General features: G+C 31.5%; 18 protein-coding genes across 48 annotated transcripts; 8 read left to right on the top strand and 10 right to left on the bottom strand.

Moving 5' to 3' along the window:
- Positions 1-4,800: 4,800 nt before the first annotated feature.
- LOC143202838 (large ribosomal subunit protein uL10) lies at positions 4,801-14,403 on the bottom strand. 5 transcript variants are annotated; one of them, XM_076414687.1, is made up of 11 exons: positions 14,317-14,403; positions 13,079-13,339; positions 12,760-13,002; positions 12,343-12,699; positions 12,091-12,286; positions 10,497-10,742; positions 10,254-10,439; positions 10,043-10,195; positions 9,792-9,944; positions 6,618-6,692; positions 6,327-6,398 (listed from the first exon to the last, which is right to left on the bottom strand). In XM_076414687.1, exons 2-9 carry the CDS (start codon positions 13,272-13,274, stop codon positions 9,857-9,859), a joined length of 1,665 nt encoding a protein of 554 aa, XP_076270802.1. In that variant the 5' UTR covers positions 13,275-13,339; positions 14,317-14,403; the 3' UTR covers positions 6,327-6,398; positions 6,618-6,692; positions 9,792-9,856. The 5 variants fall into 5 exon arrangements, with proteins under 5 accessions (XP_076270806.1, XP_076270807.1, XP_076270802.1 ...); XM_076414688.1 differs by lacking the exon at positions 14,317-14,403 and adding an exon at positions 13,997-14,137; XM_076414689.1 differs by lacking the exons at positions 6,327-6,398; positions 6,618-6,692 and adding an exon at positions 8,866-9,053.
- Positions 7,128-8,889, top strand: LOC143202841 (4'-phosphopantetheine phosphatase). Its single transcript, XM_076414696.1, has 4 exons — positions 7,128-7,516; positions 7,571-7,916; positions 8,094-8,382; positions 8,445-8,889. The coding sequence occupies exons 1-4, from the start codon at positions 7,266-7,268 to the stop codon at positions 8,645-8,647; spliced, it is 1,089 nt and encodes a 362-aa protein (XP_076270811.1). The 5' UTR covers positions 7,128-7,265; the 3' UTR covers positions 8,648-8,889.
- Positions 14,404-14,732: 329 nt separating the features above from the next.
- Positions 14,733-17,792, top strand: LOC143202837 (myotubularin-related protein 9). Its single transcript, XM_076414686.1, has 7 exons — positions 14,733-15,100; positions 15,184-15,628; positions 15,683-15,958; positions 16,018-16,245; positions 16,298-16,522; positions 16,579-16,774; positions 17,067-17,792. The coding sequence occupies exons 1-7, from the start codon at positions 14,954-14,956 to the stop codon at positions 17,242-17,244; spliced, it is 1,695 nt and encodes a 564-aa protein (XP_076270801.1). The 5' UTR covers positions 14,733-14,953; the 3' UTR covers positions 17,245-17,792.
- A 1,318-nt stretch (positions 17,793-19,110) lies between these two features.
- Positions 19,111-21,356, bottom strand: LysRS (Lysyl-tRNA synthetase). 2 transcript variants are annotated; one of them, XM_076414684.1, is made up of 5 exons: positions 21,219-21,356; positions 20,023-21,037; positions 19,649-19,968; positions 19,317-19,581; positions 19,111-19,254 (listed from the first exon to the last, which is right to left on the bottom strand). In XM_076414684.1, the coding sequence occupies exons 1-5, from the start codon at positions 21,251-21,253 to the stop codon at positions 19,168-19,170; spliced, it is 1,722 nt and encodes a 573-aa protein (XP_076270799.1). In that variant the 5' UTR covers positions 21,254-21,356; the 3' UTR covers positions 19,111-19,167. The 2 variants fall into 2 exon arrangements, with proteins under 2 accessions (XP_076270799.1, XP_076270798.1); XM_076414683.1 differs by having other exon boundaries at positions 21,090-21,337.
- A 114-nt stretch (positions 21,357-21,470) lies between these two features.
- On the bottom strand, positions 21,471-22,856 carry La (La autoantigen-like). The gene is made up of 3 exons (XM_076414697.1): positions 22,472-22,856; positions 21,873-22,409; positions 21,471-21,810 (listed from the first exon to the last, which is right to left on the bottom strand). The coding sequence occupies exons 1-3, from the start codon at positions 22,785-22,787 to the stop codon at positions 21,638-21,640; spliced, it is 1,026 nt and encodes a 341-aa protein (XP_076270812.1). The 5' UTR covers positions 22,788-22,856; the 3' UTR covers positions 21,471-21,637.
- A 366-nt stretch (positions 22,857-23,222) lies between these two features.
- LOC143202850 (peptidyl-prolyl cis-trans isomerase NIMA-interacting 4) lies at positions 23,223-24,106 on the top strand. Its single transcript, XM_076414712.1, has 3 exons — positions 23,223-23,411; positions 23,540-23,865; positions 23,939-24,106. The coding sequence occupies exons 1-2, from the start codon at positions 23,342-23,344 to the stop codon at positions 23,848-23,850; spliced, it is 381 nt and encodes a 126-aa protein (XP_076270827.1). The 5' UTR covers positions 23,223-23,341; the 3' UTR covers positions 23,851-23,865; positions 23,939-24,106.
- An 860-nt stretch (positions 24,107-24,966) lies between these two features.
- On the top strand, positions 24,967-92,406 carry ome (dipeptidyl peptidase 4 omega). 3 transcript variants are annotated; one of them, XM_076414678.1, is made up of 15 exons: positions 24,967-25,211; positions 59,701-59,908; positions 78,107-78,201; positions 82,124-82,198; positions 82,271-82,382; positions 82,711-82,839; positions 83,363-83,532; positions 83,586-83,680; positions 86,318-86,441; positions 86,494-86,720; positions 86,775-87,179; positions 87,276-87,470; positions 87,546-87,706; positions 91,486-91,697; positions 91,756-92,406. In XM_076414678.1, the coding sequence occupies exons 1-15, from the start codon at positions 25,101-25,103 to the stop codon at positions 91,849-91,851; spliced, it is 2,415 nt and encodes an 804-aa protein (XP_076270793.1). In that variant the 5' UTR covers positions 24,967-25,100; the 3' UTR covers positions 91,852-92,406. The 3 variants fall into 3 exon arrangements, with proteins under 3 accessions (XP_076270793.1, XP_076270794.1, XP_076270795.1); XM_076414679.1 differs by lacking the exon at positions 24,967-25,211 and adding an exon at positions 27,902-28,064; XM_076414680.1 differs by lacking the exon at positions 24,967-25,211 and adding an exon at positions 31,116-31,216.
- LOC143202832 (uncharacterized) lies at positions 88,992-91,369 on the bottom strand. Its single transcript, XM_076414681.1, has one exon. The coding sequence runs from the start codon at positions 91,227-91,229 to the stop codon at positions 89,157-89,159; it is 2,073 nt and encodes a 690-aa protein (XP_076270796.1). The 5' UTR covers positions 91,230-91,369; the 3' UTR covers positions 88,992-89,156.
- A 393-nt stretch (positions 92,407-92,799) lies between the features above and the next one.
- Positions 92,800-95,884, bottom strand: LOC143202840 (gustatory and odorant receptor 24). Its single transcript, XM_076414695.1, has 7 exons — positions 95,602-95,884; positions 95,261-95,486; positions 94,825-95,150; positions 94,382-94,774; positions 93,481-93,552; positions 93,328-93,417; positions 92,800-93,055 (listed from the first exon to the last, which is right to left on the bottom strand). The coding sequence occupies exons 1-7, from the start codon at positions 95,734-95,736 to the stop codon at positions 92,930-92,932; spliced, it is 1,368 nt and encodes a 455-aa protein (XP_076270810.1). The 5' UTR covers positions 95,737-95,884; the 3' UTR covers positions 92,800-92,929.
- Positions 95,885-96,110: 226 nt separating this feature from the next.
- mRpS25 (mitochondrial ribosomal protein S25) lies at positions 96,111-96,901 on the top strand. Its single transcript, XM_076414710.1, has 4 exons — positions 96,111-96,306; positions 96,365-96,471; positions 96,532-96,619; positions 96,670-96,901. Exons 1-4 carry the CDS (start codon positions 96,170-96,172, stop codon positions 96,842-96,844), a joined length of 507 nt encoding a protein of 168 aa, XP_076270825.1. The 5' UTR covers positions 96,111-96,169; the 3' UTR covers positions 96,845-96,901.
- A 406-nt stretch (positions 96,902-97,307) lies between these two features.
- msn (serine/threonine-protein kinase msn) lies at positions 97,308-119,782 on the bottom strand. Of its 18 annotated transcripts, none has more exons than XM_076414654.1 (22): positions 119,702-119,756; positions 119,433-119,524; positions 119,202-119,267; positions 118,712-118,874; positions 118,436-118,657; positions 117,428-117,638; positions 117,214-117,363; positions 116,918-117,157; positions 116,779-116,865; positions 116,626-116,725; positions 116,457-116,480; positions 116,105-116,221; positions 115,814-115,980; positions 113,899-114,049; positions 112,641-113,029; positions 111,525-111,744; positions 106,531-106,644; positions 102,393-102,627; positions 101,036-101,256; positions 100,662-100,979; positions 100,469-100,603; positions 97,308-99,763 (listed from the first exon to the last, which is right to left on the bottom strand). In XM_076414654.1, exons 2-22 carry the CDS (start codon positions 119,496-119,498, stop codon positions 99,515-99,517), a joined length of 3,645 nt encoding a protein of 1,214 aa, XP_076270769.1. In that variant the 5' UTR covers positions 119,499-119,524; positions 119,702-119,756; the 3' UTR covers positions 97,308-99,514. The 18 variants fall into 18 exon arrangements, with proteins under 18 accessions (XP_076270769.1, XP_076270770.1, XP_076270773.1 ...); XM_076414655.1 differs by having other exon boundaries at positions 119,696-119,747; XM_076414658.1 differs by having other exon boundaries at positions 102,393-102,567; positions 119,696-119,747.
- Positions 119,783-120,045: 263 nt separating this feature from the next.
- LOC143202844 (uncharacterized) lies at positions 120,046-121,085 on the top strand. Of its 2 annotated transcripts, XM_076414700.1 has the most exons (4): positions 120,046-120,110; positions 120,159-120,460; positions 120,597-120,705; positions 120,789-121,085. In XM_076414700.1, exons 1-4 carry the CDS (start codon positions 120,096-120,098, stop codon positions 120,957-120,959), a joined length of 597 nt encoding a protein of 198 aa, XP_076270815.1. In that variant the 5' UTR covers positions 120,046-120,095; the 3' UTR covers positions 120,960-121,085. The 2 variants fall into 2 exon arrangements, 1 of the variants encoding a protein (XP_076270815.1); XR_013007238.1 differs by lacking the exon at positions 120,046-120,110 and having other exon boundaries at positions 120,399-120,531; positions 120,789-120,927.
- A 780-nt stretch (positions 121,086-121,865) lies between these two features.
- LOC143202843 (neuroguidin-A) lies at positions 121,866-124,247 on the bottom strand. The gene is made up of 3 exons (XM_076414699.1): positions 124,113-124,247; positions 123,408-123,930; positions 121,866-123,343 (listed from the first exon to the last, which is right to left on the bottom strand). Exons 1-3 carry the CDS (start codon positions 124,119-124,121, stop codon positions 122,976-122,978), a joined length of 900 nt encoding a protein of 299 aa, XP_076270814.1. The 5' UTR covers positions 124,122-124,247; the 3' UTR covers positions 121,866-122,975.
- Positions 124,248-124,596: 349 nt separating this feature from the next.
- LOC143202839 (CDK5 and ABL1 enzyme substrate 2) lies at positions 124,597-130,594 on the bottom strand. 2 transcript variants are annotated; one of them, XM_076414693.1, is made up of 7 exons: positions 129,836-130,594; positions 129,488-129,784; positions 129,110-129,233; positions 128,897-129,021; positions 128,759-128,794; positions 127,046-127,333; positions 124,597-126,988 (listed from the first exon to the last, which is right to left on the bottom strand). In XM_076414693.1, exons 1-7 carry the CDS (start codon positions 130,210-130,212, stop codon positions 126,643-126,645), a joined length of 1,593 nt encoding a protein of 530 aa, XP_076270808.1. In that variant the 5' UTR covers positions 130,213-130,594; the 3' UTR covers positions 124,597-126,642. The 2 variants fall into 2 exon arrangements, with proteins under 2 accessions (XP_076270808.1, XP_076270809.1); XM_076414694.1 differs by lacking the exon at positions 128,759-128,794.
- Positions 130,595-136,504: 5,910 nt separating this feature from the next.
- LOC143202833 (adenylate kinase isoenzyme 5) lies at positions 136,505-179,031 on the top strand. Its single transcript, XM_076414682.1, has 11 exons — positions 136,505-136,665; positions 144,068-144,235; positions 144,362-144,472; positions 153,673-153,815; positions 153,873-154,055; positions 160,996-161,145; positions 163,534-163,778; positions 165,081-165,282; positions 172,970-173,134; positions 173,388-173,574; positions 178,621-179,031. Exons 1-11 carry the CDS (start codon positions 136,644-136,646, stop codon positions 178,890-178,892), a joined length of 1,848 nt encoding a protein of 615 aa, XP_076270797.1. The 5' UTR covers positions 136,505-136,643; the 3' UTR covers positions 178,893-179,031.
- Positions 179,032-182,728: 3,697 nt separating this feature from the next.
- On the top strand, positions 182,729-198,939 carry LOC143202826 (adenylate kinase isoenzyme 1). Of its 3 annotated transcripts, none has more exons than XM_076414650.1 (5): positions 182,729-182,868; positions 193,641-193,778; positions 196,772-197,016; positions 197,075-197,201; positions 198,773-198,939. In XM_076414650.1, the coding sequence occupies exons 1-5, from the start codon at positions 182,851-182,853 to the stop codon at positions 198,848-198,850; spliced, it is 606 nt and encodes a 201-aa protein (XP_076270765.1). In that variant the 5' UTR covers positions 182,729-182,850; the 3' UTR covers positions 198,851-198,939. The 3 variants fall into 3 exon arrangements, with proteins under 3 accessions (XP_076270765.1, XP_076270764.1, XP_076270766.1); XM_076414649.1 differs by lacking the exon at positions 182,729-182,868 and adding an exon at positions 186,213-186,369; XM_076414651.1 differs by lacking the exon at positions 182,729-182,868 and adding an exon at positions 190,624-190,765.
- A 790-nt stretch (positions 198,940-199,729) lies between these two features.
- On the bottom strand, positions 199,730-213,445 carry LOC143202811 (ATP-binding cassette sub-family C member 4). Its single transcript, XM_076414624.1, has 9 exons — positions 213,205-213,445; positions 211,183-211,413; positions 210,700-211,127; positions 208,979-209,135; positions 205,605-206,855; positions 203,251-203,587; positions 203,033-203,183; positions 202,744-202,974; positions 199,730-200,810 (listed from the first exon to the last, which is right to left on the bottom strand). Exons 1-9 carry the CDS (start codon positions 213,279-213,281, stop codon positions 199,912-199,914), a joined length of 3,762 nt encoding a protein of 1,253 aa, XP_076270739.1. The 5' UTR covers positions 213,282-213,445; the 3' UTR covers positions 199,730-199,911.
- A 5,865-nt stretch (positions 213,446-219,310) lies between these two features.
- Positions 219,311-231,165, bottom strand: LOC143202812 (putative multidrug resistance-associated protein lethal(2)03659). 3 transcript variants are annotated; one of them, XR_013007235.1, is made up of 10 exons: positions 230,943-231,165; positions 229,618-229,848; positions 228,429-228,856; positions 228,215-228,371; positions 225,823-227,061; positions 225,094-225,430; positions 223,598-223,748; positions 223,189-223,419; positions 220,860-221,827; positions 219,311-219,383 (listed from the first exon to the last, which is right to left on the bottom strand). XR_013007235.1 is itself a non-coding variant. In XM_076414625.1 (9 exons), exons 1-9 carry the CDS (start codon positions 231,017-231,019, stop codon positions 220,917-220,919), a joined length of 3,762 nt encoding a protein of 1,253 aa, XP_076270740.1. In that variant the 5' UTR covers positions 231,020-231,165; the 3' UTR covers positions 220,786-220,916. The 3 variants fall into 3 exon arrangements, 1 of the variants encoding a protein (XP_076270740.1); XR_013007234.1 differs by having other exon boundaries at positions 219,314-219,331; positions 220,807-221,827; XM_076414625.1 differs by lacking the exon at positions 219,311-219,383 and having other exon boundaries at positions 220,786-221,827.
- Positions 231,166-233,611: the final 2,446 nt, after the last annotated feature.

Below are 233,611 nucleotides of genomic sequence, written 5' to 3'. Positions count from 1 at the left end.
CAATGTTTTTCAAGTAACCTTAATGTCATTATTTTTGAAACATCAGTAAACAATCAAGTCGAATTGGTCTTTCTTATAACGATCATTATAATGCCTAATAATCACGCCTAGATTGTCAGCTGTCAAACTAAATATTTCATAACCCATTTAATTTCATAATTTAACTGTGTAATGCTGCTATGTAAATGGGGCTATGCTAACCAATCGCATAATATATTTTAATATTATAGGTCCTAGAAGCATCATAGACCAATTAACATAAACCGTCACTTCAAATCTAATGTGAAAAACACGCGTTATTTGATTAATAACTTTTCATTTTATTTCCGCCAACACTTTCTTATTACATTTACTTTTCGTAATACATTTTTGAAATATTATCAGAGTAATATATCATAAACGTATAATATTTACACATCATATATGCTTGAATGAAAAGCATGAGAAAAAAATGCATCTATTACAATTTATATTAACATTAAAAATAATTCTCTGATTTACTACGTAAAGTTTCGTTAATATTAAAATAAGACTTCAGCACAGTGATGTTTGAGGTCGATACCTCAACTGTATACAAGAAGTATATTGGATATAGTTCAGTGTATATCACCTTTGTTTCAGAATAAAATGTGTATCTATGATATATGACTTACGGAAAATGCGAATGGGGCATAATATCGATCTGAAGCAAAAAATAAGCGCATTTGACAAAAATAATAGTATCGTTCCGTCAAGACAACGTGCAGGTGCACATGTGTATTGCAATTATCACAGCAAATCTCCATAGATTGAACTACGTTATTGAACTGTTACCCCATCCAGAATATTTTGAAAAATCTATTATTTTGAGGGGATAGATTTTATCAAATTGCCCTAGTAAACAAATTAAAGCATCTAAAATTAGTTCGCAGCATTAAGATTTAGCTAATGTATTTCAATCGAATAATATAGAATCTAAAATAGATATAAATCCTGTTTATCAGCCCGATGTAGCTGTAAATCTGATTTCTCCAATGGAAGCTCCTGGGCTATTGAAAGATGCTGCTGAATAATTGCTGCTACAAAAAGCAACAATCATATTAACATACATATTCAATGTAAAAATGAATGAAAATTATTATTAGTGTCCCCATTGTTAACAAATAAAATAAATAAATATTCATTTTACATAAAAAATGAGGATAAATATGAACTGAGCAGGCAAGGTAAGCAATTAAGTATAACCGAAGAGTAGTAATAAACTAATTTATACTATACTATACTTATAATAATTTATACTATATATAATTTATAAATTAAGATTGTACTAATCATACCTAACGTAATGTTGATAAAAAGAAACGTATTAAATTGCCCTCATGCAAAAAATTAAAAAATTAATGCATATAAAACTACAACATTCAAGTAAACAGAATGAAAATTATTATTAGTGTCCCCATTATTAACAAATAAAATAAATAAATATTCATTTTACATAAAAATGAGGATAAATATGAACGGAGCGTGGATATATGCTAAATGCTTCTAAAAACAAGGAACTTTTCCACTGCGCTCTCTCGCAATTTCAATCTCGATTGATCTGTGCCGGCAGCGCGGATCCGTATCCTAATATAATTTCATTCGATTCCGAAACGGACTTTGCTTTTTTTTCGTGTTTTATCTATAAATCGCTTAGTCGTCAGTAATAAAGTCTCGGTAACGTTTGATCACGTCCGAACTATCTGTTTAGACCGTAGGATTTTATTTCCACCCTTACGAATGCTCATAACCAACAATTTTTCAGCCATAGAAACAGCGCTACGTAACGATATTCGGCTCTGTACTCTTTTATATTGTATAATTACCGCCCTCTAATGTTCATGATAAAACACAAATAAAATTTAATTGAAACCCCGGCATACCATAGTTAAACACATTTTTTTGGCAAAATTAGTTTTTTTTATTCAACATAATTCCCTTCAAGGGTGATACACTGATTATAGCGACCCTCCAACTTTTCGATACCATTTTTGTAGTACGATTTGTCCTTTGCTTCAAAATAGGCCCCAGTTTCGGCGATCACCTCTTCATTCGACGAAAATTTCTTCCCAGCGAGCATTCTTTTGAGATCTGAGAACAGGAAATAGTCGCTGGCGACCCGATCTGGAGAACACGGTGAATGAGGAAGCAATTCGAATCCCAATTCATGAATTTTTGCCATCGTTTTCACTGACTTGTAACGCGGTGCATTGTCTTGGTGAGGCAGCACTTTCTTTTTCTTCAAATGCGGCCGTTTTTCGGCGATTTCGTCCTTCAAACGGTCCAATAACGCTATGTAATACTCACTGTTGATGGTCCTTCCTTTTTCAAGGTAGTCTAAAAAAATGATTCCATGCGCATCCCAAAATACAGACGCCATAACCTTGCCTGCCGACTGTTGCGTTTTCTCACGTTTTGGAGCGGGTTCATCGTGTGCAGTCCACTCGGGTGACTGTCAATTGGATTTCGGAGTGAAATGATGAAGCCATGTTTCATCCATTGTCACATATCAACGCAAAAACTTGATCTTGATCGCTTGATCATATTCAAACACTGTTTCGAATCATCAACACGTCGTTGTTTTTGGTCAAAAATGAGCTCGCGTGACACCTACTTTGCACAAAGCTTTCTCATACCCAAATATTCGTGAATGATATGATGTGCACTTTCAGTTAATATCTTTAGAGTGTCTGCTATTTCATTCAATTTTAATTTACGGTCATTCAAAATCATTTTGTGAATTTTTTTAATGTTTTCATCGGTAACCACCTCTTTTGGGCGTCCACTGCGTTCACCGTCTGCGGTGCTCATTTCACCACGTCTAAACTTACTTGATGGTTAATTTTCCTGGAGCAGTGTCCGGAAACTGGGCATCAAGCCAATTCTTTGCTTGAACTGTATTTTTTCCCTTCAAAAAGCAATAATTCATCAACACGCGAAATTCCTTTATATCCATTTTTTTTTCACAATAACAAAAGTTGCTTCACTCAAAATAGCCATAAAAATACAAAAATGTATATTATTTATATGTGGAAAATATTTTTTTCATAATATTAATCATCTGAAATCAATGATCAAAGGAAAATTTCAATTTAATTTTAGCTAAACTGATATAAATCAAAAATAATTATACCAAGTTAGAAAAACGTAAGTCCGACAAAAAAATCGTTATTTGAAACCGTATATTAATTCCATAAATCCGAATGGCCGAAAATGATAATTGGAAAATGTCCCTTCGAGCGTTTATCCTTCATTAACTGCGGCAAATTACTTTTAAAATAAATAAATTTGGCGTTAAAAATTACATTTCGGTTTACTGATTCCGTCAACATAATATTTGGATGGCAATCCGCGACGACCAGTCGCCCTCAGGCCAAGAAAAAAGCGATTATGTTCCCAATTAACTTTTTTCGCTATTATTTATTAATACGAAAAAATTGAAACATAATTTGAGAGCATTAGAATCGTCAGTGGCGTGTTAAAATTGCATGTCGGTGAATTTATGTGAACAATATTGAAATTAGTAGGTGTACAAAATTATTATAGAAACTACAATCGATATAAAGATTTAAAAATAATAGTTCAAAACTTACGTCTATTTATCAGTAAAATTAGCCACCCTTAATTTTCATAAAATATTATTTTTTATAAAACATTACATGATATTTGATATGAAATAGAATTGATAATAAAATTCAACACACTAATATTGTCATAAAAAACTTACCATTGTCAAAATTGAATTTTTTATTCAGCTATCACTTGATGTATCTAAAGGTTTACGTCCGGTGCTGTCTATATTTATTTGTCTGTCGAAAAAATTCCACTTTTACAAATATTTTTTTATGACTAACAGTCAGACTTTTTATTAAGTATAATTAAATTAGCACGACAGTAACAAAATTTTGCATATTAATTTAACGTCATTAACGCCAAATACTAAGTTATTTAAATGCATACATATATTCAATAAAATATCTACTGTAAATCAGCCCTTAAATACTAGAAAATGTTATATATGAATATAATTTTCCCATATACTCCCTTTATTAGTGCTATACAATATCAGAAGGCACAAAATTTCGCAGTCTTTTTGTATAACTACAACATAATCAGAACATAATATTAACATTCAGCACACTGTCCTTTGTAACATCATTAAGGAACATTTTATGTACATTTAATTTGCTGAATAAAACAGTGAACTCACGTTACCTAAATTTAAGACGTCAAAACGTTAATATATTGTTGCATCAACTTTAAATTTTAATTCATTTTAACTTGAAAACACAATTCGAAGGTAAATCAAATAATGAAACAAAAATAATGTTATAAAATATTATGTATTTTAATATTATAATATATCTAATGCATATATTATCTCGTCAAAACAAAGCACCAAAACAACGTTGGTCGGCGTATAACCTTTAATTATCACTAATGTTTTGAAGAATTTTGCAGACTTTTGACAACCATGCGAATTTGATAGTGATTCGGTTAATTATTCAAGCGTATCACACAACGTTGTATCTTTTTTTAACACGAAGTAAAATGAGAAGGAAAATCGTCTGATTTTTTAAAAACTACAAATTACGATAGGCAATAAGTTCGATATCGTAACGACTGTTATTTTGAATAGGCTATACTTAGTTTTAATTAAATTTTATAGGAATTACACATATTGATAAATTAAACACTGACAAAACCAAAAGTGTTAAAAATGTTAACTAGATAATATATTTTAATAGATATTAATTTTGGTTTAGAAATAAAAATCGAAAATATTACTCAAAGATGTTTATTTAGTCAGGCTGAACAAACACAAAAATCCAATCTCAAAATTGATCTTAGTCAAACAAAGAGAAACCCATGTCATCATCCTCAGATTCACTCTCTTCCTTCTTTTCCTCCCTCTTGGATTCAGCAGCAGCAGCGGCAGGCGCAGCAGCTGCAGGAGCAGCAGCGACAGCAGCGAATTTGCTGGGATCCTGCAAGTAAAAATAAACAATAAAGCCGAAATTACTATTGTTTCTTTCAACGAACCTTGATGAACTCCTTGATGGTCGTGGCTTCTTTGAATTCAACTTCAGTAACGGCTGCAATGGCCAACAAGTTCTTGAAACCATTTGCAATGCTGTGTGGTGCAGAGGCAACAGTGGGATAGCCAGAAGCCAAACAGACTGCAGCCAAGTTTGCAACACCAGCCAAGAATTTTTCTCTCAAATCCTCTGGTTTGATGTCCAAGATAGCTGGTGCAAAGATGGTACCTGAATCGTATACCTAACAAAAAATATATTATAGACTATTCCCTAACTTTATCTTCAGATTAACTTACTTGTTCAACAATAAGACCATAGGAAAATGGAGAAATGTTCAACATATTTAACAAAGTAGCCTCAGAAGCACCAACTTTGTCACCAGGTTTTAAGATGTTTACATCATTCACAATTTCAATTGTACCTGAAAAATGACACAATGTTTTAATACCAAATTCAAAAGAAAAAAAACTAATATTATGCTCCAAATAAATTCAGAAACAATTTGTCCACAACTGTTCTCAACATACTGGGGGTTCAACTATTTCTAGTACCAGTATGAATATGAGATCTTTGAGAGACGAAAAATAAAGTCATCATATTTATAAATAATTCAATAAATAACAAATGAAGATTTCTTACCCTTTGAAATCTTGGTGGGAATGCTCAAAGCTTGGAAGAAAGATGTTTTCTCGGGAGGTAATCCAGTGTTTTGAGCTGGAATTACTACAGAGAGTGGAGCAATAGCTCCGGCACGAGCAGGGGCACGTACTTTATTTTCCAACAATTTGTCGCGAACTTCGACCAAATCTCCACGTGTGAATACGAATCCAACATTACCCTTAATGTGAGGAAGAAGTTTCTCCAAAGCTGGATTGGACTCAAGGTGACCTCTGATAGCTTTACGCATCATGGTATTTTTCCCCATGAGTACAACAGCACTTCCACGTAGAGAGATACGGATTTGTTGCATCTGCTTGGAGCCGACATTGTCTGCGCCCACAATGAAACATTTTGGGTAATCTTCCAACAGTTGCTAAAAACAATATATTAGAGAGGCAAGCACAAACATAAACAAAAGTCAATATCTAGAAAAAGGTCAGCTCCAAATTATCCACAAATAACTCCACATGCTGGGGGTTCCACTATTTCTAGTACCAACATGGGATTGGAGTTATTAAGAAAATAAATGGTCATCACTGAAGTATTGGTATCCTTGATATTGACATTGTTTTCAATACAAGAATACTTACGATAAGCTTAGTAAAATAGTTTGATTTCCAAGTTGCCTTGTCCTCCCTACCCATCGTGTCAGTGAATAGGGACTCTTGAAGAATTTAAGAACTGAAAAAACAATATACGCTTTACAACATATATTAAAGATAACATAGGCTATAATGTAAAGGGAGCACATTTTTAAATATATTGAAACTAAGAGAAAAATATTCACACCATTTATTAACAGAAACTTCCCTTAATACAAAATGAAACAAATATAACTATTATAAGGTAAGATTGTTATAATATATATATATATAAAAAAAATCAGGAGCTGAAACATACCTCGGCTATAAACACAGGCGCTGAAGTGAAAGAACTTCGATTGCCAAACGCTCCTTCAATACATATAATACAAACCTAAAACAAGAAAGTCCCCAAATATCACTAGACTCATATTCTATTCAAATTATATATGATTGTCCTATTGGACAATATTGGCCTATAGTTATTGTTACCTATATTAATATGAACTAAAATCATATATACATATTAAAAACAAATATAAACAATATGTAAACTTTTATAAGGCTTTTATTGGGATTTAAAAATATGTATTATTTCACATTCTGGTAAAAACTATCAGTATAGAAAATTTATATGTAACTGACGTATTCTGTCTGTTTATTTTTTTAGTAAATATTTTAGATTCTTAAATTACCATTTAACAATACTTTTTTGATGTAATTTGCCTAATTTAATGTTGCAATTTAAAACGAAATTTCTTTTATCTCATAACAAACTTTAACAAATATAGTGTTATTCTGCTAAAATATAGTTCTTTTGTTTGGTTTAACAATATTTGGATTATGACCAGACATTTTTTTAAAACTTCCACAATAAGATAATAATATATAATGACATTGTCTCTAGTACCTACTTAGAAATCGTCTTTCGCAACTGATAATAGGTAAATGTGCATTGAAAATCATCATGGAAGTTAAAAACAATTATAAAATATGTCCAGTTCTCCAAGATCCAGACGAATACACACCAGACATTGTTGATCTTCTTAGCAATGAAACTGCAAGAAATTATTGGCTGATAACATTAGAAGGTGTGGTAAAAAAATTTGTTGACAAAGCTGAAAATCTAAATCCAGAAAACCCAAAGGCCACCGAACATGCCCAGGCTTGTTTACAGAAATTCCATAATTTAGTAGAACAAATTAAACTAGATCCTCTGTATGTATATTAATTAGTTTTTTTAGGTTTAATTTCTTATAATTTTCTCATCAGGATATTAAAGCCTTTGACAGTGAGGACATTATTAGATTATAATGAAGAAAATTTAAGGGTTCATTTTAAAGATGCATGGCAATTACAGAAAGAGACTGAAACTTTACAGGCTTTAAAGACATTTAGTGAGAGAATACAGAAAATTAATTCTATAGGAGATTTTAACAAAAAATGGGAGGAATTAACAAAGGGAGTATTGGCTGGAAATGTTTTTGATTGGGGCTCAACAGTGGTAGCAAAAATAATGGACACTTCCCCATCATTTGGATTAAGTCATGCTATGGATATTATTGAACGAAGACCTTGGTTTATTGATGATTTGGATTTATGGTTAAAAAGATTGAAGGTATTTTTTTAATATATATATATATATATATATATATATATATATATATATATATATATATATATATTAAAGAAAATTTGATAACAATTAAGCATTTTAAGATTACATTTTGTTTTGCACATAATCACATATTCATTGTTTTTCTAGTACTTGAACTAAATAAATATTTTATTTTAGAACAATCCTTATGAATGTGCGATCATTTTTGTTGACAATGCCGGAATTGACTTTATACTTGGGATTTTACCATTCACTCGTGAATTATTATCAATGGGTACAAAGGTTGTACTCGCTGCCAACTCTTACCCATCACTAAATGACGTTACTTATGCAGATCTGCAAATGTACTGTTCACTAGCTGGTCAATATTGTACTATCATAAAAGATGCAATGTTAAACCAAAAATTAGTTACAGTAGAAAATGGTCAGAAAGGTCCATGCTTGGATTTAGCACATATTACATCAGGTAGATTTAAAATTGATAAATGTATATTACTTGAATAACTTGTGGAAACTTTTATATTTCAGACTTGTACGATATGATGACCGAAGCAGATCTGATTATTATTGAAGGAATGGGTCGAGCTGTACATACCAATTTAAATGCCAAATTCAAAGTAGACAGCCTTAAAATCGCTGCATTAAAGAATGAGTGGTTAGCAAAAACTCTGGGCGCCAAACAATTTTCTGTTATATTCAAATACGAACCTAAAATACCGATACGAACATAAAATAAAATTGACAGTAATTAGTCTTTCATTTTACTTCTAGACAATATTGATAGAAAGTTATTTTGTTTTTTTTTTTTTGTTAATTTTTAATGTGTAAAATATAAATATACGTTTTATTTTAAAATTTTTAGCTTTTTCATTATTGTCAAAAATAATCGGTCGAATTTGCTACAGGGAACACAAGTAAAGGAAAAATATAATATAAATAACAGTAAATATATCATTTTTATATTTGTTGAAAATGTTTTATTTCGATTTGTGCTTTTGTATAATAAAAAAAAGGTTAAAAGAGACGACTTAGATTCTTTATCAACAGTCTGACCTTTTTTGCCTTGAAGACGATTCATCAGACTGTAAACATAGACAGTGACAATCAAAGAGATTCCATCAACATACACTGTATCTTCTAAAATCGTAGATAGAATTAAAAAAATTAAGCAGTTGCTTTAACCAATGTTTATAACAGAAACAAATATTTCCTTTGCCTACTTATTTCAAAGTTATTAGTGTAACAAATAACATTAAATTTGTATATTTGTTAATTTAAATTCGTCTTTTAATAAAAAGCTGTTTGATTCCCACTGTTCATCAACAAATTGTATTAACATTAACAATATACTCTGAACAATGCAACGCATTTGTAAAAATATATTTACAAATAATATTTCCAAAACTATAAAACGTTAACAATTTTAGAGGGGGTTCCCAGCACAAAAAATGCCCAGAAATATTTTCTTTTGTTTCTTTATAGTCTAACGCTTGGAAAATGTCACATTTCCATATGTCGTTATGAGAAAAGACAAATTGACAATACGAGTATCATTTCCTTTTTTATTTATAATTAATATCTTTTATCATTTAAGACTTATACTACGAAATTTTCCAGCTAGGCGGGTCAAAAATAAACTAAAAACGTACATAGAAAATAAGTGAATAGTGTAGTATTTGTACTCATCGTTATTTATACCTTGAAACAGGATATTTCAAAGCAAAGGTTTATTCGTTTCAAAAAATAATACTTTACATTTAGATTTTTTTATACAAAAACATGTCGAATTCGTAAAAAATAGCAATGTTATTTATAAGTAAAATAAATAAATAATTAAAACCGTTAAGACTATGCTAGTTATTAACATTGACTTACGATCTAACACCACAGCTCTATAACAGATTTTTTTTATCTTTGACGTCTGGTTCTAATTACATGGGTTAATTCAAATAGTAGAGCAAAAACATTATTGCAGCTGAAAGAACGGCAGCTATAGGTACCGTTATAACCCATGCGTATATAATGTGCCTAAAAAAATAAATATCCATGGAACAAATTGTGAGTAGAAACGAAAGGGTATTAAATGGTATTGTATGAGAGTAAAGGAAATATAATATGTTACATACCTGAATAGACTCCAATCAACGCCAGCCTTCGAGGAACTGAAATAACCCACAAACACAACGGAACCAACTTTACAATGCGTAGTAGAGATAGGAATTCCGATTTTGCTAGCTAACAACACCGTAAAAGCTGCACCAATCTCTATTGTAAATCCGCTAAAACAATTAGAATGTTTTTATAAATATTTTCATTCTTAGTACTATGGTTATTTACGTAGAGGGCGTGATAGTTGTCAAGTCTTCGCCAATGGTCTCTATAACCCTTCTACCCCAAAGCCACAAACCTATAGATATTCCAAAACCGCCATAAAGCAAAATATATAGTGGGGTTTCGGACTTTTGAGCTACTGTTCCTTCTGAGTATATCAACCATAAGGTTATCAACGGCCCTATTGCATTACTGAAAACAAAAGAATTAAATTCCAAACAAAGCGCGTGAATTAAATAGACCACACACCTAACGTCATTCCCCCCGTGAGCAAAACTACCAAACATAGCAGTCAAAACTTGAAGGAAACTGAAAAGTCTTGAGACACTTTTATTCTCAGCAGTCTCGGAAGCTTCCATTGGGACCGTGTACGCGTTATTTTCAGTTTCTTTGGCGTAGCTTTTATTTCTAATTAATGGCACTCCGCTGGAACACGGTGACATTGGAGGATTAATCAAAGCGCCGGTACTGTCTTTCAGTTTCAGTTCTTTTGGCCTGTAAACAAAACATTTTCATAATGATCATATACATTAAGCTCAAATTCAATGGAGAAAAAAATTTAAATGTAGAGGAAAGTAACTAAATGTGGGCTAGTGCTTTAGAAACAATTCTAAATAACAAATGGAAAGATGCCACAAACGACTATCTTCTGTTGTATTCACTCGCTCTAACATCGCATTCACTCTACCTCGTTGGTTCAGTTCAACGTTGTTCGCAAAATACGTAAAATACCATTTTTTTCTTAAACAAAATTCGCCTAAACAGTGTAATAATATATTTTATTTATAGAATGTAACTTTAATTGTAAGTTTTCCAATTGATTGTTTGTAATCTAAGACTTGTAAAGTTCAAGGTCAAGTTTATTTCAATCAAAAATTCTGAATATGGGCTATCCCATATTCAGATACTAGTGCTTAGGTGGCTGGATATCTGTTTGTAGCGCTGGTTTCTTTTATGGCACCGACAAAATCGAAAGAATCAAGGAAATATTGGGATGTAGAACAAATGGTTAAACCCATAAAATGATTCGGGCGAAGAAAATGGGTACCCTAAAAGCAGCAAAAACTTTCGAAAGTACCAAGGACGACTTTGCAATGCTTAAGATTGAAGATAGAGCTTACTCCAGAAGAAGTTGACAGTTAGAAGGCCTACAGGAACGCCATTTGCAAGAAAGAAAAAATTTCTGGACAACTTTTCAAGAAACTTTTGGACGAGATGTACGAAAAGAATAAAGGTCAAGAACAGAAAAATAGTCTAGAAATAAGAAAATAAAAAACTACAATACAGTGATGGTGAAGTGAGGTGAAGAAGAATTTCATTTAGACACTGAGCCAGATACCATAATAGGGAAAGAAGCCCCTGATTCTATAGATGCAAAATGTATATTCTGCCAGCAACTTATGTCAGAAAACACAAGAGGAGAACTCTGGAGGATAAAATAGCTTGAGATTATAAATAGCAGTGCTACAATTGGACACTTGGATTTGTAATTTTTGCAACTAAAATAATTAGTTTCTTACAATTACCAAAGTTATTTGATTTCCTAGATAAGCATTATAAAATACTTAAACTCACTTTTATAAGCCATATTTGAGCAACTGTTTCGTATTTATCATTTATTTTGCACTTTTTTTTACTGCTCAATTTTGATAATATAGTTTATCAAGAAAAATATAAAAATGTTATTGTGTTATCTAAAAATATATGAGTATGTTAATATAATGTTGATTTTTAAATGATTTTTTTAAAATTTTGACTCAAAAACAAAATGGTCGCCCATATTTAGTTACTTTCCTCTAAGAAATTAAGAAAATATCGGCGTCGTAGTACTAAGTTGACTTGCCTAACGTGTATTTCAGTCTCTTCAGCTTGAATATAACCATTTTTATCATTCGTTTGGGCGGGAAAAACATATTTGGCGGCAGTTATTTGATTATCAAGCGATTTTAGTTCAGTGTTTTCTGAAATAACGGTTAATTGACGATCAGAATAGGTGGAGTTGCGATTTGACTTCTTTGGGCTTCCCTCTGGTGAAGTATCTAAGACAAACGAGCACAAATAAATAAATGAGTAGGTTAATGAAGGACCTCCTCACCTGAAGACTCTCCTATGTTAAAATTAACCTTTGCTGTTTCAGCCATAACCTCTCTCCTGATCTTTTCCCTTTGCCAGGGCACCACCACTAACCATATAATTAACATGCAAAGCAATGCGACTGAACCGCTAATAGCTGCCGCCATCCACAAAGGTATATTGTCCATATATAGGAGTTTAGGACCGTCCATAACAATGGAGAAAACATTTACTAGTATGGTGAAGCTGTAGAAGAGTGGTAGTGCAGTAAGACCTGCTTCAAGAGGATCTGGTTTCTGTAGAATGCAGGTTTTTATGATCCATAGGATAGTTATGGAGCATATGCCGCTTAAAAGTGGTGAAATAAACCAGGATCCAACTGAAAATATTATTTAGATATATAATATGTTATGTTGTCAAAATAGTTTCAATAATATACCTATTTTCCCTAGAGTAAGCCATTGTACACCATCAGTGCCTCTAGCTACTAAAGTGTATCCTACCGTGGCCCCAACAATACTGTGTGTTCCAGATATAGGTAGTTTAAAAAAGGTCGCTACCATCAACCAAGTGGCACTGGATGCTAGAGCTGCTATAGAGCCCATCATTAATTCTAACTCGCCATCTTTGTAAACATTTATATCCAGTATACCCTTTCTCATTGTATCTGATACTTTGTATCCTTAAATATAGATTAATAATACGATCAGAATAGAATAGGGATATATGCAGACTTAGATATTATCAAAAAATCTTACCGATAAGTATAGCTCCAGCTATTTCGAAAAATGTAGCTAGACAACATGCTTGTACGATAGTCAGTACTTTAGATCCTACACTGGTACCAAATGAATTAGCTACGTCGTTCGCGCCAATCCCGAATGCCAAAACAAAAGCTATGACAAAACCCAATATGATGAGCCAAAGTAAGCTTGGTGAATACGGTTCCAACATAATTCTATACCGCTCTAGTTAAAAATGTCTAATTGGTTACTGGATCAGGTTCATTTTAAGTAGAACTAAAACACAAATAAAGATTTGCTTGATGTTTTTATTTGATATGCCAGTTATAACTGCATTGCTTAAGGAAGGATGTTTCAACAACTGTGTACCTATTGAATTAAATGATCTCAAATAAATTCTTCTATTTTAATTATTGAAAAGCGATTAAGTTTTAACTCATCAACATAATGTTTATATAATATTAATACTCATTGGTGATATTGCTGAATGTATCTCATAACATTGAAACTAATTTGCTCCAATAGATTTTTCCGCATTACAAATATACATGATTAAAAAAATAGATATTAGTACATTTATCGCAATATGATGAAATACGTATAGATGTCCAAAAGTATTTAGAACTTTTAATTATGGAAATATGAATGTCAACTAATCTTGATCATTCATAAAGTATATTTACGATTTTAATGAGTAGTTTAGTAGTTGGCATCCCGTAACGTTTCTATATATTATAATACTTGTTGAAACCCCTGCTTTAACTTACGTTTATTACTAAATATGCTCCAGCAATCAAGATTTTTCCTAAAAATCTAAATATATGGATCATAAAAGCATAACATGGTTTCAAAAAAAAAATGTACAACATAAATGCATGTGAATGTTATCTAAATAATATGCGTATCCTAAATTAATATGTACACTATACTCACGTAAATATATTCGGTAATATTTTTATCAAAATCACTGCGATCATAATGAAAAATAAAAACTACAACCGGAACATTAGCCGGTAAAACTCCGAGCAAGAGCTAAAGAAAATATTGTATGTGCCGCTTTGGCACTAATTTCGGGTCGGTTAAAAATCATATTGATTTTCCGACTTGCATCTACTGCACGTGTTCTTCAACGGTTTTTCCTAAATACTAAGCCATAGCATGCATATCCCTGATTTAATTACAAAATAAACCTAATTAGGCCGTACTACTCGTGCAATCAAAATGAAAAGCCAAACAATATGCTTTATATTTACTGTTTTAAGCTTATGGCCTTTTCAGCATTTGTTTTATTGGGTCTCAGGAGGCCATGACTGGATTTCGCACCCTTAAAGGGCATGAATGGCGCATGAGCCAAAATTTTGCATATTCCTGAATGATAATACTTTTTAACGCAACATTCATTTGTATGTCATAAAATACCCAAATTAAATAATGCTAAATTAAATTGTTTATTTAATTAACCATGTATATTCAAAAAGTAGGTACTATAATCAAGCATTTTTAATGCTGTGAATGAAAAAAATATCCATTCAATTAAATATGTTTAAAAATAATAATATTATTTAAATATAAACCCTGCATATAGAAATTTATAACAGTCTTATATAAAAATAAATGGGGTAATTTTAGAATTATATTTTGTTACTCTATGGTTCACTCAAAATATTTTGAACATAGTATCATAGAAAAAAGATAGTATGACTTATGCATCATAGAAAAATTAATTACACTATCTCTGTCACACCAACACTAAAATATAGTGCTTAAAATGTTTTTCATTTAAACTAAATTTATAAGTTTTGCTACGTGTTTCCAACTCCATTGTTTATCGATTTTGTTTTTATTAACCTCACAAAACATGGCATAGTTGTTTGGTGTTCAATTTTAAATATGGATTTTGCTGATTTAATAACTACCCCTATGCTGGATGGAGTTATTTTGCACAGCCCATTTCATGAACCAATCGATGGAACTTTGTGCATTACTGGGCATCATTTGATTTTATCCACACGAAAGGATAATGTACAAGAACTTTGGGTATGTAAACACCTATTTATTAAAATAAACTCAAATTTTTAAATTAACTATTATAAATAATTAATGGCTATTATCATTTTTAGTTACTCATTCAAGCAATTGATTCAGTTGAAAAGAAACAGATATCAGGATCAGTACAAAACGGAGGCACAATAATATTGAAATGTAAAGACTTCAGACATTTGCAATTAGATATAGCTAACACCTGTGATTATCACAATGTTTTTACATCCCTGGAGCGTCTTTCCAATTTACAAAAACCAGAATTGTCATATGCATTTTTCTATAGGCCAATGTACACTATTTTGGAAGATGGATTTACCTTATTCAGGCCTGAAATGGAATTTGCGAAATTGATTGCTGGTGATGAATGGAGAATATCTCATATTAATAAAAATTACACTGTTTGTAAAACATATAGTTCTGTGTTAATAGTCCCTAAATGCATTGATGACAACACTTTGGTAACTGCAGCAAGTTTTAGAGAAGGAGGCAGATTTCCTGTATTAAGTTATCGACATGATAATGGCAAGTGTTTCTGACACATAGCTAAGATTATGTAGTAAGTGATTTATTTTTCAGGTGCTATATTATTAAGGTCAAGTCAACCATTAGTGACCAACAATAACAAAAGATCCAGAGCGGATGAAAAAATCTTAAATGCCATATTAGGATTAAATAAAAAAGGTTACATAATTGACACAAGGAGTCCCAATTTTGTCAGTCACTGCAAAAGTAAAGGTGGTGGAACAGAACTGAATGGACACTATTCACAATGGAAGAAAATTTTTAAAAATTTAGATAAGTTAGTTAAATGTGACGGGTCACTTTTAGATAACTTTAGTAAATTAATTGAAGGTGGATAAAAATATTTGTTCATATTGTTGTACTTATTGTTTTATATTTTTGTTTTTTAGCTTGTTCTGACAAATCAATATCGATAGATAAATGGTTATCGCGTCTAGGAATTAGTAATTGGTTGACTCATATCCAAAATATCTTAAGTACAGCGTGTTTGGTAGCACAATGTCTGGATAAAGATGGAGCATCAGTTCTAGTTCATGGTTCTTCTGGATTAGACGCTACGTTATTAGTAACATCAATTGCTCAAGTGATCTTAAATCCTGACTGCCGGACTGTTAGAGGTTTGTATACTTTGATTTCATTTTATAATATTAATTAATCGAACTGTTCCAGGTTTACAAGCATTGATTGAAAGAGAATGGCTTCAGGCAGGACATCCGTTCCAAACAAGACACGCCAAATTCTGTTATTCAAATAGTAGAACAAAAAATCAGCAACCAACTTTTCTTTTATTCCTTGATTGCATACATCAGCTACATAATCAGTTTCCTTCAAGTTTTGAATTTACCACACAATTACTTATTATTATATTTGAAAATTCGTATTATAGCAATTTCGGTGAGTTTTTTGGTTTTGCTTGTCATTCATCATGGTTACATATGTTAAACATTTAGGCACATTTGTGGGAGATTCGGAATTTGACAGACAAGAATTGAAAATTTCTGAAGGTACGACTAGTTTATGGTCATATTTGAATCGACCAGATGTTATGACGAATTTTTTAAATCCCATATATGAACCCAACAAGGCTGCAATTTGGCCTAGTATAGCTCCTGTGAGTTTGGTCCTTTGGAATGAACTGTATTTAAGGTATATACTCGACAATAATTATTTAGACTTGAGACACACTTTTTTGTGCCGCTATAGGCAACTATGTAGCCGTCATTATGTCACTATATTTGACGTTTTTCTAAAAAAATCAAACTTCAAAATCCTCTCTTATCTGAGTTAGAATTTGCTCTCTTTTTACAGTTCTTTAACAAATTCTGAGTGAGGTTTACATGTCGATTGAGGTAGTTTTTCGTGAGTGACGGCGGCAAATTTTCTGTGTGTGTCCCTGGTCTCGATTAGTATTAACTGGACTTGAGTAATATTATTATAGGTGGATAATCGACCAGAAATATCAAAAAAGTGCCATGTTGAAAGTCCAACACTTAATACAACAAGATAAGGATCTACGGAGCAACGTCATCCGAATGAGGAGACAGTTAATTGATCTTCAGAAGGAGTTGCAAAGTTTATATTTGGAGATTGAAGAAGGAATTTTAGATCGCAACTGATAATCGGAGTTCCGTATTGATAAGCCATAAATAAGTTACTGTACAATATTTAAAAATCCTAAATTAATCTAGTAATCCATATTAATATCAATTTTACCTATATTTTTTAAATTGATCTTAAGAATCTCACTGTTACTAGTCTTAATTATATAATATTCAAAGTTAAAAAAATCAGTATGTTAGTATAAAAATTATGTAATATTTTAGTTTTTTTTTTAATTTTAAAAACATTGTAAGACTTGATTTTAATTCCTCCAGAAGTTTTATCATGTGTTCTTTTTTTAACATTCGAATGCAACTGAGAAGACTTGATTTTGAAGTCTATTAACAACTAAATACTTGTTAATGTTAAACTCTTTCATAATTACTGTTTTGAAAAATATTTATACTTGAAATATAAAGTAAACAGTATTTATGTTGTTAGTATTATATAGATATAAATGTATCTTAAGTATAAATTAATATTAAATAACAATCACCATATACTTTTGATAAATATATTGCTTCTAACCCAACGTAAAAAATATAAGATATACTTATAATTGTCTTTATTTTGCAGCTTGTTTACTTCATTCCTTCTTCAACTAATAATAATATAATAGTAAAATGTATTTCTAGCATGTTTCTCTAAGTATAGAGTCGAGATATCTCTGTCAGTCTTGGAGGTAACTAAAGAGGGAGTTGCCTTTTTTGAATCTGGTTAATGTATTCAATAAAAAAATTAGGTGCGCGTGGATATCATATGGGTAACCAATATCCCTCACATATCTAATCTATATATTTGGTCGTATCAGAAAGGTGTGATCTATTATGAACTGCTAAAACCAAATTAAGCCATAGCTGGGAATAATTATCGACTATAACATAAATGATGCACAAGTGAACGAGACATTACTGGAATAGAAATGATAAAATATTTTATAGCGATACGGTACGATTCTCATGGCGTGTTGGAATAAGAGTCCAATTTCTATGGATATTTTTAGAAATGCCTCGATTTCTGAATGACATATAATTGATTAAAAACAGATGAATAGTTTTTTTCGATAAGGAATGCATCTCTTATCTGACGGATGAGAAAACATTAGTTGGCGACGGACAATATTTCTTTTGTTTAATTTTAAATAAACTGTTATTGGACAAAAATCGTTACTAATTAAATGCACTACTTTGTGCATATATAACGTGCGAAATATTGCATCATATATTATAGTAGTACAGTAATATTTACGTCAAGATTATCTTGTTTGTTTGATATTATTGGAATTATAAAAAGTAAAAATCCCAGTGATAAGTGTATTATTGCAACAGCATAATATTCTGCAAATAAATATAATATATATTGGTCAATTATCACTTTAATATACTTTTTTTAAGTATATTCCAGTGATAATTGAACATTACATTTACAGTTCTAGTAGTTATCATACTCAGCATCGGAGTTTCTACTACTAGAAAGCGCATGTCGTCAACAAAGTCTTCATTTCAAAAATCTTTATTCATTATTGCATCATTTTTTTTAATTTTGATAGGAAATACAACAGTATTTTGTAAGTTTCAAATAAATGATTTTCTGGATTATTTCTGTTCTTCAACGTTACCCACTTTTGAATTATTACATAATATGCAAATTTTTATGCTATTCTAAAAATGCTTTCTTAAAATTAGCCAAATATTTATTTTTTATTATTCATGAAACAAATGTGTACATAATTGAAAATTTGGAAATACAAAACGTAATTTTAGTAACGCCAATATAAACCATTCATTTCGTTAAAATCAATATATTATCTTAATATTAAGTCCCTTATGTTTTCAGAATAAAGATAGATAAGATACATTTTATGATCTAATAAAAACAACTAGTTTATCGTGATAAATATATTGCTTGGAGCTCAATACAAAAAATAAATACTTATGTTGTTAGTTTTCGGGAGTTTGTTGGTCACTTCCATCCTCCTTATTTCTATTAGGATCATCTGGTTTCATGGCAGGGAAGAGTAATACTTCCTATAACAAAAAAAAAAACAAACAATTAGACATGTTCTCTCAAAATAATGATATGTTTTTACTTTGATATTGTTGTTGTCGGTTAAGAACATAGTAAGACGATCAACGCCTAAACCCCAACCACCAGTAGGTGGCAGGCCATATTCTAAGGCAGTACAGAAGTTTTCATCTATTAATTGAGCTTCGTCATCACCGGCAGCTTTATCTGCGGCTTGCTGTTCAAACCTTTGACGTTGTACCATCGGATCGTTCAATTCAGTATATGCGTTACAAACTTCCTTTTTCATAACAAATACTTCAAAACGTTCAGTGAGGCCTGGTACTGATCTTTAATGAACAGAAAGCATTTAATAAACATACAGTTTTTCCTTTACATAACCTGCAGTATTATTACCTATGCCACTTGGCTAAGGGGCTCATTATTTGTGGATGTTCAGTAATGAATGTAGGATTTATACATCTTTCTTCTATGAACTCTCCCACTAATTTATCTAATAACCTTGCTGTTGTTCTTGGTGCTGGACACTCTACATTATGTTTGGTACACAAATCACTTAAGAATTTGTTTGCAGACTCGGTACTGAGTTCTGTTGCTGGAGGAAACTTGGTATTCAACTCTTTCTCCAGTGTTGGTATCATAGGAATCCTTTTGAATGGAGGTGTAAAATCAATTTCATACTCATCACCCTCAGGTCCATCTGGATGATATTTAATCTAGAAATTTAAAAACACTGTCATTATAGTTTCTAAAGCTCTAAGACATCTTACCTTGTATGATCCATGAATACTGAATACCATTCCAGAGAGTAAAGTTTCAGTGATATAAATTAAATCATTATAATCTGCATAAGCCATATAAAACTCACATGTAGTGAATTCTGGATTGTGAGTTAAGTCAATACCTTCATTTCTAAATTGTTTTCCGATTTCATACACTCTATCCAATCCTCCAACTACCAACATCTTGTGATACAGCTCAGGAGCAATACGCATAAAGAGATCCATATTTAATTCATTATGGTGAGTGATAAACGGTTTAGCTGTTGCCCCACCAGCTATCATGTTCATCATTGGAGTTTCTATTTCAAGAAAACCCATATCATCAAAGAACTTTCTAATGTAAGCAATGATTTTGGCTCGAATCTGGAAAATGGTTCTAACATGACCATTAAGTATTAAGTCAAGGTACCTCTGTCTGAATCTAGTTTCTTTATCTTTAAGACCATAATGTAAATGTGGCAACATATGCAGACAAGGTGATAGCAATTTTATCTTACTAGGAATTACAGAAAGTTCACCTTTTTTAGTTCTGGTTGGAACTCCTTGTACTCCTATAATGTCTCCTCTTCTTATTTTGTCAGTGTCTTCAATAAAAGCATCTTCACTTACATATTGCTTGGCTGTTGCCATAACCTGCAGTTTTGTGCCTTCACCTCTTAAATCATAAAATATTAATTTAGCACCTGATGCCCTGATGGCATGAACTCGCCCAGCTATACTTAATTTCTCATTTTCTAAGACCTCATTATCTTTTAAATTTGAAAATTTTTCTATAAAATCTTGCAGTGAAATTGATACACTAAATTTATGGGGATATGGGTGATGTTCACCACCCACATTTTTTAAATGGGCTATTGCCGCGCTTCTTAACTTAAAATATTCATTTGGGCTAATTTCCTCTAAATTAACCTTGTCTGATTGGGCCTTTGTTTGGGGCGCAATTACAGCCTTTTCACTTTTTTCTTTAGCCTTTTGCTCAGCTTTTAATCTTCTCTTCAATTCACTGAAATTAAAGAAATATATATTAAATTTAAGTAATACATTCACACACCTACCGCCTACAAAAAATACTAGGAGCGCAAGATGTTGAAAGCAATCGCCTTCTAAAAATATGCAGCCCTTGCATCATTTTTAGGCTGCTTATTAATTTGGAATGTCGGAAGAAAAAATATTGCTAAACTTACTTTTTAGATAGTTTTTGGCCATCAACCTCAGCCATTATACATATACTTTTGTTAAAATTATATTTCCTATATATTAAACTTCACACCATCCGGCAAACCAAACCACGTTGGGACCTTTCGACATTAATGACAGATGACCTTAAGTAAGAATGGTTACTATCGAACTTTTAAAATGACGATAAAAAATCTACTCTACACAGCACCGTTATTTTAAGGACAAAATTTAAGGTAAAAATATAAATAAATACACTGTTTAATTTATTTTACTATAAAATAATAGTAATTTATTTCTCGTAACATTAAGTCAAGTATTAAAATTATAATAGTCATTAAATGTTTGAATTGTACAAGTATCCAATGATTAATAGGCAACAGTCAGAACTATAACGCATAATATAAATTTTAAATTATCATTAAATCTAATCTTTCTTTGTAGCTTTAGAATTACGCCCTCCTGAGTTGAAATTACCCTTTCGTTTCTTTCCTTTGCTCTTATATTTTTGTCTCATTTTTACAATTTCTTCAGAAGTTTTTTTCAAATACTCTTTTTCTTCATCACCTTCTAATATCTTGAATTTAAGCTTTATATCACCTATAAAAGAATAGATTAAAAACAACTTTAATCTATATGATTAATTGTGATTATAGACATACCAATTTCTATTTCAGAATCAGTTAGGGATTTTACAAAGTCAACGGCATTATTTTCTTTAGAAAATCGAATATGCCCCTCCAAATCCCCTTTGTTGAAATCAATATAGGTAACTTCAATACTGTCGTTTGTATCTTTGATTTTCTCCTTAATTTCTTCCCTAGTTAGTTCTTGCCCCTCACTGATACCAGTAAAATGTACTGTAGCTCCTAAGGGAAATTCTAATTTTCCAGCATCTTCTTCAACACTTGCTTGTTTTCTATCTTTTTGTTGTTTCTTCCTTTCCTCTATTACTTTCTTTTTATCATTATAGTAATCATTCTGCAACTTTTTTTCCAATAATGTATCCTTATATTTTAGTTCAGCTAACTCTACAAATTTTTTGGCAGCTTCTAATGTTTTAAAAACAATAAAGCATGAGCCTTTAAATTTATGATCCTTTGTTGTTCTACGTATAACAGATTCTACTGGTCCATAAGGTTCCAGGAATTTTATTATATCATCAAGTCCTTCTTCCAGAGGAAAGCCCTTAGCATATGCTAAAAATAACAATTGTTTAATGTAAATTTAATGTTTACATACCTTTATAATGCTGACTTACCAGATCTTTCTTGTAGCTTCTTAATAAACTCATCATTATTTTCTGGCAAAGGTTTATCCGGATTTCTCTTAATCTTCGTTTTATCTTCACTAACAACAACTAGTTTATCTTCAGACTTCTCGAGAGCTTCTGCTATAACTTTTGAATCTTCAGAGATGCTAGCAAGGCGTTTAAATTTCAACATAACTTCAAGAGGTACCCAGCCATCATTATCTTCCTTAATTTTTCCTTGCAAAAATTTATCTCTGGGAAGATTAATATCACCGAAATAATACTCAACTTGTTTTATAATTTTTTGCTCTAAATCGTTAGCCATAGCGATATCAAAACTTCAACACGTGTTTCACAAACGCAGATTGTTTTGATGTGCTCAATGAAGACATAACCACAAAAACCGGCGTTATATTTTCTAGCAAAGTTGCCATATCTATCAGTAAAAAGAACTGTTATTTGATCATATATAATATATTGTGTATGTTAAATGTAATAGTATTTCTTTACTAATTTTAATATTTTAATATTTTTTAACAATAGTTATATGTATTTTATATATCATAGTATAGTATTTTAGTTATATGTTATAATTATATAACTATATGTTTTCAAATTAAAACTTTCTGTATACTACTAAATATTAACATTAATATAAAACGAATTTATTAGTAACTATTCATAGCAATACTTATTTAAGTACCGATTAGTTCTAATGTTCTGAGATGAGTATTTCGATTGTTTCCATTACTAAAAATTATTTAACCTATATTCGTTAAAATAACACAAGATCTCAAAACATTTTTCTATGTCTCAAAACTAAGAAGTTATTTAAATTTGTTAGTATTGAGTTTTGATATTAGTTTAAATATACACAGAATGCCACCAAAAAAGGCTAATAGTAAACCGGCAGGTAAAGCCGGCAAAGGAGGAGATTCCGAAGAAAAAGGTAATTATATATGTCTTAATAAACTAATATATATATATATATATATATAATGTAATATGTTCTACTATATTACAAACATGATTTTAATTAATCAATTAATAAAGATATTTAATTAAAGTTTCCTATAGGAAAAGAGAAGAAAGGTGGCACTGCTGTGAAAGTAAGACATATTCTTTGTGAAAAACAGAGCAAATGTTTGGAAGCATTAGAAAAGTTGAAAGCCGGACAAAAGTTCCCGGAAGTAGCGGCGGCATATAGTGAAGATAAGGCAAGATCTGGTGGTGATTTAGGTTGGATGACTAGAGGTTCTATGGTAGGGCCATTTCAAGATGCTGCTTTTGCTTTACCTATATCTTCGGTAAATAATCCTGTTTATACCGATCCTCCAGTGAAAACTAAATTTGGATATCATATTATTATGGTAGAAGGAAAAAAATGAAATGCTATATTTTAGGTATATAAATGTTTTTAAAAATCAAAAATAAAAATTTTAACAAATATTCAATTTTCTTGTTTGTATTTGGCAGTGTTGGCGATGTAGGAATAAGCAGTCATAACTATACCAACAGTTAATACATAGCTATTCCATATTTGGCATTACAATTTGTGTACAATTACAAATGTACTGTTTTTATTAGTGGTAAAGTATGATATTGTAATTTGATATTCTCAATATATGAAGTTTGATTAAACAATTAAGTTTTTTAATATTGAAATATAAAAAAATTTAAACATCTTTAATATAAGTATAACATCATTGTCATTAGGATGATAAAATATTTGTCACTGATTTAAAAGAAATGATATTATATGACACAACAAGTTTCATATGAATGTATTATAAAACTGCATTTTCAGTTTACCAATGATGTGTATTTTTCTAGTAAGAACAAATAGAATACGAAACCTGTATTACTAGCTATATTTTTATAGTAATATCTTCAACAAACTGATACTTGCAGCTTCCGTTGCTTTCAACTGATTTTTAAACTTGACATCTAATACTGAAATATATGAACATAAGAATATTAGTTATTAATTAATAAATTACTAATAAATAGCCTTTTATTATTTTCAAGTAAGTAAAACAGCATTTAATCTATTAATTTGTTTTTAAATAAATAATTTATTATTGCTTAATTTAATAAGTTTCATATTGAAATATGCGACATATGCAACATCATAAACATTGACAATTTTTGAAATTTTATTACATTAATCAGTAATTGTGTAATATTTTAATTAAATTAATATAATTAAGTAATAAAAAGAAATAATTTGACTTAACTCAAATGCTGTATGTATTATATTGGTCATAGTATAATATTGTGGTTGATATAAAATATTGAGAGACAATAATGCTTTCAATATTTTTAAATGTTTCTTTTATGTAATTATTCATTTGTTATTACAATACAAAATATCATTTCATAATGTTTTTATATTTTTGTTATTCATTTTAAGGAATGTTTTCTAAGAACCTTCAACAAACGTTTATATTGTAATCTTCATTTTTGCAATATGCGATTCACAATCATGATAGTCATCGATTCTCACCAAAACCAGTCAATTGTTAGAGAAAGTAATAGTTTCCCGCAATCAAATCATAGACGTTAATGCACTAAAATTATTAAACCATTTAGTTTAACCAAGAAAAGTAAAAGTTAGAGCGTTTCAGTTGGTTTTGTAATGGCAAAACAAAGGAATTACGATTATAAATATTCTAGAGTGTCCAGTTATCGTGTCGAGGAGATTTTCAAAGAGGCAGGAGGCGAAATGACTTATTATTTTCGAGAACATGTAAGTAATAAGGTGAATTTTTTCTTAAACACTTCCGCATATTTTCACGGAAATTTCTAAAAGCTGAAAATACACAATTTGAACAAATAGTATTTTTTGTACTTTTTTTTGTTTCCAATGGTAGTAACCTTGAGTACACGTTAGATACTTTCTGATTATTTCAAAACAATCCGTGGTATTTTAAAAATTATTATGGGATAATACCAAACTAATCATAGTTATTTTACATGTATGTATGTGAGTAAATTTATATCTTATATGTATATCATAATAATCCAAATTAAATCGTTAATAGTGGTCAAAAATTGTTCCTCATATCAAATGATCCTCTTAAAAGTTTATTTTATCCATGAAAATATTTTTTAAGTTTGACATAATTGTCCTGGGAATTAAAAACTGAATCAAATTAGCACTGATAAGACAAAACCAGCTTTAACTGATCATGGGGAGGATTACGAGTTTTATTGTTTGGCAGTCTGCGAAAAATTCTTTATTTAATAGGTTTATTTGAGGCGATACAATATATATATATATATATATATATATATATATATATATATATATATATATATAATTCAGCATTTAAAAAATATTTACATATATTTAAACTTTTTTTATTTTGGCACTTTTAAGATTGCAGAGTATTAAAGTACTTATTTTTCTTTGTTTGTTAGAAGTTAATTTAACAAATCATTACGGAATGCTAGATATTTATCTATATATAGCAAATTGGTTTGACGTTTGGGTTTCAAGAAATTGTGTCAAAATGACAACTGTCAGTGGTTGCATAGACATTAGACATCTGTCAATAATATTCAGTTCAATTTTTTTCAACAGGTTAAATTTTGTGTTAACTAAACAGTTTTAGTCACAATTACAGCCAGCATTAATTGGAGTGACAAAAAATTCTAAATAGAATATTTTAACGCACTTGTCGTACATTTGCCAGACATCGCCATCACGCTCGTCTTTCATCTCAAAAATGCTCATCTATAAATCTATAAATCTCTAAAACTGACATTAGCAAATTGCAGTTGCTCTATTAAAATTTGTTGAGTTTAGTCAACGCACGTTTCAAAAAGATAGCGCGCACTTGTACTAATTGGAGAATTGTTTTTTATTTCCTAATCGCATATTATATTCGTTATTATGCGCTCCATATTATGTCTGTATATTATGTAATTTAAAACAAAGGGAATCAATTTTCGTTCGTTCTGTCCGTCCGATATGTCAAAGTGACATACTGATTTTAAATGACACAACGTGTACGCATACGTAAAATATTTTGTTAACTTTGGCTTTACCACTTTTTCTAATGCACATTTAAAAATTAAAACGGATAACGGATTATTAATAATATTAGTATATGATATAATAAAGTTAATAATTAAAAAATGTATAGTGGATATAATATGTCAAAAATATGATCCATCTGATGCAAATGTTTTTTTTTGACGTAATATAAACATTTTGATTATTGTTTCCGTTGAACATAATTATAATCACAATTTATCTTTGACATCAAATAATTTGACATTAAAATCATCAGTTCATTTTGATAAAATGTGTTTAATAGTATTTCGTTTAATCATTATATTTAGCGTGTACATATTAATTGAATTTTTATAATCTAACTAACCTTGTCGATTTGCAAATATTGAAATGGAATGTTATACTCGCATTTAATAAATTCCAATAATTGTGTTACTGTAACTAATAGTTAATAATAATATATAGTAACAGATCAATTGAAAAGTCCCCGGCCTACCATAGTAAAACATATTTTTTGGCAAAATTGGTTTTTCAACTACACTGTAAATAGTAATCAATTATTACAACACTGATTATAGCAGCCCGCCAACTTTTCGATACCATTTTTGCAGTACGATTTGTCCTTTGCTTGATATGGTTATTAGATATCAGCGGTTATGGTTATGGCGTCTGTATTTTGGAATGGGCATGGAATAATTTTCACTAACTACCTTGAAAAAGGAAGGACCATAAACAGCGACTATTACATAGAGTTATAGGACCGTTTGAAGGACGAAATCGCCGAAAAAACGGCCGCATTTGAAGAAGTAAAAAGTGCTTTACCAAGAGAATACACCGTGTCACAAGTCAGTGAAAACGTGCCATCGTGAAAAAATCTACGAATTGGTCTTCGAATTGCTTCCTCATCCATCGTATTCTCCAGATCTGCCTCCAGCGACTATTTCCTGTTCTCAGATCTCAAAAGAATGCTCGCTGGGAAGAAATTTTCATCAAATGAACAGGTGATCGCCGAAACTGAGGCCTATTTTGAAGCAAAGGACAAATCGTACTACAAAAATGATATCGAAAAGTTGGAGAGTCGCTATAATCGGTGTATTACCATTGAAGGGAATTATGTTGAATAAAAAAAAATTGCCAAAAAATGTCCTTTCGAGATGATTTTTTTTTCGAAAGATGGGAAAAAGTAGCGACTATTGACGAATGGTTTTCTTCGGAGCGTCCTTTTAAGTCCGCTTTCCGGTTGTTATTTTTATCTAACACGAAATGTAAATCCTATCGAACATAACCAGATGTGTTTACGATGATGTTTACGATTATCTAACATCAACAATGATGTTCAATAACCGGCAGGGCCCTGTATAATGACTCCCACCAAAAAACACGCTACCCCACCTAGCAGCATAAAGATTTCTTACTTAGTATCGCTCCGGTCGTGTCTCCGCTCAGTTGCATGTTCTTACCGGCCAAGTGTTGTATGTTTTTTCTTTCCGGTTTCGTTGGTGGTTCCTGATGATGACGGAGAGCACGACCAATTCGGTCCGTAATGGAAGTTTGGACATCGAGACGACACAGAGCAAGACGGTCAGTTATCCATCCAGCTAGTTTTTATTCAGAAATCGTTATTTATTTATTTAGACCATCTTCGGTTCTTTAACTTTCCCGGTCGATGAGTTACCGAAGGTTTTCACGCCACGAGAGTGATTTACCAGTCTCTAGAGTGTGCATCATTTCGATACAGAAAAAGAGAGAGAAAGGCGAATAATCAAAACGAATGAAATTCTAGTTTTTATTCAGGAATATTTATTTAAACCATCTGCGGTTTTTTAATCTTCCCGGCTAATGAGTAACCAAAGGTTTTCACACCGTCAGAGTAATTTACTTGTTTCTACAGTGTATGATGCACACTCCAATATAGAGAGAGATAGAAGGCCAATAATCTAGAGATTTTTTCGGGTATTTCTTCGAACTAGACGCTTGTTTACTGAAATATTTTTTTATTTATTAGGAATTGTGAGTTAATCAGATTCATTTCTATGCTTACGTTATATTCAGTTTCATTTTAAGTACTGTTTAAGTAACCAAATTAGTGAAATTCGTCAAGGAATGGATTTTAAAATATCCACAAAAATTAACAACGCCTGGGAATCGTTGTCAAATATTTCTGACTGTTAATTTTTACAAGTCTCATTATATTCTTCTTAAAAAAATCATAGAGTTGTTTATAATTACAAGTCAGCTGTAAAAATGTTGAAATTGTTGTAACATAAGTACAGCATATTTGTATATATTAGAACATCATGAACTAATTTTATGGTGCTTGATTATATTACTGATTGATATAATTACAATGATTGTGTATCTTTCTATATAACTTCTGGTGTATTTATTTATCTAACTGCTTAATTTTAATTTTATCTCAATTATTGATATAACATGGTTTCACCGGCGTCCATTAAATTGAATGAATATTTTTTCAAGCTACACGTTTATTTATTAAAATTACACGTAGTATGGACATGTATTTGATTGTGAGATAAGTGACATATATTTTTCAAAGTACTCATTTACATATTTATTCAGTCTATTTATGTTTATACCGAGTATTCTTCAGTAACTATTTGAATATTTATTTAATAGTATCGAGCAATTGAAGGTACTAATATGCAAGTTTTGTTTCAACATTTCAAACATTTAACTTATTTAATGTATTACTCGATTTATCTTTATAATAGGTAGGTAATTATGGACTGTCGCAAACTGATACCAATTTGAGAGATAAACATTTACATTAATATACAAAAATAGTTCGTATAATAGTAATTTTGTTTATACTAAAATAAAGTTTCATTTGTGTTAATATTTAAAATATATTAATTTCTAACCGAAAGAAAACATAGTATGATATATAAAGATAAAAATTAGTTTACTATTTTCAAGTAACTTCTTTTTTATAATAACTTTTTATCAATATAATTATATTAGGTTTATAAATTAGTTTTAAAGGATTTTAAAAAGATGTAATGTAAATGAGGCTTCAACATCCTTTGATACATCTATAATCCTGATGATATAGCCCTTTAAAATTAATTTATTGGCCTGATAATATTTAAAATTTACTTTTAATATATAATAGAACTGTTGAAAATGCATTTGTTTTAATAATATTCGGCTATTAAAACTATATGTGGTAATAAACATACTAGAATTATGGAAATTAAAGTGGTACGTGTTAAAATATCAATTAGCTTTTGCTTTCTTGTTTACCAACAAACAATAGCTAAAATATGAATATTTATTTTTAACACTCTTTACTAGTACTATATTTTAAATTTCGTAGAAAACTATTGCGAGCACAAATAAGTTCGGCACATACATATGTTTGTACCAAAAATGTATTAGTTTCAAAAAACAATACAAATGGACAGATCAATCAAAGTATTGTTTATCGCGGCCTACTGTTCTTTCTCACCTTTCAATCAATTTTCGCATTCCATCTCGAAGAAAACCTCTCACCTGTTCAGGCCATTGAACTTGAAAGACAATTTTTGATTTCTGCGAAAGAAATTAACCATATTTTCTTGATTTCGATGTTAAATTTACTCAAGATAATTTGGTTCTCTTAAAACAGATTTACCATACACTTTTATAAGTAATTGTTGTCCCAAAACGTAAATAATTATAAAGAGAAAAAAGATGCTAATAGAGATTTTTTAATATTTTAAGGTTATGTTGTTGATATATGTCTAATTTTATGATGTGACGTTTTTTTTTAACATTTTTAAAGTAATTTATTTGTGGCGTCATCTTTTGTAGATATACTTAGATATAGTCTATTCAAAGTTATTTTGTATATACGTCGTCTAAATTTGTGACGTCAAAATGTCGCCATGTTGCCGCATCAACTCTGAGTTTTAGTACAGTTTGGCTTTAACATACAACAAAATTATAATCTAAATAAAATAACTGCACAAAAATGTTATCAAATATAATTTATTTTAACATTATAGTACATCTAAAACTACAGTTAATTGTACGGCCACAATAGTTTATAGGTTAGAGTTATAACCTCTTATCATTATTGCTTTAAAGTATTCTGCATACGTCTGACAACTGGACGACTTTGATAGGCTCAATCGTTTACGTGTTTGATCTAATCAGACAGGATTTTGTCTCTTTTTAACTAAAATAAAATGAGAAGGAAAATATTGTCTGATTCTAAAACGAATTCACAAATTGGGACAGGCAATACATTAAACATCTTTATGACGTATGGACAAAAAACTTTGAATAGACTCTATTTTAAATTACGTTCCTTTAAAAAATATAAATCATAATTTGCAAAATAATAATTGAATATCTTATTTAAATTCTTACTATTTGAGAAATCATAATGACAAATATTGCTTCAATTATTTGTAATACATATGTATCGATTATATTTAGTTATTTGATTAATATATTAAATTGGACGAAGACAAGTTGGATTATAGATAAGAATAAAACAAATTAATATGCAGTCGCTTTGGCATGGCCATTCGGAACACTAGCCTAATATACGTTTAACAATGCAGAGGCAAATCTATTAATAAGCCTGAAATAGATCGTGTAAAACCAGCAGTCAGTTCATTACAATTATTACATATTATCAGATTCTGTATAAGCTGCAGTATCAGTGATTTCTATTGTTTTTCATTGTGACTGAAGAAATAATGGAAGCCATGCAGATTAGTCAGGTAATACTACCTAAAAAATATAAAATATAAAGATGTATTTGAAATATAAAACAGCTATACTCATGATAGATGTGTGGATATATTCAATTATCGGAAACTATGATTCTTTTAAAGTTTAGTTTATTTTTAACAGTATTATGATATAAATAAACAGCAATATAGTAATGTTACAAAAATACTTCAGAAACAGTGTATCTTTATTATTGGAATAATCATACTCATAATGTATTTATATATTATGAGTGTGAAATATTGTTAACAGTTTGTTATTGTAAAATTGACTGCAACAATTATAACAAAAATATTTTTACAAAAAAACAATGAACCGACTTCGAAAAATAAATAACGGACTCACTAAAATGTAAAAAAATCAAACTTACAATAAAAATCAGTTCGAATTCGGTACCGAGCCTAAACAGTTATATTATATTAGATTTGTTTTGTTCCCTTTTAATTTTGGGTTTATGACATACAATTATATTATTATTTTTATACTGTTTGAGGGCTCGGCACCGACTTCAAACTGATTTTTATTGTAAGTTTGATTTTTTTTACGTTGTAGTGAGTTCCTTAATAGTTTTTTGAAATCGGTTCAATGTTTTTTTGTAAAAATATTTTATTTTTCTCTTTTCGGTGTTAACATTTACTCAATAAATTACGTAGTTATTTTATTAAGTATTATAATGAATAGCCCAATTAAAACTACAGCCCGCATGAGGAAAAATAGGAATAAAGAAACAATGATTGAAGATAAGGAATGCTTTAGACAATGGGGCCAGCTGCCTCTAGGTCACCCAGTCTAGGTGATTTGACAAATGTTCCAACCAAACGAAGAAAAAGAAAGTTGCTACTTTGTTGGGAATCGAACCCGCGACCTCCGCGCATGAGCTTAACAGTTTTTTTAACACTTACAGTTAGAACAACTGTTACACAATAGAAACAGTTGTCTACCGTGCTTCTACGACTTCTCATATGATATGGTTAGTGCTTAAAAAGCAAACTGAATAGCTTTTAGAAGTCACATCAGTTCAGCAATAACATTATACACAAATATCCGATTATTTTAATGATAAAAAGTATGTGAAAATATTGTACGAGCCTTTGAAATTTGAGTTTTTCCTTGGATTTACCCCCTTCCCCGCTCTGATCCTAAGTTGGTTCCAATGGAATCACCTCGGACGGAGAAATCCTAGAATCACCTCCTTTTTTGATTTGATCTCTGAGATTTTGAAAGAATTATTTAGAGTTAGTATCATATATTTTACATAATTATTGTCCATGGAGAGTTAGGATTTTCCGTTAAGTGATGCTAGACCAAAAGTCATGAGTCATTGATCGGAACAAGTGGCACTTCGAAGGAGCAATGATAGATACGGTGAAGCGTTCAATTTAAACATTTTCACGATGGATTTTTCAAGATATCGTGGAAATGTTTTGGTTCTATTATGTACATAGTTATAGAGTTTGAATAATAATCAGTAAAATTAGTGTATCTAACTGTTTGAGAATCTAGGTTATTTATTAGATTTAGTTCCCTCGGATTTCTAGCACACCCACAAAAAAAAAACGCGAAAATGATTATAATAAACGTAGGGCTAAATAAGAAATGAAATATGAGGGTCACTTTTCCTTTCAATGAATTTACTGAACAACTATAGTTTATTCACAGTTATTTTGTAGATACGTCATTTAAATTCGTGACGTCAAAACGTCGCAATGTTGAGTTTTAGTTCAGTTAGGCTTTGATATACAACAACCTTATAACCTAAATAAAATAATTGAACAAAAATGTTATCAAATATAATTTATTTTAACATTATATTACATCTAAAAATTATAGTTAATTATATAGCCATAATAGTTTATAGGTTAGAGTTAATGACATCTTCTCACTATTACTTTCAAGAATATTTAATAAGTCTGACAACCGGACGACTTTGATAGGTTCATTCGCTTACGTGTTTGAGCTAATCAGATAGCATTGTATCTCTTTTTAAGTAGAATAAAATGAGAAGGAAAATATTGTCTGATTCTGAAACGAATTTACAAATTGCGGCAGGCAATACATTAAATATCTTGATGACATATGTCCAAAAAAACTTTGAATAGACTACATATAGGTTTCATAACAATTTAATAATAACTTATAGGACAATTACAATATTTGAAATAGAAGACCACCATTGTACGTTGATGTAAGTTATTAAATAATTTTTATTTATTGACGAAAGAATTAGAAACATGACGAAATAATAAAAAAGTATTTTCATGTTTTATTATGAATCGAGTAAAAGTCATGACCTTCTTAGATGCATTATTAATTCTCACGTTTTATTTATGTTCCAATTTTTCACAAAGAAATTGTGTTTCGAAACAATGTAACTTTTATTTCTTGTTCGCTATACATCTCCATGTAGTTTCTACGAACATTTAGCAACTTAAATTATAGATTAAAAAATATTATATACATATATATATATATATATATATATATATATATATATATATATATATATATATATATCTTTTTAATTGTTAAAATGTAAATGTTGTTTCTTAATGATATTGCGACAAAACTTAAATCCATTTGTGCGGAATGTTTTTTTCCTTTACATTTTTAAGTTAAGTTGTTAAGCTTCGGTTTCGTTCTTCTGGAAGTTGAAATATAAAAATGGTGTCGAATTTTTATGCTACTGTTACAGTAAAAATAATTAAAAATAATGAAATAATGGGACTCGTATGTATTGCTCAGTTTATATTCCAAGTCTTGTAAGTTATACTTCAGTATATTATATGTTTTGTTCCTCGATCATCAACAAACAACAAACTATCGGTGAAAATATGATCTCTGAATATTAACAAGAATTTTGACCAGACAATATAAATATACTGCGACCAAAAATAACAATAGAACTCAACACTAACTTGAGTAATAATGTTTAGACAAAAATAGTATGGTGGGAGCTTCGCAAAACTAACATTTATGGAAGAGCTACTATTGTGAAACCGTTTATAACTGAAGCCAACACTACGCTGCGAAAGAAGTAGTACAAGGATCAGAAAATCTAGACACTTACTTTCACTACATTCACACTACTTTCTTACAAATAGTGGGGTTTATAGTGTAAAACCGCAAAAGAAACCTCCGAACTGTCTGATTCCTGCAATCAAGCATGGAGGAGGTTAACTTATGATTTAGCTCGTCATTCTCATTCACACACTAGCCGGATTACTGCGAATAAATATCTTGACATAATGACGACCGTATTACTGTCAAAAACTGCAATATTCCAAGATGATAATGCGTCCATACACACAGTTTAAAGGCTTCGCTCTTGGTTTGAAGTGCATTAGAATATGATCAAACATCTTCAGAGAAGGAGCTTTAGAGCAGACAATAAGGAGTATATTTCCATCTTCAACATCATCGAAGAACTTGGCGGATTTGGTACAAGAATCGAACAACATTCCGTTGGCAATTATTTAGACACTCTATGAACCTATTCTTCGAAGAATTACAGCTGTTGGTGGACCAACACCTTATTAATAAATAAATATTGTGTATACGTCAGGTGTTCATATAATTTTTTCCTTCCCCTGTAAATCTTCGGTCTTACGTAACACTTCTTCATATTGTATAATTACCTATCAAGCATTTTATTCATCAAAGCCGCCGATTTTTTTAAATTAAAAAAAAACCAATTAATAATCTACATTCACGATACAATGTTAATTCTATGATTAAGAGATGTTATGTCTCGGTTACAAGTTGAAAGCAGATCGTACACCAATAAATTAAAACAGGTGAATTGCCTTGAAATTTTTTACTAGGCTATTACGGAATTATTATCAATTATTAATAGGTAAACTAGGTAAACGTAGGTAAACGTAAACGTAAAGGGTGTCTCAAAATGTATACTTGATTTGAACTTGCCACTATTTGTGTGTTTGTTGGTTTAGGGTGAGTAAAAAATGGATCATTATATGAGATAACATTTTAACTGTCCTTTTTTTTTTAAATATTTTAAAGTCTCCTTTTTACCAACGGGGGTTTATCTGGACTGGACCTACAGTTTAACGTATATTCCAAACCACGGGCCTTGGCATTAAGCCTACCGACTGGCTAGTGACCAACTTTGAGACCATCCCTGAAGACATCCAGTCTTACACAGCCTGGTTACTGGCGTGACTGAGATGGTTATTTCTTGTCAGATTTTCCATTGTTGCCTAAGACATTTACAATTAAAATTACAAACATAAAGTACTTCCAGTAGGATGACCGTCCTGTCGCCTTGACCACTGCGCCAACGAAGCCGGCTTTTTAATTGTTGAATAATATTTCAATAAACAATAAAAGTTTGGTGTTTACCTCTTCATTTCTACATGTTTTTTTCTAAGTTGCATGATATTAATGTAAAGAATAAAAAGATTTGTCTAGAGCATGTTCTCTCTTTCTAAACTTGCTCAAGGATGCGATGAATTTCCGAAATATTTTCTTTACAGGTCCCTATAATGATAATTTAAACTAATCAATGAAATGCAGCGAAATGACATTCTGGAATTAAATGTATTAAGTTAACACTCTATAGTCTATTCAAAGTGTTTTTATATATACGTCATCAAGATGTTTTATATATTTAATTTAAAAAATGCTGACCGGTAAGAAATTTCGCTCGCATAAAGAGGTTATCGCTGAAAAAAGGCAAAAGATAAACTTTTCTACAAAAGTGGTATTGAAATGTTAGAGCGGCGTTGGAATGATTGTGTGGCTCTTGATGAAGACAACGTTAATGAAAAAGCCAATTTCGAATAAAAAAAGCGTTTTCTTTGTTACGCCCGGGATTTTTGATCCCATGTGTTATTAATGCAAAATATGTTAGACGTTGAGTCGAATTAGCAGGTCATAGTGGTTGCCCTTTAATTCAATTACATCACTATGTATTTGTGGTACGTATTATATATAGTGTATTCAAAGTTTCGTTATACGTACGTCATCAAGTTGTTTAATTTATTGGCTGCCGCAATTTGTAAATTCGTTTCAGATCATGTTCCTTCTCATTTTATTCTAATTAAAAAGAGACACTGCTATCTGATTAGTGTGAACACGTAAACGAATGAGCCTGTCAAAGTCATCCGGCTGTCAGACGTATACACAATTCTTGAAAGCAATAGTGATAAGAGGTTATAACTCTAACCTATAAACTATTATGGCTGTATAATTAACTGTAGTTTTTAGATGTATTATAATGTTACAATGAACTATGTTTGATAATATTTTTGTTCAATTATTTTATTTAGATTAGAATTTTTTTATATGTCAAAGCCAAACTGAACTAAAACTCAGAGTTGATGCGGCAACATTTCGACGTTTTGACGTAACAAATTTAGATTACGTATGTACAAAAATGTACGTATCTTGATAAACGAATTGCAATGACAGAATCTGTACACTTGCTTCGGTGTTTGACGTATATCAATTAATTCGTTTTATGAAATATGTAATAACCATGCTATATTTCTTGAGTTAACAAAACATTTTATACATTTTTATTTTCCATACTTTTAAAAAGTGTTTGTATAAAAATAGAGCAACTGAAATAATCTAAAAGGAATTCAGATAACTCGTTGCATTTATTTTAATCATTATTAATGATATTTAATGATGTAATCCTTCTCGTATTAACAGCTCACAAAACGATCGACCGATAATGGGTATTTCTACTAAATTGGTGTTGAAAATATTCTTTGTTAAGTGTAAATATTAATATATTCAACGCCGTAGGCATTTCGGGATTTGACACGAAACTGTTTATGTCTTTCACGGGTTCCAGTTACGCTATTTCGATCTGGAAAGCCTTTCGTGCTGGATATATTGTTTTTATATTGTTTGCGTTCCAATAGGTCGTCTATCAGATCGCTTATTATAATGCCGTTTTAATCGAATATCATTTTAGGCACTTTCTCTCGGTCGTCTAGCTTTTGTTGCTATCTTTATTAATTTTGAAGCATATTCACCTGAGTTTATCAGTGACATACATGTTTTATCAAATACCCTTTTTCGTTTGTGCATTTTTCTCATACACTGAGCTTTTAAAAAATTAAAATGATACATTTTTGGTTTAACCATTAATAAAAGGGTCTTTTTATTTTAGGTAAATTTTAATTATTTTAACACACTTTTTCTAGCTTAAGTTTTTTAATAGATTTTTCAAGCTATTACAACATTTTAAAGTTCTTAAATAAAAGGTGAACTTCATCAAGATAAGTATTTGCTCTAACATTTGCATCTTCTGACTCATGTTGTTTCATGGCATTCAAGTATTTTATATGATTTACTTTAATAGATGGCTTTAATGTGGCTGAAACTAGAATTTAATTTAATAACCATTCTATGTTATTCTAAAAACATTATATGATTCTTTTAATCAGGCCTGATGGTATTTTATCCTTATACTTTTTAGAGGGTTTAAACAATAATATAAACTATTATTTTAACAATTTTTATGAGAAATATTTAGGTATATATATATATATATATATATATATATATATATATATATATATATTATACATCATTTCTCTAATTTTCATATTTTACTTGAATAATAAATACAAAATAGACAATGAAAAAAGTTAATTTTGTATTGATATTCTACGTTAAATTCAATAAAAAAGAAATGAATTATGCAGACTTTCTTTGGAAATGTCGACCTGTCGCAAATTCTCGTCCCTTTCTTTGCCCTTTTCCCTTTTTTTCCTTGATCGTTTGGGTTTTGTTTAACAACAGTATTGTTTAATTATCGAGTATTTTAATTTTTTACATACATTTTTATGTGGTAATGTGGCACTTTTCGTTTTCAAGAAAATTATTTAACGAAATCAGTTTTAAAACAATATTTAAATTGTTGAAAACATAATCTGAATTGACAGTATTACTGTAAGTTCTGTTCGTCAACTGTTCTTCTATTTTGTTCCCTAAAAATCCATATATCCTGTCCCTTCGAAATTTTTAAAAGGGAACGCAGAATCCCTAGGCAGTTTTCACAATAGGCGTTTAGGTAAATAAAACGTTATTTCGCCACACATATAATAAAATCTGTTGAACGAATTTAAACATTTCAATGGTATATTGATGTAACAAAATATTCTGAATTAATTACTATAAAAATACTACGAAACCCAGTACTGCAGCAACAGTGTTACTATTAATAACCTTCAAACACCGAGATGATTAGTATTTTGACAGTTATCAGGTGCGCCAATACCGAAAAACAAATTCCCTATAGACCGAAGGTGTAAAATATAGAAAGTGTCACTTGTATATGTAAAATTAAAGCTTATCAGAATTGAATAAATGAAAATATGCAAGATAAAATGAGAATAAAATTTAAAATAGTACTAAAATATGAAAATAGGTTATTTTTCATTTATTTGATAAATATTTTCGTTTACAAAGTCAAACAACAGTGTTGTCAAATGGTTTATCCATAAAGTGCTTTCCTCGTCTTTGCTATTAAAATTAAGCTTTTATCATTGTTCAATGTTTTCTCGAACTAACTATCTTGAGTAGCTATCTATGCGGCTGTTCACTTACCTAACAAATCAGCGATAGGTTTGTTTATTCTGTGGATTAGGAATGTGTTTTGAATATGTACATTTACAACATTTTAATTACAACATAATAATTGATAGATTAGAATCAAATCTTCGATCTTGTCAAATCCATAGAACCGAGATATTGAGGATTTAAAACATTAAAAGCGTCACGACATGGGATTTTAGAGATAATATTGACAAGCTTAAACTATCATGATTTATATAGTTTAATTCATAGATTCAGTTAATTGATAGATTAAATCTAATTCATAGATTAAATTATAGATAATAAATGTATGCATTATATCGCAATAATTCATTCTAATATGGGTTTAATGAATTAAGAGTGATTATTCTATAGATATTATCGCGATGTAAAATATATTTTCGTATTTAAAAACCTTTTCCAGAATCTTTTGTTGTGTTATCATATCTAACATATCTAACATATGCTTTTAAAACTTGTATCATTTTAAAGGCAATATCTGGAGTTCCATTAAACCTCTTCGTGGGTTATTTTGACACTATTTAAATGCTATATTTCCTAACAGTGTATAAAATGATTCCTAAATTTTCTATGGATACTTCCCTAACTAACAGTTATCTCTGAAATAATTGTAATATTTTATGTTTATAATGAACGAACTATTCAAACTGTTTTTATACTTTTCATAAACTTAATCTCGAATGAAACTATCACCAAGGCGATCTTGATTCGTCATCCGCTTCGTATGTAGACACTTTCTTTTCGGTGAATCCAACATTATATTGTTTTAATTTTTTTGAGAGATTTAGTAACCATACTAATATTGAGTGTAACTACAACACGCTAAAAATATAATTAGAATATTAATAGAATATTTAATAGTCTCTATACTTTACTGGGCCCCAATTACCTTGTCCCTGTTCGAAGGTATTGATTGGAACAAAAACCTTATCCAACCTATCTACTACACGTATTTTATATTCAACTGTTTAGCTTAATACCTACTTAAACCTATTTATCTTTTTATAATATTATTTTAACTACTCAATCCCGCAATCTCACAGTTCTAACTGAACGCTCTAACCACTATACCATAGAGACAATTGCCCGTAATATTTCTATGGCTTCTCATATGCTATGGTTAGTGCTTATAAAGCTTAAAAAATGGCTTTTGCACTGAATGACTTTGGTAAGCAAACCCTTACTAAAAAATTACTCAAAATCCCATGAAGGGTATAGCGGTCATCAGCTTACCTAATGACTTCAAAGTATAGAATTAGCTGTCTGTACATCCCCATAATATTTAAAGATATATCCTCTAACTCCTAACCATTGAGGAGTTGTGTCTTCCGCCACATCAGCTCAAAAATAACATTATATACAAATATCTGATTATTTTACATAAATAAATATGTGAAAATATTGTGTGCAAACGTGCCTTTGAAATTTAAGATTTTCCCTCGATTTCCCCAGATTCAGCCATCAGATCCTCACTTGGTTCAAATGGGACCACCTCGGAAGTGCACTTTTTCGAATAAAAAAAGAATTTTGAAAGTCGGTGCATAATTGACGGAAAAATCGGCAAAAATACATAAAAGAAAATATAGAGTCCTTTCCTTTTTTGAAATCGGTTAAAAACAAGTAAAGCGCCAAAACTATCACTAATTTACAGTTCAACAACACCACAAAAAGTTATTGGAATTAGAAAATTCGAATCTGATACAGATATCCTAACAAATGTTAACGTAACAATTCTTTATTCAGGTGGCGTTTTAAATATGTGAAATAATCGGAAGACGATCATTTCACCGCTTGTCCCACGAGTAAAATATAAAACTGACCACTTTCACCGGTCGGAAACAGCTTACGTGCCCAGACGTAGGTATAGCCGCATAAAAGCGATATCTGTCTTAAATGGAAGCCGGTCGCTGGTTTCATTCAGCCTAATGTATGATACTACCGGACGTCGTCTTTAATTCGATAACAATATGATATTTTACTCACTCATTTTTCGTAATCTATTTCGGCATCGGTATTTGCATGTCAAATGCGCGTAGATGCAGAACCGTTATAGCGCTCTAATGTTATTATTCCGAGCAAATTACTCTTGTCTATTCACGGGCATTGTTGGACAGCGATAGGTTTCGTTGAGTTTTTGTCGCGTTTAATTTAGAGTTGTTATTCGACAAGAACACGTCTGAGGCAATGATTAATATCAATAAAATTTAATAAACCGTATTTTGGTTATGTCTAAACAGGTGTCCTCTGCTCTTTATTTGAAAGAAATCTCTTATTGTGGGGACACTTTTTAGGTATTCTTTAAACGAGGTTTTATCTGGCGAGGGACCAACTTAGAAATCATCCCAGAAGTCATCCGGTCTTACCCAGCCTGGTTACTGGCCTGACTCGAATCATTTTCCTTGTAGGATTTTGCACTCTTACCTTCACATTCAAAAATATTAAACAATCACAAACATACATTTACGACCAGTAGGATTCGAACCCTTCTATCTCAGTAGTAGGTGGACCGTCCTGTCGCCTTTACCACTGCGCCAACCAAGCCGGCTTTAGGTATTTTTGTTTATGATATCCAAACAAATATTTTCGACACAATTGTCAATATAGAAATTATCAGTGTGCGAACCCACTTGCTTATTTACTTACTTAAATTGAACAACAAAAGAAACCGTACTTGTACTTGTAACATTTGCCGACGACACAGTTATTATGACAAACGATATATCTCTGCCTAAGGCTGTAGAAAAAGTATAAGTAGCAGTGAATAGGATCTGCAAACAAACTAGAGACTGGAAAATACAGCTCAATAGTTCCAAATCTGTCCATGTTGATTTTGCGTTGCGACGAAATGACAAAAATCTATTTTCATCACTCGACGGATACCCGATTCTTCAAGCAGAATCAGCTAAATACCTTGTCATACTTATACTTGTTCAATATTTGTGAATGCCCTAGGTAAGAGTGCAAAATCCTACAAGGAAAATGATTCGAGTCAGGCCAGTAACCAGGCTAGGTAAGACCGGATGACTTCTGGGATGATTTCTAAGTTAGTCCCTCGTCAGTCGATGTCACTGGTAGGCTAAATTGACATCATGTTAAACAAAAAGCAGGGCAGATCAGACTTAAAATCAAGCAACTGTACTGGTTAATCGAAAGTTACTCTCAACTTGGCGTCAATCACAAAACCAATTTTAACCTAAGGGGTGCAAATATGGGGTTGCACTAAAACATCAGACCAACTAGTAATCCAATATACCCAAAACAAAGTTCTAGGATTAATTACCAATGCTTATCGCTACGTAACCAACGAAGAGCTGCATAATGACCTCAAAATCAAATGGATATAGGAAGTGAGCCAAGATTTCACCAAAAATGTGAAATAAGATTGCTAAATCATGGCAACGTGGAAGCAATGCAGCTACTGGATAACACGCAGGAAATCAGAAGATTGAAACGAACTAAACCACTCGAACAGTTCAGTGTATAAGTGTATTCTTAAACTTTAGCTTAGGTAGTTTAATTTTATTTGAATTTGGGAAATACATTCTGATGTACCATGTTAATCCCGTACTCACCTTGCTTGTATATTAATAAAAGTACAACAAAACAGCAATGACAAATTAATTTGTAAATTAAGATTATACTAAGCAAATCTAATGTAAGATATAATTAATAAAAATAGAGAAATTTGAGATCATTTAATATTTTCGTAAAATCGTAATCTGAGGGTAGAGTCTTTAATACCTTAACCGATCGGATGTCTACTAATAATACTGCTATATACGCTGATACAGATGTTGACGCTTCCAGCATTCTTCTTGAAATAGTCCATAGTTCACAATTTAGAGCCCATATGGCTTGCAAATTAATTAAGATAAAATATTTTTAACAAAAAAATAGAAACGACGACGAAAAAATAAGTAAGGAGCTCACTAAAAATTAAGAAATAATCAAACTTAGATTTTTAACACAAAAAAACATTTTAAAATAAAATATGTACATAATTATCATTGTAATAACTGAATAAAAATAAACAAAAACCTTATTTAAGCTATCTATCAATTGTATTTTATATTCTATTATATACACATAATTTAGCTTAATAGCTACTTAAGCCTATTTATATTATATCTATTATATATCTGTTTACAATATTATTTTAACTACCATCAACTGATCACTTTGACGTCGGTACTGTGAAGTTAATTATGGCATAATTTTTCTCTTTTTGATTACTTTAGCTCTGTTTTTATTTATTGATACTGGCCCATGGTCTATTGTTGCAGCTTATAGGAGGGATAGGTGTCATAGGGTTCTTAATCTTCTTGGTTGTTTTCCAGAGTGAGTAATAGGGCTTTGATTATGCTGATAGCTCTTGCGGATAGAAATTAATTGATTCTTCTTCATTTTGTTTGTAGAATTCCTTGTTTGTTGTCTCCTCCGCTTGGCTTTTCTTTATTTCTTTAACTAGTTCTCATATCTGGTTGGATATCTTACACCTTTAATCATTTGTGTTTTTGTCATGTCTGTATTAAACTGTTTTAGGCTTCTTGTAGCTGCTCTGTCGTTTTGCGACTGACTTTTGAATTGATGTTTTACTTAAAGTTAATTCTAAAGTACCCCCTAGCAGTAGTTTTGGTAGTAATGACATTTCTATTTACCCTTTTTATTATAATTTCACTGAGAGCTAATATAATGGTTGAATGATCAGAGTTTAAACGAAAATTTTCTTGTTTGGTTTATTATTTGTTTCTTGTAATAAAAAATCTAGTAGATAAAAGATTTTACAGTCAGTAAGCTAATATGTGGGAATACCTGCTTAATGGTAATTATAGCTCCTTCCTTGTTTTAGTTATTTGCCTTTACTTATGGTTAGTATAGATTCCTAGTTCATATACTCGAAAGTCGAAAATATTTGCTTGCTACTTATAACATTAGTGTTTGTTCTCATTGACCTCCATTGTCGATTAGTCTCTTTTTACCAACTAGGGCTTTATCTATCTATAAAGCTTATCGACTGGCGAGTGATCAACTTTAAAAATCATCCCAGAAGATATCCGGTCTTACTATCACAAATATAAAGTTATGACCATGCCTCAGCAGGATTTGATGCCCCCGGCTATCCCAACAGTAGAAGGACCTAGCCGCCTTTAATAAAAGTTGATATAAACAAGACTTATTTGTTGCATATAACTGCCTAGATAAAATAATGGACAATATTTTAATTGAAATATAGCTCATTTTCTGATGATAAATTATTTATTTTATTATTAACTGTACAATTATGTCTTAATGTATTGATTAGTACACCCACTTACATTTATTATTACCGTTGTATGTGGGTACATAAAGTAGATCATTGAAAATATGTCTCTTAAGACACATGTTTAATAGTTAGTTAATTTTAAATAAAAATCGAAATTTAAACAACTATGTTATTGAACTTTTCTTGAATTCTCATATGTGAATTTGTCAGAAATCATGGTGACTACGAAGAAACAATAAATATACTTTCAAGTTTGCTGTCGACCTTGATTGTAATTTCTTAATAAATTTCTATGTTGTTCAAACATATTTTTAACGAATAATTATAACAAATTTACTTATTACTTATAATATTGTCGTAAAATATTCGAGTTTGCAATCGGCCTTGATCGTAATTTCTTAATGATCAGTTATGCTCATAAATTTCTAGCATGAATTTCAAAAAGGTAATTATAATTAAATTTATAAGAGAGCATCATTGTTGTTCTATTTATTACTGCTTATTTTCGTCAAGTAAAAGTATCGTTTATATTGGGCCTGTTGTAAAAAAATAATGGGATGTTTTTTTATTCATGTATCTTATATTGTACAAATATGTATGTTTAATCGTAATATGCTCATGAAATGATTGATGAAAAACTTCTGTGATTTCTGGTTAAAAGACCGTTTGAAAAGGTCTTTTAAAAATTTATTGAAAAGAGATATCTATAAGAGATAGTTTGCAGAGATTGAATTACGTGATGGTGTGGGGGTAGATACCTAAAAAGTCCTCAATCAAGCAATATCGCAATTTTTAGTACGTTATGGAAAGTATGTAGAAAATAATTGGAATCGCTTGGTTAGGCACTTTGATGAATATATCATGTATAAAGTCCAAACATTAACTTGTTCCAATATCTGTAGAACTTTGAATATTCAATAAATCCACTCGATTTATAATCGTATTATGAATCTTTAAAAATAACTTCTTATTAAAAATCTTTAGATAGAATCATAGCTCTACCAGAAAAAGAGAGAAGGAGCGTTAATAATCATGAGGTATATATCATATTAGTGTTAAAAATTACATAATTTTCTGCAAATTTATTTCATATAAAAAATTAACAAGAAACAATATAAAAAGTTATAAAATATAATAAGCGATATTTTTTAATTGTACCATAACAAAACCAAATATTGCAGCAAAAGCTGTGCAAATTTATACATATCGGCTTAAGCTTAATGATGATACTGTTATTTTCAACTATACTTATCATAACGTCACTAACAGATATCAGTGGCTCCTAGTGATTACTGCAAATACAAGTTATTTAATAAACAAATAGAAAAAAACATTAGAACTAGTTTAATAATTACGACCATTTGACACTTGTTTTCTGTGGCATAGCTTCTGAAAACAATATTGCTGATTGAACGATTTGAAATTGACCTTAACATCATTCGTACTGCTTTTCATATCATGCGATTTAAATAATGCGAGATAACTAATAGTGATAACGTGAATTTGTTCAAATGTGTATAGATTTATTTAGTATTATTATACAAATTTGAACAAATTTGGTAAGATCAACAGGATGTGATGTACCATATACTTCTAAAATAGTTGTTATCGTTCGCTACAATCAGTGTGATTGAAAAACAATTAGAATACGTCTTGCATACAGTCATTTTGCACGATAACATCCCAATCTTCATAGCAAAATGAACCAGAGTATAATACCATTTTCGCACATGAAAATCTCCAACAATTACGAAAATATGAGGGGGCATCCATGAAATAATATGCAGATAGCGATGGTACATAGTATAAATAAAGTATTTCTTACATTGCTTGGCAATGGCCGAGGATTCTAAACATCCTGAAATGCATGCTCTAGCTTAACAAGAAGGAACACATACTTGTTAATACTAACACACCAGTTTGGGTAATTAACAAGCTTTCAACAATTGACCAAGTCCACAGAATAACAGATGTTATTAAAAAAGTCTACGAAAGTAAAAAAGTATGCTCAGCAATATTCTTAGATGTAGCACAAGCCTTCGATAAGGCATGAAGGCCTTGTTCATAAACTACAGAAAATGTTACCAAAACAACACACCCAACTATTAAAATCGTATATTACAACCAGAATGTTTAGAGTCAAACAAGAAGAAACTTAGTCTACTATAAAAGAAGTTAAAGCAGATGTACCTCAAGGAAGTGTACTGGCTGCAATGCTTTATCTACTCTACACTTGTGATATACCACAACTAGAGAATATTACGATGGCTACATTTGCTGATGATACTGCGATTATAGCTGTCGGAGACAACATTGAAGAAGCCCCACAAAAGTTACAACAGGCCAGACAATATAAATAATTGGACACAAGCTTGAAAAATAAAAATCTGTAAATCTATGCATGAGTAGTTCACCTACAATCAGACCGTAACAATAACATTAAATAATACTATCATTCCATATAGCAACAACGCCAAATATCTCAAAATGAATCTGGATGCAAAACTTCACTGGAAGGAACATATAAAGAAGAAAATAAAAGAACTGGGATTGAAATATAGGAAATTGTACTGGCTAATTGGAAGAAAATCACAATTATCAGTACATACTAAATTGCTATTATATAAGCAAATACTGAAACCTATATGGACATACGGAGTTCAATTATGGGGATGTTCTGTAAAAAGTATACATAAACAAAATACAAATTTTTCAGAACAAAGTCCCGAGAAGCATTGGGGGCGCACCCAAATACTATAGGACTGATTACCTCCATCGAGACTTTCAGGTACATACAGTCAGTTAAGAAATCAAGAGAATTGGAAGGGGGCATGAGAAAAGACTCCATTCTCATACGAATATTGAAATATTGAACTATTGAATACCACCAGAACAAGACACAGACTCAAAAGAATAAAACCATCTGATCTTGTGTAGTGAAGTGCATATAATAAAAAAATACAGCAGTGACATGTATAAACATTATTTCCCAGAGACTAAGATAGAGCCGATAGGTCTTCGTAGTTATATACCTAGATTTAAGTTATCATAAAGACAAATTGTAGATTAGTCGGAAACGACTAGTAACAATGTAATAATTAAATAATAATAAAAAATATACTTGTTAAAAGAAGGAAACTTGGACTTAAACTAAATAAAATACGTCAAGTTATCAGTCAAGGTAAAAAAAACATTTCTTACAAATGAAAAAAATCTGAGGGACACTATTAACCACAACAAACATTTAATATTTGTTTTCATTATATATTTTTTATTACACAGACTACCGAAGTTTTAAATTTGTAATATTAGTTAGTACTATCTAATTAACATATACTACTTGTTATAAATTTGTACACTACAGACAAAAAATCAATGAATTAAATTTAACTATGAACCAAACACAGTTAAAAAAACACGCAGAAAAACTACCTGCACAAGAAATATTAGCGAGAATTAATAATAGAACTAATCAAAATATACACATTCTAAATGTGAAATTCTGATTTGATTAATATCGCAGTAAAATTTATAGCTGGGAGTGTCAGCTTCATCAATTAACCCGGTTTTTTTTTCGTGAATAATTGCCCATAGAAATGCGAGCATCTTACTTAATACTGAATAATATTGCCACGAAAGTGTTATATACATAAAAGCTAAAAAGTCGTATAATTTTAAGATCTCGGGCTTTTAATGACGCACATTAAAACAGAAATATTTTCTTTGTTTGGGACGATGAGTTTATTTATTGTTTAATTATTTAAAAGGTTTTTTAATTAACAATGATTATTAACTTTTATCAAAATATACATTTATAAATAAAAAAATAGCGTGATGTCAAAATTGTGATGGTCTTCGTGATTAATTTAAGTCATGACATTCCGTAACCGCCATATTCAATTGAATTAGCTCTATTCGACTTCTGGATATTACCTAATCTCAAAGAATCACGTAGTGAACATCGTTTTGATCCGAATTGCATTGAAATCGAAGAAGGTTTTTAGAGATTTTCAGGTGAATATTGTTCATTATTAGTTATAATATGGCCACCCATGTTTTAATTTTGAATTTTTTACTTTGTTGAAAATATGATTTATAAATTATTGTAACTACTTTGGTGTTCATGTGCATGTGAATATGTGAATATTGAATATAGTGAATATTGTCTTCTCTATTTAAAAGTTTCACCGCTAGTTGCATTACCTCACAGAAAACTGTTTTTTTATCTAGCAAGCAATGACTAGAGACAAATGTCGACTTTTTCAATCAATCCATGTCATTGACATTAATGTATTAATGTCTAATTCTTCGCCTTGCTTGTAAGGTAAGATTGTACGAAGCATATCTGATGTAAAATGTAATTAATAAAAAAAAAACTTTACTTAAGTTTCCGAAGGTGTTTGATGGGTTTCAGAATTAGATTTCTTCTTATCAAACGAGAATGACGAGTAATGAATGCGTAAATGAATATAATACAATTTTGACTGTTAGAAGATTATGATTATCGTCTGTATACACTGAATAACTATAATATAGTCTGTTCAAAGTTGTACATACGTCATTTAAATTTGTGACATCAAAACGTCGCAATATTGCCGCATCAATTCTGACTTTTAGTTCAATTTGGTTTTGACATACAAAAAAATTCTAATAAAAATAAAATAATTGAACAAAACTGTTATCAAATATAATTTACTTTAACATTATAGTACATCTAAAAACTACAGTTAATTATACAGCTACAATAGTTTATAGGTTAGAGTTATAACCTCTTAGCACTATAGTTTTCAAGGATTTTGCATGCGTCCGATATCCGGGAGTCTTTGACAGGCTTATTCATTTACGTGTTCGAACTAATCGAACAGCATTGTATCTCTTTTTAACTAGAATAAAACAAGAAGGCAAATATTGTTTGACTCTGAAAGGAATTTACAAATTACGACAATACATTAAACATCTTGATGACGTATGTCCAAAAAACGTTGACTAAGTTGAGCTTACTCGTAACTAACACTAATTGTTATTTTATATAGAAAAATGTCAGAACCATCGAATTTGTTACTTTAGGTTGGTTAGGTTGTTCATTTTAGAGTAACTGCACAGGCATAGCTGATATGATATTTTGAAAAATGTAATTGGTGGTTATAAAATGTCTTAAATAAAATAAAATATTTAACACCTTATAATGATGTTGTAGAGTAATTAATGATAGGATATAAAATTAGTATAAAAACAAAAGAGTAATTCAATTATTTATCAGTATGTTTAATTTTGTAACACTCATTCTTAGCGATAATGTAATCTAGTATATGCAGTTAAGCTCTTGTTATTACCTACGTCCTATTATGAGATTATTTTTTACTGTTATCACTAAATTGTTATAACTTAACACGCAATTATACTACCTTAGCATACTGAACCATAAAATGTTTGGACATTTTTGTACAATTCATTGAGGATTGATAAACGAATTTAAATGAAATATCTTCAGTTATCTTCATATCAACAAATTCCATTTATTAACATAGATTAATAAAGAGACAACTCAATAGGGGGCTCCCTGTAAGGAAAACATTGTGCTGTGAAGACATTTGGTTGGCTCTTTAATAAAGTTTGGCACGTGATGCCCTGACGTTATGTTTTTGACCAATAAAATTTAAATAAACAACAATTTAATATCTGAAATAAATGTATTAAATAAAATTCAACGATTGAATTAAATGTATTCTGTAAATCTGCAAATTATGTATAAAATATATAGCATAAAAATAAATATATCTAACAGCTATATATGTGTTTCTCTCTTGTTCGGCTTCGATATTAATAATTCTAACCTAAGCAGTTAACGGCCATTTTTAGGTGATATAATTTGTGTTGCTTATTTACGACAAGTTTTTCGGTATGTGTTTTTATATATATTTGACAATTACTTTAGATTATTCAGTGTATTTTAATTTATTAGTGTAATAAAAAGAAAACCTTAAGGGGATCTCTTGTGATCTCCTATGTAGGTTCAGGAAAGTTTGTAATCATTTTAAAGATGAAGACTATAGATCAAAATGTGGAAAGCAATGGCTAACTAATAAAATAAACTCAGAAAATCATCGTTTACTGATAGAGAATTACGGTGATAAAGAAAACAGCGAAAATTATGCGAAATGTGGTTTCAGAAAATCAAATATGGTGATTTCAAAGTTCGAGATAAAGAATGTCCAAAGTGCCAAATCTTTTCAAATTTTCAAATTTCAAATAACGACAACAATCTATCATTGTCAACTAGACATTGATCTAAAAATGTCCACAATAGGCTCAAAGACATGCGAAAGTGATATTGCAGCATGCTAAATTGAATGGGAAGTTTTATAACACTCACCGTACTATCTAGACCTGGCTCTATCCGATTATAGGTACAGCAGCATATTGCCGAATTCGAAGAGAATGGCTCGATGATTGTTTGGCGACATTTAACTGTTTGGCGAGTGCATTGGGATGCACTAATAGTCTTTCAGAGTAGTTCACACTAGCACTTTGTAAAAGTGCATTTGCGCCATTATTTGTTTTAAGAAAAGAAAAAAGCCTCAGAAAATCATCGTTTACTGAATGGAAATTTTATAACACTCACCGTACTGGCTCTATCCGAATATAGGCACAGCAACACATGTCAGAAGTGTCCATTTGGAATAACACCCATAGATTGTCTGAAAGATCAAATGGCCAATAATGAACAAATTAATTCTAATTATCCATTGTAAATATGGTGTTTTCTTTAGCGGGAAAATCGTAAAGGAATTACTAATACACCTGGTATATAGAATAGAATTACTGAGTTGTGAAATTTATGAGATCTTCAATGATGCATGTTGAATCGAATATATTTCAATAAGTTATGGATTATAACAATTAAACCATATTATCCTCGATTATACAACAAAACGATAAAGTAGTTGGTGGGTAAATAATTATAGATCTTAAAAGCGGTCATGGTGGTTTTGAGCACCCTACACGATCTAAGAGGATCGAAATTTCCGAGTGACATAACTCATTTAAATTCTCGTTGGATTTAGACTGACCTAATCGGAAAGTTGTGGCGTTCGAACGCCAGCCGCGAATACGTAAATCGGGTGGCGAATATATTTAAATATCATTATTACTATTGTTTTGATTGTTAAATCTTCATTGACTTTCGGTAATACGTTATGTTAATCGACAACAACCAGAAAAAATAAATATACATGATAAGCAAGTGTAAATATATCTCACATACTAGATTTTTCATGATATTCCGAATGAAATAAGACACGAGCAAGAGTCCCTCAAGGTCATCATCGCAATCATCAATATACAACGGTTTAATTCTCAATTATGCTGATTGTGACCGCAGGACATTTTTATAAAGTCCCACCAGTGTTGATGATCGATCGCAACCATTCTTGCCTCTAATACTTTCATATTTTTATTTTTTAATTTCGTCTTCTGTCGAAAAGGTTGATTTCACCACAGAAGTCATTCGTTCTACAAAAAACGTCCAAGCCATTATGATTTGCTCTCGATTTGTTTCTTAACTGCGCACAGATTATCGCATTTCAGTCTAGAAGCTTTTTAAATTTAATTTTTGATACTATCCCGGAAAGAAACACATATAATTTGCGTTAAGCATTTTAAAATACTTTTGATATACCTTAACTACACAGACGTCAAGGGTCAGAGCCATATAGACCTGGCAGAATATTGCAAAAAATGAAAGAGCTGCCAAACAGAAGGCAATATCCTAGAACCTATCTTTTATCTGTATATTATTTACATAATTTAGAAAGAATCACAACAGCTATATTTGGAAATAACAGAATTGGCCGTTGAATGACCAAGAAGCATTCATAACAAAACTGTTAGATTAACAAGTTCAATCTCAGTCTAAAGAGAACCAAATTCTGAGAGCCAGTGCCAGTATCATCAATTGCTAAGATGTCTGAGCTACGTTTCCTTCTAATAAATCTTGCAAATTTTGTTTTTACACTTTTCTGATTCTTCAGGCCGTTCTTCGTCACTGACATCAAAATCACCATTTTTTATTCGTTGCAATTAAAACCGATAATTAGGATATTATGGAGTAGCATCACCATATGTTTCTAAAGCGTTTAATACACTTCGACAACTAATTTCGACAAATCAAACAACAAAGATTAATATTTGTATATACTTTTTTCGTTATACTTTAAAGTATCTTTTTACCAACTAGGATTTATCTAGACTGGACTATCAGCTTAACGTGGGCTCCGAACCATGGTCTTCGACATTAAACCAACTTAGAAATGATCTCTGAAGATATTTCGTCTTGACCCAGCTTGGTCAATGTTTCACTTTCACTTGCCCCATACACTTGAAGAATCACAGACATAAATTTACGACAGTGCAAGAGCAGGATTCGAACCCGCGATTATCGCATCAGTAGGAAAACCGTCCTATCGCCATTATTCCTGCGCTTGCTAAGCCGGCTTTATATATACTAATTAAGTCAATAATACGAAATACAAAACTATTGTTTTATATAGAGAAATGTCAAATTCCGCGAATTTAACAGTTAGGTTATGTTGTTTGACAGTTTTTTTATGTAAATAGTTCGCATTTTCACCAATTTGATATCGCTGATTAAAATACATGAAAGCATCTAATAACAACTAATATGTGTATATAAAAACGATTTAATTGAGGATATTATTGACAATAATAATGACATATAATTTTAAAAAATTAGGGAAAATTACTAAAATAGACGTTACCTTCTCTATTGACCTGATTATCACTGAAACATATCGACGATGTGAAAGGATCGAAAAAGATGACATTATTTACGCACCCTTGAATCAAACAGTCGAATAGAAAAGTTATACAGTCAGTGTCACTAACCGGCTCTATAGGTATTAAAATAAATTTGAATCTTAATAGCATCATCGTCTATTGGAATTTATCAGATTTGTTAAAAAATATATTTACGTAATTATACCGGTTTTGACGTATATACAAAAATAAAAAAACGTAAACGTAATTTAAAACGTGTATTTTGATTGGTTGATACATTGTTATACAAAATATATGAACATATTTGGAAAGCATTGGATTTTCTGGCTATTCTATGAAATTTTCATTCGATATAACTATATCATATAGACTGAATCGATACTGATTCTGATTATAACTAGTTATAGCCAATAGCGTATGGCATATCGATATTTTCGTTGAATAGGACACTTGAAATCGATAGAGGGCCATAGCATGTAACATATATTTTAAGGAATAGTACGAGGTGTCTTCTTAAGAGAAAATATAACCTATGTTTGTTCAGCAGTATCATTAACGATTCTCCAGTATCATCACATATAAAATAGTTAACTTTGATGATTGTATAATGGAGTTACTAAATGGAAACTGGTAGATTAAACCCACAGTAAAGATCAGTTTATATCTACATTAAGAACACATTTAAAAGCTACAGATACAACATCTTCATAACATATTCAAATATAGCATATAAGTAATATAATAATACATAATTGTCATCCCAAAACATCATACTTCTAGTAATTAGACTGATTCCAACATTCTACGTACTAAACATCAATACCACACCATGGAAAATGTATAAATGTATATACATTATTTACTGAAAAGTAGCAACCCACTAATTTCTAAAACTTATGCAGATTGGTTAAAATAAACACCAGTCCGTCCTATATTGTTTATGTAGCAGGTTTTTGAATCGTAGAATATGTATGGCTTAAACAGAAAAACGATGGAGGAATTTTCAGTTTTCATGAGACCCAAGTCCTAACCTGAATCAAAATAAAAAGATATGAAATTAATGCCTAAAAATACCGATAAATGTTTTTCAAGTTTCTTAGATTTTTTTTTGTATATTTTTAAAGTATCCTTTTTACTAAAGAGGGACCTGGACCTACGTTTAACGTGGGCTCCGAATTATGGTCTTGAGTATTAAGCCTACCGACTGGCGAGTGACCAACTTCGGAGATCATCCCAGACGACATCCGGTCTTGCCCAGCCTGGTTACCGGCGTGACTGGGATCATTTTCCTGATTTTAGAGACAATTACAAATATTAAACAATCACAAACAGAAATTTACGACCATGCCCCAACAGGATTCGAACCCGCGACTATGGCAACATCAGGAAGGCCTTCCTATCGCCTTCAGCACTGTGTATAAAACATAATTTACATTCTATTTTTTAATTATTAGATAATATAAATAATACAAACTTCCTTTAATTAGCAAATTTAGGTTTAAACAAGTGTGATATCAACAATATCGCTGAAGACATTAACATTCACAGCTAGTAACTAGGAAATAAAAAATTATGCAATACCACGAATAAATACGGAATTGGACGCAAGGAAGGTCGCTATTGCAAACTCTGAATGGGGCAAACGTAGATTCAAAATTACATAATGCTTTAATTTAAATCTAATTTTCTTTGTAATCATCTGTCGTATTTATTGAGCCGTAAGTAAAAAACTAAACGTTTGCTTTAATCGATAGATTTCAAGCAATTTTATGACATACTGTGTAATTGATAATTATAAATTAATATCTGAGAATATTTTTTTTCAGTATCAAATAATGGTAATACTTTATGTTTAAACGAATGATTTTTTACGAATCAAACTATCGAGAAGAAGAGTTTCTATATTTTCCGACTCTGTCTTCATTAGTTTTTTTGTCCAAATTATTGTGGTAGTGACGTAAAACGTCGTTATAATGCTTAATTAGGAACTTTTATTTGGTTAGTTCTTAACTTAGTGTTAATATATACAATATAATTTCGACTTTGTGTGAAATAAAACTTAAAATAGGTAAATAAATGATTTCAAAATTATGTAATTTAATTGGACTGATTGAATAAATTGAATTAAATAACTAAGATATGAACTATAGCTATAGTCTATTCAAAGTTTTTTTGTACATACGTCAAGATGTTTGATATATTGTCTGTCGCAATTTGTAAATTTGTTTCAGAATCAGACAAGATTTTCCTTCTCATTTTATTCTAGTTAAAAAAAGTCACAATGCTGTCTGATAAGTTCGAACATGTCATCGAACCAGCCTGTTAAAGTTGTCCGGTTGTCAAATGTATGTAAAATTCTTGAAAACAATAGTAATTTATAACTCTAACCTATTAACTATTATGGCTGTATAATTAACTGTGGTTTTTAGATGTACTATAATGTTAAAATAAATTATATTTGATAACATTTTTGTTTCATTATTTTATTTAGATTAGAATTTTGTTATAGGTCAAGAATAAAATAATCTAAAATTCATAGTTGATGTGGCAACATTGCGACGTTTTGACATCACAAATTTATATGACGTATGTACAAAAAAAACTTTGAATAGATTATATGTATATCCTGTAATTTTTCAAGCTATAACATAAGCAAAAAAAAGTTTTCCAAATTCTTTATTTACTGGCGGTATTTACACGTATTTTTTGGTGCTGAAACAGTATGTTATATCAGTTTTTATTATAACGCACAATTCTCCCGCAATATGGCTCAGATTCTGTGTTATATCTGAAAGATAGAGACAATTCCATATATAAAATTAAAAAATCAATATTTTCTTTATTGAGTTTGGTATTTTATATATTTTTTGTTTCTCCATCTCTTATATCTTGATGAAACTCTCTTACTCACCTTACTCTTCACTCATCACTTAAGTTTTTAGGAAAGAAGTAGAAATGACTGGGCCAAATTTTTTAACTTAGAGCGTGTTAAAGTTTTGTATTGTCTTATCACACCTTATTTGAATGATATTTAACCCTACTTTTCCTTTGTATTCACCCTATGAAAAGTAAAATCGAAAATAAATATATGATAAGGTAACGATAATCAAACATATAGAGATTCCATATTAAAATATATTAAAATGAATATAATCTAACAGCCAGAATCAAAATGATCCTATTGATAGTGGAAAACGTATATAACTAATCCACTACATACCATTCATATTATTTTATTATGGTGAGTCTTTAATTTTAATAGGAGTATAGAAATCGCTCAGTATATATTATGAATGGTCTCACACCCAGAGCATGTACTCGGTGGGAACTTTTCTTCAAAGCTTATGGAACTTTTTATTAATTCAACAGTCTATAGAATTAAACGGATTTTCAACACCTTTTAACAATACCATGTAAATGAAGGCTTTTTCAGAGTGTAATTTGAAGTAAATAGAGGGAGCTGCCGTGAAGATTTTTTTAATAAAGACAAACAATAGTTTACAAAAATTAATTACCCGCAATATGATAACTATTTTGATTTCATAGAATTTAGAATTTATTGGCTGAAAAGTCTCCTTTTAAGCACTATAAACATTTTATTGCTTTGATTCAAATGTCAATATGTTTATTATTTTCTGCTTGTAGTTTTTGATAATTATTAATATTTTCTGTACATGTTCTTCTACGCAGGGTGAACAATTAGATTCTATTTAGATGAATTTGGAGTTTTTATTCAATTTTTGTGTGATGCCAGCGTATGTTGACCAGTAATGATTATTAGTTAGTACAGTATATAAGTTAGTTTGACGTTATTTCTTGTTTATATGCATAAGATTGAAGAATATTGTAGATCTTGTTCAATTCTTTTTTGTCTACTGTATATGGGAGACATAACAATGAATAACAAACATAATAATAACACTACTCTGTTGAATATTTGAAAATTGAATGTAGTTGAGTACATTTGTTATCCTCTTTTACAATTAACTGTCTATCTGTGGTAAGATTTCAATGTTTAAAAGAGCGACTTTGTCTGCCATGGTTTGTTAAAATCTTGATATGTATTCTTGTTACTTTTAGGGCAAAATTATACTGTGGTCTGATTCATGTTATATTTAGGATATTAACAAAGGTAATAAGACATTTTCTTCGTTACGCTTTTACAAGAAATAATCTATAATCAGCATACTAATAATATGTTATTTCACTCATAAAAATGTCATTGAATTGTAGTAGTCTAAATTATCATATAATTTTATTACCTAAAGTGCCATTTCTATTATAGGTCAGACCAAGTTTTTATTTTTATTAGGGAAACTTTCTTGAGCCAATTATTACCTAAACTGAGAAAATTATAATGACAAACCTAAAAAAGCATCGATCAAAGTAATCCGAAGGCAATTTGCCGTTTTTGCCTTTGCGATAGCCATGCCTTTGAATAAAGAAATTCTAACCATTCATTCTAGATAATGAATTAATTTTCCTAATGGTCCGCGTGATTCGTTTTTATCGAGTCATAGCTTAGTATCGAACCTTTTAATGCAGTTTACTTTACTGAATGATAGACAGCGATTGTTTAATCATAGATAAAACGAAGAGAATCTAAAAATCTCAATAAGTTATGAACCTTTTGGGATTTTTACGTTGTGTAAGAATTATTTCTTAGAATTACCAATAATAATTTATTTGAATGCGCTACTTGTTATACTAAGTACGTATTAACAGTAATCTAATTGGCATTAAAATTCGTGGTTAGTAACTAGGAAACATGTAATGTACTGTCGCTACATAACCAAACAGAAAATCAGACATAAGAACGGTGTTTATTTCGTAAAATGTGTTTAAAATGAGAGGTATGTAAATTGAAAATTACATCACGTTGTTTTCAATTGAATGTTCTTGTTTTTTGCTTTATAACGAAATAAATAGATAGTATTCTGCTTATAAATATCATTTCATAAAGAAATATACAACACTAATCGTAATACTACATTGCCGCATCAACTCTGAGTTTTAGTTCAGTTTGTCTTTGACATACAAGAAAATTCTAATCTTAATAAAATAATTAAACAAAAATACTGTTTTCAAATATAATTTAATTTAACATTATAGTAAATCTAACGCATAAGATGCTAATGCTAAGAACAAAGGTATAATATTTTGTAAATTAGAGTGGTTTTATTATATTTACATTGAACTCTTCTCCACGCAACCCATGAGGTAGAGTTCTAAGCACATATTTTTAGTAGTGATATCCCCCGAAGGCCTAATCCACTTAATTAACAATTATATATCAAGGTAATGTATTTTAATTTCATTGGAGAGCATATTTACCTTTTTACATTTAGCTCTTGTTTCCTTCGATGTTGTGTTTACTTGTCAACTCATCTTGATATTATTAATTTTTTAATTTCTTCTGCTACTACCTGTGTACCCCATTCTTGATAAAATTAATCACTGCTTAATTCATTTACCATATCTAAAAAACAGTTAGTATTCATTCCCTCCTCATGCATTCTAATCTAACGTTCATGTTAATACATATAATATTTATACATATAATATTATTCACACATATAATTCACACCATACAATACCATTTTCTACAGTTATATTCAATTAATTATTTGCATACCTTTAGTTGTTTCCACTCTCATCACTCTCTCAGGAATTTCCAGCATTATCATATATCCTGAAAGTTTCCTTTAGTCACTTTCTCTTTCCGAGTGATTGTCTAAGGCAATCACTAAACTGTTAATTTTCATTCTATCTAAGGCATGTTCACGATTCACCATTTATCAATTATTTCCTCTGTATGTCTTATCGAGTTCAAAATAATAACTGATGCTTGTGTGACCCGGAATATCTATTGTTTCCGGCATTTTCAAACAAAATGATATGATATTTTATGGGGTGACTTAGAATTTATCAAAATAATCAAAGGGCTAAAATACGTTTGCCGGTTTATAGCCTGTAGTAATTGTAACTAATATATTGAATAATTTAGCGTGTATCTGACAACCGGACGGCGTCCAGCTGTCAGGCGTATGCGAAATTCTTGAAAGCAATAATGATAAGAGGTTTTAACTCTTACCTATAAACTATTCTGGCGGTATAATTAGAAGTAGTTTTTAGATGAACTATAATGTTAAAATAAATTATATTTGACAACATTTTTGTTCAATTATTTTATTTAGATTAGAATTTTTTTGTATGTCATAGTCAAACTGAACAAAAACTCACAGCTGATGCGGCAAAATTGCAACTTTTTAACGTCACAAATTTCCATGACGCGCATATCAAAAAACTTTGAACAGACTATATATTTTGAATCATATATTTGAAATATAAAATACAAAATACAGAATTATAACTATTTTTATTTAAAATACAAAATGCAATTTACAAAATAAAGTCAGTAATCTAGCACGTTATGTAAATTGAATAGAACTAAAACAGTCCAGACTATTTACCAGTAAAATAATAATTCTCTCATAAGAAGAACAGGCTCATGTTGGGCTGTAATAAATCAAACTACTCATTGTTTAATTAAGCTCTTTATGTGTAATGGTGGCAGAAGATTCTTTTTGGGGTTCGCTGAAGAGACTAAATAGAGCAAACAAATGTTGTATTAAATAGAACTATGATTCCATTATTTTGGTTATCAAAATTGTACAGGTTCTTTGACGCATAACATTTTCAGTTATTATTTCCCCTTTATACACTTAATGATTCCGAATATCTCTCAAAGTGTCTATATCTATTTGAAATAAAAAATATATTGTTATGATGTTTTACTTTAAGCTTGCATTTTCGTTTTAGGATTTGATCTCATCCATAAACCGACGAAGAAAGCAGTGTCTGTGGATTCCTATCGCAGCGTTGGTACTAATCGTTCTGGCAGTAGCAATTTATTTTTTGAAACAAACGACTAACCACTCGGATACTCCTACTGCCGATACGTTAAACTTGGAAGATTTATTAAGTTACAGATACAATACCGACAGTTTTAATGGGACTTGGGTAGCAGGTACGTCATTTTATTAAAAAAATAATTTTAAGTAGTCATATAATATTTTGAAATTATGAATTTATATATTATTTCTTTGAATTGGTCGTGGTGAGTAAGGACTGGCTTGATAAGTATTATGGTATATGAATATATTACTCGCTATCGTCCATTGTTATTCCCCATCTCTTTTATGTCTTGATGGAAAAAACTCAATATTCTCAATTGTTTTGATAATTAATTAAGCTACGATAGTTAACAACTTTTACATTCTACAACAATTTCTTTTGAGATTTTTAAGAAAATTGTTTTATTAAAGCTATTTTTATCGTCAGTAGCGGTAAAATAATCTTTTCGAAGTTTAATAGTTTTATACAAGAGGTTCTTCTTGTGTCATGTGTCAATGTTATCCATGCTGTGAACCTTCGTAAGTATCTTTTGTGTATTAAGGAGCATGAAAAAAACTTTTAGAGGACCACACTGCATCTAATCTTGAGCTGCATAGTGATTTTTTTTTCAAATTAACTTTTTCTTGACCAATAATTTTCGATTTCAAAATATAGAATTATTAAAATTATATATATATATATATATATATATATATATATATATATATATATATATATATAAAATTCTTTTTAAATTTATTGATATTTTATTATTGGTAGTCATTGCCGACTAACAGAATTTATCTTTATACTGGCTTAAAACTAGATAATTATCTAGGGAGACCCATTGGCCCTTAGTCTCTAATAAAATAAAATTTAGTAGTACTTTTCAGTGTTTTTACTATTTAGTACACTTCACCACATAAAATAACATGGTTTTCTTTCTGCGTCCTAGTTCAATGTTACCCACGAGTTACAGCTCTTCGGTGTTAACATGGAAGTGGTGTCCTTCTTCACGCTTGTTGCGATTCTCTGAATTTCTTCTATGACAGTTCATCCCAATACCTTTATCTCTTTTTGAGTCTCCTCATGTAATATACCTTGGAGCGTTAACAATACTGCGAAGAACTTTTGCTTTAATAAGTTTGGATTATGTTGATATTGGATTTCTTTGCGCAATATAATAGATACACACCATAGGTCTACACTATTTCAAAATTTGTTAATTTGATACTTCGAATTGTCATGAATTGTCAACCTCAGCAATTTCTTTATCTTAGAAAAGGGAAAGAAACAGCACAGGTTCGGTATTGGTAAGCGTGTTTTCGTTCCGGCAACTCCGATGTTAAAGATAACCGTCACTCTGGCTGGCCAGTCGTTGAAAAATTCGACAATATGAATTAAATATAAACTAAAAAATAGTTTTGAACCAATTATGTAAGACTAGATATCAATCGAATAAATATTTTCATTTTTCTCAATTTCGATACGAATTTACAGACAGTGAAGAAAATATTGATCTGAGATAAGCTTCAAGGAGGCTGAAAAGGCTGCATCAGTCAATTACACGTATCTATTTCTGTAAATTCAGTCTCTACATTTTCTAAATGATGTAAAGTTGACTTCAAAGTTGTACAATGATGGAATTACACTTTTATCAGCAAAAGGTCATAGGATAAACATGCTTAGAACAAACCGAAATTACTTTATCCCCAACTGCTATTTTAAACGAATCTTATTTGTACATAGTCCACCAAAGCTATAAAGTTTTATGTTGATGAATGATGAAGTGCATTAAATAAACATTATTAAATTAACACATGACAAATCACTAGTACACATTGCAAACAAATGACGATCATTTATTGAGAAACAACCGTTTAATTAATTTAGAAACGATAGGTTTCTATTAAAGCGTTATAAAAGAATGCACGTTAATGTTTCAGCCCTCTACTGAAAAATACGAAACATATTATATTTTGCCTTCTTATTTTGGTAATTCAAATAAATATTAAAGAGATATAATTATCGCTGTGTAGGTATAGCTTTCACGTTTTGTAGTTAAGTGATTTTTTCTCATTACAAATTCAATTCAGAAGTTAATGGTAGATTGGTTCTAAAATTAAAACTCAAATTACCTGAACAATGTTTGTCCAACGGGCGTTTAGTTGGGCTTTATGGCTGTCGTTGCGTGATACAATGGGCATCTATATTTAAAGGAATCTCGAAATTGGGACGTTGCATGTTTAGGTAGCGGAAGATGCATGCAAGCTTAACCTCACATATATTTTCCCGCCTTTATGTAATAAATTGCCAAACATAATCGCCGAAATTCTAGCCGATGGTGAGTTTTGTTCAAGTACTATATTTAGCTCTATTAAAGATAATTCTTTTTATATTCATTACCCACAATTCTCTGGAAAGGGGCGTTGATTATAAATTTCAAAAAGTTGATAAAAAAAATCGATAAATATCTTTTTTTTTAACATTTCTAAATTGTAATTACTAGATTCTTATTTTTGTATTCTCTTGTCTTTTTCACTGTAAATTTTCTTCTATACCTTTTTCTATGATGTGATACATTTTGTTGTTCTCTGTGCAGTGACCATCATCATATTCCATCGTTTAAACGAACATTTCAATAGAATAATGTTTTGGTTGAAATGAATATCTTGTATGTACATAGTCGACCAAAGCTATAACGTTTTATGTTGACAAATGTTGATTTAAGTGCATTAAATAAACATTTTTAAATTAACACCTGACAAATTTGAATTCACTAATATATATTGCAATTAAATGACGATCATTTATTGAGAAACAACCGTTTAATTAATTTAGAGGCGATAGGTTTCTGTTCAAGCGTTATAAAAAATGCACGTTATTATTTCAGCCCTCTACTGAAAAGTATGATTATATTTTGCCTTCTTAAAACGGTAAATCAAATAAATATTAAAGCGATATGATTATCGCCATGTAGGTATACTTCTCACGTTTTGTTACTAAGTGACTTTTTCTCATTAAAAATTCAGAAGTTAATGGTAGATTGGTTCTAAAATTAAAACTCAAATTACCAGTACACTGTTTGCCCAACGGGCGTTTAGTTGGGCTTTATCGCTGTCGTTGCGTGATACAATGGGCATATATATTTAAAGGAATCTCGAAATTGGGACGTTGCATGTTTAGGTAGTGGAAGATGCATGCAAGCTTAACCTCACATATATTTTTCCGCCTTTTATCTAATAAATTGCCAAAGATTATCGCCGGAATTCTAGCTGACGGTTAGTATTGTTCAGGTACTATATTTAGCTCTATTAAAGATAATTCTTTTTATATTTATTACCCACAATTCTCTGGAAAAGTGGCGTTGGTTATATATTTCAAACAGTTGAGGAAATTCGATAAATATCTTAATTTTTCAAAGATTTCTAAATTGTAATTTTTAGATCTTACTTTGTATTCTCTTGTCTTTTTCACTGTAAATTTTCTTGTATACCTTTTTCGATGATGTGATACATTTTGTTGTTCTCTGTGCAGCGACGATCATCATATTCCATCGTCCTTTGTATCGTTTCTCCATCTCTTCTATGTCCTGATGTAGCCATTCCCATTACTCTTCACACACATCAGTTAATTCTTAAGGAAAAACTTAAGATGGTATTGGAGGAAGTTGACCTTATGGCTCATTAGGCAAACAATGTTTATATAATAATTTTTAATAAATATATTTTTATAATATCGAGGGCGATATATCGATATTCTTCTCTCAATCCAACATATGAATGATCGAAATGGTATGAACATCTGACATATACATTACTTATTAGTTAATAATTGAGCCACTATTTTCTTTTAAACCAGCTACAATTTTTCACGAAATAGATTCGTAGAGTATCTGAATAGTTTCCAACGGATTGTTGTCCTATTCTTATACCAAAACATCCGCCATCATAGTGACAATCTCATATATTACAACCAGAATGTTTGAGTGTATTGGGACCAATGCTTTATCTATTCTACACTTGTGATATACCACAATTGGAGAATATTACAATGGCTACATTTGCTTATGATACTGCGATTACAGCTGTCGGAGGCAATAGTGAAGAAGCCTCACGAATATTATAACACGCAAGTGACAATATAAGTAATTGGACACAAGCTTTGAAAATAAGAATTAATGAAAGTAAATCTGTACATGTGCAATTCACCTATAAAGAGACCGTACGAGCAGCAATAACATTAAATAACACTATCATTCTATATAGCAATGACGCTAAATATCTCGGAATGAATCTGAATGCAAAACTTCGCTGGAAGGAACATATAAAGAAGAAAAGAAAATAACTGGAATTGAAATATAGGAAAATGTACTGGCTAATTGGAAGAAAATCACAGTATATATCAGTACGTAATAAATTGCTATTATATAAGCACATACTGAAATCTATCTCGACATACAGAGTTCAATTATGGGGATGTTCTGCAAAGAGTAACATAAATAAAATATAAATTTTTCAGAACAAAGTCCTGGGAGGTATTGTAAATACTATAGGACTGATTACCTACATCGAGACCTTCAGATACCCACAGTCAGTCAAGAAATCAAGAGAATTGCAAGTGGTCATGAAGAAAGACTCCATTCTCACGAGAATATTGACATATTGCAGCTTTGGATACCACCAGAACAGGACACAGTCTCAAAAAAATCAAACCATCTGATCTTGTGTAGTGTTCTTAGTTATATACTCCTAGTTATATACCTAGATTTAAGTTATCATAAAGACAAATTGTAGATTAAACGGAAACAACTAGTAACAATGTATTAATTAAATAATAAAAAATAACTTGGCAGAAGCACATCTGGACCAAGCAGAAACAAGTTGATTGAAGATTGCAACTCCTTTAAAATTAATACGGTGTCCCAGTATTCGTTACCGACTGGAAATTAGAATCTTGCTTATAGACCCTACAGGGCCATTTATTTCCACCGTCGGAAGTTACGGTGACCCAAATACAAAGTGGATAATGCTTTATTGTCTACCGTCCAATTAAAAGTGTTCTTTTTCATACACCTTCGATGTGCGTGAGCTGCCGCGTTTCGAAAACTTTCGTAATGCGGAAGTTGGACCTCGTAAACTAAGAATTTTCCCTTTTTTTCGTTTGTTAATTAATATGCGTCGGAATATTGGTTTGATAAAAAAATAGGGCTTATTTGTGTTAACCGGGTTAGTGGAAAACTTAAAACACGTTAGATATGTCAAAGATGTAATCAAGAAACAATAGAATTTTTTAAACCAAAGGCAAACGGGTAAATTATTCGTCCCTTTAAAAAAACAAGATTATACTAACGATTTGTTTTAATGTCTTCAAATGAACTCAACAAAACTATGTAGCCAAAAAGAGTTTTTTGAGTTAAGTATTTACTCAGAAATTGGACGGAGTTAAATCAGGCCAATACGGTGGTTGCAAAGAACGTGCTTTGATTTTTTTTATGAAAGATACTAATTTTTGACATATTGAGATAACTAATATTCAAAACAGTAATACAACAATTTTCGCATCTTACTATATTTTGATCATAGTTTCATTAGGTGCTTCCATGTGTTTTAGTCATCAATATCTATTCGTGAAAATGCCAAATACTAATGTAGAGAACTCTTAAACAACCTGTGAATACGGTTGTTATTATTATCGATTAATAACATTTGACTATATAAAATATTTGTAACGAAAAATTGAACCGACTTCAAAAAATAAATAAATAACTCATTAAAAAGTAAACAATTATCAAACTTAGATTTGAACCTACCTAGTCTAAGTGATTTGACAAATGTTCCAATCAAACTAGAACAAAAAAATGTCGCCCTGTTGAAAATCGAATCCACTACGCGTGTGGGCTCAACAATCTTAACTATTATACTATAGTTCAGCAATAATATTATATACCAATATCTGATTATTTTTGATAAAACATATGTGAAAACATCGTACGTGCCTTCGAAATTTGAGGTTTTCCCTCGATTTCCCCCTTTGCCTCCATCAGATCCTAACTTGGTTCCACTGGGACCACTTTGGAAGTGCATTCTTTCGAATAAAAAAAGAATTTTGAAAATCGGCCCTTAATTGACGAAGAAATCGGCAAACATACATAAAAAATATACAGCCAAACATAAAACCTTCTTCTTTTTTGAAGTCGATTAATAAATTAATAGTTTTCCATTTGTTGCTGTTGATTTATTCATTATATATAGACTTTTGTGACATGGAGAAATCAACTGTCGAAGCCCATCACACACTTTTATAAAACTTACGGTGATGCTGCTTCGTCATATCTCAATTGTCGGTTTTTGTTTCATTGAAGTCATGTCAATGAAGAGGGACGACCTCAGAAACCAACAAGTTCGGAATCAATGAATTGCAGGACTATTGAACGAAAACCAAGCTCAAACTCTCAGATCTTTCAGAAAGCTTAACACTTGTTGAATTAACAACTTCCAAATATTTACATGCGATGGAAAAGGCCCAAAGAGAAGGAAAATAGCTACCACACGTATTGACTGCAATTTTGAACCGTTTCAACGTCCCGATTTCATTGATTTCTAATCACGAATAGAATAGTGGATTTTCTGGGACAACAACAAGCGCATAAAGTAATGGGTTAATTCAGTAGAACCACCCACATCTACACCGAAGAAGAATATTCTGGCCATAAAGTCTTACTATATACTATACGGATCAGCAAGGCGTAGTGTATTAAAAGCCGCTACAATCGAATGAAACTTACTGAAAATGTATGAAATACCAAAGAAGTGCGAACATTAAACTACTGCTAAACCAACATCGCTCTTTCGACAAAACACACATTACCCATAATTCTCAATTTATTCAAGTAAAAAATGATCAGAATACATGTAAGCACCTAATACATCAAACGTTCTAACTAATCTATCTTTAAAGACTCACAAATTCTACGGATAAGAAAAATGTTACAAGAAAACAGAATTTTTGTAAAAACAGAATCAATAAATGATGATGATGATACCTGAAATTATATCCTTTTTTAAAATGCCTTTGAAATTTCTAGTAAAACACGCCAATAGACTTTATATGGTATCTTTCTTCGGCACGAAGGTCTCTATGTATCGCTTTCGTAGATCACGAATAGCTTTTGACTCAATACCTAGACACCCTATACTTACGAAGTTATAGAACTGAATGGTGTTTATAGAAGCACCACTACGAAATGCTATATGAGAAGAGAAGGTGTAAAGTATTGATTATTATATTCAAATTATTGAAATCTATTGGATTTAATTGGTTAGAAAATTTAAGTCGGGTCGAATTCTTTTCTTTACTTACAATACGCTTAACACCCTAACAACTATACTTTATAATATGATTAGTTTTTAATTTTTTTTTATTAATTACAAGTACTTAGTACAATCTTAATTCACAAAATAATTTATTACTACTGTTTTGTTGTACTTGCGTGTACGGGATTAATACATCAGTATGTATTTCCCAAGTTTTTTAAAATATATTAATATAGTATTACTAGTTGTTATTTACCAACTTAAAATTTGTCTTTATAGTGACTTAAAATTAGGTACTTATATAGAATATATAGATCCAGTACATAACTATGTTACACAAGATCACACGGTCATGAGTCTGCATTATAGTTCAGTGTTTTTCAAAAGTAGTAGTACTTTGGTAGTAATATGGGAGTGGTGTATTTTCTTATATCTTGTTGCGAATCTCTTTATTTCCGCTATGACAGTTGAAATCCGAAGGTAGCTGAGTGCATCCACAATATTTTTCAGGACTTTATTCTAGAATATTGCTATTATGTTCATATTACTTCTCACAGAACATCCCCATAACTGAATTCCATTTGTCCATATAGGTTTTAGAATTCTCTTGTACAACAGCAACTTATTATGTACGGATAATTTAGATTTTCTTCCAAATAACCAATACTTTTTTGTATATTATTTCGAATTCTTTTCTTTTCTTTTTAATGTACTCTTTACAGATAAGTTTTACGTCAAGATTCATTCGACAGTTTGGTTTCTTTTTATAAATCTTTTTAGAACTTCAACAATCGGCCCATGGGCAATAAATATTATTATTATGTGATTTCCTTTATACAATATAACTATACTGACATATAGAAGATCGCTTCAGTAAGTGGTCTGCTGTACAAACTTAAAATCTTAATCTAATTCTAGATACTATTCTAACTTATTGTAAAGTCTATCCTAACTTATTCTACTTACTTATTCTGAGGGGATATCGCGCTGAATTAGATTGTTGAAGACGTAATATGGGGCATTGATGATGACTCGCAACACTTTATTCTAGAACATCTGAATGTTTGATTTGCTAGTAGTACCCCACAGTTCAATACTATAGGTCCAAATGAGCCAAGTATTGACTTATACGGCAAAACCTTGTTATCTAAGGATAAATTAGATTTACGTTATTTCATTGGCACTGTCAGCCAATATATTTGGTTTAGTTTAAGCCCAAGCTGTTTGTGTTTTGTCACCATATGTTTCTTCCATGTTAAACGTCGATTAAAATGCATTTCCAGATATTTAACGTTGTCTGCTTGCGGAAATTCATGATTATTCAATTTTACTGACGGACATGTTCTTCTCAAAGGGTTGATGTCGCATGGGTAGATTTTGTCTCATTTGCTTTGATAAACCCTGTTTTTAGTCACAATTCGACTTTATTAAGATGAAGTTGGATATTTCTTGTAGCTGAAATTGGATTCTCGTGTAATAATAAAACCACTGTATCGTCAGCATATGTTGCAACAGTAGCATTTCTTGAAGTCGGTAGGTCATCTGTATACAATTGATATAACAGTGGACTAAGAACACTGCCCTGAGGAGCACCCGAATATATTAGGTGTAGGTCAGTGTATTCGTCACCCTGTTTCACAATAAAATATCTGTCAATTTCACATGCAGTCTAGTGGGCGACACCTTATCGAAGGCTGGAGATATATCGAGAAATGCGGCAGAGCAATATTTTTATTATTTAGGTTTTTATTACTTTGGTTGACTAATCCATGTATTTGTTCTGTTATTCTGTGTTTATTACGGAATCCAAATTGATGGTCTGTAATATTTCTCCATTCCGTAATTATTTTGAATCTCTTAATGTATAGCTTTTCAAAAACTTTAGACATCATAGATAACAGGCTTATAGAACGATAAAAGGGACAGTTTGGTTATAAGTGAAATCAATATGTACTGATTTACTCTAAATATCCTGGGCGAGGTATAACAGTTCAACATTTTATGGGGTTTATATGTGAGTTCCTTACATCAGTCTTTATCGAATGCTTGTGCTAGGTCCAATAATATAGCTGACCAAACTTTTTTCTCTTCGTAGACTTTTTCGATCATATTTTTATGTGCTTGGCTCCTAAAAAATGTGTTCAAAGGATGAAAAAAACCACTTAATGAAAAAATATTTTCGTAAATAGAACAGGAAGGCGACGCGCCAGTTTCATATGCAGATCATCAACGCCGCAATGGTGCAATTTGTGTTACGGAAATAGTAGAAACGTATTTTTTAAATTCCCCGTTCCATATTCATGGTTAGCGCCATGCTAATTTTTACGTTATGTCAGTTCGACTATAAATAACGAGCTAACAACAAGGAAGGAACTTAATGGATCTTGATTGGCACGTGGAATTTAAATGAAGCCATTGCTAAACATGAAAAAGGGCTCTAAATTGCATCTCATAATCATAGAATTAGCTAAATAAGATCTAAACAAATTCGATTCATGGGTCGCGCCGTTTTATTTATCCTTTACTATTTTATTTTTCGCCATTTCTTGTGTCTGTAAAGAACTGGGTTGTTTACGTAAATAGCAGAAAGTTTTGGTGTAGACTATTCAAAGTTATTTTGTACATACGAGTTTTAGTTCAGTCTGGCTTTGGCATACAACAAAATTCTAGCTTAAATGGAATAATGAAACAAGAATATAATCGAACATATAATCTATACAAAACAGTAGTGACACCGGAGACCTGTCAAAACGTTGCAATGTTGCCGCGGCAACTCTGAGTCTTAGTACATTTTGTCTGTGACATGTAACAAAATTTTAATATAAATGAAATAATGAAATAAAAATGTTAAGTATTATAATTTATTTTAACATTATAGTACATCTAATACATATATTATCGAAGGACTTAAAACTACAATTAAGAACACAGGTATAATAGTTTGTAGGTAAGAGTTATTTTATTATATTTGCATTGAACTCTTTTCCACACTACCCATGAGGTAGAGTTGTAGGTGCGTTTTTTATGTAGTCGTATCCCCTTGGAGGTCTAATCCACCTAATTAACAATTATATATCAAAGTAATGTATTTTACTTTCATTAGAGAGCCTACTTACCTTTTTACGTTTAGTTCTTGTTTCCTTCGATGATGTGTTTACTGGTCAAGTCGTCTTCATATCACTGTATTTTTCATTTTTTTTCTCAGGTATTTCCAGCATTATCAAACATATATATATATATATATATATATATATATATATATATATATATATATATATCCTATGTATTATGTATTATATACATATATCAACTCAATTGGATTGAATTTACAGTGATAGGGAGGAAGTCGTAATACTATGTGACCATATTATTCAGCCATCTGATCTACTGTATATCTTTTTTCGGGCTTATTTCTAAAAAAAAACAAATTGCAAAAAGGGCATTTCATTTATATTTACCGAGTAACAATTTGAAATAGTTCAGTTTTTAGCATAGTTTGATATGTTTTTACCCTCCGTGTGGTTTTGTATTGCCGTTCAACCAGTCAAGACGTGACTTTTCTTGAATAAATCGGTTTTTAAGTAAAATATAAGAACAATGACGTAATATATGTAATAGTGTAGTATAGTTCTTGGAAAGTATTGGAAATATTTAATCAACAGCTTGGGCTTTCATTTGTAGTTTAGAACTTTTACATATATAGTCTATTTGAATATCATAATATTTATCCATATTTGTTTCATGTGTTATTATGAATATTTTCCACTAAAAATTCTACCAGTTTTTTCATCATCTTCTGATTTGATCAGTATATTTTTCCTTAATGCCTTTGTTATATGTTAGTATCCATAATATTCCATTGGAAATTATTCAGATACTCTACAAATCTATTCCGTGAAGAATGAACTGTTTTAAAAGCAAATGGTGGCAAATAAAACCTTATTAATAAATAAATATTGTGTATGTGTCAGATGTTCATATTATCTGATCCATCTCCTGTATAGTAATAAATAATAAGTGGAAAAATTATATAGTTTGTAAATTTTAAGTATAAATAATACTTAAAAAATTAACAGATTCAGTTTTGATAAGAAAGTGACCAATTATACATTATTCAGATTATTTCAAAGTATTAAAATAAACTATAGAAAGAAAATAATATCGACCAGAATTTTACTGCACAGTATAATTTAAATATTTCGATGATATCACTGTATATTGAATTTAGAGCCGCTAACAAAATAATCTAAATATACCCATTCAAAGGTTTTCCGATGACTTTTTACACATTGTAACAATATTAATCGAACCGATTTGTAAAGAGTTAATATCACTCGCTGTCAAAAGATTACTAGTCCAGATACAATGTAAATTATGGACCTATTAAATATGTATTAGGTTCTTTTTGAACTCTTTTTATGCCCATAAAATGAAAAGCGAGTTATGAGTTATGGTGTTGATAAACTAGAAATAAAGTGATATCGATCAACGTTTTCTCACCAGACGATAATTAAAATTTGGTTTATTAAATAAAGATTATTACGTAAATCCATAAAGTGTAAACGAACAAGGATAATGTCCGAGGTCTGTAATTGATTTTAAGGTAAAAAAGCAAATAGCCACTTTCTTATATGAAAAATTAATGGATAATAAAAGAACGCTAATAGCATTTTTTTTCGTAACGTTAAGTGATGCCATGTAGTGCAAACCTGTTCCAAATTTTACTTAATCATAACAAAACAAATATTGAATAGATATATTGAATAGAGAATTAAAAACTAAGTAATCATTTATCATATGTTTCCCATGAAGATCCAGTCACAGCATCAATAAACCTACAAACCCACCTGGAGCAAATACAATTATGGTTGAAGACATGGCGCATTAAAGCCAATGAATCAAAATCCACGCATATAACGCTTACCCTGCGTAGAAGAACATGTCCTCCAGTAAATATCAATCATCGTCAACTCATAACAAGCAGAGCATGTTAAATATCTTGGTATGCATTTAGATTGACGCCTAACCTGGAAGAAGCACATACTCTCTAAACGGAAACAACTGGGACTAAAATTATATCAAATGTATTGGCTCATTGGGCGCAAATCCAAGTTATCATTATATAACAAGGTATTGCTGTATGAGTCTATACTCAAGCCCATTTGGACTTATGGAATCCAACTATGGGGTACTGCTAGCAAATCTAATATATCCATCATTCAACGGTTCCAAAATAAGGTGTTGCGTGCCATTGTTGATGCTCCGTACTATATTTCAAATAAAGTGATAACAACGCGATATTCCTCTAGAACCTATAACGAGTGTAATCCAACGTGTTTGTGTGAAGTACTTCGAAAGAGTGTCAGTGCATCCCAATGTACTCGCTAATCAGCTAAATATGCGACGTGATAGTGAAGTGAGTAGACTAAAAGGTTTAACACCACCTGATCTGATTACTGGACATATGTAGAGTTTAGAATAAGCATTAGAATAAGACTAATTATTTAAGATAATATTTTATACAGAAGATTGCTTAATGAAGTGATTTTCTACATGCCATGTATATATAATATAGACAGAAGAAATACTTATTGCCAATAGGGCAGATTGTGGACTTACGAAGAGTAATAAAAAAAAATTATCATATGTTTAAAATTGAAGGTTAAAAAGAAAAGCCAATGGACATATATCACTTTTCTGGCAGGTATTGTTTGTTATCCAGGTATTGTTTGATATGGAGGTAAAAAGGTATATTCACATATATTCTTACATGTAGCACAAGCCTTTGATAAGGTATAGTATTTTTTAATAAATTACATCTTACATTCGATATGCTTAGTACAATATTGATTTATAAATAAATTTATTACTACTATTCTATTGTATTTGCATTAATATATAAACAAAGGGTGTACGGGTTTAATACATCAATATGTGTTTCCCAAATTAGAATAAAACTAACCCACTTCAGCTAAACTTAAAAATACACTTATACACTAAACCAGTTCGGGTGGCTTTGTTCGCTTCAATCTTCTCATTTCCTGCGTGTTGTTCGGTAGGTGTATTGCTTCCACGTTGCTGTGATTTAGCAACCTTATCATGTTTTAGGGCGAAATCTTGGATCACTTAGCGTTGGATTGGATCCATTTGACTCCGAGGTTATGGTGCAGCTCTTCGCTGGTTACGTAGCTATAAGTATTGGTAATTAATCGTAGTACTTTGTTTTGGGTGCGTTGGATTACCCGTTGGTTTGATGTTTTATGCAACCCCATATTTGCACCCCATAGGCCCAAATAGACTTTGTAAGTCAAGTTGAGAGCATCTTCCGACTAACCAGTACAGTTGCTTGAGTTTAAGTCTAATCTGATCTGTTTTTTGTCTGACATGATATTTCCAGTTTAACTTACCGTCAAGATGTATTGCGAGGTATTTAATTGATCCTGCTTGAGGAATCGGGTATCCGGCAAGTGATATAATTAGGTTTTTGTCAATTCGCCGTAAAGCAAAATTAACATGAACAGATTTGGAGCCATTAAGCTGTATTTTCCAGTCTCTAGTCCCTTTCTAGATCTTGATCTATAGCCTTAGACAGAGATTGGTTCTTTTGTTGTTGGGGTATCAGCAGTTTAGAGCAAATATAAAAATGGTTACAAGACACTACCTTGTAGAGCTCCAACCAAAATAGGTTTAAGTGTTGAGAATACCCCTTGATGTGAAACTTTCTCTCACAATTCGAATTTTCTCTCGAAAATATATGATTCCAGCAGTCGACAGTAATTCCGGTGTAGGAAGTACGCGGTGCTCATTTTGTAGATTAATCCCAAAAGCCATACCCAGTCAAAAGCTTGTGAGATATCAAGGAATATTACAGGGCAGTATTTCTTTTCTTCGAATGCCTTTTCAACAACCGCCGTTACTCTGTGTACTTGGTCGATTGTCGAATGGTGATTCCGAAATCAACACTGAATATCTGGTATTTCTATAAATGGTTTAATGCCTTTTAACAACAGTTTACCGAATAATTTTGATATCGCAGGTAGCAACGAAATAGGCCTGTAAGATCCAACTTGTTCTGCCAGTTTGTCAGGTTTTTCAAGCATAATTATTCGAGCAAGCTTGAGACATTTCGGAAAATCGTTCAGTCTCAAACAGGCATTGAATATATATGTCAACATGATTATTGCTTTTCGTGGCAGCTCTTTAAATAATCCAGGTAAAATCTAATGAATTCCACGAGCCTTTTCAGGATTGAAGTTGTTGTTAATTTCTGTGACAACTTCCGCAGGAGAATGTTAATGTTACCGAAACAACACACCACTATTAAAATCTTACATTACAGTTAAAATGATTAAACTCAAACCAGAGGAACCCTACTGTACAATAAAAAAAACCTAAGCAGGTGTATTATAAGGAAATGTCTTGGGGCCAAATCATTATCTACTGTACACATGTGATATAACACAAAGTTAAAATATCATGATAGGTAGATTTGCTGCTGATACTGCGATTCTTGTTATCGAAAAGTATAGCGAAGAAACCACGCGAAAATTACAACAGACAAGTAACAAAATAAAAATTAATGAAAGGAAATCATGTGTCGTTCTCATATAATTAGACCACACAAGCACCAATAACAATAAATAATACCATCATTCCATATAGCAAGAACACAAAGTATCTCGAATACATTTTGATACAAAACTTCACTGAAAGGAACATGTAGTATATATTAGTGTAGAAGTGCATTTAATAGAAAAACAGCAGTGACATGTATAAACATTATTATACCAGAGATTAAGATAGAGCCGATTAAGATATCTATCTTCCTAGATAGTCTATATGTCTAATGCTTTATTCTGGAAACACTGGATCACTGGGATGTTACTCTTACTGACAAAAACCCAAAGTTAAATGGCATAACGGGTTTCAAAATTTGCTTATGTAGGAACAGTTTATTATATGTAGACAACTTGGAATTTCTTTCAAATAGCCAACATATTGTCTTCAGATTGTTTTTTGACATGAATTTTCCAGCGAAGTCCAACATCTAAGGGCATTCCTAGATATCTAATCAGTCAGCAAAAGGTTTTGGTTATCATTTATTTTTATAGGTTATATATATATATATATATATATATATATATATATATATATATATATATATATATACAATATCAAGAACTGCGTTTAAATTTTTGTTAACCCCCAACCTTGAGCGCAAATTATTAGTTGGTAAAGAGTTATTCTACATTAGATGATACTAGGAAATTACCAAAGTTTTATTTTAATAAATTCCCTTAATAATGCTCCTTACTACTATACTTTTTAAACGCTGATCAATATATGTTACGAATTACTATATGTTAGTTATTATTAATATATTTTACGAACTACGAACACTATTTCTAGTGTGATGGATGAGACCACTAGATAGGTGTTCCTTGGCAAAAACCTGCAAGCTTCTTTTATGGAAAATTTCTTTAAATCAATCAACAATTTAAGTCGTCTCTTTATTCCTTAAATAAAATAGTTGTTCGAGTAAACTAATAGTTTTTGTGTTTAAAATTTTTTGTCATTTTATAATTCATATACACTCGAAAGCAAAACGAATGCCAATAAAACTGAATTCATAGGAGATTTTTTTTCAATATTGGAACATTTATATTTGTTCTCTTAAACACGATACCCATTGCCTACGTAAAATGGGGTGAAAGCTTTAATTCTGTTATTGATAAATAGATGGCGCTCCACGAACTTATTGAACAATCTAGTATTAACGTTAATATATTTAAAATAATATAACAAACTAAGTTCAAAATTCACAAGAGAATTTTTGAAACAAGAACCGTTATACTGAATTTCTTTAAAGTTAGATATTGCCGATTTCTTTTTTTTTTTCGCAAACGATCTGCTGCATTGTGTTATGGACTGAAATTCGATGTCGTAACGTTCAACAGGTTGCCCTTATACCGCTTCGATATAAAACGGAATAATGGTGCAGTCGGCTTTGATCTTTCGTAAGTGTACTGTGGAATGCAGCGACTAAAAGAGAAATTGGCGTGAATGTCGACAAACAGATCCTAATGATGCGTTGGAAGTACTTTCACTGCGTCAATAATATATGTTAAAACAAACTGAACCTACGCTGGCTCTGTACGATTATGGCCAGCTGGTCTAATCTTCATGCGTTAATAAGATGTCACAATTATTTCAACTGATATGGGTACAATGGGTGATTGATATTTTGCGGACGACATAACAATAAATGTTTGTTTGAATTGTAGCGTTGAGATTTCTTAGGAATCTGCTTATTGTTAGTATAAATAATTGATAATTATAAATAGGTCTATTAGAAGCGTTAAATTACTATACTAGATTCAGGAATTAAATCGTAATGTTTTTACTTTATTTGATTACGTCTTATTAATCAACTTCAACAACGACTTCCGAACATAGAACATCTTCCTTTTTTGAAGTCGGTTAATAAGACGTAATCAAATAAAGTCTAATCATATATATACATATATAGATATATATATATATATATATATATATATATATATATATATATATGTACATTTAGTGAGTTCCTTATTTATTTTTTGAATTCAGTTCAATTTTTTTGTATTGCTCGGCACCAACTTGAAACTGATTTTTATTTAATTATTACAATGACTGTTACGTACATATTTTATTTTAAAACGTTTTTTTTGTATTAAAAGTCAAGTTTGATTATTTTCAAGATTTTAGTCAGTTATTTATTTATTTTTTGAAGTCGGTTCGATAATTTTTTGGAAAAATATTTTATTTTACATTATGTATGTTCGGTTGTATTTGCATCAATACGAAAGCAAAGTGAGTGCGGGGTAATTACGTCAACATATATTAGGCCCATAAATTAGTTTTAAAGGATTCTTTTATAATTTGAAACATTACTGTAAGAAATCGGCACAATGTATTTTATTGAGTGTTCTCCATCGAGAGTTACTGTTTTTTCCCATCTTTCAGGCAATTTAGGGATTTCCATTCGATAGAATGATGTGCCTTTTCAAGCTATTCAAGACTCAGAAAGGTCATGACTCTTATATCGGGACAAGTAGTAATTAGAAGGAGCAAGGTCTGGAGAAGACTGAGAGTGAGATAACATTTTCCATTTTAATGTTTCGAAGTATGTTTTCACCTGTTTTGCAACATGTGGACGAGCGTTGTTATGCTGAAGAATAACATTGTTGTGTGTTCCCCATGTATGGTTCCATCGAGTAATCTCTACAAGTCCTCGTCTTCAGGTTGCTTTGACTGTCTAGAAGGATCTTTGCGTTCGGTATCAAAATCACCACTTTTGAAGCGATTGTTTATATATTTTGAGGTCATCGTATTAGTGAGGCAAAAAAGGTCACAGACCAAGAAACAACGCAATGTCATCGCAACGAATAAATACAATACAGTCTTGATTTAGTACTCATTGACTTCTTCTTATTTATTTTTTGTTGTTTTACATAAAAAAAGCTTAAAAAATTACTGAAGGGTAGCCCTCAAAATTTAAGTATTGAAGGTGTATCAATCGAAAATAAAGATTTCGAAATTGAGTTTTAATCTGTATGTCTTAAAAGTATATTAAACATTGAGGAATATATTAAAATATTTTTTATACATAACCTTCTTAATCACAAAGCCTGAAATATAAAAGATAACCTATATATAAATAGGCTATTTCTATTTTATTTAGTTGTTTCCTTAAATTGCTTCCAGCTAACTGTGTGTTTATGTTTGTATTAATTTTAGAATTTCAATATCTGCTAATATAAAGCCAATATACAGATTCATAACGAAACATTTTTATAACGTAATATAAAAATCGATATTGAATTATTGTTATTTTTATGACTTATTGTTGGGAATTATTTATAAATCTATATAATTATTGTATTATAGTATGTATGTATTTGTGATTTACTGATGAATATTGTTGATATATAATGCTACAGATTACTAACACCATGTTGTTTTACTTGTAGGTGATCAATTTCTATATACCAGTGATGAAGGACACTTGATGTTGTATGATGTGACGGCTGGGTCGTCCAAGATTATTTTACATGTCAATAGTAGTGTAAGTATAATTTATATTTAATATATAACATAACATTTATTTTATTTCTTATAATATTCATGAAAAAATCCGGATATTTTAGTGTTTTTTTGGGTAACACTTTTCTATTAATATATATGTTTTTAAATTTATTAGACTATATTTATTCTATGAGGTTGTACACTTACTTATAAAGCACGAATAAGAACAATTAGGAAAATCGGAACAAAAGTATATTAAACTACAATACTTAAGTTTTAAAATCACATTCCCAACAATTACCACCTTTAACACATTTTGCCAACTTAAACTAATTTTTTTTGAACAATTTTTGAACGCTTCAATAGCTTCTTTGGGCGATGAAATTCGTTGACCACGCAGTTTATTATTCACGGATGGGAACAAAAAGAAGTCATTGGGTGCCAAATCAGGGCTGTACGGCGGATGACCCATCAATTCGATGTTTTGAGTGCTCAAATAGTCTCTTGTTTGAGCCGATGTGTGAGAGCTCGCATTGTCATGGTGAAGGACAATCCGGCGTCTCTTGTTTGTTTTTCTTATTTCACCGAAGACTTCTGGCAAACAAATGGTTGTGTACCAATCAGAATTTACTGTTCTACGATCCTCTAGAGGCACTGTTGCAATATGACCACTTTTCCCGAAGAAACAGACCACCATTTTCTTTGAAGTGCTTCGTGCGCGAACAACTTTTGTTGGATTTGGTTCATCTTAGAACACCCAATCGACACGAGCCTTTTTTAGCGATTTTCAAATTGTGTTCGATCCAACGCGAACATAACTTTCGCGCAGCTAAGTATTTATGTAAAATCGCATATATGCTGGTGGAAGTAATGCTTAGGGATGCCTCAATCTCGCAGTAGGTGACATAAAGATCTTGCTTAATCATTTCGCATTCAGCATCGATGTTTTCTGGTACAACAGCCGATTTTGGACGACCTTCACGAAACTCGTCGGACAGCGAACTACGACCACGATTAAATGTATTAAACCAGCGATACACGGTGATTTTTGATGGAACTTCATCGCCAAAAATCAAATTAAGTTGTTTGATGCACTCTTATTGTGATAATCCACTTCGAAAACCGTAAAAAATCATCGCACGAAAATGTTCACGATTCAGTTCATTTTTTGGCGAAACGAAACTTTCAACTAGATATAAAATAAACGAATAGCGTCCGTGCGACAAAATGTTCTGAGTACGTATATCGTTAAAAACGTCAAACTTTACGATGGAACCGTCAGATGGACTCACATGACAACGGTGTTGCCAACTCTCGAAATATAAATAGTGACCCTCGTATTAATTTAGAAATAAGTTGTTGATCCACCATTTCCTTTAAAAGTGAAAATCCAATTGCAGAATTTTGTCTGAATAGATTACAACGGAATGTTGTCCCATTCTTGTACCAAAAGCCCAAGAGCCAGTTACTTCATTGATGTCGGAAATGGATTTCTACTCCTAATTCATTGCTCTAAAACTACTCATAACGATTCCCGCTAACCAACGATTTATCTTGATAGAATGAAATCTGAGAGATTACACATTTCACCGATCATATTATTCCTATTCTATTAAACATAACGTTCTCTTAGTTGACATTCTACAAATATGTGTGTATTAATCTCTAGCCTGTTCTTGTATTAACTTTATACAATAATTTTCTCTATAAGATGAAATTTACCTCATATTTGGGGAATTATCAACCATTTACAACCGGTTATATTAATACACGGCTAGTATGCTATGTTTTCCCATATAGCCCACCTTATGAATATTAGATATTAAATTAAAAAAAGAGAGAGATAATAAATAATAACTAAATTAGTAATTATTTCATGGAAATTCTAGTAAATACTGTTTTTATAGAGAACATTAAAATGTGTACAGAACTACTGTAATAATATTGAATTATTAACTTTATTTTAGCGAAATATAATTGACTAAACCAATGAAGGTTCCAATATTTATTAGCATATATTATCTCATTGCTCACGTGAAACTATTTATATACAAAATGACTAACGAATGTAAACTGGAAGTGGTCCGTTGTATATTGGTTGAAAATGGATTCCCCATAACCACTTACTTTCGGAAATAACAGTACTAATCGGCAGATACACATATTACTATTTTTTTTCTTATATAGTATGTAATATCTTTTGGATACAGTGTTGAATTATTGTATTTTACAACTTAATATTACGACAGAAATAAAATAAACGTATCACACAATAAGCTCCAGAGTAACAAAAGAACTTTCAGGCAAAATTTGACTTTAGTCATCAAATTACCCTTGTTTAAGAATAACACATTCTGTTCAAGGTTCGTCTAATTTTTTATACCATTTCCACAGATTGTTTTCGTGAAGATTTGTACTAGCTTTCAAAATAGACTTCGACTTCAGAAATTACTTCTTCGTTTTTATGATCTGCCAGTAGAGTAATCACTGAGAACTAGATGCTGATGAGTCCAGATGCTGGATGGCAAAGCAAATTAAACCGAACAGAATTTTCATTTAATTGTTTCACAGCCATTGTCTTTCAATAAAAGCTGTTTTATTAAAATCTCTGTCACTTTTAAAGGCCAGATTGCCATGACATTTTGACAGCTAACGTTTGGAACTTTAATTACTAGGTTAGGTTTAGGAAGGGGGTGGCGTCATCTATAAGTTTACCAGGGAACTTGATATGTATATAGGCTATTTGTAAACTCTTTGAAAAGAAACTGTGGCAAAATGGCAATATTCCATTTGAATAATTCATTTTTGATATACCACAAAAGTGCTGTTCCACCAGATGATGCGACATCAATTTTAAAATATCCTAACTGGAAGTGATAATGTTTGGTAAAATCCGTCTTAAACTCATAACGGAATTTTCTTTCTCATTTTATCCTACTTCAAAAGAGATAAATATATGATGCGTCAGAACATGTTAGCAAATGCATGCAAAATTCTTGAATATTATTAGCATTTTGTTATGCGTCAAAGTTAAAATAAATCAAAAGTCAAATTTAATATTCCAACATTGTGACGTGCTGACGTCATTAATTTTGATGACGTGCATTGACTGTTTTATTTGTTATTGCAAAACCATAGTCAATAAAAAATAAAGCCCAATGAAAGAGCACTAATAGCAATATGTAATATCATATCACTCATTGAGAATCTAATATCTGACTAATAAATATATAACGGCACCCAAATATAATTTAAACATTTTAATTTTAGTTCTTTTCTATTCTTCTTTATATATTACTTCCAGCGAAGTTTTGCTGTACGGTCTGTTTATAAGTGAACTGTACATGTACAGATTTATTTTCATTAATTCTTATTTTCCAAACTTGTGTCCAATTATTCATATTGTTACTTGCCTGCTGTAATTTTCGTGAGGTTGCTTCACTATTGTCTCCGACAGCTATAATCGCAGTATCATCAGCAAATGTAGCCATCGTAATATTCTCCAGTTGTGGTATATTACAAGTGTAGAGTAGATAAAGCATTGGTCCCAGTACACTTCTTTGTGGTACACCTGCTTTAGCTTCTTTTATTGTAGAGTTGTTTGTAGATTTCTTCTAGTTTGACTGTAAACATTTTGGTTGTAATGTACGATTTTTATAGTTCGGTGTGTTGTTTTGGTAGCATTTTCTGTAGTTTATGAACAAGGCCTTCATGCCAAACCTTATCGAAGGTTTGTGCTACATTTAAGAATATAGCTGAGCGTACTTTTTTACTTTCCTAGGCTTTTTCAGTAACATCTGTTATTCTGTGGACCTAGTCAATTGTTGAATGCCTGTTAATAAACCCAAATGGTGTGTTGATATTAGGTTTTTTATCTCTATGAAGAGATGACATATGTTCACACCAACATTGGATAAACTATATTAAACCATTAACATTATTAATACTCTTTAATGTTTCAGATTTTACCTAGTGCTATAGAATTTGATCTCTCAGCAGATGGACGCTATTTGCTGGTATCACATGACTATCAAAAAGTAAGTTTTGTTAATATTCCTGTATTCCATACATTTTATTAAGTCCAACCATAAATATTTCGTTATTTTCAGCTCTACAGGCATAGTTTTAAAGCCCGTTATAGCGTAATTAATTTAGAGACTGGCATAAGGAGTATGTTAAACAACGGATTGGATTTATTGCTGGTGAAGTGGGCGCCTGTTGGTAAGCATATAATTAAAAGTAACTATTATACAGACTGAATAAAATATCCCGTAAATAGAAGGGCACTTTTAAAAAATTAATTGTAACATTAAGTAATTAATTTTGAAAGGTAACACAGTTTTGAAGTGGTGTTAGAAAATTAATATTAAGATAATTTATTTGTAGTTGCGTACCAGTACAAGTACAAGCAGCCATTTTAGGACTTTGAATAAATAATCTTTAGATTTTGTAGAAATTCTTGCGTTATTTTAAATAAGGAATATTGAATATACTTAATGTTAAATGGTATATGTTAATGTATTATTCTCATGGTATTTATCATTTTTAGGTAACGGATTGGCTTTTATTTTTGAAAACAACATTTACTACAAAATAGGAGCAGAAGCTAATGAAACCATACAAATAACAAATACTACAGGCTTTATTACTAATGGAATGCCAGATTGGGTATATGAAGGTAATTTTATTATATTATATATAATAAAACAATTACAAACTATTATACTTATAATTTTGGCTAATACAAAATTTTAAACACATAATAAGTATACGTTCACTTAAGTTTAATTCAATTTTTAGTTAAGTTTCTCAATTTTCCTTTCCACTGATTCTCCTAAAATACTGATAATAGTAACAATATTGTGATGATTTTTTCCTCAAAGGGAAACAATATCTAACTAAATTTACTTTCCAACGAAATACGAACCTAAAAACAATGAAAACGTCGTCATAACCAAACTAAATTGAATGTTATTCATATTTAAGTACAACTTGCACAATCCCCTATAATCTTGAATTATGAGATAATTAGCGCCATCTATCGGAGACAACTCCACCACGAACTTTTTGTCACTAATATTTATGAAATGGCGAAGTTTCGTATAGATTAAAAATTGAAATTAAACTATAATAACAATATAAGCTCTGCGGCTAATATTGTCGAAATAAAATACCTGATGTTAAGGTTTTCTCTATTGCAGAGGAAATATTCAGTTCAAACAAAGCTCTGTGGTTTTCACCAGATGGCAAAAAGTTATCTTTCGTCAGATTTAACGATAGTACAACACCGGTCATGGTGGTTCCTGTTTATGGGGAGCCGGGCAGTTTATACTTCCAGTATCCCCGGGCTAATATAATAAAATACCCCAAAGTAAGTAGTAGTAGTACTAATTTTTCTTAAGTAAAGATTTATTTATATCTAAGGCAGGAACACCCAACCCAACGGTTCAACTGTTTTACGTAGATTTAGATGGATATATTACTTCCGAATTAGAAGTGCCAACAGAACTAGAGAATTTGTAAGTATATAGAAATAGTGTATAAAAAAACTTCAATCTTAAATAAAGTAAAAATAGTATATATGGTATTTTATTAACTTCTCATTTGCACAGACGAAGGTAGACAACATATTTTGGACATTAAGTTTTACACATACAAAATAATTCAAACAGATAATACACCTTAATAATATAAAATTCGTAATACTTTTTAAGATATACTACTGATCGCTCTGTAGTATGTTTATGATGTTTCTCTCACAAAAAACTAAAGAGAATAACTTAAAAATCACATATTAATAGTACTAGTGGTTGACTTAACAATATTTTCAATACAAGATCAGAAATATGTTTAATATATAACATTAACTACAATAACAAATGTCTGTATATAAAAATACATGCAAACTATCTTAAGAACTAAAACTCACTAAGCTTTTTTAAATAGCGCTTAATTAAAACTAAATTTCATAAAATTTTAATAATCAACAAAGTGTTAATAAGTTTAAATTACTACATCACTGAAGATTATAACAGGTCTATTGAAAAGTCCCCGGCCTACCATAGTAAAACACATTTTTTGGCAAAATTAGTTTTTTTATTCAACATAATTCCCTTCAAGGGTGATATACTAATTATAGCGACATTTTCGAGACAATTTTTGTAGTACGATTTGTCCTTTGCTTCAAAATAGGCCTGAAATGAAAATTTCTTCCCAGTGAGCATTCTTTTGAGATCTGAGATCAGGAAATAGTGGCTGAGGGTCAGATCTGGAGAATACGGTGGATGAGGAAGCAATTCGAAGCCCAATTCATGGATTTTTTCCATCGTTTTCACTGACTTGTGACACGATGCATTATCTTGGCGAAGCAGCACTTTCTTTTTCTTCAAATGCGGCCGTTTTTTCGGCGATTTCATCCTTCAAACGGTCCAATAACGCTATGTAATAGTCGCTGTTGATGGTCCTTCCTATTTCAAGGTAGTCAATGAAAATTATTCCATGCGCATCCCAAAATACAGAGGCCATAACCTTGCCAGCCCACTTTTGCGTTTTCCCATGCTTTGGAGTGGGTTCATCGTGTGCAGTCCACTCGGATGACTGTCGATTGAACTTCAGAGTGAAATGATGGAGCCATGTTTCATCCATTATCACATATCGACGCAAAAACTCGCGTTTATTACGCTGGATCATGTTCAAACACTGCTTCGAATCATCAACTCGTCGTTGTTTTTGGTCAAAAGTAACCTCGCGCGGCACCTACTTTGCACAGAGCTTTCTCATACCCAAATATTCATGAATGATATGATGTGCAAGTTCAATTGAGATCTTTAGAGTGTCTGCTATTTCCTTCAATTTAAATTTACGGTCATTCAAAATCATTTTAGGAATTTTTTTAATGTTTTCTTCGGTAATAACCTCTTTTGGGTGTTCACCGTCTTCGGTGCTTATTTCACCACGTCTAAACTTAGCATACCAATCCTTGAGGGTTGATTTTCCTGGGGCAGTGTCCGTAAACTCGGCATCAAGCCAAGTTTTTGATTCAATTGTATTTTTTCCCTTCAAAAAGCAATATTTTATCAACACGCGAAATTCCATTTTATCCATTTTTTTCACCATAACAAATGTTGCTTTACTCAAAATGCTATAATTCACAAACTAATGATCCGATAACTGTCAAATTTGTACACGCATCTTTTGAGGGTTAGGGCTAATTAAAAAACATATGGATTTAATTCTAGTAGCGCCATCTATGTTCTAGGCTGGGGACTTTTAAATTGACCTGTTACCAAAAGTATCATGACTAAGATTATTTTCAGAACTGCAACAACTTAGAATTAAATATAAATATATATGATTTTTTTTTATTTTTATGTTATAATCATGAACATGGATTTTTTTTCGCTTGTTTGAAGGCGTGTATAAATAAAATGAAGATTTTTAATACGCGATTTCGACTTGACCATAAAACAGGGCTAAAAGCTTCTAAGCCAGCTTTAGTTAAACGTTAAAATATCCATTAAGATAAGAGATTTCATATAACAAACCCACAGCCGTCGTGTTAAGGAAGTAGTTGCCCATTTTAAATTGAAATATCACACGAATTTCGTGATTTTTTTCTCAAATAGTCTCTACGCAGGGAAGTTATAGTTTATTTGGCTGTTGTAGGCAGAAATTTAAATAGTCGAAAATTATTCAGTTATTTGGAAGGCCTACATTTAAGATAATGTGATAATTTTATAATATAGTAACGAATATTTTGTTAGATTTGAATTAAAACAAGGAAACTAGTTTCAGATCATTATTATATCAAATTATTCATCGTATCATTATATTGAATATTAAAAATTTATTCTGTATTCATCAAAATATATCTTGACAGGTTCCAAATATTTCTTCCCTTTCAAAAAAAGTTTCGCAAAAATCATAACGTAGTTACTGTAAGAAAAATAAACCTTCTTAAGTAGTAATATTAAGGATGTCCCGCGTTTAGCATGAGCAAATAAACATTTTGGCTTAATCAACGTTATTATTTATTATCGTTTTATATTGATATTACTATTTTATATTTTTAAATAAAATTTTAATTTAAGTTATATCATTACGATATGTATATAATTCGGTTTCCATCTAGTTATCTATTTGATATATTGTTTTAGACAACCAGTGATCACAGCTGTAGTTTGGTCATCGTCTGATTCAGTAGTAGCAATATGGATGAACAGGGTTCAAAATCAAGCCGCTGTCGTATTATATGAAAATGGTTCATCAGTGCCAAAAATAGTAAATAGTTCTTATCCATTTTATTACCAATAACTATATTTCGTCGCCGTAGATTAAATCAATCTACGAAAGCCGTGGCTGGGTAGAGCTTTTTGTTCCACCGAAGGTATCCCAGGACGGTACTCTAATAGCTTTACTTTTATCCAAAACCGAAGGTAAAGACGCCTTTAGGCATCTGGCATTACTAGACGTTAAAGAACAATCAGACGTACGTTTCTTAACCGGTGGTGCTTATGTCGTGACGGAAATTTTGGGTTGGAATGGTAAAAACAACCTGATGTAAGTTTAACCAACCCTATAAATGCGTCATTAAAACGATGTTATTGATTTAAGATACTACACCGCAACTATCCCAACGGATTCATCAGTTCAACACGTCTATTCGGTCTCACCGATCACTGGTGACATTAAATGTATTTCCTGCTCTTTGACATCCTCCAACGGGACTGAAAAATGCACGTATAATTCTGCCGAAGTCAGTATGGATTCCTCCTACCTGGTGGTGACTTGTGCGGGTCCAGATATACCCTATATCACCATTCTTTCTGGAAATGGCGAGGAAAAAATTATGTGGACTGAGAATAGTGTTTTAACCGAGTTGCTTCACGGTAAAGCTCTGCCAGACAGAAAGAAATTGGAGTTTCCTGTCGATGGAGGCTTTACAGCAAAGGTTATGCTAAAATTACCACCCAACATGGATACCAGTGGAAATACCAAATATCCCATGCTGGTAAATGTGTAAGTTGTAACACATACTTATAGCTTCATCGATTCCTTCGTAGTTTTATAGTTTTATAATTTCGAAATCACATTACAGCTCTACTTATTTTGTAGATATGGAGGTCCAGATACATATCAAGTTATCGACAAATTCACCTTAGATTGGGGCAGTTATCTAGCAGCTAACAAGAGCATCATCTACGCCACCATAGATGGGCGTGGATCAGGTTTAAGAGGGAACAATTTGCTATTCTCTGGATTTCGTAATTTAGGAACAGTCGAAGTAATTGATCAAGTAAATGTCACAAGGTAATTAGAGTTATTTTTATTAAATAAACGCAGTAGAATATCAAAAACAACCTAATAATATAATTAAAACTTTAGAATGATACAGGAAGAACTACACTATGTTGACCCAACAAGAACAGCCATATGGGGGTGGAGCTATGGAGGTTATGCAGCTGGTATGGCATTAGCTATGGATACCAAAGATGTTTTCAAATGTGGCATATCCGTAGCACCAGTAACTGACTGGACATTATATGGTAAGTATTATTTTGTGTGATATTCCACTATACAAGTGCACTTTAAGTTTCATTTTATTTTGCTTGAAGTATGTTTTACTGGCTAGTAGGAATAGTAGAAAATTATTTTGTACTTACGTCATTTAAATTTGTGACATCAAAACGTCACAATGTTGCCACATTAACTCTGAGTTTTAGTTCAGTTTGGCCTTGAGATACAACAAAATTCTAATCTAAATAAATAATTCAACAAAAATGTTATCAAATATAACTTATTTTAACATTATAGTATATCTAAAAACTGCAGTTAATTATACAGCTACATTAGTTTATAGGTTGGAGTTTAACCTCTTATAACTATTACTTTCAAGAATGTTACATACGTCTGACAACCGGACGACTTTGACAGGCTAATTCGTTTACGTTTTCAACCTAACCAGACAACATTGTATCTCTTTTTAACTAGAATAAAATAAGAAGGAAAATATGTCTGATTCTAAAACGAATTTACAAATTACGGCAGGCAATACATTAAACATATTAACTTTTTAAAATAAAACCAATCAATATAAAATACTTAAATATCATTTTAACTTTGTTAAGCAAAAATAATTGTTGAAATTTAGTTTTTAAACCAGAATAACATAAATCAGTAGTTAATTATTGCATGTAAGTGGAATAAGCTATATTTTAAATACTATATTTAGTAGTTCCAATAAAACAGTCAATGCACGTCATCAACACCGTCGAACGTATTGCCAAATTCAGTTTATATTAAAATCCGTTTCATACTCGGACAATTTTTCTTTCTCAATTTTTTAATTAGCATTGATCTAGTTTAAAAGAGACAATGAGGTCTCATGCGTCCGAACATGTAACCAAATTGGTCTATAAAATTCGATTTGTGTTGGTACTGGTCGACACAATTGTCATATGTGAATGTCAATAATAAAACCGTTATAATAATGTCAACTCTAACCTACAAACTATTGTGTCTGCTTCAATTAACTGTAGTTTAATAAATATACATTAAATGTACTATAATGTTAAAATAAATTATATTTTATAATGTTATTTTTGTTTCATTATTTTATTTACATTATAATTTGGTGGTCAGAGTCAAAATAAATGAAAACTTAAATTTGGTGTGGCAACGTTGCATTATCAATTTTGATTACATGTATTGACTGTTTTATTGGAAGGACTAAACATGCAATATTAATGACTAAAATGTATCAATGATTGACATTATACTAATATATCTACAGAATTTTATCAAAATATGTTACATTGCCAATCTTAAATAGTGTTTATAGCTGAAAAAATCAATTTAACCTTTTAGTTGTTATAAATTTATTGTATTATAAAAATTAGTGTATTAAGTCAGGTAAATAGAGTATTTCTTTAAAATGTAGTGTTTATACAATTATTATACAATATAACAATACACAGTTACAGTTTTACATATATTTTAGTCATCGTCACTTAGATCTGATGAAGTAGATGTTTGGAAATCATATCCAAATATGTAAGGCTTAGTGTAACCTTGTCCGTGAAACAAATCGTAAGATCCACTCATGCTCGAATGACAAGCGGCCATGTGATAATTTTCGTAAGTCTTCTCCAAAGGATCGGTTGGGGGCGTTGATTTTTGTTCATCCTCAACGTTCGATGATTCTTCCACTGTTTCAGATGGTTTTTCGATCGATTGGTTGGATGGCGTTGTTAACGTTTCAGTTTTTTCTTCGGGAGTTACGCTTTCCAAGTTATTTTCCGGCTTATCAGTGGGTGTTGATTGTGTAGCCACTGGTTCATTTGTGGCTGTTGATTCGTTGGCGACATTTTCGGGAACCGTTTGACTTTTAGCGGTGTTAGATTTCGAGGTGACGTAGCTGGTGGTTTTATCGACGAGAATTGGACAGGGTATAGTATTCTTCACTTTGACCCAAGGTGGCACGCAGACTTTCGCTCCGCTGTCGCTACTAGATAAACTCGACTCTTGAGCAAAAGATATCCGTTTCAAGCTCGGTTTCCGTTCTTTGTTCTGAGACTGTTCTGATATTTCCTCTATGGATGGTAGAACTTTAACTGATTGTTGAGGCTCGATAGTAGCTGGTCCATCACCAGTACACACGCACGGAGAACTCTTCGTGTTTCTTTTGTTTATGGCGTCTAGTAATTTTCGTTTTGGTTTCTTTTTCGTCTTTTCCGTATCATATTCGCTAGTAGAGGTATCGGCAACAGATTTTTCACTCACAGTATACTCGCAGCATTTACAGTACTGTTCCTTCGATGATTTGCTCGAAGATTTCGACAGGAATGAAGAAAACTTGGAGGAACTCAAGGATCCGCTGGAACTTGACTTTTTATTGTTATCATCATGATGCGTTTTGGTTTTTTTCGAGTTTCTCATGCGATAACAGATGAAACAGGTACCGATAACGAACCAGGCGAATATAATGACCAGCATAGCGACGATAAACAGGTTCGTTCTTCGACTGCTGCACCCTGCGCCTGGTACGGCGGCCATTTCTTCTTCGTTCTCATCGGTGTTGCAAGATACTTCACCCACTCTGGCTCCAAGAACCTTCAGCGTGTTCCAGACGCGAACCGCACCGCCAAAAGCCGCGTAAAACCGATCATCGCCCAGTTTAGGGATCACGTCGTGCTCGATCCAAGTGTACAAGTTGTTCTGGAACTTTTGCACTTGGTCTTGCTTCGCCTTACTGTCGTGAAGACATCGTTCGGCCGTTACGAAATATTTCATTATGATGTAAGCCGCTCGTCTGCTCTCGATGCTCCGTACGGCGTAGTGCTTCAAAGGTACCACTATCGCTTTAGGACTATGTTTGGCGTCAAAAAAAGGTAACGGAAAATAAAAACCTTTCTCCGTAGTGGCAGATCGTTTAGTTTTCGACTTTAAAGGCTCGTGTTCGTAAAACAACAGCCTCGAACAACAGCTGTTAGTATTCTCGGCGTTGAACTCCTTCTCGATATCAATAACCGGTACCGAAACTTCTTTCGTGATCAACATGGGTTTGGTCCATCCTTGTCCGTTGGTTCGCAGGAACCATTTCACTTCTTCGTAGAGTTGAATCAACTTTTCCATGTAAGTAAACTCGACGGCTCCAGCATAGTAAGCCTTGCGAGACATGGGTAGTATCGCATAGTGAAGATATCCGCCTAATAAATCAGTCAGTGCCATCAGTAAAATATGTTTCTTCCGACCTTTGGTGCTACCGCGAATAAACTCAATTACCGCCTTGAAGTAGTCAATAATGTCAGTGATGTCATCGTTACACTGTATGGAAATTATCCTGGGGTCAGGTATAACGTCTTCCATTATCATTCTCGCTGTTATAATGGACAGTTCATCTTGAGACCAACAAGTCTTGTATACGTCAGTAGGGTTAAACAGGACAGTGCCAGTGCCAGCAGTTCGAATTTTTCCACTATTGCAGTTTTCCGTGTCTGTTTGTAGTAACACTGTGGTAAACAAGGCATTAAGTATGAATAATATACTATGAACATGACCTAAATGCATGTTCTTATCTACTTTCTGCTATACATACTCATTGAATGAAAAATACTTAAAATTGCTATAATAAATAAATAAATCCGTAATATATTGAAATTTGTAAATGACTTTTAAATGTCATCTTATTTTGGCGCGTCTACAGATTTACATTATGTTTGACATTTGTCATTTTAAAATAAATTATATAAATAGCACCATCTTTGTGTAAAAAATATTAATAAAACAATAATACCACCGAAATAATATTGAATCTCCTTTCCAGATTCGATATATACTGAAAGATTTATGGGCCTACCAACTCCAGATGACAACTTGAAAGGATATATTAACGGTCAACTACTGACTAGGTATTCTGGATTAAAACATAAGCAATATTTCCTTATTCATGGTACCTTTGATGATAATGTTCACTATCAACAATCGATGATGTGGTCAAAAGTACTTGAGCGAAATGATATATTATTTAGACAACTGGTAATTGTTTAAATATATATTTTAATGGTATTATTATAAATTTGATTATGATTTTTAGAGTTATCCAGATGAAGATCACAGCTTAGGACTAGTCAGGCCACACTTATACCACTCTTTAGAGAATTTCTTGGATGAATGTTTTGAAACCAAATAGAGACGGTTATTTTCGGACCAAATAACAAAGGAGTATTAACATCAACATTATTTATTTTTTATATGTTCAGATTTTTGTCATGTTGCTCCTATCGGTTCCAGTGTTCTATAGAAATATTACACAGCAATTATTTATCACAAAGTGTCTTAAACCATCTAGTACAAGTACAAAAAATATTTTGTTTTGCCTGTTGGGCTTTCTCTGTTGATTTTTTTTAACTGTTTTATTAGAGCGACTGATTTTGATTATTTTAATTCTTATAGTACATTTTTTTGAACTGCCTTATTCGGAATTGTTAAGTGGCTTTGTAATGTTTTATGATGTGCAAACGAGATAACATCAAAGTCGAATAATTTAGAAAAATATTAAGTGACAGTAACACCTTGTCTCTTAGGTATTATATTGTATGTATGTATATATGTACAATATACGATATATGTACAATATGTATATTTACTATATAACTTGTATATATACTTATATTTGTGATATATTTATGTAGTATATTTTTTTAATATTGCAAAATAAATACCTGAACAGAAAAAAAAAATTAATGTAATTCAGACTATTATTTATTAACAGTACATATTAGAATCAATAGGTGGTAGTTTGTCCCTTTAAACAAAACTATTTAAATGTATTTTCTTTTAGTAGTTGAATGTTTGTTTTAATTTAAAATACCTCTATCCTGATCTAAAGCATACTATGTAGGTCCTAAATATCCAGATTTTTATTTTAAGGTACAAGTTATGCTTGAATATAATATTGCCATATACGGAGTGGACCACTTGTCGATTTATTATTAAAGAGAAAAAAAATTAAAAATAGTTATTAGATGCTTGTCCTTGATCATTTTGAAGTCGTTAGATTGTTTTTGAGGTTGTTGATGATATGATACACTAATAATGCACGAATAATCGAAGATGAAAGGGAAAAAGGTCCTAATATTTATAATAAAATCATAAATATTACAGTGTGCACCATACATAATCACAATTTTTTAAAATGCGCTTTAAAAATATATGTATAAAAACATGTATTTATTACATTTTTATCTAAAAACAAATTAAGGGTAAAGCTATGTATGTATTAGTGATTTATTGTGAAAAGTATTGTTCCCAAAGTTTAGATCTGATAAATCTTCGGGAATACTGATCTGAAACTGCAGTAGAACAACTAAATACGTAACCATTGTGGCCAGCAACTGAAATTTAAAAAGATATATATTAAACAGATAAAAATACACTCATTTTTATAGTTGTTAACTATTTTTTCTCTACATTTGATTAATATTTTGTTTATATGGGTATTTTTATAAAGACTAATATTTAACACTTTTGCTACTTTTTTATCCAGAAAATCGTCACTGACTTATTTCCATTCAAGAGTTTGTGATAATATTTGCCGTCAACTTACTATCAACAAAACCCCGATCGACAACAACATGTTTATGAAAACATTCAATTAGAAGCTCACCGATTTAAACAAGTTCCTATTTACGTCGAAAAAACCACAAAGACACATATCTGTCGGATTCATTTCAGTTGCTCTCAGAAACATATTTATCTGCAAAAGGACCATTACCTCAGATACCGTTCAAATTTATATGATTTACATGAAAATACTTACTTCTTGCTGAGCGTCATCATTCATCCAGGAGAGTTCGACGAGCAGGATCTTTTTTTGAAAATAAGTTCGAACCTAAAATAATTATTAAAATAAACCTAGCAGTTCAGTAGCCAAAATATAAATTTTGTATTTCAGTTTACTTATTCTCTATTGAAGAATACTAAATTGGGTATCGTTTGTATTTTGTCAAAAATTATAAACTATTAAATGTTTTAAAGATAATTTCTACCTAAATGATGATGATATACGAAAGACTTTATACGAAAGAAAATACTTTGTAAAGAGCTCAAGAACCAAAATCTTAAAATGAAAATCCTTTTGTTTGCTGTAGTTTAGATGAAAATGACGATTAAATACTTTCAACTATATTAACGATGTATATTTGTTAAGATGTATGGCATTTTCTTATCAATGGTATATATCGGTCTGATAATGAGATTGGAGATTTCAAACGAACTAAAAGTATATGCAGTATATTATAAATTGCAGTTTTCAGAAATGTGAAATTCGTTTTAAATTCGGAGAAGATTTTTCCTTTTCATTTAATTTCCACTAAAAAGGCTATCAGATGCGTCGGAGCATGCAGCTGAACGAGCCTATAAAATTCCATTTCGATTAGTGGACCCGACTAGTAGACCATGTTGCCAAATTGCCTCCAAATTCTTTAGAACATTATTGATAATAACTAGTTGTTATAAACCGACAAACGTAACGTCATACATTTTTATGACCAGCATTGGTTGTTTTATTGGATGAACTATTAACCAAGTTTGACCATACACCATTAATATTAACGAATTAAAAATTATAAAGTTTTTTCAAATTAATAAGTTTAAATACGTAACATCATAAAGTTTACTTTCAACGTAGTAAACGTCAACTAATTCGAAGAGATACTTACACACGCGGATGCATAGTGAGCCTCATCGCAAATATAATATAGCATAGTGACAGCTGAGACAGCTGTTATGGTAAGACCAATATCTTTTAAACCGACCCCATCTTGTATTTGCGAGAATAAGCCGTATATGGTTAAGGTAATGACAAAGAATAAGTACAAACAAAGAAAAGTTAAAGCGTATCCGAAGGAATTCCCGACGTTTCTTATTATTCTGCTCAGCATCATCCACAAGGACCTGTAATCAGCCACCATGCTAGACGGTCCGACGTTTTTCAGGGCATGTTGAAAATCCTCGGCCACTAATGTGGCCACTTCTCCTATTATATCACAGTATATGTACCAAGCACCACCTAATATATAAGACAACACATTTATATAGCAATAAGGTATCACCTAAAATGGATACACGCTAATAAAAATTATTACAAACATCAAATATCTACTTGGATAACGTTAAAATCCGCCATAGTCAGATGTGTTATAACCATGATGATACATCCAAGTAGCGGAAGAGCGATACTCAGGGTAATTGTTTTTTTCCACAGATTCACCTGCAGATATTTTTTGGTTATCTTATTGTAAATCTTTTCAAATGCCATCACGTGAGTCAAAACATCGGCTTGTTTTCTCGCTTCATATAATGCTATCGGACTTATAACTATCGGTACCAGGTATACGGTGAAGAGATAATCAATAACAGCTTCCTCAAACCGACCATCAGCATTTTGTGTTATTTTGACTTTGGTCCATTTTAAATAGCCAATATACCCTAAATAAAAAATTAAATTTTTATAATTATTTTCAGAAACCTGAACTTAAATAAGTTATAAACTGAAATTTGCTAATTCTAATGAGTGACGCCGATTTATGTATAATTACCTGCAACAGTCATTAATATAATTAAGGAATAAGCGATCCATGATAAAGAAACTTTGAAGGTTTCAGATTTGTGCCTTATAGGAAATATACCCATAGTTCGAAGAAGTAAAAAAATTGGTTTTAGAGACTCAAACATTTTACTGTTGCTCTCTTGAAAAGCGGATATTACCGTTCGTTTATCGTTGTGTTGTGTATTGTAAATTTGGTTTCCTGGAGCTGGAACAACCTTGCAAAAATTACACAGATATGTTGAGCATAAAATGCAATATACTATTAGTAAAAATATATAGAAACTTAACATTTAACTAAGTTATTTTTATCTAATCTATCAAACCCCTTACCTTTGTAATTGGAGTATGCGGCTTATAAAACGACATTGCTCCTTCCAAATACACATTTTTCGCTTTTCTTTGTGGTAAACTATTATCAACAACACTAAAGTGTCTTGGATTAAAAGTATTAGAGTGATCGTACATATTTTTAAAGCGTATTTTGGGATCAAATATAAATTGAAAAAAACTGAATATCTCAAAACAGTTTGTACCAGTTCCGAAAAACTAATATTTGTAATGACATTGAATTGCTCCATAAAACGCGCATAATAACATGCATTTTTCATTGTCTGAAACAGGTCAAGTTCTTTGGATAAAAAAAGGACTAATTAATCATAAGCCGTTAATATTTTAGCAGTCCTTAAGGTGTCAATCAAAAGAAATTATACAGTTTCGAAAATAGTATAATCAATGAATTAGCCAAACCAATTACATTATCTTAACAATTATTGTTAGTATTGTTTATTTTATTTTAAAAATGTATTAAATTTTAAAATAAAATAATAAGAAGAAGTAACAATAACATAACCTTAATGTTAATGTATGCTTTAATAAGTAGTATATTTTTAATAGCAAAATGCCGTTTATGAAAGGGCGTGCTCCTATTAGGAGAACTTTGCAATATTTAGAAAAAGGACGACTTTATTTAAAAGACCAAATTAAAATAATTACTGTAAATTATAATACTCATGGAGAAAGCCACAAAGGAGCAAGGTATTCAAAATTCTAAAGTTTTGATTACAATACTAATGTTTATTTACATTTATTTCAGAGATTTTGTATTCTGGCATTTACCTCAAATTCAATTTAAGAATCCTAGTGTGCAAATCTGTACATTAAAAAATCTTACTCCAACCCCTTTTATTCGGGCATTTTATGGTAAAACTATATAATTTGCCATATTGAATTACTGTTATATATATAAAAAAATGTATTTAGATACTGGAGATCATCTTCTGATTGATGTAGATAATAGACCAAGGGATGATATCTATGAACATTTAATTCAAGTTTTAGGAAAAACCGAGTAAGTAGTTTTTCGACAGAAAATTACCTTTATGCTAAAGTAAATTTTAGGGAAGTACTAAGAGCCGAGCATATAGCTCAAGAAAAAAAGGATAACCCTGCTAACTTTGGTGCAGGATGTGATAGAGGATGTATATGTGAAATACCTGGGCAAATACCCTGTCCTGGAATATGTCCACTCCCCAATGTCATGAGAGGGAAATATAAGTTTAAAAAAGATGATTGATCATATGTATATTAAGTTTTAGTTGATAATTTTTAATAAAATGTTTTATTTAATAAATTAATTGTTTCATTATAAATTAAAATAAAATATTTATAGTATATGTACAGGGTGGTGATGGAACAGAGATATTTGATATACTTAAAACGATCATGTCAGAAGTTCCAGAAAGTGAAACAAGGTACATTAATTATTATAAAAATGATGTCTTTTTTAGTGTAGTACCAATGATATAATCCAAATTTGGGGTGCCAGAAATCAAAGGGGAGATAAAACTTATTAAATGTACTTGAAAATGAAAATTGATTTCAGGAAATGGTAGTAATAATGTTAGTTCAATGCTCGACCACTTTGGAGGTGATCTAGGTACAATTTTTTTTAATATTTCAAACAACTGATGCTGACACCTTGGACAGTTGCAACCCATAGTTACTTAAAAGTAAACAGTAAGTAATAAAAAACACAATGATAAGATAACGTTTATATTTGCATAGTATTAATAAAATGATATATTACCTATATTAAAAAATCACACATATTTCTCTTTGGAAATTAATTATAAAGAGAAACCATAAACTGATGACATGGTGACTAAATTATCTAATAAATAAAAAATATATATATATATTTATCATTACTCATTTTACATGCTACAATCGTAGCTAATTGTAAAGTATAAAATACAATTTTATTTTGTTACCAGCTGGCCCAAAATCATAAGAGAACAGTCTTGAATTGCATCTAATAGAAGGAGAAAAAATATGGGTACATACGGGTTACTAAAATAACAAAAATGCTGTATAAAAATTGTTTTTAAAATTAATTATACCAAAAGTGTTCACACCATTAGACAATAAAAGAGTAACAATAAAAAACCGTCAATATATTTGCTTGGGTTTTTTAAAAAGTTTCTTATTACTAAATACTGTAAAAAATTGGTTTATATTCCGACATCTACATTTAATTAACTTGAGCCTACGACCGATTTCCTGATAGTGTTGTACTCGGAAATGTAGCAGTTTCTGCAGACGCCTAATTTATTTCATTATCCTATATACAACCGAAAAACGATAGAACACATTCTAATAAACGATATCCGATTCTGGAGTGGTCGGTTCTCACACGATCTGTTAGAATTTGTTTTATCATTAGAAATTAATTAGAAATGTCTTTATTTAAATTGTTGTTGATTACCATTCGTATTTTATATATTTAAAACGGATTATACGTATTATACGGATATATATTAAACAGAAATAGAAAAAGAAAACGACAGTATACAAATATATGTTTTCACGTAAGGCTAATTGGTTCCTAAATTATTACTCAATATTTGTCCAATAGCAAACTACTGTGCTAGAGGAATATTAAGGTTGCAATACAAATTTTTATGCAAAAGTGTATGTACAAGTTGGTTCCTTGTTTCGTCTAGAATAAACAGGAACTACAATAGGCATTTTGGGATCTATCTACAATTCAGTGAGCATTTTATTTACGTCACTAATTAATTGGTTGGCACCAAAACTTAACCACAGTGTTAAATGCATCATTGTTTTTCTTCTTGTTATGTCGGAAGGTGATCTGAATTTTGGGCTATCCCTTTTGGCGTTTTCGTATCTGAGGCTTTCTTGAGTATAAACAAGGCCGTAGATAACTGATTCGGAAAACACCCAAAGAATGCCCTGAATTTAACCTATACCGCCGACAAATAAGTTGTTTAAGCGGAAATACGTTAGTACTGTTAAGATCACTTTATGCTATAAGGGGCCTCTCAATAAGTTATAGGATTACACAACAAAACAAGCAAGTATAATTAAATGTAAAGAAAATCACGTACTGCTTACCAAAGTTAACTCATTTATTTTATTTACTTTTATGAAACTGAATTGTCTGAAATTCTTTTATAATGGATTCTATAACCAATTTGATTTAAATGCTGCCCTAAAATCAATTAATAGAATCTGCTCATTAAAGACAAATCACTATTTGTACTTTTATTTCCATTTTTATTTATTTAAGACGGTGTCATTCTTATTTATTGAAAATATATGACTTAAGAATTATATGTTAAAAATTAATAATTATATATATTTGTAGCCAATATGTATAATGGTATATACTATATATTTTTAAAAAGTCAGACTAATAAATAAGCAATTAAAAAGATAAAAAAATTCGTTAAAATACAAAGAATAAATAAAAATGACAACAGTTCCCTTTTAAAATATGAGAAATTAAGTTAATTCTTAGCACCACTTATGTTTTCTTGAATGATTCTTCCTCTTTAGGTTAATATAAAAAGGGACAGTCAATTCTTTCGATTTGGTACATTGGTATGAGCGTCGTTATTGTGGTGGTTGGATTTTGCCAACTCATTGGATAATACTTTTGCCTTGGCAGTGATAATAACCGTTTTTTATCGTGAAATTTTGAATGTTTTCGGAACCAATTTGTCAGGTCGGTAATGATATATACAATAATCATTCGATTAAGATTCGGGTTTTAAGACCCGTAACCGAAAAATGAAAGTGGCGTTAGTAAAAAGTAGGAGCACAGGAAAGACGCTGATACCAAGGCCAAAGCCCGCAGGACGTCTAACGAAAATATATCACGGATTCCTGTTAAATTATGCACCAAATATAGCTGCTTCAGCAGTTCGACGTTGAGATGTTGTTACCAATTGGCCATTCCCGGCTTGTTCAACGTCATGAAGTATATCTGGCATGAGGAACCGCTCTTGGCGCTGGAGAAAAACACCTTGTCGTTGCGTTCGCAAAGGAACTTGAGCCGCTGCGCCTTTTTGTGCATGAAGACGCCGTCCAAATGACCGGATTCCACTGATCTTATTTCGATAGCTTTGTTTCCCCAGCCCATGATCTGCCCTGTGCCAATATATGCCACTGACGTTGGCATCTCTCCCCACTATAACAAGCAACAAAAAGACGGTTAAATAAAATCAAATTGATTACAAATGTGTCTAGAAACAATAAGATATTAAAAAAACATAGACGGATATATCTCAGTTCTATTTTGTTTATCGGTTTAAAGCATATTGCATTTCAAAATAATTTTCGATGGATACACGAGGTTGAAGAAAAAGTAAATTTGGATTTCCCTAATAAATTGCTATAAGTTGCATATCATTTTTCAGGTGGCGAGAATAACTGTTAAACCAGGACATCAAGAAAGTTTATGCTTATAAATAATTCATTCATCATGAGCTTACCTTACTCTCAATTTCGAATCATTGAACCAAGTGATTAAAAAAACGTTCAAAATTGATTAGTACAACAACACTACACAATATATATCTTTCGTGAAAATTGAGAGAGATTGGATGAGAAGTTTTTATTCATCAAGCTTATAGTCCGGACCTACCATTCTACCATGATCCAAAACTGGCTTCAAAAGGGGCTTATAGAAATAACCACTTGGTCATAAATCATGTCAGTTAAAGTCGGAATTATAGTTTTACCAAAAAAGTAGAAAAAGGACATCAATCAAAACAACATATACATCATTGATTATACTGAGCGAAGTTTCTTGTTCTCCAACTCATGATAATTATTTCATTAAATTCATACAACTGCCAAAATATTATCTTACACTGTAAACTTAAGAACTTACCTGAAGAAGCATATTTTTTGAGACTCTTCCATATGTATTCACATAAACGCCTTCATTATCATAGCAAAGTAACAGTTGCATACCACTACTATTGGGTAAAGTAACTATACAATGCGGTGTGATTCCATTTTGTGGCTGAAAATTAATTATCATGTTAAAACGTTATATTGAAACAATAACTATGAACACTCACATGTTTGGGAAGATAAATATCGTAAACGCTGGCAGAATCTAAATCAACAGCGTGGAAACCGTCAGAACTGCCATATATGACCTTCAGCCTAGTACCTTCCTCGACAGTTAAATCGACCAGTAGAGGCTTGTAGGTTAGATCACAAAATGATTTGAATGCCATAAATTTGTGATAAGGTTTGGGTGCCCATGCATAGATTTCTATACTATCTCTTAAGGCTATTACCAAGAATTTTATCCTTTCATACTTTACTATCTTAAAATGTACGGCACCTTGTAAATCACCTACGTTAATCCAACCATTTCTTCGCTCTACTTGCTGCATATGAAAATTAATATATTAGTCGATTGTGTTAAAATCAAGAATAATCTTACATCGCTAACGCCATCTGTACGCAATATTTTACTCTTCAGCCAGCTCAGGTAATACACCCTAACTCTGTTCTTCTTTCCTGATATTGTAACGAGGATATTTTGACCTTCTAACACTTCCATTTGTTGGAAGCGACGTCTGGATATTAACTGGTATACTTTTCCTTGCCCGCTTCTATCCAATAACATCAGTCCGTGTTCGGTTCCAATCAGAAGATTCACGCCTAAAGTGATTAGCTTTTAGATTTGAATATGAGTGACCGACACAAATTACAAACTGGTTTAACCTTCCCGTGACCGTGCGGGGTATTTTAGGTACCCCAGATACGGTTTCTTTTTAATAACTTTCCAAATGTTTTTTTTTTATTAATTTTTCCTTCCAGATAATCATTTATTGAATTTCGTTGGAATTTGCGATGAAAAACTGAATTTAACAACGTAGGGTACCTTCGTTTCCCGGTACGGCTTGCAGCGTATCCAAATCCTACGCGCAAAATGCATGTCTCATCGTGACACATAGATAATATTCATGTGTTCGTCCAACTAGATGCCCATTTAGGATTTTTATGAAAATTGTGGTTATGACTGCACTTAATGACTATATTATATACACCAATTTTTTTCATAATTGGAAATATAATGACCGAAGTACAAAGCTTGGCATAAGAACTTGCACTCCCAAATGTTCTAAACAGGAAACAAAATAACAATAATTTTCACAAAACTGTAACAACTGCAATAGATTTATTTCTTGCGAACAGCAATGTCACGATTCAAAAAAATCCTGCTAGAGACTATTCAACATTTTGCAAATCGAAGATGCAGCATTTGTGCCAGATCACGGGATAGAATGACCAAAAATATTGTGCAGTACATGTAAAAACCCATTTGCAATGTCCCTGAGTCGAGACTAAAACATTTTTGCCCTGATTGAAAAATAATTATTTAATCATAAATAATAATTTAATATAAAAATTAAAATATTTTTTAATAATAAACAAACTGTTCAATTTATTAGTTTTATTTTATAACTTTGCAAAAATCATGCATAATTTACGTAATTTATCGAAGTGTTACAGTGGGGTCATAGGATTTAGGACCAACGCGGCCTGAAACGTAATTTTAGTAGCACGGTTCCGGAAAGGTTAAAACTGAATAAGGTATTTAAATAAGAGTGGGTCGATGTTAGCACTAAGCAGCAATTGACAATTGGATCACCCGCGGACATTAGAAGGACTTTATAATTCCATACATAATGGACTATGCAGATTTGTTAACACCTCACACGCAATTTGTTGAATTACATTTCAACATCGACACGTCCTTATTGACAACCTCTAATAATATGGTTACAACTTACCCCAAAGAGCTGCGCATAGTATTTCGCTATTGAAACGTTTCTTGTACTTCCGAATCTCTGGCGTATCGGAAGATATGTCGTGGGAAGTTGGCGTAACGTTAACATTTACATGAGATTCCCGGCGAGATGGTTGAGAGCTTGCCCCAAAGCCAAATGCGAGAAAAGAACGTTGTTTCTGTTGCAGAGCCAAGGGGTTAACATTAAAAAATGGCGATGGAGCATGATCGGGACGGTACTGAAACGTTGTGAAAGTAAGATTTAAACATATGACGTGGTTGATGCGTATGATTGGACACATAAAGCCCTTTCCATAGTGTAACATGAATGTAATTAATGGTGGCGCGTATATTAGGAGGTCAAAATAATATTTGTTTGCTCAAATGGAAACTAGTCCATATGCAGAACATGTTCCAAGCGAATGTTACTGTAGTATTACTGCTTCAAACGTACATATTTTGTATTTGAGTCCTATATTTACTAATTTCATGTTATTTTAACTACATGCCTTTACAGAATTGTATTTACCCTTTATGTGTTGGATTACCGGGTATTAACATATGTTTGTCAATTATGGATCTGAGTATGATCGGTTTGTGAAACTACAACAATGTTCAATATATTGTTATTAAGAGTTGTAATAGTGATTTTAAAGAAAAAAGAATACAGTTAAATTCAAACCCAAGTACGAAACACACTAAGAGATATGCTAATCGACTTATGAAAAATGGAAATGAAAACTTGATTCTGTGTAAAATATATTCTCTACTGAAGCTAAAAATGGTGTTCTACATATGAACTATGTCGAGATTAAAAACACTTCCTGATTTAAATACTATGATCATGCCATCATGACATTAGACAGTGACTTTATTGACGTGAAAATCCAAGACACTATCTTAAAGGAAACAACGTCGTAATAATAAAAAACGACTTTTGGAAACTCGCGATTACATACACATTTACTTAGATTATAAAATTGTACAAACTGCAGCTTAGAGATATTATTTTGTAGATATTAACAGTAGAAACCAAAATCGCATCAAAATGTAACCATCGAAGCAGGCTAAGAGCACTATCGAGATGAGCAACAAGACCAATAAATTATACGAGGATTTTTTCAAGCATTTTTTTTAAAAGAGATTCCTCAGTTGGTTTTATCATAAACAAATCATGAAAAAGTGGCTCATTTATTTTGGCCTTCTAATATAGTTGCCCCCTTAAACGAGATCATAAACGCAATCTAATGAACTTAGTAATGAAGCGTCGTTGATATTAAGCCTACAATCATTATCATGCATGACACAATTGGCAAAATAATTCTTTACAGTTTTGACAAACAAGTTGCACAGCTTCGTATATAAAACAAAGAGTGCAATTATTTCGTAAACACTGATTGCAGTTAATAATAATATACCGGCAACTATTATTTCACAACTTCAAATATTGGGTCTGGGAAAAGTTGGTGGCAAATGGCGTGAATTACAAAATAACTCCGTCATCCAGATTGGTGCATGATTGGAAAGTTCTTTACGTTTGGAGGAAACAAAGGAAAGAACACTGCGCAAATTTGTAAAGAAACGATACTCTGTACGGTGAAAGTACCTTAATAAATTTTCAAAAGAAAAAAAGAAACGCCACGAACTTTCTCAGGCCAAACTATATCGTTATTTTGTTGTGAAAAAAGTATAATTTAAACAAAACTAACAACTCTAGTAGCAAATTCGCTATAGAATAGTTGTTATTACAAATTATAATTTGTTATCATTTTTTAACAAAACATAATCCATTAAAAAAATATACTTGGTTTTTAGTTATTTAATTACAGACTATTTAAACCCGTAATAAAGAAAAAATCATAACACATTATCTACTTTTAGCTGAAAGACAAATATTAAATATAATACCTAATAAAAATCACTGGATGTTCCATGTTGCAACATATTTCAGTGCTATTACACTTTAAATCATACATATTAATTGATAGACATGTAATTCTCGGTCATTAACCTAATTTAGCGTACTTAACAATTTTGAAAAGGAACCATTTGTTAGTAAATTGAAAATATAATTTTCTTCATATTATATAACTACTGTAATCCTATACAACACCAATATATATCTACTAGTCCATGGATCATCCTATAGAGAAATAGCACATAAGACACATCACTTAAGGACAAAACACATGGTGTTCACAACTTTGATGTACACATAGTTTATAAAGCTACTTTGCATCACATGTATGGGATTTGATCTATATATGATGATAGTGCTATTGTGAAACATGCAATTTTACATGCATTAATACATAAGTGTATACATAAGCGAAAAAAATAAGGATATTCGTGAGAAATTAATAGTACCAAAACCCTGTATATCTTATACAGTGTTTTAAGAAATATGATTAGTTGATAAAAATTAAACTAAAAGAAATAACACTGAGTGTAATCAACACGTCAAGAGGACAATTCATACCCATTTTTTTCAGTATTTCCATAAATTGAAAAATTGAAAAATTAATCAAAGTACATAAACACGTAAGTAAATCGCTTTGGAATAAATTTCTGAAATCATAAATAAATAATAACAAATGTTCGATACTGTCTAAAGAGCTAACAATCTACAAGCATACCTACAGTTCTAAAAGCGCAAAGCTGCAAATACTACAAACAAGTTATAAAAACGGACGACAGATCTTCAGTAGGCTTCGATCGTGTGAATTTCGATCGAACACAATATCCAATGTGACGGTACTACTTTAAAAACTATGTGTGTTTATCTCGACAACAAAAACATTTTGCTTTGAAAAAAGCCAAACGATGAAAAGAAAATAGAATACAGAGTTAAGAATCAGGATGAGCCAAGTTAATGTTGTTTAATAGCAAAAAAAAAACAAACACTACTCAAAAATAACAGTGAAAGTCATACTTACATTTAATATACACAGGGGATTACAGACGTCACATCAGTTAGAGGCAGAAACCAAAGAGAAATACATTAATCATTAGACGAGAGTTAATTTAATTTTGAACTGTTCATTTTGTATGTTCATTTTTCGAATGGTCTTGTTAGAACAAAACAAAATAAAATAAAAACAACGTTAAAATATTATAACACGGATTAGTAATATTACTTATTTAACGTCAAAGGGATTTTATTCGGTATGCCGAATTTATTCTTTATTTTGTAGAATAATTTGCCTACAGTTCTATGATGGGGAAAGTATGAACAGGCATTGCAAATTACAACAGCATACTTGATATATATGCAAAAATATATAATACAAAACTCTATTTTCGATATTTTACAAGCTTAATCAAACTGTGTCAAATTGTCAATGAAACAAATCAAATTGTGATAAATATTCATGATGTTTGGAGTGTATGTTGTATGATAAATGTATATATGTCATTAAAGTGGATGTATTATTGACAATGAATGAAAAAATCTGATACATAAGTTTGGAGTTTGTACACAAAATTTTCTTAGGTAATCATTTGATAGATTACAGATCAATTGAAAGGAGGCGGTGGGATTAAATATCAAATGACAAATATACCATTTGTACATAAATTGAAAATTATGTTGAAATAAGGCTGATAACTTTATGAAGAGTTTATATCACTTATGCCTTAATAAATAATTGAATTGCAGGATGTTGAATCCTCCCCTTAGATGAATGTATTGTTTTTTTTAACATTATGCAAGATATTTAGTAGAATATCGCAACAAATTGTAGTACCATACAAAAAACAAAAACCTATTATTAACAATAGCCAAACCAACATCCCCGCTTCACAATTTCCTCATCATAAAGACCCTGCTAGCTGCAGTGGCTCATTACTAGGCTCTTCTAGCAAAACAAAACTAAAGCAATCAGGCCACCAAAATAAAGGGTAATAAAAAAAAACTAAAAAAATCTAATAAGTACAGTGTTGACTTGAAAGAAAATACTATCTTGTATATATACTGTATGAAAAAGTAGATAAATATATATATGTGCAAACTAATAAGGGCGCTAATTAGTGAGATGGACTTTTAATTTTGTACACCGCTAGTGTTAGTTTTCGATTGTCTAATGAACTAACACTGGATCGGGTTTGGTGTGTAGAAATGTGATATGGGCCGTTAAACGTACCTCTTCGTTTTGGGATTTATCTCGCGAGGATGGTGTTCCCGGACTGCCACTAGCTTGACTAAGCAAATCTGGCAATACGCTGCTCTGCCTGGAATGGTCACTGCTTCTTCCATTCTGCAATCAAATTATGTTTAGTATATTTGGTAATACCATTTTTTCATAACGATAAATGGTATCTATCATAATCCCGCCAATAATGATTAAATCATTTGTAAAAAGCTGTGTGTGTTCAATATTACATTACTTATCTATTTATAAATATTTCTAGATATTTTTTGGAAGTTCAGTATAATTTTTTTTAAATCGCTTATAGTTCGCCTTAAAATGTATGTCGATAAACTACTACTGTTGATACCATTGCGATGATATGTATCCATTATATTTAGGGGATTAAGCCAAATGTTTTGGGATTAAACAATTATTTATTAAAATGACAATTTCTATCAGACTATACAGTTAAGATTATAAATGGAATTATATATATGGGATGATATTGTTCAGAGATACTTTTATCATTAATTTAATAGCGTTATAAATTTAAAAATGTCACTTGTATATTATCAGGTAATTTTCTAAGAAAAATAATCAATTCAAAATTTAAAAGAATATATATACTAAATATATAGGCAGGATTAAAACTGAATTTGGTATAATATATCGATCAGCTTTTTAAAACACGATATAATTAATTTATATAATGATTGACTAATACCATTTATCATGACATACATATATAGATGAGCTAAATATCTAGACTAAAAAAATAATGAGAATTCAAAACCAACTCAAACCTAATTTATCGACAAAACAAAATCTATAACGATCTAAAATGCAAACGCACACATAACAAAATAATTATTAAAACGAACAACACAAAAAGTCCAAATCAAGAAGCAAATCAAACCACAGATAAAACAAACGGTAATGTTGTTACTAGGAAGTGAGAATAGGTGGCGTACAGCGCAGCCCGCGAACAATCTGACATACAGATCCATGCCGAACTTATCCAACATGCCATGTTGTTTCATTGCAGTGACGCCCTCTGTCCGATGAAAAATTCTGTTAGCTTTAGAATCAATATAGGTGGATTTATTCGTATGAAACGAACAGTTGTTATTTGTGCATACGATGGTTTCATGTTATTAAAAGAATCACATCAAACTGCTTAGAATAATTTATCTAAGTGACTTGTGGATTTCGTAAATAATCATCAATCAAAGAGATACAGATAAAAGCATATGAACAATTCTTAGAATATGTGTAACGTTATATCTATATTTAGTAATATAATAAAATTACCCAACGAGTTTCACGGAAATAAAATTCAACATTTTATTCTAAACAGTCCGATAATTTTATATGTTTTTCATTATGTTGTAAAAAAATTGGAAAATCACATGAAGATCATACTATAAGATATTCTGAGTATTGAGACAAATTGCATTTAAAAAATACTATTTGAGAAAAATGTGCGTGACTTCAAGTACATGGATATACCGATAATTTTAATGAATATCAAGAACATAGATTATAAGATTAGACTATATTTATTTCCAAATATCAACTCAAAGCTTCAAAACAGTTATTGGGAAATTTATGATTTAACATCAAATACCTTTTTATATTATCTTCCAAAACTAAATAAAAAATACTACAAAAACTATTAAAGCAAACTAAAAAATTTAATGATACAAATCAATGCACATATTACAGGTTTATTATTAACCCATCATCCCATACAGTATGACCACCATGCTTTTCAGTATGTACAAATAATTTTGACTAGAATGAAATAAAATAAAAATATTACTACCTTTTAAATATATGATGTATTACACCACAATTAATATGTTAAGATAGATTTGTACAAAACATTCAATCTGATTGATTGTATAAGAATTCCAAGAAGTATAAAATACATTTGTTTTTTTTGTTCTATATACAAAATGTTACCCCTAACTTATTCCAATAGTTTCCAACTTAATTGAAATGTGCTGAAATTAAAATTATTTATTCGGATATAAAAATTATCTAGGTTTGTCTGTTTTGTTTAAATTCAAGTGCATAAACGCATGTAAGTTAAGTGCTCCACAAGTAATTATGGAGCAAAGCACATAATGCACTTATAAAAAGAAACAAAACAAAACTCTAAAATCCGTAAAAATAATTCTAATAATGTTATTGGTTAATAAGCAAAGCTGGAAGAGATGATTTTCAGACATATTTGGTCGAGTAAGAAAAAAACCTATCAAATGTTTCTCTAAGATGATGAAAACATTAGTACACTCTTGGTTAGAAACAACACATACAAACTAATGGAAGCTCCTCAAGTCCTAACTCTAACAAAATCTATCAACAACCTAATTGCTCTAGCAGCAATTTACAAAATATTCTTTTTAGTATCGCATTACAATTGTTAATTCGTTCTCGATGTCTAAGCAAAAGAACAATGTCACTATCCTAAGTACAGGGTGTTCGTATCTTTTACAGACTTAAGACAATAAAGCTAATCCAAATCCAGTGCTGCTATTAGTCCAGCTTTTAACGTTGACTAAAGCTATAATGGGCGATTTTTGATCAGATTTTTTTAGAGAAGTTAAAATTAAAGAAGTTATTATAAAAGTTAATTTATAGAAATAGTGAAACTGAATTTAGGCATATTGCTTAATATGTGTGGATTACTTAGTATGGAAACTTGTAGAAGCAAGAAAACATTTGTTGAGTTTACAGAGTTTGTAATAAACATATCCTCAATTTTAAAAAAAAGTACTTTATAATTGCTTTTAGTTCTAAAGATAACTTAAGCATATATTAAGATATAGAAAAATAAATAATTTAATGAATAATTACGTTTAAGTACCACTGTAAATATAACTGACAAATATGAAATTATATTCGAATTTGTTTAATAACAATTTATTTACTGATTATTTATGCACTATAACTGAGTGTCTGCCCCAAAAGTTTCCAGATTGCATTAATTTAGCTCCGGTACCTGAGTTAAGATTTGGTAGAATACACCAGTGTTAAATTCTGATTAGGACTGACTATTAAAATTAGTGTTGGAAACTATCAAATGGAATCAGTCGAAACAGTCGATAATCAAAACAGTAATCGATTGAAACTAGTAATTCCTATTTCATTCGAATGAGTTCTTATGAATGTTTCCAACCTTGATATGAGTAAGATGGGAGATGTACAAATTCCCTCTGGTACTAATTTTGAGACATAGAAGGAAATAGACAATCGTTAAACGATTTTGAGTTAGCAAAAAGTAGTGTAAAATTACTTGTATATTTTAATGATACTTTGCATTCGTAAAAAGGAATAAAATAATGATTCCAAATATGTTTATTGTATTTTAACATTTATAGATGAACCATAAAATATAATATTTTTCCATATTAAAACTCGAACATTTAACGAAAACCACTTTCTACCAACCGGGTTTGAACAGACAAAAGTGAGAAAAAGTTTCTCATAAAGAGCATTTACCTAATACTTCAGGATTGTCAGAAAAATTACAAAGAAAGCATTGACACCCAAGAAGGTTAAAAGGATTTTAAATGTTTTTACATGTATTGACTAATATAAAATAATATATAACAATATACTTCTGAGGCCATAATATTTATAAGGATAAAAATTTTAATATTCTATAGCCTGAAGCCTTAATATAAACTACATAAATGCTGTGCAGTAAGTTTTAAGCAGCGTTGGGAACAACGGACTGTTTAGTAATTGATTACATTTTACTATTGACTGATTCAGTCGCTATTTTCGGCCCTACTGATTTGACTATTTTTTACTACTGACTGATTCAATCATGTACTTTCAATTACGATATTCGGTCCTACTAGTTTCATTCGACTGATTTTTAAGGTTCTGGTTTTGTCGTCCTAGCCGCGACCTTGAAAATGTGTCGAATTTATGCTTACATAGATTTATGGTTTTGTTTGTAGTAAGATTGTAAATAATATACCGTACATTAATGCAGCAGAATTTTGGAACTCTATTTTTCAAGATTATTTACTAATGTAAGAAGGTAAAAATAACAACATTTCGGGTGATAAATAGGAAAATAATTTTGACTGCATTTATGTTATCTTGGTAACTATTGGGTCTTTTTTTAATTGGCTTTTTCGATTTTCTAAGTCTCTCGATGTTTATTCAAATCTTTTAAGTGTTAAAATAGTTGATAAAGATTGGTTGAGACAATACAATACAAATAATTAGTGGTCATTACACCATTCCTGTCTAGAATCAAGTCAAATATATGAAATATAAAAAATTACATCATTCAAAATGAAACTGTTATTTTGAAGGTAATAAATTATAACAATTATCTTCTCTTTCCTTTGCTTTCTCAAAGACAGTTGAAAAGGAACATGTACATCTCCGTCACATGTTGGAATGAAATGGAAATAAACCAAATACAATTAGCATATTATGTTATTGTTACTTCCCTAATATTAAAATAAATAAAATTTAATATATTTGGGATCATTATTCCATTCCTTTTTTCACACTGCCGTTTGCCAATTTAAAATTATTTCCAATGAACTGGTTTATCTAGCACAGATAATCAAACAATTATCTCAGTCCTTTCCTCTCTCAAAATTAACACGGGAAGGAATTCGTACATCTCCGTCTGTTATCACGAATAGAAGAACAGACGAAGCCTGCATTTGGCTGAAATAGTAATTACCATTTTCATTTGGTAGTTTTTTTTTATTATCGACTGGCTCGACTGTTTTGCGACTATCGACTGTTCCGACTATTTTCAGTCGATAGTTCCTAACACTCGTCTTATGTAAGACCTCTCATAAAAAGAGAACTCCAAAAATATTTTCGGTGAGAACTAGAGAAATACGAACACCCCACAAAGATAACTCATGAAACTACTGATGACATTAATGTGTTATTCAAATTAATGAAAAATCGACAAGATGCGTTCGGATTTCAAGCAGAGCCGTTGCTGTGTGTTTGTTTACCTGCAGAAAAGCGAACTCGTCCTCGCCAATCGAGCGCACGGTCTGTATCTCGATTGGTTTCGAGTTGCGTCTGCGCACGCTCTCCGCATCTTTGGCGAACTGGTAGTCAACCTCCTTTCTGCGAGCCTCCAAAGTCTCCCGTATGCTACGTCTCGCCTCGCTGTGCCGCAGGACGATGTCTGATTCGGTTTTCTCGCGTCTCGGTCTCAGAAAACTTTCTCTGGTGAAAGGGTGTGTGTGTGTGAAGGTGAATTCGGACACTCCTCCCGTTTTTTCCCTCTTCTACGGGGAAGGTTTGGTTTTTTCGCGGATCGATTAATTGCACAATTGCATAATTTATAATGAGCGCGACTATAACTTATAATTTGTATTTATATAATATTTGATCGTGTAATCCTACCAAATTTTCTACATTCAAACATATTTGTGCACATAAAATCAAACAGTCCGAAAATTTTGCAAAAATGATCAGGCCTATAAATTAATTTTAAAGGATTTACAACAGACGGTGTTACTGTGTTTTAAATCGCATCCGATATATTTGTAACCAACTTCATGTTGAAGCTTCACTGACAGGTCCCAGTATGAATCATTTCGTCGAAGTGTGAACAAAAAGGATGATAAGATAATACCCGCTTAAGGATGCAACGTTATGATTTGACACATATGTCATTTTATTCTACTGACATCAAGCTCCAAAGCTATACGTGTTATATTTTGCGACACTGTCATAGATTTATACCTCTTTGTATATGCCCGCCGTATCTTTCAGACCTTCCTCATTCTGTTTACTACTTGTTCCGACAAATGAATCGTGGTCTGTCTGAGCATCGCGTCAATTTTTATGAAAATATCAAAACACGAGTTGATTCATGGATAGCCTCAAGAGATACATCATTCTATCGACATGGAATCGGTAAATTACCTGAAAGATAGGAAAAAAGTAGCAGCTATCAATGGACAATACCTCGAACAAAATACATTGTACCGATTTTTCACAATAAAGCTTTAAATTTGAAAAAAATCGCTTAAAACTAATTTATAGGCCTAATATAAACCAAACCGATACCCCAAAGTAAAAAAAATCAAAAATAAAAGGAGTGTCATAATCAGCACCTGTTGTGTTCGTTCTTGACGGGCGTGGAACTGATCAGAGAATCCGTCCGTTTCCAATCGGTTAAGACCGGCTCACCGCCTTTCTTCTTCGGCAGTCCGGCCTCCGAGCCACGCCTACTGTTAAAGAGGGCGCTCGGTTTGTTTTTCTGGTCGATGTAGATGGCGCTGTGTCGCGCCCCGAGCGGCAACAGGTCGGAATTCTCGCGCCTGAACCCGCGCAGCAAGGGATTGACTTTCGAATCGCTGTCGATCCGCCGATGGCCCGTTGTCTGCGGACTAGTCGGTTGACTCTTTTTCTCATTGGTCTTCGTGAGAGGGAAGAACTTATCGAAATCCCAGTCTCTGAGGAGCGTGGCCTCGTCTACGTCCTCGATTTTGTTCGCGGGCTGCTACCGTATTGGAAGAAAAACAAATATGGTTTAAGGGAGGGGAGAGACACATTAAAAATATACTATTTGTTTGTTCGTCCTAATTTCTAAACAACATAATTGGAACAAAAGTTTGATCCAAACCGAAAAGGGAATAGAATAAAGTGTTTACACTAATAAATTATCTTTGTGTATGTTGGCAACACCATAGACGAGCTTAATGGTTGCCTACTAATGCTATATTGAGTGAATTTTATTCGAACTGTGCCATTTAGCAATTACAAAGCATTTTTTCGGTGGCAATATGTTATACTAAGCTTTCATAATTCACTCAAACCACACAATATAAAAATAAGTAGCAATCACAAAGGAGTGTTAAGAACAATGTTGCCAACATGCAAATAGTTGGTCCAACCAAAATATTACGCATTATATTACATGTTTGATGGCTCGTTCACAAATAATCATTTCATTCATTATTCGATAAAACCATATACAGACAAGTAATCATCCAGAAGCTATACCATAAGAATGCATTGGAATGGTACAATTTCTGAACCAACAAAAGTATTTTACGACTCATCAGGGTAAACATTTCATAAATATTTATTAGCATACAACATATACATACACTTTCTACATTTTGTCGAACACCAAACATACATTTAATGAACCAGAAATGTACAAACATTTTTCAATTTTTGTTTATTAAAAACCCTCAATAACTTGCGTTGCGTTCAATATCAAAGGATATTGAGAGACATTGTCATTTAACAAACAATAAACCTATAAAATTTGTATCTACAAAATAAAGAACAAATAAGCCATAAAGTAAAGTGATAAATTCCAACATCCAAAAACCAACGATTTAGCTCGACAGCCGCACTTACCTTCCGAAGCACCAACGTACGGTCCCCTTGAGATTCATCGTCATCGGGCGTGGGCGGCAGGGGCCTGTTGGGTGCCCCCGATCCTGAACCGCTCGTCGCTCCGGGACTAGAAACACTAGAACTACCTTCCGGGACGCCGGGTAATCCGGCCCTGTAAGAGAATTCCGGACTAACAAAACAAAAGAAAAAAGGAAACGAAGGGAACACAAAATCAACAAAATGATATTACGGAAAGGAACACAACAGAGAACAAATATATGAAATAAATAACATAATGAAAAAATAATTGTAAAAAAAAAGAAAAAACATCAATTAGAATGGTTTAACTACTAATTTTATATGATAATTATAGTCTATTCAAAATAACAGCGAATCACGTCATAACGTCATGTATCCAAAACTGCAGTTTGTAAATTCGATTGTGTTACAGCTGCACTAAATATTAATATGGATATGGATGCTGTGATTAAAATCTCTTAAAAAAAAAGAAAAACAATATATGGATTCACCGAAAAGAAACCGTCTACATACAAAGCAGGTGACGAGTCAAGATCACCTTGACATTACTTCTACTGGAGATTTAATTTATAAAACATATAAAAAATGAGTAGATTTTTCAATATAAACATGATTCAATACAATTGTTTCAGATATAACTGTTAGTTTGGAACACTGTTGGAAATCATAGGATTTAAATAGTGTAAAAATAGAAGTCTAAGAGAACTAACACAATTTTTAAAAGCATATAATAAATTTAAAGAAATCGAACATTAAGCAACCTTTGGAAAGACACACAATAAAAAAAATGTGAAAACAACAAACATGTAGAAATGAACAATAAGTTTTTGCTCTGTTTTTAAAAATCATATATATAATATATAATATATAGTATATAATTAATAGAGGATAAGTGTAAAAATCCAATTATAGAATGCCACAAATTTATGTGCATAGATATGTGTGTAATTATTCCGAATTTACATTAGCACTAGATTAGAATTGTCAAGGTGATAATACTATCTTGCAGATATGGCAAGTGTATTTGAAAGAATGCTGTGATTAATTCTAATTTTATAAAGAAAAATGTACTCTTATACACAGGTAGTGACAGAAAAAACTAAGGAGAAATACAGTGACATCAAAACGACCTGACAAGGGACACAGCAACAAAGAAAGAACTAAACATAAAAAGGTCAATATGATCCCTAATGGAAAAGTACAAAATGGGAGTAAAATACATTACTTGGATATACGATTGTTAATTAGGTGAATGAAGTCTCCAAGGGATACCATTGGTAGTTCAGAAAAGAGCTCAATGTAAATATAATAAAACAACTCTAACCGACAAACTACTGTGGCTGTAAAATAAACTGTACTTTAAGTCCTTATATGTACTGCAACGTTAAAATAAATTATATTTAATAACATTATTTTTATCTCCTTATTTTATTAGCATTAAAATATTATATGATATGATATTAAAGCCAAAATAAACTAAAAGTCAAGCTAGATGCGGAAACAGCGACGTCTTGACGTCATAAAATCGGATGACATAAGTTGTGATGACTGTTTTATCGGATAGACTGAATAAAGCAATTGTTTTATAGAAAAAATATATATTTAATTTCAATAAGGGTGGGCCGATGTTAGCAACCTGTGGAGGCCATGTTTTCGAAGGCGTTTGTTTAACTTGATGTTTATTATATAGCCATTGATGGCCCCACCTATCATCTACATTCAGTCATTAAAAATTCGATTACAGGAAAATTAAATTCAATATCGACCCGCCCTTATTGAAAAACTACTACAATATTAGACACACTGTGATTCAAATAATAGTATAACCCATACAAATAATATGTTATAAATTTGTATGGCTAGTGAGGGTGAATAAAATGGAGTCTTATTTACTTACAGTGGCTTAGGAGGATCACTGGCTAACAATGTGCCATCGTTCCTGGCACCCCGCCCTCCATCTTCAGGCTCAGAATCGCTTTCACTGTCGACTAAGGCATCTACAGAGCGATCATTGACCGCGCTTGAGGCACTCGGAGAAGATATATTGTTGTTATTGTTAGATGCCTGGGAATAATTGAATACTCATGGATATATTAAAAAAATACATGTAGATGAAATCAATGAAATCATCCTAGTTATTATGAACCTTAGTAATTTGTTCTTTAACTAAAAAGTTTTCTATATTCACCTGAATACGGGAGTTATTTCGATTGTTTCGTGGTGGAGCTTCTGGCTGTACAGCACCATTACTTGACGTTTGCTGCATTCCCAATTCATTCAAATGCGCAGCAAGGGAATCAAGCTCCTAAAAGAACAATTTCACATCTGAGTAATTCCGATATTGAAAACTGCTTTAATAAGCATTAAAAACAATGAATTTATCCAGAAGCGTATTTTGGAAATTTGTATAATATCGGTAAAATTATTCTCGGCAGTTCACGATAACCTATTCAATAAACATAATTTTTTTTCGCAAAAATGTGTAACGAATAAAGAAGTCCAAAACAACACGAGAAAGAAACCACAAATAATTAACCTACCTCCGGTTTACGTGCAGGTGGTGCCTGTGTGAAATGTGAAACATGGACATGAAATAAATAGAAGAACAAAATTAGGAAATAGAAAGCTTTAACAAGAATGAAAAATAAAAATTAGAATTGATGAGGGCTAGAATAGAGCTTTTGATGTGACAACAACGAATTCACTCACCATAGGCTTGAACATAATTTGAGATTGAGAGTTTCTCTGGGGTTGTTGCGACTGTGATCTTGAAGCAGCAAAATTATTGTCTGGTGGAGGTGGTAATGGTCTGGAACAAGAAAAACGTTAATCAAAACCGATTTCAAAGATATTAAGGTTTACCTTCTAGGGGGAGCTGCATCTGGCACAACAATCATTCTCTGTGGAATAGGAGGTCTAGCTGGTGGTCCAGGTTCAGGAATGCCACTCCTTTGAAAACACGAGTATGAATAAAATTTTACTATCGCCAATACCAACTTACCTAGGAGGCGGTTCAACAAGAGTTCGGCCTTCTTGTATTTGTTGGAAGTTTCTTCGCAAAGTATCACCACCAGGAGCTTGTATTATACTGCTAGGCTCGCCAGCGACTTGAGGTTCCTCTTCCTCATTTTCTGAGCCAGAATATCGGTAATCGTCACGCTCCTTCTCCTGTTTCCTCTTTTTACAACGATCTATATGATCCTTCAATTGTATTCTAACTTGGCGCTCTGTTGGTTGGTCCCTACAATTTCAATTAAAACAGTGGAGTTTCCTTTGTTAATTAATGGATATAATTACTTTATAAATGCATGTTTCAGTAATTGTTCAGTATAAGGCCTTTCATGATAATCCTTTACTAATACAGTCTCAATGAAACCATGGAATTTCTTGCTCCATTTCTTACTTTTTAATCTCGGCGGTGGATTTCGAGGGATTAAAAATAGAGCTCTTAAAATGATGTGTATTAATTAGACAAGAAAAATGAGGGGCAATATCTAATTTAAGTAAATACCTCATAGGATGTAATTCACAAAGAGGCGGTTGAGACTCAGCCATTTCAAGAGCCGTGATGCCTAAAGACCAAAGATCACTTCTATTATCATAAGTGGCTTCTGGATTTTCATCACAAGCTATTACTTCAGGAGCCATCCAATAAGGTGTTCCAATGAAAGTATTTCTTCTTCCTATTGTTCTATCTAATTGTGCTGACACTCCAAAATCGACTAAAAAAGATGGTCATATATAAAAATAACAAAATTCATAATCATATGTTCACTAAGTTTTAGGTTTAGAATTTAGTAGAAGCTCTAGGAATCTCATTAGGTGCTGTGAGCAACATTTTGGATAACAATTTGGGTTTCAGAACAATAATTCTTCAGTATTGCATTCAATAACAATGGAATAAAATAATTCAAATGTGAGGTATTAAAATGATTAAAAGTATCTTTACAGATTAAATTTTGTTTCAAAAGAGATCCTTTCAGATCTCCTAGATGTAAAAACGCATGAGAAAAGGCTTAGTTAACAGGAGAGAAAAGTTAACATTTTTTAAAGACATTTTTTTCACTGCTGTATAACTCAATATTTGACAAAATCGCTGAATTAAGTATACATTGTTACAACATCCATACAATCATGGAGATTTAGCTTCCTCATCAAATAAACCCCATAAACTATAATTGTGTAAATAAATAAGTAATTGTGTAAACAAAAATAATAGTTTGTGATTTAAAAAAACACTGTCTAATGGGATCAAGGGCTTAAAGTCAATAAATATTAACACAAATTAATATCTAACAAACAATTTAAAAAAATCTATATAAATCCAATACATCACTATCACAGCAATCTAATGTAATAATTTCCACACTGATATTTTATATCAGATCTGATTTTTTAATCATATAAAATGTAATGATTATTTTTAATCAATGTACCAGCTTTATATTAGTCAAGAATAAACAATGTTGTAATAATAATCTTTCTGATAATTGCTAGATATAGTGAAAAAAAAACTCACCTAGCTTCACCTCGGCATTATCAGTAAGTAGGACATTTTGGCCTTTAATGTCCCTATGTATCACCTTATTAGAATGTAAATATGATAAGCCTCTTAAAATTTCCCTAGAAATATAGGCAATCCATTCTTCTTTTAAAGATTGCCCTTTAGTAGATTTTACTAAGTCAGTTACAGAACCAGCACCACAATATTCCATAACAAGCCACAGCTGATCATCTTTTCCTAAAAATATATTACAAATAAATAAATGTCATTATAACCCTTTAGTAATCATACCAGGTTGAGATTTTTTTATAAAAGCACCATAATATGTGGCAATATTGCGATGATTAGAAAATTTTTTAAGGACATTTATTTCTAACTTAATTTCCTCTTCTTCATCTTCAGTAACATCCATAACCTTAATAGCTGCAAGCTGACCTGTCTTTGTATGCCGACCCTTAATTTAACAAAAGATGAATCATGAAATTAATTACTTTCTACAGTCTTTTATATTTTACTCTTATCTAAATAATAAGCCATTATTAAAATCTAGAGTAATTAACTATGCTATATTAAAAACATTGAAAATAACCATTGAATATTCCTGGGAATTTTTATTATAATGTAATGTTTGAGAAACTATTTGTTTGTGTTAAATTAGCCTAATTAATTCTAAAAGCTTTTAATTGGCTGGGAATTCATTAGAGTAAAAATGATTCAGATATAATAAGTATTTTTGGAACAAATAAAGAAAACAAAAAATAAAATTCGAAATTCTCCATACCTTGTAGACTTGCCCATAAGTTCCATTACCGACTACTTCAATTAATTCAAAGATACCGGCAGGATCCTGGAAATACAAATTAAAAAAATAAGGTTTAAGTTAAGGGTGCAATAAACACACCCAAAAACAACATTTGGTTTTTGTTCTTATTTATACGTGATATATACTAAAATTTACACGAGAAAAATGTTTTCATTAATAAATAATTAACCAAAAATGTATCTAGCTTACCTTCAAAGCAGTTAAATCGATATCATCTAAAGAACAATTCACTGAAGGGGGCATTTGATGCGCCATTTTGATTGTAGTCGAAATCGCTTTTCCTATAAAAATAATTATAGTTGAACGAATCACTAAATTTTGTTGGCGAAATTAAAAAAAACACATTACAGTTATTATTTAACACAACGAGAGTCGGTACTAATCACTAATATAAAAAAACATAGTAAAAATTAAAGAAAGTGTCAATAGAAATATAAAACATGTTTATAGACCATTACGTTTGGTTCGGCGCACCCTTTCTGCGATCAGAATATGCGCTGTCAATGCCAGTTGTCACTGTTAATCGTTGTTACCAATATTGCGCGTCGGATTTCCCTGAGATTTCAGTACATGGGTTCAATGGAATTAATGATGACATGATCTATAGACAAAGTCCGAAAGATATTTTCATATCCTCTGTAATTATGAGGTATCTCAAGTTCTATACAGAAAAATAAATATAAGAAAGATTTATAATTTGCATTGTATATACATTATATATATTTATATACATAAGTATACATATTTATAAATATATTTTTTATAGAACTTAATGTATATTTAGTTGCATAAGTGATAACAATAGATTACGTTTTTGTCAAAATAATTCTAATATTTTATTACAAAATTAAAATGCCTCAATTTAGGGTAAGATTGAGTCAGATACGGCAAATTCATATTTTGATAATTATGTAGTTGGAGGTAATTAAAGAAAATCCAAAGGACCGATGGATTCGACAAATGTTACATTGTAAAAAAGAATACAATGAAAGAGTAAAAATCAGCAATTGGGAAAAATATTTGCAATCAAGACCAATTGATATAAACCCCTATGATCCCAATTGTTTTCGGTTGCATAATTCCCATTATCACCGATTAGGAAATCAGGAAAATAAAGTTTTATCAGAAAATCACGATGCTTTCAGTATAAGTTCCATTCAATCAAGAAAAAAATACACATCTCCGGAAGGCTTAATTAACTTTATAACATTTAACGAGTATATAAAATAATTTATATATTTCCTCTTCTAAATACACCTCTAAACTGGTTTTTGTTTTTATTCGTATTGTATGAGCTTTTAAATATATGAAAATGTTTTGCACTGCTATATAAATACCGCTTGTTAATTTTAGCGACTTTTGCACACATAATAAAAGGGTTTATCCAAAAATATGTGTAGATGAATACTTAACAACAATGCAGCAAAGCTATCAGTATCCTTACCCATATGAAATTAAAAGAGTAAGTTTTAACAATAAATGTATATATTTAATCATAAATAATTAATCTAGCTTAAGTGTGCACTATATATATCTTTCTTTTAGCTAAGTATGCCACTTGTTCAAAATGAAAATAAAAAGATGGCAAGTAGAAATGAATGCAAATTCCTTGATGATGATTTCCGAAGCTTTTCAAATGTGTTGCACCAAAATAAAGGCCATCATCATATATCATATAATCCATTCATTGGTGGTTATGATACAAGAGACAAATAAACAATATATAATACATGTTTTTAAAAATATTTGAGAAAGGTGTAATTATTCACTCTAACTCAATTAAAAAACCCTATTGTTTTTTTTTATCCAAAGCTTTCTCATATGTATAAATAAATTATTGTAGTAAAAGTGGGAAAGCAAATAATTTTTTAATAGGGATTTTTAGTATTTTCTGATTTTATAAAAAATCTATCCCTATTTATTTATATTAATGAATGTATTGTAAATAAACAAATAAAATTTTCGAAATAGTAGCATGAATTTGGGAAAAGTGTATTCTCGCAAACTTCCGAATTCGCGCGACGATAACCGACTAATGACAGCAACTATTAATACAATTTCCTTATTCTCACGAACAATAATTTTTATCGTATTATTAATAACTAACGTCCTATCACATAATAATGCATCCTATTAACAAACATCATTATATTATGTCTGGGTTGGTCTCGAACCTGCAAAATGAGCAGTTATAGAGCATGATTTATTTTTTAGTTGTTGAAAACGCGTCATAAGTGGTTATTTTCTTATAAACCCTAAATACTTACAATATATATATTTTTTGGTCTTCTCACCGGCATTTGAGTTCATGTACATCTCCCCAAAACTATTTTCAATTGACCTTTGTCAAACAAAGGTTCAAATTTTCTATCACAATCACTGTATTAATTTTAGAATTATCGACATTGAAAATTATGTTTTATAAATGCAACACAATTTTCTTATATCAAAAGACGACTATTTAGATGTATTTTCACTTGCTAACCCCGAATTATATTTAAATTAATGGAAGGTAAACTCAGAGATATCACCATGAAAATAAAGTGGAAATGCTTATAGGTTTGTATAATATTTCATATATGGGATGATATCGAGTTGATGTCCTATAATAAAATACTTACGGTAAATTAAAATAAATATATTTAAAGTAAATGTACACTTTTATGTAAAAAAATTTAAAGCTAACTGGCTAGAACTAATTCTATTTTAAATAAATACAGGGGGAATTTTGAGCTTATACTTTTTTGACTTTCAGTAGCTTAATCTAAAATGGGTCCTAAACATGTTATGTATTACTATCAGCTACCGAACACTAAACATTTAATAACTATATCGCATACATATAAATCATCCAAATTGATCTCCAAAATATAACAAAAGCAATGAGAAAATTAAAAGAATTAACCTCAAAAACATTTAATATTATTAGCATCAAACAAAACATCACTTGGTTGTAACCCAATACTAGGTACAACTCCATCAACTTGTAAAAAACTCAAAGTCTAAATAAATTGTTTAATAATCAAGAAAAATATAAACATAATAGAAATGTCATTGTAACTTCATAGAAAAATATTTAGTCAGTCTAGTATAGTTAGAGATGCTCCTGGCAAATCTAAATTACTTTCTTAACAACAAACAACAAAAAGAAACACACAATATACAATTAAATTCTAGTTTTAACTTATCGTTTTCAACTGTTAAATTATTGGGGTTTTTAAGCAATTAAAATTGTAAATTCCTAAGAAAATGTATGAAAATATATATTTCCTCTATTTGAAATGAAATGATTTTATCTTGTAAATCTTCTAGAGACAGCACTAGGTTTTTAAAAATAATATCAGTAACTCAACTGTTTTGGAAATGAACTAGCTGCAGAGATTCATATAACATTGCTTCAAATATTTATTATCAAAAAGAAAAATTCATATATGAAATAAATGCTGCTAGACATATTTTGACAGAATATTTCATTATTCCAATGACTCGTATAAGATTTAAAAAATAAAATCAAAATATATGGTCTGTCAATACAGTAATGAGAGATACTCATGAATGGCATAACATTATTTGTAACAGGCTCACCTCATTGCTTTATTGTTAGAGTACAGTTTCTATTTAACAAATTGTTAAATACTGCAAATTATAGCAAAGTACTTAAAACATTTTGTTTCTAGAATAACACCCTGTAAAATTCGGTAAATTACCTACAGTTATCTGTAGTAACAAATATCAGTGGAACCTCTTCCTCTTCATATTTTTTCCTTTTGATTTGAAAACTTTTGCTTTCCTCTTCTTGCTGCCAGATTGTATAGATCGAAAATCAGTTATTTCATCACCCAGAGTACCCAAAGTTGTTAACTGACGTTTCCTGTGTTTCTCTGTTTTGGTTATTGGTAATCTTGTAAAGTATTCTTCCTCATATTCTTGTCTCTCCTTTTGTTCTTTTGATAATATTTGCTGTGCTCTGTTACCCTGAGAAATTTCTACTGGTGTGTCTAAATATTCTTCACGCAAATCTTGTATAATTGATGCTGACAAAGCATGCTTTTTGCTCTTCTCTTGAAGACGTTTTGCTTTTTCCTGTGCTGTTTCTGATCCTTAATTAAAAAATAATAAAATATATTATTCTATTGTATATGACTATTTTATTTAACAAAATACCTGTATAATGTACTGCTGACAGTTTTGGAGGCACATAAATATCTGATTTTGGTTTGTTACTTTTCCCTTCATCTGATTCATCATTTTCACTTTCAGAGGCATCTAAATTTATACCCATATTTTCAGGATTGGCTTTAAATGTGGTGGGATCATCAGCATTTGTACCGCTGACAGCTGTTTTTACTAATTTATCAATTTGATATTTCAATTTGTGATCAATCGGTCTTATTTTTTCAAGAACTGTTCTTATTTCTATTAGTCGGTCTATACATGGATCACCTTCAATTTTTTCGCCAGAGCATTTTCTTAACACTACATAAGTTAAATTAATTAAATAACTGAGGAGCATGTTATATTTCATTTCAAGGAAGCTTAATCCTTGGTCAGTTGATAATTCTCCTTTTCTAACCTTTTGAATCATATTATCGACAAGAGAAGCTACATGTTGTGCGCTAACATTCATTTCATTCAATAGTACTAAAGCCTGAGGTATATCTTTATATGCCATTCTATTTTCTACAATCTAAAACAAAAAAAAATGATGTTTTGTGTTGTATTCGTCACATTTTATATATGTAAGGTTATGTTGTTATCGATTTTAGAAAAATTCATCGCCATTTTATATTTTAACAAGAAAAAAACGCTAGGACTTTAAAATTCACTTTTCTGACTTATTTGTATTTAATTTGCAAACCTATAACATACCTGAACCATATTCTTTCTTAAGGTGTTCAAATTCTTCAAAAAAACTACTTAATAACGAATAATTACCGCGGAAATATTTATAATTAACTTTCTGTAAAAATCCTCATCCTCCACAAAAATCCGACTTTTTCTGGGGTGGGGGATGATCGACGGGAGGAGATGTCAATTTAAAAAAATCGCGCCAAATTTGAATTAGAAAAAGGACACTTATTTTTTGGTATAATATTTGACAATAAACATTATATAATTCTTTATTTAATTACGTTGACATAACTTTTTGAGAAAAATAATGTAAGTGAAAGGATGTTACCTTGTATTAAAATTTCATTACTGAACATTGAATTTAAAAAAATTGTTGAAGCGGTTTTATTAAATAGAACCAACTATACCACGTATAGATGAATTACTTAAATTAATTACTGATATACAAATTAAATAAAATAGTATCAACTGAAGTAGTGGTAGAAGGGAAATAATATTTACATTTATGTTATTTAATTTTTATTAACAGAAACAAAATGTATAATATATATCTATATATATTAGTAATAAAGAGAAACTAAAATATTACACCATATACGTCTACGGATTGTACAGCTGGGAATAACGTTTATTTAAGTACAGTGATTTCACTCAGGATACACAAGTTAACAAACACATTATTGAACTGTCATTAGAAATTCTGTGTACTGGTATAATGTTCAGTAATTATTAAGGTAAAACAATACATTAAGAACTAAAATAACAATAATTTTAATGATATAAAAAACAATTTCAGTTAAAAAAAATAAAACAATAATTTCTATACATTTATAAATAGTTCTATATATTTTCAAATGTTTAATAATTTTAGGGAATTCCCATAATAATGGGAATTCCAATAAAAATATATTGCTATGAGATAGCGATGATAACAAGAGTAGTAAAGTATAAGAAAATATAGCCTATTCTTAAAAACGGATGATTTTTAAAAGCCCTTATTCTTTAATATTGAAGTTTACTTTTAGTTTAAATTAATAGTTAATATGTAATGTTTTTTTCAATTTCATATAATAATTATTAAATTGTGTCGATATTATTTTATACATAAAAAAAACTGAACGGGTATACCGGACGTCCCATTTTTAATTAACTACGAAAATTAGCGTGGACTGGGGTGTCTATTTGAAACCTGAAAAAATACCTTTAATTCATTTGACCACAACCATGGTGTTGGTTTAAAAGCTGAAACCAACACGCAACTCAAAATAGATAAAATTATCTTTAATATTTCGTCTCTTATTTCGACAACATTCTGGCGATTCTCTAATAATTAGTCTTACGTTTCATCATAAAAAGGTACTCTACCTACTTGAGTTATATTCCTGCTTCTACAGTATATATTTGCAAAAATATTCATCTAAATCACTTACTATATCTACGTAAGTACATGCTCTATTATAATTATTTCAGCACCCATCTCTATTTTAGTAGTTATCTCCCTTAAATAATAAAGTATACCATCCACGATAAAAAAAGATAAATATTGAGCAACTAAAAATTGTTAATAATCACGTTAATTCAAATATAGTTTCTGGTATATGAAACTATGTTTTAAAACACAGTTATATGTAAAATATATAAATATACACATAAAATAAACTAGCGATCAAAAATTTGTATACTGCATCAATTTGCTCTGTGGCTAGCAGTGGGTATACAGTAGAGCTATTTGTCTTCTTTATGAGTATATGTTACAGAGGCTTGTATTCAAAGTTTTGATCTCTGGAATAATTATAATGAATATAAAAAATATCTTGTCGAAAAATAACTGTAGTTCAATACCAAACCTATTTTTTTTTCAACTGGACCTTTATCAATCTTCTACATCATAGATAATGTAGTTCAGTTGCTTACACGGCAAGCTATCTGAACTATATACATTCTTTCTAAAATAGTAAGAATGTAAATTACAGTCTCTAAACTCCTCTCAATGCATTTTAATTAATTTTGTTAATCTTCTGCAGTACCAATCATTTTCATAAATATTATTCCTTTTCCAAATTAATATTTCTTAAAATAAGTATGTAATTTTAAAGACAACAAATACATTTAAGTGAAAGTTTTTGTTTATTGTGCTATGAATTTTTAAAATTAGATCTAGATGCTTGTGCATCTATTCCAACTCAACCCATTATAAGTTGAGGTCAAAATTCAGTGGTTGCCTAACGTATATATGTATATATTGACAGCAAAAATATGTAAGAATTATTATTTTTTATATTAAAATTTTAGGAAACAAATGACAATTAAATTTGAGTAATCATTAGATTATCCATGGATTATATGCCCAAGAGAAGCATTAAAACATTATTTTAAGAAAACATTTAGTATATCATTGGTTCTACAAATAAACGTTACATATAATAGCGAGGGCACAGATATTTATGTGATACACATTACATTGTTTGAATCATCCAGATAGCAAAACTTTAGTAAAACCTACATGTAAATATCAATTCTTTTTAAATTGTTAACATTGTGGAAGTGGTCATGAGTCATACAGCAAACGTTGATAGTGAGGATAGACTTCGTACGTGGGAACGTGTAATCCGAACTCCAAAGCTACCAATACAGCAAATTCGCACGCCATTAACTCCTTTCTTGCCACTCGAAACGTAGCTTCTGTCTTCTCGATCAGCAATTTGAGTGTATCACCCTTGACATCGTTAAGCTTAGCTGATAGGATTAAACTGGCTCCCGCGCACAGCTTACGGTTTTGCTTGTTGATCAAGCCGCGCAAGATCAGCTTTTCGAAATAGACGTATGCCTGGGCTACGGTTAGCATATCGATCGAACAGTCGTGTTTCGCTATTTTCTTCATTTCCCGTTTGATACTGAAGAAAAAAATCCCATTAGATACTATGCACTATAGGTCTCCGATGACGTTATACCTTCTTAGCTTACTAAGAGTAAGCTGAATATGAGGAAATTTCGCTTTAAATTTATCGTTGATTTCTTTTTTCAAATCTGATGGTTTCACATAATCGATAACAGAAGTCATGTAGGACGCAAAAGTCAATAAAGTCCTGTGCTTCCCTGCTATCAATTCGGGATCATCCAACAAGTGTGGATGATAGACAAGATTGGCGCTGGTCGACGATTCCTCCTTTAAATCGGGCGGTGATTGAGATAACACGTGTGCTGTAGCTTTTTGAGCGCCTTGGTCATACGAAAAACACCTGAAAACATCATTTATTTCATAGTATTGATGATTTATACCCATACTTAGAATTTAGAAATATCGTTGTGTATGGATACTACAGTTTTGACATAAAAATATTTATCGTGAGCAATCTAATAAGTCATAAATTAACGTCTCTTCTAAATGCTAAATTAGGGTAAATTTGATGTTATTTAATTAGTAAATATCAAGATATCTATTACGTCACCAAACAAACGGCACAAGTCAAACCATAAACCATGTTAATATATTTGCATCATATTCCTAATTATAGTTTTTACTATAACACTATTATATAGCGTTTTACAATAAGGATGGGTGGATGTTGGTAGCCTATGGCGACCATGTGGTTTTGGCGACATCTGTTTAACCTGTTGTTTATTATTCTGTTATGGGTGCCAAATTAACAGGACAAGTTAAACACGATTGGGGGGCACGTCTAAATGATAAAACCTTATTGTCAATATTTTTATTTATTATCAGAAAAATTGGTATTTCAGATTTTAAAAATAAATGAGAAGCGCAGACATAATAATTTCGGTTTTTTGCTATATCCCCGGGCCGCATATCCCTGCTGATACTTATTTAACAAAGGCATACTATAACTTGTCCTAAGAGTCCACAGAACATTTTATATATAAAGATAGCTAATTCAGTCATTAGTTTACTCAGTTAAAAGTTATTCTTTTTGAAAATGTAGATTTCTGAAAGTCATTTTCATAATATTTTTTTAATTTTCGAAAAGGAAAAAAATGCATTGCAGGCTTATCGAACATTATGCGGTGTTAATTAGGTGATGTGGACCAGGAGAGGCTTTTCGTTTTATCTCGTTCTCTTTTCGGAAATACTGATGTTAAAGATAAATTTGGCCATCCAATAGTAGACTGACAAATCGCTACGCTATTAAAAACGACCATAAAATTGTTTAGAATTATTTACAGATGACTGGTTACCAAAAAAGGTCGATACTTGGTTTCCACGTGAATTAGCAGTGAAACATTTACGGCTATAATGTGCAAAAAAGGTCGTGGTCGAATCCAAGGGGTCATCAGGTCATCGATTGAGACGTCACAAAGTTACATTAATAAACTTGGCTTTACTTTAAACAAAACTATTGAAAAAAGAAAAAAAAAACTAAAATCAACCCCCTTTAATTATCAAATTTATTAATTTCTGAGCCATTGTAATAAATAATTTGTTGTAGTTTACATTGTAATGATGCAAATAGTACTTTAGAAACAATTAAGCTATTAGTTTAACCAATATTATTGTGGATAGATTATAATTTAATAACCAATATAAAATATAGCAAACCATCACCAGATTAATATCAAATTTAATAATAGTTAGTAAATTAAAATTAAAATCTATTTTAAGAGTGTCTAATTATACTAGTTGCCAAATACCAATAACATTTATTTACCATTTATGATCGGGTTGCCAAGTAATAACTTTTGTCCTGTAAATTAAAAATATCTTTCACAATCTCTGTATCATAAATCATAGGGTTCAATGGATAATATAACTGAATAAAATATTGAAAAACAAGAAAATAGTATACCTGGCCACAACATGTCTGGGTTTTCTTGTTAAATGTGACTGATCAGTGGGATCATCTATAGTGTTGGTCCTTTTTGTTTGAACCTCTCTTTGAGTAGGTGTTAATAAAAATCCATAAGAAACTTCCTAAAAATAAAATATACTTGTTGACACTATTCAATTTTCAAATTTAAACTATCAAAAGGGTGTCAAGATCACTGATAAAAATACTTACTTGACCATCTGATGCTCTTTCAATTCCAAGTGAATCAAATGGATCAAAAGCATCTCCAATAGATGAAACAGGGCGAGTACCTGATGTTGTTCGTTTACGTTTTTCTTCTCTTCTTTGTCCTGATCTAAATTTAGAAATTATAACTTATTATCAGACCTCTATTGACCTTGTATTACACCAACATAATTCAATGTATCTGTATGATAAATAGTTACTACAAACATTAATATCTACACTTTTGCTATTTATAAAATCTTGACTTAGTTTATAAACAAATTCAATGTTATCATATGTATACAATGAATTGGAAAATTTTGTGTTATCAACTCCACTTAATTAAAATAAACAATAGAATTCATATAATTATAATACCCTTACCTTGTTTTTGTGTATGGAATAAAAGAACATACAAGAAATGGTATATGTTTGGCTGTTACCATAAATATTCTTTCATCGGTGAACTTTGTCTTTTCTGTAGGCTTTAAAACTTGTACATTCTTTGACTTCAGTTCTTGTAAAGCTGGTGATGGACTATTGCGTAATTTTACTGGCTCTAAACTCTCTATACTACTATTATATTGCTTTTCAATTTCACTTCCAATAGATGATTGATATGGTATTTTCTTTTTAAATTTAGAAACTAATTTACGATCTGAATCACTACTACTGGATAATCTACAATAAAATAGTAATAATAAAAAAAATAACAAAATTTACTACAATTACCTCTCTCTGGATGTACGAACATCATTTCTAATCCTAGGTACATTTTCATCTAAATTTACTTTCAAAGGGGTAATATAACTATCAGAATCTGAATTACCAGAATCATCATCATTGGATATCTTTGAAACTTTCTTTTTACCATTTGCTTTGCTGTTTAAAGGAATATTTTCTGTTTCACTGAGAGATCCACCAATATCATCTGATTCTTCAAGGATATAATCATTGAATGGAAATGGATTCTTGTTAATAGCTCCGTTTCTTGGCAAGAGTGCTAGTTTAGTATCTTTGTAACTCCCGTCTAATGAGATGTTTGATAAAAATGTAACCGCTGCTATACGGCGCCTTGAACGACTTCTCTTCAGAGAAGCTGCTGCCATGAGATGAGATATATTCGCGAGATATTTATTTTTGTTTTTGCAGGTACTGATAATAACTAATCGATAAGATATCACTGACGATACATAGTTCTTAAATTACACATTTTTATACAATGTTTAGCACATATATAGAAATCAGTTGAATTAAGCAAAATATATAATAACGCGCTGCACATTTTACTTGCTGCAGGAAGTTTCCGAGCAAAGAATATTTAACGTATTGAGAATCATATATTGGAGACACTTATTAGATAAGAATATTCCGTTTTTAGAAACGCGCACTAAAATTACGTATGACAACCGAGAATTGACAAACGTATATTTGTTTTTCCTCAATGTTGTGAAGTTAGGCAGATAGACGACGTAAGATATTTCTGACGACAGATGTTTATCGAATGCCAGCAAATTTAAAACGACAAATATAGTTCAGACGCTTTCCGCTAGATGTATTTACGAGATTGTTAAGTAATTGAAATGAAATATTAGCACAAGATTTCATTAAATATAAATGTGATAACATTATTGTACTTCTAAATGCTAACGAGGACATGATTCATGTTTATAAGTAGATGTAAATGCTATGAATATATCATTTTCAATAAAATATTTCTATTTTCTGTATTAACTGAATGTATATATTAATACAATAAATGTTACAACAAACAAATTTTTCTTAAATAGAGAGTTTTAGTGGATGAATTACGTATGTATATATATATATATATATATATATATATATATATATATATATATATATATATATGTAATATATATATACTGTGTTAAATATAATAAATTGAATTTGTGGATTTAAATAAAGTAAGTAATACGTTCCGATTTAATATCTATAAACATTATAAAGGAAAGGAAAATGACGTTTTTAGATAATCTGGTTCGTTGTCCTTTACTTTTCGTGCTCATTATGATATTCCGTGTATTAAAATTATATTATTTATAAAACTTTGAAATATAAAATATAAATCAGTCAACGTTACAGTTTTGTAACCGTACTTTCCGCTATCGCTCACAACAAGCCAGAAGGATCATCAAACATTTATTGGTCTTTGACTATAAATACTTGGAAACAGCTATCCTTGACACGTTCAAAATATTCCAATACGCATAACTTTTCAGTTGAGCTCTCAATATTTAATCCTGGTTAACAAAAAGTGGTCCCTACAGAGCCTATAATTTTCTTTAAGTTATCGGAAAAAATGATGTTCTGCCAGATGGTCAAAATAAGGTCAGGGATTGAAAAAATAATAATATTAAACTTAGTATAGATATATTATTAAAACTATACTACATATCGAGGTATATTAATGTATATATACATGTTTTTTTTTATTACTCTTCGTGAGTCCACAATCTGCCATATTGGCAGCCCTAATAAGTATTGCTTATATCTATATTATATATACATGGCATGTAGAAAATCACTTCATTAAGCAATCTTCTGTATAAAATATTATCTTAATTAATTAGTCTTATTCTAAAACTTATTCTAAAGTCTACATATGTCCAGTAATCAAATCAGGTGGTGTTAAACGTTTTAGTCTACGCACTACACTATCACGTCGCATATTTAGCTAATTAGCGAGTACATTGGGATGCACTGACACTCTTTCGAAGTACTTCACACAAACACGTTGAATTACACTCGTTATAGGTTCTAGAGGAATATCGCGTTGTATCACTTTATTTGAAATATAGTACGGAGCATCAACAATGCCACGCAACACCTTATTTTGGAACCGTTGAATGATGGATATATTAGATTTGCTAGCGGTACCCCATAGTTCGATTCCATATGCCCAAATGGGATTGAGTATAGACTCATACAGGAATACCTTGTTATCTAATGATAACGTGGATTTGCGCCCGATGAGCCAATACATTTGATATAAATTTAGTCCCAGTTGTTTCCGTTTAGGGAGTATGTGCTTCTTCCAGGTTAGGCGTCGATCTATGTGCCTACCAAGATATTTAACATGCTCTACTTGGGGAAATTGATGATGATTGATATTCACTGATGGACATGTTCTTCTACGCAGGGTAAACGTTATATGCGTGGATTTTGTTTCATTGGCTTTAATGCGCCATGTCTTCAACCATAATTGTATTTACTCCAGATGGGTTTGTAGGTTTATTGATGCTGTGAGTGGATCTTCATGGGATGTTAAGATTGCTGTATCGTCTGCATATGTTGCCAGAGTACTTATTTTTGTGGTGTACCCAGTACACTACCTTGCGGAACTCCTGAATATATGGGATTTAATTCGGTATGTTCATCGCCTTGATTTACAATAAAATGTCTATCAGTGAGATACGATTTTAGTAACTGATAGTCCGGATGAGGGAGAAGTTTCTTTAGTTTAACCTGCAAGCTTGTATGCCATACTTTGTCAAAAGCCTGAGATATGTCTGGAAAAGCAGCCGAACAATATCTTTTGGCATTTAGGTCAGCGTTTACTTTGTTTACAAGTCTATGCACTTGTTCTATAGTCCCATGCTTATTACGAAAGCCAAAGTGATGTTCTGGAATATTTTTTCTTTTTTCTATAATATATACATGTAATTAAATATTTTTTAAATTATGTTTTGAATCTCTTATACTATAAGACTTGTCAATCCAACAATAGAAGAGAAACTGAGTGAGATGACTATTTATTGTCAGAATTTACATTCCTGATTATTAACATTTAAAAAACTATCTTAAGAAATAATAAAATTTTATAGAGTTGGGAAGAAACTAATTTAATTGTAAGAAAATTATTTTTTATCATATATTTCAAACACCAATCTATTACTCAAAATGAAGGAACTGTACTGGTTAGTCGGAAGACACACCCAACTTGATGTGAGATTAAAGATATTGGTTTATCAGTTAATTACACAGTCTATTTGGACGTATGGGGTTTAAACATGCGCTTGCACTAAAAAATTCAAACGACTAGTAACCAATACTGATAAAACAACGTTCTTCGATTGATTACCAATGCTTTTTGCTATTCAACTAATCAAGATAGACTTTGATGGTGGAAGAAATACAGCTATGTTATTGGACAACTCGCTGGCAATCAGACGATTGAAGCGAACACAACTAGGTGAACGTGCAAGGTATACCGGAAGGTCATTACCGGTTTTGTTTTTTAAAAAAAAACTACACAATTTTGAAGGAAATGGGAAAATGTGTTTATTCAAAGTATTGGCCATTTGATTCTATACATGTTGACCACTTTTCAGGAAATTTCTGGATGCCATTCCATAAAACCTGTTTGTTCTTTGAGCAAAACCATTCATCGAGCTAATTTCTTCGAAACTGGCGAAGCGCTGCTCTGCAAGCGCGTGTCCTATTGATGTGAATAGTTGATATCGGACGGGGCAGGGTCTGAGAGTACGGCGAGCACAATAATATGTCCTATCTAAGTATTTTCAACGCTTCCTTGACCAGTTTTGCTTTATGAGACGATACCTTATTGTGCTGTAAAATGAGTGTATGTGTATAAGGGTTATTCTTAGCTTCAGCTTAAGTAGTTTAATTTAATTCTAAATTGGTAAATATATACTGATGCAAGTATAACAGAATAATAATAACACATTAATTTGTAAATTAAGATTTTGATAAGCGTGTCTAATATAAATTAATAGCTACTTTTATGCAGAATGTTCTATGGACTGTCACCTTTCAAACGCTATACATATTAGCATTAATTTCTTCATAACCTTTATTATTTTGTTGTACATTTATTTATTTCTTACTAACATTTTATAAAAACCTTGTCTATTGCAATATGTCTCTTGAGTGATTTGAAATCCAAGATTTCTTGGATTTCAAAATCGAAGAAAATAAATAACTTAATAAATAACAATTTTCAGTTTTCAGTATTCTTTCAGTCAGGTTTATCAGTCAATCATTAAGCCAATTTGGACCTATGTTGTGCAAATATGGCGTTGCCCTAAAACATCAAACCAACTAGTAATCCAACGCACCCAAAACAAAGTTCTACAATTAATTACCAATGCTTATAGCTACGTAACCAACGAAGCTAACCTCGAAATTAAATGTATATATGAAGTGATCGAAGATTTCGCTTAAAACAAGAAATAAGGTCGCTAAATCACAGCAATGTGGGAGCGATACAGCTATTGGACAACACGCAGGAAATCAGAAGATTGAAGCGCACCAAACAACTCGAGCTTATTTAGTGTATAAGTGTATTCTTAATTTTAACTTAAGTTGTTTAGTTTTATTCTAATCTAGGAAATACATAGTGATGAATTAATCCCGTACTTGCCTTGCTTGTGCATTAATGCAAAGTCCAACAGAACAGTAGTAATAAATTAATTTGTAAATTAAGATTGTACTAAGAATATGCAAAACACTAAAAATACTAATAATAATAATAATCAGTACAAATTAGTATTTTAGCGCAACCAAAAATATAATGATTAAGATTAAGTCATAAAACCATAACAGCTCCTATTTTGGTGTTATTTGTGGCATTATTAATTATAAAATATATTTAATTACGACTTTCAGCATAAGAGTGTTCAATAACTGTCTGGAAAGCATGAAAGGGTAATTTTTTCTTTTATTTTAGTATGTTATTAACAGATCAATTGAAGTGTCCCCGGCCTGTCACATAGATGATATCACTACAATTAAATCCATATGTTTTTTAGTTAGTCCTAACCCTCAAAAGATGCCCGTATGGATTTGACAGCTCCGGATCATTTGTTAATTATAGCATTTTGTGCGAAGCAACTTTTGTTACTGTGAAAAAAATGGATAAAAAGAAATTTCGCGTGTTGATAAAATATTGCTTTTTGAAGGGAAAAAATACAGTCGAAGCAAAAATTGGCTTGATGACGAGTTTCCGGATACTGTCTCAGGAAAATCAACCATCAAGGATTAGTATACTAAGTTTAGACGTGGTGAAATGATCACCGAAGACGGCGAACGCAGTGGATGCCCAAAAGAGGTTGTTACCGATGAAAATATTAGAGAAATCCACAAAATTATTTTGAATGACCGTAAATTGAAATTGAATCAAATAGCAGACACTCTAAAAATATCAACTGAACGTGGACATCATATCATTCACGAATATTTGAGTATGAGAAAGCTCTGTGCAAAGTGCGTGCCGCGCTAGCTTACTTTTGACCAAAAACAACGACGAGTTGATGATTCGGAGCAGTGTTTGAAGATGATCAAGCGTAATAAGAGTTTTTGCGTCGATTTGTGACAATGGATCAAACATGGCTCCATAATTTCACTCCGAAGTCCACTCGACAGTCATACGAGTTAATTGCACACGATAAACCCGCTCCAAAACGTGGAAAAACGCAACAGTCGGCTGGCAAGGTTATCGCGTCTGTATTTTGGGATGCGTAGGGAATAATTTTCATTGACTATCTTGAAAATGGAAGGACCATCAACAGCGACTATCACATAGCGTTATTGGACCGTTTGAAGGACGAAATCGCCGATAAACAGGCGCATTTGAAGAAATATAATGTGCTGCTTCACCAAGACAATGCACCGTGTCACAAGTCAGTGAAGACGATGACAAAAATCCATAAATTGGGCTTCGAATTGCTTCCTCATCCACCGTATTCTTCAGGTCTGGCCCTCAGCGATTATTTTCTGTTCTCAGATCTCAATGAGGGCTGTTTTGAAGCAAAGGACAAATCGTACTTCAAAAATGGTATCGAAAAGTTGGAGGGTCGCTATAATCAGTGTATCATCCTTTAATGGAATTATTTTGGATAAAAAAAACTAATTTTGCCAAAAAAATGTGTTTTACTACTGTAGGCCGGGGACTTTTCTATTGACCTGTTATTGATTAACATGTTTTTGAAAATAGAATCAGCAAGAATTTTTAAATACATCTAATGATAAAGAAACTTAAAAAAATTTAAGGAGGCAACTAAGTGATATCGCGCCACAGGTGCCTATAAGAACCTTCTTGCCGGTTTCAGGGCTTACCGCTTCTCCACGTCCCTCCTAAAGACCCCCCTCCCCCTCCGCCGTGTACAGACACGGCGCGCATGTGGACACCGGTCAAGAAAACAACAAAGTCGTTTCCGTGACGACCGATGGCCAATTATTCAAACTTTCTGGCCTTAACATCTGACTGAAAGCCAGTTCGGCCAGTGTCAAAGTCTCGATCCATCGTTGCGCCACGCGTTCCGAGCGTTCCCACTTGGTGTCCCGAAGGTGCTGGCGTCCAGGACAGCGACGGTGTTGTACTCGAACCGCTCGACGACATGTAGAGGCTCGAGTTTTCGCGTGTTACGGCGACTTCTCCGCGCCATTGCTGTTATCTCGATGAGTGAATCGGTCACGTCCCCGCGGCACCCGCGTCTTTGTCTACATCCGTGCGATTTAAGAGCGCTATTGAACTATACCTAAAGTGTCACGGAATATGGGAATTTGTCTAGATACAGGTACGTCGTTGTTTTTACCGTCACCGAACGAAAAACCTAATTGTTTAGCTTCTTGCTATTTGATATTGTTTCAAATTTACCTTATTGTAGTTTTAACAGTAGATTTACAGAGATAATTTAATAGAATGTTTGTCGTTTATCATAATTTTGCTAGGATACATACTACTGTTCGTTAGTCTCGCTAAAACACGAGAATGGCTGGACCGACTTGGATTAATTTTGGATTTGCAATATTTCAGTCCAGAAAAAGTTTATATGGTGAGAATATATGGAATCACTGCGAGGAATATAGTAAAAACAACAATTTTCTTTTCCCATACAGAATGTCATTGTCAATGATATTAATCAAACATTATCGCAATGGTCGAAAATGTATAAAACTGTAGAATAGTAAATAATAAAACTATCGGTCACTATTGTCATTCCGCCATAAGAATACACAATATATTAAACATTGAAGATATCACTGCTTCGCTCTTTCTACGCTAGATTTTGGATTTTGCATGTGCGTTGCTTGAAGAGAGGCCAACAATAACAAACAACTAAATATATGACACGGCATATTAATTTCATAGGTACTATGGCCATTACATAAGTATTGGTTATTTGATTCTATACATCTTGTCTACCTTTCGGACATTTTATAGATGCTATCCCACAAGAACTGTTTGCCCTTTGTGCAAAACCATTCATCGAGCCATTTTCTAATTTCTTCGAAACTGGCGAAGCCTTTCTCTGCAAGCGCGTGTCTCATTGGTGTAAAAAGTTGATAGTCGGATGGGGCAAGGTCTGTAGAGTACATCGAGTGTGATAATATGCCCCATCCAAGAAAATTGTGAGGTGATGAATACTTAGGAGAGAGAGTCTATCAGAGTTAGTTCAAAAATGGTTTCTTCATTTTATTTTGGAAATTTCGTCTCATAGTTGGTCAATTGCTGAAGAAGTCGATGAGATTCTTAAAAATATCGAAACAAATGTTACGTCAGACGCGATTCTTTGGTTACATATAAATCAAAAGAGAGAATTATAAATATCGGAGTTTCCATCTCAACCGTTATTGAGAGGAAATGGAATAGAGTAATTTTTCAAACAAATGATTACTGAACTACTTATGAAACGTAATAATGTGCATAAAAGATCATGGCCAAATCCCGGAAAACTTTTACGCAAAGGAAGGTGAAACTATTTGATGTTGTTAAGTCGACTCTCTACTGTCAACAACTAATGCGAGTAGAAAAAACGAATGCGAAACGCGCTGTAACAGAACAACAACAAAACATCACCATAACTATCATAACAACAAATGTTTAATAGTATTTTACAGTGACGTAATTATGGGTTTAGCAGTAATATGGTTATAAGTCATTGATTATAATGAAGCATATATCACTGATCGATGTTTGAAATGTTTGTGAATAAATTCCTTCTAAAAAACTTGAAAAAGAGTTATTCTAGCAGTAATATGGTTTAATTTACTAAAATGATACATTATTTTGAAACGATTTACTTAAGCTGCTTATATGAATATTCTGTTGTTTTTCTGAGATACAAAAGATAATCTGGAACAATTAGAATCAAATATTAATTGTTTTACTTAAGATATTGTAGACTTGTTTTTCGACAAAGTCTTGTTGTTCGGTAAGAGATAGTATTGTTAGGAGTGCTTGGATTAGCTGATTGTAAACAGCCGCGAGAAAATATCTGAAGAAAAGAAAGAAGGAAACAATAGAAAATATTTTTGTGTCATAATCGGTGAATGTATGATTCACATGTTATTTCCGAAAAGCTTATTTTCGTTTAATATAGGTTGCCAGTCAATTAAAAAAAATGCCTGTAGAAATATTTTAATAAAATAAACAGAAGAGTAGTACTCGTGGAATAAATAGTCTACTTTCATTCCAATGATGCAATAAAAAAAATTAAATCGTACTTCCTGAAGAAACTTTTTGAGCAACCATGTATATTATTCACTAGGTCATCAATTTTACCCACGAATAATGCACTCCCATTTTATTAAAACGAATAATTAGTTTCTATTCTGAATAAAAGCCACCACATAATAAAGATCATCCATAAAGTAGTAGTTTAAAATAGATTGTTAATTGTTAGTGTATGCATCGTTATTCCAGGAAGGAAGTTTATTAAGTTGAATATTAACACACGCCAACGTCACGTCCTTATTGTATTATGAGCATATGGTCTTTATTTTTTACAAATAATTATAAAAAATAATGATGTCATATAATAGTGCCAACTCAAATATTGCCATTGAATTATTTCGCATTATTCGATATTTGTTTTTTATCGTATTACTTGGTGACTCTACCTTAATTACTAATAAATAAATAAATAAAAGTCATCCACTTCGTATGTAGACGAATTTTCTTGGTTAAATCTAACGTATTTTTCTTCATTTTGTAAGCGATGTTATTCACAGTACCCACACTAATATTCAACGCAACAGCAACACGTTAAACAACATTTTTAATAAAATTACAGCAACTTCTAATATTTAATATCGTCAATAATTACCTTTCTAACGGAATTTAGCTGCAAAGGGGGGCCTCCATTATCTCGTTCCTTTTCGAAATAACATATTACATCCATAAAATAACCTATTAAAACCTATTTAACAGTAAAAATGATTATACCTCTAACACATCGCTAAAGCAAAGCGTTAAAATAACGTCTGCCGATTTATAACCTGTAGTAATTATAACTAATATTTTGGATAATTTTGCGTACGTCTGACAACCATACGACTTTGACCGGGTCATTAATTTACGCGTTCGAACTAATCAGACAGCATTGTGTCTCTTTTTAACTAAAATGAAATGAAAAGGAAAAATTTTGTCTTATTCTAAAACGAATTTACAAATTGCGACAGGCAATACATTAAATATATTGATGACGCATATACAAATAAACTTTGAATAGACTATCTATTTTTCATATATCAATCCCCGTCCTTTTCTTTTTGATATGCTCCTTCCAATGAAGTTTTTCATCAAGATTCATCCTAATGTAGTTAGTGTTGTTACTGTATGTGATAATAATACTATTCTTATTTAATGGCATATGAACAGTTGGGTTCTATATGCACTGCTTTACTCTTGTTTTCTTTTATTCTCCTTATCTGGGTCCACTTATTTATATTTTAAGTATTTTGGGTTTTGGCTAGTGCTTCTTCGCATGGTTTCTAATAGCAAGTGTCGCAGTATCATTAGCAAATCATGATTTTTGAAAAGTCTACACAAATACGTTTTCTTGAAGGACGACTTTCTCGATTGCTAAACCCAAGTTTGCTTCTGAGCTGAAAAATGATTTTCCAAGCATACTTTAGTGCCTTATTTTGGTTCAGGATTGTGCAGGTAGAGCTAAGTAACGAAACAAGATCAATTTTATAGCTTTTAAAATGCACCAAGTGCGCTAAATGTTGCTAAGAAACTTTGCTATCATTTTTTTGTAACGGTTTTGTGTGAGTGGTCTTCTAGACTTGTTCGATCACTTCTAAATGAATCATCTCACTTACAAAACAATTTTGTTTACCAGATTACTCCAAATTGCAAATACGTAGCATTTTGGTTTGAACTTTGAAGTCAGTTTTTCTGTAGCCAAAAATAAATATATTTCAGAACAGAATGAATTGACGAAGTAATTAAGTATTATTATACGGAGGTATTATCCATCTAGTTAGTAACTATTTTCTTCCTATTTCTCAGACAAAGAATTCCTTTGTCAAAGAAGTGGTCTGCTACAAATTTTGAGGCATTTCTCGATACAGCGAGTGGGTTTTTACAGATTTTTCAACATGAGGTCGAGTGTTATTATCACGTTACAACACCATGTAACCGCGTTTCTGCTAAGAAAAGAGGTTGTTGCTCTTAATGCTCATTATGGTAATTTATAGGTTATGTTGTCAATAGATGTCCTACCTTACATTATAACCTTTTACATCATTTATAGGTGACGTCTTTTTTGCCGAAAATTTTTACTATCATTTGTTAGAATATTTAGAGATTATTTATATTAATGATATCGTATATTATTAAACAAACCAAACCATAATTTGGTTCTGCCATATCATGTTAGTGAATGTATTGAACATCTGGCTAGAATATCACTTCATTATTGGTTTATGTATTCAATTTCCTGTATTCGAGATTTATAATTCGTCTATGAATTCTATATAGGTATATATTAGTGTTGCGCTTGGGGATATAACAACGAAAAAAGCGGATACATTTTTAAATAAACCAATATTAGAGCCTGTTATGCAACCTTATTATAGATAAGAACTTTTGTTCAATATGCGTTCTTAATATATAGTAAGAATTCTTTATCTTCTTTGAATGAATGAATGAATGGTTTGTCTCTATAGAGCTGTTCTAGAGTCTTTGAAACATTTTCTGTAGAGTATTCATTTTACTTGCTCAATCATTTTTCCTTTTCATTTTCCTCTTGACTGCTTTTAATTTCACGTCCTAACAACTTTTCCTTCTATTGTTCAATTTTTCTTTCATTTTTTTTAAATAATATTTTCCTTACTTATTTATTCATCATTATTTGTGTTACTTTTCAATCTACTTCTAACACAAAATATTGTAAAATGTATTTCTATTCTTTAATTTTAGCATTTCAGCGAAATATAAAATTCTAAAATTGAAATTAATAGTATGTTTTTTTTGTTTTAATATATTTTAAAGTCTCCTTTTACCAATTATGGGTTTATCTGGACTGGACCTATACTTTAATGTGATCTGGTCTTACCCAGCCTGGTAATGGGTGTGGTTGGGATCATTTTCCTTGTCGGATTTTACACTCTTGCCCAGGACAATCACACATTTTTAAAAAATCACAAACAAAAATTTACGACCATGCCCCAGCAGGATTCGAACCCGCGGCTATCGCAATAGTAGGAGGACCGTCCTATCGCGTTTACTACTGCGTTACTAAGCTGGTAATGGTATGTTTTGAAAGACCTATAAATATTTTTGAATATGTTTCACTATGGTAATGAGAAATCCCATTAATCTTTATAATCTTTCAGAAAGAGTTGAAATTAGATCATGATCTTTATATTTATCAAGCCCACTCATATTTACAAAATCTTATGGTGATAAAGCTGTTTTACTCAGTTTTTTTTACAAGAATCAGAAGTTTTATAATTATAACTAATTCTTGGATACAATGTAATCAGGCTAACGTTTTTGCGGTTTCATATTAAAATAAAACATTAAATTTATTAATCTCCATAGATTATTAGTTTATTTGTGGTACAAGAAATATGGAGATTTTATCTACAAAGTTACTGATTGGTAATCTATTGATTTAGTCAATATTGCACATCAAATGGTTGCATATTAATTGATACTATTAAAAGAATATTAGTCATCACATAATAATGTGAATGTAAATTATCAAGTTTGTGACTAATTGAACACACTCTTACATTAATTTCATTTTAATTGTTTTCATTATAAGGAATAACGATTTATATAAAGGTTAAACAATATAAATTATCTTACGATATAAAAAGTGATTAATTTCAATAACCAACTTTCCTTTTTCTCTACGTATTTTTTAAGAATATTTGTGGTGTTTCAACCTTCAGTTCCTTTGTCGGATTTAGCTGTGTTTGTATGTTTGTTGTTTCTGAAACCCGTTACAATGAAGGGATGAAAATTGTAGAGAAATGGTAATTTTAGTTCTGTTTTTGCGATTTTAATGAAAAATCTGTTATTAATACTACCAATTATTATTAATAGGTAGCTAACTTAATAGTTAACAACTGTTGTATTTTAATAAAAACTTCTTAATTGAAATGCCAAGCATATTTTTTGAGGTATTGTTGTGGTATATGTCTAATTAATTTTGATTGTTGATTTTAGAGGGAAATTTCCTCCCGTTAAGGTCAAAAACTAAAATTAATCGAACAATAGTTATGGCATATCATGTTATTAGGTTGTTTTGAACACCTGCGCGTATTGTTATTTAATATATGTATCTATGAATTCTATATTGGTTGAAGACAGTGAACTATAGTTATATTATTATTGGAATATACAATAAAAAACTATATTAAAGATCTATAGAATAAAATATAATTAATATCAAAACCAATTAATTTGTATATCAACTCATCAAAGGCACACAAAACAGTTTGTTACTTTAAATGTTTTTGATATTTATTTTTGGGCTTTACAGTTTTGAATACTTGCAAATACATACCTCTTCTTGGAATCGTGGTCTTTACATCCTGATCACCACGAACTAATAGTGTTCTTTCGGCTTTCAATTCACGAGTGATGCTTAAGAGGACTATTTTATTTGATTCCAATATATCCAGTGGTCACTCATGGCAAGATGATAATAAAATTAGTGTTAAGATAAAACTTTATGGAAAAAGGTAAACGTTGGAGTAATAGTTGATTAGATTTATTAGTCATAACATTTATCAATAATTCATTGCAGATATAATGTTCTTTATACTCGAAACAGGAATGGTTAATAACCTCTTCGGTTTGGTTAAGCACGGTCAGACACATTGAAGAAGAAATTGACAGATGATAGAATCACAGACAAATGTTAGATACATTGAAAATTAAAGGTTTAGTTGAATGAAACTTTCTGAATATGATATGATTCAATGTTGACAATTTCCAAGACAGGGTGATGAGAGTGAAAACAACTAAAGGTGATAATATAATTAATATACGATAACTGTAAGAAGTCTTATTATAGAGTGTAAAAGATTTATCTGTTAAAATATGTGTGTACTTGTTCAGAATATACAGGAGTATTTGGTTAAAATGAGCGAGGAGAGAAATAATACTAACTGTTTTGCAGACATAGTAAATGCATTAGGGAGAATGCAGTTATTTAATTTAGTTTTATCAAGAAATATGTGTACAGAAAACTGTGTATAACTAAGGAGAAATAAAGTGATATCCAAATGACAATGAAAGACTGTACCTAAGGAAACAAGAACTTAATGTAAACGGTAAATATGTTCTTTAATGAAAGTGAAATATATTACTTGGATATACAACTGTTAATTAGGTAGATTAGGCTTTCAGGGGATACCCTCACACAAAAAGGGAGCCAAGAATTCATAAGTCCTTCGATAATATATGCATTAGATGTACTATGATATTAAAATAACATTATTTTTGTTTCATTTTTTTATTTAGATTAGAATTTTGTTGTATGTCGAAGCCAAAATGAACTAAATCTCAGAGTTGATGCGGTAACACTGTGGCGTGTTGACGTCATCGATGTGAGTTCACAGTTTTATTGAATGGGCTATATATAATACTATTTAATGTTCAGTATCTTTAAAAAAATTACTTGAATGATAGCTGAGTAAATGCAGAGGAGTTGTAAAGTTGTTTTGTTACAGAACAAAGTGATGGTTCTCAAGTATTTGAAGAAGGAACGGATACCTGGGTTCAGAACTCTCCTCGTCGTGCCAGGAATGCCATTACTCCATCGGAGAGCAAATTTCCCATGCATAACGATACTCCAGTCCAATTTGAGTCGCCAAAGGTGCCGGTCATTTTCGTTCTTGGTAAGGATTTAACCTAGAACATAAAAGGATTGTTTTTAAGAAGAATGCAATAAAATTATGTGATACTAATTAAATCAATCACATTTTTCGCAACGTTTTAATTTAAAGATTGTTTCGTTTATTAAGGTGGCCCGGGTAGTGGAAAGGTGACGCATTGTGACAATCTCATGCAAGAGAAGAAGGAAGTCGTTCATATCAATATGTCCGATTTGTTACAGCAGTATGCTATAGGAAATGGTAAGTTTCGAAACAGTTTTAAAATCCATAAATGGTTTTGTATATCATTGACGTGTTCTTGCTTCAAAAAATATATCATTGTACTTTCGCATAAGTTCTAGCACATAATAATAAAGCTCTTGTTAAGGGCTTTTTTCCCAGTTACAAAAGAAAAGCTAAAATGAATTTATTATAAAACTAATATCTATAAAACTTATTAAATACAAAGTTAGGTGGGTATAAACGATTAGTTATGACAACCTTCATACTGTCAAAGTGGCACCAACTGTGCGTTCTTTTGACCAAGTATTAACATTTTCTGTATTAATGGAGACTGACATCGCATTTTATTTCATATTGCTTATTCCTTGGTTCTTGTACTGATAAAGTAGGCGGGCATAATTTTTCTTTTCGTCTCCTGAATAGTAATTATTTCTAGGGAGGGAAAGACGTATCTAATGATGATTTTCTTGTATTGGTAAAAATATACATTCAAAAATTCCCTGAGATACCATGGCTTCCCAAGATCAATACACTTCTCAAAATATATCGGTTTATTTATACAATCTCTCTTGGCTCTTGGTATCTGCACTTCTCTTATCTCAAATGTTTTTCGGTCCCAAATATGCCTAGTTTCACAGGTAATTTTTCATGCTTTTAGATGATCGTTATCTTAGACATTAGTTTATCTAAATCTTTCGAACTAATACATATGTGTTCCGAGTATTTATAAACAAAATAAAAAAGTTCTATATACGGGGATAGATGCTACGGTCTGGGTTAGATGTCGCAATGATATTTTGACTCTTGGGATAGTTGCCCTAAGGGAAAAATTATGAATAGTCTGAGTTTTTTTAATTTTATTCGATATTAACTAAATGTTTCCAGTCAAGTGCATGAAGTTGACGAGTGAAAGGGACGGGGCAAGCTTACAAAAGACTTCGTCAAAGACTGCGAACTTCGTTTCACAATGGTCTTAGTGATTTTAGTAAAACAAATTTCAGTAATTGAAATAAATGAATTATTTAAATGTGAATGCCCAGTGGCTAGTGACAAGTGTTTGCTGCTCTCACACATACACTGCAGGGAAAGAGGCTGGACTCAAATAAAGAACCGATTTCCAGACGGTTGAAGCCGAAAAAAGCCGAGTTGAAAGTATCTTGCCTAAAAATTGATGTATTTTCAGTTGTAATACTTGTTATTTTTGCCTTCCGCATTCTTTTTCATATACTTTCCTCCCAAAAATAAATGTTTTCATTCAACTATGATTCTTTCAATTTAATTCGCTTTGATGCAAAATGCTTCTCTATAAAATAATTTCAAGACGGCATTTATAAGCATGTACGAGGGTTGCTATTTATATTTTGAGCCTGGGTAATACAGAGTGTTGGCTCCATCTGACGTTCTCAATTGGAAGCTTGACCTTTGAAACCATAAACTTTTTCAGAACATTTTATCATTTAAACACAACTTGTGTCGTTTACAGCGACTAGAAAATGTTGGCTTAGTGAAAAAATGGAGTTAATTCGTAAACATTCTTACAAGACGACTTTCGGTGACGAAGTCCCATACTGTGCTATTGTGGAGTGTTGGTAAAACGAATTTAATCATGGTCACAGTTGTTGTAAAAAATATTGACACTGGGCACGAATGATATTGCAAGATCTTTATATGACTTACGGTGAAATTAAGTCATTCTTAGGAATTAGTATGATCATAGAGTATCAGTAAGATGTAGCATGAACATATAGTTATGAAAAACATTTGGTCACCTTGGATCCTGCATAATTTAATAAAAGCTCAAAACGGTCAATTGGTGCAAAGAAATGATGAAGAAATGCATATATCAACTGTCAAGGTCTTCCATGACGACCCAACTCCGACAAAAGTAATTTGTGTGTGAATTTATTATTACCTGATTTTCCAATAACCATTTGTTTACCAGAAGTGCTTCGTAAAAGATGAAAAAATAGGTGGTAATTAAAAGTTACTCTTCATGATGACAATACAAGCTCTCATAAATCGGCTGAAACGACCTGTTTGATTGACCAAAAAGTGGAATTGATGGGTCATCTTCCACACAACCCTGATTTTGTCATTTTGTTGAGACCTGAGTCATTTGGTGCCAATGACTTTTTCATTTCCGTATATTGAGAGTATTTTGTGTATATTTTTGTTAAGATACTTTATTCAGAGTGCAAAAAGTGTTATGAGCATATTGGTTCAAGCTCATGAATTCTTAGATGTAGCACAAGCCTTCGATAAGGTTTGGCATGAAGGCCTTATTCATAAATTACAGAAAATGTTACCAAAATAACACACCGAACTATTAAAATCGTACATTACAATCAGAATGTTTAGAGTCAAACAAGAAGAACCTTACTTTACAATAAAAGAAGCTAAAGCAAGTGTTCCATAAGGAAGTGTACTGGGGCCAATGCTTTATCTACTCTACAATTGTGATATACCACAAATGAAGAATATTACGATGGACACAATTGCTGATGATACTGCGATTATAGCTGTCAGACACAATAGTGAAGAAGCCTCATGAAAATTACAACAGACAAGTGACAATATAAATAACTCGACAGAAGCTTGGAAAATAAAAATTAATGAAAGTAAATCTGTGCATGTACAGTTCACCTACAATCAGGCCGTACAAGTACCAATAACATTAAATAATACTATTATTCCATATAGCAATAACGCTAAATATCTCGGAATGAATCTTGATGCAAAATTGCACTGGAAAGAATATATTAAAAAGAAAAGAAAAGAACTAGAATTGAAATATAAATAAGAAAATGTACTGGCTAATTGGAAGAAAATCACAATTATCAGTACATAATAAATTGCTATTATATAAGCAAATACTGAAACCTATATGGACATACGGAGTTCAATTATCGGGATGTTCTGCAAAGAGTAATATAAAGAAAATACAAATTTTTCAGAACAAAGTCCTGAGAGGTATTGTGAGCTCACCCAAATACTATAGGACTGATTACCTGCATCGAGACCTTCAGATACCCACAGTCAGTCAAGAAATCAAGATAATTGCATGGAGGCATGAGGAAAGACTCTATTCTCATGAGAATATTGATATATTGCAGCTTTTGGATACCACCAGAACAGGACACAGACTCAAAAGAATCAAACCATCTGATTTTGTGTAGTGTTTTGTAGTGAGGTGCATATAATAAAGAATACAGCAGTGTCATGCATAAACATTATTTCACCAGAGACTGAGATAGGGCCGATGGGTCCTCCTAGTTAATACCTAGATTTAAGTTATCATAAAAAAATTGTAGAATCGACTAGTAACAATGTAATAAATAATAAAAAAAGAGCATGAAAAAGTATATTAATCAACATGGAGAATAACTAGAAAAACAATAATGTAACTTTCGTTACTAAATAGTTGTCTTTTCATTTTTACTTCCAAAATATAAATGGTAACACTTGTACGTGTATGGATTTTACTCACGTCAACCTCTTGACACCGGCTGGATTCGAACTCGTGGTCATCGCAGCTGTTTGATGCTTCGTATTTTGCTTAAAATTCTTTCATTTAAAACCGTGACTAAATACATTAAGCAACCAATAATGATTTTACCACTTATTAAAAATTCATATTAATTCTACTATAAACTGATACCTTTTTACTTTCTATTGCACTTGCTATATTCGTTTAATTTTTCGCCCGCTATCATTAAAAATTGAAAGAAAACATTCATCAATATGGGTCAAAGCCACAGTTATCAAACCGTTGAGGCCCTCTAAATGTATAAACAATCGATACCTTTTCCGTTATTTTGTACTTATAGCACCGTAATGTCTCTGTGTATTGTAGATGGGTCTGGAGGACTAATCAATATCGATAATGACAAGCAAGGTAAACCAGGATTGTTGTTTTGTGTGTGCTTGCTTTTTTTTGTTGCGAATAGACTTATTTTTTTATCTTGTCCGAGCTTTTGCTTTCTCAGTCTGCATTTTTAGGATACTGTAGTGCTATTTAAAAATCACTTCAGATATTTAATTATTTATTTTTTGCAAATTGTTGATATTAAGACTAATACATTATTTGTTTTAATTTATCTAATTGGTTTTATATTTTTTCTTATTTTCTGGTTTCCCAGTTAGATCGTCTTTTAATATTTTTAACTGATTTTAACAGTGTGTTTTAAAAATTACTTAGAAATGTTATATCATTATGAAATAGTTAATATAAAGTCTTACTAAAACATAGATCCCTAAAATAATCACTGTGGTTTTTTGTTATATCCATTTAAAAGAACCACTCTGCGGTCTTCTCATTATATGTGTAGAATTAACTTCCTGAAATATCGAACGTATTGTTTCATTGAAGCTTGATTGATTATTGATAGACGGTCGTGATTGTTAACTAATTTTATGCTGGCTTCTACAACTTTGGCAAATGTTGTGCACTATGTATAGTTTTCAAGTTTTCCTTATGATTATTATTCTGGGTTTATACTGGGTATTTTCCTATAAACGCACTTGTGTCACACAAGCGGTTTTTGAATTTAAAGGATAGTAAATAATCTGATGAAGTTAAGTCAGGAAAATAGTATGTAGAGTTGAATACTTGATGAAATAGTTGCGAAGGATCGTTGTTGCTTGAGAAAATTATGAAATTATTATAATTATGAAAACCTAACAGTTTCTGTCGACTGATTTATTGAGACGAATTTGTTTAAACAATCTACAACACTCAAATAACGTTTCTTATTGAAGGCTTGTTTGGGCTGGTGAAAGATATTCATAAAAAACATTGTATTTTGACATCTTCTTTTTTAACTCCACTGTTGTCACGCAGTTATACTAATGCAGTTTATTATGGGGTGTCGGATTGTCGTTCAAGCAACCATAATACTTTTTTAAGCCTTATACTAAACTCTGTTCGTTTTTTTAAATATAGTCTTTCCACTTGAACTTGGCATTTAGTGTCATGCCCAAGTATTTATTTATATTCTCATACGGAATGTCTCTAGAAATAGTTATCACTGATAGGTAGTCTATTTTTTAGACTCGTAATAGGCCTCGGAGCATATAATTTTTTCGCCATTTTTTAGTCTACTCAGTAATATTATTGAGAACTATTTGCACATCGTTTACAGTTTTTTTAATATTGATACTTGAGGTGAGTAGTGAAGTACCATCAGTAAACGTGGCCACTAGTATTTCACTGCATTTGGGAATACCACTAGTATAGAGTAAATACAATATTGGCACAAGTCCACTACCTTGTAGTATACCCTCATAGATGGATTTTAAATCTGAATATTCATCACGGTGTCTTATTCTGATATAACGGTTAATATAGGATATTGATAATCTGACTTATCTCTCTATATAATTTGCTTGTAGACTTGTATTCGAAGCCTTGAAGTCTTGGGACACGTCTAAAAATATAGCTGATTTTTTTCATCATACATCATACATTTTTATACATCCGTAATACCATGTACCTGATCAATGGTTGAATATTTGTTTTTAAATGTTTGTTACGTTGTTCTAATTGAGTTGTATTTTCAATTACTTCTCGAATAATTTAGATATGATTGGTAGCACTGATATTGGTCTATAGGATGTTTTATCGTTGGTTGCTTTATCTGATTTAGGGATCATAATAATTTCCGCGGTCTTCCACCACATAGGCCCATATTGTAATCCTAGTATAGCAAAAATAGATGTGATAATTTTTGATATTCTTTCGGCACCTAAATGAAGTGTTGTTTAAATTCTTGCGAGAGATGAAATAGTAAAATACTTATAATTAGGCCTATACATTTTTTGTTTTGAAGCATTTTTTGTTAATTTGAAGTTCTATTGTAAAAAGACGCTACAATATATCTTATTTAAAGTATGGTCCAACGATTGCCGCTATTTGCCCCCTTATTTCAGGCAATATTCGGATTTTATCTCGAAAGAAAGATATATCTTACAAGGCCATCCACGAATCTATCCATTTTTGATGTCTTGTAATAAGTGAAGCGCTACTCACAAAGGTCATCACGCGAATCAGGTGTCGAAACAACCAGTTATCAGATGGAGCAAAGTCTGGAGGATAGGGTGGGTGGGGCAGCACTTCCCATTTTGATGCTTCCAAGAACGTTTTCACCAGTTTTGGAACATGTGACCGAGTATTGTCATGCTGAAAGATAACATCTTTGTGTATCAAAAGCATCAAATCAGAAAAGTAATGCTTTCCGTAAATGCGACTTACTGAAAAGTGAAGCTTGTAACTTTTCAGTATTGTGAGTCTTCAAGATTAATTGAAAGTTGGTTATAAAGCCGATGCGATTTAATACACAGTAACACCATCTGTTGCAAATCCTTTAAAATTCATTTATAGGTCATATAAGTTTTAGCCCTACTGTTGGCGAATATCGATGATGCATCTCTAGTAGATTATATCTCGTTGGAACAGAATTTCCATAAGAACACATTTTTATTATCGCAAAAATGTATTGTTGTCGTTAAACTAAGGACATTTCACCCTATGAATTATTACAAATAATATAATATAAGGACAGAATATTGTATTAATTACAAATTTGAATCCATACGTCTGCTCTTTCGCTTCAGTTCAAGGGTAGTCAACATTCAGATAATAGAAGCGATGACTGTTTGGTCAGTCAATAAATTTCAGCCAGGTACAAACATATAAAGTAAATAGATTTATACATTTTTTATCGATCGGATATAAAATTAGTACGGAGCTTCCGCCGTATCTTTGCCTGTTACACGTATTCCGTTTTCCATATGCGTACGGTGGGGCTTCGACAGCAGTGCGAAAGCGAGATGGCGATCATGTGTCTACATCGATAGCGCTTTGTTAGATGGAATTTGGCAACTTTTAGGGGAAGGTCAAAGTTCCTTAATCCGATATTTGTTTTTACCCTTAAAATAATACAGATCTACTATATCGTAACTTAGTTGTGAATAATGAAACTTTATACTATGTACCAGTTATGACAATTAATTATTCTTCTTTTATGCTATGAAAATATTCACCAGCCAGATTTTCCTTACCTATAGTTATAGAAAGCTAGCACTTATTTTATTACGCGTTTGCATGTATTTTGATCAGCGTGAAAAGATTGTTAAATAACCTAACCTAACTGTTAAATTCGATGATTTTGATATTTCTCTACATATATTCTATTGAGTGTTATCAAACTTTTTAGTTTATACAGACGTTAATAATGGTATACTCAAAATGCACTTTCATTTCAGTGAAGCTTATCGACCAAAAACTTGGTACCTGAAAAACGAAAATTACGAAAAAAAATGTATACAGAACAGCACACCTGAAAATAAAAATACTTTCAACAATATAATCCAAAGACTGAAAAGGGAAATACTGGAAACTAAAACCAAATCCATAAATGACTATCTGAGAAATTTAACAGATGATAAAGAAAATGGTATTCACTCTGGAATGCCACGAAATATCTAAAGCTTTCATGTCTACACAGTCCACCTATGACAGACCTATGTAGCAATTGTGCACGTGACAATCACAAAAAAGCAGCAGCATTTGACGACACCAATATTGAATATAATTTGCCGGACATAGAAGCTGAAAACTCGATGATTGAATTAGTCACGCCGAAAGATCTAACAAAAGTTATTAAAACTGATATTAATCCCAGGAAATCATCAGGCTTTGATTTAATAACAGGATAATTACTGCAAAAACTATCGAGAAAGGGATTTATAAAACTCATCAACTTGATTAAAAAATACAGCATTTAGATTAAAACGTGTCCCAGGCATTTGGAAGATGGCGGAAATTATAATGATCCCAAAACCTGGAAAGTCACCAAACGAAATAAAAACCTATAGACCTATCTCACAAGTAATATCTAAGGTTTTTGAAAAACTCCTTTTGAAAAGAATAAAACCGTTGATAGAGAGAAAAATCCTAATACCAACACATCAGTTTGGGTTTATCAACAAGTATTCAACAATTGACCAAGTCCGCAGAATAACAGATGTTATTAAAAAATCCTACGAAAGTAAAAAAGTATGCTCAGTCATATTCTTAGATGTAGCACAAGCTTTCGATAAGGTTTGGCATAAAGGCCTTGTTCATAAACTAAAGAAAATGTTACCAAAACAACACACCGAACTACTAAAATCGTACATTACAACAAGAATGTTTAGAGTTAAACAAGAAGAAGCTTACTCTACAATAAAATAAGTTAAAACAGGTGTACCACAAGGAAGTGGACTGGGGCCAATGCTTTATATACTCTACACTTGTGATATACCACAAATGGAGAATATTAAGATGGCTACATTTGCTGTTGGTACTGCGATTATAGCTGCCGGAGACAATAGTGAAGAAGCCACACGGAAAATAACAACGTGCAAGTTACAATATAAATAACTGAACACAAGCTCAAAAAATAAAATTAACGTAAAGTAGATCTGTGCAAGTGCAGTTCACCTACAATCAGACCGTGCAAGCACCAATAACATTAAATAATACTATTATTCCATATAATAACAACGCTAAATATTTTGGAATGAATCTTGATGCAAAACTTCGCTGGAAGGAATAAAGCTGGAACACATAAAGAAAAAAAAAGAAAAGAAATAGAATTGAGGTTAATTGGACATATCTATAAGGGCATACGGAGTTTAATTATGGAGATATTCTACAAAGAGTAACATAAACAAAATACAAATTTTTCAGAACAACGCCCTGAGAAGTATTGTTCAGATTCCCACAGTCAGTTAAGAAATCAAGAGAATTGCAAGGGGACATGAGGAAAGACTGCATTCTCATACTAATATTGAAATATTGCAACTTTTGAACACCACCAGAACAGGACACAGACTCAAAAGAATCAAACCATCTGATCTTGTGCAGTGTTTTGTAGTGAGGTGCATATAATACAAAAATCAGAGACACGTATAAATATTATTTCACCTGAGGCTGAGATAGGGCCGATGGATTCTCCTAGTTATATACCTAGATTTAAGTTATCATAAAGACAAATTGTAGGTTAGCCGGAAACTAAAAAATAATTTAAAAAATCTTCTTGCGAACTCTCTGAAGTATCATTTGTATGATCTTCATGCACACCTTCCCGATAATTAATATGAGATTTATAATTTGATAGTTTGAACAATAGAGAAAATTATTATCAACTGTTACTATATAAACGTATTATTTTCAGACGTACCAGATTATGGCCAGCTTTCAAGCAAAACAGTAACGGAGGTACTTATGTTGGAAATGAAGATGGCGCCTCATGCCAAGACATACTTGATATCCGGATATCCTAGAAGTATGAGAGACGTCGTTGAATATTCCGATAAAGTAAGTGCGGCTAATAATTTGTTTTTGTTTCCGAAATAAGCTAATTAACATTTTCAGATTCAAATTGTCAACGGTGTCATACTGATATCTTGGAGACAGAAAATATTAGAACGTCAGATTGATTACGGTGCCAAATTGGGACAGGTGGTTTTGTCGCTGGCCAAGATGGAACTCAACAATTTCTACAAGAACGTTATTCCGGTAGCTGAATATTTTGAGCAAAGCGGCATGTTAGTTTCGGTGAGTTATCTTTAATAAAGTAATTATTGTGTGTGTGTACACGCACTATACGTCGTATTTACATTTTTATATAGGGAGGAAACTTTTTTACAAGTTATTACAAAATAAAATCGGGTTAATGACTCCGTAAACAAGCCGAAATAATTAGTTTGTTTGTAATTAGTTTTGTGGGTCATTAACAGCTTTGCGAGCAACTAACTTGAACTAAAATTACTATAGGTATAACAGGGAATATAATCGTGCTATAGTTATAGTAAATGTGGATACAATTTCGACAAATAATTTAATTAGATACTACTAATTAGATAATAAAAGAAAATCTTTTCAGAAGATAACTTTTCAGATATGTTATCAGTAAAAATAACAAGCATTGAATGTTGGAAAGTTTTTTAATGGACCCAGTGTTGGTCGCCTTTGTAAATTTGTATTTAGCGAATAGCGTGCCTTTTTTAGACTTTTACCATCGCCGCTTTATCCCGAATCTTAGTTATTTATGTGTTTATATTGTTAGTATTTGTAAATTCGTTGATGGGGTAAGGTTCTTGGAAAATATAAGATTCTCCCAGTGTGGGGTTACATGCCCACCACGTTATGATGCGGTCAGAAAGGAGAGGTCGAGTTAGAAAAACCTAACCAAAACTATCGTCTTAATTTGCTTCGATATAAATAATTGAATTAATAAATTAGCAGTAACTACAGTAAATGTTTTATTGTTTACATCTGAAGAAGTTAAGAGCAGTCCGTGAATCGCTGGTGCTGCCATATTTCATCCATTGTCACATATCGACGCAAAAACTCGGGTTTATTACGCTTGATCATCTTCAAACACTGCTTCGAATCATCAACTCGTCGTTGTTTTTGGTCAAAAATGAGCTCGCGCGGAAACCACTTTGCACAGAGCTTTCTCATACCCAAAAATTCGTGAATGATATGATGTACACGTTCAGTTGATATCTTTAGAGTGTCTGCTATTTCATTCAATTTCAATTTACGGTCATTCGAAATCATTTTGTGGATTTTTTAAATGTTTTCGTCAGTAAGAACCTCTTTTGGGTTTCCACTGCGTTCACCGTCTTCGGTGCTCATTTCACCACATCCAAACTTAGCTTACCAATCCTTGATGGTTGATTTTTCTGGGGCAGTGTCGGGAAACTCAGCATCAAGCCAAGTTTATGCTACAACTGTATTTTTCCCTTCAAAAAGCAATATTTTATCAACACGCAAAATTCTTTTTTATCCATTTTTTTCACAATAACAAAATTTGCTTCACTCAAAAAGCTATAATTCACAATGACCCGACAACTGTCAAATTTATACATGCATCTTTTGAGGGTTAGAGCTAACTAAAAAACATATGGATTTTATTGTAGTAGCGCCATCTATGTGTCAGACCGGAGACTTTTAAATTGACCTGTCAGTTATGAGTGTGCCTATTTCACCTTCAATTCTATGTTACTATATTTTGTGGGGGTTATCTTGGTCTAAATCCGGTTCAACTGATGACATGAAATTTAATGTTTGAAATGTTGTTATCAATTGTCATCAGTTGACATTACTTGCCATCAAGGCTTACGTTGAGTCAGTGAAAATATATTTTTTATAAAATTTTATCTCGGCATGATCCCAAGAACGAAGGCGATTATTTAGCTGAATTTGAAATATGACATCGTAGTAAAAATGCCGCTGTGAAATCATATTTGATTAAAAATAACGAAAGTGATAACATTGGCTAAAATGCATTTTAAAACAAATCGACGTAGAAAAGTAAAATGTAAAACAGACCCCATAAAAGTCGACATGCCTTTGGCACAACCTAACATTATTATTTCTACGTAATTTATTACTCACCGTTGTTGCTTCGGAAAAGTATTCATTATGTATGTCGCGATATTGAGGTTTGAGGTGGACAAATTGTTTCGATATCCTTAATTTATTATTTACAACCGACAAAAAAATTAATGCGTATACCGAAATTCCACTCCTAGCAATTATTTGACATTTAACCTTTACAAATAACTTTCGAAACGGCTATCGATTGAAATAAAACGGACCTTTTAATAAAAATTCAATAACTAGTACACGATTAATAGTTTCGGATATTTGATTTTTGTTTCTATTATTTATTTAACAATCTAGATATGATTTAGATTCAATATTAAATTTAGTACCTTCCATATACATAAAAATCTGCTTCGGCGATTACAAATTAGATCTATGTTTTGAGAGGAATTCATTATCTCTTGTAGATGTTGCTCTCTCTTGTAAGTGTTATTTACAAATAATTATTTTATCTAATTGTATTTTGTAATCTAATTGTAACGTTTTTTAAACTACTACCTTAGTATTTCAAAGGGTATTAAGTATTTTATGAGATTTATGTTATTCAATGACATGTGGAAGATCAATCTTCAATAAGGGATCTACCAGTACAAACTTATAGACTAGTATTATACTTAATTTAATTAATTTGTGTGTTTCTCTAATATATGTTCTTCTAAAAACTATTTTATGTGTTCATTAATCAGGTGGGATGGTAGTAAACGTTTTAATTTATGCACTTCACTGACATCGCGCACATTTAATTGTGACGAGTGCATTCGGGTGCACTGACACTCTTTCAGAGTGCTTAACACTGCACTTTCTGGACTGGCACTTTCGGACCGCACTCGTTTTGGTTTCCAGGGGGATATCGCGCTGAATTAAATGGTTACTTGCATAATATGAGGCATCAACGAACGTTAAGTGAGTAGATTTTTTCTCATTTGCTTTGATACGCCATATTTTTGACCACAAATTGATTTTGTTGAGATGAAGTTCTAGCATCCTTGTATATTGATATTGGGCCCTCGTAAGAAGTTAAAATATCGTCACCACATGTTGCTGCAGTAGTAGTGTTTGAGGTTGGTACGTTAACTGTGTAGAGGATACACAGAGAACAATGGGCAATTAAAATATATTAAATATAGTTCAGTGTATTCAATGTTTGTCTTGTAAGATATGGCTTTAGTAGTTGAAAGTATGGATGGGACAGAAGATTTTTCATTTTAACTTGAAGTGTCCAGTGTGATTTTCGGTGATGGTTTATTACACGATCTGAGGGGCTATTTCTGATCACCAAAACGAGAGAGTATCTTGCTCAAAACAACATATTGTCCATATCAATGTTGTCCAATGTTGAAAACTGTTGACTAAAACTCTAATAATTTATAAATAAACTAATATTTGCTCACACGAATGTATTTGTAGTCGATGTGTTTATTTTATCATTGCCTTTTGCATGATTCATATTCCTGAAACTATAAACATTAATAAAGCTATGATATGATGTACCGATCGTTCCGATAGCAGGCCGTCGTAATAAAAAAGGAGGATTGTAAAAAAACGACTATTACCGCTGAAACAAACACATATGCATAATTTAGGAATCGTACAATCGAAAGCGCATGCAAGGTACATGTTTTAACCGCACAGCAGTCGTATAAAACCGACAATTGCAGAGGGGAGATCTTTTATTTGTATTTTTTTGTTGAAATTTTACGTGCGTTATGCGATACTTTTATGTTAGGGGCGTGAAAAAGTAATTCTCGTATTTTAGAATATATAAAACAATAATGTTTACACTTTTTTCAATTCTCGTATACAAAACTATTATTTGCCGGCTTGGTGGGTGCAGAGGTAAAGGCGACAGGACGGTCACCCTACTGTTGTAATGTTCACGCGCTCAAATCCTGCTGGGACATGGTCGTAAATTTAAATTTGTGATGTATTTGCGATTGTCCTAGACAAAAAAAGAGTGCAAAATCCGACAAAGGAAATGATCCTAGTCATGCCAGTAACCAGGCTCGATAAGACCGAATGTCTTCCGAGATGATTTCTAAATTGGTTACTTGCCACTCGGTAGGTTTAATGCCGAGGACCGTGGTTCTGAGACCACATTGGACTGTAGGTCCAGTCCAGATAAACCATCGTTGGTAAAAAGGAGACTGTAAAATAAATATAAAAAAAACTATCATTATTGGATAATGGACATATATTTACAAGTTTGAAAATCAGTCAAATCAAAATGCTTGAAATTAATCTGCAAATATCCTGTCGTTACTAATAGCGGATCTAGATTTCGGTAGCGTAAAATTAAAAGTCGTAATAAACTTGCTTGACGTCCTATATTTTGTTCTTGTAATTAAATAATATCTTCATAATCGTCTTCAATCAATTAATCAATCAACCGAAGGACAAAGCGTCTTTAACAATTTTAAATTATTTAATTAGTAAACCTGGAATTAGCCCATTATCGATTAAACCGTTACGTGTATCGAAAAACTGTAATACATTTGACTTTCTATATTATTTCAATTCTTTTTTTTATAACTCTTAGTAGTTCTACAATCTGCCTAGAAGGCAATAAGTATTTGTTATATTTATATTATATATACATGGCATGTAGAAAAACACTTTATTAAGTGATCTCCTGTGTAAAATACTATTTTAATTAATTATTTTAAATTTTATTCTAAAGTCTATATATGTCCAATAATCAGATCGGTGTTTTAGTAGACGTTTTAGTCTACGCACTTCACTGTTACTGCGCATATTTAGCTGATTAGCGAGTACATTAGGACGCATAGACACTCTTTCGAAGTACTTCACACAAACACGTTGAATTGCACTCGTTATTGGTTCTAGAAGAATATCGCGTTGTATCAATTCATTTGAAATATAGTACGGATCATCGACAATGGCACGCAACACTTTATTTTGGAACCGTTATATGTATATTAGACTTGCTAGCGGTTTCCCATAGTTGGATTCCATATGACCAAATAGGCCTGAGTAGAGATTTATACAATAATATCTTGTTAGCTAATGATAATGGGAATTTTCGCCCGATAAGCCAATATATTTGGTAGAGTTTAAGTCCAAGAAGTTTCCGTTTGGCAAGTACGTAATTCTTCCAAGTTAGGCATCGATCTAGGTGTATACCAAGATATTTAACATGCTCTGCTTGTGGGAGTTGATGATGATTGATATAGTTGAAGTTTCTTTAATTTAACCTGCAATCCCGTATGCTATACTTTATCAAAGGCCTGATATATGTCTGGGAATGCAGCTAAATAATATCTTTTGGTGTTTAAGTCCATATCTTTTTGTTAACAAGTCTATGCACTTGTTCTATTGTTCCATGCTTATCGTGGAACCCAAATGGGTGTTTTGGAATAATATCTCTTTTTTCTATTATACAATTGAGTATCTTTATATACAGTTTCTCAAAAACTTTTTAGATTATGGGTAATAAACTTATAGGATGGTAGGAGGTGACATCTTCTGTTGTCTTCGCTGGTTTGAGAATCATTATTATTTGAGCTACTTTCCAGCTGCTAGGAAAATAATTAGTTCGTAATATAGCATTGAATATGAACGTTAGTAATTTTACCCCCTTCTCTGATAGTTCCTTTAATGTGTACTGTGCATCGAAAAGGCGTACTCAAAAAAGGCGTAATATCAATACACGATTTCACTTAAATATTAAAAATGCAAGTAGAATATTTAAAAATTCTGTATCCAGCTTTTCTGGAGTGGTGGGAATACATTGGCAACTCAAAATATATCTAAAATTAACATATATTTTGTTAAAATATATTTTTATAAGTTTTGTTTAAAGCTTATTGATTGACAATTTTGTCTCCATTCACTTTCCCAGATTTTTTTTTAATAACATCTTTATTAGATACGCTTAGTACAATCTTAATTATTATTATTATTACAATTAATTTATTACTACTTTTCCTGTGTGCTTGGATTAATTAACAAGCAAGACGAGTGCGAGAAAATACATCAGTATGTTTTCATCAATATCTTTCCCAGATTGAGTCCAGTTTTATCTTGATATTTCTTGATCATAATTGAAATATTTTCCTCATTTAAAACAATATTCTATCTATTAGAGCTTGGTAGTGCAGAGATTAAGACACAGAGGAGTTATATTAATACAAATATTGATTAGTTGGCTAAAAACAATTCAATTTGTTATTGGCTAAAGACAAGTAGAAAATCGGACAAGGAACAAAGAAGAATCATTAGATTCAGGCCAATTATAGGTTATAAAAGTTATAAAATATAATAATGTATACAATAATAACAATAAATGTAATGTACCAGTACAAATATATTATTTCTTGTTAATAAGTATGAAAAAAAAACAGAGAAATCTACAGTGTCTGTAGGTTACACTTGGACAACTCCTTTAACTGTAAAGAACATAAGTTTAATGTTCAATATAATGAATGTTTGGTGCTCATAAGATGAAAATTTCTTCCAAAATATGGTCGTAATATTTATTTAACTTTTTCAAGAATGCGAAAAAAGTTGCAAAAATGTGGAAAGAAAGGAGCATTTGGTTCAATAAAAATCCGTCAAAATTTATACCATAAGGTAGAAAAAATTATTCAAATAGATGCTGATTTTTCAGAAACATTATTGTAAGCGATGAAGAATTCTCGCTTTTGAGGGCTTCGTTAATAATAATTGAAAATATCACATTTAAAGCAAATATACAAATGCATTCATTTAACACTGTTTGAAGTATATTAGTGTTAAAGCGTAAATTCACAAACTGCAAAACTCCTACACAGTTGTGGAGAAGTGTTGATGATTTACGTGGTTTATTGTAATAAACTTTGAATTTAAGATAGTTCAAACAAAAATTACAAGGGCTGAAATTGGGTGAGCTACTACTTTAGCGTCTTATGTCACTAGTTATAGGACAGTGTCTATAGTCTCGTTAACTATATGAACAGCATTATACCGTTGGAATCACAGTCCGTCAAACCATGATTTGAAGTCTTTATCATTTGCTTGTCTACCAATAAATCATGATGATAGATAAATATCTATGAGTTATTTTATTTTATTCCTTTAACTGAATGGTGAATTGTTGTTTCAGATTCATGGAGAAAGAGCCCCAGCCGAAGTGTATAAAGACTTTCGAACGGCCGTGTTCCATATACTGGGCGGACAAGAAAATCCTCCCGAGTTTACCAATGGAAATGCTGTCTTATTGCCAACGACAACAACATCAGAACTGCCAACAGCAGTAAGTATAATACTAGTGAATCATACTGCCCACGTATTTTTATTTGATGAATGAAAAAGTACCGATTCACTTTTGTTTTTGAGATATATACTTTCATTTATTTAGAGTTCATTCGAGATATGTGTGCCACATCAACATGTCATGGAAATGTGTAAATTATAACTTTGGCGGTGAAACTGAAATTGGCTACTACCTACTGCAACTCATTTTCCATTATAGTATGGGAGTGGCTGAAATATCAAAAACGATTCATGGATTTTGTTATGTTTATTGCTTGACGAGAAAATTAAAATTATATATATGCTAGCTGTTTCTGTTTGATTCGTATTATAAAAACAGGAACTCAAAAAGTCTTCATCATACCATGACCGATCAGAGTTAAGTGAGCATTCGAAATAGGTATTTGTGACAGCGAATAGAATGTTGCTTGTTCGAAGATTCGAATTTCTTGAAAACAAAAATCTGTAAAAATTGGCACACAAAGGAAAAGAAACCATCAATTTTCTTTTGTTATTAGGTTAATCTGGCGATGCTTAAATATCCGGTATTATTGTCAACTATTTATTATTACTGCATAAAAATCCCTTCGAATTGAATATATTCCTGTATTCATTATTTATAATTTCTGATATTTTACTCTTATGTAAAGTTTTTGTATTAAAATGTTCATTAATAACAGGTCAATTGAAAAGTTCCCGGCCTACCATAGTAAAACAATTTTTTTTTGGCAAAATTTTTCTATTCAATATAATTCCCTACAAGAGCGATATAGATAGATAGCAACGCTCCAACTTTTCGATACCATTTTTGTAGTACGATTTGTTCTTTGTTTCAAATTACGCCTCAGTTTCGGCAATCACGTCTTCATTCGACGAAAATTTCTTCTTAGCGAGCATTCAATTGAGACATGAGAACACGAAATAGTCGCTGGGGCCACATCTGGAGAATACGGTGGATGAGGAAGCAATTCGAAGCCCAATTAATGGATTTTGCCATTGTTTTCACTGACTTGTGACACAGTGCATTGTTTTGGTGAAGCAGCACTTTCTTTTTCTTCAAATGCGGCCGTTTTTCGGCGATTTCGTCCTTCAAACGGTCCAATGACGCTATGTAATAGTCGCTGTTGATGGTCCTTCCTTTTTTAAGGTAGTCACTGAAAATTATTTCATGCGCATCCCAAAATACAGACGCCATAACCTTACCAGCCTACTGTTGCGTTTTCCCACGCTTTGGAGCGGATTCATTGTGTGCAGTCTACTCGGATGACGATTGGACTTCGGAGTGAAATGATGGAGCCATATTTCATCCATTGTCACATATCGACGCAAAAACTTGGGTTTATTACACTTGATCAGCTTCAAACACTGCTTCGAATCATCAACTCGTCGTTATTTTTGGTCAAAAGTGAGCTCGCGCGGAAACCACTTTGCACAGAGCTTTCTCATACCCAAAAATTCGTGAATGATATGATGTACACGTTCAGTTGATATCTTTAGAGTGTCTGCTATTTCATTCAATTTCAATTTACGGTCATTCAAAATCATTTTGTGGATTTTTTAAATGTTTTCGTCAGTAAGAGCCTCTTTTGGGCATCCACTGCGTTCGCCGTCCTCGGTGCTCATTTTACCACGTCTAAACTTAGCATACCAATCCTTGATGGTTGATTTTCCTGGGGCAGTGTCCGGAAACTCGGCATCAAGCCATGTTTTTGCTTCAACTGTATTTTTTCCCTTCAAAAAATAATATTTTATTAACACGCGAAATTCCTTTTTATCCATTTTTTTTCACAATAACACAAGTTGTTTCACTCAAAATGCTATAATTCACAAACTAATGATCGGACAGCTGTCAAATTTATACATGCATATTTTGAGGGTTAGGGCTAACTAAAAAAAACATATGGATTTAATTCTAGTAGCGTCATCTATGTGTCAGTCCGGGGACTTTTCAATTAATCTGTTACTATGCCTGACTGGTAAAATTCAATTCTTGATCATACTGTAAAATTGTATTTGATCCAAACCTTCATTTATTCTCTAATTTCATCCCGGTCTAAGAAAAACATTTTTTTATATTCAACGATTGGTTTTTAGTTCACTTAAACTCACTTGACGAACTTCTTCATTCGTATATGTAGGAGTGTTTGTTTAAAGAACTCATAATTAGAGTTCGTAATATCGTAATTTTTATTTAATTAGAGTTTAATTGGTGTAGTGCGTTAAGGTTGAGGGAAATTATATCGAAAAAAAGGCAACTTTTACAATCACAAACTATTTTTTTCGTTATCTTTTCTCGAAAATCTCGAACAGCCGATAATATCGAATATAATATTAGAAGATATCACCAAGAGTCAAATATCTATTTAACGTAATATTATATAATTTTCAGTCTTCTAAGCCCTCGTCCCTAACTGTCAACCATCAGGCGATGCCTGCGTCGCCACCTAGGCCGAAAACCCAAGTAATTTCCGTGGGTGTTAACAATAATTCGCCCAGCACACCGCCGGTTAAACCTTTGACCTATCCTCCGGTGTTGTGGGTTATCGGAGGTCCAGGAAGTAATAAGGCGGCCCTGTGTACGGAAGCGGCACGAGAGACTGGTTGGACTCACATTAGCCTGGGAAAATTACTAAGGTAACATTTGATAAAGGGACCGTTTAGTAATTGACTTTATTTTTAATTGTTATGAATAATTTTTATATTACTTCTTTTACGCTAATTTTAAGCTATTTATGTTCACGAATATTTTTTATATAATCATTCCATAAGGGAACATACTTTGATATTAATGTTAAGAGTTGAACGATTTCTTTGCTAGTGTTTTTTTTATTTAAAAAGCATTATATTAAAGTATTATTAGTAAAATATTTTGTGTATATGGTGAATTATCCATCGATTTATTGTACTTAAAAGTCAACCCACCCTGGTCATAGATCATTTTTCTACTGTGTTTCTTGAAGTGTGTAGGAAAATTAAATATACGTGTTTATTTCTCTCCTCTATGCTCAAATTATTTTGCAAGAATTCAGTTTTGTTTATAGATTGATAAGATGTAATTAAAATAACTCCAATTACTATTACAGACTAATAAATTAAAAATCTAGAATGAAAGTGCTTAAATTGCAGATATAATATTTAGAATACAACCTTACTGTTACAAGATATAAAATAAAAATGATGAGATTAGAAATGGGCAAAAATTTGTAAGACATAAGACAAAATTGAGAAGATTAAAAATTGATACAAAAGGGTACAGATGGCGAAGAATATAATTACGAGTCTAAGATAGTTCAAGGTGAATTAGACAAGATTCGATAAGTGATTTTTCGTTTCTCCATTCTTTGTAATAACTTCTTCATTGAATAGATTCTTACAATTTTTTGATAGTAATAATTTTAATATAAGTGGAAAAATTGTTTGGGAATGCCTGTGTCGATTTTGTTTCTTCAATAATTTTTTTAGGTGAAAGCCTTGGAAGTTATATTACTAAATTAAGCTGTTAGAGTTCTGCCACGCTATTTAGTATAGACGCCTAGAACAGCCTTAGGGCCTAGAGCGCTACATAGGCATTATTGTAGCTAATGTTTTGTTGTTTACTTAATTAAGCAAATACTACTAATTGTTATTATTGAAGTTTATATAGAAAACAACACTCATTATTTTTTACTAATTTATTTTATAAGTTTTACATGGTTGATACTGAAGGTACGGCAATAAATAAATAATGAGAAGTTGTCATGGCAGCCATGTAATTATAATAATTTTAAAAAACACCTCAGTCACTGAAACAAGTATTTCTTGCAACTATTCGTTCAACTTCGATGTTCTAATGCTTATCAATGGCTGTTTAACAATTATTTCTGCCAATTAATTATTTGTAACTTTTCATGGTAAATGATGTGTTGAATATAGAATATGATTGTTTCATGGTTACAGGGCGGCCGCCGAAGTATCAGCGTCCCACCATAGTAGTGAAATCAACAAGTTAAAGGAATGTATAGCGAACGGAGAGCTGGTACCAGCCGATATAGTAATAAAATATGTCGAGAATCATATAGCAAACAACATAGAAGCCAAAGGCATCATATTAGATGGTTTTCCCAGAGATATGGAACAAGTACAAGATTTTGAAGCCAAAGTAAGTTTACTGTTTTATTTTTATGTTTTCGTGCCAATAAATAACGAAACTAAAAATACACTGTTAGTGTTTCTTATCGATTAATTATTTTTTACTTTATTTACAAATTTAAATACTACAGCTATCAAATCTTACATTTTCTATTTTCAACAATTATGAAAAATTTTGCATTAGGACGGAAATTTTGCGGATAACTCGTTTTAAATACAACGTATGTTATGTTTACGACTTTGATATATATTTCTTAAGCTGAATAATCTTAAGAATAAACCAAATTATATTTAGATGTAGTAATGAAGAGTCTTTTACCATTTGCAATTATATTGACCCCCCTTATCCAGCAACACAAACAACACTTAATTATTCCTAAGTATTATTTCTTGTTCAGAATGTGCCACACGATTAATTGTATTATAATATACAGGCAATTATAAGAAAGGTGAGTTATTATGTCAAGTCTTGTATATAATTTTGATACCAAATCGAGTCAATATATTGCTTCATTCACTAATAACCTGAAATACATCCCAAGCTTTGTTAGGTTACATATACTAATATCATTGTCATTGGTCATGAACTGCTTCGAGTGTTTCTCAAAGAAAGCTGCAATTAAACACATGATATGTTATTTTCAAACTACGAACCTATTAGGTTTTATTAATTAAGTAATTCAGCTTCTTCTGATCTAGAGCAGGATATCTTGGGAAATAATGTATTCTGTTCAAACCACTATAACTTAGAACACAACACACGGGTATAACCAAAATTCTAAGAAATGTTACTAATACAGAAAATACAGAATATTTAATTCTGTAGTCCATTCTTTCCATTATTTCTTACGATACGACTGGTGTGATAATTTCCGGGCCTAATACATAGATGGCTCTAGTTTTATTGCATTCACTGCTCTTTCAGTTAGTACTAGTATTACAAAAGAAAGCTGTTAAAATTGCATGATATCCTACTGATAAGTTTGTGAGTTACTATGCTAAGGATGACACTACTTTTGTTATTGTCAAAACAATGGATAAAAACTAATTTCTTGTTTTAATTTTACACCGTTTTTTTGGTGGGAAAAAATACCATTCAAGTGAAGCAATGGCTTCAAAAGTGTTATAAGGCTCCATTCTATCAGAAACAATAATAAAACGTTGGTTTGTTGACGTCAAACGTGGTCTTAGAGGCGCCGATGATGCAGAACTCTGGACGCTAAAATGAGGTGGTAACACCAGAAAACATCAAGAATGCACAAAATCGTTTTGAATAATCGCAAAGTGAAGATGCGTGAGTGAGGTAACACTGTAAATATATCCAAACAATGTGTTGGTTTTATATTACATGAGCGTTTGACTATGAGAAAGCTCTGTTCAGTTTGGCGCTGTTTAAACCTGACCCACTTGGAAGCAAAACGATTGTCATCTGAGTTGCTCTCAACTGGTGAAACTGGTTTCGTTCAAACCGTCCGAAAGCACAACAATCGGCTGATATGGTCTCGGTATTTTGGGACGTACGTGATGTAATATTCATCTATTATCTTGACAAGGGAAATACTATTAACCGTGAATATTATATAGCTTTATTTTAGCGTTTGAATGCCGAAATTGCAAAAAAAAAACGACCGCATATGAAAAAATGTTTCATCAGGATAACGCAGCATGCCACAAGTCAATCAAAACAATGGCAAGACTACACGAATTGAACTTCGAATTCCTCACATATCCACCGTATTCGGTTGGTTTGGCCCCCAACGACTATTGGCTGTTCGCAAACCTCTAGAAAATGCTGACTGATAAGAAATTTCGCTTGAATGAAGAGGTTATCACTGGCGAAAGAAAAACTGTTCCACAAAAGTGGCATTCAAATGTTAGAGCGGTTCTGGAGTGATTCTGTGTCTATTGATGAAAATTATGTTGGTGAATAAAACCAATTTTGAATGAAAAAAAAGCGTTTTCTTTGTAACGCCCAGGACTTTTCGGCCTATGTATTATATTCTCTGAATTTTGTGGTGTCGTTTTTTTGTCGCCGTTCAACAAGTCGCCCACTCTTTCATTAAATAAGAAAGTATTTTAGAGTAAATAAAAGTTTTATTTTACAGTTTTTTCGTATTATACGTGTATACGTAACGTGTATTTATTGTCACCAAATTATATGTGGGAGAAAGGAAACATTCTCTAAAAGAAAGGCATACAAATATGCCGACGTCCTCTATATCTCGGGGGAACGCGAACGTGATGTTTTAATAATTCCACGCGAGGCAAACCGGGCTTCGACGTAGACACAATTTTTTTCCTCTCCGGAGCTACGTCGTCGAACCGTAGCGGCCGATACCAGCCCTGCAATTATACGATTAATAATGGAAATTGTAAGAAGTTTCGCCGAGACCTAAATTCATTTTAAAAATGAAATTGTACTCCAGAAATTGTCAGGTGTGTTTATTTCCATCTGGTTCCGATAACCTTGACGCGCCACTGTAATTTGTCCTGCGTGAATATTTCACGAGCTCCGCCAGGACACAGACCAAACTCCCGATAATTTCTCCCTTTATGGTTTTTTTATTACTTCTTCGTCATAGACGGGCGACAACGGTTTACAAAAGCGTTTTCTATCTTCGGCGACTATTTTTATTCGGGATCTTTTATTTTTGGTGGGATTTACGCAATTCGGTTGAATTTTATATCCATTTATAATCAGAATAGCCGATATAGTAGTATATAGAGTGTTAGCTTAGTGTATATAATTTAAGAATTATTGTGTTTATTAGTTTAACATTACACTCGCAATGATTTGAATCTGAAATTAAATTCAAATGTGATTTCTTTAAAAATATTGTTGAAATAATATTCTATAGTCCCTTCAACAAAACATTGAACTCACGTCATCTGAAATAATGACGTCAAAACGTTGCAATGTTGAAGCATCAACTCTGAGTTTTATTTTTCTCCGGCCTACCATAGTAAAACACATTTTTTGGCAAAATTAGTTTTTTTTATTCAACGTAATTCCCTTCAAGGGTGATACATGCTTCAAAATAGGCCCCACCAGCGATCACCTCTTCATTCGACGAAAATTTCGTACCAGCGAGCATTCTTTTGAGATCTGAGAACACGAAATAGTCGCTGGGGCCAGATCTGGAGAATACGGAGGATGGATGGATTTTTGCCATCGTTTTCACTGACTTGTGACACGGCGCATTGTCTTGGTGAAGGGGCACTTTCTTTTTCTTCAAATGCGGCCGTTTTTGGCGATTTAGTGCTTCCAACGATCCAATGACGCTATGTAATAGTTGCTGTTGATGGTTCTTCCTTTTTCAAGGTAATCAATGAAAATTATTTCATTCGCATCCCAAAGTACAGACACCATAACCTTACCTGCTGACTGTTGCGTTTTCCCACGCTTTGGAGCGAGTTTATCGTGTGCAGTCCACTCGGATGACTGTTGATTGGATTTCGGAGTGAAATGATGGAGCCATGTTTCATCCATTGCCACATATCGATGCAAAAACTCGGGCTTATTAAGCTTGATCATCTTCAAACAGTGCTCCGAATCATTAACCTATCGCTTTTGGTCAAAAGTGAGCTCGTACTTTGCACAGAGCTTTCTTATACCCAAATTTTCATGAATGATATGATGTACACGTTCAGTTGATATCTTTAGAATGTCTGCTATTCCATTAAATTTCAATTTACGGTCATTCAAAATCATTTTGTGGGTTTTTTAAATGTTTTCGTCGGTAACAATCTCTTTTAGGTGTCTACTGCGTTCATCGTCTTCGGTGCTCATTTCACCACGTCTAAACTTAGCATACCAATCCTTGATGGTTGATTTTTCATATATCTGTGCACATAAATTTTTCATACTCTACAATAAAATTTCCTACAGTTATCGTATTTCTACTCACCTTTAGTTCTTTCCACTCTCATCACCCTGATTAGAAATTATCTATGGATAATTTTCAGATTAACAGTTTCCTCTGAAATAATTGTATTAAATTATGTTTATATTGAAAATACTAGTCACTGTTTCTATATATTTTATGTATATGGTCTCTGATTGAGCTAACATCAGCCTGATCTTGTTTCGTTACATCCTTCTTATAGGAACAGTCTTTTTTTGGTGAATCAAGGATTATATTTTTCATTTTACGATATTTCAGTGATTGTGTCCATACAACAAGCTTAAAATATTTTTAATAAAAGCCGTAGCAACTTAATATTTAACAGTAAAATTCATTATCATTCATGATTTTACTGACAAAAGGGGGGCTCCATTATCTGGTTACTGTTGGAAGTAAGTGATTAGAGACACAATCTGTTCTGTCTGGCTTCGGAATTTTCAATTAGAGTAATAATAATCAACGATTTGAAATTTATCAAAACAAGCAAAGAATTAAAATAACGTTTGCCGGTTTAAAACCTCAAATCATTATCACTAATATGTTAAAATATCTTGCAGACGTTTGAAAACCAGATAACTTTTGCAGGCTGATTCGGTTAGAAGTTCGAACTTATCAGACATTATTCTATATCTTTTTAAATAATATAAAATGAAAAGGAATATATTGTCCGACTGTAAAACAAATTTACAGCTTGCGGTAGGAAATACATTAAAGATATTGGTGACGTGAGTTCACTGTAAGGCTTAAAGGAAGACATCGGGAAGGAAAACCTTCTAAGCAAAAAGACGCTACAGGTAGCTGCCCATGCCGATGATGCGGCAAGCCAATCATATTCAGAGCTATAACTAACTGTCAACAACATCGAGCTTGATATTAATCTGAGTAAAACAAAGACTTCAAAGTAGAAAAGAAGGTACTGAAGACGCACGAATTATACTAGAAGACAATATTGAGTCGGTTGATCATTTTGCGTACCTGGGGTTGAAACTGAACCCAGTGGGTACAGAAGATGGAGAAATTCGCAGAAGAATAAAGGTAACCAATAAAGCCTATTTCGCAATTTGCCACCTACTAAAATATAAAAATATACACCGTAATAACATGCCGAGAGTCTAAAAAACAATAATTAGACCCATCTCAACCTATGGAAGCGAAGCGTGAGCCATGACGGAAAAAACAAAAACATGCTCAATGCCTTCGAAAGAAAGGCACTGAGAAAGATAGTGGGACGAATTGAGGATAATCTGGATATCTGGTGAACTAGATTTAATCAAGAATTATATAATTTGTTTAAAGATCCAGGTCAGGGAATATGATAAGAATGGAAAGCAAGAGGTCATCAAAAAGAATTTTAGATAGTCCAATGCATGGAAAAAGGCCAGTAGGAAGATGACGGGTCGCTGGAAAGATGCACGCGAGCTTCGGAGCATCCAGATTTGGAGGAGAGCGGTAGGAGATAGACAATCTTGGAGGCAGATCATAAAGGAGGCCAAGGCTGTTAAATATTGAGAAAAATATTAAAAAATTACTACGGCTTTATGAAATAATAAATTATATTATATTTAATAACAAATAATATTACTTTGCAAGTAACGAATGAAAGTCATTTCAGCAAATCAGGAAAAAAAATTGTTATTATCAACTCATAAATGGCTGCGTTTTATTACGTTCGCGATGAACCTATAGTTTGTCGCATAAATATTTAAATTCCGCCTTTCCTATAAGGAGATATTATTTACGACTTGAATAGTTTATGGAATTCATTTCTGCTTACGACTAAAAGCTTTTGTGTATGATTAAGCTTTACTGCATGTAATTTGTGGGTTTAAAACGTCTCATTGTTTCAGTAATTTATGAAAGTCCGTCTTAAGCAACCCCGTTAACATACTAAATAGAACAGGTGTTTGGATTCTATGTAATTCTTGAATTTAATATTTATGTTGTTTTTTTCATTGTATATCCGAATCATAATTATCACATTAATTTAAAGAAGCAATTTATATTCCCGATAGTTGTGTCTGAATGAAAATGTGCTTGACATTTGTTTTATATTGGGTTATTTTCTCATAATAAGCTGTCCTTATATTTGGCTGTATCACATTTAGAAAGTAATGAACAATGATATTTTGTAAATAACTTCCAAAAACGAATAGATTTTTCAAATTACATCTTGTATTAGAAATGCGTGTAGGTCTTACTTTATAAATTAATGAATTACTATTATTCTGATGTATTTATGTAAATTTATAGTTAAAAGAAAGATTTATATATTTATACAAGTGTTCGCGAGGCTTGGTTCGTTTCAATCTTCTGATATCTCGCGGGTTGTACAGTCGCAGTATTGTTTAGGGTAAATGATGTGACTCGGTGAATGGAGGTAAAACGTAATGAAACAGTGGTGTTTACATTATGTGCCCGTTATTCATTGGCTATATAAAAAAATGTGAAAAATACAATTAGATAAAACGGATGGCAGCGGTGTTACCTGGAGACGAGGCTTGGGCAGTCGATGGTGGCACGTCTAAACCAAACGATGATTGAGCACTGAATGAATCGAAATACCTTTCAATAACATCCCAGATAAACGTCTCGGGGTTGCCGCCAGCTATTCGTTATCGGGTTCTAGTTGGCGCTGCTGGCATTCCGCCCGTGTTCAACATCTGGGATTATATTTCTGGGTATTTTGTAGATAACGGTCCACGATGTAAAATTCGACATGCCTCAAGGTCGCTACAAGACTCCCCTGCCAGAATTTTACATACATTTACTCCAAGCAACAAAAATACAAAAAAATATCAAATACAAAAAAAATGATATACCAAACAAAATGTGCATGAAAAGGGGCTTTGAAAAATATGATAAATCGAAACGGTTGTGGTTGGTACGGTTGCGATCTGGTACGGCTGTTGATAGCTTCCGGTCCTACAGATATCGTTGCTTCATCGTCGCTTTGGCGCTTGAATGTGGTGCATCGACGATGTTGGGAACAAGCTATTTTTCGGACAGGGCTCCCGTAATCGACGCTGTGGGAGGATCGATTGTTCGACGACGTGGTAGCTTATTTTCTTCGACGACGAGACGTTGGCAATTCTGGTACCTCGGCGAAAACATGACGAGTCTACGGTGATTGCAATCGGTATCTAGCTTTTAGAGCTGCTCTGTGACTAATCCGTAATCACATACGTTACGGTAATTCAGCAAAAACAAATAACGCCGGTATCCGACCGAAGCTGCCCAAAGCCTTTCAAATCAAAATGTCTGCCATTATGACGGAGACGGCTAGCGAAGGAAGACATTATGATTTAAATATAACGCCGAAAGAAATGTTTAGCCCAGACGCTGATGATTAAGCAGTGATGTAAAAATGATGATTGAAAATGATGTTTTTTTAAAAAACTGAATTGGGAATAATGAAATGAAATTGAAGCTTCATTGTTCCAGCACTAAAATAAAATTTAATGAGGAATAAATGTTTGAATGAATGTAATATAGAAGGAATTTGAAAAGGAATAGGAATAAAATGAAAAGAAATATTGAAGGTAAAATCGAAAACGAATCGAATTAAAAATATTGAAAATTTTGAAACAAAAAATAATTGATACTCCGAAGCTTCATAACTTATTACTTACTTTCTATAAGTTTAATGTATTTTCTATAGTATTTAGAACTAATTGTAAGATGACGTTCCCCTTCTATATTCTTCTCTTTGGTCTGTTAATGCTATACATTAATCAAATTAGTGGTTAGTTGTTTCAAAGAGATTAATTAAAAGCGATTTACTTCTATTTTCAGTTTCGACAAAAGCCAACAATTATTCTTCTAGATTGCTCGAAACTGCAACTGGGCAAAGGGAGATTGGATGACAGCGTGACGGCATTCAGAAGGAGGCTGGAGATATTCAGACAGTCTTCGTTGCCCATGTTAAAAACCATGGACAATATTGGTCGTTTAACAATAGTACGTATTTTCGCATATCAAAATGGTGATACAAAGGATTGTGGGACGAAGGCATGATGAGCGAATATTGTTAAATCCTAACGCTAATTAAAAAAAGATAAAGGTTAAAAATAGTGAAATAACGAATTTATTGAATATTTCGAAAACTAGAACCAATTAAAAAAAAGTGCTGCTGATATGGACTCGGCCACCAATTTACGGTTGCTCAGTCCCAAAACCATGTATACTTTTGTTAATTTAAATATCGATTTAGGTTGATGGCGATACGGACACAGCTCCGGTTCAAGAAGATTTCAAGAATGTTGTGAAAGAACATATAGAGTATATGCTTTCGCATAGGCAGGAAGTTGAGGCTACTCCAGTAATGGCTAATCATATAGGAAATGGACATATACCAACTGCTAATGGACATATACCTAATGGAAATACTATACAAAACGGTAGGTAGAAATAGTAGAAAAAAGATATATTATTAGCTTCGTTTACGGAATGTGAGTTGAAGATTTGGTATTTTTAAAAACGAATTTATAAATAAATTTGTTACTATAATCATTTTTTTACTTTAAAAGGGCGAACTTTTGGCTTGAGAAAAAATGTTACAATATATATTGTTCTAAATATTGCCCATAATTTTCTACAACATTTTTCCAAATTGTCTGGCGACGTGTTAAACGAAATGTTGGTTTAGCAGCTATCCAATCATCAATCCATTTTGGTACTTCTTGATATAGACAAGCTATGCTGCATCAATGTGAATAAATAATAGGTAATCAGAAGGAGCTATGTCTGGTAACTATGCTGGGTGAGGTAGAACTTCTCCTTTGACTTGCAACAATTTACTCTTCACAATTCTTGCAACGTGTGGCTGAGCGTCGTCATGCAAGAACATGACTTTGCGTTAAAGAATACTTTATTATGAATGAAAATAATTCAAAATGATTTATATTCATTTTAATATGAATACTTTAATAGGTCAATTGAAAAGTCCCTGGCCTATCATAGTAAAACACATTTTTGTGGCAAATTTATTTTTTTTAATTCAACATAATTCCCTTCAAGGGCGATACATGCTTCAAAATAGGCCCCACCAGCGATCACCTCTTCATTCGACGAAAATTTCGTCCCAGCGAGCATTTTTTTGAGATCTGAGAACAGGAAATAGTCGCTGGGGGCCAGATCTGGAGAATACGGTTGATGAGGAAGCAATTCGAAGCCCAATTCATGGATCTTTGACACGGTGCACTGTCTTGAAGAAACAGCACTTCCTTTTTCTTTAAATTCGGCAGGTTTTTGGCGATTTCGTCCTTCAAACGATTCAATAACGATATGTCCAATGTCTCTGTTGATGGTCTTTTCTTTTCCAAAGTAGTCAATGAAAATTATTCCATGCGCATCCCAAAATACAGATGCCATAACCTTGCCAGCAGAATGTTGCGTTTTCCCACGCTTTGGAGTGGGTTTATCGTGTGCAGTCTACTCGGATGACTGTCGATTGGACTTCGGAGTGAAATAATGGAGTCATGTTTCATCCATTGTCACATATCGATGCAAAAACTAGGATTTATTATGCTTGATCACCTTCAAACACTGCTCTTAATCATCAACTCGTCGTTGTTTTTGGTCAAAAGTGAGCTCGCGCGGCACCCACTTTGCATAGAGGTTCCTTATACCCAAATATTCGTGAATGATATGACGTATATGTTCAGTTGATATCTTTAAAGTGTCTGCTATTTCATTTAATTTCAATTTACGGTCGTTCAAAATCATTTTGTGGATTTTTTAAATGTTTTCGTCGGTAACAACTTCTTTTGGGCATCCACTGCGTTCACCGTCTTCGGTGCTCATTTCAACACGTCTAAACTTAGCATACCAATCTTTGATGGTTGATTTTCCTTCCTGGGGCAGTGTCCGGAAACTCGGCATCAACCAAGTTTTTGCTTAAACTGTATTTTTCCCTTCAAAAAGCAATATTTTATCAACACGCCAAATTCTTTTTTATCCATTTTTGTCAGAATAACAAAAGTTGCTTCACTCAAAGTGCTGCAATTTACAAACTAATGATCCGATGGATGTTAAATTTATACACTATTAAATTTTTTTAAATTATAGTATCATCTATGTGTCAACCAGAACATATAATAGATAATCAGAAGGCGCTATGTCCGGTGAGAACTAAAATTTCTCATTTGACTTGCAACAATTTATTCTTCACAACACTTGCAACGTGTGGCTGAGCGTTGTCGTGCAAGAAGACATTGCGTCGAAGAATACTTTATGATCATGAATATTCCGCTTCTGTGTCGATGTGGGTAGCTTTTCTGAATTAACCCGTACCTTTTTGTATTTGGGATTGTTGTAGTAGATTTATTTTTCAATACCAACCACAATACGCCACAGAAAACTTTTTTGTTTGGCTGGTAAGCAATGAAACCGCAATGTTGAAGCGGTTCGAAACGGCATCTTCAGTCAATTCGTGTGGTAGCTCCTTTTTGTCCCTATTTAATCTTTCACATTGTATATAAACATCTAAAAACAACTGATTTATCAACTTTTAAGCTTCCTGAAAGTTTTTATGGATATTAGTCCAGTCGCCTTCACGATTTTCAAAAACTTGATATCAAAATTAGCAGTTTTAAATCGTTAAAATCGACGATCAACGGGATTCGGCAGATATTTATTAAAAAAGGTAATGAATGGTATACATGTACTTTTGAGCATTCCGTTATTAGCGCCAGTGTACATTAAATAACTCATTAATACCATAATATATCCAAAGAAGTTTTGAACATACGTCATCTAAATTTGTGACGTCAAAACGTCGCAATGTTGCCGTAACAACTCTAAGTTTTAATTCAGTTTGGCTTTGACATGTAACATTAGGTTAGGGTTGTGTTTGATTATATTACTATTGAACTCTTTTCTATGCCCTTTTCTATGTAGTTGTATTCCCTGGAGGCTAATCCACCTACTTAACAATTAAGTAATATATTTTACTTTCATTAGAGAGCATATTTACTTTTTACGCTTAGTTCTTGTGTCCTGGGGTACAGTGTTCCTTTTTTTTGGCAGTAAAAATGCTCACCTCTCTAACGAATATTACTGGCCTTAATATTACTATTTTAAGAGGGGCCCTTCATTATCTCGTTCCTATTTAAAGTAGCTTATTAGAGACGCAATCTGTTCTGTGTGGCTTCGGAATTTTCAGACTAGTGATAAGTAGCGATTTGGAATTTATCAAAACAAGCAAAACTTTAAGACAACGTTTGCCGGTTTATAACCTCTTATCACCATTGTCTTGAATAATTCTGCATACGTTTGACAACCGGGCGACTTTGACAGGGTGGTTCGTTTACATGTTCGAACGTATCAGACAGCACTGTATCTCTTTTTAACTAAAATGAAATAAGAAGGAAAATATTGTCTGATTATCAAACAAATTTACATTGCGGCAGGCAATACATTAGACATATCGATGACGTATGTTCACAGCAACTTTGGATATACTACGTAATATCCTCACGATATTTTAACCCCAAAATTTCATAGCGCTGAATATCAAAATTCGTAAAATGTAAGAAGTAGAAATAAATTTACACCAGTTTAGATTGAAACTTAATACCAAGATGTAACCAATAAATATCTATAATAAAATTAATTTTAACTTAATATCTGCTCCAATTTTTAATTATTACATTTTATATAGAAAAATTGTTGCACCCATAAAAAAATTTATTGGCATAATCAATGCTTAGAATGTTTTAATGACGTGGCAAACATATTTTAAGGCCGTGGATCTGGGATTTTATCGGTGACATTGGGATATTTCTCTCCATCGATACCGACGCCATCGATTATTGATATTACGAACAAGGACAATTTATCAAAAAATGAGAAATGACCGTACAATATAATCTTGGCAGCTGTAAATAATGTTATAAGTCACGATCAGTCATTTTTATATTGAGCACAACTTATAGCCGTTTAATATAGCCGCGCGTGGACTAATAAAATGTAGCAATTAGTACAGACCAAGGATTATAAATAAATAGTTTTTGTGTTTGTTAAGAAGGATTTACCATTATAATTAGCTCGTTAAATGTTTGCTAGAAGGACGTTGATCTAAATCAGTAATATTTCGGTGAATATTTTTCAGCTCGTGCAACCTAATTTCTATTAAGTGTTAAACATTGTAATATTTTTTATAGTGATAAAGAAATAGAAAGATTTTTTAAATTGGGATATATGTTTCTAAAGTTTTTTTTTTAAATTTAAGACCATATCGCTAGTAATTTATTAAACCAAAGAAACAGTTATTGGTAGATGTAAAGAAAATATATTAATATAATTAATAAAATTATTAAAAATATACGGTTTCCTCCATTTCCTCTAATTTTTTTCTTTCTCTATTCAGTCTTCTTGCTTCGAACAGGCGTTTGAAGTCTTCTTCTTTGATACGTTCATCCTAGATTTCTCCTTAATTTTCTCCTCTTCGTTCTTACTTTCCATATTCTCTTTACTTATTTGTGTCCTTCACGCGCTGTAAGTGTCCCATCCAAATAAGTTGTCTCTTTTATATATATTCTCTCACTCAATATTGAGGTATTTTCTGATTTCTTTACTTATTTTTTGTTTATTTCATTGTTATTGCTTGTATCCTACTTTTATCTCTCTATGTTAGGGTTGGTCTGTAAATTGCTTTGTATACTTTCATTGTAGTTTTACTTTTTATTGGTGAATTTATATCTATAGCAAAGTACAAATTTATGTTTTTTTTCAATTCAGACATTCAAGTCCACGTCTTAGCTTTTATTAGTTTCTATACCCATATACTTAAAGGTTTTTATTTGTTTCAATTGTTCAGTGTTTTCACTTGACCTGTTATTACAGATTCTTACAAAATGACACAAAGAGTTTTAGATAGATACTGCCTATTATTTTATCAGACAATACCGGATACCAACCCAAATAACCACATACCGGCATATTAACACAATTTCGAGGAATACGCCTCATTTGTTAGAAGATAAAGTCCCTATGGTAGGCCGAAAACTTTTCAATTAACCTGTTACTAGTGTATCCGCTATCATTTGAAGCCAAAATGTGTTAAAATTAGATCCAAGAAATATTAAAATAATCTCAGTATCAACCCCAATATTGCCATTATTTTCGGTTGATGGAAACTGACCTTTTTTCGCGCAATATGTACAAATCAGTTGATCTAGAGACATCAATATAAGTTTTTTTGTAAATGTGCTTTATTTCTTCAATTGTAAGCATTGTTCAGCAACAGTGTTTTCAGTTTTCTGTAAATATAAGTGTTATAAACTGGAAAAAAGTTTCGTACCTCTGACGATAGTTTGGTGAGTCATACATGTTACCAAATCCAGACAATTTTTAATGATATGAACGAACTAATGATTTTCTAAGGTCTTGCTGGACGCAAAATGCAATTTCTATGTCAGTGTATATATTAAATGTATTTTCAGGTCATATACCAACCGCAGACGCTACCCTCCATGATTTAGAAGAAACCGCAGTCCAAGACATTAACACTATTAGCAAAAGCGTCGAGAACTCAATAAATAACGGCTACACCAACGGTAAGGCTCAACTAATCAACGGAGCCGCCAAAATGACCAATGGCATCGCTAACGGATTTGTGAGAAGCGATCAGAAAGTCCCGATATTCACCAGTTTAGACAACGGCCACAGGAGCGACACCTACAGTGAAATCAACCATATGGACGGCCATATTTAAGGCGAAACTGGACAAGTGAGATGGAAGTAGGCTGTGACGTTGACGTTTCGTTTGTTTTCCGTGTTGACAGTCGCGTGCTGGCCATGCGACTCTACACAAAAATGTCGACATGTTGGTATTATCTAATTAGAGTGTTAGGTATTTAGAGAGTACAAATAACTTCATATCAATTAACAAAATTCAATTCATTCTTTGTTAAGATAATTCATTTCTAAATATATACAAGGTATGTTATAAAACAGGTCATGTTTGCTTTTATTGTATTTAAAATAACCGAAGAAAAGAAAAAGAAACATATAACGTATATTATTTTGTATATGTTTAGATTTATTAATGAATTTATACATTATTATCACTATATATTAGTTATCTTAATTTTTCGGCACGAACAAAATATATGGACATGAAATGTGAAACAAAGTCTATGTGACCCTCTTAGTCGTTGTTAAGATATACAAGAGTCCGGACTGAAGGAACTAAAAGCAGTTGAGACAAAGCCTTAAAATGTATGATTTGAAAGACAAGCGTTCAATAAATCTGCCTTATTTAATGTTACACATATTATACACATTTCTATTTATTATTTATTATTTTATTAATAACTAAATTTTAATTATCAACATTCGGTTGAAAGACGTGGGTATTGTCAAAGATGGATAAAAGCAAGATACAAGCAGTAAAAATGAGATGCCTTAGAAGTGTGTGGGATAGACATGTTAAGAAGTAAAGATCTTTATAGAAAAAAACATCTGCTTTGAATCGGCAAAAGAGTACATAAAATAAGCATAAAATGAAAGACAGGAAGGAAAGAAACCCAAACACAGCACATTAAGAGAATATGGAAAGAATGGAAAGTCTAAATAGAGATATTGTATAAGAGAGGAAAAACTCTCGCAGAAACAAGAAAAGTAAATAACATAGAACAGACACTAAACATAATAGACCTACAAAGGTTAGTGGTACAAGATGTGCTTTCTAATTATATATATTTAATTTTAGAAATTGTACTTCCTTGTCTTAATTAAAAAGAAATGTTGATAATAGAAAGAAATTCCGTTGATATAATCATAAATATATAATATATAATATAATATAAAAGACATCGCTATTCTTCAAATACGGACTCTAATTAACGGTTAAACGATGATTAACATCACTTTATGTCTGCATATTAATTACTAAAACTCTTTTTATTCAATACATATCAGTATTATACTTTTGTTTTGGTATAGGTTTGGTAAGCAGTTGAACTTAGTGGCCAAAATGTTACTATATGATGCACTTACTTATCATTAAGTATCGCACGTCATTACGTCAAAAACTATATATTTCTAAATAGCACGAAAATACTTATACGTTAAATTAAAAGAAAAACCTTTTCTAGGATATATTTACACCTTAATTACACTAATCAATCAAATGTGCCTTATTACTTATTAACGAATTGGTATAATATAAGAGAATCTTATTTTTTCTCAGTATTAATGATATAATGAAGGTAAACTTCTATTTTAGACATCAACAACTTGGGATATACGAATATAATTAAGCTATTAATTTAACTAAACGATGTTTGACGTTTTTATATAATTCGTGGAAGTCTAGTTTGGTTGAATACTGAATATTAGTTGTAGCTGTAAGTAGTGCTTCTATGAAGGGTTATCAGGGTCCAAATATTGGAAACGAATATGGGTTTAATATTAACCGAAGAAGCAGTATATTAAGATTAAATTGTGTAATCACTTTAGTTTTGTCTGTAACTTACATATTTAATTATTACTTGATATATTTCTAACACAAGTTTATTTATTTTTTGTCCAGTTATTCTTTACTATTTGTACCAAACCATATATAGAATATAAGCATACAAAGTTACCTTAATACCTTAATTTAATCAAAAGTGACAAACTTATTTTATGCTGGCTAATTGTAAATAGATTTTACACACTAATAAATGTTATTAGAATAGAAATTATAAACATATATCTATTTAGTTACTACATATTTTCTTCGTATCTATTAAAGTAGCCACAGATAAAGAAGAAGGTACATTTTTTATTAAGAAACAATACTTTTTATAGACAGTTTATACATTACTTATTAATATATTTTATAGTTACTCCTCTGATACCATATATAGTTTAGCCAAACAGCACATGATATAAACTTTTCTATTTATACAATTGTTTCCTTTTTTATATGTATATTTATGCAATCTGTTAGTTTAACGATAAGTTGTTTTGTTGGGAACACTATTGATGTTAGTTTATCCAATAAATATTTTGTTTATTACATGTGGTTGTTTTAATTTTGTTATGAATTCTCTATTTATGAATTTTCTATATTACACCGAAGCATAATGCTGAATTTCAAAGAAGGAAATATGCGAATTGAATGTCTATGTTGAAATAATTTTGATGATTACCTCTTTTATTTGTTCATGTTTCTGTATCTCTATGTTTGACTGTTAATGTTTATTTGTATGTCTTAGAAATAAAAGAATAACATGCTGCTGTTGTTGTCACCAAAGAAGGAAAATAGAGTCAATATAGGAAATAGTAGCTCAACAGAAAAATATTTACAAAAGAAAATTCTAGTAGAAATAGTGAAACAATTTTAGAAATAATCCTAAGCTAAAAGATATAAAAAACTATTTAAAAAAATGGTTATATGGGCTCTTAAATGGAGTAAAGAAATAGGAGAGATAAAGCAAATAATGGAAGGAAAAATAGATACAAGAATTGGATAAAGAAACAAGGGTTAACCAAACAATTAACCTTTTCTTATTAGGAGTGAGGAAACATAAGGAACGAGATAGAGAAATATATAAGTAAGTACGAACGAAGAAGGGAAAGAAAGGAGAATCAAAGAAAAATCATCATGATATATATATTATATATATTATATATGTTATAATTACTATTTTGAATAGTAATCTCATTATTTATTAACCATTTTAAATATAGATAATCTATATTTCAAGTGTCATTATCATTCCATATTGTAGGTTCTCAACATATGATATGAATAGTAAAAGTTTCCAGTCCATTAATCTTTATGATAGTCGTAAGAGACTATAAACATATTGTCTCATCACAATGGTATTGGTTTCATATCTTCCTGGATATTGATATAAAGGTAGTTTTTTTCTCAGAAAACTTGCAATCTCTTCAACAGATACAATACAAAGTACATACATTATTTTTATAATGGATTTATAAATAATTTTTGTAATGATATTTACCATTAACGGATACATATTTGGGTAAAAATATATTTTTTTAAAATTTGAAACATTGAATTAGAATCTTGAGAAGCATTATTGATATTATTTACACAGAGAAAACTTTACAGGTTTGTGGTTCAGTTCAAACAGTTGACTCTAGATGGTGCTGTATTAAATCAATTTAAACATAATACATTCAGTGTTTAGAATTATTTGTCTGGAATTATGAGATGGACCTTTAACTTCAACAATGCATAGAAAATGTCGTTGTGGATAAGATCAAATACAATATTTTATTGTATATGCCTAATCAATTTTATTTTAGTTAATAGGTAAATTATTAAATTAATTACTAATTAATAAGTATAATGAGCGTTTGAAAGCAATTTATGGTCTAATAACACAATGACAAAGTAACTCATAATTTTATATCGATTGTTTTAATAATATAGAAAGTATTAGAGAATAATAAATAATGGGATATAATAATTACATGGCTTTTACTTATTTAGATGGGAAACAAATCAATGTCTCCTCATTTATATGAAACTTCCTGAATTATTTAGCGAAATATCGATCGAAATCTTTTACAACTAGACGGTTAGGAGCGAAGCCACCGTCGAGACCAGTTGACGCTTGGGCATAAAGCAAACAACTCCTGTGTTGCTCTTTTCACACAGTGTCTGATTAGAAATTTTATAATACCTGTGATAGAGTAGATTAATTTTAATCATGTCCGATGAAAATGATGTAAGTATAGGTTTACAGTTAAGTATATTTCAGTTAAGCATTTAGTGCTAGTCCGTATGTATCAAAAGATAAAAAAAATGCATGAGTCAGATTTGCTGTATGAAGTTTGAAGAATAGTCATTATTTATTATTGTGACTTAAAATTAATAGACAAAATTATAAAGAAGAAGAAGTCATGATATAATTTTATTTGCTCCTTAAATATAGTACCAATAGTTACATAATATATCTAGTACTCCATGTATAAAAAGTACCTGTATGACTCAGATTTACAGTATGGGTGTTGAGTAATAGTTTATCGTCGATTATATTTTCTCTAAATAAACCAAAAAACAAATACACATAAAATAAATATACATTAAAATTAAACAAATATATCTGTTTATTTAAAATTATACAAAAATAAATATGCAAAAAACACTTGAAATGTTGATTATTTATATTTAAAATGGTTAATAAATAATGAGATAGCATTACTATCAAAATAGTAATTGTAAAAATTGATACATATATATATATATATATATATATATATATATATATATATATATATATATATATATATATATATATATATATATATATATATATATGTTTTTTATATGCATTATACATCTATAATTATATATTAATAACTGTAAATTCTTTTAAAACAACACAATAGTAACATTAACACGTTATTAAAGATAATTATGATTTATTGTGTCAATTATGTGTTTAAATAGATATTATACAGATAAGTCGAACATTATTTTTACATTATGTTACATTTATGTGTAGTACATTTATCAAATAGGATTGAATAATCAAGACAAATGTGTTCTTGGATTGATGAGGTCAAGAAACTACAAGAAACTGCATTAAAAATCAAACATTGATATTAGTATAATGGTCGTTGATCAACAATTATTTAAATTGTGCTGTAAATAAATAGAAAAGTGTAAATGTCATCAACTATCAGTTTATCCTTTAGAAAGTAAACTCTTTGATGTTGAAAAGCTCTGGTTTTGATTTAATAAGGAAAAATAAATATTTTTTTACAAAACTTCAAATTAATTGAATGAAATGCTTTTAAACATTGATTTTAATGGTCCTTAATAGACAGCGTTAAGTTCTGTTTAAGAAGAAGTTGTTCTTCTGATGAAGTCTTTGTTCGTTCATCATCATCATCACCTTCGGTAGGCTTTGCAATCGTTCGTATACTATTATATCAAAAATGGCTTGATTTTGTTTAATTTTAGCAGCAAATCACAATTCGGTCCATTAATATTTTCCCTGGAATACTGTGAAATTCCCTTGTAAGAACCCCTAGAAGTATCAAGCTTCTCTTGATATCAGTTTCTATATAAATGGTTCAAAACTATGTTATTGACAATCTTTAGTTCTGTAGCAATGATGCAACATGAAACATATCGGTATAATATATATTTTTTAATTATAGTCACTTCAACACTGTTGTGTTATTTGGTGATTTAAACGTATATTTACTTTATTAGCACTGTGATATATATTACTAAGTATGTCTAGTTGACAAAATCAAAACAGTATAAACATGTATCAAATACATATACAATACAAACATCAATTGTGTAAATAAAATAATAATGAATGAATTATGCTTTTGTTTAAAGATAATATCTAGAACACTTTAAAGATATTATCTCGAAATCGCCAATTATGCACTTCTTACTATGACTAGCATTTTGCTGGCAAATACTGGCACGTTTCAAGTTGACAATGTGCCTATAACAGGTCAATTGAAAAGTCCCCGCCCTCCCATAGTAAAAAACTTTTTTTGGCAAAATTAGTTTTTTTTTATTCAACGTAATTCCCTTCAAGGGTGATACACTGATTATAGCGACCCTCCAACTTTTCGATACCATTTTTATAGTACGATTTGTCTTTTGCTTCAAAATAGGCCTCAGTTTCGGCGATCACCTTTTCATTCGACGAACATTTCTTCCCAGCGAGTATTCTTTTGAGATCTGAGAACAGGAAACAGTCGCTGGGGGCAAGATCTGGAGAATAGGGTGGATGAGGAAGCAATTCGAAGCCTAATTCATGGATTTTTACCATCGTTTTCACTGATTGTGATATGGTGTCAATTGGTGTGGTGACAATTTCGTCCTTCAAACGGGCCAATAACACTATGTAATAGTCGCTGTTGATGGTCCTTCCTTTTTCAAGGTAGTCAATGAAAATTATTCTATGCGCATCCCCAGATAGAGTTATCAGAATACAGATAACCTTGCTAGCCGACTGTTGCGCTTTTCCACGATCTGGAGCGGGTTCATTGTGTGCAGTCCACTCGGATGACTGTCGATTGGACTTCGGAGTGTAATGATGGAGCCATGTTTCATCCATTGTTACATATCGACGCAAAAACTCGGGTTTATTGCGCTTGTCGTTGTTTTTGGTCAAAAGTGAGCTCGTGTAGCACTCACTTTGCACAGAGCTTTCTGAATGATATGATGTACACGTTCAGTTGATACTTTTAGAGTGTCTGCTATTTCATTAAATTATTTTATCAACACGCGAAATTCATTTTTATCAATTTTTTTCACAATAACAAAAGTTGCGTCACTCAAGATGCTATAATTCACAAACTAATGATCCGACAGCTGTCAAATTTATATAGGCATCTTTTGAGGGTTAAGGCTAACTAAAAACATATGGATTTAATTTTGGTAGCGCCATCTATTTTTCAGGTCGGGGAATTATCAATTGACTTATTATGTACGATTAAAAAGGTTCAATCTGGGTTTGGCGAACATAATATCATCAAAGACCTTCACTGGTCACCAGGCCTCAACATAAGTGAATTCTTATGGGGAGTTTGCAATTATGAATATTGATTTTGTAATGAATGAATTAATATAATTAATTTATAATGAATATTGTGTATATGTCAGGCGTTCATATTATTTTGTCCATCCCTTGTATGTGTCAGAACAAAGACTTGTTAAATGACATGATCTAAACATTAGAATGCAATTTAGCTAATGTATTGAAGCATTAATAAATGGAACAAAAAAGTCGATAACAGTTTCTGCTGTTTCATGCTTAATCAAAACAATAAATGATGTCTCAAAGACCGGCACGTTTTATAGACCGCTCGTATTACGAGGTTTCGTCTTAGGAAATTTGTTTATATTCGATCGATATTTTTGGCTGGTATCCCAGCTTGATTCGCCGATCTAAAAATACCGAATCCATTGGCTTTTGACAGCTGTTCTTTATAATCGTCCAGTGGTTTGATCTTGGCATGTGTTAAGGTAATAAAAACGTAATATTTTGACGATATAGCCGAGACAAGGTGCAAAAATGCTTATCTGACGTTCGTTCGTTCGTTATTTATTTTCTGGAGCACCCACGTTGCCCGAAATACTTTCAGCTGGTCGATGGTCGGACCGTGATTTGCAAAATGCTTTTCCCTCGATAGTTTTACCATCCATGGTTAATCGGCAACTATGGATATTGCTTTGTGTTATATATTTCATAGTAAGTTATACCCTTTTGTTTGTTTTTTTAATTGTTCCATAAATACGGTATAGTTTTGAACGATTTATCAAACAAAAAAATTCAGTCACAAATTTTTTTCGAGCGAAGCCAAATTATGCTTTTTTGATTTAAAATAATCAAATCTATGTATATAATTAACATCTAATTTTATTTACTAAGATTTTATTTCGACTTTGAATAATACACCACTTTATTTGTATTTTGTATTTCTATAATCGATTATAATAATCGGATTTTTTTCGATAAAAATGGCAAAAAAAAAGAGTAAATAATTAAAATCTTAAAAATGTTTATTTTATTTCCTAAAATATGTCTAGTGTAAAATTCTAAAAAAATAAACGATTGACTAAAATTAATACGTTACATATTTAGTTTATTTATCTTACTATACAATCATGGATTTATTCACTCGACATATTGTTATATATATGATGATAAAATAGGTATGGTTCAAAAAGTATCTAAGCTATGAAACGTGTAAAATTTAATACAAAATATTTTAAGTGTTTTTGTATTTCTCTAATGTTGTTTCTATTTATAGTTTGCTCTAAAAATTATGAGAATAAGGGTACACAATTGAAATCTTAAAAATGTTTCTTTTATTGGCCACAATATGTCCAATAGAATATTCCAATTTTTAGTAATAAGGAATTGACTAAAATTAATACGTATATTTTTTATATATTTAGTCTTTTAATCTTGCCATACAATCGTAGAATTATTCATTTGACATATTGCTATATTTATAATGATAAATTAGGTATAGAAAAATATACAAGGTGTCTAAGTTATGAAACGTATAAGATTTTTAAAAATATTTTAATTTACTTATTGAACTAGTTTATTGAAGAAGATGGCAAAAAGATCGAAAAAGATTATAAAGCTAGACACGAACATACTGGTTTTTTTTCGAACTACCAGTAACACATGTTGCTTACAGTGTTGCAGCTTACTTCTATTGTACCTTTTGATTTGATGGCCTTTTAAGTAGAATTGTTTTTATCTAAATTTTCATGGGATAGTCTATAATTTATGGATAGTATGGAATTAAGTTCCAAGTTTTGTTTCCCCAAATTCCACTAGTCCTTGAGTGAAATACTTCAACATGGCTCTGTGGCCTTATATCCTGAACTGCAATCTTCTACCCAAATACCAGTATACTATACTGATCGTACAGAGATCGGAACGGTTACACCGAAGGAGTCAGCAAGAAAAACGTCCTGTGCGTCTTGGGCCTATAACATACATTTATTAACGATTTTGTTTTTTTTCCTAATTCTTTTTGGGGTTTGAGACGAAGTATCGTCCAGTGCTTATAGAAATATATGATAAGTCTAATTTAAGTGTTGATTGCGTAAAATGGGTAGTTATAACCTTACCCACTATAATTACATGTTTCCTTTAAATGTTTGTGTCAAACAAGTTATTTGAAATCTATAGATATTTCAAAGGAATGCTTTGTTTGTTTGGAGCTATGAATTTCATATCTTTGAACTTATTTTGGGGAACTAGAACTTTCTATGTTAATTTTATCTTAATATATCGTACTTACATGTCCTTAGAGCTCTGAAGTTTTTACTATAATTATTCCTTGAATTGAACAGCAGAAGCACAATGTTCGGAAAAAGAAAAAGCCTTATTGACAGAGCTATGTCACGATTTTGACATGGATAAAATGAAATGTCAGATATTACAGGATAAGGATTTAGAAATTAAATTTTCTACAAATAAAGCAGTTAAAGCAGCTAAAGACCTGAAGTTTGAGAGTACTTTCAAACTATGTGGTATATTACGGTAATTCCTTAAAATAATTATTTTATCAATTAAATTATAGTTAAGTTATAAAAATAAATTACTATTATTCAAAAATAGTAAGATGTAAATCATGATATTCGTGCGGGGTGACATTATCAAGGAAGTTTCATCACGCCAATGCACAGAAGGAGCGATCCTTTACCCGGTGGCAAAATAACAAATTTTAAAGTCATTATAATTCCTTCAAAAGGAAACATATTCGTTCAATAATTGATTGCATTGAAATAACTATTACTCGAATGGTTTTCTTAGAAATTTATCAATGTGTAGAAGGGCCCCTTATGGTTAACGTGTTGAATCATTTCGCCGAATGTGAAAGTGAGATTAAGTAACATTTCCATAATCTTACAGCTTTAATTATTTTACGAAAACGTTGTTAAAGGTTTTTAAAAAATTTTTTAATTAAAACTAGCATACGACTAACTGTAATCTGACTTAAGTTACCAAAAAATAACTACAACTAAGCTATTTTCCACTGAGTCCCCTATTGTTTAAACATTTACATGATCAAAAGAATTGATTGTAATTCGCGTTGATGTCGCATTAACCCGTTAGCGTTAGGGGTTAAGTATTTGAATGCTGCTCCCCATTTGATTAAGTCTTAGGTTTTGGTCTTATAGCATCTGCATTATTAGCCCTAGCACGTCGTCGGAATTTTTAGGCTGTTCTATATTGGATGAAGGGATTCATCCACAACTGTACTGTATAGTTTAGAACCTTGTGAAATTTTTGTCTTAGAAGCTTTTCTAATTTTTTGAAAGATATTTTAAAATGTCCTTTTTACCAATAAGGTTTTTTTTCTGGACTGGACCATTTAACGTGAGCTCCGAACCACGGTCCTCGGCATTTAGTTTGCCGACTGGCTAGTGACGAACTTAGAGGTCATCCCAGAAGACATCCGATCTCACCCAGCCTGGTTACTGGTGTGACTGGGATGCTTATTCCTTGTCTGATTTTCCACTGTTGCCTATAAAGACATTTACGATTACAATCACAAAGATAAAGTACATCCATACCCCAGTAGGATTCGAACCCGCGATTATTGTAGCAGTAGGAGTACCTGTTAGCAGGTCCTGTCTCATTGACCACTGCGCCAATGAAGCCGGCTTAAGAGGCATTCGTCACTACTTTAGGTTTATTTTAAGGATCTCTTTTTGAGTTCCTTAATGATCTCATATCCGCGATAGTTTGCATGGTTGTTTTTGCCACAATGGCAGCATTTGGTCGTACATTTTCCGACATGTTGCACATTAATGATAAGTGAGGTCCAGCACACTTTGGTCCACGCATTTTGGTGGTTTGTTATAATAGTTGTTGATGTGTCCGAACGATTGACATGTTTTGCACTGGGATATTAATTTGTTACTTTTTCGTTTTAATATTATATATTTTACCCCATTATCTTCATGCATTATAAATGACACAATAAACATATCTAATGTTTAGTTTAGTAATTTTGGCTACGTAAGTTATTTAAATACGTAGTTTATTATTTACGTAAGTTCAAGGTTTAACGTATCTTATGACACAACAATTTTCTGTCCATTTTGCATCTTTTTGTTGTTCACATTTTGTCCCTCAGATTTTATTCAAACCTCGATTTATTCTGTAATAAATCGATGTCCCTGTATATTTACTGATGTGCATATAATCACTGTAAGCTACTTTTTGGTAAATACGATCCCATCCAGGGGAGGATGGACTCAGAGGGATATCGAGTAATTGGTCGATTCGTCTGTGGTTTACATCCTCTACAGGTTTCCAATTTTTCTATTTCTGATTGTGAAGGTTACATATCATTGGCTAGAAATTATTAAATTGGGTCTAGAGTGCAAAACGATGAATACCATAAATTCATTTCATTCCACAATTCGCTTGATTTAGCCTCTTGGAACTTTTGGTTGTTGAAAAAACTCCAAAAAAAAATCGCAGAACATTGTCCTGAGTTAAGCGTCCGTTTTATTAAGTGTTATTACTATTTTTGACCTCAGCACTGCGATTATAAAATTATTAAAAGTCATAAAGATTGTTGAATATGTATGACAATAGTAAATATTTAACCACAAAATTTATTGTGGTTCTTGTTACGTTGACGTAAGAATATTTCAAAGTACAACGTTACATGATAAAATACTAGACGTATAAATAACTACTTGAAGTTTATTAGTAATACATCACATGTATACAGTAAAAATTCGACGGTATTATCTAATTTAACGCCGATATACTCGTTTATCTTATTCGGTTTGATATTAATCACACTTAATAAGGCAGAATTTTACCGCGTATAACAATTAGTACTTTCTGACTGGAACGACTATACGGTAAAAACATAATTAATCGCAACAAAATTATGTAAAAGTTAATTTTCTAGTTTTTATTATTTGGTGGACGATTCGCGTTATTTTCGGTGATTCTAACCTTGGATGAGTAGTAGCGTAACTTTGAACTGACCGAGATCGTGGTGCTTTTTCGTTCAGCAGCGCGACACTTACTTTATTATCTCGTCATTTGTTTTGAGTGGTTCTTTATCAGGTTGCATCAACATTAAATAATAATGGTAAGTGGATTTAGTTAGGCGGATATAATAATTTTAGTTACATGGTGCTTCATTTATTTTTAGTGTGTTGTTTTTGCTATAAATATACCAAACAAGATATAACATATTTATATGTATCTGTTATATAGTAAAATAATAATATAACATATAAAACACAAATAATAACTTATTTATCATTTCATTAAATAATTAAATTTAAAAAAGGAACAATTTGTTTTGAATCACGTAAGAGTATTGTTACTGTTTAGAGTTAGTCATATTCTGGTCTGTCACTAGAAGCAATAAGAAATAAATTAAGAATTATATAGAATGCAATTATGAATTAGATCTTAGTAATATTTTTGTTTTATTATAAAGTAATCATGTTATATAAAATATATCTCTGATATAGGTGTATCAATATCTATATTATTTTTATTATATCAAATTTTTATTAAATTATATATATTTCTTAAACATTGATTTCTTATAATTTAAAATAGTTATGGAATATCTAAACAATTTTGCGTTATATAAGAATATAACTACAACAATAAATAATATATTTCAGCTTGCTAGTTTTCATTTGATATTGAGATAAATATTTATATTGTGACATATAAAATAATATATTACGACATAATAGCTAGTATTAATTATATTTAAGACCTATTATACCTGTTTTATGATGTGACAGTGAAGTTAATTTTCTGAAAATATAATTTTTATTAAGGTTTATCAATTTCTCTAATGATTAATCTTAATTAATGTATTAAATAACATAACATAGGAAATTAGCTAACAATATATGCATTAATATTGTTCACAAAAATAAGAATTTTAACAGTTCAGATTTTTATTTGACAAAATTGTGTGTGTGGTTTTGAGAAAAAGATAAATAATATTTCTGCTAATTAACAAAAATATCAGAAAAGACTGAGTGTCATTTTTAAAATGAATTATTACGAAAAGATATATTTAATGATAATATTTTATGCTTAACTGTTGTTTCGCTGTCTCGCATACGAGTAATTTAGAATTTTATTATATTAGTGCTCTTATATAATATATAGGATTATTGTTGTTTCAAGTTAAAATAATGGGGGATAAAATATATTTAATGTACATCTCGGTAATTCGTTTAAATGCTGACATGATTGTTATGTGATTTAATTGGTACTTGGTATTATATTCTGATTATATATTATTACACAAATATAATTATCCGAGGTTATATCATTGGAATAATTTCAACCGATTTTTCACAATAAAATGTATTTAAATCTAATTATTAATTATATAATGATTTTAAAAATATAATTTGAGATGTTACGTTACGTCAAATTTTAATGTAAAAATACAGTATATTTATTTTAAACCTGTAAATTTATTAGTAATAAAAATAATATGAGGTATAATAATGAACCTATGGTTTGGGTCAAAAATCATTTGTCTGTTTTTTTTTGTCACTTTTCTGGTAAAGCCATAATTCCGTTACTGTAAACTTGAAATTTCTGAAGAAAAAACTTAAAATATGCATTTCTTTAGCAACCAGATTTATGCCATTAAAATTCAGAGTTTTGGAAAAAAGCTTAGTTGGTGCAGGCTATACAAAAGATGCATCAAAACATTGAATAAAGCTCTCTCAATTTTTACCCAGTCACCAAAGTTGAGTATGGTCAAGCGTGAATGTGATTGAACACGTCTTTGCTATTGACCAATTAAGGTCGGTCTGGTCTGGTTCTGCTAATCTGGTCGTTATCATCTGCTTCAGTCATTTTTCCACCAAAGACATTCATCAGCGCCTTTTGCCTCAGTGTGGGCTTTTGAGATGTATGGGAACTTTCTTAGGGCTTAAACTAGGGATGCAGAAAAAATATCGATATTTTCGGAAAGAGATATCGATATTTTTGGCCGATAAATCAATTGATTTAGAATTAGAAAAAAATTTTTTTAGACCAATATTTAACTATTTTTATTTTTTCTTAAAAATATCGATATATTTTTTGTAAAATATCTATATATTTTATACTTATTGCAAAAAATATCGATATTATTTCCTCCGCTATATCGATATATCAATATTTTTTTTAAATATCGATATACCCAAATATCGATATTATTTTGGGTGGCCAACATCCCTAGCTTAAACTATGATCTTTATATATTATTGTGTTTGGAGTATATTGGTATTTGGTACTAGGTTTATTGAACTTTTAACTTTTAATCCACTTGGTACCAAGGTATCGATATTTTTTTTGTATCCAATTTTGTTTAAATGGTTCAAAACTATTTTATAGCCAATGTTTAGTTTCAAATCCAGGTTGTAAGGCGAAATATATTGATCTATCAGGATATTTTAGAGAATATCATCAACTTTTTTTAACGATTTGATGTCTAGAGCTTGGTTCATGTTTAATATCGATATTTTTTAGAACGGAAACAAATCATCGACACTGGCGTTTACTTAAGCATCGCAGCGGATGTTCTGTGATCTTTAAAACTTCCTTCCAACCTCATTAAATAAACAAATTAGTTTAATATATTCATTATTCCGCTATTTCGATATTTTTTTAACTATCGATTTTTTAATCGATAATATCGATATATTGTCGAATCGAAATATCGATTTTTTTTAATATCGATATATCCATATAGACGTCAGCTGTAGGCGCACCCCCCAATTAATTATATATCCAACAATATGTATATATATATATATATATATATATATATACATATATATATATATATATATATATATATATATATATATATATATATATATATATATATATATATATATATATATATATAAATACCATCACAAATTCATAAACAATTTTTAGTTGTACAGTAGGTGTAAGTAAGGTAATAACTTTATTGTATTATTTAGGCCCCAACACCCGAATTTAAGGTTCCAATCATTTGGGTCTTGGGAGGACCTGGTTCAGGGAAAGGTACGCAATGTGACAGGATAGTACAAAAGTATGGATTCACTCATCTTTCGTCAGGGGATCTTCTTCGAAATGAGGTAAAATATATATAGTTGTATTCGAAAATATCAATAAAAAACCTAATATTAAGTTATAATAGGAATAGAAACGAATCCAAATCAGTTGTATGTTATCCGAATAACTTCAAACTTATAGTTATTAACTTTTTGAATAAAGGCAGGTTGATATTGTAATGGACAAGCTCTGTGTGACATTGTGTATAGAATATCACATCGTTTAAATTAAGTAATAAAATTTTGAATTAATCGGTTCTTTTTTAGATCTGACTTAATTAGAGCTATATATATATATATATATATATATATATATATATATTTACCCAAGAAATTATTTCTTTGGCAAATAAAATTTTTCGATAAAATTTGGGGTCAGTGACTATAGCAAATATACTGAAGTCTTTACCGTTTTTTTTCGAACAAAAAATGCAGTTTCAAGAAAATAAAAAAATTTATTTATACAAAGTATTGGCTATTTGATTCTATACACCTTGCCCATCTTTCTGGTATTTTATGGATGCCATCCCAAGAAAACTGTTTGTCCTTTGAGCAAAACCATTCATTGGGCTATTTTATAAATTCTTCCAAATTCTGCTCTGGAAATGCGTATCCCATCAAAGCGAAAAGTTCATAGTCGGACGGGGCGAGGTATGGAAAGTGCGGTGGGTCCTATAATATGTCCCATCCATTCGCTTTCAACGCTTTCTTGACCGGTTTTGCTGCGTGTTATCGTGCTGTGAAATAACTTTACCGTGTCTTCGGGCCCATTCTGAGCTTTTTTCGATCAACGCTTGGTTCAAATTGATCAATTGTTGTCGGTAGCGAACATTATTCACTGTTTGACCATGTTTCGAGAGTTCGTAATACACCACGCCACTCTGGTCTTACTAAACACAGAGTGTTGTCTTGCGACTAAAACTATTTGGCGTTGGAGTCGATCGACGATGATACTTTTTGCGCTTAGGATTTTCCACTCGATGCAGAAACGACTTCCGATCATACCTTTGAAGCAGCACTCCACAGACTATTTTTAGATTTTCTATTTCCCTGTCATTCAGTTGATGTAGCATCCATCTTTCTATCTTTTGGATTTTCCTCTTTACTCTCAATCGGTCGCTAATCGTTTCTTGGGTCACATTAAATGGTTCTGCTAATTGTTTTTGAGTTTTGGTTGGGTCTTCATTCAATAACCCTTGCAGTTTCGCATCTTGAAACTTTTTCGGTCTACCAGAAAGTTCTTTGTCTTGCACATCACCGTAAGTTTCTACCACAAAACAATGATTTTCAGCAGCTTTTTTCATTTGATTAAATGAGAAAAGTAATGCACCTTTTTAGGCACTAAACTTGACATGTCCACACCGGTATAAATCTAAGACGTCAGTAGAATAAAATGATATGTGTGTCAAATCACAACACTGCATACTTAAGCCTAGCGACATCTGTAAAAAAAACCGGTAATAACTTTCCGGTACACCTGTTATAATAGACAATACGTTAAAAAGTCGCCTACCAATATCTACCCAATCTAATTGAAAAACTCTCTATATAAACTGTGTCAATTGTACAATACTCTCACTTGCAGCACCACCTACGTTCTTTTACTTACTGCTAGATAGATGGTACTAGAGTTGTTTAATTGTAGGAATGTTTGTCTCCTAGTGGAGCTACCGTGGAACGTATCTCTATGTGGTGCAGGTTCCGGAGTGTATCCGCAATCACGCAACCAATCGCCCAGGGACTGCTGATGAGATGGGGATCCCAACCTGAGCGAGGAGTTTTACTGGATCAGCTGCCATCGAAGTTGTAGCAGGACGTTGTTCATCTTGGTCGCCCCAAGTCCGATTTGTTTGAGGGTACCTATAGCTGTCGTGCCTTACGTGTCCCGTTTCGTGATGCAAGGGTGTTCATGTGTTGATGTTATACATATGGTTTTCGTTCATCAGTCTAGTCTCGTGGGATGTCGTCGACCATGTGATGTGGATGGGTTTCGTTCCTCGTGATATCCTTCCATGTACGTGTCAAGCACCTGTCGAGTGGCTTGTGTTGAGCTGGTTTACCTGTAAGGCAATTTGATCACGTCGGGGTCACCAATTGTAGGTCGGTCGGTCGGTCGGAATGAATGGCTGTCGATGCGATTGCTTGTCTGAACACTCACTACTATTTTTGGAAGGAATTTGCACGAGAACTAAAAACACTGGCTGAAGAAATACTTGTTTATTTGTATATTAAATTGATACCTGTGGTCGACGGGAGAATTGACAGGATATTAGGTTAAGTAAAGGAAGTACGGTAGCGCTGTGGAAGTGGTACTGTTAGAAGGGGGTGGAGAAAAGAAAAGAGAAGAGGGCGAGACGTCGTTGTGATCGTCTTTTATAGCTTGGAATTGCATGGCACCAATCCACCGGCGTGCCAACCTTTGAACTTGCCGTACGTGAATGCGTGGTGGCCTAAAGGGTTGTGGCGATCGCCACATAATTATGAATTGTTATATCGATTATGGTTAAATATTTCTGATCGATTGCGAGGGTCGAGTTATTTTGATCTAAATTGATTATCAATTTTCGTCAAGTGTAGGAAAAATAAGTATCGTATAGATATAAAGATATGAAACAAAAACATATACTTAGAAAATAATAAAATATAAAATGGAAAATTATATAAAGTAATATTGAAAAACAATCAACAAAATGTATTGCTTTAATTGATTTGAATCTTCAGTTATGAGTATATTTATATATTTATCTTTCTGTTACTTTCTCTGTCTATTATATTGTTTTTTTTATCTGTTTAGAGTTGTTGTTCATAATACGTTAATATAAAATATATAATAATATATTGTAATATGTATTAAAATATGAGATATAAAATATTTTAATATATATTGCGTGTTGCATAAATTTCAGTATAAACGAATTATTATTCGATTATTTAAAACAAAACTAGAACGGATAACGTAGATAAAGAGTCATATAATGTTGTACAATACTTTTTAAAATACTATACTCATATTTTAGGTCAGTAGCGGTTCGCCTAGAGGAAAAGAACTCACCGCCATCATGGAGAGAGGAGAACTAGTCCCCATCGATGTCGTTTTGGAACTTTTGAAGGAGGCCATATTACAGGCTCTTCCTACATCTAAGGGCTACCTCATCGATGGATACCCACGTGAGAAGGAACAAGGCATCCTGTTCGAACAGCGCATTGCTCCTGTGAATTTGGTTATTTTCTTTGATGCCTCAGAAGAAACCTTAGTTTCGAGGTAAAATCTGACGACTCGGTACTGGTTTTATTGTTTAATGAATATGTCTTTTTTGTAGGTTGTTAGAGAGAGCGAAGACATCTGGAAGGGTTGACGACAACGAAGAGACCATTAAGAAAAGGCTTCATACATTCAATACTCATAATGACCACGTCATTCAGCAGTATCCTGAAAAATTAAGAAGGGTAAATTGATTTGTGTTGTTATAAATTATTAATTGATTTTTGCCATCCGGCCATTTGCATTCATTAAATTTAGCCACTTGATATTTATGATGTATTTAATGGATATATTATGACATGCGATCAGTATAAGGATGAAGCACATATACTTTAATAGTGTCATAAGATTTACATTTAATAATTTATAGTTTATATACTATGCATAATCATTTTTCATAATAAAACAACTGCAATTCTTTGGATCGACACTAAAGATAGATGACAAGTTGACGGAATATCATATATCACGTGCAGCAAATATATTAGGAATTAATTTCCTACGAAGTTTTGAAATTTAACATAGAACACAGATTTTTATTCATAAATTGGAATTATTTTTGTCGCTGTGTCATTTCTTAATTGTCACACAATAGGTACAACAGTAATATATGGTTAAATTCGAATTGTGATGATGAATATTTAATTGTAATATTTTGACAAAGTGCTTATAGAATGCAAAGTACTTGAAAGAAGGTAAAATATGCAAAAATAGAGACCGTTATAGCAAAAATTATTGTAATCACTAATATATTAATTGAAAGAAAAGCATAAAATTATATGGTACATGAACATTATCGAAAAAGAGATATTATTTTCTGACTATTTATACCTGTGAAACATTGACTTTTTATATGATTAAATGGTATGACAGCACGTGTTGTAAATGATGAATCTACCATATTTAATCAACAGTTTCTTGGAAATGTGTTAAGACTAAATCAATATCTATATTTGACGTTAATACCAATGACTTGGTTGGCATAGTGGTCAAGGCGATAGTACGGTTCTCCTACGGTTGCGGTAGGCGCGGGTTCAAATTCTGCTGATACGTGGTCGTAAATTTATGATTGTGATTGTCGAAATGGTGTAAAATCCAACAAGGTAAATGATGCCAGTCACGCCAGTAACCAAGCTGGTTAAGGCCATTACAGATAAACATTAATAAATAAAAATGGAGATTCAAAATTTAGAGGTTTAATACAAATCGTATATAACTCTTGATTTAGAATACTATTTCTTTCCATTACGTTACTTTTGATGAAATTTTACGGTAATTGATATACTGAGATTAGTTTTAACAAATTGATTTATTTAATACACCTATCTAAATCTATATACAATAACAAACAACAACATACAACGCAGTTTCTCTCTTGACTCACACTTTTGTATATCTGACAACTACATAACTCTAAAGTCCCTAGAAACTAGTAACACTTAATAATTGTACTTAACACAGATTTCTTCTTTTAACTAAATAAGAAATATTTACTTTAACAACTTTGTCAATTGTCATCTCGTCATAAAAATGTAAAATTATTATTATGAACCCAAGCATTCATTGGATTTTTTTATTAATATTGATAGCAAAAATTAAATCATATAATAAAACAATATGACAATATGATTGCAACGAATTAAAGAATATATAATGGATATAGACGTTTTATGCAGTTGTAAATAACAGTTTGTTTTTATATAATAACACTTGTAGTGTATTTTATGATGGTAATTATGATTTTTATTTGTTTCAGATCCACGCTGAACGATCGCCCGAAGAAATTTTCGCTGAAACATCGGGCTTCATCGATCAATTATTAGCTAATTTCTAAATACTAGCACACTGAACGCCTCTAATGATATATTATTTATTTACACTTCAGAAAGTTGAAAGCAATATACTTGTTATTTGTTAATATAAGTGTTGTTTTATTTATATTTTATGAGTTATTTTAAAATGTATGAAATTAGTACTGGAAACACACTTTTTCTTTGGTGGAATGATTTTAATTCGAAAGAAGTAATGACCGAAGAATGTATATAATGCGTTCATTATCCCTTAAATGAGGAACTGGTTAGAGATGGCGAAGAAATATCGGTATATCGACATTTTCGATATTTTTTTAATCAATATTTTATAAATACAGCCGATATTTTTCGATTGAAAAAAATATTATCAAAGTAGTACTTAGTTTTAAATGTTTAGTGAATTTCGATGTTTAATTTTAAAGGAATTTTAGAAATATCGCTGTTATTTCAAAATTATTTCGAGAATGAAAATAATATGTCGATATATTTCTAAAAATATTGATAACAATAAATATAAAACAATGAACAATTTTTTTTTAAATATGGTAAACGATATATCGATATATATTTTTTAAATATCGTAAACGATATATCGAACCGAATAAAGCACTAACCGAATATTGAATGTAAAAGATATGTGTTAATTTATACAAGAGTTAAAATGAATGTTTCAAAGAATATTAATAATTATAAAATAGCTTCATATAATTACAATTCTCCATTTGTTGGTGGGTTGTTATAACACAAAGTAGAAAGCAGTAGATAATATATATCTGTAAGGGTGGGATCGAATAGTGGAATAAATAAGCAAAGAACCATGCAATTTTGAAACCACAGGGCGATCACTAGTTTAGATAAAACTGCAATATAAATTCTGCAAAATAATAAAAACTGCAAAATAATTTATATGTATATAATTTATTTAAAATATTTTGTATAGTACATCCAATTTTATATTTAAACCAGCTTTTAGTAAATAATTTTAGTTCTTAACAAGGATCACATATGTTTAGAGTTTAGTGTAAGTTTTAATACTTCCCAATCAAATAATAATTTTAATGTATTTCGAATCAGCTGAAATTATTTACACAGTTATTCCAGCCTGTTCCACCATTTTATAGAACAAACTGTCCTTATTTGATAATAAATTTTCTGGGCTATCGAATTCCTTTATCTCTCCTCGATCTAATACCATAATTTTGTTCGAATCGATGATGGTGTGTAATCGGTGAGCTATAGATATGATGGTACAGTCGTTGAAGTTCTCTTTTATGGCGTCGTGTAGCATAGCGTCAGTTTTCGGGTCCATGTTGGCCGTAGCCTCGTCTAAAACAACGATTTTGTTCCTGCGAATAATGGCTCTGGCCAGACATATTAGCTGTCTCTGTCCTGAGCTCAAAGCTGGAGCATTTTCGTTAATGGGCATGTCTAAAGTGTGTATGTTTTCTTTTAAATGGACTCTCTCCAAGAGTTTCCAGATTTCCTCGTCCGTATAAATTCCATACGGATCTATATTGGTTCTGACAGTGCCGGTAAAAAGAACGGGATCCTGAGGAATGATAGCTACTGATTGCCGTAGGTATTCCATCGATATGTGTTTGATGTCAACGCCATCGATTAGTATTTTACCCCTAACTTCATATAGTCTGAACAGGGTAGAGATGATCGACGATTTTCCAGCGCCAGTACGGCCACAGATACCGATTTTTTGTTTGGGTTCGACTACAAAGTTGAGGTTCTTCAACACGTCATCTTTGCCGTACGACAAGGAGACATCCTCGTATTTGATCTGACCGTGGTTGGGCCAACCGTGAACTTTGCTACCCTTTTTCTTTTCCTGTTTGATTTCTGTGTATTCTAAGGCCCTTTCCACCGAGGTCATTTGGTTCTCTAGTTCTGCCCACTGGCGTACTCCCCATTGTACATGACCAGCCAACATGAACACTTGCGACAATACCAAACCGACATTACCAGCGCTGGTATCTGGAAATAAAAATGAAATTAATAGGTTGGTAATGGTAAACATGGTAACTATATTGAATTTAATCCTATTAAAGTGTGTACAAATAAGTTAAATTCTTTTTTTAACTTTGAGACTTTATTTAGGGAAAATGGCACTTTGAATCCTACTCCAGGTTATCGTAGTAGCTCCTGTCTTTCTTGTAAGTAGTTCCAAACTTATGTATAACATCTTATAGTTGATAAAATATAATTGTATTGGAGAAGGTGACAATAGTTTGATAAATGGACCTATTGCCACGTTTGCACATCACTTTGTATGGAAGATTCAGCATGAAGATGGTTAACTACATAATAAAATGAATACTGATTATGTTCCACAGTGAATATAATACTCATTATTAGCTGTTTCAGTAACAATGCTATCAAACTATTGAAAAAATGAGAGCAGATATGTTTTAAGGATTCATTATTTCAGGAAAATAGCGAAGAACTGGAGAATATGCTTCACAATCTAAAATTATTTCTCATATATCTCTGTAATACTAAATAGGAAAATGTATATGTTATAAAATTATATGAAAAACATAAAAGACGAAAAATCCGTGGTTATTTTGTTGAATTTCCTTCGCTGTGCCAATAAATATTGCCAATAAAGATTTTTTTAGTCTATAGAAATAATGGACCAATATATATTATAATTTTCGGGACTCAAAAATTCGCTTGGAGGATAACAAGGTTTTGAGGCAATTGAAGAGATTAAAATTTTGAAGGGACATACGTTTGAAACAATAAATAACCTGCTTTATTGCAGTCTTGACACTAGTAGTAATTTATCAGGAAGCCATGTTATTGGTATTAGACAATTCTAAAAACTAACACTTAAAATGTTGAATAATAATTTAGATTAACAGGTTAATTGAAAAGTCCGCGGATTACCATAGTAAAATACCATTTTTTGGCAAAATTAGTTTTTCAATTCAACATAACTCCATTCAAGGGTGATACACTGATTATAGTGACCCCCAACTATTGCTTCAAAATAGGTCTCGGTTTTGGCGACCACCTATTCATTCGAAGAAAATTTCTTCCCAGCGAGCATTCTTTTGAGACCTGAGAACAATAAATTAGTCGCCGGGGACCAGATTTGGAGAATACGGCGAATGAGGAAGCAATTCGAAGCCCAATTCATGGATTTTTGCTATCGTTTTCACTGACTTGTGACACGGTGTATTGTCTTGGTGTAGTACTTTCTTTTTCTTCAAATGTGGCCATTTTTCGGCGATTTCGTCCTTCAAACGGTCGAATAACGCTATGTACTAGTCGTTGTTGATGTTCCTTTGGAGCGGGTTCATGGTGGATTGGATCGGAGGGAAATGATGGTTTAATCATCTTCAAACACTGCTCCGAATCATCAACTCGTCGTTGTTTTTGGTCAAAAGTGAGCTCGCGCAACACCCACTTTGCACAGAACTTTCTCATACCCAAATATTCGTGAAATGATATGATGTACACATTTTTTAAATGTTTTTTTCGGTAACAACCTCTTTTGGGCATCCACTGCAATCACCGTCTTCGGTGCTCATTTCACCACGTCTAAACTTAGCATACCAATACTTGATGATTGATTTTACTGGGGCGGTGTCCAGAAACTCGGTATCAAGCGAAGTTTGTGATTTAATTGTATTTTTTACCTTCAAAAAGCAATATTTTATCAACACGCAAAATTCGTTTTCATCCATATTTTTCACAATAACAAAAGTTGCTTCACTTAAAATGTTATAATTCACAAACTAATGATCCGACAGCTATCAAATTTATACACGCATCTTTTCAGGGTTAGAGTTAACTGAAAAACATATGGATTTAATTCTAGTAGCGCCATCTATGTGTCAGAGCAGGGACTTTTCAAATGACCTGTTATTTGCAGTTTTATATACTATTGCAAATACATTACCAGTATCGAAGAAAACAAATCTGGAAACAACAACCGTGATGAATATTGCGCAGAAAAAGTCCAGCGCGAAACCGAACGCCCTCATTGTGCATGTTGACATGTAATAAGCGGATGTATATAAATCCTGATGTCGGTCAAACTCTTCTTTCAGGATTTCTTCAGCTTTGTACGCTCTTATCGTCGTTAGTCCTTCCAAGGATGCATTCAAATGACCTACTAGGGGACTTCGGGCTAAAAAGACACCAAAATAATATAACTTATACTATATCGAGAATATGTTAAAACTTACAAGCAGCTTGTAATCGTTTCAAACTCCTTCCAGTTGGTAGATACAGTCGTCTCATTACATATGTTATGACGAAGAATACGCCAGCAGGTATGAGAAACCGATAGTTTACCAAGGATATATTTGTTATTATTCCACTTACTGATACAGCGACCTAAAAATGTTATAAGTCTGGATTATTCCTATTACCATTTATCGGTTTGCTGAACTGTTAAACTTACCCGAAAGAATTCTGAAATCGTCCAGGGAAGGAACTCATCGATGCTGATCAGATCTTGAGAGAATCGATTTAACACGTTTCCTATGAAATGTGTGTCGAAAAACGACATCACCGAATTTATCACGGTCGTGGACATAACCTTGTGCAATTTAATGGAAGCTCTTCTGCAGAAATCGAATAAAATGTACGCTCGGCTTAATAGAAGAACCGATGAGGATAACACCATGGCTGAGTATAATCTGATGTAGAAGTTCTTGTTATCTACTGCCGTCTCGTATTCGGGCGTTGAAGTTTCGTTTGCTGCCATCAGATCCAATTCTTCTTGTTGGGAATCAATCCTAGATTTAACGTAAAATTAATAAAAAATAAATATATAGTTATACCGAAAAGTCTCTTTTTAATGTTGCAAAAGTAATCAGAATTTTTTGACCATTACATTGTGACTGTAACTTATTAATATTTATTGCAAAAGGCGTTATTTGGTGTGGATAATGGAATGTACACATTGTTGTTAATTACTTATTTGAAAATGAATGGTGGCGGTAGAACCGTGTTTGTTATTGGTATTTGATAATAACCGAGGTCTTTTTACCCAAATTTGACGATATATTGGATTAGACGGTATCCCTTTATATAATAACCAACATATTGCCGGAAATTCAACGTTGCATGAAATAAATGTATCTACGTACATAACCCTATTTTATTTACTTTATGATTTAACCAAAACAATACAATGTTAAAAATAAACCCTGAATATTCTATGTAATTTAAAATCTTGGACAAATTTTGCTATAGCCTATATTTTACAAAATTATTTTGATATAAGGACTTTGCTACGAAAGACAGAAACAAATTTAATTGAAGTTGCATATAGTTGACTTAGAAGAAGATCACTTATGAAATGCATATAACCCTGTATCATATTCTATATCAAAATTCTAAATATTTTAAAAGGCGTGTTCATTTGTAATTCCTTGATAATATTCAACAATAAAATTTAGATACCATAAATATTATTGCAAGAAAGTGTTGCAAGAACAAGGAGTTTATGATTGAAATTATGGCATATTCTTGAAATGATGTCTGATAGTGGATGTTGTTGATGGATGAATAAAAACGAATTAAGACGCTAAATAGCTCTGACTAAAGTCAGTCTAAAGCGAACAGAGACATAACAATCGATTAAGATTGTAATATTATCATTATTTTAGGATCCATATTTTTGTTAATAATGGAATAGTTATGATTGAATAATACTACAAGTTACTCCAGAAAATACTGAAATTAACATATATTTATGAGATAAGAAAAGATATATCTTCTACCTAGCCAAAGTACTACATCTTAATCAAATATTCCGATAGGAATTTATACTTTGTTTTTCTATCATAACATAGGTACAAGAACTCAACTTTTTAATAGGTGATACTAGAGAAAATTACCTATTTTATAAAAATAAACGCCCTTTGGTCTATATCAAGCACGAATTTACAAAGAAATGTTTAAACATAAAAACTATTTACAACAAAAACTAAATACACAGATTAACAACATGCAATTTCACTTAAAACGAATAAAAAATGATTTTGATAAATGGCTATTTTATTTTTGTTAATTATTACAAAATGTTTGTTTTAATAAAATCATTCTTTTCCTGTTTATAGGCTTACTTATATAAAAAGGATGCTTAAGTGTAATTATTTCTTGTCAAGCTAATTTATTTTATTTTATTATTTTTTCTGTTATAAGATAGTTGACACAAAAGTATAAAATATCCAAAATTCAGGTAAGATTTATGCGGTCATGTATTTATAACCTAAAAAAACAGTTTGACAGTGGATAAACTGGAATAGTATACAACAGAAATATTTTATTGAATAGTATTTCGTACATAATACAATTCTTTCGACTAAAATTATTATAAATGATAAAGCTCATTTTCGCTTCGATAGAAATTTTAAATGCTTAGAAAAAATCAAAAATTAGAATATTAATTTTCAGTTTTAGTTTAATTGTTTTTTTATATATTTTAAAGTCTCCTTTCTAACAAGGAGGTTTTATCGGGACTGGATCTATTTGTTTAACATGACTGGCACTAATAATGATAAATATTAAACAGTCACAAACATAATTTACAACCATGTCCCAGCAGGATTTGTCGCCTTTACCGCTGCGCTAACCGACCTTAAATTAGTGTGAATAATTAAGTTTTGGTCAGGATAAATATTATTCATGAAAATTATTTGTTATTGATCAATGTATTGATCTGCAAGATAATACATTTGTTATTTTCTTAAAACTTCCTTACTTTTGACCGGTATTATTTATAATATTTATTATAATATAACTTACCATTGTGCAATAAGCTTTTCTGAATATGTTTCAGTCGACTGCCCAGCAAGGAAGAAAAATACTACAACGGCAAAGAAACAATATCCACCACCGAATTTAAAGTATTTCTGGTAAACGGAAAAATTAACGTCTCCCTTCTTCTTAACCTCGTGGTAAATCTTTTTCGTAGTGGTTTGCTCCGTTTCCAGTAACTGCGTGTTTTCATCGTTGTCCTCCTCTTTTTTCTCTTTTGTTTGTTTAATTTTTACATCATCGATAACTTCCTTCTCCATCTCGTCGTCCTTGCCCAATATTTGATTGAGTTGTTCCAATGAAATTTCCGTAGGCTTGCCCGCTGTTCGGATTTTTCCATTCTCCATTACTATTACCGTATCGGCATCAGTGATATGATGGACAGTTTGCGTCACTAGGACCACGATTTTTTCTTTCAGGAATTTTTTGATGCACTCTTTGAATATGTGGTCTTGAACGTGCGTATCTAGAGCTGTTAGTGAGTCGTCCAAGAGGTAGATTTCGCTCTCCTTATATATCGCTCTCGCTAAGTTAACTCGAGCTTGTTGTCCTTTACTTAAATTGATACCGTTATCAGCTACTATGGTCTGATCGCCTTTGTCAAATAGATTTAAGTCGTACGTCAAGGCACACACCCTGATAACCTCCTGATATCTAGCTTCGTTGAGTTTCTCGCCAAAAATAATGTTTTGTTTGATGGACGATGGGAATAGCCACGGATCTTGGGAAGCATATGAAATCCGACCTATACTGCTCACATTTCCGCTTTCTAACGGATAGTCTTGCAGGAAAGCTTTCAACAGGGAGCTTTTTCCTGATCCGACCGGTCCTGTGACGATATTTAGACCGGAGGTGATGGTGAGTGATACCTCCTGCAGGGCGATTCTTTTATTTATGGTCACGGTGGCGTTTTTTAATGCTATTCGGGGATGCGGAGTGGGATCATCGAATACGTTGCTTTTTTGTAATTCTTCCGCGTTCAGGACGCGGTTTATTCGGTAGATAGCAGCGAGGAGTTCTGCTGCGCGGGCCATTCCCATGGGGATCGAGATACCGAGGAGATGCCTGAGCTGGTGGAAGAGACTGAGAATGTAGAATACGAGCTGGGCATCCGTAGTATATCCCAACCAGACGTAGGTCATGATTAGTAAATAGAAACCAATTCGTGATGCCAGTATTCCAAGACAAACGACCATTACTTTTAAGTAAAAGGTCTTTTGCATCAATCCCACTTCTCTCCTGCAATAGAACAAAACCAAATTACAGAAATGTTCTTATTTCTGGTTACAGTTTATATCTAACACAATATATTTATATAAATAATTTTTAAATACATACAATTGGGTACTTGCATGTATTTTAGTCCGTGATATCTATTGGTGAAAAGTTAAAGAATCAATGTTTATTCAATCAATAAATTTCCAGCATGAAGCTAGCATGATTTGAACGTTCAAAATGACATTTTCGAGATGCATTATGTTTGTTTGATTTAATTCTTTAAATCAATCAATCTGTCGCCGGTGTCTATTAAATACATTTAGAAACTTATGATGATGATGTTCGGTCATATTCCAATTATTGGTTTTGGCCTCTATGATTGAAAAGTGACGAATTGACGTCAATGACAAAAAAATCCTCGTGAGCTAACCAAATATCTGTCAAAGGAGAATTTTTTGTGACTGACGATGAATATTTAACCTACTAGGACAGTCCCAAGCGCAAAAAGTCTCTCTCAATGGTCAACATCAGATACATTTAGTTCAGGAGGCAAATTTAAAACATAATAATTTACATTATATAATTTAATTTTTGAATATTAATACATAATAAAGGCGAATCTAGAGTTTTACGTATATTATTAGTTGTCATGTTGTTCAATAAGCTCATTGAGTACTGTATATTCCCCGAAATTTTAATATTGAATGATATAATATAGATATTTCATAGGTCTCCATGAAATCTGCTATAAGATGAAACCTGTGAATTAGAGCAGCATTCGAATAGGTTTATTGAAACAGTAGAAACTGTAAAACCGAAATTGTTTTGAAAGACAAAACAAATACAATTTTACAACTATATCTACATTGTTTTATCAGAAACCTAGTCAACTTGTTAAACCATATTCTGAAAATATAACGCATTATCTCTATTCCTCCATTATCTTCTCAGTTTCGACTCAGTCTTGTTATATACTTTTTTATGACATTTTTTTTCATTTGGCGTGTGATTTTAAAGTAATTGTGAAAACTCTTTTTGAAGTCAAGTGGGAACTATTAGCCTTTATTTGAACGTCATTTGTATGTAATGTTATTAATTTTATTACAGTGGTCAAATTTGTCAGTTCATCAAAAATGCTAAAGAAAAAACTTGTTTCAAATTTCAATTCAATATGTTGCTTTGGTCGGCCACTAAGGTCCTCAACTGTAGTTAACATTGCTAAAGTAAAATAACTGGATGTCGTCAATCAAGCTAAGTCGAAAAAGGTCAAATTTATTGTCTTTCATTATGCATTACGTCAACGCATCATGCCGCAAGATATATTGTTAACAAGTTTTTGACCAAACTTTTCAATAAATACCATCGAACATCCACCGTATTCATCTGATATAGATTCTTTTTCCTTCCTTTACTTCTCATCATGTCTGAGTATACTCTAGGTATACGAGGTAGATGTTCTGGCCTATTAATTATTTTTTCATACCTCGGTTGAAAGTACGTACTTTTGTCGTTGATAACAGGGAAGAAAGTTTACTATGTTTTTTTTTCTATTTAACATTTCTTTATTTCATTTATTAATTCTTTAAAAAAATTGGATTTAAACTTCATTCTTGTCTTAATCCCGTTTGGTTTTTCAGTTGAATTATTCTTACAGTTTCATTACTTACAATTACTTGTTATAATATAAACCATAATAGTTCTCTTTTTACTCTGTCAAATGCTTTGTATATATCTTAATTTTGTGAATCAGTTTTGCAATTCTATTAGCGACTTATCTACTACTGATTTTAGATGATTTTCTATGACTTGCTTATATATTTTCATAGATGTGTACATAGAGTAATCCGCCTATAATTATTTCAGTCCCTTTTATATCTCTTTTTATGTATTGGAATTTTATGTTTATTATTGTAGAAGCCTGAAATTGATGTTCATCTGTTAAGTGAAAACTGCCCCATGTTGTTTTTACGCTTTTTATATCCTAAACTTGTAATGTGACCTAATACCTTGAACTACTTAATATATTTTGACATAAAATTATCAAGAATATGACCGTATTTACTCGATACTTAAATGTACTCTTCAGATATTTCCACTAATTTGGGCTACTAGATTATTAAAAAAAATCAACATAATACACTTACTTGCGCCTTTCGTTAACTTGATCGTTGAAGTACTTCTCCCATGTGTAGAGTTTTATTATCCTAATAGACGATAAGATCTCTTGAGTGATCTGTAATCGTTCATCGGTCTTTTTACCTATTTTCAATCTTAGAGATGTTATCAATTTCCCAATGAATACTAAAAAAGAAAAAGCCGATTCAATTAAAAATGTTTCACCGAAATATCAGGCGTCGGAATTAGTTCTTAGCGTTTTTTAGTTGTGACTTTCAACAAAATCGGACATATTTGATGCATTATTGTATTGTTGTTAAATTTTAACTGAACATACTATGTAGTCCACATCATATATAAGAAAGATTTTAAAATTTACTAGAAAAGTGAAAATATAGACGAAAAAATATGAAATATTGAAGGAAATTATTTCTAAAATTAATTATTTGAAAGCATATATTTGACAAAGAATCTACAAAATATTTGCGGGTCCCGAAAACCGAAAAACTAAAATCGAAAATTTCCTTTATAAGTGAATTAACAAGAGGAAAAGTACGTCTCAGTTAGCAACTAAATACTTCAAGAAAGGGCTGAACTGTTAAACGAAGAATTGAAAGAAACCGAAAATTTGATTTCTGTCAAATTTACAATGCTAGTGAAAGTAGTTTTTATTGGAAAATGCTGCTGCCAGAAAAACATAGACTGTATTATTTAGTAGAAAAATCTGCTCTTGGTAGAAAGCTGGAAAAGTAACGAATAATTTCAAAATAGGCTTCAGTTTCGGCGATCACCTGTTCACTCGACGAAAATTTCTTCCTAGCCATCGTTTTCACTGACTTGTGATATGGTGCATTGTCCTAAAACGGTCCAATAACGCTATGTAATAGTCGCTGTTGATGGTCCTTCGTTTTTGAAGGTAGTCAATGAAAATTATTCCATGCGCATTCCAAAATACAGACGCCATAACATTGCCAGCCGATTATTGCATTTTTTCGAAGCTTTGGAGCGGGTTTATGGTGTGCAGTTCACTAGAATGACTGTCGATTGGACTTCGGAGGGAAATGATGGAGCCACGTTTCATCCATTGTCACATGTCGACGCAAAAACTTGGGTTTATTACGCTTGATCATCTTCAAACACTACTCCGAATCATCAACTCGTCGTTGTTTTTGGTCAAAAGCGAGCTCGTGCTGCACCCACTTTGCACAGAGCTTTCTCATATCCAAATATTCGTGAGTAATATGATGTACACGTTCAGTTGATATCTTTAGAGTGTCTGCTATTTCATTCAATTTCAATTTACGGTCATTCAATATCATTTTGTGATTTTTTTTCATGTTTTCGTCGACAACAACCTGTTTTGGGCGTCCATTGATAGTTCATTTTCCTCGGGCAGTGTCCGGAAACTCGGCATCAAGCCAAGTTTTTGCTTCAAGTGTATTTTTTCCCTTCAGAAAGCTACATATTATCAACACGCGAAATTTTTTTTATCAATTTTTTTCACAATAACAAATTTTTTCTTCACTCAAAATGCTACAATTCACAAACTATTGATCCGACAGCTGTCAAATTTATAGACGTATCTTTTGAGGGTTATTTTATTCTAGTCCATCTATGTATCAGGCCGGCGACTTCAAGTGACCTGTTAATTTTGCTATAATTTGAACTGCACTTAGTTTGAACTTGATCACCTTAACGAGCGTGTGGTGTAACGACAAAAATGTTTCGATAGGAAGTCCGAAATACTTACGTTGAAGGGGAATGGTAACAATCAAAAACGATATTCCAATCAAAGCTACCCAGCCCAACTTGAGGAACAGCAGATAGCAGATGTAACACGATACTATTACACCAATCCACATGTCGTTGAACAACCAAATTGAAGCTTCGAAGACGTGAACGTCCTTCGTGATCAAAGTCACGATATTTCCTAAACTTATATCGTTCATGGCGCTCGGCGTCAGTTTTAATGCTTTGCGGTATATCAACGAGCAGAAGGACGTTCGAATTTTAATAGCCAAACCTTGTACCCAGATGATATAGTTGTGTAGGTATATGAAATTGGTAAATGTTAGGCCAACTACCACGCCAGCATACATGTACATGTCCGTGTTGGTACATACACCTTGATGTTTGAAACAAGATATCAAACTACTCATTGCAAATGGTTCCACAGATCTAAAATCAAGTTTCGAATTATTAATAAAGCAGCGATAGATCAGGATCTACGTACATTGTGAATATTTTAAAACATAAATTAACTATACCGATAACCATGTATTTTCTCCCAAATCGTGACCAAACCAATCGAGTGAAGGACGGTTCTTCCTTGAGATTCTCATTTTTCCATCTATTTTCGATTTTATTACCGCATCGGTCAGAGTTCATGCTCTTGACCACTTCGTAGATATCTTCTTCTTCCAGGTCATTTTTTAGAGCTTTTCTAAAAAGTTTACCTGTATATCTGAAACAAAATATAAAATTATTAATTACTATTTAAATAGATTTACCAGTTGTTCGGTTGGTTTTTATGACAATTTAAGTTGCTATTATTTATTATTTAATGAAATTATTTTTGTGTTCTTATTATTTTTATGTTGCTAAATAATTAAACTGTGATGTAACTAAACAAAATATATATTACACTAGCATAATGTTCCTCACTACTTCATCATCTTGCTATTCCATTCTCGAAGCGCCAGTAAAATTATAATTATAATAAAATATAATTATTTCTTCATTCGTTTATACCAAATTCTAATGATTATTACTTCCCACCAGACCTTTAGAACTTTAATTATGTTATAGGAAACTATGCGTATTATCCTTTGGTATTTTGGGTCAAATTTCCAAAAAAATGGAAACTTTTCAGTTGATTAAAAGTAAAATGACTTGAAATATTTCGTTTGAAGACAAAAATGTTCTGTTCTATATTTTGTATAAAAAGGGGGACAATATATTGAAAATTATAAACCGACATATGCAATAAATAGATATAGCGAGCCCAAGGACTTTTCAATTGATGTATTAATAGTATTTGGAACTAACTTTAGATCTGTTTTGCGGATACACATATACCGATCTTTGATATTGGTGAAAAGGCAGGTAACATCCCAGAAATCATTTAATTTTATGTAAGTTTTATTTACAGCAAAAAAATGAGACCAGGAACTTTTCAGTTGAAACGTTAATCTTTAAATATCTCAGTTTGAAAGAAAATACTCATTTCTTTGACATGATTTTAAATTAAAAAAACAGATACATATTGCAGGAACTATGTTGAATTATAATATCGACAAAATAGAGAGTTTTCAATCGATTAAATTTAAATAAATATTTTAGATTTGCAACAATAGAAACTTAATAAAAATTCGAACTTCAGTTCATACGTTAATTTTAAATATAAATTAAACTAATTTTAAATATCTTTGTACTGTGGATATAGAAAAACAATAAAAAGTTAGTTAGACCAGGAACTTTTCAGTTCAAATGTCAATATTTAATGTAAATCGAACTGATTTGAGATATTTTTGTCCTATGAATATAAATATACATATACATCTTGAAGAATCTATATTAGATAATAAATTTATATTTACAACAATAAAAAGTTAGTGAGACCAGAAATTTTTCAGTTCATATATCAATATTTAATGTAAATCGAACTGATTTGAAATATTTTGTCCTATGAATATAAATATACATATACATCTTGAAGAATCTATATTAGATAATAAATTTATATTTGCAACAATAAAATGTTAGTGAGACCAGAAGCTTTTCAGTTCATATGTCAATATTTAATGTAAATCGAACTGATTTGAGATATTTTTGTCCTATGAATATAAATATACATATACATCTTGAAGAAATTATATTGGATAATAAATTTATATTCACAAAAATAAAAAGTTATTGAGGGCAGAAACTTTTCATTTCATACGTTAGTATTTAACGCAAATCAAACTGATTTGAAATACTTTTGTCTTATGAATATAAATATACATATACATCTTGAAGAATCTATATTAGATAAGAAATTTATATTTGCAACAATAAAGTGTTAGTGAGACCAGAAACTTTTCAGTTCATATGTCAATATTTAATGCAATTCGAATTGATTTGAGATATTTTTGTCCTATGAATATAAAATGCAGATACATATTGAAGGAACTAGATTGAAACATTACTTGGACTTGGAAAAACAATTAGATAGATATTATAACATAGTAGTGACCGTAACCAAAAAACTTACAAAAATGTTAGAAGCGAAATTATATTCGCGTTCTCCCGAGGGTTGGGCGTGCGATATTCCTTCTCATTGTAATCCATCCTTTAGTGTTAACCACTTCATTCAGTCACCACCCGCTGTCACCTTCGGCTAAAGACTACTGTCTCCTCGTGCAAGAACAACAAACGCGACTAGTTACAATTAAAAGCGATCTTTAATCAAAGTAAATACGGCATCTTTGTACTTTGTTTCCCATTGTAATACTATAAAACCGAAGCCGAAATCTTATTTCAAACAGTTTTAGGGTTTTTGTGAAGGACTTATGACGAGTAAAACGTCAACAAACGTTTATACACACTATAACGGTAAATTTTAAACAAAAGAAACACTATTTGCGGTAACATAATATATTTTTAATAATTAATTGTTTACTTATTATCACAGAAAGCGTTATGAACTGTTGACAAATATGGTTCAACCTATTGATTAGACTATAATCAGTTTAAGTAGATATTGAAATGTTGTTTTTATATAGCAGACATTCGGGATAATATTTTCAAGATACGGAAAAATTCACCGTTTAATTTTCTTTTCAACAGCCGATATAATTTCTTCTAGAGAAAATTGACTTATTTAAATGGATATAATTTTTTTTTTAATTTTGTCATGCAGACGCATTTTAATATATCATTTTTCTGTATGTATATAGTCGGCGACTTTTTTTTGTGTCGCTAAGATTGTAGTTACATTTATTACAAGGGAAGCTCCAAGTCTCAGAATTGTTTATTTAAGAAATGTACTCTTCATAATTAGTATAAAAACAATTTGCTGGAATTGCCTTAGGAGAATAAACTGAAGGAGTTTCTTTACTAAATCTAAACACATTTATATTTATATAGCCTGTCCAACGAAACAGCTTAATCACGTCATGAATCTGAAGAATTTTTCAGACATTTGGCAGCACGGCTCCCCAATACCAATCCAAATCGAATTGTATGGACTAATTCAGTTGCATGATTCAGTTGCACGACGCACCAGACAACATTATGTCTCTTTTTAATCAGGATAAAATGAGAAAGAAAATTATGGTTTGAGTTTAAAACGAATTTTGCAATTTTACAAATTACAATTGACAACATATTCCACTTCAACAACGACGTGAGTCAGTTGTTTTATCGGATGGGCTATGTATGTTCTGACAGTGGACATGTATTAACAGAGAAGAGCCCACACTTTCTTTTTGTTATTATTGGTGCCAATGTCGCATATTAATGTAGATTACAATAATATATTTTCCTATGTTATATATGAATGTAAGTACGCAAGATTTGACTTTACATATTCGACATTTTTGGCGGATAATTCATTCAGTGCATAAATGACCTCTATCTAATATTTATGCAAAATGGTTAATGTCAGAGCCTAAATGTACTAAAACTCATAGCTGCGGCAACATTGCGACGTTTCCCGTATCACTGCAATTTTGAATTGACTATAGATTGTATTTCAAGGACGCCGAAGTGTTATATATATATTGTATATAGCTTACGTATATTTTATAATATCGTGTACATGAACTGAAATATTGTGAAAGTACCTATCGTTTCGTGAAAACAAATATTTAATTAAAACAATTGAATTTTCGTGCTGTAATAGTCCAAATAAAATAAAACTGTCGCAGAATCGTCATGATACACAATACTTATTATTCGATTCAAGCAAACTCCTTAAGTAAGCTTGTCATAAATCGTATTTAGAATTAAAAAAAATAGCCCTGACATGTGGGAGGGCTATTGTGACGTAGCACTTTCAAAATTTTCCACAAATAAATCGTGGCTAAATGTAATTGTCTAGAGAAAATAAATATTTATTTATATAAATATGTATTTTTTTCGTTTATGTTTCGCGTTGTGTTTCGATGACGGCGGGTTAGTATTAGGCCTGAGCTTGTGTGAAAAGTATTAATAAAGTAACTAAAGGTTGATAATACCGATTGATTATAACAATAAATGAAATAAAATTATGTAATTTAATGTAACAATAATTTATAATAATGCAAGCTTTAAGAATAATTCTTTTCTACTATTATTATTGAGTCTTTTTCACCTGCTAGAGTTTATTTGCAATGTACTTACTGCTTAACTGATGATGTAGTATCCGAATCATGGTCATCGGTATAATATCGCCCCAGAAAAATCACAGAAGACATTCGGTTGTACCCAGCTTGGAATGGGATGTTTGTTCCATGTCGAATTTTATAGTTATTGTTTATTATTATTTATATTGGGATCTCGTTTTCGTTGTTTTCTATTACCAGTAGAACCGGAAAATCATTACTTTTTTTTAAACTACATAATTTTTAAGAAAGTGGAAACATTTATTTATTCAAAGTATTGGCTATTTGATTCTATTCATCTTGTCCATCCTTCAGGCCACTTATGGACGTCATCAAAAAAACTGTTTGTCCTTTGACAAAAACCATTCATCGAAACCATTTTCTAACTTCTTCCAAGTTGGTAAAGAGATGCTCTTTGAAAAGTTGTTAGTCGGAAGCGGGACAAGGTCCGGAAAGTACGGCGTGTGGGATAATATATCCCATCTAAGTTATTTCAACGCTTCCTTGATTGGATTTGCTTTATGAATCGGTGTGTTATGGTATTCTAATGATATTCGTTATGGTACTCGGGATCATTCTTGACGTTTTTCGATGAATGTTTAGTTCAAATTGATCATTTGTTATCGGTAGCGATCATTATTAACTATTTCATAAGATTTCAACACTTTTTAATGCATCGCGCCACTCTGATCACAGCAAACACAGAGAATTGTCTTTGCTACCAAAATGATTTGGCTTTGAAATCGATCGGCCGGCTTCGCCCGATGATAAATATGATATTTTCCGCTTAGGTTTTCAAAAATAAATTCACTTTTCATCACCCGTCACTATTCGATGCAGACGATAACTAGATGAGACCGGATCTTTTGTTTAATGGTCTATAAGTTGTTCAATCACCGGTGAGAAAGTTTAATGCTAAGAACCATGGTTCAAACTAGCGTTGGGAACTATCGACTGAAAACAGTCGAAACTGTCTATAGTCGGAACAGTCGATATACAAAAAACTAGCGATAATAATTACTATTTTCAGTCAATTTCAGGGTTCGACCGTTTTCTTCAATTCATGATATTAGACGAAGATGTACGAATCTTTCCTATATAAATTGTGAGAGAGGAAAGGACGGAGATAATTGCTTGGAGCAGTTAATTTTAAATATGCTTATATTTTCCAGTGGTAGTTAAGCGAGACGGAGATGTATAAATTTCTTCACGATCTAACTTTAGAAAAGAAAAAAAATACTGAATAATATTATAATAATAAGACATAACATGCAATTTATAATTTAATTTTAAACGAAGTAGATCTGTAAAAAGAGCTGGAATTTTTTTATGGAATGGAATAATACCCAACAAATATTTTATTGTATTTCAATGTGTTAATTGCTATTTTTAAATCATATACTATAATAAACATAGAGAATACAATAAAGCTAAACAAAGCCTAAAAGCTAGAAAAAATTATTGAAAATATACAATAACTACAACTAATATATAAAAATTAAAAAAATACCTAATCATAGAAAATAGACTAATCCATAATATAATTAGAAATGATCTGAATGCTTATTTATAAATATTGCTTTATTTATTATTGAATGAAAATATATTTTACCTATTTTGCAGTAAGAACAGTCATTCCCAATTTTAATATTTTTACCCTATTACATTAAAAATCTTGAAAAGTATCGTACCAAAATGCTATAATATTAATATACAATATATTGTTACTTACAAAATACCAAAAAAATTATAAAACTACATATATTTTTGTCAAGGCCGCGGCTAGGACGACAAAGCCAGAACATTAAAAGTCAGTCGAATGAAACTAGTAGAACCAAAAATAGTAACTAAAAGTGACACTGAAACAGTCGATAGTAAATAGTAACAAAATCAGTCGGACCGAAAATACCGAATGAAAACAGTCGACTGAAACAGTCACTAGTAAAAAGTAGTAAAATCAGTCGAATCAAAAAAAGCGACTGAAACAGTCGATAGTAAAAAAGTAGTCAATTACTAAACAGTCGATAGTTCACAATACTAGTTTAAACGCATAATTATACTCCAAATGAACCCTAATTAAGAAAATTGAGATTTTAATATTTGCACCAAGAAATATATAGCAGGCAGTATTTAAACAATTATTTAGATAAGTAGAATTTTTATGGAAAACATATTAGATATAATTTAGAAAATAATTCCATAATTTTAATTAATGTGTTCAAAAACTCCCAATTTAACAAATTTAGCTTAACCAAGTTACCCATGGAAAGAATGAAGTTACATCATTAGTGTCTAGTTCATATATATAAGTATGGATAATTCGGTAAAAACAACATGTGGAGATTAGATGACTTTCCATATGTGACGGTAACCAGCAGTTTATTAGTTTTGTTTATAATGAATAACTTTGTACTAGTATTCACTCGTTTTAATATATATTTTCCACATTATAATGGTATAATGAATAACTATGTACTAGTATTCACTCGTTTTTATATATATTTTCCACATTATAATGGTAATAATTATTTACACCAAGATGCCTTGTAAAAACAAATAGTTCATTAAAATTAACTTAAAACTTTTAGCCACTTTACAAAGTCTGTTGCTATTAAAAACATTAGTGTGTCAAGAGAATAATTTTTTAGCCGTAAAAAATACCGGAATACACTGATTAAGGAATCTTTGACCCAAATGATATGAAAACGTCAATACTTCTGCATTTATTACAAACAATAGCACTTCGGCAGACTTATCAGTTTAATGTCTGTATAATAATGTTTGATCTCGTATACAATTTTTCTGACATTTGTACCATAGTAATTATATATAGATTGGGTTGTGTAAAAATAATTGTACGGGGTGTTCATAAAGAGTTTATTTTAAAATTAATGCTATTGACAGCCTTTGATATCCATGTTAAAAGCGGTAGGGTTTTTAGGATTATAATGTCGAGTTAATAAGTGTTGTTATGTTGCAATATGATTTTATAACATCTCTGCTTGTATAATAATGTATTCAATGTTCTAATTTAAAGTATAAATTATAATTGATATAATGTTTCCGTTAGAAAATCATTTTCAAGACAGGAATATTGATTATACGGTTAAGGATGCTGTAATAAGGGCAGTTCTAATTTTGTACCTTGAAGAATTTGTATCTGATTTTCGGATTTTAAACTTCATTTCTAACACGATCTTAAGCATTGCTTCTGGCCTCAAAAGACCTCAAACTTATAGATATCAGATTCTAACAGTATTCAAGTCTCGGAGCCATAAGGATTGGCAAGATAAGCGTTCGGAAGAAACAGGCTTTAGTCATGATTGTAAAATTTCCTCTCAATAACACGCACCATCTCTTACAAAGAATACCTTCTGCAGTTTGGCCGATTCGGCTTTTACTTCAGAGGTAGATTTCAGTTCCTTCTCCTCTATTACTGATCCCAAGTATTTGAACTTACTCTAATTAGATCCTCTTGAGATTTATATGAATTAATTCTCTTATGCTATAGGACTCTGCAGTGCAAATTTGTAGAAGAATGCTAGAAGCCTTAACAGCTGTATCAGCGAATATAGATTCATCAGCGAACAAAGATAATTAAGTAAAAGTATTGTATTAAGAATTAAGTTATAGTGAATATCAGTGTCATTCTTGAAAATATAAGAATTAGAACAATATATTTCTACTCCCAATAACTTTTTAAATTATGAATAACAATATATTATATAATAAAATTACATATATTATCGCTGTTACTTCAACAACATTGTGGCGTTTCCTTGAGAGAACAGAACAACCTTTTGAATAAAACTGGAACACATTTTACTAAAAAAACTTTTTGTGGATATTTTGAAGATATAACCATTCAACCTATTGTTCTTTTACTTGATGTTTATTTTACCACAAATAGTATTAACGATAACTGAACAAAAAAATGATATTGTCAATGTCTTAACAGATTGTTTGTACTGTTTAAAACGATATAGGTGTAGGTATACAAAATGCAACAAAATATAAATATGCAACGTTTATTACCTAAAATTTATTATTGCTAAAAACAAATTAAATTTTGGTATATCTTTTTTTACTGAAACATTTTCAAGTTAGAAAAATCTGAAAATAACAACTGTATCAGCGAATATAGATTCACAAGAGAACAAAGATAATTAAATATAAGTATTGTATTAAGAATTAAGTTATAGTGAATATCAGTGTCAGAATTAGTTTTCCCGTTTTTTTTCTCGAAAATCCGATGAAATTCTTGAAAATATAAGAATTAGAACAACATATTTCAACTCCCAATAATTCTACGAAACCTAATATCCACCATAAAACAGTGTTGCTTATTAATTTTTAATGCATCATTTATCAGCAACTAATAATATTTTCTTTGGAATTATCAGTTTTTTAAATTATGGATTGAATGAAAAATTGATTATTTATTGAAAATAACGATATAATAAGCTGCTGTTTTGCATCTACTGTCATAATACACTTTATTAATCAATGTGATTTATAACTAATTAATGTATGTATTGAGATAATCTGCTTATTATGATTTTTATATAAATACCGAAGCATATTATGAGCGAAATAACATAGATACTATTAGTTTGATACATGTGAAGTGTTAAATTGTTTTAATTATCAGTTTTCTTATAAATTGTAAGCAATATCGTGTTAAATAATAGGACATTTCCAAAAAAATCGTGCTTTTTTAGAAGTTTCTTCACTATTCACTGCTATCTATCTATTATTTGGATATTTATGAAGATTTTGACCTAAGTCGTCTTTGCAGCCCCATGCTGAAAAACATCGGTGATTAGAATTGGCCATCTAGATCATGTGATTTAACAACACATCATCTACTTTTGTGGGGTTACAGTATTTTCTTATTAGTTACAGCTTTAATTATTGTTAATAAGCTATATTTCAATTATTTGCATTGATTTAATCCATTTTGGGATAACAAATAGATATAACTTCTTAAGCGATATTGTTAATGTTTCTTGATATGATCAAAAATCTGTAGAATACATATTAGAAGATTCAGTCTTTGAATGAGAAAATCATCAAAATTGCAAAAGGTTAAGTGACAACACGGAAGAAGGTTTATACATTCCTAATTTGAGATATCCAAACTTCCTAGAATTTCACATATTAGTGATCAACAGTTAAGACTTTTTAAATTATGAATAATAATATATTACATAATAAAATTATATATATTATCGCTGTTACTTCAACAAAAATGGGGCAATTTCCTTGAGAGAACAGAACATAAAACTGGGACACATTTTACTAAAAAAAACTTTTTGTGGATATTTTTAAGATACAACATTCAGACTATTGTTCTTTTACTTGATGTTTATTTTACCACAAATAGTATTAACGATAACTGAACAAATTATGATATTGTCAATGTCTTAACAGATTGTTTGTACTATTTAAAATGATATAGGTGTAGGTATACAAAATGTAACAAAATATAAATATACAACTTTTATTACCTAAAATTTATTATTGCTAAAACAAATTAAATTTTGGTATATCTATTTTGTACTGAAACATTTTCAGGTTAGAAAAATCTGAAAATATTAAACTAGCTAAGAAAATTTAGCTATTTTAAGTAATTACTCAAACCGGCTTGTTCTACCATTCTATAAAACATCCCTTGTTTGTTTTGCAGCAAATTCGATGGAGTATCGAATTCCTTAATCTCTCCCCTATCAAGGACCATTATCTTATCGGAATCAATGATGGTATGAAGCCGGTGAGCTATCGAGAATATCGTACAGTCCGAAAAATTCTCTTTAACTACATCGTGAAGTAAAGCATCCGTTTTTGGATCCATATTTGCAGTTGCCTCATCTAAGACGACGATTTTGTTCCTGCGAATAATGGCTCTGGCCAGGCATATGAGCTGCCTCTGTCCGGGACTCAACGCGGGGGCATTTTCATTGATGGGCATCTCCAAAGATCCGATGCTTTCCTTCAAGTGAACCCTTTCCAGCAGTTTCCAGATTTCTTCGTCGGTATACATCTTATAGGGATCGATATTTGTTCTTACTGTTCCTGTGAATAATACTGGATCCTGAGGAATGATGGCCACCGATTGCCTGAGGAAATCAACTGAGAGATGCTTGATGTTCACTCCATCAATGATAATGTTGCCTTTTACTTCGTACAGACGAAACAGTGTGGAGATAATTGAAGATTTTCCTGCACCGGTTCGTCCACAGATGCCGATCGTTTGTCTGGGCTCCACGGTGAAGTTTAGGTCTTTCAAGACGTTCTCCTTGTTTCCATAAGACAGGCAGACGTTTTCGTATTTTATCTTGCCTTCAGTTGGCCAATTAGTCATCTTATTCCCTTCTCTCTTTTCCTGTTCAATCTCGGTGTATTCTAGGGCTCTTTCCACTGAGGTCATTTGGTTTTCTAAGTCGGCCCACTGGCGAACGCCCCACTGGACACTACCAGCCAGCATAAAAACTTGAGAGATGACAAGACCAACATTACCAGCACTAGTATCTGTAACAAAATGTACCATTAATGTATATGCGCTGTTATATTTTCATATCAGGTGTGTAATAATAGATTAAGGCTGCAATTAAGGAATGGCTTAAAGTACATAAAAATGTTTTGAGGAAATCATGTTAAAGAATGAACTATTCACTCGGTAAATATAAATGAAATATTTAATTGCATTTTATGTAATTCACTTTTTTATAATTAAAAAGAAGCCAGAGTAAAGATACATAGTAGATGAGATTACTGAATGTTATGGCCACAGAGTATTAGTCTCCCTCCCTATCACTGCATTATGAATCTAATTGAGTTGATATGGAGTATTGCAAAGAATTATTACAATAGATATTCAGGTCGAGGAGGATATTCAAACCAGAAGTGTCTGGATTATAGGAAAGAGGCATTGTCGAGAATAACACCTTCGGTTTGTATGAGCTCGATCAGGCAGATTGAAGAAGAAATTGACAAATGGTAGAATCATTGGCAAGTTTTTAATAGATTGGAAATAAACAGCTTGGTATCAACTTGACTAATATTTCTGAAAATGACTGTGATTGAATAAAACTTTATGAATGTTGGTTTATGATTTAATGCTGACGATTACCATGACAGGCTGATGAAAGAAGAAACCACTAAAGGTCAGTATACAATTATTATAATTTAATTGTAGGGAATTGTATTATAGAGTGTGAAAGCTTTATGAGCATGTGAGTTATTGTTCAGAATATACATGAACGTTTGGTTAACATGTGCGAATAGAGAAATAACACTAACTGTTTTGCAAATGCATTAAGGAGGATGCAGTGATTAAATGTAATCTTATCAAGAAAAATGTATACAGATAGTAACAGGACAAACAAATGAGAAATGTAGTAATATCATAATGACTTTACAAGGCTACATTGCATTGAAAGAAACAATAACTAAGCGTAAAACGTAAATATGCTCTCTAATGAAGGTAAAATACATTACTCAAATATACAAATGTTAATTAAGTAGATTAGGCCTTTGGGGGAAACCACTACATACAAAAACGCGACTAGAACCCTACCAATAGTAGTGTGGAGAAAAGCTCAATGTATATATAATAAAACAACTCTAACCTATAAATTATTCTGGCTGTAAAATTAATTGTAGTTCTTCGATAATAAATGCATTTGATGTACTATAATGTTAAAATAAATTGTATTTAATAGAATATTTCTTCAATTATTTTATTTATATTAAAATTTTGTTATATGTCGGATGCTAAATGTAACTCAGAACTGCGGCAACATTGCGACGTTTCCCATGTCACCGCTATTTTGAATTGACTATAAATCTAATTTAATATATTAATAGATAGAAAATAATTTAATACATACCAGTTTCAAAAAAAAGAAATCTTGAAACCACCAAGGCGATTAATATGGAACACAAGAAATCCAAACTAAACCCGAATGCTCTCATTGTACATATAAGCATATAATGGGCCGACGTATACAGATCTTGATGCCTGTCAAACTCGTCTCTTAGGATATTTTCAGCTTTGTAGGCTCTGATTGTTGTCAGACCTTCTAAGGATGCATTCAAATGACCTACTAGAGGACTGCGAGCTAAAATTGCAATAAATATTATATTACATGGTGGATACTAGTGACTGAATTTTTAATTTTAAACAACTAAATTTTTTTTAAATACTCTTTGTGATTCCACAATCTGCCCTATAGGCAATAAGTATTTCTTATGTCTATATTACAAAATGACTAAATAAAAATGTAAATAATTACTCACTTGCTGCTTCAAGGCGTTTTAGACTACGTCCTGTGGGCATATAAAGTCGACGCACTATGAATGTTAGAGTGAAGAAAACTGAGGCTGGGATCAGAAAACGCCAGTTAATCAGAGAGACGTTGATGACTATTCCAACTATAGCAATGGTTACCTGAAAAAAAAACTACATGAACCATCGTAAACAGATAATTAATCACTTAATAAATATCCCAAAACCTGGGAAGTCACCAAACGAAATAAAAGCCTATAGATCTATATCACTGATGCCAGTAATATCTAAGGCCTTTGAAAAACTCCTGTTAAAAAGAATAAAACCGATCATAGAGAGAAAAAACCTAATACCAACAAACCAGTTTGGGTTTATTGACAAGCACTCAACAATTGGCCAGGTCCACAGAATAACAGATGTTATTGAAAAAGTCTACGAAAGTCAAAAAGTATGCTCAGCTATATTCTTAGATATAGCACAAGCCTTCGATAAGGTTTGGCATGAAGGCCTTGTTAATAAACTACAGAAAATGCTAGCAAAACAACACACCGAACTATTAAAATCATACATTAAAAACAGAATGGTTAGAGTCAAACAAGAAGAAGCCTACTCTACAATAAAAGAAGCTAAAGCAGGTGTACCACAAGGAAGTGTATTGGGACCAATGCTTTATATATTCTACACTTGTGATATACCACAAATGGAAAATATTACGATGGCTATATTTGCTGATGATACTGAGATTATAGCAGTCGGAGACAATAGTGAAGAAGCCTCACAAAAATTACAACAGGCAAGTTACAATATAAATAATTAGACTCAAGCTTGGAAAATAAGAATTAATGAAAGTAAATCTGTACATGTGCAGCTCACTTATAAACAGACCCAATACGAGTTCGTTTCAAAAAAAGAAAAACAATGGACATCGAATCAGAAGAGAAGGGGCACTTGTAGCATATTCAGTATAGCCATCATTAAATGCTCTAAATCAACAATTGCCCTTGACGAAACAGTACATGACGAGTATAATTCAGTGTTTAGTGTTAGTTGATTCAGTGTTAAGTATGTAGACTAAAACGGTTACTACCATCCGATCTAGTGAGTGGACAGATATAGATTATATAGGAAGATTTATAATAACATATTTTACATAGATCACTTACAAAAGTGATCTTTCAAATACCATGTATATACTATTATTATAAGATATACTTATTGCCAAAGGACAGATTATTGAACAACTACGGGTAATTAAAGAAATGTTATGCTAGTATAAGTTGTAGTCATTTGTAGTGGAATGAGAAGAGGTTTTGTAATTAAATGATTATTTAAAACAAAATTGAAATAGTAATGCATGGTTAGCTAGTATTTTTCATGTATTGTATTATATTATAAAATATGAAGTAACACACATTGCAGAAACACTTTACCAATTATATTTAGACGGTCATGTTTAGTTAAATATTACGAATACTATAATTGATAAAATATTACATATTTAACTTACTCGTAAACATTCTGACATTGTATTTGGTAAAAACTCGTCGATGTTGATCAAGTCCTGAGAGAATCTATTCAGTACGTTTCCAATGAAATGCGTGTCGAAGAACGACATGACTGCGTTGATAACAGTAGACGACATGATTTTATGTAACTTGATGGAAGCCCTCCGGCAGAAATCGTAGAGCATGTACGCCCTGGCTAACAACAGGCATATTGATGAGAAAATCATTATTGAATACCAATTCATATAGTAGTCCTTGTTGGTCACTGCTTCCTCAAATTCTACACTAGCAGTTAAATTTTCCATCTTCAAGTCGACTTCTTTCTGTTGGGAATCAATCCTGAAATCATTAATAGTTAGTAAAATAAAGATCTAAATATGTGCGATAATTGTAATCACACCACCATTAAAATATAAGATATATTTTACTTTTGATTGGAACTAAAAAAATGTGCAGGCAATATGGTACTGGGCAATGCAACTGTTGTTTGAGTATTGTTTAAAGAAGTATTGTTTGAGTATGATTTAAGTTGTACAAACTATTAGAGTTAGAGTTAAACTATTAGTCAAATAGCATTCAAAAGCTGTTTCAAAAACTAATGAAATACTGTAAATAAATAAACTTTCTTGTAAGCATGTTATTTGGATTATTCCAAAAGTCCTACTGTTTTTTATGACAACACTGAACAATATTTGACAATAATATTAATATGAAACTGAATATATACTTACCACATTGCAATTAATTTTTCTGAATAGGTCTCTGTTCCTTGGGCAACAATGAACATAACGGCGATGGAAAATATGAAGCATAAACCACCACCGTACGTGAAATATTTCAGATAAACCATAAAACTAACATCACCCTTCTTTTTCACCTCGTGATAGATCTTTCTTTTCGACGTCTGCTCAGTCTCCAACAGTTTATCTTTTTCGTTGTGATGCTCTGGTTTTTCGACCACTTTATCATCTTCTATGATTTCTTTCTCCATGTCGTCGTCTTTTCCCACCAACTGGGCAAGTTCCTCCATGGATATATCGGTTGGACTGCCCATTGAACGGATTTTCGAGTTTTCCATGATGATGACGTTATCAGCGTCTTGTATTTGTTGAACAGTTTGGGTAACAAGCACCACTATCTTATCCTTGAGGTATTGCCTGATACATTCATTAAATATGTAGTCTTGGACGTGAGCATCGAGTGCTGTTAAGGAATCATCCAGAAGATAGATCTCGCTTTCTTTATAAATTGCTCTGGCGAGGTTAACACGCGCCTGTTGGCCTTTACTTAAATTCAGTCCGTTGTCTGAAACAATGGTTTGGTCGCCTTTTTCCAGAATGTTCAAGTCATAGGTTAAAGCGCAAACTTTAACGACTTCTTGATACCGAGCTTCATTGTACGCCTCGCCAAAAATAATATTTTGTTTGATGGAGGACGGGAACAGCCACGGATCCTGTGACGCGTAGGATATTCTACCGTATGTGGACACGGAGCCGCTTTCTAGAGGATAATCCTGAAGAAATGCTTTCAGCAGGGAGCTTTTTCCCGAGCCCACTGGGCCAGAAACGATATTGAGGCCATGCGTGATGGTCACTGAGACCTCCTGCAATGCTATACGAGTGTTGATGGTTACGGTGGCATTGCTTAATTGTATCCTGGGTTTCAAAGTGGGGTCATCATGAGCATTTTCCTTATGAAGCTCTTCAGCCTTGAGTACACGGTTAATTCGATAGATGGCAGCGAGTAATTCAGCTGCTCTACCCATTCCGATTGGGATGGAGACTCCTAGTAAATAACGAAGCTGATTGAAGATGGTCAGGACGTAGTAAACCAAACGGGCATCCGGTATATAACCAAGCCAAACGTAGCCTATTATAAGAATGTAAAAACCAAGTCTGGACGCCAATATACCCAAGCATATGAGAAGACTCTTCAGGTAAAAGGTTACCTGCATGATGTTGACTTCCTTCCTGCAAATAATTAATAATTATTTATTTTGAGTTAATAAAACAACAAGAAAAAGTATAAATACATAGTTATAGTTATTGTATATATAATTAAGATTGAGAATCTCTATTGGTCAAAATGCAAATTGTCAATGTAAAGAACGTTTAATCAACCTAATTTAACTATTTAATACGATGGTTTTGACGTTTTTCTTACATAAAATAATAGTTTTTCACTTAGTTTTGTTGAGTTACTCAGTTTATACATATGATAATCACTTAATAAATTTGCTGCATCCCATAAAATACTTTTAGGAGCTTATGATGATGCTACTCATATCTCAATTCCTTCATCGTTATTCAATTGTTGCTTTTGGTTTCAACGATTAAATAGTGATGAGTTTAGATCTGATGATGATGATGTTTTGGTGTCATTGCTTGTCAGACAAAAAAAGAACAGTTTTCTGTGAGGTATTGTAGCTACCTATAAAAAGTGAACCTGTGATGGCCTTTAAGAGCAACAAGTCATAGAGTAGCCCGGAAGAACTATGCCAGCAAAGTGCAGAGTATAACGAGCTGCTAACACAAGTGCTGAAAAGCGCCGGGTTTAACACACAGATCGCGTTAGATTTATCGTATTTACCGAGTTTCCAGTTAGCACTAACCTTTATAAGAAAGCTGTTAAAATTTCATGATATTCCACTGATAAGTTTGTTAGTTATTATGCTAAGAATGGCACTAATTTTGTTACTGTCAATACAATGAATCAAAAACAATTATATGTTTTCATTTTACACTGCTTCCTCATGGAAAAAATACCGTTCAAGCGAATCAATGGCTTGAAAAGTGTTATAAGGACTCCTCTCCATCAGAAACAAACGACTGACTGACTTTAAACGTGGTCCTAGATGATGCTGATGAAACCGATGATGCAGAACGCAGTTGACGTTGAAATAAGGTGGTAACACCTGATAAATGATGAAATAAATCCACAAAGAGCTGGAATGATTGTGTGGCTCTTGATGGAGTTGATTTGATGACATTGATGGATAAATTGAATTGAAATCTGATGTTCGGTTCTGTGAAAGAATATATGCTTAATTCCAAAAACCAGAGAAAACGACGGAGACTTATTTGTACTTAAAATATTCTAATAAAATACGTTTGTCTTCCTTACCTTCTTCTGTCGTTGACTTCATTGTTGAAGAACCTTTCCCATGTATATAATTTAATAATTTTAATGGACGACAGTATTTCTTGAGTGATCTGTAATCGCTCATCAGTCTTCTTGCCAATCCTCAGTCTTAGAGTGGTAATCCATTTTCCAACATAAACTGAATAAACAAAAAGTCAGTTATCTCAATACATACATTGTTATGGTGAGTAATTACTTTGCAAAGGTATAACAATAACTAAAAAGACAATTCCGATCAAAGCAATCCATCCCATTCGATCTATGAGTAAGTAACAAATGAAAGTGGACGATACGATTCCTATCCACATGTCGTTGAACATCCATATCGAGTCCTCGAACACGTGGACGTCTTTGGTGATCAGTGTGACGATATTGCCTAAACTGATGTCGTTCATGGCGGACGGTGTGAGCTTCAATGCTTTCCGATAGATCAAAGAACAGAATGATGTTCGGATTTTAATGGCGAACTCTTGAACGAAGATGATGTAGTTATGCCAGAAAAAGCAGTTGAAGACGTTGATGCCCACGACTGTGGCGGCGTAGATGTAGAGGTCGTGTCTGGTGCAGGTGCTATGTGTTTTGAAGCAATCAACCATGCTGCTCATTGCATAGGGTTCTACAGCACTGAAATTAATAATACCATAATTATTTTTGGTATTTCATAATTTTTTTCATTATAATAGCAAAATTATTTACTAAAATTAGATATATGACTTTTAACGTTGTATTTTATTAAGAGTATAACTATTGGTATTAATATACCTTGGGCAGCATCGAAAGTTTAAAGATGAATAATTAGAAGCTTTGATGGATAAATAGTGAACAAGACTCACACAACAAGATCTCACATCTCAGCTGAGATTCACTCAAATAGTTACTTCAAGCTTTTACAGTGCATTAAAATGTTTGAAGATAGGTATCACCTGTGTTGACTGTATAGAATTTATGCCAAAGTAGGAACACTGTACTGTTAATCTTTCCTCAAAAAAGTACTTGTAGGTGAAGGAAAAAATTCGTGGATAGGTCGGTGGTACTCCAATATGTCGGGACAAAAAGTAGAGAGTTGTCTTTTTTACTATTTCTGGTGGGATATGAGCTTCTTTGAATCACTCACACGAATGAAACTGATAACTCAAAACTGTACCTAACAATTGAGCCAATTGTATGAAGAACTTGATCAGAGAAGACTATCTATGCTGTAAAGAAGCATTTAAGCCAGACTTGACGTTGATCGTGCTATTTAGAAGATTTAGTAGGAAATGGGAAATCCTCATTTACATACTCACCAGTCTTTGGTTCCATTTGACTACCATTTATTTTAGTAAATGGTCAAAAGAGTTTGTACATGAAATATCTATAAGTTCTAGACCTAATTCAATACTTACATGCTGAATAATTTATGTGCCAATAATATTAAGCCAATATACATGTATTTCATGCCAAATCGAGTCCATACCAATCGAGCAAATGACGGCTGTTCTTTTAGATGCTCAGTTTTCCATTGGTTTTCAATTTTTTCCCCGCATTTCTCCGATCTCATCGATTTCAGTACGTCATAAAGGTCTTCCTCTTCCAGGTCATTTTTGAGAGCTTTGCCAAATATTTTCCTAGTATACCTGAAATTATTTATATTGATTAAATTCTCTTTAATAATTATATATATCATCTCATTGCCGTCATTTAGTTTTAGTGAGATTTGTTTAACCTATTGTTTATTATTATATGTATTTGGTAAAACAGGACATCCTATCAGTTTTCAAAATTCTTTCACAATATTATCTCGTTTATATATTCCAAAAAAAAAACAAACAGAAAACATAAATATGTATATAAAAATTTCATAGTAATAGTTTTATTTTATTTAAGCTGCAGTTTCTCACTTATTTATTGTTAACTTATCAAAAAGTGATTTTTGATTTATTTACCCTTTTCTTTACAAGAAACGGATTTTAAGGCTCAGACAATTATATCTACTTAAGTATATATATGTATATATATATATATATATATATATATATATATATATATATATATATATATATATATATATATATATATACGGAAAGTGTATATATATATAGTTATTCCAAGGTTAGAATCAAATATTAATATTGGTATATTAGAACCATTGGTATATTGAAAATCCTTTCTTTGAGTTGAGCTTCGGTTAAATTAAATTGCTTAATCAAGGTGCACAGAGAAAACGTTCAAATATATAGACAACAACAAAGCTTTATAGTTAGTTTTCTGTAAAATTTTATTAAGATTATTCTTATTAAGTTTCCCTCGTGTGGACTGAACGAGAATGAAGTAATGAATTTGTTGTAATTGTGAAATATTAAAAAATAAAAAAATTATGGATGGTAACAACTTTTTATTTTTATTTAAAATTATTAAAATATAACATTACGTACAATAAATAATTAGATAATAGAGAAATTTAGTTGATCTATCATTGGTAAGTCCATTCTTCTAAATTTTCGTAAAGTATATATAGATAGTATTATATGTGTTTGATTAGATGATATTTAACAAAGTATTACTATTATAATGTATTAAATAAACAAGTGTTTTTATATAAATTTTATTTTATTCTAATAATCAAATATTTAAGAGCAGAAATGATAACTTAAGTGGGACCTAAGTAAAAACTGTAAAATGTATAATAATAACATTAAATTGGTAATTAATATAACATGAAAATACTTACACAAAAGTTAACACTGAAAATATATTTGCAGTTTCTTTTGGATTTCTTTTCCGAAATTCTTTCCCAATAAAATCCATGGTTGTACCAAATCCATTCACTTTTACCAACTAATCACTTTTTATGATCATCGATCAGATTCAACAACAGTTCGATGTTTCTTCTAGCATTCTTTTCGGGATATTATGCCCCTAATAGCGGCATCGCCGAAAAAAGCTTCCAGATTTAGGGAGATGACCGTTTTATAGTAACATTAAAAGATCTACGTCAAATGATCGTTCATGCAATTTGTTCAGAGATTATGGTACGTCATCGGCAAGAGAATTTAAATATTTCGGAATATATTTTTTCAAGGATTTATACTTTATGTGAACTTATTGTCAAGAAATCGCCATTACGCGGTTGGATATAAAAGTAAAAAAAAATACTGAGGTATCCTGATTAATTAATATCGTATTACAATTAAAAAATAGTAAATTTTTAAAGTTAAAGCGCTGGAGAATTTCGAGTTTTTTCGAGTACAATTTTTTTCGATTTTTTTTTGTTAGATTGGTAAGTTTTTAAACATAAGTAAATAAATCGTTATTTATCAATATTGACATTGAGCTGATGAAAGTCTATAAGATTAGTAGCACTCTAGAAGATATTCGAAAACTTACTTAATCTTAAGGTAGCCTTAATACCACGTGGAGCAAAAGTCCCGCTACCATTTTGATTGCCTATAACTTTACTCAAAGGAAAGGTAAATAAGTTTGGTTTTCATAAAAAGTTTATTTGGTCTTTACATAAGGCATTTTTTATGACATCCTGCAACATCTGAGGCTGAATTTCTTCAATTTCGTGACGAATATTGTCTTAAAGATGTTGAATAGTTTGGGACTTGTTTAAATGAAGTTTTGATTTTAAAAAACCCCATAAGAAAATGTCTGGTGCTTTTAAATCCGGAGATCTGGCTGGCCATGCTAAATCGCCACTTCGCGGAATTAGTCTTTGTGGAAAAACTCATTCAATAATTGATTTGTTGAACGAGCTGTTTGCGCTGTGGCCCCATTTTGCTGAAACCACATGTCCTCTAGTCCTTGCTCTTCCATTTCAGGCACAAGAAAATTTCGATTCATGTCTTGGTACTGTTCAGCAGTAACAGCAACACCTAGGTCATTTTCAAAAAAATAGGGACCGATGATGTTTCCAGCATACACACCACACCATACAATTGTTTTTAGTGGATGCAATGATGTTTCATGAATTAACTGAGGATTCTGTGTTCCCCAAAACCGACTGTTCTGTTTATTGACGTCGCCTCTATGAAGCAAATGGGCTCCTTCGCTAAGATTCTAAATAATTGAGACGAAAAATCTTCAATTTCTCCAGACAGCCTTAAGATTGTATTACTGTATGTAATACTAAATTACTGTATGATTACTCAACTCATTGATCAGGATCACTCGGCAGCAATTTTTGGACTAATTGAATTTTGTACACGAACATTTTCAAATCAGTGTTTACAATTCGCCTTAAGCTGCCTACAGAATCGTGTAACTGGAACCCACGTATTCGAATTGATGTATTTGAAGACTCTGCAGCACTATCGCGTACCAGAGTCACATTTTCAGCGTTACGAGGCATTCGTTGTCTTCCAGAACGAGTCCTGTCTGTTGTGGACTGGATGATTAGGATATTTTTGATGCGATTTCCGCTGGAAATAATTTAACGCTTATTTTCAATAAATATTGTTTCTATTCCTGCTCGTTCTTGCAGTGAATATTTATCCATAATAAAATTGGGATGTCCACACAACACAACGGTTAAAGCAAAACTGGGCTAAACGTCACATAATCAAGATGGCGCGAAATCAAAATGGTAGCGGGACTTTTACCTCACCAGTTAGTTCTCCCCATTATTTTAATTACAATATTATACATATAATGAACTTTTTCTAGTCGTTGCTGGTTAACCTACATTTTGCTTTAACTTACTTTAACAACTTATAAACTAGCTATATACCTAAGGGAATTTGTAGGTCCTAGTATCTATAGTCATAATAGTGCAGTTTCAATTAATTAACACTGCTGTGATAACTGATAAATATCAGGTGAACTGCTGCATTACATGATCAAATGGTTTAATCCTTCTGCATCTGTATTTTGCTCGACTGTAATCTAAGAGTTGTAATGGTTCGGTATCAAAATGAGAAGAGCATGAGTATTTCTTGAGGTCTCTTTGCAATTCCCTTGATTGTACGTATTCATTGTGTAAGTAGACATTCTTATACTACCTGGTGCATTTTTGATACCTCTTAGGATTTTGTTCAAAACTGGATCTCATATCGATTTTAGTATTTGCTTATACAGTAACTTAATACATTCAGATAATTAAGTCTTTCTACAATTAAACAATATATTTTTTTCAATCAGAAATAATACAAATGTTTGCTTTGAATGGATTTATTTTACTAAACGATTACATTCATTTTTTTGTTGAGTGATCCTAAAACCAATTATTCACCATAGAGATAAAAACTAACTTCAAATGAAAGAAAAGGAGTTACATAAACATATTTATCACAAAGGAAATGTTATATCATATATATGATTTTACAAGAATTTATCAACATGAAGTAAGATAAATTAATATAGCACTTGTGATATGTTTTGGAGAAAATACAAAAAATC

Source organism: Rhynchophorus ferrugineus, unplaced genomic scaffold (genome assembly GCF_030347505.1).
Source record: "Rhynchophorus ferrugineus isolate W39M unplaced genomic scaffold, kcgeb_rfMv2 rfM9, whole genome shotgun sequence".
Lineage (NCBI taxonomy): Eukaryota > Metazoa > Arthropoda > Insecta > Coleoptera > Curculionidae > Rhynchophorus > Rhynchophorus ferrugineus.
Note: the sequence above shows the minus strand (reverse complement) of the source record. Positions and strands in the feature narration are given on the sequence as shown.

Coding starts and splice junctions, on each gene's coding strand:
- LOC143202841 (XM_076414696.1), top strand. CDS start 7,266: ATGGAAGTTAAAAACAATTATAAAATATGTCCAGTTCTCCAAGATCCA. Junction 7,517..7,570: donor CAAATTAAACTAGATCCTCT/GTATGTATATTA, acceptor TTTTCTCATCAG/GATATTAAAGCCTTTGACAG. Junction 8,383..8,444: donor TTTAGCACATATTACATCAG/GTAGATTTAAAA, acceptor TTTATATTTCAG/ACTTGTACGATATGATGACC.
- LOC143202838 (XM_076414687.1), bottom strand. CDS start 13,274: ATGTTGGAACCGTATTCACCAAGCTTACTTTGGCTCATCATATTGGGT. Junction 12,700..12,759: donor GCTTACTCTAGGGAAAATAG/GTATATTATTGA, acceptor TAATATTTTCAG/TTGGATCCTGGTTTATTTCA. Junction 10,440..10,496: donor CACGGGGGGAATGACGTTAG/GTGTGTGGTCTA, acceptor TTTTGTTTTCAG/TAATGCAATAGGGCCGTTGA.
- LOC143202837 (XM_076414686.1), top strand. CDS start 14,954: ATGGATTTTGCTGATTTAATAACTACCCCTATGCTGGATGGAGTTATT. Junction 15,101..15,183: donor ATAATGTACAAGAACTTTGG/GTATGTAAACAC, acceptor TATCATTTTTAG/TTACTCATTCAAGCAATTGA. Junction 16,775..17,066: donor TGGAATGAACTGTATTTAAG/GTATATACTCGA, acceptor ATATTATTATAG/GTGGATAATCGACCAGAAAT.
- LysRS (XM_076414683.1), bottom strand. CDS start 21,163: ATGATGCAAGGGCTGCATATTTTTAGAAGGCGATTGCTTTCAACATCT. Junction 21,038..21,089: donor CCTAGTATTTTTTGTAGGCG/GTAGGTGTGTGA, acceptor CTTTAATTTCAG/TGAATTGAAGAGAAGATTAA. Junction 19,255..19,316: donor CCGACAACAACAATATCAAA/GTAAAAACATAT, acceptor TTTTTGTTATAG/GAAGTATTACTCTTCCCTGC.
- La (XM_076414697.1), bottom strand. CDS start 22,787: ATGGCTAACGATTTAGAGCAAAAAATTATAAAACAAGTTGAGTATTAT. Junction 22,410..22,471: donor GAAGCTACAAGAAAGATCTG/GTAAGTCAGCAT, acceptor TGTTATTTTTAG/CATATGCTAAGGGCTTTCCT. Junction 21,811..21,872: donor TGATTCTGAAATAGAAATTG/GTATGTCTATAA, acceptor ATTCTTTTATAG/GTGATATAAAGCTTAAATTC.
- LOC143202850 (XM_076414712.1), top strand. CDS start 23,342: ATGCCACCAAAAAAGGCTAATAGTAAACCGGCAGGTAAAGCCGGCAAA. Junction 23,412..23,539: donor AGGAGATTCCGAAGAAAAAG/GTAATTATATAT, acceptor AGTTTCCTATAG/GAAAAGAGAAGAAAGGTGGC.
- ome (XM_076414678.1), top strand. CDS start 25,101: ATGGCAAAACAAAGGAATTACGATTATAAATATTCTAGAGTGTCCAGT. Junction 87,180..87,275: donor TATCCCATGCTGGTAAATGT/GTAAGTTGTAAC, acceptor CTTATTTTGTAG/ATATGGAGGTCCAGATACAT. Junction 87,471..87,545: donor GATCAAGTAAATGTCACAAG/GTAATTAGAGTT, acceptor TTAAAACTTTAG/AATGATACAGGAAGAACTAC.
- LOC143202832 (XM_076414681.1), bottom strand. CDS start 91,229: ATGCATTTAGGTCATGTTCATAGTATATTATTCATACTTAATGCCTTG.
- LOC143202840 (XM_076414695.1), bottom strand. CDS start 95,736: ATGTACGATCACTCTAATACTTTTAATCCAAGACACTTTAGTGTTGTT. Junction 95,487..95,601: donor CGCATACTCCAATTACAAAG/GTAAGGGGTTTG, acceptor AATTTTTGCAAG/GTTGTTCCAGCTCCAGGAAA. Junction 95,151..95,260: donor TATATTAATGACTGTTGCAG/GTAATTATACAT, acceptor TTTTTTATTTAG/GGTATATTGGCTATTTAAAA.
- mRpS25 (XM_076414710.1), top strand. CDS start 96,170: ATGCCGTTTATGAAAGGGCGTGCTCCTATTAGGAGAACTTTGCAATAT. Junction 96,307..96,364: donor GAAAGCCACAAAGGAGCAAG/GTATTCAAAATT, acceptor CATTTATTTCAG/AGATTTTGTATTCTGGCATT. Junction 96,620..96,669: donor CAAGTTTTAGGAAAAACCGA/GTAAGTAGTTTT, acceptor AGTAAATTTTAG/GGAAGTACTAAGAGCCGAGC.
- msn (XM_076414654.1), bottom strand. CDS start 119,498: ATGGCGCATCAAATGCCCCCTTCAGTGAATTGTTCTTTAGATGATATC. Junction 117,158..117,213: donor CTGAAACATGCATTTATAAA/GTAATTATATCC, acceptor TTGAAATTGTAG/GGACCAACCAACAGAGCGCC. Junction 116,481..116,625: donor AAATTATGTTCAAGCCTATG/GTGAGTGAATTC, acceptor CATTTCACACAG/GCACCACCTGCACGTAAACC.
- LOC143202844 (XM_076414700.1), top strand. Junction 120,461..120,596: donor AACTTTATAACATTTAACGA/GTATATAAAATA, acceptor TGTTAATTTTAG/CGACTTTTGCACACATAATA. Junction 120,706..120,788: donor ACCCATATGAAATTAAAAGA/GTAAGTTTTAAC, acceptor TCTTTCTTTTAG/CTAAGTATGCCACTTGTTCA.
- LOC143202843 (XM_076414699.1), bottom strand. Junction 123,344..123,407: donor GTCAGCAGTACATTATACAG/GTATTTTGTTAA, acceptor TTTTTAATTAAG/GATCAGAAACAGCACAGGAA.
- LOC143202839 (XM_076414693.1), bottom strand. CDS start 130,212: ATGGCAGCAGCTTCTCTGAAGAGAAGTCGTTCAAGGCGCCGTATAGCA. Junction 129,234..129,487: donor ATTCCATACACAAAAACAAG/GTAAGGGTATTA, acceptor TTCTAAATTTAG/ATCAGGACAAAGAAGAGAAG. Junction 129,022..129,109: donor AAAGAGCATCAGATGGTCAA/GTAAGTATTTTT, acceptor TTTTATTTTTAG/GAAGTTTCTTATGGATTTTT.
- LOC143202833 (XM_076414682.1), top strand. CDS start 136,644: ATGGGAATTTGTCTAGATACAG. Junction 161,146..163,533: donor CATCAGAACTGCCAACAGCA/GTAAGTATAATA, acceptor TATAATTTTCAG/TCTTCTAAGCCCTCGTCCCT. Junction 165,283..172,969: donor TACAAGATTTTGAAGCCAAA/GTAAGTTTACTG, acceptor TTCTATTTTCAG/TTTCGACAAAAGCCAACAAT.
- LOC143202826 (XM_076414649.1), top strand. CDS start 186,322: ATGGTTAATCGGCAACTATGGATATTGCTTTGTGTTATATATTTCATA. Junction 186,370..193,640: donor TTTGTGTTATATATTTCATA/GTAAGTTATACC, acceptor TGTATTATTTAG/GCCCCAACACCCGAATTTAA. Junction 197,202..198,772: donor ATCCTGAAAAATTAAGAAGG/GTAAATTGATTT, acceptor TATTTGTTTCAG/ATCCACGCTGAACGATCGCC.
- LOC143202811 (XM_076414624.1), bottom strand. CDS start 213,281: ATGGATTACAATGAGAAGGAATATCGCACGCCCAACCCTCGGGAGAAC. Junction 211,128..211,182: donor TGTTTTAAAATATTCACAAT/GTACGTAGATCC, acceptor ACTTGATTTTAG/ATCTGTGGAACCATTTGCAA. Junction 203,184..203,250: donor CGATTTCAGAATTCTTTCGG/GTAAGTTTAACA, acceptor TAACATTTTTAG/GTCGCTGTATCAGTAAGTGG.
- LOC143202812 (XM_076414625.1), bottom strand. CDS start 231,019: ATGGATTTTATTGGGAAAGAATTTCGGAAAAGAAATCCAAAAGAAACT. Junction 227,062..228,214: donor GAAGTCAACGACAGAAGAAG/GTAAGGAAGACA, acceptor AATTATTTGCAG/GAAGGAAGTCAACATCATGC. Junction 223,749..225,093: donor CAATGTCAGAATGTTTACGA/GTAAGTTAAATA, acceptor TTTTTTTTTCAG/GTAACCATTGCTATAGTTGG.